This window comes from Brassica napus, chromosome A6 (assembly GCF_020379485.1).
Source record: "Brassica napus cultivar Da-Ae chromosome A6, Da-Ae, whole genome shotgun sequence".
Taxonomy (NCBI): Eukaryota; Viridiplantae; Streptophyta; class Magnoliopsida; order Brassicales; family Brassicaceae; genus Brassica; species Brassica napus.
Window position 1 is genome coordinate 27878226 of NC_063439.1, and position 248819 is coordinate 28127044.

General features: G+C 33.8%; 44 protein-coding genes, 1 long non-coding RNA gene, 1 other non-coding gene and 3 pseudogenes across 65 annotated transcripts; 27 read left to right on the forward strand and 22 right to left on the reverse strand.

The window, feature by feature from the left end:
* The first annotated feature begins 17229 nt into the window (after nt 1–17229).
* LOC106436794 (galactan beta-1,4-galactosyltransferase GALS2) lies at nt 17230–19794 on the forward strand. Its single transcript, XM_013877742.3, has 2 exons — nt 17230–18606; nt 19221–19794. The coding sequence occupies exons 1-2, from the start codon at nt 17363–17365 to the stop codon at nt 19564–19566; spliced, it is 1590 nt and encodes a 529-aa protein (XP_013733196.1). The 5' UTR covers nt 17230–17362; the 3' UTR covers nt 19567–19794.
* A 2019-nt stretch (nt 19795–21813) lies between these two features.
* On the reverse strand, nt 21814–23214 carry LOC125609866 (uncharacterized protein DDB_G0271670-like). Its single transcript, XM_048781440.1, has one exon. It carries the CDS (start codon nt 22987–22989, stop codon nt 21913–21915), a length of 1077 nt encoding a protein of 358 aa, XP_048637397.1. The 5' UTR covers nt 22990–23214; the 3' UTR covers nt 21814–21912.
* Nucleotides 23215–23388: 174 nt separating this feature from the next.
* On the reverse strand, nt 23389–25874 carry LOC106436802 (ycf3-interacting protein 1, chloroplastic). The gene is made up of 6 exons (XM_013877749.3): nt 25436–25874; nt 25163–25207; nt 24921–25034; nt 24342–24422; nt 23686–23856; nt 23389–23570 (listed from the first exon to the last, which is right to left on the reverse strand). Exons 1-6 carry the CDS (start codon nt 25745–25747, stop codon nt 23481–23483), a joined length of 813 nt encoding a protein of 270 aa, XP_013733203.1. The 5' UTR covers nt 25748–25874; the 3' UTR covers nt 23389–23480.
* A 98-nt stretch (nt 25875–25972) lies between these two features.
* LOC106436793 (DNA replication licensing factor MCM6-like) lies at nt 25973–30310 on the forward strand. Of its 2 annotated transcripts, none has more exons than XM_013877739.3 (18): nt 25973–26195; nt 26260–26412; nt 26485–26610; nt 26791–26953; nt 27037–27230; nt 27317–27512; nt 27597–27674; nt 27813–28042; nt 28124–28238; nt 28371–28445; nt 28536–28676; nt 28790–28993; nt 29068–29229; nt 29309–29364; nt 29442–29587; nt 29663–29776; nt 29862–29992; nt 30083–30310. In XM_013877739.3, the coding sequence occupies exons 1-18, from the start codon at nt 26119–26121 to the stop codon at nt 30203–30205; spliced, it is 2484 nt and encodes an 827-aa protein (XP_013733193.2). In that variant the 5' UTR covers nt 25973–26118; the 3' UTR covers nt 30206–30310. The 2 variants fall into 2 exon arrangements, with proteins under 2 accessions (XP_013733193.2, XP_013733194.2); XM_013877740.3 differs by having other exon boundaries at nt 29666–29776.
* Nucleotides 30311–34355: 4045 nt separating this feature from the next.
* On the forward strand, nt 34356–38088 carry LOC106436797 (annotated as a pseudogene).
* Nucleotides 38089–42392: 4304 nt separating this feature from the next.
* Nucleotides 42393–44316, forward strand: LOC106436799 (plasma membrane-associated cation-binding protein 1). The gene is made up of 5 exons (XM_013877747.3): nt 42393–42550; nt 42965–43104; nt 43207–43296; nt 43395–43479; nt 43630–44316. The coding sequence occupies exons 2-5, from the start codon at nt 42988–42990 to the stop codon at nt 44139–44141; spliced, it is 804 nt and encodes a 267-aa protein (XP_013733201.1). The 5' UTR covers nt 42393–42550; nt 42965–42987; the 3' UTR covers nt 44142–44316.
* A 2922-nt stretch (nt 44317–47238) lies between these two features.
* On the forward strand, nt 47239–48965 carry LOC106390921 (elongation factor Tu, chloroplastic-like). The gene has a single exon (XM_013831475.3). The coding sequence runs from the start codon at nt 47343–47345 to the stop codon at nt 48765–48767; it is 1425 nt and encodes a 474-aa protein (XP_013686929.2). The 5' UTR covers nt 47239–47342; the 3' UTR covers nt 48768–48965.
* Nucleotides 48966–49479: 514 nt separating this feature from the next.
* LOC106390906 (vacuolar protein sorting-associated protein 2 homolog 2-like) lies at nt 49480–51767 on the reverse strand. Of its 2 annotated transcripts, XM_048781442.1 has the most exons (11): nt 51519–51742; nt 51227–51259; nt 51096–51140; nt 50939–50973; nt 50808–50858; nt 50614–50718; nt 50463–50534; nt 50287–50358; nt 50096–50212; nt 49921–50003; nt 49480–49811 (listed from the first exon to the last, which is right to left on the reverse strand). In XM_048781442.1, exons 1-11 carry the CDS (start codon nt 51577–51579, stop codon nt 49751–49753), a joined length of 735 nt encoding a protein of 244 aa, XP_048637399.1. In that variant the 5' UTR covers nt 51580–51742; the 3' UTR covers nt 49480–49750. The 2 variants fall into 2 exon arrangements, with proteins under 2 accessions (XP_048637399.1, XP_013686911.2); XM_013831457.3 differs by lacking the exon at nt 51227–51259 and having other exon boundaries at nt 51519–51767.
* A 1738-nt stretch (nt 51768–53505) lies between these two features.
* LOC106379121 (CASP-like protein 1B1) lies at nt 53506–55012 on the forward strand. The gene is made up of 3 exons (XM_013819131.3): nt 53506–53769; nt 53867–53990; nt 54600–55012. Exons 1-3 carry the CDS (start codon nt 53558–53560, stop codon nt 54861–54863), a joined length of 600 nt encoding a protein of 199 aa, XP_013674585.2. The 5' UTR covers nt 53506–53557; the 3' UTR covers nt 54864–55012.
* A 446-nt stretch (nt 55013–55458) lies between these two features.
* LOC125609867 lies at nt 55459–55913 on the forward strand. Its single transcript, XM_048781443.1, has one exon. The coding sequence runs from the start codon at nt 55459–55461 to the stop codon at nt 55807–55809; it is 351 nt and encodes a 116-aa protein (XP_048637400.1). The 3' UTR covers nt 55810–55913.
* On the reverse strand, nt 55803–59588 carry LOC106380461 (subtilisin-like protease SBT2.3). Of its 2 annotated transcripts, none has more exons than XM_013820223.3 (10): nt 58987–59588; nt 58719–58875; nt 58243–58646; nt 58061–58156; nt 57914–57986; nt 57542–57824; nt 57134–57465; nt 56792–57062; nt 56416–56697; nt 55803–56338 (listed from the first exon to the last, which is right to left on the reverse strand). In XM_013820223.3, exons 1-10 carry the CDS (start codon nt 59235–59237, stop codon nt 55920–55922), a joined length of 2568 nt encoding a protein of 855 aa, XP_013675677.3. In that variant the 5' UTR covers nt 59238–59588; the 3' UTR covers nt 55803–55919. The 2 variants fall into 2 exon arrangements, with proteins under 2 accessions (XP_013675677.3, XP_048637398.1); XM_048781441.1 differs by having other exon boundaries at nt 58719–58887; nt 58987–59586.
* Nucleotides 59589–62033: 2445 nt separating this feature from the next.
* LOC106380321 (beta-galactosidase 3) lies at nt 62034–63423 on the forward strand. Its single transcript, XM_013820092.3, has 2 exons — nt 62034–62651; nt 62745–63423. The coding sequence occupies exons 1-2, from the start codon at nt 62301–62303 to the stop codon at nt 62856–62858; spliced, it is 465 nt and encodes a 154-aa protein (XP_013675546.2). The 5' UTR covers nt 62034–62300; the 3' UTR covers nt 62859–63423.
* A 3554-nt stretch (nt 63424–66977) lies between these two features.
* LOC125609868 (probable ribose-5-phosphate isomerase 4, chloroplastic) lies at nt 66978–68887 on the forward strand. 2 transcript variants are annotated; one of them, XM_048781448.1, is made up of 9 exons: nt 66978–67258; nt 67393–67520; nt 67614–67683; nt 67766–67873; nt 67962–68057; nt 68132–68188; nt 68290–68407; nt 68480–68546; nt 68628–68887. In XM_048781448.1, exons 1-9 carry the CDS (start codon nt 67130–67132, stop codon nt 68704–68706), a joined length of 852 nt encoding a protein of 283 aa, XP_048637405.1. In that variant the 5' UTR covers nt 66978–67129; the 3' UTR covers nt 68707–68887. The 2 variants fall into 2 exon arrangements, with proteins under 2 accessions (XP_048637405.1, XP_048637406.1); XM_048781449.1 differs by having other exon boundaries at nt 67019–67258; nt 67383–67520.
* A 1052-nt stretch (nt 68888–69939) lies between these two features.
* On the reverse strand, nt 69940–73089 carry LOC106377637 (putative UDP-arabinose 4-epimerase 4). 4 transcript variants are annotated; one of them, XM_048781444.1, is made up of 11 exons: nt 72862–73089; nt 72128–72309; nt 71905–72029; nt 71703–71816; nt 71517–71624; nt 71350–71441; nt 71102–71243; nt 70937–71031; nt 70710–70839; nt 70479–70623; nt 69940–70348 (listed from the first exon to the last, which is right to left on the reverse strand). In XM_048781444.1, the coding sequence occupies exons 2-11, from the start codon at nt 72186–72188 to the stop codon at nt 70122–70124; spliced, it is 1239 nt and encodes a 412-aa protein (XP_048637401.1). In that variant the 5' UTR covers nt 72189–72309; nt 72862–73089; the 3' UTR covers nt 69940–70121. The 4 variants fall into 4 exon arrangements, with proteins under 4 accessions (XP_048637401.1, XP_048637403.1, XP_048637402.1 ...); XM_048781446.1 differs by having other exon boundaries at nt 72128–72225; nt 72862–73082; XM_048781445.1 differs by having other exon boundaries at nt 72128–72325; nt 72862–73071.
* A 3406-nt stretch (nt 73090–76495) lies between these two features.
* On the reverse strand, nt 76496–77169 carry LOC125609869. Its single transcript, XR_007339961.1, has 2 exons — nt 76891–77169; nt 76496–76795 (listed from the first exon to the last, which is right to left on the reverse strand). It is a non-coding gene; the product is annotated as an uncharacterized LOC125609869 (long non-coding RNA).
* A 5893-nt stretch (nt 77170–83062) lies between these two features.
* LOC125609870 (epithiospecifier protein-like) lies at nt 83063–84680 on the forward strand. Its single transcript, XM_048781450.1, has 2 exons — nt 83063–83179; nt 83435–84680. Exons 1-2 carry the CDS (start codon nt 83147–83149, stop codon nt 84431–84433), a joined length of 1032 nt encoding a protein of 343 aa, XP_048637407.1. The 5' UTR covers nt 83063–83146; the 3' UTR covers nt 84434–84680.
* Nucleotides 84681–84855: 175 nt separating this feature from the next.
* LOC125609871 (probable calcium-binding protein CML43) lies at nt 84856–85579 on the reverse strand. The gene has a single exon (XM_048781451.1). It carries the CDS (start codon nt 85521–85523, stop codon nt 84954–84956), a length of 570 nt encoding a protein of 189 aa, XP_048637408.1. The 5' UTR covers nt 85524–85579; the 3' UTR covers nt 84856–84953.
* Nucleotides 85580–87131: 1552 nt separating this feature from the next.
* Nucleotides 87132–89265, forward strand: LOC125609875 (alpha N-terminal protein methyltransferase 1). The gene is made up of 8 exons (XM_048781455.1): nt 87132–87392; nt 87728–87872; nt 87935–87993; nt 88078–88188; nt 88267–88368; nt 88510–88564; nt 88654–88751; nt 88832–89265. Exons 1-8 carry the CDS (start codon nt 87258–87260, stop codon nt 88955–88957), a joined length of 831 nt encoding a protein of 276 aa, XP_048637412.1. The 5' UTR covers nt 87132–87257; the 3' UTR covers nt 88958–89265.
* A 2867-nt stretch (nt 89266–92132) lies between these two features.
* Nucleotides 92133–95900, forward strand: LOC106427543 (berberine bridge enzyme-like 24). The gene is made up of 2 exons (XM_013868271.3): nt 92133–92721; nt 94622–95900. Exons 1-2 carry the CDS (start codon nt 92201–92203, stop codon nt 95730–95732), a joined length of 1632 nt encoding a protein of 543 aa, XP_013723725.2. The 5' UTR covers nt 92133–92200; the 3' UTR covers nt 95733–95900.
* Nucleotides 95901–100201: 4301 nt separating this feature from the next.
* Nucleotides 100202–102983, forward strand: BNAC07G17910D. Its single transcript, XM_048781454.1, has 10 exons — nt 100202–100474; nt 100627–100962; nt 101039–101152; nt 101229–101319; nt 101499–101567; nt 101797–101874; nt 102077–102160; nt 102235–102285; nt 102380–102607; nt 102706–102983. The coding sequence occupies exons 1-10, from the start codon at nt 100389–100391 to the stop codon at nt 102844–102846; spliced, it is 1278 nt and encodes a 425-aa protein (XP_048637411.1). The 5' UTR covers nt 100202–100388; the 3' UTR covers nt 102847–102983.
* A 2824-nt stretch (nt 102984–105807) lies between these two features.
* Nucleotides 105808–105880, forward strand: TRNAV-UAC. The gene has a single exon. It is a non-coding gene; the product is annotated as a tRNA-Val (tRNA).
* Nucleotides 105881–105939: 59 nt separating this feature from the next.
* On the forward strand, nt 105940–108009 carry LOC125609874 (probable anion transporter 5). The gene is made up of 2 exons (XM_048781453.1): nt 105940–106240; nt 106410–108009. The coding sequence occupies exon 2, from the start codon at nt 106428–106430 to the stop codon at nt 107727–107729; it is 1302 nt and encodes a 433-aa protein (XP_048637410.1). The 5' UTR covers nt 105940–106240; nt 106410–106427; the 3' UTR covers nt 107730–108009.
* Nucleotides 108010–111089: 3080 nt separating this feature from the next.
* LOC125609872 (berberine bridge enzyme-like 23) lies at nt 111090–113026 on the forward strand. The gene has a single exon (XM_048781452.1). The coding sequence runs from the start codon at nt 111198–111200 to the stop codon at nt 112839–112841; it is 1644 nt and encodes a 547-aa protein (XP_048637409.1). The 5' UTR covers nt 111090–111197; the 3' UTR covers nt 112842–113026.
* A 173-nt stretch (nt 113027–113199) lies between these two features.
* LOC125610047 lies at nt 113200–113900 on the reverse strand. The gene is made up of 2 exons (XM_048781705.1): nt 113872–113900; nt 113200–113797 (listed from the first exon to the last, which is right to left on the reverse strand). The coding sequence occupies exons 1-2, from the start codon at nt 113898–113900 to the stop codon at nt 113200–113202; spliced, it is 627 nt and encodes a 208-aa protein (XP_048637662.1).
* Nucleotides 113222–122054, forward strand: LOC125609873 (annotated as a pseudogene).
* LOC125610048 lies at nt 121386–122865 on the forward strand (annotated as a pseudogene).
* Nucleotides 122866–125957: 3092 nt separating this feature from the next.
* On the reverse strand, nt 125958–127156 carry LOC106427536. The gene is given in 2 exon segments (XM_013868262.3): nt 125958–126814; nt 126817–127156. Coding segments are annotated over 2 exon segments (924 nt in total). The 5' UTR covers nt 127061–127156; the 3' UTR covers nt 125958–126134.
* A 2738-nt stretch (nt 127157–129894) lies between these two features.
* On the forward strand, nt 129895–131697 carry LOC125609877 (tubulin beta-4 chain). The gene is made up of 3 exons (XM_048781458.1): nt 129895–130383; nt 130466–130735; nt 130818–131697. The coding sequence occupies exons 1-3, from the start codon at nt 129990–129992 to the stop codon at nt 131489–131491; spliced, it is 1338 nt and encodes a 445-aa protein (XP_048637415.1). The 5' UTR covers nt 129895–129989; the 3' UTR covers nt 131492–131697.
* Nucleotides 131689–133627, reverse strand: LOC106427539 (protein POLLENLESS 3-LIKE 1). The gene is made up of 5 exons (XM_048781459.1): nt 133121–133627; nt 132827–133039; nt 132604–132752; nt 132465–132533; nt 131689–132396 (listed from the first exon to the last, which is right to left on the reverse strand). The coding sequence occupies exons 1-5, from the start codon at nt 133322–133324 to the stop codon at nt 131808–131810; spliced, it is 1224 nt and encodes a 407-aa protein (XP_048637416.1). The 5' UTR covers nt 133325–133627; the 3' UTR covers nt 131689–131807.
* A 1262-nt stretch (nt 133628–134889) lies between these two features.
* Nucleotides 134890–136961, forward strand: LOC125609876 (eukaryotic translation initiation factor 3 subunit D-like). Its single transcript, XM_048781456.1, has one exon. The coding sequence runs from the start codon at nt 135035–135037 to the stop codon at nt 136778–136780; it is 1746 nt and encodes a 581-aa protein (XP_048637413.1). The 5' UTR covers nt 134890–135034; the 3' UTR covers nt 136781–136961.
* LOC106427517 lies at nt 136793–138759 on the reverse strand. The gene is made up of 2 exons (XM_048781466.1): nt 138672–138759; nt 136793–138592 (listed from the first exon to the last, which is right to left on the reverse strand). The coding sequence occupies exons 1-2, from the start codon at nt 138714–138716 to the stop codon at nt 137813–137815; spliced, it is 825 nt and encodes a 274-aa protein (XP_048637423.1). The 5' UTR covers nt 138717–138759; the 3' UTR covers nt 136793–137812.
* Nucleotides 138760–139530: 771 nt separating this feature from the next.
* LOC106411359 (putative E3 ubiquitin-protein ligase RING1a) lies at nt 139531–142604 on the forward strand. Its single transcript, XM_048781457.1, has 10 exons — nt 139531–139960; nt 140067–140103; nt 140423–140481; nt 140618–140699; nt 140774–140894; nt 140967–141008; nt 141099–141635; nt 141707–141814; nt 141977–142174; nt 142293–142604. Exons 1-10 carry the CDS (start codon nt 139672–139674, stop codon nt 142323–142325), a joined length of 1506 nt encoding a protein of 501 aa, XP_048637414.1. The 5' UTR covers nt 139531–139671; the 3' UTR covers nt 142326–142604.
* Nucleotides 142605–143317: 713 nt separating this feature from the next.
* Nucleotides 143318–150104, reverse strand: LOC106409029 (indole glucosinolate O-methyltransferase 4-like). Of its 7 annotated transcripts, none has more exons than XM_048781464.1 (8): nt 149547–150104; nt 149046–149356; nt 148884–148948; nt 145635–148788; nt 145384–145526; nt 145146–145291; nt 144928–145035; nt 143318–143582 (listed from the first exon to the last, which is right to left on the reverse strand). In XM_048781464.1, exons 1-4 carry the CDS (start codon nt 150014–150016, stop codon nt 148489–148491), a joined length of 1146 nt encoding a protein of 381 aa, XP_048637421.1. In that variant the 5' UTR covers nt 150017–150104; the 3' UTR covers nt 143318–143582; nt 144928–145035; nt 145146–145291; nt 145384–145526; nt 145635–148488. The 7 variants fall into 7 exon arrangements, with proteins under 7 accessions (XP_048637421.1, XP_048637417.1, XP_048637418.1 ...); XM_048781460.1 differs by having other exon boundaries at nt 145146–145306; XM_048781461.1 differs by having other exon boundaries at nt 145146–145306; nt 145608–148788.
* Nucleotides 150105–155500: 5396 nt separating this feature from the next.
* LOC106409017 (zinc finger CCCH domain-containing protein 61) lies at nt 155501–157003 on the forward strand. Its single transcript, XM_013849703.3, has one exon. The coding sequence runs from the start codon at nt 155516–155518 to the stop codon at nt 156821–156823; it is 1308 nt and encodes a 435-aa protein (XP_013705157.2). The 5' UTR covers nt 155501–155515; the 3' UTR covers nt 156824–157003.
* Nucleotides 157004–160406: 3403 nt separating this feature from the next.
* Nucleotides 160407–167272, reverse strand: LOC106410729 (phospholipid-transporting ATPase 2). Its single transcript, XM_013851314.3, has 25 exons — nt 167055–167272; nt 166470–166680; nt 166155–166368; nt 165947–166063; nt 165737–165829; nt 165471–165645; nt 165169–165335; nt 164959–165063; nt 164634–164731; nt 164392–164534; nt 164171–164267; nt 163900–164009; nt 163637–163801; nt 163380–163534; nt 163067–163147; nt 162843–162963; nt 162645–162751; nt 162435–162566; nt 162147–162300; nt 161854–161971; nt 161596–161769; nt 161454–161505; nt 161231–161358; nt 160967–161117; nt 160407–160860 (listed from the first exon to the last, which is right to left on the reverse strand). Exons 2-25 carry the CDS (start codon nt 166592–166594, stop codon nt 160534–160536), a joined length of 3309 nt encoding a protein of 1102 aa, XP_013706768.1. The 5' UTR covers nt 166595–166680; nt 167055–167272; the 3' UTR covers nt 160407–160533.
* A 779-nt stretch (nt 167273–168051) lies between these two features.
* Nucleotides 168052–170151, forward strand: LOC106406994 (nuclear cap-binding protein subunit 2). 2 transcript variants are annotated; one of them, XM_013847769.3, is made up of 9 exons: nt 168052–168227; nt 168318–168353; nt 168518–168741; nt 168806–168944; nt 169018–169051; nt 169144–169257; nt 169511–169585; nt 169666–169772; nt 169867–170151. In XM_013847769.3, the coding sequence occupies exons 2-9, from the start codon at nt 168336–168338 to the stop codon at nt 169936–169938; spliced, it is 783 nt and encodes a 260-aa protein (XP_013703223.1). In that variant the 5' UTR covers nt 168052–168227; nt 168318–168335; the 3' UTR covers nt 169939–170151. The 2 variants fall into 2 exon arrangements, with proteins under 2 accessions (XP_013703223.1, XP_013703222.1); XM_013847768.3 differs by having other exon boundaries at nt 168054–168231.
* Nucleotides 170152–171611: 1460 nt separating this feature from the next.
* LOC106411119 (transcription activator GLK2) lies at nt 171612–173951 on the reverse strand. The gene is made up of 5 exons (XM_013851811.3): nt 173394–173951; nt 173140–173280; nt 172635–172970; nt 172077–172166; nt 171612–171945 (listed from the first exon to the last, which is right to left on the reverse strand). The coding sequence occupies exons 1-5, from the start codon at nt 173808–173810 to the stop codon at nt 171799–171801; spliced, it is 1131 nt and encodes a 376-aa protein (XP_013707265.1). The 5' UTR covers nt 173811–173951; the 3' UTR covers nt 171612–171798.
* A 6385-nt stretch (nt 173952–180336) lies between these two features.
* On the reverse strand, nt 180337–187648 carry LOC106410209 (homeobox-DDT domain protein RLT2). Of its 2 annotated transcripts, none has more exons than XM_048781467.1 (19): nt 186956–187648; nt 186727–186855; nt 186213–186641; nt 186028–186110; nt 185553–185942; nt 185377–185466; nt 185131–185295; nt 184823–185045; nt 184619–184719; nt 184438–184524; nt 184217–184369; nt 183975–184130; nt 183696–183905; nt 182979–183599; nt 182431–182901; nt 181814–182347; nt 181628–181732; nt 181318–181557; nt 180337–181237 (listed from the first exon to the last, which is right to left on the reverse strand). In XM_048781467.1, exons 2-19 carry the CDS (start codon nt 186851–186853, stop codon nt 180497–180499), a joined length of 4926 nt encoding a protein of 1641 aa, XP_048637424.1. In that variant the 5' UTR covers nt 186854–186855; nt 186956–187648; the 3' UTR covers nt 180337–180496. The 2 variants fall into 2 exon arrangements, with proteins under 2 accessions (XP_048637424.1, XP_048637425.1); XM_048781468.1 differs by having other exon boundaries at nt 186727–186875; nt 186956–187526.
* A 7112-nt stretch (nt 187649–194760) lies between these two features.
* Nucleotides 194761–197520, reverse strand: LOC106407163 (zinc finger protein NUTCRACKER). Its single transcript, XM_013847963.2, has 3 exons — nt 197168–197520; nt 196339–196735; nt 194761–195851 (listed from the first exon to the last, which is right to left on the reverse strand). The coding sequence occupies exons 1-3, from the start codon at nt 197301–197303 to the stop codon at nt 194990–194992; spliced, it is 1395 nt and encodes a 464-aa protein (XP_013703417.1). The 5' UTR covers nt 197304–197520; the 3' UTR covers nt 194761–194989.
* A 3707-nt stretch (nt 197521–201227) lies between these two features.
* LOC125609879 (glutathione S-transferase T2-like) lies at nt 201228–203918 on the reverse strand. The gene is made up of 4 exons (XM_048781469.1): nt 203233–203918; nt 201764–203061; nt 201594–201650; nt 201228–201514 (listed from the first exon to the last, which is right to left on the reverse strand). Exons 2-3 carry the CDS (start codon nt 202638–202640, stop codon nt 201637–201639), a joined length of 891 nt encoding a protein of 296 aa, XP_048637426.1. The 5' UTR covers nt 202641–203061; nt 203233–203918; the 3' UTR covers nt 201228–201514; nt 201594–201636.
* Nucleotides 203919–207958: 4040 nt separating this feature from the next.
* LOC106410436 (fasciclin-like arabinogalactan protein 9) lies at nt 207959–208969 on the reverse strand. The gene has a single exon (XM_048781471.1). It carries the CDS (start codon nt 208778–208780, stop codon nt 208046–208048), a length of 735 nt encoding a protein of 244 aa, XP_048637428.1. The 5' UTR covers nt 208781–208969; the 3' UTR covers nt 207959–208045.
* Nucleotides 208970–211018: 2049 nt separating this feature from the next.
* LOC106410438 lies at nt 211019–212547 on the forward strand. 3 transcript variants are annotated; one of them, XR_001282311.3, is made up of 6 exons: nt 211019–211286; nt 211677–211708; nt 211789–211860; nt 211966–212055; nt 212157–212261; nt 212345–212547. XR_001282311.3 is itself a non-coding variant. In XM_013850930.3 (5 exons), the coding sequence occupies exons 1-5, from the start codon at nt 211280–211282 to the stop codon at nt 212190–212192; spliced, it is 237 nt and encodes a 78-aa protein (XP_013706384.1). In that variant the 5' UTR covers nt 211019–211279; the 3' UTR covers nt 212193–212547. The 3 variants fall into 3 exon arrangements, 2 of the variants coding, with proteins under 2 accessions (XP_013706384.1, XP_013706383.1); XM_013850930.3 differs by having other exon boundaries at nt 212157–212547; XM_013850929.3 differs by having other exon boundaries at nt 211966–212547.
* Nucleotides 212548–216167: 3620 nt separating this feature from the next.
* On the forward strand, nt 216168–218417 carry LOC106410435 (cruciferin BnC1-like). Its single transcript, XM_013850926.2, has 4 exons — nt 216168–216599; nt 216828–217180; nt 217273–217689; nt 217869–218417. The coding sequence occupies exons 1-4, from the start codon at nt 216317–216319 to the stop codon at nt 218271–218273; spliced, it is 1458 nt and encodes a 485-aa protein (XP_013706380.2). The 5' UTR covers nt 216168–216316; the 3' UTR covers nt 218274–218417.
* Nucleotides 218314–220862, reverse strand: LOC106410434 (pentatricopeptide repeat-containing protein ELI1, chloroplastic). 2 transcript variants are annotated; one of them, XM_013850924.3, is made up of 2 exons: nt 218783–220862; nt 218314–218606 (listed from the first exon to the last, which is right to left on the reverse strand). In XM_013850924.3, exons 1-2 carry the CDS (start codon nt 220690–220692, stop codon nt 218516–218518), a joined length of 2001 nt encoding a protein of 666 aa, XP_013706378.2. In that variant the 5' UTR covers nt 220693–220862; the 3' UTR covers nt 218314–218515. The 2 variants fall into 2 exon arrangements, with proteins under 2 accessions (XP_013706378.2, XP_048637427.1); XM_048781470.1 differs by having other exon boundaries at nt 218314–220856.
* An 8400-nt stretch (nt 220863–229262) lies between these two features.
* On the forward strand, nt 229263–230532 carry LOC106410484 (G-box-binding factor 4). The gene has a single exon (XM_022692240.2). The coding sequence runs from the start codon at nt 229522–229524 to the stop codon at nt 230320–230322; it is 801 nt and encodes a 266-aa protein (XP_022547961.2). The 5' UTR covers nt 229263–229521; the 3' UTR covers nt 230323–230532.
* Nucleotides 230533–231085: 553 nt separating this feature from the next.
* Nucleotides 231086–233950, reverse strand: LOC106410482 (glutathione gamma-glutamylcysteinyltransferase 1). The gene is made up of 9 exons (XM_013850984.3): nt 233623–233950; nt 233209–233365; nt 232882–233120; nt 232641–232804; nt 232502–232553; nt 232123–232350; nt 231856–232045; nt 231508–231773; nt 231086–231354 (listed from the first exon to the last, which is right to left on the reverse strand). The coding sequence occupies exons 1-9, from the start codon at nt 233866–233868 to the stop codon at nt 231268–231270; spliced, it is 1629 nt and encodes a 542-aa protein (XP_013706438.2). The 5' UTR covers nt 233869–233950; the 3' UTR covers nt 231086–231267.
* Nucleotides 233951–237169: 3219 nt separating this feature from the next.
* LOC106409374 lies at nt 237170–238047 on the reverse strand. Its single transcript, XM_013850022.3, has one exon. It carries the CDS (start codon nt 237791–237793, stop codon nt 237413–237415), a length of 381 nt encoding a protein of 126 aa, XP_013705476.1. The 5' UTR covers nt 237794–238047; the 3' UTR covers nt 237170–237412.
* A 3689-nt stretch (nt 238048–241736) lies between these two features.
* On the forward strand, nt 241737–243434 carry LOC106410420 (nuclear polyadenylated RNA-binding protein 3). The gene is made up of 3 exons (XM_013850911.3): nt 241737–241946; nt 242048–242184; nt 242289–243434. The coding sequence occupies exons 1-3, from the start codon at nt 241869–241871 to the stop codon at nt 243232–243234; spliced, it is 1161 nt and encodes a 386-aa protein (XP_013706365.1). The 5' UTR covers nt 241737–241868; the 3' UTR covers nt 243235–243434.
* On the reverse strand, nt 243423–247972 carry LOC106410419 (cellulose synthase A catalytic subunit 4 [UDP-forming]-like). Of its 2 annotated transcripts, none has more exons than XM_013850910.3 (11): nt 247731–247972; nt 247447–247639; nt 247245–247372; nt 247077–247146; nt 246838–246997; nt 246121–246733; nt 245904–246041; nt 245560–245685; nt 245258–245470; nt 244273–245163; nt 243423–244113 (listed from the first exon to the last, which is right to left on the reverse strand). In XM_013850910.3, exons 1-11 carry the CDS (start codon nt 247764–247766, stop codon nt 243526–243528), a joined length of 3156 nt encoding a protein of 1051 aa, XP_013706364.2. In that variant the 5' UTR covers nt 247767–247972; the 3' UTR covers nt 243423–243525.
* Nucleotides 247973–248819: the final 847 nt, after the last annotated feature.

The following is a 248819-nucleotide window of genomic DNA, read 5'->3' on the forward strand; positions in this document are numbered from 1 at the left end:
CATAGAAATATTGTAGATTTGGGGTTGTGATTTAGAAATTAGGATAACAATAATTTTGTTGATAGATGAGTATTATTTCAGATTTTTTGATCAATAGTTGTATTTTTTAATATAATTTCAAAAATTCTATTTTAGGAAAGTTTTCATTTTTTCATAGAAATATTGTAGATTTGGGGTTGTGGTTTAGAAATTAGGATAACAATAATTTTTGTTGATAGATGAGTATTCTTTTAGATTTTTTTGATCAATAGTTTTATTTTCTAAATATAATTTTCAAAAATTCTATTTTAGGAAAGTTTTCATTTTTTCATAGAAATATTGTAGATTTGGGGTTGTGGTTTAGAAATTATGATAACAATAATTTTTGTTGATAGATGAGTATTATTTCAGATTTTTTTGATCAATAGTTGTATTTTTTAAATATAATTCTCAAAAATTCTATTTTAGGAAAGTTTTCATTTTTCATAGAAATATTGTAGATTTGGGGTTGTGATTTAGAAATTAGGATAAAATAATTTTTGTTGATAGATGAGTATTCTTTAAATTTTTTTGATCAATAGTTGTATTTTTAAATATAATTTTCAAAATTCTATTTTAGGAAAGTTTTCATTTTTTTCATAGAAATATTGTAGTTTGGGGTTGTGATTTAGAAATTAGGATAACATAATTTTTGTTGATAGATGAGTATTATTTCAGATTTTTTTGATCAATAGTTGTATTTTTTAAATATAATTTTCAAAAATTCTATTTTAGGAAAGTTTTCATTTTTCAAAGAAATATTGTAGATTTGGGGTTGTGATTTAGAAATTAGGATAACAATAATTTTTGTTGATAGATGAGTATTATTTCAGATTTTTTGATCAATAGTTGTATTTTTTAAATATAATTCTCAAAAATTCTATTTTAGGAAAGTTTTCATTTTTTCATAGAAATTTGTAGATTTGGGGTTGTGGTTTAGAAATTAGGATAACAATAATTTTTGTTGATAGATGAGTATTTTTTCAGATTTTTTTGATCAATAGTTGTATTTTTTAAATATAATTTTCAAAAATTCTATTTTAGGAAAGTTTTCATTTTTTTCATAGAATATTGTAGATTTGGGGTTGTGATTTAGAAATTAGGATAACAATAATTTTTGTTGATAGATGAGTATTTTTTAAGATTTTTTTGATCAATAGTTGTATTTTTAAATATATTTCTCAAAAATTGTATTTCTAAATATAATTCTCAAAAATTATATTTTAGGAAAGTTTTCATTTTTTCATAGAAATATTATAGATTTGGGGTTGTGGTTTAGAAATTAGGATAACAATAATTTTTGTTGATAGATGAGTATTTTTCAGATTTTTTTGATCAATAGTTGTATTTTTTAATATAATTTTCAAAAATTCTATTTTAGGAAAGTTTTCATTTTTTCATAGAAATATTGTAGATTTGGGGTTGTGATTTAGAAATTAGGATAACAATAATTTTTGTTGATAGATGAGTATTATTTCAGATTTTTTTGATCAATAGTTGTATTTTTTAAATATAATTTTCAAAAATTCTATTTTAGGAAAGTTTTCATTTTTTTCATAGAAATATTGTAGATTTGGGGTTGTGGTTTAGAAATTAGGATAACAATAATTTTTGTTGATAGATGAGTATTCTTTTAATTTTTTTGATCAATAGTTGTATTTTTTAAATATAATTTTCAAAAATTCTATTTTAGGAAAGTTTTCATTTTTTCATAGAAATATTGTAGATTTGGGGTTGTGATTTAGAAATTAGGATAACAATAATTTTTGTTGATAGATGAGTATTATTTCAGATTTTTTTGATCAATAGTTGTATTTTTTTAAATATAATTCTCAAAAATTCTATTTTAGGAAAGTTTTCATTTTTTCATAGAAATATTGTAGATTTGGGGTTGTGTTTAGAAATTAGGATAACAATAATTTTTGTTGATAGATGAGTATTTTTTAGATTTTTTGATCAATAGTTGTATTTTTTAAATATAATTTTCAAAAATTCTATTTTAGGAAAGTTTTCATTTTTCATAGAAATATTGTAGATTTGGGGTTGTGATTTAGAAATTAGGATAACAATAATTTTTGTTGATAGATGAGTATTATTTCAGATTTTTTTGATCAATAGTTGTATTTTTTAAATATAATTCTCAAAAATTCTATTTTAGGAAAGTTTTCATTTTTCATAGAAATATTGTAGATTTGGGTTGTGGTTTAGAAATTAGGATAACAATAATTTTTGTTGATAGATGAGTATTTTTTTAGATTTTTTTGATCAATAGTTGTATTTTTTAAATATAATTTTCAAAAATTCTATTTTAGGAAAGTTTTCATTTTTTCATAGAAATATTGTAGATTTGGGGTTGTGATTTAGAAATTAGGATAACAATAATTTTTGTTGATAGATGAGTATTATTTAGATTTTTTTGATCAATAGTTGTATTTTTAAATATAATTTTCAAAAATTCTATTTTAGGAAAGTTTTCATTTTTTCATTGAAATATTGTAGATTTGGGGTTGTGATTTAGAAATTAGGATAACAATAATTTTTGTTGATAGATGAGTATTCTTTTAAATTTTTTCGATCAATAGTTGTATTTTTTAAATATAATTTTCAAAAATTCTATTTTAGGAAAGTTTTCATTTTTTTCATAGAAATATTGTAGATTTGGGGTTGTGGTTTAGAAATTAGGATAACAATAATTTTTGTTGATAGATGAGTATTCTTTTAATTTTTTTGATCAATAGTTGTATTTTTAAATATAATTTTCAAAAATTCTATTTTAGGAAAGTTTTCATTTTTTCATAGAAATATTGTAGATTTGGGGTTGTGGTTTAGAAATTAGGATAACAATATTTTTGTTGATAGATGAGTATTCTTTTAATTTTTTTTATCAATAGTTGTATTTTTTAAATATAATTTTCAAAAATTCTATTTTAGGAAAGTTTTCATTTTTTCATAGAAATATTGTAGATTTGGGGTTGTGATTTAGAAATTAGGATAACAATAATTTTTGTTGATAGATGAGTATTATTTCAGATTTTTTTGATCAATAGTTGTATTTTTAAATATAATTCTCAAAAATTCTATTTTAGGAAAGTTTTCATTTTTCATAGAAATATTGTAGATTTGGGGTTGTGGTTTAGAAATTAGGATAACAATAATTTTTGTTGATAGATGAGTATTCTTTAAATTTTTTTGATCAATAGTTGTATTTTTTAAATATAATTTTCAAAAATTCTATTTTAGGAAAGTTTTCATTTTTTCATAGAAATATTGTAGATTTGGGGTTGTGATTTAGAAATTAGGATAACAATAATTTTGTTGATAGATGAGTATTATTTCAGATTTTTTTGATCAATAGTTGTATTTTTTAAATATAATTCTCAAAAATTTTATTTTAGGAAAGTTTTCATTTTTCATAGAAATATTGTAGATTTGGGGTTGTGGTTTAGAAATTAGGATAACAATAATTTTTGTTGATAGATGAGTATTTTTCAGATTTTTTTGATCAATAGTTGTATTTTTTAAATATAATTTTCAAAAATTCTATTTTAGGAAAGTTTTCATTTTTTCATAGAAATATTGTAGATTTGGGGTTGTGATTTAGAAATTAGGATAACAATAATTTTTGTTGATAGATGAGTATTATTTCAGATTTTTTTGATCAATAGTTGTATTTTTAAAATATAATTCTCAAAAATTATATTTTAGGAAAGTTTTCATTTTTTCATAGAAATATTGTAGATTTGGGGTTGTGGTTTAGAAATTAGGATAACAATAATTTTTGTTGATAGATGAGTATTCTTTTAGATTTTTTTGATCAATAGTTTTATTTTCTAAATATAATTTTCAAAAATTCTATTTTAGGAAAGTTTTCATTTTTCATAGAAATATTGTAGATTTGGGGTTGTGATTTAGAAATTAGGATAACAATAATTTTTGTTGATAGATGAGTATTATTTCAGATTTTTTGATCAATAGTTGTATTTTTTAAATATAATTCTCAAAAATTCTATTTTAGGAAAGTTTTCATTTTTTCATAGAAATATTGTAGATTTGGGGTTGTGATTTAGAAATTAGGATAACAATAATTTTTGTTGATAGATGAGTATTCTTTTAAATTTTTTGATCAATAGTTGTATTTTTAAATATAATTTTCAAAATTCTATTTTAGGAAAGTTTTCATTTTTTCATAGAAATATTGTAGATTTGGGGTTGTGATTTAGAAATTAGGATAACAATAATTTTTGTTGATAGATGAGTATTATTTCAGATTTTTTGATCAATAGTTGTATTTTTTAAATATAATTTTCAAAAATTCTATTTTAGGAAAGTTTTCATTTTTTCATAGAAATATTGTAGATTTGGGGTTGTGATTTAGAAATTAGGATAACAATAATTTTTGTTGATAGATGAGTATTCTTTTAAAATTTTTCGATCAATAGTTGTATTTTTTAAATATAATTTTCAAAAATTCTATTTTAGGAAAGTTTTCATTTTTTTCATTGAAATATTGTAGATTTGGGGTTGTGGTTTAGAAATTAGGATAACAATAATTTTTGTTGATAGATGAGTATTCTTTTAATTTTTTTGATCAATAGTTGTATTTTTTAAATATAATTTTCAAAAATTCTATTTTAGGAAAGTTTTCATTTTTTCATAGAAATATTGTAGATTTGGGGTTGTGATTTAGAAATTAGGATAACAATAATTTTTGTTGATAGATGAGTATTATTTCAGATTTTTTTGATCAATAGTTGTATTTTTTAAATATAATTCTCAAAAATTATATTTTAGGAAAGTTTTCATTTTTTCATAGAAATATTGTAGATTTGGGGTTGTGGTTTAGAAATTAGGATAACAATAATTTTTGTTGATAGATGAGTATTTTTTAGATTTTTTTGATCAATAGTTGTATTTTTTAAATATAATTTTCAAAAATTCTATTTTAGGAAAGTTTTCATTTTTTCATAGAAATATTGTAGATTTGGGGTTGTGATTTAGAAATTAGGATAACAATAATTTTTGTTGATAGATGAGTATTATTTCAGATTTTTTTGATCAATAGTTGTATTTTTTAAATATAATTTTCAAAAATTCTATTTTAGGAAAGTTTTCATTTTTTTCATTGAAATATTGTAGATTTGGGGTTGTGGTTTAGAAATTAGGATAACAATAATTTTTGTTGATAGATGAGTATTCTTTTAAATTTTTTTGATCAATAGTTGTATTTTTCAAAAATATATTTTCAAAAATTCTATTTTAGGAAAGTTTTCATTTTTTCATAGAAATATTGTAGATTTGGGGTTGTGATTTAGAAATTAGGATAACAATAATTTTTGTTGATATATGAGTATTATTTCAGATTTTTTGATCAATAGTTGTATTTTTTAAATATAATTCTCAAAAATTCTATTTTAGGAAAGTTTTCATTTTTCATAGAAATATTGTAGATTTGGGGTTGTGGTTTAGAAATTAGGATAAAATAATTTTTGTTGATAGATGAGTATTTTTTTAGATTTTTTTGATCAATAGTTGTATTTTTTAAATATAATTTTCAAAAATTCTATTTTAGGAAAGTTTTCATTTTTTCATAGAAATATTGTAGATTTGGGGTTGTGATTTAGAAATTAGGATAACAATAATTTTTGTTGATAGATGAGTATTATTTCAGATTTTTTTGATCAATAGTTGTATTTTTAAATATAATTTTCAAAAATTCTATTTTAGGAAAGTTTTCATTTTTTCATAGAAATATTGTAGATTTGGGGTTGTGATTTAGAAATTAGGATAACAATATTTTTGTTGATAGATGAGTATTCTTTTAAATTTTTTTGATCAATAGTTGTATTTTTTAAATATAATTTTCAAAAATTCTATTTTAGGAAAGTTTTCATTTTTTCATAGAAATATTGTAGATTTGGGGTTGTGGTTTAGAAATTAGGATAACAATAATTTTTGTTGATAGATGAGTATTCTTTTAAATTTTTTTGATCAATAGTTGTATTTTTTAAATATAATTTTCAAAAATTCTATTTTAGGAAAGTTTTCATTTTTTCATAGAAATATTGTAGATTTGGGGTTGTGGTTAAGAAATTAGGATAACAATAATTTTTGTTGATAGATGAGTATTCTTTTAATTTTTTTTGATCAATAGTTGTATTTTTTAAATATAATTTTCAAAAATTCTATTTTAGGAAAGTTTTCATTTTTTCATAGAAATATTGTAGATTTGGGGTTGTGATTTAGAAAATAGGATAACAATAATTTTTGTTGATAGATGAGTATTATTTCAGATTTTTTTGATCAATAGTTGTATTTTTAAAATATAATTCTCAAAAATTATATTTTAGGAAAGTTTTCATTTTTTCATAGAAATATTGTAGATTTGGGGTTGTGTTTAGAAATTAGGATAACAATATTTTTTGTTGATAGATGAGTATTCTTTTAAATTTTTTTGATCAATAGTTGTATTTTTTAAATATAATTTTCAAAAATTCTATTTTAGGAAAGTTTTCATTTTTTCATAGAAATATTGTAGATTTGGGGTTGTGATTTAGAAATTAGGATAACAATAATTTTTGTTGATAGATGAGTATTATTTCAGATTTTTTTGATCAATAGTTGTATTTTTTAAATATAATTCTCAAAAATTCTATTTTAGGAAAGTTTTCATTTTTTCATAGAAATATTGTAGATTTGGGGTTGTGGTTTAGAAATTAGGATAACAATAATTTTTGTTGATAGATGAGTATTCTTTTAAATTTTTTGATCAATAGTTGTATTTTTTAAATATAATTTTCAAAAATTCTATTTTAGGAAAGTTTTCATTTTTTTCATTGAAATATTGTAGATTTGGGGTTGTGGTTTAGAAATTAGGATAACAATAATTTTTGTTGATAGATGAGTATTCTTTTAAATTTTTTGATCAATAGTTGTATTTTTTAAATATAATTTTCAAAAATTCTATTTTAGGAAAGTTTTCATTTTTCATAGAAATATTGTAGATTTGGGGTTGTGATTTAGAAATTAGGATAACAATAATTTTTGTTGATAGATGAGTATTATTTCAGATTTTTTTGATCAATAGTTGTATTTTTAAATATAATTTTCAAAAATTCTATTTTAGGAAAGTTTTCATTTTTTCATAGAAATATTGTAGATTTGGGGTTGTGATTTAGAAATTAGGATAACAATAATTTTTGTTGATAGATGAGTATTCTTTTAAATTTTTTTGATCAATAGTTGTATTTTTTAAATATAATTTTCAAAAATTCTATTTTAGGAAAGTTTTCATTTTTTTCATAGAAATATTGTAGATTTGGGGTTGTGATTTAGAAATTAGGATAACAATAATTTTTGTTGATATATGAGTATTATTTCAGATTTTTTTGATCAATAGTTGTATTTTTTAAATATAAGTTTCAAAAATTCTATTTTAGGAAAGTTTTCATTTTTTCAAAGAAATATTGTAGATTTGGGGTTGTGATTTAGAAATTAGGATAACAATAATTTTTGTTGATAGATGAGTATTCTTTTAAACATTTTTGATCAATAGTTGTATTTTTTAAATATAAATTTCAAAAATTATATTTTAGGAAAGTTTTCATTTTTTCATTGAAATATTGTAGATTTGGGGTTGTGGTTTAGAAATTAGGATAACAATAATTTTTGTTGATAGATGAGTATTCTTTTAATTTTTTTGATCAATAGTTGTATTTTTAAATATAATTTTCAAAAATTCTATTTTAGGAAAGTTTTCATTTTTTCATAGAAATATTGTAGATTTGGGGTTGTGATTTAGAAATTAGGATAACAATAATTTTTGTTGATAGATGAGTATTATTTCAGATTTTTTTGATCAATAGTTGTATTTTTTAAATATAATTTCAAAAATTCTATTTTAGGAAAGTTTTCATTTTTTCATAGAAATATTGTAGATTTGGGGTTGTGATTTAGAAATTAGGATAACAATAAATTTTGTTGATAGATGAGTATTATTTCAGATTTTTTTGATCAATAGTTGTATTTTTTAAATATAATTTTCAAAAATTCTATTTTAGGAAAGTTTTCATTTTTCATTGAAATATTGTAGATTTGGGGTTGTGGTTTAGAAATTAGGATAACAATAATTTTTGTTGATAGATGAGTATTCTTTTAAATTTTTTGATCAATAGTTGTATTTTTAAATATAATTTTCAAAAATTCTATTTTAGGAAAGTTTTCGTTTTTTTCATAGAAATATTGTAGATTTGGGGTTGTGATTTAGAAATTAGGATAACAATAATTTTTGTTGATAGATGAGTATTATTTCAGATTTTTTTGATCAATAGTTGTATTTTTTAAATATAATTCTCAAAAATTCTATTTTAGGAAAGTTTTCATTTTTTCATAGAAATATTATAGATTTGGGGTTGTGGTTTAGAAATTAGGATAACAATAATTTTTGTTGATAGATGAGTATTTTTTCAGATTTTTTTGATCAATAGTTGTATTTTTTAAATATAATTTTCAAAAATTCTATTTTAGGAAAGTTTTCATTTTTTCATAGAAATATTGTAGATTTGGGGTTGTGATTTAGAAATTAGGATAACAATAATTTTTGTTGATAGATGAGTATTATTTCAGATTTTTTTGATCAATAGTTGTATTTTTAAATATAATTCTCAAAAATTATATTTTAGGAAAGTTTTCATTTTTCATAGAAATATTGTAGATTTGGGGTTGTGATTTAGAAATTTTGATAACAATAATTTTTGTTGATAGATGAGTATTATTTCAGATTTTTTGATCAATAGTTGTATTTTTTAAATATAATTCTCAAAAATTCTATTTTAGGAAAGTTTTCATTTTTTCATAGAAATATTGTAGATTTGGGGTTGTGATTTAGAAATTAGGATAAAATAATTTTTGTTGATAGATGAGTATTCTTTTAAATTTTTTTGATCAATAGTTGTATTTTTCAAATATAATTTTCAAAAATTCTATTTTAGGAAAGTTTTCATTTTTTTCATCGAAATATTGTAGATTTGGGGTTGTGATTTAGAAATTAGGATAACAATAATTTTTGTTGATAGATGAGTATTATTTCAGATTTTTTTGATCAATAGTTGTATTTTTTAAATATAATTTTCAAAAATTCTATTTTAGGAAAGTTTTCATTTTTTCATAGAAATATTGTAGATTTGGGGTTGTGATTTAGAAATTAGGATAACAATAATTTTTGTTGATAGATGAGTATTCTTTTAAATTTTTTGATCAATAGTTGTATTTTTTAAATATAATTTTCAAAAATTCTATTTTAGGAAAGTTTTCATTTTTTTCATTGAAATATTGTAGATTTGGGGTTGTGGTTTAGAAATTAGGATAACAATAATTTTTGTTGATAGATGAGTATTCTTTTAAATTTTTTTGATCAATAGTTGTATTTTTTAAATATAATTTTAAAAATTCTATTTTAGGAAAGTTTTCATTTTTTCATAGAAATATTGTAGATTTGGGGTTGTGATTTAGAAATTAGGATAACAATAATTTTTGTTGATAGATGAGTATTATTTCAGATTTTTTGATCAATAGTTGTATTTTTTAAATATAATTCTCAAAAATTCTATTTTAGGAAAGTTTTCATTTTTTCGTAGAAATATTATAGATTTGGGGTTGTGGTTTAGAAATTAGGATAACAATAATTTTTGTTGATAGATGAGTATTTTTTAGATTTTTTTGATCAATAGTTGTATTTTTAAATATATTTTCAAAAATTCTATTTTAGGAAAGTTTTCATTTTTTCATAAATATTGTAGATTTGGGGTTGTGATTTAGAAATAGGATAACAATAATTTTTGTTGATAGATGAGTATTATTTCAGATTTTTTTGGTCAATAGTTGTATTTTTTAAATATAATTTTCAAAAATTATATTTTAGGAAAGTTTTCATTTTTCATAGAAATATTGTAGATTTGGGGTTGTGGTTTAGAAATTAGGATAACAATAATTTTTGTTGATAGATGAGTATTATTTCAGATTTTTTTGATCAATAGTTGTATTTTTTAAATATAATTCTCAAAAATTATATTTTAGGAAAGTTTTCATTTTTTCATAGAAATATTGTAGATTTGGGGTTGTGGTTTAGAAATTAGGATAACAATAATTTTTGTTGATAGATGAGTATTTTTTCAGATTTTTTTGATCAATAGTTGTATTTTTAAAATATAATTCTCAAAAATTATATTTTAGGAAAGTTTTCATTTTTTCATAGAAATATTATAGATTTGGGGTTGTGGTTTAGAAATTAGGATAACAATAATTTTTGTTGATAGATGAGTATTTTTTTAGATTTTTTTGATCAATAGTTGTATTTTTTAAATATAATTTTCAAAAATTCTATTTTAGGAAAGTTTTCATTTTTTCATAGAAATATTGTAGATTTGGGGTTGTGATTTAGAAATTATGATAAGAATAATTTTTGTTGATAGATGAGTATTATTTCAGATTTTTTTGATCAATAGTTGTATTTTTAAATATAATTTTCAAAAATTCTATTTTAGGAAAGTTTTCATTTTTTCAAAGAAATATTGTAGATTTGGGGTTGTGATTTAGAAATTAGGATAACAATAATTTTTGTTGATAGATGAGTATTCTTTTAAACATTTTTGATCAATAGTTGTATTTTTTAAATATAATTTCAAAAATTCTATTTTAGGAAAGTTTTCATTTTTTTCATTGAAATATTGTAGATTTGGGGTTGTGGTTTAGAAATTAGGATAACAATAATTTTTGTTGATAGATGAGTATTCTTTTAAATTTTTTTGATCAATAGTTGTATTTTTAAATATAATTTTCAAAAATTCTATTTTAGGAAAGTTTTCATTTTTTCATTGAAATATTGTAGATTTGGGGTTGTGGTTAAGAAATTAGGATAACAATAATTTTTGTTGATAGATGAGTATTCTTTTAATTTTTTTTGATCAATAGTTGTATTTTTTAAATATAATTTTCACAAATTCTATTTTAGGAAAGTTTACATTTTTTCATAGAAATATTGTAGATTTGGGGTTGTGATTTAGAAAATAGGATAACAATAATTTTTGTTGATAGATGAGTATTATTTCAGATTTTTTTGATCAATAGTTGTATTTTTAAAATATAATTCTCAAAAATTATATTTTAGGAAAGTTTTCATTTTTTCATAGAAATATTGTAGATTTGGGGTTGTGGTTTAGAAATTAGGATAACAATAATTTTTGTTGATAGATGAGTATTCTTTTAAATTTTTTTGATCGATAGTTGTATTTTTTAAATATAATTTTCAAAAATTCTATTTTAGGAAAGTTTTCGTTTTTTTCATCGAAATATTGTAGATTTGGGGTTGTGATTTAGAAATTAGGATAACAATAAATTTTGTTGATAGATGAGTATTATTTCAGATTTTTTTGATCAATAGTTGTATTTTTTAAATATAATTTTCAAAAATTCTATTTTAGGAAAGTTTTCATTTTTTCATTGAAATATTGTAGATTTGGGGTTGTGGTTAAGAAATTAGGATAACAATAATTTTTGTTGATAGATGAGTATTCTTTTAAATTTTTTTGACCAATAGTTGTATTTTTTAAATATAATTTTCAAAAATTCTATTTTAGGAAAGTTTTCTTTTTTCATAGAAATATTGTAGATTTGGGGTTGTGATTTAGAAATTAGGATAACAATAATTTTTGTTGATATATGAGTATTATTTCAGATTTTTTTGATCAATAGTTGTATTTTTTAAATATAATTCTCAAAAATTATATTTTAGGAAAGTTTTCATTTTTTCATAGAAATATTATAGATTTGGGGTTGTGGTTTAGAAATTAGGATAACAATAATTTTTGTTGATAGATGAGTATTTTTTCAGATTTTTTTGATCAATAGTTGTATTTTTTAATTATAATTTTCAAAAATTCTATTTTAGGAAAATTTTCATTTTTTCATAGAAATATTGTAGATTTGAGGTTGTGATTTAGAAAATAGGATAACAATAATTTTTGTTGATAGATGAGTATTATTTCAGATTTTTTTGATCAATAGTTGTATTTTTAAAATATAATTCTCAAAAATTCTATTTTAGGAAAGTTTTCATTTTTCATAGAAATATTGTAGATTTGGGGTTGTGATTTAGAAATTTTGATAACAATAATTTTTGTTGATAGATGAGTATTATTTCAGATATTTTTGATCAATAGTTGTATTTTTTAAATATAATTCTCAAAAATTCTATTTTAGGAAAGTTTTCATTTTTGCATAGAAATATTGTAGATTTGGGGTTGTGATTCAGAAATTAGGATAAAAATAATTTTTGTCGATAGATGAGTATTCTTTTAAATTTTTTTGATCAGTAGTTGTATTTTTCAAATATAATTTTCAAAAATTCTATTTTAGGAAAGTTTTCATTTTTTTCATAGAAATATTGTAGATTTGGGGTTGTGATTTAGAAATTATGATAAGAATAATTTTTGTTGATAGATGAGTATTATTTCAGATTTTTTTGATCAATAGTTGTATTTTTTAAATATAATTTTCAAAAATTCTATTTTAGGAAAGTTTTCATTTTTTCAAAGAAATATTGTAGATTTGGGGTTGTGATTTAGAAATTAGGATAACAATAATTTTTGTTGATAGATGAGTATTCTTTTAAACATTTTTGATCAATAGTTGTATTTTTTAAATATAATTTTCAAAAATTCTATTTTAGGAAAGTTTTCATTTTTTTCATTGAAATATTGTAGATTTGGGGTTGTGGTTTAGAAATTAGGATAACAATAATTTTTGTTGATAGATGAGTATTCTTTTAAATTTTTTTGATCAATAGTTGTATTTTTTAAATATAATTTTAACAAATTCTATTTTAGGAAAGTTTTCATTTTTTCATAGAAATATTGTAGATTTAGGGTTGTGATTTAGAAATTAGGATAACAATAATTTTTGTTGATATATGAGTATTATTTCAGATTTTTTTGGTCAATAGTTGTATTTTTTAAATATAATTCTCAAAAATTATATTTTAGGAAAGTTTTCATTTTTTCATAGAAATATTATAGATTTGGGGTTGTGGTTTAGAAATTAGGATAACAATAATTTTTGTTGATAGATGAGTATTTTTTAGATTTTTTTGATCAATAGTTGTATTTTTTAAATATAATTTTCAAAAATTCTATTTTAGGAAAGTTTTCATTTTTTCATATAAATATTGTAGATTTGGGGTTGTGATTTAGAAAATAGGATAACAATAATTTTTGTTGATATATGAGTATTATTTCAGATTTTTTTGGTCAATAGTTGTATTTTTTAAATATAATTCTCAAAACTTATATATTAGGAAAGTTTTCAGTTTTTCATAGAAATATTGTAGATTTGGGGTTGTGGTTTAGAAATTATGATAACAATAATTTTTGTTGATATATAAGTATTATTTCAGATTTTTTTGATCAATAGTTGTATTTTTTAAATATAATTCTCAAAAATTATATTTTAGGAAAGTTTTCATTTTTTCATAGAAATATTATAGATTTGGGGTTGTGGTTTAGAAATTAGGATAACAATAATTTTTGTTGATAGATGAGTATTTTTTCAGATTTTTTTGATCAATAGTTGTATTTTTAAAATATAATTCTCAAAAATTATATTTTAGGAAAGTTTTCATTTTTTCATAGAAATATTGTAGATTTGGGGTTGTGGTTTAGAAATTAGGATAACAATAATTTTTATTGATAGATGAGTATTTTTTTAAGATTTTTTATCAATAGGTTGTATATTTTAGATAAAATTCTGAAAATATTTATTTTAGGAAAGTTTTCATTTTTTGTAGATTATTGTAGATTTGGGGTTGTGATTTAGAAATTAGGATAACAATAATTTTTGTTGATAGATGAATATTCTTTTAGATTTTTTGATCTATAGTTGTATTTTAAAAATATAATTCTCAAAAATTCTATTTTAGGAAAGTTTTCATTTTATATAGAAATATTGTAGATTTGGGTTGTGGTTTAGAAATTAGGATACCAATAATTTTTGTTGATAGATGAGTATTTTTTTAAATTTTTTTATCAATAGGTTTTATATTTTAGATAAAATTCTAAAAAAATTCTATTTTAGGAAAGTTTTCAGTTTTTTATAGAAAAATTGTAGATTTGGGGTTGTGATTTAGAAATTAGGATAACAATAATTTTTGTTGATAGATGAGTATTCTTTTAGATTTTTTGATCAATATTTTTATTTTTTAAATTTAATTCTCAAAAATTCTATTTTAGGAAAGTTATCATTTTTATAGAAATATAGTAGATTTGGGGTTGTGGTTTAGAAATTAGGATAACAATAACTTTTGTTGATAGATGAGTATTTTTTAGATTTTTTTATCAATATGTTGCATATTTTAGATAAAATTCTGAAAAATTATATTTTAGGAAAGTTTTCATTTTTTTTATAGAAAATTGTTGATTTGGGATTGTGATTTAGAAATTAGGATAACAATAATTTTTGTTGATAGATGAATATTCTTTTAGATTTTTTTTATCAATAGGTTGTATATTTTAGATAAAATTCTGAAAATTTCTATTTTAGGAAAGTTTTTATTTTATTATAGAAATATTGTAGATTTGGGGTTGTGATTTAGAAATTAGGATAACAATAATTTTTGTTGATATATGAGTATTCTTTAAGATTTTTTTATCAATATTTTTATTTTTTAAATGTAATTCTCAAAAAGTTTATTTTAGGAAAGTTATCATTTTATTTTGAGGTTGTGATTTAGAAATTAAGATAACAAGAATATTTGTTGATAGATGAGTATTCTTTCTTAAAATAGTTGTTTATTTTAGATAAAATTCTGAAAAATTCTATTTTAGGAAAGTTTTCATTTCTTATAGAACTATTGTAGAATTGGGGTTGTGATTTAGAAATTAGGATAACAATAATTTTTGTTGAAAGATGAATATTGTTTTAGATTTTTTTATCAATAGGTTATATTTTTAAAATAAAATTCTCAAGAATTCTATTTTATGAAAGTTATCATTTTTTATAGAAATATTGTAGATTTTTGGTTGTGATTTAGAAATTAGGATAACAATAAATTTTGTTGATAGTTGAGTATTATTTAGTATTTTTTACTTTATCTATTTATGCAATTCATTCAGTTCATCTTTATGCTTTGCTTAATTATGTATGAGTAGTTACCTTGTTAGATTTAGGGTTTATTAAGATTTTGATGAATTTTTGAAACATAGAAATGCTAGGGTGATTTAATTGGATTCTTCAGAGAATTGATCTAATTGCTTGTATTCTAAAGTAGCTAATTAGAATCATGAACTTAGGATAACTAACAACTGCGAAATTAGGTTCAATTCCTAAAACTAATTCTGATTAGCTAGGTTGTTAGGCGCATGCGAGAGCTGGTTTAATTACTTAGTGAACATATCGATCTGAGTGTTAATGCTTGCCTAAAGAATTATCGATCGACATTATGTAGTGTTGATCGAAACTTATTCCTTATTCACACGCGAGAGCTGTAATATAGGATTTTGACATCTGATTAGACTCGCAGTGAGAACTAGACTGTTAGCATATATATATCTCATAATTCTGATTGTCTGAAACTCTAAGTCTAGTGTATTTCTCATATCAAATTACAACCAATATTTATTGTTTTATTTAGTGCTTTTAATATTCTAGCATATCTTAATCTTAATTCATATCAATGATTCATGTTTTAGAGTTTTCACACTTATTATGAAAACACGTAAAAATTTTGATAATAAATGTATTACTTTCCGTGTTTAGCTATTTCTTATAATTTTTAACTAATAAAAATTCAGTAAACATAATTAATGTTTTTGAAGTTTACAATTTGACATTCTTACATACATTGATAATGTAAAATATTGATCTTTTGGAAACAAAATATTTTTTCTAAAACATAGATCATTTAGAAACGGAGTGAGTATTATTGTTATTTGTAATATTTAAAGACTTGTTTATTTACAAAATTGATTAAGCGAGAGAAGGATAATCAGTCAGAATTTATATAAATTCTCAAATTAATTTGTTATTAACTTTCGCTAACCATTTTACAAACGGCGATGATAAATATTTCACAAGGCTATAAGTCTAAATCAGAGAAACTAGAGGTTTCATTTTGTAAATAGCGTAAAATAAAGTAAACCGGTATGCATGAGAAAAACATAAAATAACAAATCTTTGAAGAAAAAGCTAATCCCTTTAATCCTCACATCCAACTCATTTTGGCTGCTAATAGTTTTACTTTTAATTCTTTCCATTACCACATAACTTGCTGTTTGGCACCTGTACAATTATAAAATATTTTTAAGATTTCTGAAAGTTCCTAAAAAAAAAAAAAAAAAAAAAACAATAATGACATATATACATAAGTACAAAATACATTATTTTTGAGTTCTTGTCCCAAAAAAAATTCTCAAAAATCAAATTGACCAAAATATTTTATTAAAAAAAACAAAGATCCTTTATACCCTATATATATAAATATAAATAAAAAATAATAATTATGTTTACAAATTCGAAAATTTTAAAAAATTTCTTTTTCAAATTCAAAAATGCTTTTTGAAAATATTTTTTATTTTTTAATTTTTGACATTTTAAAGACCCCTATGGATATAGTTATATATTTATTTTTAATGAAATATTTTGGTCATTTTGGTCATTTTGGTCCTTGAAAACTATATTTGTGACAAAAGAAAATTTTTAGATGTACGATAGAAAATATCTCTATATAATTAGTAATGAAAATTAACAAAGTAAATAAGGCAAACATGATAAGTAAGCGGTTTTTTTTACAAAGTATGTGATTCACAAAGTAAAATAAATAATACAGTAGTATAATTTAATAAAGAAAAAATTTCTAGGATAACCATTTTTAAGTTTTTGTCGAAGAAAATGATCAAAATAAATTTTATTAAAGGGTATTTTTACTCTTATGGTTAACTAATCTAAATTTAGAGTTTAGAGTTAAGGATTGGGTTTTTGGAGATAGAGTTTCAAATTATTAAAATTAAAAATTAGAATTAAAATTTTTTTAAAAAAAAAAGGGTTTGATGCCAAAATATAAAATAAAAGTGGACTATCTTTGTCATTTTATTTCTTGAGTGTTATTTTTGTGATAAATACTTAAAAAAGACTATCAGTCAAAATTGCCCATTTATAAACAGAGACATAAATTTATCATTCTCTTTTCACTTACTCCTTCTAATTTCTTGTCTTCTCTTTCTCTCTGTGCTCTGTCGCTTTACTTTCTCAATAAGTTCCGATTCGTCTTCTTCTTCATCAGTAGAGAGAACAACCCTCGAAAATGGCGAAAGAGAAAGACCAAAACACTAAGGATAATAAAAACCTTCTAATTTGTTTCTTATGGAACTTCTCCGCCGAGCTCAAGCTCATTTTAATGGCGTTACTCGTTCTCTGCACTTTAGCTACTCTTCTTCCTTTCATACCTTCTTCCTTCTCCATCTCCGCTTCCGAACTCAGATTCTGCATCTCACGCATCGCCGCTCCAGACGCCGTTAATTCCACTTCACTCGCCGTCGTAACCGACCCGGGATTAGAAAACGGCGTCATTAAACGGCCGTTAAAAGATAAGGCTAACGGTGATACAAAACGGCTGTTTTCTGGCAACACGGTAGTGGATAACGGCGATGTTAAACCGAAGTCGGTGTTAAATAACGGCGTTACCAAACGGTCGTTTACTGGTTACGGCTGGGCGGCTTACAACTTCGTGTTAATGAGCGCGTACAGAGGCGGCGTCAACAGTTTCGCCGTTATCGGCTTATCGTCGAAGCCACTTCACGTCTACGCGCATCCGTCTTACCGTTGCGAGTGGGTCCCACTTAACCAATCTGAGAACCGGGTGTTAACCGACGGCAGTAGAATCTTAACCGATTGGGGATACGGTCGAGTTTACACAACCGTCGTCGTGAACTGCACTTTCCCGGCGACCGTAAACTCTAAAAACTCCGGCGGGACTCTTCTCCTGCACGCCACCACCGGAGACGCAGATCGGAACGTCACCGATTCGATTCCGGTCCTCACAGAATCCCCAAACGCCGTCGATTTCGATCTCTACGACACCAACCGCCGCCGCGAAAAATACGATTACCTCTACTGCGGCTCGTCTCTCTACGGGAACCTAAGCCCGCAGCGAGTGAGGGAATGGATCGCTTACCACGCGAGATTCTTCGGAGAGAAATCTCATTTCGTTCTTCACGACGCCGGAGGGGTTCAAGAGGAAGTGCTTGAGGTTTTACGGCCATGGATTGAGCTAGGGAGAGTGACGTTGCACGATATCAGAGATCAAGAACGGTTCGATGGATACTATCACAATCAGTTCATGGTGGTGAATGATTGTTTGCACAGATACAGATTCGATGCCAAGTGGATCTTCTTCTTCGATGTCGATGAGTTTATCGGTATCCCGCCGAATAATACAATCTCGTCGGTGATGGAAACTCTAGAGGAATATTCTCAGTTCACTATTGAACAGATGCCTATGAGTAGTCAGCTATGTTTCTCCGGCGACGGTGCGGCGAGAACTTACAGGTAAACTATTATTGGGAATGTTTTTTTTTAAACCGGAATTGAAAAGTCTTGGTCTTGATTGGTTTAAGCGTTTGGAATCAATCACTAATTTGGTTAAACTGTTAAAGTAGCATCTGATTCTGTTAATGTGTTTCCTGTGAAAAGAGTTCTTTTTTGTTGCACGCTTTTTTCAGTGGTTCGAATAGTGGTCCATGTGGGTAAGAGTTGTCTTCAATGATTCTTGTAGCTTTCAGATTTCCAAAACTAACTTGAGATTTGCTAGGATTTGATTGATAAGTGTAGGCCAGCAAGTTCAATTCAAACGGGTAGTTTGATTCGAATAATTCTGGTTTTGGTTAGTTCCATTTGTGTAAATTTTTAGTGAATTCTACTGAATATAATTTAGTTCGGTTTTAAGTTTTTTATTGGATTATTTAAAAAAAAATAAAAATAGTTGGGTAAAAGGTACAAGTAATTTTGGCTAAATTTGGTTCAAAATTTAAATATATTATTGGTTTTGGTTTAGTATAAATATATGCTTTGGTTAGTATTTTCCATTCTTTGTGATTTTTCTATTTAAAAAAAAAATGGATTGTAGTTTTTGGATGATTGATATTGTAGTTGTGTGTTGTCAGGAAATGGGGATTTGAGAAACTGGCGTACAGAGATGTGAAGAAAGTCCCACGACGGGATAGGAAATACGCGGTTCAACCGCGTCACGTGTTTGCGACGGGAGTTCACATGTCGCAGAATGTACAAGGGAAGACATACCACGGAACTGGAAGTTTAATCCGCTATTTTCACTACCACGGTTCAATCTCGCAGCGTCGTGAACCTTGCCGTCATCTTTTTAACGGGACACGCATCATGTTTGATAACAATCCTTACGTTCTTGATACCACGATGCGTGATGTTGGCCTTGCAGTTAAGACGTTTGAGATCAGGACGATTGGAGATCGGCTGATTAGGACACGGCAATGAAAACAAAAAAATGGAGTAAATTAGCAGTAATGGTTTTCACTTTTGTATTGTAACGTAAATCTTTAAAGGTATTTTTAGGCGAATGGTTTTCAATGGAGTTTTTACTCTCTTTTTTGTAGTATTCTTTTCTTGTATTATAAAATGGGGTTCATAGAATCATACAGCTCAGAGTCACTTGGTATATAAGCATCTCTGTTATGGGATTAATAATATTTTTGGTTATTTGTATTTGGAAAAGTAGTCTCTTTAATTATAAGTATTTGTGAAAGTAGTTGTGGTCTTCGATGGATCTTTGTCGTGTTAATTAACCAAAAGTTTCCACTTTTTCTTCCTTAGAACTGAGTGAGAAAAAAGCATTATAAATTCCATTCGACTTTTAAAAAATTCAAAATGTCACTAATTAAGTTAAAGTTATATTCTCATTTATCAAAATACACACTTTACTTACTTTACCATTTTTATTTAATTGTTTATTACTCAAAAAATTGGAAACACGTACAACTGTTACTGTGAGGCCCACGGAGAACTTCCTTCCAAGTTTCGTGGTTGATAATTGTCGTAAAGGCTGGAAAGTCTCTCACTGCCAAATGCTCAACAATCATACAAATTATTTCCAATCAACAAATCTCCTAACAACGACAACAATTATTCATTCTGTCATTTCATCTCAATTAACATCAAAGTTAACTACATAACAACAAAGGTAGAAACAATATTGCAAATAAAATTTGTAAAAAACATAAACAAGGGAATGTGCACCGACGGTTCCGCATTAAATGTAATTGAAACGAGACATGTAAAAACAAATTGTTTTAGCACATTCACGAACCCTACCATCTTCTCTATTAAAGAGAAGTACCATTTTTATCTACCATAAAAAAGTCATACTAGTTTTATTAGGTCCATTTCATTAATACATTTATTTAATTATTTACATTAATCTATTAAATATATAAAGATAATAATAATAAATCAATTTTAACTGTAAATTTAAATTTTATTTTTAGTTATAGCAAAATGTTGAGAAAAAATCTGAAAAAATCTTTCTAAAAATTTAAAATATTTTATTTAAATTAATACAATTGATTAATTTCGTAATTAATAATATATACTATTGTACATTACTTTAAATAATATTTTTTTATAAAACAAAATAAAATAAAAGTGTATGCTATTTTTCAAATTTTATAATTATATTATATATCTTCTTTATTAAAAGAAATACCATAAAAATCATACTAGGTTTATTTCATCAATTACATCAATTTGATTATTTTAATTAATCTATTTAATATATAACATTTTTAAAAAAATCTTATAAAATATATAGATATTAATAAATAAATTTTAACTGTAAATTTAAATTTTATTTTTACTTATAACAAAATATGTTGGAAAAAATCTAACAAAATCTTAATAAAAATTTAAAATATTTTTGAATTAATGCAGCGATTGATTTCATAATTAATAATATAGTATTATTATAATCTATTTACTTATAAAATCCCACAATATACTAAAATAAATAACATATAAAATATAAATTATGCTAAGAAAATATTAGTTCTATAGTATAACTAAATAAAATTTTAAAATGTATCGTATTCGGTTTGTAAAAATTAGAAAAAACTGAAGGAGATTCTCAATTTGCTTATTTCATACTATGAATTTATTTTACCAAACTCAAAAATATATTAATATATTAATAATAAAGTAAAATGTATAAAATAAATCATTATACATTAATAATATCGAATAATAAACATAATCAATAACATTATAGATTTACACAATATATAACACTAAAATGTAAATTATATCTTTGAAAGTTTTGCGATGGTATATGTTATATATTTATAAAATGAAAATCTACCCGCACGGATGTGCGGGTGATAAATCTAGTTCCCACATTAATATCCATTCACAAATTACTAATTTATTATTTTAAATGACTTAAATTATGCCATAATGTTCCAACTCGGAAGTACACACACATTCAAGAGAGGTAGCCGAAACTAGATGATCTCTGCATCTGTTATATTCTCCGCGAATCTACTACAGTTTCCATTTATATCAATAAACTTTGTTCAAAAATGGTCTCCTCCATGAATTTTTTTTGGAGGACTGTTTCCTCCCTGATTCATTATCCAGAATATGATAATGCAACCACGCGATCTCAACGAGTTTTTATAAATTTGGCATTAAAATACTGACACAAATCGCTCAATTCTAATTTTAAAGAGGATATTGATTTCTAGGGAAATTGTTAGCAAAGGAAAAAACATTTTAACAAAGACATCCGTATATTACATCTTATATATTGAAAGTACAAACTCAAATTATCACTCAAACGGCTTGAGCTTCCAAGAAAGCATTGAGATTCTTGCTGGCTTCTAGCAACCGTGGTGAGATCGCCGGTGACGTTGGGTAAGAAACCGGCGACGTCGTGGAGAATCGAACCTGGCGAAGGGAAGACTCCATCGATCTTCTGTTTTTCGAACCAGACATCTTTAAAACCCCTTTGATCTCTTTCTCAACAGGTTCCTTGTCGAACACGAAAGCCGCTGAAACTGGATCGTCGTGATCGTTTTTACCGGAACCGCTTTTGATTAGCTCGGACGGTAAGTCGAATAAGTGACCACCTCCTTCGTCTCCGGCGGATTCCGAAGCGTATGAGTTGCAGTCGAATTTCTCCATTGAAGCTCGAGCTGAGATCACTGTGGTGGTCGTGGTGGTTTCTCTAACGGAGACGGTTCTTGAAACGGTAACGGACGATGATGCCGACGTGGTGGTGGTGGTGGTTCGGGTGAAGGAAGAAGAAGAAGAATCGTCTCTTCTTGATGATCTGACCGGTTTTGCTTTACCAAAACCGGGGAGGTATAAACACAGAGCGTTGCATTTGAACCCGTCTTCTAACGTATTGTTATTGTTAATGCTCTTGTTCGATTCGGTTTTGACGAAGAAAGAGTTTCGAAGAGAGAGTCTCTTGCTCGAAGATCCACAAGATTTGCTTCTCTTCAATGAAGCCGACGAAGACGAGTCTTGTTCCTTGCCTTTGAGCGCACGCATCAGACCAGAACGTTGTTTAGGAGAATTTGTGGTTGAGTTTGGGAGGCTACGGCTCACAAACTTAGTCCGCACTGGCTGCAAAGGAAGAGGCATTGGCGCATCTAAGTCTCTAGGAGGTGACATGGCCGGTAACAGCATCATATCGAAGCTATCGTTCCTTCTTAAGGACGGTGACATAGACAAAGACTTGACTACTGACTTGGGGTCCATCGATATCTCTCTCTCGGAATGCCTCATACTCGTTTGCTTGACCAGAATTTTCTTCTTCGGCTCGTCTCTGCCTAGAACTTGCCAATCCTCGTGAATGCTCCCGTCTCTAAAGCTTATCGTTGGCATAAGAACTGCAGCAGCCATTGTCTTTTTTTCGGTCTGAAAATGTCTAACTAGTAAGATGAGAAATGGCAATGGCTACGTCTTAAGGCTAAAGAGATAATGGGTACTTATATACACTGAGTAAGCATGGACTGCACGTTCGGTGGCTAACACTTGGTCATGATTTGCACGTCCAGCTTTTCTTCTTACCTGCGTATTAATCTCAGCCAAAGGCTATTGACTTTATTATAAAACACATAAACGAATAAAAAAGCTAAAATTTTATAGCATTTTCACATGAGACTATGCCCAAGATTGAGACAGGATCTGACAAAGATAGATATGCCCGCACGAACCAGACTTATTATAATATTACCAGAAGATTTGGAATATTACCCGAAGTTGTGCATACCACAAGCTGTTGATTAGGGAAGAAGACGATTAAATAATTGAAATTTATTTCATAATATTATGTTACAAAACATCCGTGATGGGTCATTGGTGTATGTGAAAAAACGAAAAGGTTTTGGAATCTACTGAAGGGAATTGTAAAACAAGATTAATACAACCGATATACCGATGATAACTGGAAAAGATGAGACTAAGTACAACGCTCCATAACCCTGCAGCAGAATAAGAACAAAGGCAAGATAAAAATATCAATCAGATCCCAAGGTTTTGAATAGGAAAACACTTCAAAGGTAAAACCACAACTCTGTGAAAGTTTTGAGAACAAACCATGGCTTTCTTGGCTACTCCAGTGTCATCATCATCGACATCGGCTTCTTCAATTGCAGCAGCTGAATCCCACTCTAGGTTGAGTCTCTTGGCTGCCTCTTTTGGATCTATTCCGGTGTCTGTGGATTTCGCATACAATGATTTTGTTCGCTGCTTCTTTGAAACCTCAACCTTTTCAAATCCACAAGATAAGGGTTACTATAAAAGGCTTTGAAACAAAGTTGTGCGCAGCTAACTAACTAAATGTATATCAGCGGTCACCAGAGAGTTACACAGACAAAGATACTCTTCCATCATATTTTAGGAACGATGTAGGAATCAACACCATCAAATAAAACAAAGATTTGAAAGGTTTTGTATCGCTATGACATTTCCCCTTGGGGTTATATCAGTTAATACAATAGGCTTTATGTGTTTCTTAAAAGGCTACCTCCATGCCTAGTCAATTCCTTATGTAAGAAATATCGATAAATTAAATGCACCAAGTGTGTATGCTACCATGGATGTCTCATGAACTTTACTCTATAAATATTTATAAGCTTATGTCAGTTGTTGCATAATGGATTTGGATTGCCTCATGAGAAACGGTTGTCGTTTCCTCTACCAATGGGCCCATATAGACAAAACAATTGTTGTATGATTAAAAGAAGAGGTACCTCTAAATTTGGCCAACGGACCATTTCCTCGTACAGCATCTGGAGAGTGAGACGATCTTTAGGGATCTTCCCTTCATTTACCTGTGAGAAGACAGAAAGACATTACTTAAGGATCATCATATACTTAAGCGAAAAGTAACTATTTCCCCAACCCCTTGATACTAAACAAAGCAAACTGCTTAACATGGTCATGTGAAGCGACAGCTTGATACCATAACGAGTAACAGAATCATGTTACAAGCACATATACAGCTTGAGACAATTTTGCATACTAAAAGTCTAAACCTTGGAGTTAGACAGACCAGCATAATGTCCCATTCCCATTTAACCAAGAAATGTAACAGATCAACGATAAATGCAACTCAAGAAAGGTAACCGTACTAAGCTACAGATGCATTTGTATAAATTAATTAACAAAAAAATCACACTCCAGATAGCCAAGCGAGTGATTCCCAACTCTATATACCCCTAGAAGAACTGAGCCATATATGAGTTGAGTTCCTTTCTTCTCTATGCGGAAAACTAGCATATCATCGCCTCACAATTCACTCTAAGTAGTGTGACTAAATGAAAGTTTACCAGTTCCAAGGCTTCAGCTAAGTCTTCCCTACTAGGGGCATCATCCTCTTCTATTCCGAGAAGTCTCCTTTTTTCCAATTCCCTTGGGTCCTCAATCATTATGGTCAACTTGACCTAATATGATTGACTTATTACTTTATCATCCTTTCTCCCATCAAAAAGAAAAGAAAGAACACTATACAGAACCAGAACTTGCTGGTATACAATAGGAAAACATAGAGACTGACTGGGATGGGGTTTACCTCATTGAACATCATGTCTCTGTTCCTCCTGAGTAGCTCCAACACCTAACCAAAAAAAAAAACGTTTTTATTTCAACAAATACTAATTACATGTCCTTATAACGAATCACGAAACTTGAATCAAGAAAAGTCAAGAACGTAAGGAACGTAGTCTCTAGACAAACAATGAGCTTATAGCTACAAGTTCCCACAACGTACATAAAAGAAAATCTAATTCTTCAGAACACTTATCTAAAATTTCAGTAAATTAAAAAAAAAAAGGGAATAACAAACCCGTTTGATCTCATTGACGTATTTAAGATCTTGAGGATCTACTTCTCCTTCTTCCACTTCGTCTTCATCGTCTCTATCTTCTTTCTCCTTCTCTTGTTGCTCCAATGTTAACGGAACCGGAACTCGAATCTCCACCGCGTCTCCTTTCTCCTGCTGAGCTACCAAACTTCCCAACCTCCGACTCTTCCTCTGTCCACTACTCCTACGGAATACAACCGGAGACGGCAAGCAAACACCGTGATAACTCCGTTGGCCCGAAGAAACAGAGTACTGTAACGGTAACTGAAATATCTGCGTCGCAGCCGCTACCATTTTTCCTCTTCTATATCTTTAAACACCAAAAAAAAAATAATCCTCTTACAATTCACAGATTCTGCATCTCTCTGGAGATTGAAGACGATTTCCCCTCGAACCGCATGCCACTTGGATACTACTCTATCACTTAAAAAAAGATATATTAAAAATCAAAGCCTCTAATATTATCATATGGCCCAATATGAGGCCCATTAGCAAGACCCATCGTACGCTATGGATTTGGCGGGAAAATGATAGAGAGGCCCAGTTAATTTCCCGCCACAACAGCACTCAGCAATGTTCTTTACCCCCTCGTAGTGAGAAACTGGGAAGGACGCATTCACTCTCTGTTCAAACGAAAATTAGGGTTTAAGTTTTCCGATTTGAAAATGGAGGCGTTTGGTGGATTTGTAATGGACGAGCAAGCGATTCAAGTGGAGAACGTCTTCTTAGAGTTCCTCAAGAGGTTTGTGGTTTGTTCCGTATCGCTTTGATTCGATCGTAAATTAACTTTTGGTGTTTGTCCTCAGTTTCCGATTAGATGCGAACAAGCCGGAGCTGTACTACGAGGCGGAGATTGAGGCAATCCGAGGCGGAGAATCGACAATGATGTACATCGATTTCTCACATGTTATGAGTTTCAACGACGCTCTTCAGAGAGCAATAGCTGACGAGTACCTCAGGTTTGTGCTTTTCTTTCTAATTTTAAACAAACCCTAGATTTGTTAATTTGGGGGTTTGATAATTTGGTGTAGGTTTGAGCCGTATGTGAGGAATGCTTGTAAGAGGTTTGTGATTGAAATGAATCCTTCTTTCGTTTCTGATGAGACTCCCAACAAAGATATCAATGTTTCTTTCTACAACCTCCCTTTCACCAAGAGGTAATGAATATGTCTTTCCTTCCTTCCCTCATAAAAGTCATGAGCTTTATCTTGTTTGATACATTTTTCGTGTTTGTGATGATGAATTGAATGCCTTTCTGTCTTAAAAAACTTGAGAGTAGCTGTTCGTTTCTCTCTCTAGCCATGAACTATATGCTTAATATCAACATTCCATTCCAGGTTGAGGGAGCTAACCACTTCAGAAATTGGGAAGCTTGTGTCTGTCACTGGTGTGGTTACTCGAACTAGCGAAGTCAGACCTGAGCTTCTTTATGGAACTTTCAAGTGCTTAGATTGTGGCAGCGTTATTAAGAACGTTGAGCAACAGTTTAAGTACACACAGGTACTTAAATGATTGCTTCTTTTTTAAGACGCTCTTAGCTTTGAAATTTCGTGTTTAACTTTTTTTTTTTGTCATTGACGCAGCCTACGATCTGTGTGAGCCCAACTTGTTTGAACAGAGCAAGATGGGCACTGCTTAGACAAGAGAGCAAGTTTGCGGATTGGCAAAGAGTTAGGATGCAGGAGACTTCTAAAGAGATACCTGCAGGTTCCTTGCCACGCTCTTTGGATGTCATTCTGCGTCATGAGATTGTTGAACAGGCCAGAGCCGGTGACACGTGAGTTTCCCTCTTTCGCTAGTTTATGTCCCCATCTTTTAGTTGCATTCGTTTTGAATCCTTCTTTTGGGTTTTTGTCCTCGCAGGGTTATTTTTACGGGGACGGTTGTTGTGATACCTGACATATCAGCGTTGGCAGCACCTGGCGAGAGAGCAGAATGCCGCCGTGACTCATCGCAGCAGAAAAGCTCCACTGCTGGACATGAAGGTGTCAAGGGTCTTAAGGCTCTTGGAGTTCGAGATCTTTCGTACCGGCTTGCCTTTATTGCGAACTCAGTGCAGGTTTGTCAACTAAAGTAACTGTCAAAATTAAAACTCAAGGTGAAACGTGTCGACCCAATCTCAATGAATGTTTCTTCTTTTCAGATAGCTGATGGTAGCAGGAACACTGACATGAGGAACCGCCAAAATGATTCTAATGAAGATGATCAGCAGCAGTTCACGGTAAGGCTTAGACTAAATTACATATATGAATCGAGATTGTTATTATTCCGCAGTGTCCGGTTTTGCTCTTTTTATCTGAACTCTCACATGGTAACTATATGCACAAGTACTGAAATTGTTCTTGTTAAAACATGGTAGGGAGAAGAGCTAGATGAAATTCAGCAGATGAGGAACACTCCTGATTACTTCAATAAGTTAGTTGGAAGCATGGCACCAACAGTTTTTGGTCATCAAGACATCAAGCGTGCAGTTCTACTTATGCTACTTGGTGGTGTGCATAAGACCACTCATGAAGGCATCAACCTTAGAGGAGACATCAATGTTTGTATAGTTGGGGATCCCAGCTGTGCTAAATCCCAATTCCTCAAGTACTGATTCTCGCTGAAAAGACAAAGCGCCTTCCTATTCTTCAGAATTCTCATACCTTAGTTTTGGTTTAATATTTGCAGGTACACCGCAGGCATTGTACCAAGATCTGTGTACACATCTGGGAAGTCCTCTTCTGCAGCTGGGCTGACTGCAACTGTGGCTAAAGAACCAGAAACTGGAGAATTCTGCATTGAGGTAACTTTTGATGTGCATTTTTATAGATTGCTTGCAATGAAACTTTGATTAAACTTTGAACAATGCTAGCCTCCTTTGATACTGTGATTTCTATGTTTCAATTGTAACTGATTTCATCGTGTTCTTTCATAGGCTGGTGCTTTAATGCTTGCTGACAATGGAATTTGTTGCATTGACGAGTTTGACAAGATGGATATCAAAGATCAGGTAAATGTTCATCATTTCTTGTTACAGTACTGCGGATTGAGTTTCCTTGACTGTGGCTAATTGAGATTACTATTACATTTGGGCACAAAGGTTGCTATTCATGAAGCCATGGAACAGCAAACGATAAGCATTACAAAAGCTGGGATTCAAGCAACCTTGAATGCTAGGACATCAATTCTTGCAGCAGCTAATCCTGTTGGTGGGCGATATGATAAATCTAAGCCACTTAAGGTGAGGTTATCCCCGAAGTTGATTTTCAGTGGACGCATGTTTTGATTTAGTTCTTTGTTTAAGAACTTTCATTGAAGTTTTTTGAATATTTCTAATTGTGGTCATGTGTTCAGTACAACGTTAACCTTCCACCTGCCATTCTCTCGAGGTTCGATCTTGTGTACGTTATGATTGATGACCCTGATGAGCTAACGGATTACCACATCGCCCATCATATCGTGCGTGTCCACCAGAAACACGAAGCAGCTCTTTCGCCTGAGTTTACTACTGTACAACTCAAGCGCTACATTGCATATGCCAAAACGTTAAAGCCAAAGGTTGTAAATTAACCCCAAAAAGCTCTTGTTTTGGAGATGCTAACATCTTTTTGGTATCTTCATCTGTGTTGCAGCTAAGCCCAGAAGCAAGAAAGCTACTGGTCGAGTCTTATGTTGCTCTACGCAGAGGCGACACAACTCCTGGCACAAGAGTCGCATATCGAATGACAGTGAGGCAACTGGAGGCACTGATCAGGCTCTCAGAAGCCATTGCTAGGAGTCATTTAGAAACTCTGGTGATTATATAACCTTGTCTCGTTTCTTTCATTTTTCTACAAGTCATTAATTTTGCTTTATCTGAGAACTGTTTCTCAGGTGAAACCAAGTCATGTTCTTTTAGCTGTCAGACTCTTAAAGACTTCAGTTATTAGGTAATTTTTCAAGCCTCTTCTAGCTCTTGATTTCTCCAAAAATCTTAATCGTAACGTATTTTGTTTCTCTTATCCAGTGTTGAGTCAGGGGATATCGATCTTTCCGAGTATCAAGATGCTAACGGTGACAACATGGACAACGCAGATGACGCTGAAAATCCTGCTAATGGAGATGAAGATCAACAGAATGGTTCACCAGCCGAGGCAGCTCCTGCTACTGCAGGTATTTAAACACCGTGTATGCTCATCATTTTACTTAACTTAAGAACCGTAACGAACAATCCTGGTGTATTATCAGCAGATAATGGAGCAGCAGCTCCAAAGCTGGTGATAAGTGAAGAAGAATATGATAGAATCACACAGGCCTTAGTGCTTCGCCTTAGACAACACGAAGAAACTGTTAAAAAAGACTGTAAGTTACATCACTCATCAGTCCTCGCAACCATTTCTTGCTCTCCTCAACGTTTAAAACAAATGAACTCTTTTTCTTCTTTTAGGTTCTGAATTGCCTGGAATGAGACAAAAGGAGCTGATTCGATGGTACATCGATCAGCAGAACGAGAAAAAGAAGTACACTTCGCAAGAGCAAGTCAAACTCGATATCAAGAAACTCAGAGCCATTATTGAGGTAAATCCAAAACAAATTTTGCAAATGAAGATTGTTGTAAAATTTTATGTTTCTACTTAACACCAGAACATATATACATGTGCATTACAGAGTTTGGTATGTAAAGAAGGCCACCTTATAGTGTTATCCAATGAGCAAGAAGCAGAAGGTGAAGAACCAAGAAGAAGAGATGAGAGGATCTTGGCCGTTGCTCCCAACTATGTGATCGAGTGATGTTACGAAGTTTTGTGTTTAATCTCTAGTTCTAAGTAGAATCCTGCCTAAAACCTTGCGTTGTTATATCATTCGGACCTATTTTTATTGGATTCCTTTAGCTCAGTTTCGCTAGTGTATGCAACTTTTTTTTTTCCAAAAACCAAACGGATACAAAAGCAAACTCTTAACTAAAGATGTTATTGATCTACAAGCAAAGTGGTGAGACATAACTTATGTATAAGAACGTCCAACGTGTGTCCGGAATTGAAGACTTGCATAACCGCGGGACGAAAATGTTGGTTTGACTTTTATCACTCTTTGTTTCGTGTAATAATTGAGTGCGTTTGCGGTGTACCCTTCCCTCACATCACATCCTCCTGATTATATACATCGATCATAGTGTTGTTCGTTTGTCAAATGTTGGCAGACTCCTATCAACATCAAAGGCAAATGTTGGGTTGACTTTTTTCACTCTTTGTTTCATGTAATAATTTAGTGCTGGTTTTGTTTTAATTTAGCTTATGATTTATGAAAAAAATGTTGTTATATTTATATACTTGAGTAAAAATTTATTACCAATAAAATATAATATTTATGGATGTAAATATATTTAAAATACAATTTCATTTAATATTTTTAAATATAGGATTAGATTTTGGATTCTTATATATATTTTTTAAAATGTTAATTTGACATGTAAGTGTTTATTTATATATATTAAGTACTCAAAACGTTAATTTATTGTTTAATTAAAGGTTTACTGCTATATAATTTAGTTATTCGATTTTAGAATTTGCGGTTAGGAGACTTCGTAAAGAAAGTTTGCCAAGCAGTTATGCACTAACATTCTTCAGGTGTATTATTTACATACATAGTGTAAATTCAGGGTATAAGAGACTTCATGTAGAAGTTTTTCAAATTGATTTTTTTTACTTAACTGTGAATTGTACTTTCAATTTAAACATAACCGAAATTAAACCAAAAAAAATTCATGAAATAAGAGTTTAATTATAAGTTATGGTTTAAAAGACTTTATGTGAAGTATACTCGATTGAGTAAATTTTCCATGATGTCCCCTACACCAATTATTTAAATCTAATTGAGATTTTTATCATTTATATAGAAAAAAACTACACAGTCTATCTTTTTAAATGGTCGTAACAAAAATCTAATGTTTTTCTTTTTAAAACTCTCTAACCTATATGTAATTTATTTAATTTGAAGACACAAAGCAATATATCAATTACTTATCTCATTGTCTCATGTTCACAATTTTATCTTATTTTTGCAGGTTTTTCATTCCATTATTTTTATTTTCCTGTCTTAAAAAGATAGATATAAAGATTTTAGATGTGTACAAAGGCAGACCCATGTAAGCCATTGGAGCTTAAATCTCTATATCATTTATTTTGTTTACTAAAGCTATTAGTATCCAGCAGCTCTGTTGGTAAAGTTTCACATGTGACACCCCAGACCATGGAACGAAACGTAGTGGTGACACTTTTTATTTATTTTTTTCTTTATAGTTAACATAGTTTGACCCATGTAAAATTCAATCATGGGTCCGCCACTGGCCACTGGATGTGTATTTTTGTATTTATGTCAGGTTTAAAGAATAACTTGGTAAGATTGTTTCTTACTATACCAGTCTAAAATTTTAGATTTTTGAAGTTTTTTCTCTCATTTGAAGCATTTTTTTTTATGTTTTTGAAAAAAATAGATTATAATTTATCTAATAATCGAAATTAGTCATTACTAAACAGCCGCCACAAAAGTTATTGTTTAATTCTTTATCGTACATACGCTACAAGTTGCACAAAAGTAAACTAGATATTTCCATATTATAAACAAACAAATGTTTTTAAAACTATATTAGAAAACGACATTCACATAAATTATACGGGGCATGTCGGACCAACTTTCTTTTAATGTTTGGGAGGTTGTGGATTCGTAAGACGGTATATCCCTTAATCAACTATTTGAAATGTGATTTTCTTAAAAAAAAATTTGTTTATATACATCATCACCATATTCATTTGAAAGACAAATGGTTATATAATTTAATCAAAATGATGACATATTTCTTTTTATTTATTATGACATGATTTAACCATAAAGACTTTGACTTTTGATAAAATTCTTAAACTAAGATAATTCTATAATCTGGCTACATACCATAAACGTAAATTATGTTTAGAATTATTAATACATTTTTAAAAATAATATAACTGTACCTAGAAAGTTTTATTAGATGAATTTATGATAAAAGTAAGTAATTTTGTGTAATTATTTATATTTTTATCCAAATTCATTATAAAATATATTAACAAATAAACTATGACAATTTGATAATTTTTTTATGAAAGGTTAAATATTTAAGTCATACTTGGATCCAAAGGTATATAGATGATTAATAAAATTTTAAATCTATTGAACTTATTTGGATTTAAATGCTATACAATAATTATTGTTTGAGGATTATTGATTTATTGCCATAAATAAAATGTTACAGTTTATTGATGTAATAAATTTTAAAATTATATATTCGGAACTATAGTTTATATATATATATATATAAATAAGTTTTTTTATTTTAATTTAACTTCACTTAATATAACTAACCAAAAATCAAATTAAATATCTTTAAATCAAATGGAAAATAAATAATAAATAATTATAATTATGAATAATTATTTATGAATTTATTTTTAAATTGATAAAATGAAACCTATATATAATTATAGATATAATAATTTTGAAACATCTATTTATGCGCATGGTGGAGGAAACAAACTATTTTTTAAGAAAAGTCTAAGCCATGAAATTTATAAAAAAAACAGATCATCTTCAGAATCTGTATTAGGTAACACATGTAATTAAATGTTCAAAAAATACCTATAATTTATGAAAATATATCATCATATTAGGCAATACATGAATTTTAGCTAGTAGACCACAGAAAAAAAATGAAAAGATAAGACTCTTATGACCTCAATGGGTTAACTCTTCCGTGAAATAATTTGATCTTTTGGGCAGCCTAATACTTATGTGAAATAATTTGAACTTTGTTGTCTATCAAAAATCTATTAAACATAAAAAGAATTATTGAACATCCGCCACATAACTAATTGATTTATCCTTTAGCATATAATTGAGTTTTCCCGCTTTTTTTAAACATAAAATAGATGCTTTAAAATAATTCTAAAATAGTGTAACACGTTATATCATATATTTCTTAAGATATATTAAAGTCAAATTGATTACTTGTAGAATCTGGATTATCTAAGCAGTTACTTGTTAGACCATGCACAATGTTCTATTATTTAACAGCCACTTTCTTACAATTTTACAATCCACACAATTTTACAATTTTAAAAATCACCATATTACATAGTCTTTATTCCACATAATCATGAACATTTATTTAATTTTTATGTTATACAATGATTTTTTTTGAAAAAAAATTAACATTCTACTACCTTTCTGACAAATTAAAATAAATATTTCAGTATTCAATTTCTAAAATTTAATTAGAATTTTATTTTAATAATTTTTGTTTATTTATATAAATAACAATCTATTAGTAATTGATATCATATTATAATAAAAATTATGTATTCAACTAAAATAAACCAAATATTTATTTATATAGTATAAAAATGATGATATTAAAAACATTTTTAGAAAATGTATTTCCTACAAAATAATTCACTTGAAACAAGTAGGAAAAATAAAAATCTAAGTTATTTAATTTAAACAATCAATTAAAATTTAACAGTTATATATATATATTTTTTTCATAAAATAGAATTTCCAACTTAGATTGGTTTAAATCTTTTGTGGACTCCAGTTCTATATTTTTCAACTAGTTGAACAGATTTAACTTGATTAATGAATGTTAAATTTTTTTCTTTTTCAAACGACATCACTGCAAGTTTTCAACAGTTGAATAAATTTTAACTATTATTATTATTATTATTATTATTATTATTATTAATATTATTATTAATTCACTCGTTCATCAGTCACCATCTTTTTTTTTTGGGTTTAAAAGTCACCATCTAGTTATATTAAAAAATTTGAGCAAACCAGATTATATCAAGTCCTACTTCATGATAAATTGCACATCAAAACGGCTCTTTTGTTCTATCCATCAACTCGATTAAAAATGGTAACCATCTCGAGTCTGTTCAAGATTCTAAGTTGCACGGACCACGTTGACTATGCTATAATTAATAGTGATCGCTCTATCCTCTGTTGTATGGTATATCTGGCTTTACGCCAAGTCCAAACGGCAGCCCCATCCCTTGCCTCCGGGACCTTGGGGTCTTCCAATAATCGGAAACCTACCGCTCCTCAAACCAGAGCTTCACACCTACTTCCAAGGTCTGGCTAAAGAGCACGGTCCCATTTTCAAACTCTGGCTCGGCTCCAAACTGGCGATTGTGGTTAGCTCCTCTGAGGTGGCCCGTGAGATTCTACGAACCAACGACATCATTTTCGCGAACCACGATGTTCCTGCCGTGGCTCTGATAAACACGTACGGTGGTATTGACATAGCCTGGTCACCATATGGACCAAGGTGGCGGATGCTGAGGAAACTATGTGTTAATAGGATACTGAGCAACGTCAGGTTGGATTCATCTGTTGGCCTACGTCGCGGAGAGACCAGGGGAACAGTTAGGTATTTGGCGGATCAGGCTCGAGCAGGATCGCAGGTTAATTTGGGAGAACAAATATTCGTGATGATACTAAATGTTGTAACGCAGATGTTGTGGGGCGCTACGGTTGAAGAAGAAGAGAGGGAGATTGTTGGAGCCGAGTTCTTAGAATTAGTTCAAGAGATGAATGACCTCCTGATGGTGCCCAATATATCTGACTTTTTCCCGGCATTGAACCGGTTTGATCTTCAGGGCTTAGCTAAGCGTATGCGAGGACTGGCTCAGAGGTTGGACCGGCTGTTTGACCGGGTCATTAATCAACGGCTGGGGATGGATAAGGGAAGTGAAGGGAAGGGTGAAGATTTTCTAGAGGTCTTACTAAAAATCAAGGATGAAGAAGAAGGGCAGACAAATTTGAACATGAATGATGTGAAGGCGTTGCTCATGGTACGTAAGATATTCTCTCTAATGGAGTGCTATAAGTTAATAACGCGAAGAAGATTTATTTATTTATTTTTTGCATCAAACGGCTGCCAAGAAGATTTATTAAACTTGGTTTTTTTAATTAAATATATATACATTATAAATCTTTACCAGCTTGATATATATATATATATATATGATTACTGGAGTAATGATCTTAAACATGTCAACTAAAAATAGGATTATAACAAAATTAAAGAATATAAATATTTTAGTTTTGGGTGTTAGAGCTTATTATTTTTTAGGGTCTGGGATTTAATTCTTAGACCTTACTAGTTAGTATATCGCTCTTACTCTTAGTATTGTTTGATGCAAACTTGTCCAGGAGTCAAACTTGTCAGACAGCCCGTTCAAGAGGTGGGAAACCAGAGCTCGTTCCGAGACCGGAGCATCAATGTTGGCAAGCAAATCAGCAGTTGTCTTCATCTTTTGACAATAGTCATGAATAGATAGATCGCCGATGACCATTGTACGAAGCTCGTTTTCAAGTTGGAGGGCACGAGCTTCCTTGTTATCGCGGAAGAGGCTTTCGATGGAGAGCCATAGATCGCGAGCCGTAGCGTTCTTCTTGAGAATAGTGTCGATGATGGAGTCGGATATGGTTCCATAGATCCACATCTTGACCAAGCCATCACGCTCCTTCCACTCCTTTTCTGTTTCGGGAGTCGGGGTAGAGGAGCCATCGAGGTGTTGAACTACACCAAAGCTGACACAATGGGTCTCAAAGAGCTCACGCCATTTGTCATAGTTGAGCTTGCTCATATCAAGGGTGATGGGGATGTAGGCCTTGATTTGAGAGATCCCGTAGGGCTTATCGTTGGCGGTGAAAGCAGCCATGACAGAGAGGAAGAAGAAGAAGGGAGGAGGAGATGAATGGAGAGAGAAGAGAAAGAGAGCGGAGGTTTGGATCGATCGCTTAGCTTGGAGGCTAGGTTAAAGCTTTGATACCATGTAAGTTGGTAAACTCCGTGAGTATATTCATTAGTAATGAGAGGAATATATAGGATACAATAGAAGGGTCTAGAGAGTATCTAAGTGTATCACAAAGATATTTACATATCTATCGTATCTAATCATATATTCTAACATCAACTATATATAGAACATGGTGCTCGGTGGTACAGATTCATCGTTACATGTCATAGAGTTCGCAATGGCCGAGCTAATAAACAAACCGGATATCATGAAGAGAGCTCAACAAGAACTTGACGAAGTTGTGGGAAAAGATAAAATAGTGGAGGAGTCTCACATCCCTAAACTTCCATACATTCTTGCCATTATGAAAGAAACTCTCAGGCTTCACATGGTTGCACCACTCCTTATTCCTCACCGCCCATCCCAAACCACCGTAGTGGGCGGCTTCACTATCCCTAAAGATTCAAAGGTCTTCATTAATGTGTGGGCAATCCATAGAAATCCAAATGTATGGGAGAACCCACTTGAATTTGATCCCAACCGATTTCTTGATAAATCTTATGACTTCAACGGAAATGATTTCAACTATATTCCGTTTGGAGCTGGTCGTAGAATATGCGTGGGAATGGCGATGGGGGAGAGAATTGTTCTCTATAATATCGCTACGCTTTTGCATTCTTTTGACTGGCAACTTCCTCGAGGAGAGAGAATGGAGGTCGAGGAGAAGTTTGGGATCGCGTTGAAGCTGAAGAATCCACTTCTTACGACCCCAGTGCTAAGATTGTCCGATCCAAATCTTTATCTGTAATCTAACTGTCGGATTATGACGGAAAATTGAATTTTCTGATGCATGTTCTATGATTTAATAAAGCTGAACATGTTATAGGGCGTTCGCATGCTGGCAAAGTTTGATTTAGCAGTTAGCACTCTATTTCGTGTTCCAAGTCCTACAAATCTTCTATGTTTCTGTTTTCTTTTTACATATTGGGGTTGTGTGCTTAGTAAATACCCGCGTTGTTTTACTTGATTTATAAGTCATCATTATTAAGAGTTTCTCGATATTAAGAGTTTCTGCTTTCTCTCACCAACTATATTGATATTTCATTAGAGTTTCGTACGTAGAAACTGAAGAGATTCATGTGATAATCTTTCATTTGAAAAGAAAGGATTATGTTGAGATACTTGCAAGACGAACCATAAAGAAACCAATAAGAGCATTTGATGCAGGCTTAGACTAAATCTTCCATCACTTTGAAGTGATCGTAATGGATTTTGTTATATTAACTTTCATCAAAAACCAAATAACACATTTCAGCACAAGATAAGAAATAAAATGATAATTTCGTTGAAGATGTATTGGATATATGAGTAAAGAAAAGATATAATCCTTCAATTTTACATAATCGCGGTGGCTGAATACATCATCTGCCGTATATAGAACGTCTAATTAATAAGCATCCGAAATTGATGAATTAGTTTAGAATTCGACGGGAAATGTTGGTGATGTCGAAGTAATCTTCGTTGACAATTTTGTTTCTATTTCCAATCATCTTCTCAAGTTCTCTACAGGTTTCCTCTTTGGTAATTCCACGTTGGTTCATGTAATAGTTGATTGCATTTGCAATATAACTTTAAATTTAAGAGAAATTTTATGTTTACCACTTTTATGGTATCATTTTTCATTTTTATCACCACTAAAAAGATATTTTCAAAAATACATTTTTTCATTAAATGACAAACGACTCTTATACCTTTGTTATCTATATATATTAAATCATTATTTAAATAAATAATAAATAATTTTTTTTTATGTTTTCGAATTATACTTTTTCAAACTCGGACTTTTTTATAATTTTTTTTTTGAATTTTTTTTTTCAAATTTTTTTTTTGAAAATCGAAAATTATGTTTGAAACTATTTTTTAACTTTTTTTTTAATTTTTAAGTATTTATTTATATATTTATTAGAATCATAAATTTCACATTCTAAAAACTATACCCACCCCTCAACTCTGAACTCTAAGTCTAGATTAGTTAACCCTATGAATGTAAGTGTCTTTTACTCTTCATTAAAAGTAAGTGTAAAAATGATTAGTGTAAACATGAAAAATGGTACTATGAAAAGTGGTAATATAAATGTGGTATTTGTGGCAATTTCTCTTAAATTTATTCATCTCGTCCTGGTAAAGAACACAAGTCAATTAGATGGCTAAACATAACCACTGATTCAAGATAAATACAAAGTTTTGAAAGTGGACTGCATGATGGGTAGTAAGATCAGTCCAGTCAAATTGTTATTAATCAAGGGAACTGAAATTGTTAATTTGTTAAGAACTTTGCTTTAATTCATTTAAAATGAAAAGTTTTGTAATTAGATAGAATGGATTAAAAAATACATAGATATTTTTTAAAGAACCTGGTTCATGCGGTTTGTCTGTTATTACTAGTTTAACAATAGTCTTCGGAAACTATGTTTAACGCAAATGAGATGGTAACCTCCATTCCACAAGAGCATAGTATTAGCGAATACTAAGTCATAAGCTTGGATAATATCTGCATGGTCGATGGTTAATTGACTTTCACAACACAGTTCAGTGGTTGCGGTTGGATTGAGATGGATAGCTTTAGAAAGATTTAACTTATGGAGACCCAAAACTTAAGAACGGCGATAGACTACTTTACATTCAGAAATGGAATCACTGAATTGGATAATTGAGAGTATGCTACAATATTCGTCATGTTAGAGCTTTGGAACGGTTTGCAAGGATCTGATCGTAAAGATAAAAGAGCCTTACGCGTGACTAAGTTTTGCAACAGAACTAGTGGCGATAAAAGACGTTGCAGATTTGTTTTCTAGACTTCAAGATATCTCATATCCCAAGAGCGCAAAATAGAATTTTGGACTCTTTAGCTAAGAATGCGAGATCTTTTTATAGTGAGTTTTGTTACATCAGTTGTTCTATTCCGGTTTGGTTATCCAGATCATATCAAGTTTGAAATATGTACGTACATATTCTATTCCGGTTTAGTTATCCAGATCATATCAACAATCACTAGTAGAAAAATGTTATATAGACACGAAAATTTTCATGACTAACGCTAATTTTTCGTGACTATACATTGATGTAGACACGAAAAGTCACGAAAAAATTTCGTGTGTATACGATCGTGACCAAAATTTACCGTGACTAAACGTGTATAAAACAGTCACGTTTTTGACACTGTTATTTTCGTGGTTTATATTTGTCACGCTTAGTGTTTGTGACTATTCCGTGACTATTTATTAAAAAAAAAACAAAAAAAAAATAATTAGCAAATTAAGAATTAATGAATTAAAAAACAATACAAATATGTTTTTCGTATATATGGTGTCATATACATATTTATATATCATACATATAAGTATAACATATATACACACATATACAAAAGCGTGAGCTTGACCGGAGATTTAACTTCGCCGGCACAGCTCCGCCCTAGCCTCTGGTTTGTCACGTCGCGCCTCTGCATTCGGTTAGTCGCGCCTCTGCCTGCGGTTCGTCACTCCTCCGCCTCGTCACTACATGCGGCATGTCTCTGCTATCTCATCCTTCGCCTCTGGTGTGCCTCCACTACTCCAGCTGTTCTTTACTCCAAATTGTCTCATACCAGATCTGTGAGCCGAGATGTTTGTACGATCTAGATCTGATGCCGAACATCGAATCTCCGTGTGCGAGAACAACTCCGACGATAACTGCATTTCACACCAGTCTCAGGCGCAACAACAACATCGTATCGTAGGAGTAGATTTGGTAGACAGTGAAGGAGATCTGGTGATGGCAGAAGGAAGAGATTCGGTTTGATAAAATACTATAGTGGTTGGTGAAAAGATTATGTGAGTGGAGTAGAAGAAAGGAATTAGGTGACCAGAATCGATGAAATCGATTTGTTTGTGTTAAGAGGAAGAGAATCGTTTGTAGAAGAAGATAATACTTGTTTACAGAGGAAAAGGTACATGGGAGAACGAGAGAAAAAGGAATGAAGTAATATGAGCCATTAGATCAAATTGATCAATGGTTAAGACAGTTATCCTTGTCAAAAGGTATAGACCAATGAGAAAATTTCACTAAAGTATCTTGCTTTTATCTTTCTTTCTTTTTTTTTTCTTTTTTCCCGACTTTGTTTTCTTTTTTCTTTGTAACACATGCATCCTCTACCATTATATGTATTTTGTTATTATCGTTAGGTTGTTATTTCTAGGTATTTGGTTCATAGTTTTCAGATAATTTAGATTATTAGATATAAAATTTAAAAATGTAATGTAGAAGTTAACTTCAAAATTGAGGAATTTAAAATTTTAAAGGATTCAATCCATATTTAAAATGATTTAGTTCACATTTAAAAGGAGAAAAATTAAAAATTGTTTTTAAACTACAAATTTGACTTCTGAGTATATATAAAATTATATTTTTTATTTACATTTTTAACTAACTAAAATTTTTATATTTGAGTCATTTTATTATTTAAGTTTTGATGTTTGGATAAGGTTTGTGGTAAGGTTTAAAGTAGGGTTTGAAGTAGGGTTTGTGGTTATGTTTAAAGTTATGATTTGAAAAAAGAAATTAAAATCTTTTAACTCTGTATAAGAGTTAGATCTTAGTTTAAGCTATAATATAGTAAACTACATTGCATATTCAGAGTTTAGGGTTTCAAAATTTCACTTAGGGTTTAGAGATTTAAATAGTCGTGAACAAAATGTGACAAATTCATGACTACTTAAAAAAAGTAACACCATCTGGTCACGGTTTTTAATTATGTCCGATTAGTCACGAAATTATTGTGGCAAAACGTGTCTATATCTAGTCACATTATCTTTTGTGACAAAAACATGACTATTAGTGCCACGGAAATGACACGATTAGTCACGTTTTTTCCTATTTTCATATTTTGTGACTAATCGAGACTTTTTCGTGACTAATCAAAAAATAGTCACACACATAAGTGACTAAAACGTGACTATAGGAGTAATTTCTACTAGTGAATTACAAAAAAAACTGTAATTAATCATTTATATACCATGTTTGAATTCAAAATATTTACTTTTTATATAACAAATTACAGCTGTAAAATTTTATTGTTTTTAATTCTGTAAATTTGAATTATTTGTCCTAAGTAGTCAATGAATAAACATTATCATTTGTACAATGCTAGTTGTAAAAATAGGTTTTGTCTCTTCATTTTTATTTGATTAACCTATCTTTTGTATATATAGAAGTGTACACCATGTTGTGCTGGAGCTTTCCTGCTTAGTCCTTAGAAGTTGATGGCGGGATGTCTGTGTTCAAAAAATAATTATTTTTGCTAAATAAATAATCTGCCGTCAGTCTAATTTTATTCATGGGAGATATATATTCGTATCAATATTCATTTAATTTCTTAAATAAAGATACGAAATCTAAAACAGCCAATCCGTTGACAAAATAAGCTAAGAATACAACAAAATATGTACGTTTAGTTAAGCTAAATTAACAAAACTTAAAAATTTTAAGCAAGCTAACCCGGCCCGGATCTAGGCACAGATTAATGAAATATTGGTATTGGCTCCAAAATTTTTGAAAGTTTTTCACATGCGCATAGGTTCTTAAATTATGAAAAAAAGTTTTTACTTTATTTTTTTTTAACATGTTTCAAACCCCCAAAATCTCAGATACGCTTGTAAGACTAATTTAGCTTATAAAGTATAAACTGTAATATAAGATCAGAAGAGTTTGTGTTGTACGTTACAGACTTACAGATCACCATGGGAGGTCCCACTTTTTAAAATTGCTAGCTGTAATTGCAAAATCAGTGCCAGCCGGTAAATATATTGTAAACTATGTATGTCTTCTCTTTGAGCCTTGAACCGGTTTTGTAGTAAAACCGGAAATTCAAAATGGCAATAATACAAAATTTCGGTTCATAACTCATACAAAATACTCAATTAAACCTTGGAAGATAATAGAAGAAAAGGAATATAACAAAATAAAACCATGTGTTGATTTGAATTTCAGGTAACCGATTCCGGTTAAGCCGACCAGCCAGCCAGCAGAAATGATTCTGGCGGCAACGGAAAAAAAAAAAGAGGAGACACGTCGTTTAGATGGAAAACAAAAAAGAGGTAGACACGTTTAGATGGAAAACAAAGGGGGATTATAAGATAATTCCTTCTATAATAGGAAGATCCCCCAAGATAATTCCTTCTATAATAGGAAGAGGGCTTCTTAAAGAACAGAGAAACACAAATTAAACAGTTGGAGAATCAAGAAGAAGAATAACTCGTTATCTCAAGTAAGTTTCACCATGCACAAAAATGTATACAAATTACGTTTTCATACATATAAACAAGTTCATTTTCGATTATTTAGACATGAAAAGATGCGTTTTTCTTTTCAGCACTCGTTATTACGTTTCTTTGGCATTCTCTTGAATTCTATTGAAAAGAACTTGGGAGCTAGATACGTAAACCATAGAAATGTGCTAGAACAAAGGTTAATATATGTTGGTATAACCTATATTATGTATATTTATATGCGTATAAATGTATAAATTGCAAAAGTTTAGTTATGTATTTGAATGATCAGATAGTCTCGTCTCGTCCTTATTCGGTTAGGTTAGATGTTAAGATCTTTTGTTTCCATTATGTTCATCTAAACGATAAATATAGAAAAGTTTCTACCTTCTAATAAATTTTTTTGGTTGCAGAATTATAAAATACACAAAAAGATATGGGTTACTGGAAATCGAGGGTTGTTCCAACAATGAAGAAATTATTCGAGAGAATCCCAACAAAGAAGGCTCTAGTTGTTGAGGCTAGCAAGTCCTTAACCTTCGATGATTCTAAGGTATTCACATATATAAATTATAACGACATGATATATGTGTGTGTGATTATTTATAATCTTTTCGAAAAAAATTCTTAAAATATCCATGTATTTAATTAATAGGAAGCAATCAACAAGGAGATCGAGGAGAAAAGGACAGAACTGGAACCCAAGGTCGTGGAAATCTACGAAGCAACGTCTGCTGAACTAAAGGTGCTTATTCAATAATTTTCCTTCTAATTTCTCTTATAAATTTACAGTAAACAGTAATTATTGTTAATTTTTCTTGGATTATAATGTCTATACATTAGGCTTTGGTGAAGGAGCCTAAGGAGGATGGTTTAATGAAACATTCTGCCGAGGTGCACAAATTCCTCGAGGCGCTTGTCGAAATTGGTACGTACGTCTAATTCGCTAAATATCATGATTTCCACGGTTGAACTATATAATGAATACAGATGATATTAGATACATTGTATATTGCAAAGGTTATTGTATAATATAGAAAGTGAGTTAATAATCTTTTTATATGACTTATCAACTCAGGGTTCCCTGGTTCAAAGGCTGCATGTGAAGTTTCATCTACCAGCTCCGGATCAGTAACGTTCATATTTGAGAAAGTATGTTTGTTTCTCCCGGCCGAGAAGTCACGGGAGGTGGATATTGTGGAGGAAGTCGTGAAAACTGAAGAACCGGCCAAAGAAGAGGAAGTTATAAGCGGCGATAAAGAGAGAGAAATAGTTGAAGAGAAGAAAGAAGAGGTTCAACCGGCACCGGTTCCTGCCCCAGCGGCTGCGGAGGTGAAGAAGACAGCCGTGGAAGAGGAGAAAACGGCGGCTGCGGAAGATAAGAAGCCAGTGGAGGAGGTGAAAAAAGAAGTTGTTGCTGCAGCGCCAGTGGCTGAAACTCCATCGACCAAGGCCCCAGAAACTCTGGTGGTTGAAACTCCGGCCAAGACTCCTGAAGCTCCGGCCAAGGCTGCTGAAGCTCCGGCTAAGGCTCCTGAAGCTCCAGCGAAGGCTCCAGAAACGCCGGCGGCTGAGCCAAAAAAAGCTTGAATTTTTTTCATAATACATTTCTTTAAGAAAATATTGATCGTCTTTCCTTGACTTGAATACTCTAATATTGATTGTCTGTGTGGATAATTTATTTTGTTTGTTTAAATTATTTGCTATCCATGTGAATTTTCTATACATTAATTTGCTTGCTTGAATTACATATTTTGTGATCCGATCCAATATCTTTTAACCTCTATTTTATTCATATTGAAATTCAGTTCGAAACTATAACTCTTAAATCTTAAACTCTGAACATGTGTTAAAAGGAATCGAGTTTAATTAGTCCAACAACACGACGTCACCAACTAACCAAAATAAAATATTCGATCGAGAATTTAATTAAACCATACTACAAAATTACTGGAATTTAATTCAACAAATCCAAATTTGAAATGTCAGCCATATCACTGGAATGAATTAACATAGTTATTCCTTGGTACATATACTTTAGAATCTAGGTTATGTGTTATGTATTATAACTTCCAGAATTGGCAACAAACGTGACATCTTCAGATTAATTCGTTTGGTGATGTTAAATCAGCATACGTGCAAGCAAGAAAGAAAATGGATTGAAACGATGCGCACATCTTATTATTATTATTAATATTATTATTATTATTATTATTATTATATATATATATATATATACATATATGCAATAATTTTTTTTTTTTATATAGTTAAATGACGTGGTAGAATTTCTATGGCCTTGACACAATATACAAGAAATGAGTCTGAAATAGCCATTTAACTATATTGTGTCAAGGTAAGAAATGGGTCTGAAATAACCTTGTATATTGTGTCGAGGCAAGAATATGATATCGGGCTATATGATGAAAGAGGACGAGGGGTAAGAACACCCCCATTGAAGGTTCATGGGGGGAGTTCACACAGAAATCAAGAAAAAAAAATAATTCAATTCCATGAACCCCTCTCTCCTAAAGCTCTCTTGGCTGAACCCCTCTTTCCTAAAGTTCATCACTGTAGCGCGGGCTCCACATGTCGTGGCGGTCTGCGATTGGTCTAGTTTTTTTTTTTTTTTTTTAAACAAAAAGAAAAAGAAAACATTTTTAATAATAAAAAACTAAAAAGATGAACCCCAAGAAGGGGTTCATTGATGTGGATGCTCTAATAGATGAGACAAAAGTGGAACATGTGGCAGTTGGTTATTTGGAAGAATAATTCACATCAGCATCTACTATGGTATTTGAGACTTTCTTACAAGAAATACCATCAACTATAATCGATTGAATGAACTATTAACTTACGGCAGAGGCGACAAAGGAATAAGTTCAAAAAGCATTATTTATGATGCACCCATATAAATCATAGAGCATGAATGGAATGACGAATTTGTTTTTCCAATATTCATGGTAGATAATAAAGGTGGACATTGAATTATCGGTCTCAGTTTCGTCATCTGAATAGGTCTTTGTTCTAGGTATACAAATAAATATTTGTTGTATTCAACTTCTAATCCATCTTTCCTGTTATAAAATTTAGCAAAAAAATAAAAAATAAAAATAAAGGCAGACATTATCATACTAGTGAATATTTTTTTTTATAACAGAAAAGATGGATTAGAGGTTGAATACAACAAATATCTATTTGATATCTAGAACAAAGATCTATTCAGATGACAGACCTGAGAATGATAATTCTATTTAAACATTGCCTTATGACGCTAATATTTGAAGTAATAGAAGTAATACTAGAGTTTTTTCCATCAGGTTGCCTATTTAAGCAGTGGAATGCAACCACTCCAGAGTTGATTTCAAAAATTCTGAATGTGTCGCAAACATCTGGTTTCAGACCCATTTCTTGCCTTGACACAATATACAAGGTTATTTCTTAATTGTAAGCCACAAACTAAAGTATATTTTCCATGGCATCATCTCACAGTCTATGTCAGCTTTCTTTCCAGGTAGACTACTTGCGAGAATGTGCTTCTTGCTACTAATCTTGTGCAGGAAAATAGTTTGCAGAGAAACAAACCTAAGGCAATGCTCAGAGTTTATCTAAAGATAGCTTTCAACTATGTTCATAAGGACTTCATCATGGGTGCTCTTAGAGCATCTCCAATGTAAAACTTCATTTTTTTTTTCAAAATGGAATAAAAGTGAAAATGGAGTAAAATTACTCCAATCCTACTCCATTTTCCACTCCATAATGAAGTTATGAACAAACAAAAAAGAGATTACTCCATTTATGGAGTAAATTTCATTATGGAGTGAGATATGTAGTTGAGTTGAAGTATTTCTTACTCCATATTCACTTTTACTCCATTTTAGAGGAAAAAATGAAGTAGGGACGAAAATGCTCTTATAGGCCTTCAATATCCCTAGAATCTTTATTGGTTAGGTGGAGCAGTGCATTTCGAAACCTACTTTCTTGGTGATAAAACCGGCTACACTCACAAATTCTCAAGCATTATAAGCCTGTCCTAAATGTCTGCTGTAAAATGTGTAATGACGGAATGGATTGAATTTGAATGTGACTCGCCTAGTGTCTACGTCAACTCTAACAAGTGTCTGCAAAAATGACACGATTTGTTCTCTTCAAACAGTTTTGTTTTGTTGGTCTATAAGGCTACACGTAAGCGAAGAAATGGCCACGAACGCTGAACACACATCGGCTAGTTTACCACCCTACCAATAAAATTATTTTATTAATAATAAGTTGGCTATGAAGTAAGAAATTAAGATTTCTAAGAACATGATTATTGAGGAAGCAGCCCTATTAGAATACAAGCCTTCCGAATTACTCTAGCATTTTCTTACCATGTTCTTGGGGTTCTCAGAATTGAGTTTTTACCAGAATATAACAATTCATTTTTTAACTTTTAACTAAAAAATTAAGAATTGACTCTTAAATTTCTAAGAACATGACTAAGAATTTCTTATATTATGTTAAGAACTTTCAATAATCATGTTCTAAGAACATGACTAAGAATTTCCATTAATCATACTCTAACGTCAGCCCGTAATATAAAATATTTTAATTTAATTTTTGGAAAAAAATGAAATAAAAATTGAAACTAAAGGTAAATAAAAAGATTAGGATTTGGCACACACACTGTAACGGATAGGCCTTAAATAAGAGCCCTTCATTTTTTTTTTGCCTTCATACCTTTTCTCCCCATTACAAATAACACTCCACACACAAACGTCTTCACTCTCCTCCTCCTCCTCTGCTCTTCCCATGGCGTTTTCTTCTCCCGCCGCTACTTCTTCCTCCACTAGACTCCTTTATTCCCCCTACGCTGCTTCTCCTTCCTCTTCCCCTTCTCCAACCATTTCCCTAACTCTCTCCTCCTCCTTCCTCCCTTCACTCACTTCCCTCTCCGTCGCCACCTCTTCCCCTCACCCCCTCCGCCGCGCCGCGTTCACCGTACGCGCCGCCAGAGGAAAGTTCGAGAGGAAGAAGCCTCACGTCAACATCGGCACAATCGGCCACGTCGACCATGGGAAAACCACTTTAACCGCCGCTCTTACCATGGCCTTAGCTTCCATGGGAAACAGCGTCGCCAAGAAGTACGACGAGATCGACGCGGCGCCGGAGGAGAGAGCTCGTGGAATCACCATCAACACCGCCACCGTCGAGTACGAGACAGAGAATCGTCACTACGCTCACGTCGACTGTCCTGGCCATGCAGATTACGTCAAGAACATGATCACCGGAGCTGCTCAGATGGACGGAGCTATCCTCGTCGTCTCCGGCGCCGACGGTCCTATGCCTCAGACTAAAGAGCATATTCTTTTGGCCAAGCAAGTCGGCGTTCCCGACATGGTCGTCTTCTTGAACAAAGAGGATCAGGTTGATGACGCTGAGCTTTTGGAGCTCGTTGAGCTTGAGGTTCGTGAGCTTCTCTCGTCTTATGAGTTTAACGGTGATGATATTCCGATTATCTCCGGCTCCGCTTTGTTAGCTGTCGAGACTCTCACTGCGAATCCCAACGTGAAGAGAGGTGAGAACAAATGGGTGGATAAGATTTACGAGTTGATGGATTCCGTTGATAGTTACATCCCTATTCCGACAAGACAGACGGACTTGCCGTTCTTGTTAGCTGTCGAAGATGTGTTTTCGATCACCGGTCGTGGTACGGTCGCTACGGGTCGTGTCGAAAGAGGTACGGTTAAAGTTGGAGAGACTGTTGATTTGGTCGGGTTAAGAGAGACTAGGAACTACACTGTTACGGGAGTTGAGATGTTCCAGAAGATTCTTGACGAAGCAATGGCTGGAGACAATGTAGGATTGTTGCTTAGAGGTATACAAAAGGCTGATATTCAGAGAGGTATGGTTCTAGCTAAGCCCGGATCGATTACTCCTCATACTAAGTTTGAAGCCATTGTGTATGTGTTGAAGAAGGAAGAAGGAGGAAGACATTCTCCGTTTTTCGCGGGTTATAGACCGCAGTTTTACATGAGGACGACGGATGTTACTGGTAAAGTGACTAAGATTATGAATGATAAGGATGAGGAGTCCAAGATGGTTATGCCTGGTGATAGGGTTAAGATTGTTGTGGAGCTTATCGTGCCTGTTGCTTGTGAACAAGGGATGAGATTTGCTATTAGAGAAGGTGGGAAGACTGTTGGTGCTGGAGTGATTCAGACTATTCTCGAATAAAGGAAGTAGCGGGTAAAGCATTTCGCCATAGCAAGCTTGTTCTTGTTTCTTTTGGTGTTATATTTTTGTGGGGGTTCCTAATGATTCAGAAACTCTTTGAAATTTGGTTTGCAGTTAGTTTTCTTTATCATATTTTTCACCATTTTCTGTGAGTATTCAGAATCAAAATGTCATATATGATATGTTCTTCCGTTTGAATCTGAATTGTAGCTAGTCTTCATATGCTTCGGTAATGGCCCAAAAAGTTTCTTAGAATTTTCAGAATACCATGAACATACATATATTACCAATAGCATGCTTCGAGGCTTTAACATGCCTGACAAGAAAAAAACTTTCATACTTTCTACATATATAGAATTGGAGGCTTGAAACTTGATAGCTTCAGACTATTAGAAGAGATGCTGGGGAAACGCAGAGTGGAGATTATGTAGATGAAAGACATCACCAGTAGCTTTTTTGCTGTTCGAATTACCAACATATATCTGATTGGTCCAGCTGAACATCAGTTTACTTCCTGTAAATAATATAAGATCATATTGCGTTCAAAGCACTGGCTTACATCATCATCCAACATAGAGATCCAATAAGGTATATGAGCCACCTATCCAAGTGCCACACGCCGACACATGCATGTCTATAAAAGTCAAAGATGGATTCCACAAACCAGAAATACATGATTAATGCAAGTGTAGCCGTAAATGCTTTACTCAAATACGCGAACCAGGATGTATATATATCATATTATTTTTTTCTGAACAGAGGGTTTTCTATTTAAATTGCATAACAATAATACAAGTCTTTAACAGAGATTTTGTATTCAAAAAAAGCGTTTGTAATTCAACTTCTTTCTAAAATCGTTTGGTTTAACAAAACCTTATCAAAGGATGAGTTTCAGCAGATTTATACAAGCAAAAAAAAGGAAGCTGTTTTTCTTTCCTTCATAGATCATGCAATTCCTTGGTAAACTTGACAGGACGTGACTCTCAGATTCGTCTCAGTGAAGCCAGCCTCCTCTCAAGCTCATCTACTTCACTTGATTCAGAGCTACAAGTTTAAATATATACATACACAAGATTTTTTTCTTAATTTCTTCACTAGAGTTTACAATGACCAAACATGAGCTCACTCTCAGATATCGATATTAGTATATTACCTGTTGTTGTTGGTAGTAGTTGCAGTGGTAGCCGGAGGAGCTGCAGTTTTTGTAGCGATCCGACCTTTTGGAGCTGAAGATAACTGTTCAAAACAAATGAAACAGAGACGCATATTAGTTGTTTTGACTAAACCGGAGAAATGAAAAAGAAGAAGAAGAAGAAGAAGCCCCTAACCTGAGATGCAACACCAACACCAATCTCATCAAGAACCTGGTTAGTGAGATCTTCTGTTTCTTCTTCAGCTTCATCTTTGTCAAGTGTTTCATCAATTGCCTCTGACATCATCTCTATCTGTAAACACACAACATTATAAACAAACCAAACATCTCACCAAATAACATGTGGGGGATGGATGTATCACTTACCGTCATGTCTAGCTGTGCAGACTGTTTCTGGAAATCCTTAATCACTTTGGCTTGTTTCGTTGGTGCCATTTGCTGAAAATACAAGGTAGGTATTAATTAATGAATGAAGTTGTTCTTTATAAAAAGTACAATATAGCATCATCCTATTCCTATCAATGAAAGCAAACTAACGTTACCTTGTTCATTGCAGTCATAGCTTTGGTTGCACCCTTCATACCAGAAGAAATGGAAGTGCTGGCATACAAAGCCTAACCAACGCGAACAGTAAGCTCAGGACTATTATAATCGAACTTAGCTTAGCAGATGTCGAATGTAGAGAAAGTAAACCTGTGTGTGAGTGGTGACACCCCTAATTTGAGCACGGCTTCCCTGTAAGTTTGTAATCTGTTGCCTCAATCGAACTAGTTGACGTGCTAAAATCTTTGTCGCCGCCTAACAATGTTAAATAAAAAAGGAATAAGCCATTTGCTAGAGATATAGTGGATGAGATTGGTTGGGAGGAAATGGAAGTTGGTTCTTGCCTCGTTTCCAGTTTTAGCTGTTTTCTTGATTTCTGCAACTAGTCTCTTCTCCTGATTTGTGAGATTTAATCAAAACGGTAAGATAACTTATATGAACAAAAGGGTGCCCACAGTATACATATGGTATCTACCTCCAGCTGAAGAGATGAAATCTCTCTCTCGATACCTGCAACACCATTGGAATATACCAGTCTCGGATTTCAATTGCAATTTTTTTTGGTATTATTGGCAATTAAACACAAAAATCTAACTTAAAAGAAAGATAGGAAGGAGGAAGCTATACTTTACCTCGTGTAGCCACAGCCATTTCTCTCTTGCTGGTTCGAAGGGCATCTGCAGCAGTTATAAAAAATCTCACAGCTTCTCAATAGAATCTTAACCAAGTAACAAAACCAAAGCACTGTAATGACCAAACTTACTAGTGTCCCTTTTTGAGCGTTTGCACAACAAATCTAGTTTAAGGAATAGAAAAAACCCTTTTATGTAAAATAAGAAGAACCCAGCAAAATACCCACAACACTCTAAGATTCAATTTTGACCACGAAGACCAATTAAAGCCGCCATCTTTTTGTCAGATCAAATTTGTTGGTCAACAGGAAATAATACTTTTCTTAGCCAATTTAGCAGATGCAAATGAAATTTCCAGAAGAAAAAAAATTAAATTCAGATAGAAAATGGAGTAATGTTTTTATCTTTTTTTTTTTTTTTTACCTTTGGGAGTAGTCTTCTTCCTGAAAATGTTCATGGCGATTACCTTCTTGAAAATGTTCATCAAGTGTTGGAGAAGAAAAAAAAACAATTCTTCTTCTCCTCGTGTTTATGAGAAAGGGGCAAAAAGTTGTTGTTTTTCTTCTTCTTCTCTCTCTCTCTCTGTTTCTGACTTCTGCCTGTAAATGTGTATAGATGAGCGTGCTGAGCAGCGTAGCTTAATACAATAATGAAACGGTACTTTGGAAGTAGCCGTTACAGAGTCCAGATCTTCTTAATATTCCTTCTTTTATCCGCCGTTATTTTTATTTATTGTTTTGGGAATACTTTTTGCTTTATACTAGTGTCGTTTTGACATTTTTTACAAAGATTTAAAAAATAACTGAAATAAATGTAAATTGTTATTAATTACACATCTCTGACCAATAGTATTTGAGATAAATAAAATTATTTATAAAATCAATGCAGTTTACGATAAATTTGTGTTAGGTTTCGCTGTGACTAGCTCAATATATGAAACACTCCAGTTTGAGCTGGGCCCTGTTTTTCTTTTTAGGAATTAACATGTAGCTCATCATTTTTTTCCCATTATTTTTATTGATTTTTTTTTTAAGAATTAATTCTGAAATATATTTAATTATTGGAATAATAGCTATGCTACCAGGTGGGCACACAAGAGGAACGAGAAGTCTTTCTTTTTGATCAAAAAAAAAAGAAGAACGAGAAGTCTTTCTTTTTCTCTAGTAAATTGTCATCTATTTGCTATAAGGTGCATCTTACATTAGTTTTGTTTGTTTGTTCTCCAAAAGTGAACAAATATGCGAGCTCTGTATTTACTGCCAGTCTTGTGGACGAAACTCGGTCTCACAACTGTAGATTGGGTTTTTCTCTAGATTCATTACTAAGTACATGAGAGGATACCAAGAAAGACAGTGGACAAAGTTAGCTCATTCAAATATACTCTATGCTCATGTGCTTATTGTAAGCCCCAACTCAGTCACTAAACCGAGCGGTACTCACCACCTAGGCCGATAGGCCAAACCAGTTATATTTTTAGTTTTTATCCTGTTAATGTTTTTTCAATTGAGGTTCAAACAAGATAATTTCCTAATCTAAACAGACAGTCGCGAAAGCAAAGAAAGCCACACAGGTGTTGTGTTGTGTCCGGATTTTAGCGAATTGATTTGTTTGTGATACAAAAAAAAACACTTGCAGGTGAGCAATGTTGTTGTTGGAGTAACAACCGCTAATAAGTAATCCGAGGAGATTCGGTTTCTTTCTTTGTTTGATTTTGTGCATATAACTAAGTAATAACATTGGAAAACATCTGTTTATGTCTCTGAACTTTATGGTTATTTTTCTTTTTAACCCCCAAGAATTGGTTTCTTGATCTCCATTTTAATGAGGTTGAGAACCGATGGGTTTTGGTCTGCTTTTATTGAGTTTTTGAGCTGTATTGTTCGTCTTTAATCTTGTTATTCCGGTTATTGAGTTATTGAGTTGTATTGTTCTGTCTTGGCCGGTTGAACCGGCTCTGGTTTGGATTAAATCAGTGTGTGGTGAGAAAAAAATGGTGGAAAGCTCCAACGTCACAAAATGGTTCAGTGCATAAACTTTTATTCTTGTGATATTCCAGTTTATGATGTTCAGTTTAGAAAATAGCTTGAAATGGATAAAAGCTATTGGTTCATTTTAAAATCGATACACTATGATAAATACAAACACAATATAATAATTTTGTTTATTATTTTTATATAAATCAAAGAAACATATGAAAAGTCAAGAAGTCAATACTTGTTTAAGATTTGGGTAGATGAGATTATCCGAAGAAAAAGTTAACTTGCCACAGAAGAAACAATACATAAAGAAGAAAAATCAAATCTAGAGTTCTTTTCACTGAAATCTTCACAACAACCAGAACCTAAAATAAACCCTCCAAAGTTAGATGGTCAGACAAAAGACCAAACACTAATATATAGGCAACACTCTCTACACATTATAACACAACACAAATTTAATTTACCACCTTAATCTCCAAAAAAATGGCGGTTGCAAAGCTCGTGTTAGCTGCTACGAGCGGTAAGAGCAGCAAAATACTCTTAGGGCTAAGAGTACTTGCCTTCTTGGCTACGTTATCAGCAGCAATTGTAATGGGATTGAACAAAGAGACGAAGACTTTTGTTGTGGGCAACGTTGGAAATACTCCGATCAAAGCTACCTTCACTGCTAAGTTCCAACACACTCCAGCTTTTGTGTAAGCTTTTATTACTTTAGAATTAGAATTTTGAGATTCCAAAATGTTAATTTTTTAGGCTAATCATGTTTTGATGGTTTTGTTGTTGGGAGAAAAGATATTTTGTAGTGGCTAATGCAATGGTTAGCTTCCACAACTTGCTGATGATTGCTCTTCAGCTATTTGGAGGAAAGACGGAACTCACTGGTTTTCGTCTCCTCTCCATCGCTATTCTCGACATGGTAAACACAGTGCCAGCTTTGCTATGTGGTCTAAGTAGTGTGATGGTCTAGAGCCTCATATCAGTGTTTTTTATTTTCATTTTGTGAAAAATATAGAAATTTTTTTAATATTAATTAGACATACATATACTTTTAACTAAATTTTTTCTTATATATATCATAATTAAATTTATCAAAAATCTCATACAGCATAATTTTTTAAAAATTATGTTGATAAATTTGTTTTCAAAACCAAAATATTATCATTTTTAGTAAAAAGTCCTATAATTCTATTTTTTTTGCATATATAAATCTACACTTTTTTTTGTTCAAAATACATATATACACTCATATGAATATATTAATTTTTCTCAAAAGTCCTTAGTTGTTAACTACTAGACCAACTACTTGGAGAAGGTGGACTAGTAGATGTATTAATGTTTTTTTTTTACTTTTTTAAAATCAAGATTATAAATATTTTCACATTTTTTTATAGATCATGTGGATTTCATGAAATTTTAAATAATATGGACATTTTTTTGTCAAATATTAGTTTTGAAAAATTGAATTTTCAGATTTTTTTACTGACTTGGCTTCTTCTTGGCTTATGAAAAAAAAACTTAAAAACAGCTGAATGTGACTCTGCTATCGGCGGCAGCAAACGCGGCGGGGTTCATGGCGGAGGTGGGGAAGAACGGGAACAAACACGCAAGATGGGACAAAATCTGTGACAGATTCGCCACTTACTGCGATCACGGCGCCGGAGCACTAATCGCAGCCTTCGCCGGCGTGGTACTTATGCTCATTATCTCCGCCGTTTCCATCTCTCGTCTCGTTCAGCCTAATAAATGCTCCATCTCCACCACCGCAGCATCTACCTCCGTCGTCCCTTGAAAACATCGCCTCTTCAAAATCACACACACACACACGTGTATCTTCCCCCTGTTTCTTACTTGTTTGCTTTCTTGAGTTTTGTATAAGCATCTATGCAGTTGCCTTGTCTGTTACTCTATTAGTAAACTTTTTTTCTTTTTTTTGTTAAATGTGATGGACCCGACTATAATCTGATTTGATTTAGCGACTGTACTCAACATCATCATCCATATACTACATGGTTCGCACATGTTTGTATACCTTATTGTACTTTACTACACTACTAGTAGTATAATACAGTTACAAATAACATACATTTCTGACTGTGAATTTTAATCATAAATCTCTACGATGTTGATACCTTTGTTAACTGCTTGATTCTTGTGGACTAACAAATCTGAATAGTGAAACCCATAACTCATCTCTCACGATCATGCTCAAAACATGAAAGCTTTAATTCGAAAACTGCTTTGTTTAGGTGAGAAGTAGAAACCCAACGTTAAAAACACCAACTGTTTTCTATTCTCCAAACTCTAAATCGCCACTTATAAATAAACCCCCATAAAGCCCATAAACACACACACACAAATATCACAAAAGCAAACACAAAGCAACAATGTCAAAAATCACAAAGGTTTCTTCTTTCTGTTTACTCCTCCTCGTCGTCTTCTTCCTCAATTCTCAACCTGCACTCTCACTCCGTGTCCCAAAACCGCAGTCAGAACCAGCATCACCACAAACCATGATCGATGACTCATCTCCAATGGGAATGATCGACCATGCAAAGTCCATGATTGCTGGATTCTTCAGCCACAAGTTTCCAGTAATGGGCTGGCCTTTCCCCAAGTACCCACCTTTCACAATGGTCAACCCTAACGTTCCAACAAACCCATCTGGAGCTCAAGAGGAATCAGAGAAGCTACCTTCTTCCCCAAGCAAACTTAACAAAGCTGGACGAAACGCATGAAAATTGTTGTTGGAAACATTTCTATGGTTTTACATTTTCATTAAAATAAAATAAAATTGTATCTTTAACAATTGAATGGTAAGAGAAAGAAAATATTATATATCTATCAATCAGCTCAAAACGATTTTAGCTATGACAGATACAGGAATATTAACAACGTGTCCTGCCTTTCCAAACAAACCTATTCTTCCGAAACTAGAACTTGAACTGTTCTTTGTCGGCTCGAGGGTTATGCTTAGTATTTGAGTTTCCCCCGTTCCTATAGAGAACTGAGCTGGAGATACCTTCATTGAAACACCATAAGGAGGACTCCAACCAACATTGTACGTCTCATTTCCAGCTATGTTTCTCACCCATCTTTTGAAAACTTGCTTGCCATTAAGGGTTGATACTGTGATTGATGGCAAGTTGAGATCAAAACCGCTAATTCTTGAGCTGTTGTTAGAAGAACAATCAATCCCAGTGTAGTTAAACACCACTGAATCTGAGCCATTGATTCCACAAAGAAATGACATATAGTCTTCAAAACCTACAAATAATACATTTTGATGAATTGATAAAAGAAAAAGTTTAGTTGTGTAATCCAATTTTTAAATATAAACTTACTAGTATCAAATATTAAACCAGGGTCTAAAGCTGCCGTGGCGTTCACGAAACCGCTTCCCATATCAAACGGTGTTGCATTAATTAGGCTTTGATCAGGATTGGCATAAGTACGCTGAGCCATTATGGGACCTCCTTTGTTATCATTAAGAAGAGCGGTTGTTGAAAGTGCAGATGCTATTGCCGAAGGACTAAAGTTCGGGTAGGTTTGTTTGATTAGTGCAGCCACACCAGCTACATGAGGAGCAGCCATGCTTGTACCGGACATCATTGCAAATTTCTCACCTAAAACAGAATAAACAGAACACATTTTAATCCAAATGTCAGTGACTTTACAGAAAGAACCCTCTGTCATCACTTTTGTAATAATAATGTTTACCTTCAAACTCGGTTGAATCAATGGAACCGGAGCTCCAAGCACCCCAAATAGAGTTTCCAGGAGCTACGAGGTTAGGTTTCAATATGTCAGCGTCGTTAAAAGAGTTGTCTTCTGGATCAGGTCCTCTTGCTGAGTAATACATAACCATAGGAGCTTTGTTACTGAAGTTAGCGTTTAAACCGCCTTCAATGGCTGCAACTGCTCCAAATTCAACAACGTCTTTGGTGGTTGCATCTCTCTCAATAGAAGAGTTATAGTATTTAAGTAAAATCTGCAAAAAAAAAAAAAACATATCGTTAGTTCATTTTTAAAAAAAACTTTGGTTATGATGATCTTATATACCTTTGAATCTTCTGCAGATGGAATTATGATTCCAGGCATATCCATTGGCGTTGGATTGAACTGAAAACCAAGAACATACGGGTCCATATAGAACACAACACCAACTGCTGATAGATTCTTGGCAACATCTAAAGCTTGCTTTATAGTCGAAAGCCCAAGAACGAAACGAACAGAATAGCTACACATCAAGAGATTCCCCGAGACAAGCTCTTGATTGTAATTTTCATAATCTTGACATTCACCTAGGTACATGTCTGTATCTACAGAAGTAGTATTGTTCAAGGCATGAAAAGCTGAGACCATCTTGTACATCTTTCCATCATCAGTAGGACCTATATAAAAGAAACAAATCAAACAATTTATAAATCCATATTTTTCGATCATGCCGGTTATGAAATAATGACTTACTTGAGAATCCTACGCCTGGAATAGTTACATTGTTGCCTAGGGTTATGGAGTTGGAGTAAACTCTATCATGAGAAGAAGCACCAACTGTGAAAATCCAAGGACTAAAAGATGACATGCTCTTGGGCGATGGACCGGTGTTTCCTGCAGCTTGGACTACAAATATTCCGGTTTTCACAGCGGAAAGTATGGCCATGTCTATAGGGTTGAAGAAAGTGGCAACACCAGGAGGTTTTCGGTTCGGTGTAATCGATAAACTTAGTATATCTACTCCATCTTGAGCTGCCTGAAAAATTCATACTCACTTTTCAAAAACCTTATGTTTGGAAGAAAATGTGAAACATTCAGTTATATTTAGTTTGTTCTATTGTAAACCTGATCTATAGCTGCAACAACATCTGCAGCAAAGCCTCCAAAACTCTTGTACAATGCCTTGTAAACAGAAATACTGGATATAAGAGTTTTAGTTAGTTTGTATATATTTAACCATTGATCCTGGTTTTGTTTTGTTTGTTTACTTACTGCGCACGAGGAGCGATTCCACTAGCATTTCCAAAGCTATGGTTAGAAACTATCACTGGAACTCCATGGTTACCAGCAGCAATCGAAGCTGTGTGTCTGCATATATATCAACAGTAACAAATTTTAAGCTACAAAACTCTGTTTTCTATAATATACTCAACACATTCAGTAGTCACACTTACGTTCCATGACCATCTCCATCGAATGGAGAAGCATAATCTTCAGAGGAGTTAAAGGTTCCTCTAGTTATAGCCGATTGCGCGAAATGCCTAGCTCCAACCAGCTTTTTATTGCAAGACCCTGATGGAAAATCTGGTGTGATTTCACAAACACCTGAGAAATGCTTAGGGGTTGGATATGAATGCTGAGAGTTAATGTCTTTGTCACTGAAACTAGGATGATTCGGATCGATTCCAGTATCTATAAATCCGATAACTATTCCTTCTCCAGCAGTCTCAAATCCACCTTCTTTGACCCATGCTCCTTCTGGTAAACCCATAAACTGTGGAGTATATGTTGTTGCTGTCCTAACAGAGAAGTCCAACACTATGTTTGCTACTTCTCTTCTCATTGAAAGCTTCTCAGCCTTCAAGAATCAAATGAAAATCAATGTCAGATAAGTCCTTATTATACAATGATCAAGAACTACATATATTACCTGTTGTGAGCTAACGAACACAGCAAATCCATTGATTAGATAATTGTAGCTATAGAGTTTTATATATTTCTCTCCTTTCAATGTCTTTCTCAAGAAAGAATCATGAGTTTGAGCAATAGATGGTGGTCTTTTTGGCCTCCCCCTCCCATGACGTTTCCTGGAAATGTTTCTATTTAGAAATTCAAATTAATACAAAGATGGTTTAACTAAAGCTACTACATACAGAGAATCTAAGGACAATTTAAAAAATAAATATTTTTTTCTGTACCTTGGTTGTAACTTTGGTTTGAATTTAGAAGTGTGGCCATGCTTAGGACTTTGGTGTCTATGTCTAATCTGTTTAAGGTCTTCTTCCTCAAATAGATGAACAAAAGGAGGCTGTTTAAGTGTGACAATGTAAACAGCAGTATCGTCATCACCATCATCGTCTTGTTGTTGTCCCAAAGTGTTTGACAGAAACCCAAAACAGATCATCACTAGTAATAAAAACCCAAAGTTCACCAACATAACTCTAGCCATTTTTTTGTTCCTTCTAAATCAAGAAAGTGGAAACAACAGGGCTGGCCACCACTAGGTTTTGTACAGAGAATGAATGAGTCATGAAACAACTCAAACCCCACCAAGAAACATAGATAAATAAAGAAAGCTGCAAAAGAAGAAGAAGAACCCATTATAACATTCATGGTGAAGTAGTGGAATTGACAGAAACACACAAAAAGGACCTGCCTTTTCGTGTCGGAGGTCGGTGAAAGAAGAGTGCGTATTTATATATATTATCTATGTACCATTAGAGAGATGCAGGTAGAAGTGAATAATCACACGAGAATATGAAACTTTTTTTTTTTTTGGTAAAATGTTGAAGCTAACATGAAACCTTTTTTCTTGGATTCTGGAGTAATTGTGAGCCAGTTTGAGTGGATACCACGTACTTGGTTCCCACATGTTTAAAGCAGATGACAAGACTCATAAGTGCGATCGAAATAAAAGGACTCTCCTTTTTGTTTTTGTTTTCTTTTAATTATTCAATGTTTTTTTACGGTTGATCATTCAGTTTACCGTTTGATTTCTTTCGTTTTGTCTTTGTTTTTCACTTCTAGCGGTTTATTTACACAAACCAAAAGTCTTAAATATGTTTTTGTACTTCTACCAGTTTACCGTTTGATCCCATTTTCAAAGAAAAAAATTCATTTTGTAAAACGTAAAATTTATATATTTATTGTTATTACAAAGAAAACTCTATAAATTAATATACAATGAACTAGTTAACATTTTAGATAGATAAATTAAAAATATAGTATAAATTAGTGAAACAATAATTTTGACAAAAGTCTTATATAATATATACGCTCTATCAATTTAAAAATGATTAGTTATTACATAAAGATATAAATAAAATAATGATTAGTTGTTTTCTTAAATTAAAACTATTTTAGGATCTATCTCTATTTTCTTACTACATCAAAATTTATGATGTTTTTTTTTGTTAAAAAAATATAAATGCAATTATTGTTTATTTGCTGCCAAATGTGAAGACAATGAGTGTCATCAAGTTCATATAGCAAAATATAATATCCAATCAAAATATTTTTTAAAACAATACGAAGCTTTTATAAAATAAAAAATGATATAAAAATATATACATTTATCGAATCAAAATAATATCCAATCGTAATATATTAAAAAAAACAATATGAAGTTTTTCTATTTTAGACAAATGAAAATTAAAGATTATTGTTTTAAACATTATAACTAAAGATTATTAGATACACTAGGTGTCTTTAACAACATTCTTTTTTAAATACCTTTACATAATATTCGATCAAAAGACCGTAGGATGTTTCATAATATTCGATAAATATATATTTTAAAAAAATATATACATATATCGAATCAAAATAATATCCAATCGTAACATATTTAAAAAAAAATATGAAGTTTTTCTATTTCAGACAAATGAAAATTTTGAAGATTATTGTTTTAAACATTATAACTAAAGATTATTAGATACGTACACTAGGTGTCTTTAACAACATTCTTTTAAAAATACCTTTACATAATATTCGATCAAAAGACGGTAGGATGTTTCATACAAAAAGCTGATAGTGATAACTTGGGTGTTACTTTGTTATTTCATATTTTGATGAAGTTTTCGTAAGCTAATGTGTTTTAAATAATATAGATTCTTTCTAAAGTTTATGATAATGTTTATTGTTTTGTTGATTCAAAATTTTGCTTGTTGATGTGAGTAATAGTTCTTGTTGTAGTTAGTCACCAAAAAGTTAAAAGTATCATACTTGGGGTGAATTTGTGGATTAGTCATTTTTTATGTTTGTAAGTGTATTGTAAGAACTAGGTAATAATCCGCGTCTTGGGCGAAATGTGATTATTAGTTTCGTTATTTTTTTAATAAGGAGACATTAATCTGTTTAATCTGGATATAGCTTCGGTTTTAAATTATTTTTTTGTTTTTAATCTCCTAAAATATAACTATCATTTTAAATCAATATTTATTTGGTTTATTCGGTTAAAATATTTGATGTTTTTGGTTATTTTTTTCCTGTGATAATCAAAAGTTACTATTATTTGTTTGTTTTCATGTTATGAATCTTAGATAATCGTGATGTCGAAGCAATGGTTTCATATTATAGTTTCTAAACGGATAATAGTTAAAAAAAAATTATTAAGACAAATAATTTTACTACAATTTGGTCGATAGTGAAAGAAGTATTAAGAAAAAAATATTTTAACTTTCAAAAAAATTAGATATTTTAGTTGTGGTAAATATTTAGTTATAATGTGCTCACGTTAATGTGCACTTGTATGTGTATGTAAAAGTATATGAAGATAGTTGATAAATATATAAAGATACTGTTAATTAGTATTAAATGACATTTTTAAAAAAATAATAAATGAAAAATAAAATTCTTAAAATAATTTTTTTTAAAAACAAAAATATTGTAACATTTATATAAACTACAATATATAACTTATAAATAATATTTAAATATATGTATATATATATATATGCATATAAGAGATCAAATTGGATATTCGTTTCTATAAATATTGATATTTGTGATTTGTTTTTTTTTTTATGGATATTGCATTTTTGTATTTGATTTGCTTCGTAGAGTAATGGATATCCAGATTTTTCGGTTCGAAACAAAAAGATAATGAATTGAATCAAAATTTCTGAATAATTTGTCTAGTTATATTCTTAAAAATTAAAAAAAACTATAAGCATAAAAATTTAAAGTTAAAACAATAGGGATTTGATGAGTAAATTATATGCGTATTTTAATTTAATATGGATAGTGTAAAAGTTATAAATATTATCTTTTCTTTTTACTGGAAACACAAATCTATTAATAAGCAATGGTGGAAAAGTCAGAAACAACTCCCTTCCGAAAACCATGAACGTTATTGAGAAATAGAAATACAAATTTAGAGAAATTTGCGTGGCCACATCTACATACGAATTTGCCTCTCAAAACCTTAACTAATCCAAGTTAAAAAGACTATATAACTGCGTCCATAAGTAGTTAATACATTCTTGTTACCTTTGATTACGAGGACAAAAAAATGTATGCTTCAGATTGCCGTTATCGAGGCTACATTTTACTTCTAGTTCTATTTTATTCACTTGTGTTTGATTTAGCTTCAAATATAGACATTTCTGATGATGTAGGAGGCAACCGAACCGACAGTAACTGGAAACGTTTTCTCTCTAATTCCAAACAACATGGCAAAGAATATACTAGTTGTATAAGTATAGGTGCTGAAATTCCAAAGCTGTATCTTTTTTGTGATGAATCACCTAAAGACATTATTACAAAAATCAATTTCGCTGATTATGGAAATCCTATCGGTGGTTGTAAAGATAATAGACATGGCAATTGCGGTGCACCAGCTGCCTTGAGGGTGGTCGAAAAGGTTAGCGAAAAATCAATAAATATTGACAATATGTTGGGGATTAGTGAATAATAAATATCTCAATGAATCTTATTGTTAAGTATTTTTGTGCAGAATTGTCTTGGAAAACTCAAGTGTGAGCTTAACAATTCGGACGAGATGTTTGGTCCGAGTCACTGCAAAAAAGATATTACGCTCACTATTGAATATACTTGCACAAAAGCTTAGGTTTTTAAGTTTCTCCTTAATTAAGGATTTTAAAAATAATTTTGGTTTGTTTCGTTATATTGATCAAGTTCTTGTTGATTATTAAAGGAACGTTTCAGAATTTTTTTTTTTTTGGTTATTTTGTAACAAAGGTTGATGTGTAGGACCACAAAATTTCTGATTCAAAACCATGAAACAAGACGGTTGAAAACGATAATATAGAGGTAAACGTTTGAAAATCATTAGGAAATAAACGAAAGAACAAACAAAGTCAAGATTATATATATTTATTTAACTCGATAAATTGGATCTAATATGTGACAATTATGTGCGATTTTTGAATTCCATAATACAAATGCTTTAAAACTATTTTGCAATACCCTAAATAGAATCTTCAAACTTATTTCTAGGCTATACTCTCGAGACTTACGTTAAAAAAAACTAAAGAGTTTGAAACTTTTATCTAACGTACGTATAAAAATAGATGTAAACTAGGTTAAGATCCGCTCCTTGTGCGGAATGGACATTATATATATAAATTATTTTATATATTATATGTTTATAACCTATTATAAAATAATAAATATATATTGAATAATTAAAAAGTCATTATCTACTACTTATATAATTAAATTGGTGCGAACATATAAATAAATTTTATAAATTGAAAAAATATTTTTTCTATTTGATAAGATATATAATTAAATTTAAATGATAGTAACATATATATGATATATTTTAATATTAATATTTATTAGATGATATTTTTTGCTCTCTTTTTTGTCATTTGTATCTTTTATAGCAAAAAGTCTAAATTAGTGATAATAAAATTTTCATTGTGGGATTAATGGTTTAAGCCATTTATAATATTAAAAAAAATTAAGTTATCAATATTTTTTCAAATTTTTTATTAAAAAAATGTTCAAAGTAAATTTCAAAATTAAGATATATATGTATTTTTATATGGCATATAGTTTAATTTAAAATGATACATATATTTATATATCTTTTATTTTTGATACTTATTAAATGAGACTTTCAACTTATATTATTTTTTAATTATTTGTATCATGTCATAACAAAAATTTTAAATCATAGATCCCAAAATTTGAATTTGAAACTTATAACAGTTTTAGTAATTTATACTCGTTTTTAAAAATTTAAAATATAATATATATATAAATATATAATTTTTTTAATTTTTATTATATGGTTACTATGATTGTTTAATTTATTTTAATAGCTTTAAATTAAACAAATATATATTATAATACACACTTATTTTTATCAAATCTTTATTATTCAAAATTATTAATTGTCATATATACTTTAGCCACATTAGACAATTCCGTAATTTTATATAAGGAAATAATGAAGTACATTAATAATGTATTTATTATGGTTTAATAAAAAGTTTATTATATATTTAGATGGACCAACCTATTTCTCTAAGGATTCTAAGAACCATTCTAGTGATGATACATGGATACAAAAAAATGTTGCAATGCTTCTCAAATAATATATAGGGGATATATATTTATATGAGAAGATATATTTGATCTCCAAGATACGTATAAACAAAAAGAGAAAAGTAATATTCGTGAATCTTCTTTTTTTTTTCTCAAGTAGCGGGTAACAAAAAATTTCTGATATTATCTGAAAGTATTCCAAATTTATTTTGACGCAATCTTAAAGATTTGGATTTATCAAGATATTATAGACAAAATTTAGTAAAATTTACCTACGATATTATGCAAAAGTTTGACATGAATTGCTCCACAAATAACATTTTTTGTGAGCCACATGGCCATATTCATCAAGACCCAAGACCAAGTCAGGCTCGGCGTTGGCGCGTGTGCATGTGAGGTTTGCCTAATGGCCCTCTCCCTCATTTTCCATAGTGTCTCCGCAAGATTTCAAAACTTTTAATAGAATATCATATATATACTTTTTACTCTTCGCCATGGTTTAATAAGAAATTTTTCATTTGAGTCCAAAATACATATTTTCACATTTGTCTTCACATTAATCCAAAATTTATTCACTGAAATGGGCTTGTAAAATTTGGCTCCAACAATCCTCCACATGAATAGAAATTATTCTAAACACTTGCACACTAGATAGACTATGCAAGTTTGATAGACTAGCTTAACAATAGAATATTTAATAATAATTTATGTTTGTTTACATTTCTAAATTTCTAAAAGAGATTAGAACAGTTACCAAAAAAAAAAAAAAGTAAACATAAAACTTATATGGCATTGGGAATGCATCAATTCCTCAGTCAAACAAATATTCGGTAGGCCAAATTTGTTCTGTTAGAAGTAAATAATGAGGTTTTTATGTAATATTTTTATAATTTTTATTATAAATATAATCAAAAGAAACTGTTTCTATTATCTCAGAAAGCAATCATATCATTATCAAAGTACAATCACATTTGTTATTATTGTAAAAAGGAAGATATAAGGGAAAAACGAAAGCTGGATTTGAACCCTTGAACTGAAGAACAATAGAGTTCTTAAACATGCAATAAGAAGGGCTATTGGTTGTTTGGCACCTTTCAATTTTTATAAACGCTAGCGCCAAAAATCGATGCTTTATGAGCTTACCCAAGGCCGGTTTTGTAATTGTACAGAATTGTCTTGGATAAACAAGTGTGCAGCTTCTCTCAACTATAAAGGATCGCCGCATTTATCACTGATGATGTGAAGGTTTCTCCTAGCAAGAGTTCTCTGAGAATTTAGATCTTCTAACCAAATCATTTGAAGCATTGTTCTCTCAAAAGGATAAAAAGTACTAAAGACAATAATAGAACAGCAGAATACCAAGTAATGATGTCAGAATAAGATTTTTTTGAATGTTGGAGATGGATTTCATCTCTTGACAGAGGCCATCAAGTAATCGAGTTCGGCTTACTTTAATCCAAAGGGTGGTCTAAAGTTTTGCCGACTTGGAGAAAATGAAAGAAGATTGGCTGAAGACAAAGAAAAGGTATTCACAATTTTTCGGCACAAGATTAGAGTTTCCTCTATTTACTCTGTTTTTGCGGGAAACCCATGTTTTCATAAGATCTCTGCTTAAACTCTTTGTATTCGTCTTTCCATCTATTTAATAAACGTCTTTTGGATAACTCACCATTGAATTCGTCCATACATCAAGTACGTGCAAAATTATGAGTAAACATTGAACCTCCCGTGTCTTTTAATTGTTAAAAAAAATTCTTCGTTTCTGAGTATAAATTGGGTATGTGTGACATGAGCTCGAGGGGGTTATGTGTTGTGTTTGTTAGAGACTTGGAATCTTTTGGTGCATGTCAACGGTCGGAGATTTACGACACTTGTAATATAGATTTGGTTCAGAGTTGATAAACTAACAATCCTACTCATTTATACATATAACAATATTAGTTTAGAATTCTAATTGAAGTTATTTTCGTTAACAAAATATATTTCAAGGGGGATAGCAAGATATTGCATAGTTTAAGAAATCTCAACTTTTGGAGGTTTGGATGATCCTCCTTCCACAACTTCAGAGTCAACACCCCCTTGGAGGCCTGAATCTCTGTCTCATGGATTGATAACGGTATAGTTAGTGGTTTAGGGTAGAATTTTAAAGATCAGGTGCTCAAACATTAGACTGTAGCAGAAGTGTCTATGGATCCTATATGCTGAGATTAAATGTTTGCTCTGAACAGCATCGTGTTTAAGAGAGATGCAAGTCTATTAGAGTATAAAGTCGGTTATGAGTCAATTAGATTGAACCGGTGGTTATGTGATATAAACCGGGTAGTATAAATACATGTAAATACATTGTATACGACACAAGATAATATACGCTTTACACTTTTGGATCGCTCTTAATCATCTTCTTGAGCTCAAGCTCTAATAAAGTCTCTTATTATCCGGTGTTGAGCCGGACTGTTTAGATTTAATGGATATGATTCTCCATGATAGCTAGAACTAGAAGTATTTTATTTTTCCATAGATAGACTTCTTCCTGGAAACAACTTTTTGTCCAGCCAAAGAATGTGGGTAACTGACACAAAAATAATTCTAACTTTTAAATGTTTTGGTTCGGTTCGGTTCGGTTTGGTTCTATCTGATAAATACTAAAACCGATTTTATTTTGGTTTTGGTGTTTTTCAGTCTCGCTTCTAGGATGAGCGTCACTGGGTCAATAAAAGTTAAATCAATTGGGTATGCCACACACACGAAACTGAAGGAGATAAGAGCGGCAAAACCCACCGAGTCGTCGTGACTACTCGGTTACATAAATCGTTTAAGAAAAAAATGTTAGTTGCAGCAGCATCCACTCTATTTTCACTCTCATCCGCCGTTTTCACGCGCCGTCGTAGCTTCAGAGTAAGCGCCACTCTTTCTCGGGAGCCCTCTCCTCTTCTCCGAGCTGCTCACCACACCGTAAGTGTTATTACTTAGACAAGATTCTCTGGTAATCTATAACTAGTTTTAGTGATTTTATCTATTCAAATTGTATTTGCCTTCATAAAACCAAAGAAAGATCGAAACTTGAATAGATACAAAGTTTGTTTCAGGTGGATAGTTATGTGAAGAGTGGGATGGTTGTTGGTTTAGGCTCTGGAGAAGCTTCAGACTTGGCTATTCGTTATTTGGGTCACCAACTTCGTTCTGGTTCTGTTCAAGATGTTGTTGGTGTACCAATGTGAGAGTCCTTTTGCTTTGATTCTTGGATCATGTTTCATTCCATCTGCTGCTGCTGCTGCTACAAGTTTTTTCTGTGATGACTCTTGTTCAGGTCTGCTCGAAGTGCGAGCGAAGCTGCAAAGTATGGAGTCCCATTGAAACATTTCCGGGATGATTTTCAGGTAGCCGTATTTTTTAAACCGGTTTGGCCTATCATTCAGCTTTGGGATGTAATGTTTGCAGTGTGACTCTTCATCTATGTAGATTGATTTTGCATTCCATGATGCTGATGCTGTAGAAGAGGGTACGCTTGTCTCAGTTGTAGGGAGGAGAAGAACAACACAAGAAGATGACTATATTCTGCGGCAAAAGGTGAGTGAGGTTTCGTTTAAAAGTTACAGTCTTTTTTTTTTGTCATTGCTTAGCTTTTGGCTTACAAAGAGAGAGATTCACAATGCAGTCTATTGTGAAAGCAGCTGATGAGGCAGTCTTCATGGTAAAGGAAGAACAATACAAGTCTGGACTTGAAGGATCTATCCCTGTCTTAGTTCAATCTGTAAGAAAACTTCTGTTTGAAATTTTTTTTTTTTCTTTTAATCCGGAAATGATTGTTTGAAGTTTTGATTGCAGCTTAATTGGTTAGCTATAGCTGAGGAGATAGATGACTTGTATTTAGGAGATGCAGAGGTATATGAGTCTGGCTCTTGTGCAAATGTTTTCTCAGGGTTTTGGTTCTATTGATCCTCATTTGATTGATTTGTATTTTGGTTTGTGCATATGTGGAAAAGGTGTGGAGAAGAGCTTCAGTGGGAGATGCAGGCCCTCTTGGAGGAGACTTTCCTATTGTCACCAGTGATGGTCACAACATTCTTGATGTTATCTTCACAACTCCTATTCCAAGCCTCGGTAATAGCTTTGGAACTTTACAATGTTCTCTATTGCTGTTTGATATGGGTTGATTAATGCGATATTATGCAGCTAACGTTGCTAAAAGCCTAGACAATATTGATGGGGTTGTGGACCATGGACTTGTTATCAAAACGAGGTTAGTTTTTCCAAAAGAATCAAATCCACCTCTAAGTTGGTGTATATAATCTGCCCTGAGTCCTCCCTTTTGGAATTACAGATGCACGGTGGTGATCGCCGGAGAGACAGAAGTAAGAACTGTTACCTTGCAGACTAGTGCAGTGGAAGATGGTGTATGAAACCATGGGGAGACTTTGCAGAAGTTGTTGATTCCATAGGACAGTGAGAGGTTGGAGTAAAACGGCTTATTAGGATTGCCATTCAAAACCACTGAGGGAACTGTTCTACACATTGTATACTAAGTCAATAGAGAAATAATGCAACTTTTATAACTATATTATTATTATATCAGTAGCTTCATTCTCAGAGCTCCAGTGACAAGATAAGGCTCAAATTTATAACTGACCAAAGAGTTTAAAAAAGAAAACAATCATTGATAATATGGAACCTTCTGTTATATTTAGCTTTTGGCATGAGTAAACAATCTTGATAAGATGTGTATGGTAACACCATATCAGGGTTCACTACCAAAGGCTGTTGAAGGAAGAAACAGCAGAAGCTAGTTTAGTGGCAAAGTGAGCCTCTCTCTCTCTCTCTACACGTGTAAGGTGTTGAATTATACAACTTAAATTGATATTTAACATGGTTAAAGTATATCTTGAGATAAGGTAAGAAAGGTTCCAAGAAAAATCAATGAATGGTGGAGCCTACAATACATTAAAGGAGGGGCAATGAGTTAGTGCAATGATTCATTGCCAATGAAGTTTCTATGAAATTTCCACGAAGCCGTCTCCTCTCTTGCTAGTATCAACACGTAGAAAGCTTCTTTGTTAAGTCTTCCTCCACATATCTCTTTATAAAGGCGTTGTGATCTTGTTCATCTTTCCATCAAACTAAGACGGTTGCTCCTACAAAGAGCTTATTCACTCTTTTGGATACAACTTGTTTGGTGGTTTATAGAAAATTTAGATTCCATAAGAACAACAAAAAGTTAATATGTTTCTGTATTTTCTTCTTCATGACTTCCTTCTTCTTTGTCTCACAACTGTATCCATCCTGTCTTCACGAGCTTCCTCTAGAAGATGTGCGCAGAGTCTTTTTAAGTCACACTCATAAAAAGTTCAAAGAAAAGGAGTCATACTTTCATTGATAATGAAATCAATAGAGAGAATGATACTGAGCTCTTACATTCGATTAGATGCGATAATCTTAGATCCTCTAATTGCTTGTAAGAGCTGATGACCAATGGATCATCCTCTATTGATCTCTTCATCAATGAAAGGTATGATTCCCTTTCTTTGAAATTCCTTTGAATGTGAGTGAGAAAGTCTCTACGTACATCTTCTCCGCGGAAGCTCATGAAAACAAGGTAGAACCAATTGTGGACAAAGAAGGAAGACATGAAGAAGATAGAGAAGAAGATCAACTTTTTTATCCATCTGAATGTTCCACAGTTTCACTAGTAAGTACACAACCAGTCACAATATATTTTCTCCACATAAGCTATAGAAGCCCTCAAAACAATATGTAAATTCATCAAATGAAAATGAAAAACAATAACAAATTTCAAAGGTATTTTTGGTTTCCTCTGTTTTTAATAAGAAGCATATCCATGAGGATGAATCTTTTGCCACCTCCAAGCAACTTGAAGACTACCCTGAAGATTAGTGAATCGAGCAGTCCAATTCAAATCTCTCAAAATCTTTGTTGGATCACTATAAACCTCTGCGTAATCTCCTGGCCGTCGGGGCAGTAAATCTACTTTAATCTCAACTCCTGTCGCCTTCTTACACGCCTCCACAAATTCCTTAACTGATCTTCCTGTTTAACCAAACAAAACAAAAAAAAAAACAATTCATGCTAATGATAATGTTACCATAATTACATGAAAGGAGGCACTTAGAAATAGATATTTTTTTTGTTTTGTTTTACAATGATAATGTTAAAGTACCTTTACCGGTTCCAACGTTGTAGATACCGACTTTATGAGGCTGAGCTTTCTCAAGAGCCTTTACGTGAGCATCCACGAGGTCAGTAACATCTATATAGTCTCTAATGCAAGTCCCGTCTGATGTTTTGTAGTCTGTTCCTTTCACCTTTAAAAACCATATCATGTAAAGGATTTTCCGAATAATAAATTATAAAACATTATGCATCTTGAAAACCACATGTTGTTTCTTACTTGCAGTCCGGGAATGAAACCGCGAGCGGCATCAAAACAAGCACCGGAGATACGTCCTTGCTCACGAAGCTCGGGTCTTGGAGCTTCTCCTAATCTACCTCCCGGATCTGAACCAATCACATTGAAGTATCTGCAAGTTCAGAGATTCATAAACATTTGCATAATTGTTTCACTGATCATAGAGTAACAAAAAAAAAAGGCTAAAGAAAATGCTCAATGAACCTAACCTCAAGATCATGACAGCCATGTCAGAGTTCTTAGAGAAATCCAAGATCATGTCCTCTGCCATCTTTTTAGCTTTCCCGTAAGGATTAATCGGAACCTAAATCAAATATTTTCATTAGAAAAATGAGACAAATGAATTTGTAATGAATTAATGATCTTAATTTTACCTGCGGGGTATCTTCAGTAATCGGCATTTTTTCAGGCTCTCCATAAGTAGCACAAGTACTAGAATATATCAGTTTCTTCACTTTATGTCTAGCCATAGCTTCAAGAACTCCTAATGTGTTTGATGTAATGTTATGGTAATATCTACAACAAACAATGAGATCAAAAATAAATTCAAAAAAATAAAAATAAAAAAATAAATTTTGGCAGAAATGTTTAAAATTGTATTATAGAAGAATGAAGAGTATACTTAAGAGGATAAAGAGTGCTTTCTCCAACATAAGCTACGGCAGCAAAATGCATCACAGCGTCAAAGGCATTCTCTGAGAATATTTTCTCCACCTGAAATTGTAACGATCGGTTAAGAAAAAAATAGAACCTAAACTTCTATGCTTCAAAGGTTAACAAACACCATACAGCTGCGGGATCTCCTAAATCAGAATAAATGAATTGAAGTCTTCCAGTTTGTGGGAACAGTCGCTGTAAAACCTTAACCGCACCAAGGTTCCCACGGGAAAGATTGTCCTGTTGAGAGATATCAAAGTTGAAGTGTCATCAAAAAGGACATTTAACTACTGTAAAGAGAAAAGGAATTTTAGTTACCACAATGGTTACGCGGTATTTATCTTTAAGCAACCTTAAAGCCGCATGTGAACCGATATAGCCAGCTCCACCAGTGACTAACACATGAGTCACTCCTTCCTCTCTTCGAGAGAACTGAAAGCAAAGGGAACAAAACCGCATAAAACATTAACAAAATGTAAAACGTTTTAAGGTTTATGAGTATTGAGTTAATGGGAGATACCACGCTTGGGGATGTGAAACTTGAAGCTTTATTGATCACAATAAAGGCTAAGATTATAAGTGAAGCTAGTAAGAGAAGCTTTCCCATAAGATTGCTCTTTGTTTTGGGTTCTATGTAATCCATATCTGCATTTTTTAAAAGAAAATGAGAATCCAAAACTTATCTTTCTCAGATAATATGATATGATCTCAAATAGTGTTGGGAGTAGTAATAATCTCTCTACCTCCTGGAGACAGAGGTCTTGAGTTTTTTCGTTGACTTCTGACTCCAGACAAACTCGTCATTGGAAGACTTCAAAATGTTCTGTTTCTCAAATAGAGACTTCAGACCAAACCCAATAAAATAAAACAAACACTCACAACAATCAGTAGTTAGCAACCATGGAGTTCATGTTGCTGGAGATTGCTGCAAAACAAAGGAACTATAAAAATTGATTACAAACAAAAGCATGTCAAAGCTACCAAATTCTGTAAACATTTATTATATGCAAGGAAAAAAAATATGTTGGAAGTGGAACCTGGAGCAGATGAAACAGAGAAGAAAATTTTGTGATTTATGAAATTTTCATATGAAATGAATACAATAAGAATATTTGTTGTTATGTTCATCTATATAACTTATATTCATTAAAAACAATATGAAAGTGCACAAAAAAAAATGAAATGAATACAATAAGAATATTTGTTGTTAAGTACAAAAGGTTGCACATAAAAAGGAGCAGAACAGAGGACACAACAAAGAGTTCATAAATTGTAAGAACAAGTCATCAAAATTGACTAAAACTCCGATCATTTTCTGGAGAAATGTATTGTGATCTGATTCCAATCTAGATAAACAGAGTGAAAGAAAAACCTTATGATGATCTTAATTCGTAATGTTGATTACCAGAGACGAAACAGATTATAAACATCTAATTTTCTTCAGAGAATATAAAGAGAAAAACAGAGATTTGTTCACCTGATAATTGTGAGAAGACGAGAAACAGAGAAATGCGTTTAAAGATGTTGAGAATGCAAAACGCTCGATGTTTATTAACAGAGTGTGAGAGAACCCCGTGAAGATACAAAACGTAAGAGTGAGAAAGAGAAGCAGAGAGAGTATGAGGATTGAAGGAGACAAAGAAGAAGGAAACGTGAATTGCAAAACGAGAGCACGACTACGACCTAGCCGCGACTCTCTTTCTTTATCACGTCGGTTATGTGTTTTTAAAATAATATTAACTAGATTTTGATCCGTGCAACCGCACGGGTGTTTGTTTTCACTTTTCTATACATAAATTATTGTTTTAGAACATAAGTGGTATGTTACAAAAAAAAAAAAGAACATAAGTGGTATATATTTTTAATGTTAATCATATACTTAAATATTTATATAACTATTTCAAATACAATAATTTTATAATTTACATATTATAATTAATTAATTATTTAAATCTTATGTATTTACCACTTATTATTATATATTTATCTTATTGTATTTGCATTTAGTTATTAAGCAAATAAATATATTCATGAGAAAATATATTTAAAAAATATTTTGTATTTAATTTATGCTAAATTCTGACCCGTATTTCAAAACTGGATTTCTTTTTACCAATATTTTTATGCTTATTCATTTTAGATAATTTATTATTGTATATATAAAAGTGTAAGATATATTAATTTTTAGACATGTATTATATAGTTTGTTAATTTTAAGCCGTTCTATCATCATATTATATTTTAAATAAATAGTTTATATTTATGAAAATAAAATTTATAAATTTATCAATTGAATATAATTTTATCATATTTATTTTAGTATAATAATTATATTTTAACGTGATCATGACTATAATTTATTTATTTTTATTTCTAAACGATAACTTAAAATACATTAAGTTATTGTTTAAATAGTACACAGATTTATTAGAATTTTTAAAATATAATATATAAATATATATTATATTTAAAATGAAAATATATTATGATTAAAGTAGTTACAAAGATTTTATATTATTAACTTTAAAGAAATACATGTATTATATAGTTTGATAATGTTAACCAATCTTACCAACATATTAGATTTTATTTTTGAACATAAATATTTTATAATTACGAAAATAAAATATATAAATATATAAATTTAATACAATTTTATTATATTTAGCTCAATATAATAATTTTAATTTAATATGATTGATTATGATTATATAATAACTAAAATGTTATAGATTTTTTTTATTTTTCATTTTATATAATTGAATATATTAATGTATAATAATATTTTAAACTAATTTTGAAATTAGTGAAAATATTTAAATATAATTTCGAAAATGAAGATCTTGTAAAAATCTTTTTAAACAGATTTGTTAGAATTTTAAAATAAATATATTTATATTTAAAATGAAAAGATATCAAAAGATACTATGATTAAAATATTTTAAAAATTATATTTATTATTAGCCTGAATTAAAATATAGTATGAATTTCTATGAATAGGTCCATTAGGTCCATTTTTAAAAAAATCACACATGAATCAAGGTTGTGACTTCTGTTTTAATATATAAGATATATTCGGTATTTTAGTTTATGGAAATCAATTTTGATATTATCTCCTTTTAAAATTACATTTTATACTTTTAGAAAAATTGGATATCTCCTTTTTATGGCTTTTAATATTTATCTCTTTATATAGATAGAGCATTTGCTTAGATCAAATCCATTGTACCAATACTGTGTGCTTAAGACATGGAAGGATTGAGCGGATTTTGAAATATTTTCGTTGACTTGAAAACATGACACTATTTGGATTTTTATTTCACAAATACGAAAACAAAATTTTACCCGAAAGCTCCTAAGATTTCAACTTTTAGAATCTAACTCCATCTGTTTCATATTAAGTGTCATTTTAGACTTGTGCACACGAATTAAAAAAAATAATTAATTTTACATGTTTTCTATATAAAAACACAATTACATATACACATAACCATATTTCAACCAATAGAAAAACAAATAACATAATAAAGTTAATAAATTTTGCATTGAAAACCAAAAACGACACTTATTTTATAACAAATGTTTTTCTCTAAACCGACTCTTAATATGAAACGGAGAGAATATTAATTTATTTTAAAAATAGAAACAGTTGTTAGGTACAATTAAGAAGAAAAACTATAGAAAACACTATAAGAAAGATAATCTTATGTTTTTAAACATAAGATATTCTTGTGTGTTGTATATTTTGATCAAAACGTTAACATAATTAAGTTACAAAAAGTAACATAATTCCAAATAGAATAATGAAAAATAACATGTATTTTTTAAAAGTCTGTCAGTCTTTTACCAAAAAAAAAAAATGTTTGTATCAGTTCCAGCGTAGCCAATACGATACGTTACACCTAACAAACATATTGTTACATGTTACAGGCTACGTTGCACGGAAGCTTCATTGGACGTCTGCTTCCCGCTTCGGAACCGGAATCGGAATCGGAACCTCGTGGAAGCTTGCGGAATCTCGCTTCCAAAACGTTTCTAAAATATTCTCTTTAAAAACCTGTTGGAAGCTTATGATTCCATTTTGGAATCACGCTTCCGTTTTTAAAAAAAAATACAATGTATATCAATAAAATATAAAACCATAGTTTTAATATATATAAAATAAAAAAAAAATAATAGTAATGAATATTGAGTTATAAATATACAAATATCAAAAATAATACTATAAATTATCTTTATGCATTGAGATTTTTTATTAAAGATATAGCACATATTGAAACATATTGTGTCAATTATTTATGAAGTATTAAAAATAATTAATATAATATTTTTTGTAAACATAATTTATGTGTATTTTTACAGTTTTAATATAAAATCATTTCAAAATTATTATAAATGAATAAATGTTTTATTTCAAATTTAAATCATATAATTTTTAGTCCTAATTTTTTAAATTTTTTGCATATATATATATTTAAATATGGATATACGCTTCCAACACGTACCCGCTTCCTAATATTTTAAAAAATCTCGCTTCTGCGCTTCCTTACGCTTCCGCTTCCACGTACCCGCTTCCGTTTCCATGTAACATAGGTTACAGGTCATTTCACCAATTCACCCTAAATCCAAAACCAATTAATCAATATATTGAAAACTGCGAATAAATCTAATTAAATAATAAAGGTAAAGAAAAAAGATATGTTCGGTTTTTTTTTTTTTTTTGACGAAGGATATGTTGGGTTTATAATCGTATATTGATATTGTTCTTGTTTCAATCCCAACTAGCATTTGATCCGCGCGCCCGCGCAGATGTATATTTTTCATAAAAGTTATAGTTTATATATATTAAATAATATATATAATACATTTTCTATATTACATATTTGCAGTGTTTTGAAACCCGACTGGTCGGACCGGTCAGACTGACTCGTTCCTAAAACCGATTCCGAGTATTTTTAAATGAGACCGGAAATATTAATATTTTTATTAGAGAAAATGTGTTATCTGAACAGAAAATATATTTGATTGTTCTGGTTTGAAATGGTTATACTTGCATTTAATGAAATTAAACGTACTAATAATGTTATATTATATATGTTCACTATAGAAGAAGGCCAAAATTGTAGTCTCTTTTTTTTCTTTGATTAAGCCTACGAAGGCAATATTGTACATAGATTGGAGCCCAATAGCTCAAAATCAAATTAAAAATAAGCCGAATGGACCAAAATGAAATTGCAAGTGAAATAAACTAAACCATTTAAATTTTGGACCGACATGTCAAGAATCTCGTGATTAGTGGTCCACCTCTTCGACTTTTCTCCGTCGCACTTCATCACCGGACGGAAGAAACCATCGTCGCATATCGTTATCTTGGCCATGCTTTCTAAATTTCTTCAACATCCTCTATCGATCTACACCAAAACCTTAAACATAAATCATTGTAAATATTCACTACTAAAGAGAATTTTACTCCCAACTAAACAATTAAAATGGCCCAATGACCCACAGTAATCAAGATGACGGGAAGCTTGAGTGAAGGTGATTTTACTCCCTCGTAAGAAAAACTTCGACTGATTAAATTAAACACCGCTCATAATAGATTGGCATAGAGACTTAGAATTCTGTTTCAAATCGGATTTTTTTTTATCAAACATAACAAAAGAACAATCAAACCGAACAAAAGAACAAAAGAAACTCCGAGAAAGAAACCAGACAAAAAAAAACAGAACAAAACATTAATCGGAAATGAAATCCGATGAAAGAAAAAAAGAACAAACTTTTCATCGAGGAGAGGAGAGATGCCATGAAATCCGGTTTATCATCATTCTGTGTTAACGGTTAAGCGTAAATTTGGTTATATCAGTAATTGACCAAAAGGCTATTAATGATCAATGGCATAAGATGGTAATTCTTGAGGAAAAATCAGGGTTATTTCAAAATTGTACTTTAGTTTTAATAGTTTAGATATAGTTCCACCAAATAAACGAAGAACTCGAATGTTCATTCGAAAAAAAAGAAGAATTCGAATGTTTTCTTTTAATTTCACCTAACCTAAGTTCGATTAATTAGAATTTAGAGTAACTAACATATTGTTTAATCAAAGTCAAACAAGTGTATGAACCTTTTCTTGAAAAATACTACAAACAATTTCACTAAAAGTGATTTAAATAATTAAATAGGTGTGGCTGCTTAGTTTTAGCTACTTCCCAACTATCTAGCGTGTTTAGTCATCGCGGTCAGATCAAATTATTTCATCCCATTTTTTGCATTTACTTTATCAATTTCACATACATACGCGACTACTAATTTTGATTTAAGTACTAAACGTATATTACTCCGCTTGTGGGAATGCAAAGAAAATGCTTCTCTTTTAACGCTGGTTCAAAAGAAGATGGAACAATTCTTCTATAGACATAGTCAGCGGATGAAAAGGGTTCGGACTTCGTTCATCAGATCTTGGAGTGGCTCGTTTTCCGCTGGGATTGATTTTGGCAATAAGCCAATAACTATGGGAATTCAAGTTTTTTCCCAGCTGTGGCAACAATGCATAGTTTATTGTAACATCCCGAATTGTGATATATAAAAAGATTTAAGATAATTAATTTGGCTATATATGTCATTAAAGTGAACTTACTTTTTCCGTCACACATCGTTTAAAACTCCATAATTAAATGTGATGGTGCTGGACTGGAGTAGTGAAAGAATGGGTGATCCATCAGGAAGTGATTCATGATACCGTGTCGGTGTGAGTAAGACCAAAGCACATGAAATATCATGTGGTAATTGCGGGCCAGTAAACAAATCTTCGGGACTTAAAAAATTAACACACTGTCCTTAAAGTGGGATAAAGCCCACAGACAAAATGAGGGGGCGTGGGTGGCCCATTAGCCATGAGCGGTCGGAGGATTATATTTATATGCTCGAAATCTGTGTTTCTTTCTTAGAATCTCTAGATTTACTAAATCGTGTGCATATTTTATCGGGTTTTGTTAAAAAAAATTGTCTATCGGTTTTTTTCATTTTTGTGATGTAATTCGGTCTTTACTTGAAGTTTGTTTTTGATTTTTCTATTTCTTTTTTTAACCAATGTCACAAATTATAAATTAGTATAAAATTAAACTTTTTATCAAAAATAAATTGTGAGAAAAATATGAATTTGTTTTAATAAAAGAGATGTCAAATTTAACCAGAACCACCACCACACAGAAAAAACTCATTCGACTGGATTGAGAGAGGTTTTTTTTTTGATTGAAGGTATTTAGTGTATAAATAGAATGTAAAATAAAATTTTAAAATATGTATAAAAAACTCTAAAATAAGAAAAACAGAGGAGAGTATATATCATGAGACCTACATATGGCAAGATCGGCATCTCTACTCTCTAGTAACTTTGATTCTATGGATAACTAGGGTCAGCTCAATACAATTAAAGGTCTTTGGGCGGAGTTCTTTTAGAAAATTATAATTATTAAATTTTTAAAATATTTTTTTGAAATCAACATAAATTTAAGACTAGTATTAAACTAACTAACATTTTGTTTCGTTTTTATTTAAATTTACAAAATTATTTCAGATTATCATATTGTTATTATATTATCTAAATTTAAATTATAATATAATTATACATATTAACAAAAATATCAAAAAAATTGTGGAGTGGGCCTCGGGTCAGTGACCGCCCCATATTTTAAACCAGCACCGTGGATAACGGGGGCGGGTGTACTGGAAGATATGTGGGTCACTTGACTCCACTTAATTTTAATTAGCCATAGTATTTTTGTGAAATCTTATGGCATTACCCAGTACAAATTTGTTACTAACCCCGTATAGTTTGAGGCCTACGTTATTCCAACCAAACTTTTAAGCAAGTAATTTTAATTTTGACTCCGGTTGAAAAAGTTTCTAATTCTGCCATTAATTGACAACACGCAGTGGCCGAGCCAGTGTGTTGGCAAGGGGGTCAACTGACCCTGGTGAATTTCTGATTTAAAAAAAATAACATGTATATTTCTGTAAAAAGCTGGAAAATATTGCAAAAAATTGCTAATTGACCCTTATAAAATGTTGTTAATTGACCTTATAATGTATATTAATTATGGATTGACCTTCCTAAATTTATTTCTTGCCTCCGCCAATGACAACACGCTAAAAAGTGGACTCGGTGACAACTATGAGATTCAAGCTGTGCCCAGTGCGGTGATTCACGTTGCGCTTTGTGACTGTGATGGTAGTTCACGTTGTTCTTTATAAGACAGCCGGTGACACGTGACTATTATTTTTCTTTTGTTAAAGGACTCGTGCTTATAATGACGTTTTTTTTTGTAAACTTAATCTATAATTTTCTCCGATGTTCGAAATCACCGATGTTATTACTACATTTAAAACGAGTGTGTTCGATTAAATATTCATAACTTTATATTAAACAAATTCAGAATAAGCTCTTTTAGACTTATGTTGTCCTTTTACTATATGTCAGAGAGTCTTCAGAAAATATATTTTTTCAGCTCCATAAATTTTTCTATATCATTCATGTTGTAGATCACTAGATCAGACCCGACAGCATGCATACAAGTTTGCTCACACAGTAATCTTTACCAATAAAAAAGAAAAAGATCAGACCCAACAACATGCATATCACCCGATAGAGCCCACACTGGCACACAGTAATCTGTTTAGTCGTAGGTAGTGCAAGTTTGCTCTCCTACAGATCAACGAGTCTTGTCCTATGTTTGCCGGCTATTCCATGCAAAGAACATTCTCCTCAGAAAATAAAAATCATCCAGAAGACTGGAAATCCTACCCAAATATTAGTCAACTAATTCTTTTTTTTTTTTTGAAAATTGGCTTTAAGTCAACTAATTCTTTCTATCATGAAATCAGAGTGCAACACAAATATACAGGATAAGCTGAATGTACATCACATAATAATGTAAATGGTACGTACTTAATAACTAAATTGTTGATTAATTCTTGGTATCATCTTTAAACACATTGTTTATAGGTGGTAATAACTCTTGATGTCGATAGAATTCAGAGATAACATTTAACATTTTTTACTACTTCTAATCTTTCAAAAACATAAGCTCATTTTCTCGACATTTTTCGTAGATGATAATTTTGATAAAAATAAATAAATAAAACTAAAAAGATATTTTTTAACTAATGTAGAAATGTAGTTTAACTTGAAATAGAACCAAAAACTGGATAGTATAATCACGAAGTTGATAATCAAATTTAATATATTTTAATATTCACTAACTACCTATTATAAATAAATTTTATAAGGTCTATAAATCATACAGTCTCTCCATCCCTGAAAAAAATATATCATATAACACACACATATAATTATATTTCAGCTAATTTTTCTTTAGAAAACAAATCTAATCCTGATATTCACTAATCAAAAATAAATATTATGTTAAAATCATGATTTTATCTAAACTAAAAGTTAAAATGAGAGTATATATTCTACATATATTTTTTAATTGTCATATTCAATAGTTATCTTTCAATTTTTCATTTGATTTCTGAGGCTTTTATTTCTTGTGTTCTAATACAACACTCTATTAAATTAATAAAAATGTATATATTGGCATAGATATCCTGAACTAATATACACATTTATAATACTAATTACTGTGTGTTTTTATACAACAAATGAAAAATATATCTTTGTGCAGCTGAGAGAGTATGAATTAGACATAAATAACTAAATATTCACAAACACACATGTTCCCAACTATAGTGCTAATTATTTAGTTATTTTTACAATTTTCACACAGATTAGAAGAGTTACAAAAATATATTTATATTCTTATTAATTACGTCAATTAATTTGGCTACATAGTTACATAAATAACTAAATACATTTCACCGTTTAATATATTATGAAATTTTTTAAATTTGATATATCAATCTAAATTATTTGCTATATATATATATATCACAGTTTAATATGATACTAGGATCATATTTTTTAAAGAACAAAACTATTTTCTTGAACTTTTATGTTATATATTAATATGATAATATTGGATAGAGGATAAATATTTGCTTTAATTTTCTATTTAAATATTTTATTAATATTAAAATAGTATTTTTTTTTAAGAAATAGTTTAGTCACATGTGGACCGCCTGTTCATGAGAAAAAATCTTTTGATTTAACATTAACAAGCAACATGCACACTAAACAATGTAAATCAACTAACTTTTTACCAAAAAAAATATAAAAAACGTCTATTAACCGTTTAATACATTATGAACAATTTTAAAATTTGATATATCAGTTTAAATTTTTTACTCTATATATATATATATATATCATAGTTTAATATGATAATATTTTTTAAAGGATAAAACTATTTTTCTTGAACTTTTATATATCAATTCAAAATTTATATTATATATTAATATGATAATATTTGATAGAGGATAAATATTTGCTTTAATTTTCTATTTAAATATTTTATTAATATTAAAATAGTATTTTCAAAAAGAAATACTTTTGTCACATGTGGACCGCTATTCATGAGAAAGAGCTTTTGATTTAGAACAACATTAACAAGCAACAAGCACTAAGATCATTTTCAACACACTTTTATAATTATTTATCAAACATAAGTACTATAAAAATACATGTGAATTTTTATATTATCTAGAATTTTAATGAAATTTATATTTTCTTAAACACAAAATAAAGTGGATCGAAAATTCTCTAATTGCTGTTAGAACTAAGCACAAGTGGCAGTAGGAAAAGTAATAAACACCTTAAGACATAAGTGGCTTAAATATAATGGATTGGCGTGGGAGTTAACAAGTTGTTGTAGCTTGAAACATTTTTGAACAATTTTAAAATTGGTAGTTGTAACAAATAAGATTTGTTATATTTGTTGTTAGTTGATATAATTTGTTGTAGTGTTTTAACTTAAAACATACAAAATACATACAACAATGATTATAACAGACAAATTCTCGTTTGTTCTCATTTTTCCTAGTGTTTGCAAAATATGACATGGTTTTGTCGTGATTTATAAATGCAATATTTTCTAAGATAAAATATATAATTAATTATTTTATAAGAATAACAGTATATAAAATTTAAAAAAATGAAATTCTAATATAAATTAAAAGTTTATAATTTTAAACAAAACTTACAATAATAAAGATAATATATTTTCTAAGAGATTATATAAATATCTCTGAAATTTATAAATATATCCTAATTTAATATAATAATATTCGACAGAAGAAAAATATAATGTTTTCATTTTAGTAAAATTTTAAAATAACTTTTAACCTACCTACAATCGTATGCACTGTAAACACAGTGAATGTTATTATTATTTAAAAATCGTAGTAAGCACTGCATTTGCGTAACTATGATATAATACCAAAATATAGTAGAAGTAAAACTTATGTTAATAATAATAGTTTTCAAAACTATTTAGTTCATTAATTTTTGATGTGATTTATACACATTGATTTCGACTAATACACATAGAAAAGAACAGTTATATGTACACCTTGAAAGTTTTTCAACTCTCTATATTTTCTAATCCTCTAATTAAATAGAATATTTAGGACTTTTTTTGAGAATCATATTGTGTGACTTTTGAAAAATAATAATTAGGAAAAAATAAAATCTGAAAGTATTAGAAAAAATCTTGACACATAGAATATTGGCCTATAAATAGACTAACAGTGAAAGAAGATGATAGACGCAAGCAAATAGCAAATACATAAATTCGAACATTGCAGCTATGGCTCCCACATTGCAAGGCGAGTGGATCAAGGTAATTACTTAGTTAATTAATTAATAAAGAATTCTTTTTAAAATGCTAGCTTAATTTCTATCAGTTCTTTATTTTGCACGAGAAAACATTATACTAGAATTGGATATTCATTGTTTTTTTACTCGAGTATAATGAGTATATTGTCATAACTTCGTACTACCACCCTGACTGTCAAGTAACTGAGTAATAAACCGACTCATATATATTCAGTTTTAACTGTGATTAATCATCATCATCATCATCATTAATTAACAGGTGCAGCAGAAAGGAGGAGAGGGACCTGGAGCAAGAAGCTCACACGGCATAGCCGTGGTCGGAGACAAGCTCTACTCTTTCGGTGGCGAGCGTACTCCAAACATTTCCATCGACAAACACCTTTACGTCTTTGACTTCAACACTCACACATGGTCAATCGCCCCGGCCAACGGACAAGCCCCTAACGTCCAGGCTCTGGGCACCCGCATGGTGGCCGTGGGAACTATGCTCTATCTATTCGGAGGCCGTGATGAGAAGAAACAGTTCGACGACTTTTACTCGTACGATACGGTGAAACAGGAGTGGAAGTTCATCACCAAGCTCGATGAAGAGGGAGGACCCGAGGCTCGTACTTACCACTCGATGGCTTCGGATGAAAACCACGTGTATGTTTTCGGTGGGGTGAGCAAAGGCGGGACCAACAAGACCCCCTTCAGGTTCAGGACCATTGAGGCGTATAACATTGCTGATGGGAAGTGGGCTCAGCTACCTGATCCTGGTGAGCAATTCCCTAGGTTCGAGAGAAGAGGAGGAGCTGGATTCATTGTGGTGGAAGGAAAGATTTGGGTGGTTTACGGGTTTGCAACTTCGCCTGATCCTAATGGAAAAAACGACTATGAGTCTGATCTTGTGCACTACTTTGATCCTGCTACTCAAAAGTGGACCGAAGTGGAGACTAAAGGAGAGAAACCTTCTCCGAGGAGCGTGTTTGCGCATGCGGCAGTAGGAAAATACATAATAATATTTGGAGGTGAGGTCTGGCCTGACACAAACGGACATTTGGGTCCCGGAACATTGACCAATGAGGGTTACGCGTTGAACACCGAGACTTTGGTGTGGGAGAAGTTTGGAGGAGGAGCTGAGCCGGGTGAACTCGGTTGGCCTGCCTACACGACTGCTACCGTCTATGGAAAGCAAGGCCTCCTCATGCATGGAGGGAAGCGTCCAACCAACAAACGTACCGATGAAATGTACTTCTACGCAGTCCATTCCGCCTAAGCAATGCTCTCTCACTACTCTCAAAGGTTCGTTTGTGTGGTGAGTATTATTACTATTTGTGTTGTGTCTCATAATATGTAAGATAAAATAAAGGTCTGTGAAACCTATCAAAATCAGCCAACTGTACGTGGCTTATTATCAAGTTAAACTATGTGTGTTTCTCGTTTGCAAAACTGTACTGGTTGGAATAATATGTACTACTACTACTACTTGTGTGTTTAATAAATGATATGAAGTTATCTACAAATTTGTTTGTCTCGTTTAATTTCCTGCAGTCCTCTTAACATTTATTCACCATATCTATCTCCATGTCTTTAACAGCACAAACAGTGCAATACAATCTTTTTTATATCTCTCATCTTGTTTGAGTTATTTGATTATTATTTCACACCAAAGCGATGTTTTGATGCTCTAAGACCAACAAGCAGAACATTAATTTGATTTTCTTGGAATCAAACATTACACAAGATTCATCTTGAAATTGTTTTTCTTTCAAAGAAACAAATCAAACGAGAAAGTTTCAAGAGGAAGGGACAAGAACAGTTTGCATCATGTTCTTGAATTCAAAAAAGTCAACGCGACCATCGTGATTGCTATCAACGGAGACAATCATCTTCTCCACTTGTTCGATCTCTCCTGCTTCAGGAAGCCCTAGCTTCTTCAAAACATTTTGCAACTCCACGGCGGAGATAAACCCGTCACCGTCTTGGTCAAACACTTTGAAGGCTTCTTCTAGATCTGATTCTGGAGATCCGTCGCACTCGCAGTCTCCTGCAAAGAAGGACTCGTCTAGTGTTCTGTGGAGTGCTGCGAAGTCTTCGAACCGGAGTCCGGTTTCGTCCGGTTTGATGTAAGATTCGATGGTTGGTTTGAGGTCCGAGATATCCGCGTCGAGACCAAGTCGTGAGAGGGCTTGACTCAGTTCTTCGACGGCGATGAATCCGTCGCTGTTTTTGTCGAATAGGTCGAAGATACGTTGGAGACGGAGAGCGTTTAGACTCGGACTTCGTAGCCTGAATGAAGAAGATTGTCTCGAGAATATCTTCTTCTCGTTAATGGTGATCTCCATTGTTGCTGTCTTCTTCTTCATACTCGCTCTCTATAAGTATAATCAGAGACTTGTAGGAATCACGAGGGGGATACTAATCGTTCATTTCTTTATAATACTCCCTCCCTTTTTTAATATAAGTTATTTTAGAGAAACTTTTTTTGTTCCAAATTATATGTTGTTTTCGGTTTTCTATGTAAAATTTATTAATAATTAATATTGTATGACCAATGATAATATATTTTCTATTTTTCTATTGGTTGAATTGTGGTTACGTAAATAATTAATGATGTTTTTGTTTAAAAAAATAAGAAATTAATGATTTTCTTAATCTACGTGCATAAATATAAAACGACTTATATTAAAAAACGGAAGAAGTATATATATATATATATATCTTTCTGTGATAAGCTATGAATCACGAGGCAAACTAATTAAAATATTTTGATTTGTTCTTCGTTAAAATGTTTCGAAGCTACACAAGAGAATATAAATTAGTAAATTCAAACGAACCTAATAATTTAAAAAAAAAATTGATTATAAATAGTGAATACAGTATTTAGTATTTAGTGATTTTTGTTAACGAGTCTTTAATTTGAAGGCAACGTCGAGTCAGCCAACAACTGAAAAAACAGGGTTTATGTCACAGTGGTGATTAACTCGAGAGATAAGTCCAACACTGTGAAACTACTTCGGTTCGAGTCCCGGTCACTAGAGAATTAAAATTTCGGTATAGACTTTAAAATCAAAATGACCAAAATATTTCATTAAAGAAGTAAATATACACTTATACCACTAGGGTTAACTAATCCAAATTTTAGGGTTTAGAGTTAATCGGTGGGGATTTGGGTTTGAGGTTTAAAAGTTTATAAAATAGAAAATAAATATTAAAAATAAAAATTTTAAAAATAGTTTCAAAAAGTATTTTCGAATTACAAAAAGAAAATTTAAAAAAAAATTATAAAAAGTTCAAATTTGAAAACATATAATCTAAAACTATAAAAAAATTTATTTTTATTTTTATATATATATAGGTATTAGTGTCATTTTACATATTAAATGAAACATTTTGGTCATTTTTCTCCTTATGGTCTATTTTTGTGACCAAAACTTGAAAATGGTCAATTTATGAGAATTGCCCTAACGATAATCTTATATTTTTTTTTTGTATTTTAGTTTATTACCATTAATTAATAACATATAAAAATCTATAGAACATTTTAAAAAATATTATTTTTCTTAAACAAGGTAAGGATATTATTATTTGGCAGCGTTGACTGTTTGACAATGAATAAGTTACGTGTATATATTATATATTACGTAATGTGGTTACTTTTGTCATGATGTCTCACGTTGGTGACGTTCCAATTGCCTATTGGTTCCATCTTTTAGATTTTTCCAATTTAACAGACAAAGACATGTTAGTTGACAAAGAAAATGACAAAGACAAAGACATGTTGTTAATGTCAGATTTATACAATAAAAACTTCATTACCTAAAATAAACAGTACAAAACAAAACTCAACTAACAATGGGAAAGCGAGTCGGGTTGAGTTCTGATTAGGACTCGGAGACCCGGCTTTAAATCAAAAGCCCACAATCCCAAAAAGGCCCATAAGTAAAATGACATTTTCTCTTTACGGCCCATTCGTATTCGGTCACCTCCACTGCAACCTCAAAAACAATATCTCGCCGCCTGTCGACGACGACGTCTGCTTTGCTTTGCACCGTAAGTATCAACTTAGAAGAAGCGTTTTAGCTCAATCCTTAGATCCGATGGAGGTTTGTGGCGTAGATTCTGAAGGGAAGGAGTTTAACAGCGCACAAGAGATGTGGAGAGAAGAAATTGGAGAAGAAGGAGATGAAACGAAGAAGACCCAATGGTACAGAGACGGAGTTTCTTACTGGGAAGTAAGTTATATTAGTTTTGTTTTTTGTTGTCTGTCTCTGTCTTAGGCTTAGAATGGTTAACTGCGGTTTGAACGAGCGGGCGGTTTAACTGGTTTTAACGGTTATAAAAACGTATAGATATATGGTATTGTAGAGATTTTTGTTACTATTAACTGTGTTGCGGGCGGGTCGGTTGTAAACATTCGAAGGGTTAGTTTTAATTTCACCTCTTTTTTCTTTATTTGATTCTCTGTAGTATATCTCAGATTTGATTGACTTCTATTGCAAGTAAATTTGTAACCCTAACATGATTAACATGTATTCCAAATTGTGTTTATTTCATTTATTAATTGAAGGGTGTTGAAGCTTCTGTTGATGGAGTATTGGGAGGATACGGGCATGTGAATGATGCTGATATTATAGGAAGTGAGGTCTTTCTCAAGACCCTTTTGCAAGAAAGATTAGTGAATGGAGAAACAAATCAACATCTAGTGGCTCTTGGTACTCTTCTCTTTTTTTTTTACACATGTGTTTCTTTGAAAATCACACAACTTCACTTGCAGATTGTGGATCTGGCGTTGGAAGGATCACCAAGAATCTTCTGATACGGTACTTTAACGAGGTGAATTGTTTTTCTTTGATTCTGTTCACTTGCTGCTATGCTCTCAGTTCTTCTCTGTTTTAGTTTTATTGTTTTTCATCTTAGGTTGATCTTGTCGAGCCTGTAGCTCAGTTCCTCGATGCGGCACGTGAAAATCTCGCATCTACGGGCTCAGAAACGCACAAAGCAGCTAACTTTTTCTGTGTACCTCTTCAGGTAGTACATTCTCTGTTTTATCTTAGTTTTCAATTCTCCTTCACATTTGTTTTGTTAATATTTTTGATATAACTGTAGGAGTTTACTCCAGCTGATCAGAGGTACGATGTCATATGGGTTCAGTGGTGCATTGGGCATCTCACTGACGATGATTTTGTTTCTTTCTTTAACCGAGCAAAGGTGAAGACTTTTTTTGTTTCTATATTTCGTTGCACCATGTTTTGTTTCTCTATTACAAGTCAAGTGAAACCATAGTTTTTTTTTGATGCGGTTGTGTCTTTCTGCTGCTTAATCTCATGTGATGTTTGTGGTTGATCTTAGGGATGCCTTAAACCCGGTGGGTTTTTTGTTGTGAAAGAGAATCTCGCTAAGCAAGGTTTTTTTTCCGTTCTTGACTTTGATGTTCTTATGAACGGTTCTATCTGATAAAAACTTTAAGTATATTTGTTTTTTTGTGTTGCGCAGGATTTGTTTTGGATAAAGAGGATCGTAGCATCACCAGATCGGATCCCTACTTTAAACAGCTCTTTCGTCGATGTGGGTTACATCTCTATCAAACAAAGGTTTAGTTCTTGTCTCTTCTTTAATTCGTCTTAAAAACTGTTGGTTTAGAAGCTTACAGTTTTGCCAAAACCATTTCCAGGATCAGAAGGGTCTTCCGAAAGAGTTATTTGCTGTAAAAATGTATGCTTTAACGGTTGATACACCACCCAAAGTCCACAGAACCAGATCGAAAACTAGCAGCAACAGACCACAAATTATCAAATGACAGTCTTGTTTTTTTTTTTTATGTGCGAAATTCTAGACTTTATTTAATGAAAGAAGCTACCTAAGTTATTGTAAGATCCGTGGAGCAAGGCTTGGTTGCTTCGAGGTAAGTTCACTGGCCTGCTCGAATCTCCTGTCCTCGCCTGGTTTATGTACCTTGTTCATTTTCTGCTCATTTGTCTGAATTTGAAGATATATGTACTAGAATTTACACATAAGTTAGAGCGTATTCCTCAAATGGTGATTTGTAATCTGAATCGTAGTTGTCTTATATCAATCCTTTTTGCGGCCGAGGTGCCTTATGTTGAATTGCTGCATTCATCTCCAAACGTGAACCATAAGACAAGACAACCATCTTTGTTTCTTTGCTCCTAAATATATTTTGCTTATTTGTTCAAAAAATGATTATAGGTCAAAGAACTTGCGTAGAAGATCTGTAGTGGTGTGGGGTGTTTTGCTGGTGTTGTTGCAATTGCGGATTGCTTTTGGCTAGAGCAACTTGTTAGCGTTTGAGGCTTTTTGCTGGTTCTATATCTAACGGTTTATTGTGCAAAAATCCATGTAGAGTGTCATTGTTGTTTCCAATTCTCCGCTCAGGTGTTAAGCGTTGGTTTAGGGCTTCTGCTGCTGTGTTATAATGGGATCAAAATCTCGTATGCTATTGTCTTTGTATATATTGTCTTTAGATATTGTCTATCTTATTAGATATTGTCTTTCATATACCATTGATGGTCTATCTTATCTCTTCCTTGCCTTTGTTATTTTCACGGGTTTGGGATTAAATATGCTCATGAAGATTGTTTCATGAAAACTTTTCCCGACTATAAGACCTGGTCTTATCATGTAACCGTTTTATTTTAAATTTGAAAGCCTTTAGTCAAAAAAAAAAAAATCTCGTATGCTCTCAATGCAAAAACTTTAGGCCATGTTTGTTTTTGTATTTAATTTAGCATCTAGATTTAGCATTTGAATACAACATCTAAATAATGCATTCAAATATCGTTCGTTTATAATTAGTATTTGCATTTGGATGCAATATCTATATCCAATAAGCATGGATTTTTTTTTCTTCAACAAATAAGGAAGTCCCTTTCTATCTTTTACTGTTCACAAACTTAGATACACAGAGGAACCCTGGAGACTCCGAAAGCCCTAGCTGCCGCCTCTCTCTTTCTCCCTCCTTGTCGGCCGCGAGTCACCATTGTGGGAAGCAGCTGGTCGTCGCCCTCCTCGCCACCAGCCGGGTGGTGTTGTTCGTATGTGTGTATTGATTGTAAGTTGAGTTCAGTGTATTGATTGTAAGTTGACTTTCGTGTGACACTGAAAAGAAGTGACGTCTAGCTAACTGAAGGTGTTAAAGTATGAGAATGAGAATGAGAATGAATGTTATGTTGACACCGAGAATGGTGGTATCTAGAAAGAGATGTTGTTGTTGAGTTGTATTGCATTGTAGAGTTATTGAGTTTTGAGAGGGGCGCCAGTAAGATTGAGTCATGCCGAATCTTGGCATAAGTAACTATTGAGCCCGCATGGTAGACAGTGCTAGATGAGCCAATGGTCACAAGTAGGTAATTATGTAGGTTATGTAGGAGCTGCGGTTCGTAGACTGGTTTTGGCACTCCGCATGACAGCCGCCATGGTGGGGGCGACTATATGCGTGCGTTAGGTCCTTGAGTTTAGGTTGCGTAGTGTCAAGTCAGTGTGTAGTAGTGGTTGAGTCCACTGCATTTGTTTGTTGTTATGCTGTATCACTTGATTGATTAATTGTCAGTGGCTAATCAGATCTCTTCACGTATTGAGTAATATAGAGTCTCATGTAGATAGACTGGTCTACTTCATCTCTTCACTGAGTAATTCATTTACTTATGTCTTTTCTTTCTATTTTTCATGTGCGCAGAATTGTGAGTAGAAGTGATGGATATGGTTGGATTGTATTTATCACCGAAGGTAGTGCGTCCGGATTCCTAGGACTAGTAACAAAACACGTTGGGAGGTCTAAATGAATAGACGTGTGTCGCTTTAAACCCCGGATCGGACACTGTGGAACGGGTCGTTACATGATGAGTATACGGTGCCCTTAATTCAAAATATTCTAGGCTCTTTCGTGTAACAATTTTCGGTAACAATTTTCTTTATGTGATCTATTTTTTTCTCTAATAAATTTCAATAATATTTAGAAAATATTTTAAAGTTACTATTTCATCAAATATAAACTGAAATTACCAAAAATATTTCAAAAAAAAAAACTCATACACATGTTTTTGTTACAAAGGTTTTTAAAATGATTAAGTATACATTATTAAAAAAAACATATTTTGATAAAAGAAAGTTTTAAAAACCACCTTTAAATTCTTAATGCCTTGACTATTTCTTTGCTGGTTGATATTAAATCTTACGGGAAAAAACTAATGAAGAAACATCATTTTGATCAATGATGGCTTTATGATTTTTTTAAACAGAGATGGCTTTATGATTAATAGGTGAAAACAAATGGTAGAAATATTAGAGGGTCAATGAAAATGCTGAACCAAGACGTTAGGTAGGGTTTTTGAAAAGTCCACTAAGCTCATGATTAAAAGTTGAATTTGCACTGATGGTGAGCTTCTTCAAAGTCAAAGAAGCTAACCGCGATTTAGATATGTATATGTAGGTGCGTGTTTTAGATAATTAAAGTCGTCGTTTAAATGAGGACTTAGGAATTTTTAACAGATTTGAGAACTGAAAAGAGAAACTGTTGCAACTTGCAAGATAACAAGTTGAGCGACTAAGTCTACCACGCAAGCCAAGTCAAGAAAATAAAAGGGGTCACAAGCTGGAATAAGAGAGTCAAATTGTCACGACGTTAACATGGAACTGTCACTGTCTCACGTCACGAGACAAAATAATTCTAGTCAATGTAACCATTCCATTGAATCTCGAAATAATTGAACTAAACCGGGGCTTCTACCTCTAGTGGTAAAGAGCTTACATCTGTGAGTACCGCCACCTGGGTTCGAATCCCGGTCACTGGGGAATTAACATTTCGGCATCGCCAGGGACAGAGGACCGACACGTGGCAACACGTGACTAGTCTGGATCATTTATGTGAGACCAGAATACCTCTGTATAATTCAAAAAAAAAAAAATTGAACTAAAATAATGAATCTTGTTTGATCACAATCTTTCCTATATATATACATTTCTGCATTGACAAAACAAGAACACTTCTAACATACAATCCATTTCCATCTTGTCCTCGCTGATTATGCTTTTGATTGCAGAGATGAGACTTTCAAAATCACCCCCTTCGATTTCCTATATATCGTTTTTAGCCCTGTATATTTTTTCCTACACAATAACACCAGTTTCTTCAAACTACCTACAAGAAGACTTCATCAAGTGTCTCCATAGAAACACACATGTTAATTTTCCACTCGAGAAAACGTTCTTCACTCCTGAAAAAAACGCCTCAACCTTTATCAATGTTCTTGAAGCGACGGCTCAGAATTACCGATTCTTGACCAAGGCAACACCCAAACCAACTTTCATATTTAAACCGGTTCATGAATCTCATGTCCAAGCTTCAGTCATATGTTCAAAGAAACTTGGAATTCATCTCCGTGTTAGAAGCGGCGGTCACGATTTTGAAGCCGTGTCTTATGTTTCACAGATAGAAACACCATTTGTATTGCTTGATTTGTCGAAGTTGAGACAGATCAATGTTGATATTGAAGAAAATAGTGCTTGGGTTCAAGCTGGTGCTACACTTGGTGAGGTTTACTACAGGTAATTAATCTAATCTACGGTTGTTTCAAAGACCATTATTTCTGTATGCATTTATATATAAATTTAATTTCCTAGTTAGTCAAAAAAAAATTATAGTTATATGTACAGATATTTCCCAATTTTAAGTAAAATATTTGTGGAAAATGCAAACTCGAAATAATTTGGTTTTAGAAAGGTTATGGTGATCTGAAACCACATAAACTAAGAAGGGTTTATTCTACTAACAATTTAAAATCAGTTTCTTCTGTGGTATATCTTTAAAAATATTTGGTTTTAGAAAGGTTATTGCTTTCTTTCTTTTTGTTAAGTTCAAAGGATTCAATATATAAATAATTTGGTTTTGAATAATTTCTGATGAAGTATATAGAGTCCCAGTTGAACAACACAACTTTAAAATTTAGTCTAATAGCATCAAAGTTGTCAAAACAAAAAAACATCAAAGTTATGGCTATTTCTTGCCGCACATGGAACTAATCAACTAAAAACAGAAAATTTTGATATTACGGTACATGTTAAATAACTTTAATTAATATTATATAAATAGATAATTACGTACGTAAATTGTTGGTTATGTAGTTTTTTCTGACCTAAAGATGATTATATATGTTAGAATTATTTTTCAAAACTATATCACATTATGTTTGAAATTTATGTTAAAAAAAGAAGAATGTTTGAAAGGCAACTGAAATTATCTTTGACCATTGAGTCACCAAATCAATCTTGGCCGGCTACAGATCAGTGTTTCAAATTCTTACAAACTAATCAAGAAAAAGTCAAATATTTTTGTTCTAAAAAATATATTTTTCTGTCATGTTGATTATCTAGTGTTTTAAATAATGAATTTGATAAATTTATAGAATAAACAAATATTTCACTGTATGTATTTTTACTATTGAATATTTTTCACTATTAAATATTTTGAGTGGCAATTGAAATTCATCTTGATCGCTGGGTCACCAAATCAGTCTTTGCTGGCTACTGATCAGTGAATTCAAATTTTTACAAATATAAACGAAAACGTATTTTGTGTCAACTTATATATCTAGTGTTTTAGAATATCATGAACATTATAAATTCAAGATGTATTTAGCGAAATCTAATATAAAACCTACGTTGCACGGAAGCTTCATCGGACGTCCACTTCCCGCTTCAGAACCGGAATCGGAATCGGAACCTTGTGGAAGCTTACGGAATCTCGCTTCCAAAACGCTTCTAAAATATTCTCTTTAAAAACACATTGGAAGCTTATGATTCCGTTTTGGAATCATGCTTCCATTTAAAAAAAACACAATGTCTTATATCAATAAGAATATAAAATTATAGGTTTTAGTTTATATATAATCCAAATTTTAATAGTATTGAATAAAGAGAATAGAAATATACAAATATTAAAACTAATACTATAAATTATCTTTATGCATTGAGGTTTTTATTAAAGATAAATCATATATTCAAATATATTATGTCAATTAATTATAAAGAATTACAAAAATATAATATTATTTATTTAATTTAATTTATGTGTATTTTTACAGTTTAAATATGAAGTCATTTCAAAATTATTATAAATGAATAAATGCTTTATTTTAAATTTAAATCATATAATTTTTAATTTTAGATTTTTAAAAATAATCTTACATATGTATATATATTCCAATTTTTAATTTTTAGTCTTACATATATATATATATATATATATATATATATATATATATGGATACGCTTCCAACACGTATCCGCTTCCTAATTTTTTTTAAAATCTCGCTTCTGCGTTTCCATACGCTTCCGCTTCCACGTACCCGCTTCCGTTTCCATGTAACATAGTATAAAACGCAATAAGAATAAACATTATATCACTATTGAATATTTTGGTTGATTAACTGCTTTTGTTTAACTGCAGAATTGCAGAGAAGAGCAAGATCCATGGATTCCCAGCAGGTTTGTGCTCAACCGTAGGCGTAGGTGGATACATAACAGGAGGTGGATATGGTGCCTTGATGAGGAAGTATGGTCTTGCTGCTGATAATGTTCTAGACGCAAAGATCGTTGATGCAAATGGTAAATTACTCGACAGAAGCTCGATGGGTGAGGATATGTTTTGGGCGATTAGAGGAGGCGGTGGAGGGAGTTTTGGGATAATTCTAGCATGGAAGCTCAAGCTTGTTCCTGTTCCTGAAACCCTAACCATCTTCAGCGTTACCAAAACATTAGAACAAGACCCTGACCTCAAGACTCTTTCTAAGTGGCAACATATTGCAGACAAGCTTGTTGAAGAGCTCTTCATACGAGTGGTAATCAGAGCCAGTGGAAACAATACAGCGGCAGCATCGTACAGAGGTCAGTTTCTTGGTGACCAAGGCACTTTGATTGGGATCATGAAGAAGGCATTTCCGGAGCTAGGGCTAACTGAGAAGGATTGTACCGAAATGAGATGGATTGAAACCGTTATTTTCAATGGTGAATTTCCAAGTGGTACTCCTATTGACGCATTGATTCAAGTGAAGTCACCTTTAGTGAATCCGTCCTTCAAATCAAAGGGAGATATCGTGAAGAAACCTATCCCTGCTTTAGCTCTGAAAGGAATTTTCAAGAGAATGGTTCAACAAGAGCCTGGTACATTTGTTGCTTTTACTCCTTACGGTGGAATGATGGCTAAAATCTCTGAATCTGAGATCCCTTTCCCGCATAGAAGCGGAACCCTCTTCAAGATTCTCTATAATTCAAACACTGGGACGAGACTGAGCAGACAACTTAACTGGATCAGAGAGCTGTACAGTTTCATGACGCCTTATGTCTCAAGCAATCCAAGACAATCTTACGTGAACTACAGAGACCTAGACCTGGGACAGAACACGAAAAACACGACATCTAACTTCAAAAATGCTCAGATATGGGGAGCTACGTACTTCAAAGGAAATTTCGAAAGATTGGTGAGGATTAAATCAAAGGTTGATCCAGGTAACATCTTCAGACACGAGCAGAGCATCCCAACGCTGCCCGTTCATAGCTAAACTCATGATACAACCACTACTATGTAAAATAAGAATAATGGTTTATTGATTCTAGCTTAAGAACATGCAATAAACATTATAAACTAGAAGACATTCGAGCAATGGTTCTTCTGTATTTCAGAAAATGTTCTAGCTAATAAGAAGGCGTGCATGTGTTATTTTGTTTCACCCTCAACAATACTAATTCAGTGGCCTATAAAATGAGTATTTATTGAAGACGTAAGTTTCTGAGATATTATGTACCAGTTCGTGAAATATTTCATGAGATAGTTCAATACGTGTGTCAAGAATTTGAGTTGTGAACTGGTTATAAAGAGTTTATCTATTGTGATTACGTGTCTTAACTAGAATTTGTAAAAGAAATAGAATATGTGGTTAAAGACAAATAGACGTTTTTATTATTAAGCAAAAGAGTTTTAGAGAGAAAATGTCTATACAAGAAAAATAAATTTTCTTGAAGTATATGGAAAGAATCTGGAGAAAAAGTATGTGGTTTATTATATAAGTAGGGATGTATCTTACTAGAAAAGTAAAACTCGAAGAGAAAATTGAAGGATTTATTGTGTGATTGTTGAGCGTTGACGTAGTGTCTGGTGAAGTATACCGTTGTCTTGGGCTTGTGGTATTGTTGTTGAGGATGTGTTTGACGGAGTTTATCGTTACTTGGAGCTTGTGGTGATCAAATGTGTTATGTGTTAGTGTTGATGTGCTCATTGGTATCATTGGATGTGTGTTAGGTGTTGACATAATTGGTGACGTATTTGGTGAAATATGTGGTGACATACTTGAAGAGATTTGCAGGATTAAAGTCTAGACTTAGGAGAATTTTAGTTTAGAGTTAGGTTATTTTGATAAAATCTAAACTTTGGACTTAAATTTTTTTATCTTGAAGAGTTCATGTTATAAAAGAAAATGTAATTCAAGTGGATTGTGCTTGTATTATACATTTACAAATTGGTTGTAATTTGTTATCTAGCCTTCTTTTCTCCACGATTATTCCTCTACGCCGGCGCAAAATATTCTCTCTCTTTTCTTTTTTTTTGGAATTTAGAGGGGGAAGGGGTTTCATATCTTACCTGGTAAGATTTTCGGTTTTTTTTTCCTCTTTCTGGAATTTGAAGATGTTTAGTAGTTCATTTTGCATTTAGTGTGTAATCAATCCCAATTTCTGATCCAATCAAAAATCAGAAGTAAAAATCTAAACTTTGGACTTAAAATTTTTTATCTTGAAGAGTTCATGTTATAAAAGAAAATGGTAATTCAAGTGGATTGTGCTTGTATTATACATTTACAAATTGGTTGTAATTTGCTATCTTGTTTTAGTAGATTCGAAATCTATACGAAATACCAAAGATTAGGAAACAAACTCGTTTAACAAACTTTTGTATCGTTTACTTTATGCTTTTCATTTCTTGCTTCGTCCACATCCCTTATATATTAATTGAGGAACATTTGAAAAGATGTAACCTCAATTTTGTATTAATTAAAAGAGGCCCCAATGCATAGGTGGCACTCAATTAGATAGTCAATTACATTCAATTGAAAATAAAGTAGGTCCACATTCGATTTTTATATGTTGTTAGATACATAAGTTAGTCAAACTATATGATATAATGATATGATATGATATTTTCTTTCCTTAAATAAAACCTACGGAATTACCATAAATGACTAATATATATATGACAATTAATGATTTTAATGATAAGGATTTGATAACAATTTATATATCTTCCATCATTTTTTGTTTAATTTTATATTATTAAAATAAATTAAACAATCAAATTAGCTATAAAAGTAAAATTTAGATTTTTTCGTATATGTTATATTTTAAATTTTTAAAAACGACAATAAATGACTAAAACTATTAAAATTATTATGTTAAAAATTAATGATCAATGGTTTAACATTTTTATTATAAGAAGATACACATGATTAAAACCATATGAGTAAAAAATATCATTTAATAATAAACTAAATATATATATATATATAGATTAAACACTATATACCATAAGATAACATAAATATTTTAATATTAAAAATTTCAATGAATTTTCAAGAACATTTATAAATTATAAACTTATTAAAGATTTCAGATTGAAAATTTTGTTATCGATGATTTAAATATTTTGTAATAAAACGATATGAATGATCATAGAACCGTATGATTATAAATTCTTATTTAATAAATAACTATATAAAATATACTATTCTTAGAAAAATAGGTTGATTCATCTTAACTTATATTACACTTTTTATTAAACTAACTATCGAATTGATAAATAACGTACCAAAAAATGTTTTGCACTTTCCTTAAATAAAAGCTACGAAATTACCTAATATGATTAACATATATGTGAAAATTAATTATTATGAATAATAAATATTTGATAACACTTTTGTGTATCTTAGTTATATTTTTAAATTTTATATTATTAAAAGATATTAAAAATCACATTAAATATATAATAAAAACATTTATATTTTTTCTTATATGTTATCTTTTAAATTTTTCAAAACGTCTATAAATTATTAGAAATTTGAAGATCCCACTCTGAAAATTTTGTGATCAATAGATTATTTTTTTGTCATAATAAGTTAAAAATGATCATAAAATTGTATTAATATGAACTTTTATTTAATATTATAAGAAGATACACATGATTTTAAAACCATATGAGTAAAAAATATCATTTAATAATAAAACATATATATATATATATATATATTTATAGATTAAACTATATACCATAAGATTACATAAATATTTTAATATTAAAACTTTCAATGAATTTTCAAAAACATTTATAAATTATAAACTTATTAAAGATTTCACATTGAAAATTTTGTTATCGATGATTTAAATATTCAGTTATAAAACGATATGAATGATCATAGAAATGTATGATTATAAATTCTCATTTAATAAATGACTATATAAAATATACTATTCTTAGAAAAATAGATTGGTCTATCTTAACTTACATTATATTTTTTATTAAACTAACTATCGAATTGATAAATAATCTACCAAAATTTTTTTTTGCACTTTCCTTAATTAGAAGCTACGAAATTACCTAATATGATTAACGTATATATGAAAATTAATTATTATGAATAATAAATATTTGATAACAATTTTGGTATCTTAGTTCTTTTTTTTTTAATTTTATATTATTGAAAGATATTCAAAAATCACATTAAATATATAATAAAAACATTTATATTTTTTCTTATATGTTATATTTTGAATTTTTCAAAACGTCTATATATTATTAGAAATTTGAAGATTTCCACTCTGAAAATTTTGTGATCAATAGATTATTTTTTTGTTATAATAAGTTACAAATGATCATAAAAATATAACACATATGAATTTTTATTTAATAAATATTCAAACTAAATAATATATATATATATAAATACTAATGATTTAAAGCAACAAGATTGGCTGATCAATTTAGCCGTCCAGCTGAAATCTTTCAAAAATATGTGAAAGACTAAAGTCAAAGCAAATATGGATTTAGAATAGTAGTTATATTTTACTAACCGAAATACCGAAAAAAACCGAACCGAACCAAAACCAACCCGATATCTGGATTGAACACCCCTAATCCAAATGAAACCAAACTATTGTTTCATTCTCCAAAATATAATAAAAATAATAACTTAATCCCGCGCAAGGCGCGGGTCTTATCCTAGTCTATATTTATAAGATAGATACTCGTTCTCTTATAAGAGGTGAAGAATTCCCTGAGCTTCTAACCATATTTTCCAATTTAAATCAATTAACTGGACGTCGTTATTCGATTTTGCGGGCAAGATTGTCACCACGCATGTCTTCAAGTAATTGATCACGAAAAAGTAAGTAAATGTGGCTAGTTTTTTTTTTAATCATCGTAAATGTGGCTAGTTTTATTTTATATTATGATGTATCGTTTTAAAAAGAGTTCAATTATGTATTGGGTCGAAAATACACGATCCATAACCAAACCGAAAATTCACAATTATTTATTGGGTTTAAAATTCTTCTATCCAAAAGAAGCAGAACCGAAAAGAATCGATCCGAATAGACTCGATTCATACTCGATTCAAAAAATATGAATATCCAAAATTATGAATTTTTGTGTTCTATTTTCTATGTTTATTTTGTGATTTAGTCAAAATATCGTTTTCTTAACAATTTTTGCTTCGTTTTTTTAACAATTTTTGCTATTATTTTTGTAGCATTTTCAAGTAATATGATTAAAATTTAGAATTTAAAAATATTTTATTTTAAATATTAATAATTTATTTTAAGTTGTTTTTTTTAATGTTAGATATATAAGGCAAATGTCAACTAAAATTGATGGGGTTTAGATATTTATATCCTTTTTAGATCTTAAGTATCCGAACCGGATTTGAACCCAAAATTATAATTATTTTAGAGATATTTTATTTATAAGCCTGAACTTCGGATCCCCGACCGGAAATGAATCAGTACTCGAATCCGACCCAAAACCGAACGCGCAGGCTTAATTCAGATCGTACCCAAACCACAACAACACGATAGCCGTCTTCCTCCGACGCAAAAATAACGCCTTCTCTTACATCCTTCAATCACTTTTTATATCAGGTAATCGAAAGTTTCTGAAAATCTCCGAAGAAGACAAAATGAGACAAGGGTCTTCATGCTCTGAAGAAGTCTGCTTCGACTTGTTGAATCAGTTGGAGCATCTTCTTGAATCTGACCCTCTCATGTGAGTATAGAGAATCTTCTCCATTGTAGTTTATTCCTATGACATAACAATGCTGGTGACTAAATTGGATTTGCGTTTTCCTTATTTTCTTTCTATTATGCTTCCTCTTACTTTTTTTTTTTTGTTTTTGTTTTCTCTCTCTGAGTTAAAAGTGATGAAGTTGGGTTTATTCACCCCTCACAGTTCACACTGCTGGATAAAGAATCAGGATCCGTTGCTGACGGAAGCTCAACAAGTTTCTGGAATCAAGATCATAAACTGGGAATATCAACTGATATACTTATCCAATTATGTAAAGATGCAAAACATGCCTTCCTGTCTGCATTTAAGGAGTACAAATGCCTTGAAAACGCATCTACTTGTGAGTCCCCAACCAAAAACATCTCCTCATCTGGGATCTCTTCTTGTTCCCTTGAGAGCAGAGTCATGAAACATAGCCAAGCTCTGTTGCTGTTAAGCTCAGACTTTGGAACTGCATGGAACGCCAGGTTGCTTTTAAATGATGTTCCTTTGTTTCTCTAGTGTTTTGTTTCTTTATCTAACCCTCCCTCATCTTCTTGGTAGGAAGTTGATCTTGTCCAAACAAGATCAACCCTTGGAGGCATTCACGGAAGAACTTCGTTTTTCTAGGCTCCTTCTTTCTAACTCTCCAAAGAGTGAGCCAACATGGAGTCACAGGTCGGTCATCATAACTTAGTGAAGAAAAGGAAACCTACAACTGTTGCTCATAATATTTTTTATTTTATTTTAACAGAAGATGGATAATTAAGATGCTTTCCCGGAGTTTTTCAGCATCACAAGAGATTATCACCAAAGAGTCTGAGCTAGTGGAATCAATAGGCGAGGTTTATATCAGTTTTGTGCTTTATATATATAATGAAGGTTCACCATGATATGTACATATTGGTTTCTTCACAATTTCACTATCGTAGATTAATATATAAATGGTCGATCTCTCGTTGCAATTACTACTATGGCACACAGTCACTTATTCTGCTCCTAAACATTTACTTGGCCTTTGCAGAGATCAAAGATGAACTACCGTGCATGGTATCACCGCTGCTGGTTGGTTTCCTACATGACAACAGAGCAGGTTTATCATTCTCTACAATTTCTTAAGATTTCTGGAACATATGGCCTCAACTTTTGAACATTATGTATGGTCCATTCCCTTTAATTTAACCTTTCCCTGATGTCATTAAATTGGCTACTTTTGTTACCTTAGCTTGCCAAAATAAAAAATCATATGGTTTAAGATAGGTACACCATAAGCTTTCTCTAATCTGTGATTCTGATTACATTATATATGTTGTTGGTTTTAGGTGCTACAAGAGTTGAAAAAATCTAAAAGGTGGGCAGGGCTGCATGTAGCCGATAGTTCTTGCTTTCATTACCGCAGAGTAAGAGCCGCATATCTTAAATGCCGCAAGTTATGGTAAATCTAGAGTATGCATTAATAATGTAACTAAGCGGTCACGTGACTTATCGCAAATTATGTTAGGTCTTGTAAGTATGAAGTACACAGCTAACATTGTCCATTCAAATCTGGTCAAGTTTCCCATGTAGCTCACCAACCAGTTTTTGTTTTCCATCAATCTGCAGCGGCTGATGCTCAGGGTTTTGGAGACACATAATGTGGAAGGAAGCAACGCTTATGATAAAACTGAGGCACATAAGATCTGGAAGGTAGGATTTGTCTTCCGTGATAATCTGCTGAAAATTAAAATGGCTCTTAAAAACTCTTTACAATAATGTGACAGGAAGAGCTTGATTGGAACAAAGAGTTGGTGGCACGTTACTTGGGCCGAGAGGTATGATCATCTTTCATCTTTATTGGCATGCTACTATGGGGATGGCCGAATCAGTATCAACTTATTATGTGTTACTGCACTTTTTATCTATCAGGCACTATGGCTTCACCGGCGATTCCTCTCTCTTACTTGGATAATGCATTTCGGACGCAACCAGTCATCTGAAACCGGACAGCGCATGGTCATGAATGAAGAAATTGTCACCTTCATTGATAAAGAGATCCATCTTCTAGAATCTTCTATGACCGTTCCAGATACCAAGTTTGAAGATTTTCAAGCTCAAGCATTGCATGCTGCTGTCTACATGCTATGGCTGACAAAAGTAAGTATTGGTCTCTTCTTGTCCAAAATAGATTTGAGAGCTTACTTTGTGATGATCCATTGATTTCTTTATTCTGGTATGTAATTGTTTATGAGCAGAATGTTCCAGAGATGTGGAGAATGCTTGAGGAGAAGCTTGGAACAGAGAAAATCAAGTGTATACTGAACACAGTTGCTCAAGAGAGACCCTCCTCGCTTTTGCACCAACTAGATATTTTTGCAGCTGATCTTGAGTATTGATCAATATGTTAACCGTTGTTGGAATAGCATGATTAACCCCAGTCTCTTATTTGGATTCTTAACTCACGATTTGACACAATTTTTTTTTATTATAATTTTTTACATTTTTCGGCTAAGAAACATTTTTTTAGTTAAAAGATAAATACGTCTCTTAGTCGAAGCTATGAACTCTAGCTAAGAGACCGTGGTTAATCATTGCCTAAGGTTTCAATATATAAAATTTACTAGAAATAAAAGTTTAACGTTGATGCCCACATCCCCTATATATTAATTGAGAAGCATTTAAAAAATAAGAACCTTAATTTTGTATTAATTAAAAAAAACCCCAAATCCTAGGTGGCACTCTAAATGCCTTCTAAATTCTATTTCAAAGAATTCTAGAGCATCTAATATAAAGTATAGTTTAATCTAATGGTGTCACATTATTTTATAATTATATAACACTAGAGAACATTATATTAACCTAAAATATAGGAAGTGTGTATTCTTTCCTTAAATAAAAGCTACGGAATTACCTAATATGATTTACATATATATGGCAATTAATTATTATGAATAATGGCAATTAATTATTATGAATAATGAAGATTTGATAACAATTTTTGCATCATTCTTCATTTTTGTTTAAAGTTATATTATTAAAAAAAATTAAACAATCACATTAACCATATAATAAAAAAATTAGATTTTTTCTTATATGTTATATTTTTAATTTTTTAAAATGACTTTAAATTACAAAAATGAGGAAACCTTATATGTTATATATATATATTTTTTAAATGACTTTAAAATACAAAAATGAGGACACCTTATATGTTATATTTTTCTTATATGTTAGAATTTTCTTATATGTTATATTTTGAATTTTTTTTAAAAGACTTTAAATTACAAAAATGTAAGTTTACCTTAAATAAACGACTAAAAACATTAAAATGACATGTATCAATTCGATGGTTGATTTGAAAGCTTTCAAAACCATATGCAAGATAAAATTCAAAATAATTTAACTGTGGAAACAATACTGTTAACTTTTTTCAAAAATGTGTTCGATGAAAAAAATAAGGTTTTTATGTCATAATTTGTTTAATGTTCAGTAGAGAACATTATATTAACCTAAAATATAATAAGTGTGTATTCTTTCCTTAAATAAAAGTTACCGAATTACCTAATATGATTTACATATATATGACAATTGATGATTTTGAATAATAAAGATTTGATAACAATTTTTGCATCCTTCTTCATTTTTGTTTAATTTTATATTTTTTAAAAAAATAAACAATCACATTAACCATATAATTAAAAAATTAGATGTTTTCTTATATGTTATATTTTGAATTTTTTTAAATGATTTTAAATTACAAAAATGAAGAAACCTTATATGTTATATATTTCTTTAAAACGACTTTAAAATACAAAAATGAGGACACCTTATATGTTATATTTTTCTTATATGTTATATTTTTCTTATATGTTATATTTTGAATTTTTTAAAACGAATTTAAATTACAAAAAAGTAAGTTTTTCTTAAGTATACCACTAAAAACATTGAAATGACATGTATCAGTTTGCTGGTTGATTAGAAAGTTTTCAAAACCATATGTAAGATAAAAGTCAAAATAATTCAAATATGAAAACAATACTGTTCACTTTTTCAAGAATGTGTTCGAGGGGAAAAATAAGGCTTTTATGTCATAATTTGTTTAATGTCCACTAGAGAACATTATATTAACCTAAAATATAAGATGTGTATATTCTTTCCCTAAATAAATGCTACTAAATTACCTAATATTATTTACATATATATGGCAATTAATGATTATGAATAATAAAGATTTGATAACAATTTTTGCATCCTTCTTCATTTTGTTTAATTTTATATTATTAAAAAAATAAACAATCACATTAACCATATAATAAAAAAATTAGATTTTTTCTTATATGTTATATTTTGAATTTCTTAAAATAACTTTAAATTATAAAAATGAGGAAACCTTATATGTTATATTTTTTTTAAACGAGTTTAAAATACAAAAATGAGGACACCTTATATGTTATATTTTTCTTTTATGTTAGATTTTTTCTTATATGTTATATTTTGATTTTTTTTAAACGATTTTAAATTAATGTAAGTTTTCCGTAAGTATACGACTAAAAAAATTAAAATGACATGTATCAATTCGATGGTTGATTTGAAAGTTTTCAAAACCATATAGAAGATAAAAGTCAAAATAATTCAACTGTGAAAACAATACTGTTCACTTTTTTCAAGAATGTGTTCGATGAAAAAAATAAGGTTTTAAGTCATAATTTGTTTAATGTCCAATCCGATCAACTCATGATGTATTAATTATACTTTTGTTCCATTATTTTTAATAAAAATTGATCTGATTCATTGGAAAGAAATTATATAATAACAACAATAAATATTTTATATATATAAATAAAATGATCAAATGTATAAAAGAAACTATCGATAATATATACAAATAAACTCACCCTGCGCAAGGCGCATGTCTTATCCTAGTAAACATTAAAAAGAAAAATCAAGAGTAAAACCAATTGTTATACGTGAGGTTGAAAATATTGAGAGGAAAATAACATATTCCTGCTCTGGGGATCAAAATATTGCTTGGAGAAGACGTACCATCTCTGCTTTGGACTCTTTATGGCGAAAGTTCCTGAATTTGAGACCATTTCCGCATAGAGACGGAACCATCTTTCAAGCCTTAATTATGCTATGAGCTGGACCTCAGAAAATGACAATAGTCCAACCAAACAAATAAAATGTATCAGAGATCTATTCACAGTGTCTATACAGTTACATGTGAAGTAAGCCAAAGTGAAACCTTAAGTTATTGTGTCATAAAAAAAAAAAAAATCAAAATACTGAAATGGGTTACATGAACAATCTATTACACTATATGATTAGTTAAATGCAACGAATGAAACATGCGACAAGGTGCTGTGGTGTAGTGGTTATCACGTTTGCCTTACACGCAAAAGGTCTCCAGTTCGATCCTGGGCAGCACCAATATTTTTGTTTTCCATCTTTTTTTATCAACCGTTTGTTGTTTAATAAATAAAAGAAGAAGAAATGGCCGTTTCGTTGTTACTCATTTACACATCGTCGTTGACCCAAAAAAAAAAAGCGATCTCCATCATCATTCTCTAAATTCTTTTACAAACCCTAAAAATCTCCATCTTCTTCACCGTCGAATCACTGCTCTCTCTCTCTCCACAGTCAAAATCCAAAACCCATTCTTCACTCTCTTCGATTTCTCAAAAATCGATTTTGAAATTTACTTTAACAACACCGTAAAAACCCTCCCTCCATTCGCATTGTTGAAGTTAAAATTGAAAGGGGAGAGAATGAATATCCAGAGGAAGTAAGGTATGCTTTGTGATCTACATTGTGAAGTAAGGACGCATTGTTTTTTTTTTTCCAAGATCTGAAAAATATATTTTTTTCATTTGCTTCACTTTTTTTTTTATCCTATCCTATGAATCATAATAGCCTCTGATGTTTCATTAAAGAGTTTGATTTCATTTGTGTGACATAGAGAAAAGGTGTAACTAACATGAAGCTATCCAACATCCCACAACGCTATGTCATAGTCTTCTTGACTTTCCTCAGCACCTCCGTCTGTTACATTGAGCGTGTTGGCTTCTCTATTGCATACACCGTCGCTGCTGATGCTGCCGGAATCAACCAGTCAAGCAAAGGAACCATACTCTCCACTTTCTTTATTGGCTACGCTTGCTCTCAAGTCCCTGGAGGTTGGGCTGCTCAGAAGATTGGTGGAAGGAAAGTCCTCCTTATGTCGTTTATTCTATGGTCGTCTACTTGTTTCTTGGTTCCTCTTGATCCGAACCGAGTCGGGCTCTTGGTTTTCGCCCGTTTGCTTGTGGGTGTTGCTCAAGGTTTCATCTTTCCTTCTATCCACACTGTTTTGGCTCAGTGGGTGCCTCCTCATGAGAGGTCTAGGCTGGTTTCGATAACGACTTCGGGGATGTATTTAGGTGCAGCTTTGGGAATGTGGTTGCTCCCTGCTTTGGTTGAGTTTAGAGGTCCTGAATCAGTTTTCATAGCAGAGGCGTTAGCTGGTGTTGTGTGGTCATTGCTTTGGATTAGGTACGCTACTGACCCGCCTCGGTCTGAGCATCCGAAAGCCGCTGCTGCTGGATTTGGAGGTGCTCTCTTGCCAACTAATGTCAACCACAACCATAGAGTTACTCACATCCCGTGGAAGAAGATAATGCTCAGCTTACCCGTTTGGGCCATTGTGGTTAACAATTTCACATTCCATTACGCTTTATATGTGCTGATGAACTGGCTTCCGACCTACTTCGAGCTGGGGCTCAAGGTCAGTCTTCAGGGAATGGATTCGTCGAAGATGGTGCCGTACCTCAACATGTTTGTATTCTCCATTGTTGGTGGGTTCATTGCAGACTATCTGATCACCAAGAGAATACTCTCTGTTACCAGAACACGCAAGTTCTTGAACACGGTTGGGTTCTTAGTCGCTTCAGCGGCGTTGATGGCTTTGCCTCAGTTTAGAACCTCCAACGGTGTGATCTTGTGTTCCTCTGTGGCTCTTGGGTTTCTGGCATTAGGGAGAGCCGGTTTTGCGGTGAACCATATGGATATTGCTCCCAGATATGCAGGAATTGTGATGGGAGTTTCGAATACTGCTGGGACATTAGCTGGAATCATTGGTGTTGATTTGACTGGGAAGCTTCTTGAAGCTTCTAAGTTGATCTACTCCGATTTGTCACATCCAGAGAGCTGGAGAGTTGTGTTCTTCATACCTGGTTTGCTCTGTATCTTTAGCACGGTTGTGTTTTTGTTGTTCTCTACAGGAGAAAGAATCTTTGATTGAATGGGATCAAAGATTATGAGAAACCCTTATCAAGATTAGTTAGTAGAACCCTCTTACATTTGAAGATCCATTGAAACCTTTTACTCAGGCTCTTCATTGGTAATTCTTTTTTTTTTGGGTGAGTAAACTTGAATCACACCAAGAGTTTCATTATTAGTTGATCTTGCAATATACTATGAATAAGAATAAAAATCTGTAGTTGGATAATCATTGAGGGGTTATATTTGGATATTGTAAAATTTTCGAGTTTTTATATACAATTGTAAGAATTTATGAGGAATTCGGATGATTCTTTTATTTCTATTTTTCATGGTATGTTGCAAAGCATGTGTGATCTGGTTCGGTTTGGAATATTTGGTTTCAATTTTAGACAAAGCAATATCAAAGTTAAAAGTAATTAACTTAATGTTATTAATATTTTATCAAGAAAATTGATTTTGATATTTTCGGTTTACTTGATTTAATTGCATAAGGCAGTGCAACAGATGAGGAATCTTTACTATGATCAAGTTACTTTCATCTCAGACTGCAAACGACTAATTGATGGGTTACATCGGTTCTACACTGAAGAAACCATCACCAAGAGGTGTATCACTGAGGCGTTCTCACTGATACACGATATCTATGAAATGTCGAAATCTTGTTCTTTTAAATTTCTTACGTAAGTAGAGAGTCACTTACAAATATTGATGTATTAGCTAAAGATGCTAGAATTATGAGTCAAAACTATGTAATGACTTGGCTATCTTAATAAATAAAAAGTTTGACAAAAAAAATTGCATAATGTTTGGTTTTTTTTGTTCGGTTAATTTGGCATACAATTTTCCACTTTTTTTTGGTTATCATGAAATTCAGTTTAGCTTCAGATTGGGGAATTTTTGTTCCATTTTCTCGATTCAGTGTCAGCAAAATATTGTATTTTTTTCAGTTTCATTATAGTTTTCATTTTTTTTTTTTTTTTTGAGAAAGGGTTTTCTTCTCTATTAATTAGCTTAATATTCTTTAATCGTCACTGTAACACAAATGAGTCATGCAGTGGGCAATGAAGATCAGGACTCAAAGACAACTAACAACTAGAAAACATTGACACGTTGGGCGCATGCCGTTGAATTGCAGTAAATTATACCTGACGCTAGCTTCATATTTTCTTTAACAAAGCTAATTTGATCTCATAAAAAAAAAGAGAAATTGGCACTCCTATACAAAACTAACTGCGTAATTTGCGAGAATGGAAGTTTACTTTTTTTGCTGATCTGTTTTTTATTAATGGCCTTTTTATCCCTACGCTCTCTACAAAACCTATATCGTATACGCTTTTTCAAAAAACTCTATATCCCCTACAGCACGCGACACGCGTGATTCAATATAATCGATGCCTCTTCGGTTTCTCCTCGACCATATCACCACTCATCGTTCCAAAATCACTTTGTGTTCTCCGTCATAACCATAATTTCTGTATCATCACTTATTATTTTCTGAAGGCTCTCCTGATTATATACACACTTTTCTTCGTAAGTCCATGGTTCCGACAACACCAATATCTTCTCCGGCGACGTTCCCTATCACCAACCAACAAGCCACTCAACTTCAACACAAATCAACTCTCACGCTTTCTGCACATTCCTCTCATGTATCTCATCTCTCCGCCACAGCCTCTCTCACCACCCATGGATGGAACTCATTGATTGGAGCTCGCTAGACCTGATTCTCTCACCTACTCCGCATACCAGAATTTCTGCAACACTTGAATAGCTGGAGCATGTAGAAACTGAATATTTTCAATATGGATGATTCTAGTTTTTCTGTGAGGACTCATCATGTGCGAAGATATAGAGAATATGTTAAAATCCAACAAGCGAAGTCCTAATTCAACTCCTGAAAACGTTGGAAAGGAAGATGAGAAGCTTAAAGCAGAAAAGAAAATGCTCAGATAAGAGATATGAACTTACATAGCCAGCTAGACAGCTACAAATACATTATCGAACATACTTGTATTTATCCAGCTATATATACTTTATAATGAATCAACAATTTTATTATCCGGCTACATGTTTTTTGTATGAACCAACGCTTTTATTATCCGGATATTAAACTTTATATTTCTTCCTTATTAGAGTTAGCATGCTGTAAATATTATAATGACACATGCAATGGCACAAAAAAATATCTACGCCAATTTTAGTATCCGGCTACATTTTCTATTTCCAATTACATATTTGACATAGCCGGCTAAACATACTTTCTAATATTTAAGTAATAATACAGATTCATATAAATTTGTATTTCTTCAAATTGGTAAGAAAATAGGTTTTTAGTATCCGGCTATATTTTTGATTATCAATTTTATATTCGACATAACCGGCTACACATACTTTCTAATATTGTAAGGAATAATACAGCTTCGTATAAATTTGTATTTTTACCAATCGGTATTTTTAGTATCCGGCTACATTTTTGATTATCAATTTTATATTCGCCATAACCGGCTACACATACTTTTCTAATATTTTAAGTAATAATACAGTTTTGTATAAATTTGTATTTTTACAAATCGGTAAAAAAAAATAGGGATAACACACAAAGTAACTGTCTATTTTTTTTAAAAAAAAGTTACTGTCTATTATCCATTTCATGTGCAAGTCGTCATTTAGTGATGCCGTATTCGTTAGTTGTTGTTGGCTTTTAACAGGCCTGTACGGGCTACACCAATGCCTACGTTGCTTGTATATATAGATTAAGTCATCATTATATGCATTTCATCATTACAAAATTCTTGCGCTTCACAAGTGAACAAACAAAGGAATAGGGTCATTATGGTCATTTTGCAAGGTCTGGAGTTGGGCTTTACGGTTGGGCCAGCATTTTTTCCAGTTTTGCAAATTATCAAATTATGTGGTATTTTATGTGCAAATCGCTCTAAAAAAAATTGTAGTACCATCATTTAGAATTAAAGTTGTTTTCTTTTAGATATAAGACTCATCATATGAACAAATAGTAGCACAAAACTGTGAAAACTTTTCTTTTTCTAGGAATATATAGTAGTTATAGAGGTTTGTTATCTACATGCATATAGTGAGAACCTTATTCATATATGTAATGCATATAAGAACACGTAATTCCACTGTGGGCATATGATTACTACTTAACAAATAAAATAAAATCTTTGACCAAAAAAATAAAATAAAAAATAAAATCTTTTTTTTTCAATTTTTTTTCCAAAAAAAAACAAAGAAAAATAAATCAATTATATTTTTCAGTTACCAATTTTGGAAGTCTGTTGCTGACTGCTCTTTTGTTTCTGCGCAACACAAAATTACAAAATTAAATTTTCACTGTATTTATAATTAATTATTTCTACGTCGGTGTTACTTGGAAACAAGTTTACACTTAAAAGCTTCTGCAACCTCATCACTAGTCATCAGCTCTCATCAAGATCTCTAATACTCTTTAATTGCCAGAACAAGAACAATGTTCTTTCTCTGTAACTCCAAACTCAAGAAAACAAAAGCACTAAAGATGAGAACAGTTGAAGCCTTTGCTCTGTCTCTCCTTCTTCTGTTCTTAGTCAAATGGGCCAATTCTGATTCTAAAGTTTCTCCTATTAGAGATCAGTTTCTTAGTTGCATGTCGACACATTCTGTTTCAAGCTTTATGAATTCTAAAAGCCTGATCCACGAGCCAGATTCAAGACTCTACACTGATCTCTCGCAAACTGTATCCCAAAACTACAGATTCTCAAGCTTGAATTTCTCAAGCGAGAAGCCGATTCTGATAGCCACACCAAGAACAGAATCTGAAATCCAGAGATCATTGCTGTGCAGCAGAAAACTTGGCGTGCAAGTAAGGACTAAAAGTGGTGGTCATGACTATGAAGGCCTTTCTTACCTCTCATCGCAATCACCTTTCATCGTTCTTGATCTCATAAATCTCCGATCCATCGATATCAACCTCAGGGAAGAAACAGCTTGGGTTGGAGCCGGTGCAAGCATCGGTGAGCTTTACTACAAAATTGCTAAAGCAAGCAAGATCCATGGCTTCCCTGCGGGAACATGCCCTAGTGTTGGAGTTGGAGGTCATTTTAGTGGAGGAGGGTTTGGTGCAATGATGAGGAAACATGGTTTAGCCGCAGATAACGTTGTGGACGCGCGTTTCGTAGACGCAAACGGAAGAATCTACAACGGCAGGAGAGAAATGGGAGAAGATTTATTCTGGGCGATTAGAGGAGGTGGAGCTGCTAGCTTTGGAGTTGTAACTTCTTGGAAAGTGAAGCTGGTTAGGGTTCCAGAGAAGGTTACTTGCTTCACAAGGTACCTACCGTTTACACAAAACATGACAAAAATCGTTCATAGATGGCAGTCTATTGCTGCAACGCTTGAAGATAATCTCTTCATTAGAGTCATAATCTACAATTCCGGAGGATCAGTTCAAGCTACCTTCCAAGCAAATTATCTTGGAGGAATCGATAAACTGATTCCTCTGATGAATGAGAAGTTTCCGGAACTAGGGTTAAGGTTTCAAGACTGTTCAGAAATGAGCTGGATCGACTCGATAATGTACTTCAACTGGAAGAGAGGACAGCCGCTAGAGACTCTTCTTGATAGAGAGCAAAGATACAATGATTTGTATTTCAAAGCAAAATCTGATTTTGTCAAGAACCCTATTCCTGAAACCGGTTTAGAAGGTATATGGAAGAGATTTCACGAGGTAGAATCTCCGATGATGATCATGGAGCCATTAGGTGGTAGAATGTATGAGATTGGCGAAACGGAGACTCCATTTCCACATAGGAGAGGGAATCTGTATAATATACAGTATATGGTGAAATGGAGAGTGAAGGATATTGAAGAGATGGAGAAGTATGTGAGATGGATGAGATTGCTTTATGGATATATGAGAGTTTATGTCTCTGGATCACCAAGAGGAGCTTATCTGAATTACAGAGATCTTGATTTAGGTATGAATAAAGCGATTAACTGCAGCTTTGAGGATGCAAGCTTATGGGGAATGAGGTATTTTGGAAGTAATTTCAAGAGATTGGCTATGGTTAAAGGAAAGATTGATCCAACCAATTTCTTCAGAAATGAGCAGAGTGTTCCTCCTTTGATTGTTTAAGATTTGATTCTTAGACAACAAAAAAAAACAATGTTTGTGTGTGTTTAGCCCTTATTATGGCTTTATATGTAATGTTCATGTGGTTAAATGTGCAAGTCATCCACTTATTGTCTATATCTTCATGCTATTGCTATATTGTGATAGATAACCATCGGTTTTAAATAAATCAGACTTATTTTATTTAATTTCTTCTTTGCATTATAAAAATATTTTTTGTTATTCATGTTAAAATTTCATACCATTTTCAAGAGTTTACATGTTGCTTATCAACTTATTTGCAAGAACAAACACAAACAACCCATGCAAGCAAGAAAAAACAAGACAGGAAAAGAGAGGGTGAGCAGAAACGGATGGAGAGTCAAGGCGGCCTAGTGCAGGCAAAGAAGAACTGCAACATGGAAAGCTGAATGCGGGGAGAGGCTGGGATAGATAGGAGGCGGTCCCTGATCTGCCTGTCAACAGCACAACGAATTGAGTTAGCAGTTGAGGAGACTGAAGTGAAGATCCTCTTGTTCCTTTCCTTCCATATCAAGTAGACGGCTGACTGGAACATGAGCTTTATGATACACCTAGCCTGAGGTGAAGAAGAATTCCTGGCCATACAAATCCAAGCCGCAGCAGAATGAATGTCCTGAGGTGGGTTAGGCCAGACTGTTTCTGCAAAGAAAGTCCAAATGCTTGCTGAAAATTGGCACTCAAAGAAGAGATGATGGTGGGTTTCTACGGCAGCAGAGCAGAGGACACATTGCTCCGGGACGTTAAGACCCCAACTTCTTAGCCTATCTCGTGTTGAGAGCCTACGGCTAAGCGCCAGCCAGGAGATGAAAGAATTTCGAGGAATATACTCCTTAAACCAAATGGCTTTGTGCCAAGATTGCACCGGAGAGAGGACTCTAATACACTCCCAAATGACCTTGGAAGAGAAGGAGGAACCAAAGGTCCCATTTGCTTGAATCCTACCAAAAAAAACATATAGGTATTAAATAGCATTTCAAAACTTAAATACATATCAGCTTTACAAATTTAGTACATAAACACAGTTTTAAATCGCGACACCATTTGTTATAAAAATTTTTGTATTGTACAGACCTTCAGTTGATTTTGTTCAGCCAGTCGATAAAAAAATAGAATATATTTTATGCATATGCACCACTATATATATTTTGTATTTTAGACGATTTAGAACTTACCATTTAATGCAAATGCACTACTTAAAGGAACTTTTTGAAAGTCCTGATATTACATGCGCAGAGAAGGAAACAGACAAAAAAACTCTATTGTAAATAATTACAATTATCAAAGGATCTAAATTTATTTGACATGACTAGAACATAATGGTAAGCATGATATGCAGAAAAAATAGCCAAAATAATTAAATCAAAAACTCAATAATGGAAACTATACATAAATAATAAAATAAAACCCCTCGGCAATGGAGTGTTTTATTTTATAATAAATATCAGAGAAAATCGCCTAAATTCCCGATTAGTTGAGGTATCCGACCTTCTACCGTAGTTGTCAGTCAACTGATAAGATCAGTAAGATCGATCTTGCATTGGATTTGGATGTGTAATCAGTTTTAAAATGATTGAATACCTGTGATTTCCCTTGAACAATTGTGCATTTTTTACGGAATTGTGATGATTTAATGTTTAAAATGTGCACCGTTTAAGCAAGGATAATAAAAAATAAATGTGCATTTCTCATTTGATAGTTTTTAATCAAATAAGCTGAATCAAAGTCAACGTTTTCAAGACACGTGAAAAAATGGCTTTCACGTCATTATCATGATCTCTACATATGTATAAACACTATCTTCTTATATATTAAGTATTGTCCTTCGAGTTTCTATGCTGCAGAGATGGGAAAGTCAAAAGCACTCTATACATTTTCGTTCTTAGCTGTATATTTTTTTTTCTGCACAATAACACCAACTTCTTCAACCTCTCTACAAGATGACTTCATCAACTGTCTACACGAAAACACAAATGTCGATTTTCCACTCCTCGAAACGTTCTTTTCACCTGAAAGAAACGTCTCGATCTACAAAGAAGTCCTTCAATCAACAGCTCATAATCTTCGGTACGTGACAGAGTCCATGCCTAAACCGGGATTCATATTTAAACCGGTTCACGAGTCTCACGTCCAAGCTTCCGTCATATGTTCCAATCAACTTGGACTTCATCACCGTGTTAGAAGCGGCGGCCACGACTATGAGGGTTTGTCTTTTGTTTCACTGATGGAAACACCGTTTATCTTGATCGATCTGTCGAAACTACGGCAGATCAATGTTGATATTGAAGATAATAGTGCGTGGGTTCAGTCTGGTGCTACAATTGGTGAACTCTACTACAGGTAATATTATTTAAGTATGCGTTTGCTAAAAGAATGTTTCTATAAAACAATTCACACTTTTGATACATTTAACATAATTTACTTTTTCATAAAATATATACTCAAATGTTAATGAAAAACACAGAATAAAAATTAATACTAATAAAACATAAACATTCTTTAACTTTTTTACGATTTTGCTCTGTTTTTGTTTGTAATATCTTTTTTTCATTAGACGAGATTGTCTAAATAACATCTCCAAAAACAACTGAACCTCAAATTTAAGATCTGATGATGTTTCTCTCCAGTGGTAACCTTTAAATATGATTTTTTGAGGAAAATATTTTCATTATAATCCTTAAGATTAATCAAAAATAGTAAAATGACATTTTTATAAATAATAAAAAATATATTAAAACTATTACAAATAGTATTAACATAATTTTATAATAAATGCAAATTCTAGAAACACAAATTAAATAAATAACTATAAGAGGAATAATAAACTATTCAATATAATTATTTTTGTAGTGTTCAAATATGTGATCGATTTATAAAATTTAAATAATATATTTACCTTTTTGTTAATTATATATAGGTTATGAGCTTAGATTTATAGAATTGAACATTAATTCTGTATGTGAAATTATGAAATATATTTTAAAACTAAAAGGATAAATATAAAAGTTAACATGGTTATTTAAAAGACGCATAACTTTAAAATTTGTAAAACAAAAAAACACCTCAAACATAAAATTTTGAACAGTGTTATACTTCAAATATAAATTTCTAATGTGTAAAATCTTAAAATTTAAGGTTTTGAAACTACATTTGGAATAGACAAATCTTAGAGGTTTTAAGATTATGTTTGCAGGTACTTTAATATATTAGTGCACATAGCAAATAGCCCACGAAATTAAAGAATTACGTGTGAATGTGTGATACTTGTGACTACACGTAATCATAATAGGACATACTTATACAAATTAACTCACATGTTAGTCAATGGTGGTAGATTTACTTTTGGGTGATAGACGTACTTAGGTAGGACTGTAGGAGCGTTCGGTGTCCTGTTCGAATTTGTTTACGTTAATTTAGATTTTTGGATTTTTGGTATATTATGTTTATGAGATATTTAGTTTTATTAATTGTTGAATCGAGTTCGGTTCGATTTCTTCCAAAATTAATTTCAAATTTTGTTAACCTATGTTTAAAACCGCTCAAAATCTGAATTAAAAGCTAAAGAGATTGACCAAAAGATAATCAAATAATTGATCAAAAATGTTCGAAATAACAAAAAAAATGTATACAAACTACAATTTGTGTAAAATACTTTAAAAATCTAAATTACTTGAAGATACTTAAAAGGTAACAATAGATTTAACTGATTTTTGAATATATTAAGATCCTAATTCGGTTCATGTTGTACATGAACCTAAAAGTACATAAGTCTTAGACCTTGTTCGGATTTTCTAACTGTTCAGATCGGATTCAACTTTCTTTATAAACGTCCAAACCTAGATGTATTGGTCGAATAGTAAACTTATGTCGTATTCGTATATGATTATTGATTGGTAGGTTTATTTTGTGTGATGATAGATTTTTGGTTAATATTGTTAGAGTTGTCATCTTTAGATATGTAATGATGGTAAATTTATTTGTAATTAATGGTAGATTAAATTTACGTGATATATTTTGTTTTATTGGTGATAGACTTTCAGGTGGTTTGGATAATGATAATATTTTTTGTAATAGTGAAGATAGATATAGAAGAGTAGCAGTAAAATTATACAATCTTTTTAGTTTACGCAAACAAGCTATAACTGAACTTATTGGTTGCGATGTAGTAGTTTTATAGTGGTAGACTTCTATTGATGGTAGATATTTTAATACGTTTATAAAAATCTTTGGCTGACTGTTTTTCTTCTTGACATTTTTTCTATGCAGAATTGCAGAGAAGAGCAAGCTCCATGGGTTCCCAGCAGGGTTGTGCTCAACCGTAGGCATAGGTGGGCATATAACAGGCGGTGGGGACGGTACCTTGCTGAGGAAGTATGGTCTTGCTGCAGATAACGTTCTAGACGCAAAGATCGTTAATGCAGCTGGTAAATTACTTAACAGAGCTGCGATGGGAGAGGATTTGTTTTGGGCGATTAGAGGAGGAGGTGGAGGGAGTTTTGGGGTAATTCTAGCATGGAAGGTCAAGCTTGTTCCCGTTCCTGAAACCCTAACCATGTTCACCGTTACTAAAACATTAGAACAAGACCCAGAAACCAAGATTCTTTCTAAGTGGCAAAGAATTGCCGACAAGTTCGTTGAAGACCTCTTCTTACGAGTGATGTTCAGAGTTGCGGGGGACAAGACACTGACATTAGAATATAAAGGTCAGTTTCTTGGCGAGAAAGGCACCTTGATGGAGGTTATGAAGAAGTATTTTCCGGAACTAGGGCTAACTCAAGAGGATTGTATAGAAGTGAGCTGGATTGAATCTGTTCTTGCCAATGCTGGATTCCCAATAGATTCTCCTCTGGAAGTTTTGCTTGACCCCAAGTTGTCTCCGTATGACGTATGTAAAAGTGTACTTCAAAGGAAAGTCAGATTTCGCTACAGAACCTATTCCGGCTTTTGGTCTCAAAGGAATGTTCAAGAAACTGGTTGAAGAAAACACATCATCTATGTTTATGTTTCCCTACGGTGGAATGATGGCGAAAATTCCTGAATCTGAGACCCCATTTGCGCATAGAAATGGAACCATCTACAAGATTCATTATGCCACGATCTCGACGTCAGAGGACGGCATAAGTTTAAACAAACGAACGAAATGGATCAGAGAAATGTACAGTTACATGACACCATATGTCTCAAGCAATCCGAGGCTAGCATACGTGAATTATCGTGATCTAGACTTGGGAACGAATACGAAAGACTCGAAAGCTAACTTCATAAAAGCTCAAACGTGGGGAGCCCAGTACTTCAAGAACAATTTCTACAGACTGGTGAAAATTAAAACGAAGGTTGACCCAGAGAACTTCTTCAGACACGAGCAGAGTATCCCGTCGCTACCCTTCTCCAAGAGGCTACGTTCATGGTAACGACAACAATGTCAAAAATATGAATAAATGTTCTTTTGCAACTAGCATAAGAAAAGAAATCAAACCATCTATACTATTAAAACAGAAAGGTTTTTTTTTTTTTAAGTGTTTTTCTGTTTCAACAATATTTACAAGACTCTGCTATTGGAATATTTTTAAACTATGATTTTTATTAAATTCTGTATTTTCCGATATTCCTTTTAATGCAACACCAAATTATTTATATTTTTTTTTCCATTTAACTGTAACTGACGAAAGATATTTTTGAATTCCAAAGTTGAGATCTTAACAAAGCTTGGATTTTTGTTGTTTCCTGATTAAAATTTTGGAATTTGAATATTCTCCATTTCAAGCGTTTTGTTTCCGCCATGACTCCGCCATGACTACAATCGAGCTTACAAGCTACATATCCTTTATATATTTGTAAGGTTTTTTTTTCTTCATTTTTCGTAAGGTTTGTTCTATAACTCATTGATTACGCAATTTATTTGCTTGATCTGCTGCTTCTGTTCTGAGATACAATCCCGAGATCTGTTTTTGTCGACGAGTGAGGTGGCTCGGAACTCAGAAGATCACGACTGCAGTGGTTAGGGGCAAGTGCAACCAATAAGTCCGGTTAACCAGGGTTTTCTTTTGCTTTCTGTTTTGTCCGGTTTAGGTGGTGGATATGGGCAATGGTTTTAGTACACCTTTGATTTTGGGGAGGGTGTTTCTGGCGACAGTGGATGTAGTATTTGATTTGCCTAAGAACAAGATATTGTTTGCAAACAACGATGAAAATGTCTACTACAAAGTTGGGCCTATAGACAAAAAATATGCATCTATCCTCTTGTGTTAATGTGATTAACGGATATATACATGAATATGTTTCTCAGGGAAGTTTAAGTGATAACATCATTTGTGTTAGTGTTTTTTTTCATTTCCACATTTTTAATGAATCAAATTCTGTCTGCACACAATCAATCCTCTTGCTTCTTCAATGAACTCAAACTTCCTTTTTGTGGGATTAATTTCTTTGCTACCTCTTATTACCTTGAGATAATTTCCTATAGAGGATTCAATGAAGCTTTCCTTATGTGGTCGGCTAGAAAGTTTTTTGGACTTCTTCAAAGGTGGAAATATATTGTCTATGATTTCACTGAAGACACTGATTTTTGTATAAGGAGCTTGCAGTGGTGTTTCGATGTGGCCCGATGGCAGTAATGATGTAGATTGTGGATCCATTGGTCCACTGCCTATACACGTATGTATCGTGTAGAAACATATGGCATTTTTGGTAAATTTTAATCAAAGATGTAAATGATGGGAGAATGGTCCCTATAACATCACTTTTAATCCCTGTTTTGTGAGTTTCCTATTAATGAAAGAGCTAAGAATGCATTAATTTTCGAGTAGAGGATCCATAGACTCTACCTTTGACTTCTCTTAAGGAAAACCATTGTCTCGTCGTTTTTCCAAAGGCATATCCATCTAATTATGAGGCGGGGATGGTCCATGACCTTTCTTTAACAATATTATAATATGTATTTAGAAACGTAATTGATAATTTATTGATATTGAATAACTTTTGGTATTTCTAAAAGATACGTCTTTGACCGACATTTTTTGGCAATTTGTTAAAATTACTAGTCAAAACTTGTATCCGAATATATTTTGATGTACTATTTCAGTATTGTTTTACCTATAAATACTAATACATATAAAATTTGTGGAAATATATAAAAAAATTGTCTCAGAAACAAAATTGTTCGAACAAAAATAAATAATAGATCGGTGTTTGAATAAGAGCTGATGGCGACTGATCAAATCATGCATGTGCAACCTGAATCTTTAGGTATAAGTGAGAAATTTTTGGATTTGTGTTTGGTTTTTGATTGATGAAATAGAATTATCCATAATTATATTTTGGTCTCTTTGTGTAGCTACTGATGGAACCAATAACTATTTGTATGATCAATTATGGAAGTTATGTGCTGGTCCTCTGTTTCATCTTCCAAAAGTTGGAGAAAAAATAAATTATTTTCCTCAAGGGCATATAGAGCAGGCAATATTTTATTTTATTTTTTACAAGCTTATTAAATTCTTTCGAATATGTTTTTGATTTGCAAAACGTACTCATAAATTTGATGGTATAACCAGCTAGTTACATCTATGAATGACGAACTTTGTCAACTAAAACCGATTTTTGATATTCCTTCAAAAATTTGCTGCAATGTTTTTAGTATCAAGCTCAAGGTATGTTTTTTACTTATTTATGTTTCTTATTTATAAAATGCACATAAGGTATACTGACTTAGTGTAAATGATATTGATTTCGGTATATTTTATACATGATCTTAGGTAGAGACAACAACAGATGAAATTTATGCAGAAATTTCTTTGTTGCCTGATACATCTGTGAGTGGCAAAATAATATTTTAATTAATAGTAATTTAATAACTTAATTTCAGGTGTTCTTAATATCTATTTTAATTAATATTTTAATTTTAACTTTTCAGGAAGTTGAAATCCCAACTCCTAGACATGAAAACAACATACAAAACATTAACTATTTTACTAAGGTGTTAAGTGCTTCCGACACCAATAAAAAGGGTAGTTTTGTTTTGAATAAAAGACATGCCATTGAATGTCTTCCTCTGCTGGTATTAACACTGACTTATATTGACTCAAATTGTAAAATTTTACACAAAATTTGGTACCAAATATTTGTTTGGATACATTTCAGCTAACACCAAGTCAAGAGGTAATCGCTAAAGATATTCATGGTCATGAATGGAACTTTAAACACACTTTAAGAGGTAACAAATTTGTATTGATATTAAAATTGAGAATATTAATTACTAATCTTTATTTTCTCACAAACAATCAACTAGGTACACCACAAAGACATCTTTTCACATCTGGTTGGAATGAGTTTTCAAAAGGAAAAGATTTGGTTGTTGGAGACTGTTTTGTATTTCTCCGGTATATTTTCATTTTACATCTTATTTGTTTTTTGGACTTTGGATTTTAACTATTTTATCACAGAGGAGAGAATGGAGAATCGCGAGTTGGAATCAGAAAATCAGCTCATCATCAACAACACAACATACCATCACCGCTAATTTCAAAACAGAGTATGTACCATGGTGTAGTTGCTACTGCATTGAATGCTATCAAAAGAAAATGTATGTTTGTTGTGTTTTATAAGCCAAGGTAAAGAAAAACAATTTCTTATTAAATTAAACATTATACAAATAGTTAGTTCAACAAATACACTTTTGTTTATTATTGATGTGATGATATCAGGTTGAGCCAGTTCCTTGTCAACTTCGATAAATTTATAGATGGAGTGAATAGGAAATTTAGTGTAGGCTCCAGATTTTTGATGAAATTCGAAGGAAGAGATTTTAGTGAAATAAGGTAAATCTGTAAAATTTATTTTACTTTTTTGGAAATATGATTACTTACGCAAATGATTTTACTACACTAGATACTATGGAACAATAGTAGGAGTGAAAGATTTCTCCACTCATTGGAAGGATTCAGAATGGCGAAGTCTAGAGGTCATATCAGTATTATTTCTACTTTAGTTTTATTATTTTAGAATATTTTTTATAAAGTACTAAATAATATCTACTAACTTTATTTTATAGGTACAATGGGATGAATCTGCAACAATTCCAAGACCTGATAAGGTATCTCCATGGGAGATCGAGCCTTTAACACATTCATCGAACATTCTAAAATCAGTTTTTCTAAAAAACAAACGTCAAAGTGAAATAGATGATTTTGGTAAGTAAACACTACTCAATAAGTTAAAACGTAATTGCGAATTATTTATCATTCTATTTCTTCTTATATGTTCAAATATGTGGGTTCCTACATTGATCCAAGGCCAAGAAGTTGGACAGACGAGCATACAATCTTCAATGAGCTACTCATTTCCTAGCATGTCCAAACCCAACTACAATGAGCAAATGGTTCAAGCATTGAAAGAAACGTCAACTACCACCGAGGCTACTAGCTACAGACTGTTTGGAGTTGATCTAACAGTTCCTGCAAAAACAAAGGATCCCGTACAACCAACTCACTCATATAAAAAATCTAAGATTTCTAAAATCTTTGAAGAAGTAAAGGTTGACCACATCCAAACTAAAACTCATACTAAGGTATGGAATTGATCACCATCTTCTTATTTTGCACTTATTAGTCAAGTTTAATATTATCTAATAGGTACAACAAAAACATGAGTTTTCATAAAGAAAAAATGTTGTTAATTAAGTATATCTATATATATATGTGTGTGTGTGTGTGTGTGTTTGCATCCATAGTTTATTCTGATCTTAGATTTTTAATAAAAATTGCATATACTTAATAGATTTAGATGACTATAAAGTTCATCTGCTTTTGATATGGTTATTGATCAGGTTTGTATGGAAGGTGCCGTAGAAAGAACTGTGGATTTAACCGCTTTTGATGGATACAATCAGTTGATCCATGAACTAGAAAGGCTCTTTGATATCAAAGACAAGTTGCATATGCACAATCAATGGAAAATAGTTTTTATAAACGCTGATGGAGATATGATGCTTCTTGGTGATGATCCGTGGCCGTAAGTTTTCACTTTGTTTTTTCTTAATACTTGGCAAAATTAGTGAGTATTTTTTTATTTTTTGTAGAAAATTTTGCAATACGGCGAAGGAAATATTCATATATTCAGAAAGTGATGCCAAGATAGGGAATGAAGATAACAAATTTGCTGAAGGTGGCCCAATGTTAACAACAACAATCTTACCACCAGATGTCAACAATAACTAAAGAGGGTTTTGGATTAAAAAATGTAAAACTTGCTTATTTTATAATGTATTAAAGATAAGACTTGGAAATGTGTTTGACTTATAACTTAAAAGTATATTATGGAGTGCTTTGGCATTTAATGATTTATGTTTTGTCTATGAATTGAAGTTTTAAATGAAACAAATATCTTTCATTTTTTGTTTCATTTCAACTATTTTGTTGGCATGTTTATTATTGTGGCTAGGGGAGTAAACCAACCCAAAACCAAATCATATCCAAATGGTTGTAAGCTTATATGGGTAATGGATTAAACCGATCCATTTGACACATGGATTGGGTCAATCCATAACACATTTAAGTTAATGAGTTACTCGTTTTAATGGTTAGCCCATGAACAATAATTTTATAGTTTAAATGGTTATTGAGTAAAAAATATTTTTTTTGGGGCTGGAAATAAAAATATTGATTAGAATTTAGATAATAGTTTTGCAGTTTTGGCAGGAAAAACTATTTTACAGTTTTGACGAGAAATATTTTTTTTTTACAGTTTTAGCAAGGAAACATGTTTTTGTTGTTTTGCGGTAACATGATTTTTCGGTTTTGATGGGAAACCATGATTTTTCTTTTTTTGGCAGGAAACTTTATTTTACGGTTTAGTAGGATAACACGATTTTGCGGGTTTAGCGGGAAATCATGAATTTTGCAGTTTTGGCGCAAAATATGTTTTTGCGGTTTTTGCGGGAAAAGACGATTTTGCTATTTTAACGGGAAAACACGATTTTGGAAGTTTTAACGAGAAAACATGATTTTACGTTTTTAGCGGAAATACGATTTTGCAGCTTTGGCGGCAGAAAATGATTTTGCGGATTTAACGGAAAATACGATTTTGTAATTTTGGCGAGAAAACACGATTTTATGATTTTGGCGAAAAACATGATTTTGAATTTTGGCGGAAAAACATAATTTTGCAGTTTTATTGGGAAAACTCAGTTTTCCGGTTTTTGGTAGAAAACTCAATTTTACGTTTTTTGTGGAAAATATGATTTTCCGGTTAAGGTAGGAAGACTCAATTTTACGGTAGGAAAACTCAGTTTTATGTTTGTAAAATTTATATTTTACCATTTTCGCGGGAAAAACAACTTTAAGGTTTTGGCGAAAAACAAAATTCTATGGTTTTGGCGGAAAACACGATTTTACGATTTTTGGAGAAAAAACGTTTTGTGGGTTTGGTGGAAAAACACGATTTTGCTGTTTCGGCGAGAAAACGAGATTTAACGATTTTTATTGGAAAACAAAACAATTTACATTTTTGGTGGAAAAAAAACTTGATTTTAGAGTTTATGCGAGAAAATGACCAAAATGAGTTTTATTAAAGGATAAAAATACATTATTACCCTAGGGTTAACTAATCTAGACTTAGGGTTTAGAGTTAAGGCGTAAGATTTTGGGGATAGTGTTTCAAATCTTAAATATATATATATATATATATATAAAGTTTCAAAGTAAAAAGAGACTAGTTTGGTTATTTTCTTTCTTGATGGCTATATTTGTAACAAAAAAATGACTATCTGAAAGAATTGTCCCTTGGTAAATAATGTCTAGGAGATCTTAGGATCACAAAACAGTAATATTGATCTCATGAGTTGTTTATTGACTTAAAATTGGAAAGCATAGCTAACCATATACTATACTACTAGCTTAAGACCCGCAAAATTGCACGAAATGAATGTTATATATAAAACTAATTTTTATCTATTATTATTTATTTGTATTCATTTACGTATTATGTATATAATTAAATTAGAGTACATACATAAATCAAAACAATACATCTTATTTATTTATGATACTTTTTGATAAATAAATCAAAACAATCATTTTATTTATTTTATATGGTATACAACTAAATTTCAATGACATGGACATATATATAGTATATTTTAATATAAATATTTATTATTGAGAATTCATACTCATATGATAAACACAAAATTTCTAATGTGCGATTTTTTTAATGTGAATTTCAAAATTAAAATATTAAGGTTTCAATATTTTTTCAATATAAATTTAGAAATTGTCATATTTAAGTATTTTCCTATGTTATATAGTTTAATTTTAAACTATATTAATATATAATTTAAATGTCTAGTAAATGAGAATTTATATTCATACAATTTATGATCATTTGTATCTTGTTATTACCAAAAAAGTTAAACCATTGATCACAAAATTTTAGTGTGAGACATTTAACGATTTTAGTAATTTGTAGTCATTTTAAAGATTTAAAATATAACATATAAGAAAATATTATTTTTTTTATTATATGGTTAATGTGGTTGTTTAATATCTTTTAATAATATAAAATTAAAAAAGAGCTAAGATACAAAAATTATAATCAAATATTTATTATTTATAATCATTAATTATTTTTTAACCATCATTAATACGTTAACCATATTAGACAATTCCGTAGCTTTTATTTAAGAAAAGTACATGAATATTCTTGTGTACACTATTTATCAATTTAATAGTTAGTTTAATAAAAAAATATAATATAAGTTAAGATGGACCAACATATTTCTCTAAAAATTCTGAATTTCATCCTCGTGGTGACACATGGCTACAAAACAATGTTGTAATGTTTCTCAATTAATATATAAAGGATAAATAGTTAAATATATTGCCTCACAGATTCTTTTGTGTTGATATATTTTCTGGAGCAACTCTTGAACCAGCTTCCACCATTATAAATTTTATAATACTAATAGCTTTGCTTTCTTCAAGAAACCATTGTTTACATTTAACTTTGCATTTGTGTTTATATTTTTTGATAACTGGTTTTGAAATACAGAAATACTTTATGCTTCCACTTCTGCATAATATAAACAAAAGCGCGCCAAACGCCAACATATCATTAAATATTTTTGTTTAAAATTTACGTTTAAGATCAATCAACAACAATTAAACATAAGTCGTAAACGCAAACAAACAGTAGATGTTAACCTAATCTCTAAGTACATAAACGATCATTAATCAATGATCACCACACCAATTCTCCAATGTTTGTAAGAAAAAAAGAAAAGAATTTTTATTTGCAAAAACCAGATCTTTTGGTTGCTCCGAATCCGAGATACAGACAGGATAGTGTCAAACCAATAGCTGCGATCTTTCCACTTAACAGACCTGTAAGCACAATCACGATCACAACAGTCCCATCCATGTTATCTCCTTTTGATTCTATCAATGGTTGATTCGACTTCTCCTCGTCTCTCTCAGAGTCCTCGACGCTTGACACATCAGTCAAAATCTCTTCTTCGATCACAATCGTTTTATCCTTCTTCTTCTTGTAACTCCTCAGCTTTTTCAGAATCTTCGATTTCAGTCTCGAACTTTTGCTTCTCGTTTTCTCATCCGAATTCGAGTTCTTTGTTACACCTATTGTCTCTGTTTCCTCGGAACAAGAAATCAACCTATCGCCGTGTGTTGAAGCGAGTGGCTTTTCTTTTCTAACGTCGGTGTTGCAGAGCTTGAAACGCGTGAGAATACGCGTCGCCACGTTCTCTGTAAAGAGAAGCGCGAAGGCGCAGAGAGTGACTCCCATAGTGAGGCTCTTCGGCGTGCTCAAGGCAAGCACCGCCACTATAAAAAGCTTAAACGCCATCAAAACAAAGGCGCCGGTTCCATCGCCGCAAACGCAAACGTTATTATCACTTGTGTGCTTTTGACTGCCGACGAAACTTACTTTCTCGATCTTACTCCTCGACGCGTTTCTAGACTCGCGTCTGGATTAACTGGCAAAGAAGCGTTTGGAGCGGTCTCGATCAAGCGTTGGATGCGTTTAGTTTTAGAGGAATACTTTTTTAGACGATCGCGATTCTTGAAGAAGAGATCGACCAGTGAAGTTGGGAAGCCAGTTTCAACGACCATGATCCCGCCACGTTTTGGAGATTGGTGAAACTCTGACATGAATCTCGATAGTCGACCAGATTTAGGTTTCTTACATAGTAGAGACATGGCTATGTACGGAAGAGACGTTTAAGTTGTCTTTGAGTCTTTTCTCAAAGACTTGGAGTTTGTGTTTATTTTTTGTTATGGTAAGAGACCGATGAAATTTTGTGGACGGGTCGAAGGTATTAAATACGTGTAGTGAGTGAAGAGGTTTAATGCTTAGAAAATGAAGGCTAGAGGTCGCTTTTTCTTTGAGTGTATTTCTAAAACACGAGGTAAATGATGAGTAATTAGCGAAAAGACGGAAAGAGATAAACACTGTACATATAAAGTATTAAAAGCTTTTTAAACCGAGTTAAGGAATCGATTTAAAGTATGTTAATTTTTCTATAACTTTGATTTTTCTAATATGAAAAGATGTTTTCAACTTTAGATTATTCTAAAATTTTAAAAGAGTTCGAGAGAGAAATTTTTAATGTATTATTTGGAATCTTGGATCCGCATCAATACCTCCATGACACGGCTTCATCTATTTTAGCTTAATTTGAGTGATCTTTTTTTTTTTGCCAGTCTTGGAATTATGTATTGAACCGTAAATTAGAGAATACTAAGACAACACCAAAATCAAAAAAAATTACGTTGTCTTATTGATATGAATCCACAATATATATTTTTCGTGGGTCGACATGTGCTTGTAAACCATCTACATTATTTGTAGTTTTTGTTGCCAATCATATATCCTGAATATTGCATGGAGTCGCTGAAAATGTAAACGTGTCATGACACGTTTGGGTTAAAATAATATACACGATTGTATCCACTTTAGGATGATATTTTAGGCTAGCACAAAATTTCCAAGAAAATCCACTTTAAACATTATACCAGTAAAAGACATTTTGTGCATATAATTGCTTCTTCTTTTTTTTTTGTGTGTGTGTGTGTTCATCACAAAAATTTCAAGAAATCCACTTTAAACATACTATTATATACCAGTAAAAGACATTGTGCATATAATTGCTTCTTCTTTTTTTATCCCCTTTTGTGTGTGTGTGCGCCTTTCCTTGTTTTCCAGAAAATTAATACTTTTCTTATGTTCTCGAAGCCTGGTTCAGTGTATTGTACTTGTACATAATGCTTTTTGGGGTCCAAAAGCTTTTCTTTTTATATATGTTCTTCACAAGCTTGGGACATGAGCTTATTTCGTGACAAAGAAAAATAAAAAACTTATTTCACTCCTATTAACTGGATCGTTGAGCCGAACCCCAGACATAGTGGCTACATTGTGAGATGAAAGCATACTAGTGGGTGCCACCAGCCTAACCATTCCCCGCTTTTGGCCCCAAAGCCTAATAATCATGTATTTATACCATAATCGATCAATTATTAATTAGTAGTATAGTTTGATCACATACAGTTTATCGAAAAGTCATAAATCGTAGGAATACATTGTTTCTGAAAAATAGTTTCAGAACAACTTCTCGTAACACTAATTAATGGTAGGACTCTAAATGTATTTCAAATAACACATGGTTTAGACTTTTGTATATACAATAATAATATTACTTACAGCATGTAAACTATAATTATTTTATTTGAAATAGTTATATAAACATTTAAATATATGATTAAAATTAAAAATATACACTATTAATGATTTAAAATAAATAGCATATAAAAGTGAAAATAAAGGGTCAAGATCTAGTAATATATCTTAAGCCGTAAATTTAAATCCCTAGACTTAAAAAGCTGCTTAAAATTTTAACAAAAACTTGCTCAAAAAGTAGAGAACAACTTGAATAAATTAGGTTTAAGAATTTTGAAAATATATTAGGTCCTTTATTCATTAAAATATTTGTTTTGTTATATTGAAAATGATGGGCCTTTTGTAACTACAGAAAGGGCCCAACTCTTATGTAAGCCGGCCGTTACAATTACACCACTCATGTATGTATGATCTGTCTTACACAGTCAAACTTGTTTTGATTATGCATATTATTGTACTTATCTATAAGAACAGAACCGATAATTTAGCCAATCAGTAAATAAAAAAACTGTACCTTGGATCTACTCTTTTCCAATTTCAATAATGCTCAATTTGTCGAAACAATGTAATTGGAAAAACGCTACAGTTTATAAATAGGGAAAAACTAATTTTATGCGGTTGCCTTTCAGCCCGTCTTTGTGCAGGTCATGACGTTTGTTTGAAGCTTTAATGCGGTTGCCTTTCAGCCCGATTTGTATTTTGTTCTTGGTAGTGCCGAGTTAGGTTACTCGCTCACTTTAGGATCTAGAATTAACTGTCTTAGGATTTCGCTGGGTTCGTGTCATGAAGTGTCGTCAGGCTTTGCTGGGTTCGTGCTAAGGATAGGTGTCGTCGATCCTTGCTGGGTTCGTGTGGAGAGCTTCGGCTCAAAGCGTCGTCGGGGGATCAGGGTTCGTACCTTGAAGCGTCGTCGAGAGTCTAGGGTTCGTGCTTAATGGCGTCGTCGGATTTCCTACCCGCTTATGTGGTTGATGATCAGATTATATAAGAACTGAAATTGTTTCAATTTTAGTCTTATGGTATTGTTCTTTAAGTCTTTTTCCACTTTTTTTTGGGACTTAATCAACTTGTATGGCTTTTCATTTTTATTAATGAATATTTACAGTTTAGCAAAAAAAAAAAAAACTAATTTTATAAAGTGGTTAAATAAATAGCAAAAATATCTGTAGACAAGTGGGACACACAAATAATTTGAAAACCTCCGCTGTCATACAGCAGAGAGAACGAAACCGAAATAAAGAAAAGATACAGGGTAGCATCTAAAGATAAAACAAACTACGAGGACACATCTGTAAACAAAAAACCCATTGAAAAAGACGTAAACTATATATAGCAGATTATAACCCGCACCACAATCCCTCCTCCTTTTAAAACCTATTCAAGCACACGACAAAAAGAGACGCGTCGCCCATTTTCTAAAAAAAAAGAAAAAAAAATCAAAAAGGAGAGAAAATGAGAGAGATCCTCCACATCCAAGGCGGCCAATGTGGAAACCAGATCGGAGCGAAGTTCTGGGAAGTGATCTGCGACGAGCACGGCATTGACCACACCGGCCAGTACGTCGGCGACTCTCCTCTCCAGCTGGAACGCATCGATGTGTATTTCAACGAAGCGAGCGGCGGGAAGTACGTCCCACGCGCCGTTCTCATGGATCTGGAGCCTGGGACGATGGATTCGCTCAGATCTGGACCCTACGGTCAGATCTTCCGTCCCGATAACTTCGTCTTTGGCCAGTCCGGCGCCGGGAATAACTGGGCGAAAGGTCACTACACGGAGGGAGCGGAGTTGATTGATTCCGTTCTCGATGTTGTGAGGAAGGAAGCTGAGAACAGCGATTGCCTACAAGGTGAGAACAGCGATTTTGTTTTTTTTGAATCTCGATCTCTCTGTTGCGTGATTTGATTTGAGATCTCTGTGATGCGATGTAGGTTTCCAAGTGTGTCATTCGTTGGGAGGAGGGACTGGATCTGGGATGGGAACGCTTTTGATCTCTAAGATTAGGGAGGAGTATCCAGATCGTATGATGATGACCTTCTCTGTGTTTCCTTCTCCTAAGGTCTCTGACACCGTTGTTGAGCCATACAATGCAACGCTCTCTGTGCATCAGCTAGTTGAAAACGCTGACGAGTGTATGGTTCTTGACAATGAGGCTCTCTACGACATCTGCTTCCGTACCCTCAAGCTCTCTAACCCCTCTTGTGAGTAAAAGACTCTGTATATATTAGCATTGATGTACACGTTTGGGTATTGACTTGTTTTTGGTTTGTGTGATTGCGCTAGTTGGTGATCTGAACCATCTCATCTCGGCTACAATGAGTGGTGTTACATGCTGTCTTCGTTTCCCTGGTCAACTCAACTCCGACCTTAGGAAGCTCGCTGTGAACCTGATCCCTTTCCCCAGGCTCCACTTCTTCATGGTGGGTTTCGCTCCGTTGACATCGAGAGGTTCGCAGCAATACAGTGCCTTGAGTGTCCCTGAGCTGACCCAGCAGATGTGGGATGCGAAGAACATGATGTGCGCTGCTGACCCTCGCCACGGACGTTACCTAACTGCTTCCGCTGTGTTCCGTGGAAAGCTGAGCACTAAGGAGGTCGATGAGCAGATGATGAACATCCAGAACAAGAACTCATCCTACTTTGTGGAATGGATCCCGAACAATGTCAAGTCCAGTGTCTGTGACATTGCACCAAAGGGTTTGAAGATGGCATCGACTTTCATTGGGAACTCGACTTCGATCCAGGAGATGTTCAGGCGTGTGAGTGAGCAGTTCACAGCTATGTTCAGGAGAAAGGCTTTCCTTCATTGGTACACTGGAGAAGGCATGGACGAGATGGAGTTCACGGAGGCAGAGAGTAACATGAATGATCTCGTTGCAGAGTATCAGCAGTACCAGGATGCTACAGCCGGGGAAGAGGAGTACGAGGATGAAGAAGAGGAGTACGATGAGGCTTGAGATGTTCATCAATGGCTTTGTCGGATTCATAAGCTGTGTAAGCTGCAGTTGCTTCCTTCTTCCCTTCAATCTATTATTTCTTTGGTTCAGTTTATGTGTGCTTTGTTCTTGAAACACAAGTTCATTTTGGGATGTTAAAAAACTTATGCGTGTATTGCTTTATTGTTTTTGTCAGTTCAAAAAAAATATTGCTTTTGTTCTTTCAAGCTTTTGTGTCATATCTTCGCTTTATAATTTCATATACATCTCTACACTTTTCCAAAACTAAACAATCCTTTAGTAGTACTCTATTGTTAAAGCCTAAACAGTTCTTTGACTAATGAGATGATTCTGAAGCGTTCCTTTGATATCCTTTCTCTGAATCTGCACACATCTTTCTTACTTTGCTTGTCCAAGTATTTGACTCTGCTGATTCCACACTCTTCGAGTTCTTCTTCTTCTCGTAAGTGTTCCCAAACCTTAGCCTTCTAGCAGCACCAATCGTCACTTGCCCTACTCGATGATCTACTTCCTCATCCACCCAGTTACACTCACGAGGTTGTGTAATCAGAACTGGCGACTCAACCGAATCAAAGGAGTACATGATCCCTTGTTCAGCTAGAGCTTCCGTTTCCTTTACCGAACTCCCAAAAGAACAGTTGGAAGAGAAGTTATCTGAAGAGCTACTTATCATAATCTCTCCTGGATGATCCGCTACCGCTACACTGACCCGTTCTCTTTCTGCTAACATCTCTGTAGCCCGTTCAAAGGACTTGTAAAACGGTTCATCGGTCCATTGAGTGTTCCCTAGAGTCAGCCTTACATCCTCAAGTAGAGATTTAGCTTCCTGGATTCTATCCATACGCATCAAGCAGATCGCAAGGTTACACAGCTTGTTATTATCAGGCTCCAACGTCAGAGCATTCCTATCACAGTAAAAGAACACCCATTCAACTTATTAACACATTAATGGGTTTGATAATGTTTCACCAACCTGTAATGTTGCTCTGCGGTTCCATAGTTATGAAGCTGTAAGTGAACCCAAGCTAAGTTCCCTAGAATCCTATAAAATCCAAACAATGAAAAAACTCAGAGAACAGGTGGTACTTGTTGGGGTAGATTAAACTTGTTACCGTGCTTTCTCTTGCTCGATGGTCAAGCTGATCTGTTTCCCATGGCTTCTTTTCGCGATTGTGAGTATACCACGGTGACGCGTGTCGTGTTCAAGTGTTTTGAGTTTGTGTTCGAGCAGCTCAGCTTCCTCTTGGATCCTCCCTGACTTCTGAGAAAAGCCACATATACATCAAAGTAAAGCATATAAGTAGCTTCAACTAGTCGTCAGATTCTGATAGTTACCTTGTAGAGTTCAAGTAGCAAGTTATCAATGGAACCTTGGGATTCAAAAGGGCAGAGATAACGAAAAGATCTTATAGCTTCGATTCCTTCATCAGACCGATCTAGCTGTTTCATAACAACAGCCATGTCCTTCAATGCGCTATCAACTCGATCACCAGCGTTTATCGCAGCCCAAAACAAGGAGATAGCTCGTTCCGGGTCTTTACTAATCAACTGTTCTTGAAAGATTGATGATCCACATGTCAAGAACATTACATTAACAACTCACGAAAGAAGAGATAAAATGGCTTATACCTGGGCATGTTTGGCTCTACCATAAGGGGAATCACCAGAAGGAACTTTGTGGACCATATGAAACGGCTCTTGCTTCTCGTTCGAACATGTTCTTTTCCTCTCCGACATCGGCATCTCCGTGTAAACTCTTTTCTTCATGTTCCACGTCGCTGGTGGTGTCCAGTAACCTCCACCTGGAGCACGACGATCCTCGCGACGCCACATGGAGAGATATTCCTCTTTAAATTTCTCGAGAAAATCAAGAATCTTTGCGGAACCTTTTGAATTTATTCCGAACAAGAGAAGAGAGTATATAAAGCGTTGGACTTTACGTTACCAATCAATATAAAATGGTAAACAATTAAGATAAATATATAGGTTTAGGACTAATACCTAAATACAGATAAGTTCTGAGACGGTATCAAATTTGTAATTCTCACTTTTTAATCAAAATTTGAACTGCAACGGTTAATTTAGGTTCGGGTGTGGGTCGGATTCGGATATAACATATGAGAGTCGGACTCGGATTCGGATTCGGATTCGGATTCGGGTCAGTTTTGTATCACATCATAAAACCCATAAATTAATCATATATCATTCAGATTCGGGTTATATCGGATTAGTTCGGATATACCCGAAATAAAATCTAAAATTTAAAAGCAAAACATAAGAAATATACTTATTTATATATAATTAAGTATTTAAAGTAGTTATTTAAATTTTAAATACTTATTGTTAGATACTATATCTAAATAAATATAAAACTGAATATTTGAAGTATATATTCATGTTTCATATAATTATATTGTATATTATTTTGGATATTCATATCGGTTTCTTCAGATATTTTTTTGGATTTTTTCGTTTTTTCAGTTTTTCGGGTTACCCGTTTAGATTTGGTTAATAACACTTCAAGTTCGGATATGTTTTGTACCATCTTACAAAATTCATTCGGATACTTTTTACATTTCGGATCGGATACGGTTAGAGTTTTTCGGATTATGGATATTATGGGCCTGACTGGTTTAACCGCAGCGGTTGCGGTTGCGGTTGCGGGAGTTTGCGGATGCGGGTGATTGCGGTTTCTAGCTGTTTTAAGAGATTTGTACGACTGGTTCTGCGGTTAGAAATTTGTGCGTTTGCGGGATACTTATGACTGGTTAACTACCAAATGCAGCAGCAGTTAAATAATAAATTAACAATATTTACATTTTATACAATTATAAAAATATCAAAAACAATAATACTATAATAAATATAAAATTTATATTTAGAAAGTTATAGTTTAATTTTTTAAAAAATATAGAAAATATTTTTATTTTAAAGTTTTATAATATTGATTAAAATTTAATTGATATATTTTAGCATTTTTATAATTTCAATTTAATTTTTTTATTGAATTTTTTTATTTTTGTATTTATATTGTTTTGGAAAAAAAATAATTTTTTTTTATCCTCCCGCAAACGCCCGCAACCGCAAACGCTAGCTGGAACCAGCTTTTGAATTTATGAGGTTCAGAGCGATTTGGAGCGGTTTAGAGCGGTTTAGAGCGGTTTGAGCGATTGTTGCAAAACGCCAGCAACCGCTACCAACCGCAAAAGCTGCGTTTGCGGGTGGTAACGGGAAAACCATTCATACCCTATGTCTAGGCCTAGGTTAATTAGTGATGCATTAAACAGATTATAAACCGGCAAGTAAATGCTTCAATAATTAGTGTAGACCAGAGACCATATAATTGGATTATTAAGGTTAGCTATAAACGGCGTCGTACGAATAATGGGCTTTGAGGCTAATGATCTTTTCACATCAAAATGCTCCTCATTAACCCATGACTCGTTCCAATATGTAGGGTTTTCACCACTTGCGGCCGCATACAAGATTGTGTTATTCACTTAGCTCATCTTCTTCTTCTTCTTCTTCTTCTTCTTCTCGACGATGGTGTTCGAAACATTCGAAGTCGGCACTGTACCTTTCAATTCCGATGGCTGGGGACCTCCAGATGCCTCCGACACTTCCTCCACCAGCGTCGCCGCCGCGAATCTCCTCCCTAACGTCCCCTTGGCTTCCTTCTCTCGCTCAGAGAAGCTAGGACGCGTCGCCGATTGGACTCGATCTCTCTCCAACCCCTCCGCTCGTCCCCCCACCGGATCCAAGTCCGATCCCTCCGCTATCTTCGATTTCTCCGCCTTTGCCGTAGACGAAGGCTTCGGCCTCGCTAACCCCGACGAAGACGCAGCTTTCCGATTGGTCGACGGCAAGCCCCCGCCGCGTCCCAAATTCGGACCGAAATGGAGATTCAACCAGTACCATAACCGTAACCAGCTCCCCCAGCGCCGCGACGAAGAAGTGGAAGCGAAGAAACGCGAAGCGGAGAAAGATCGAGCTCGTCGCGATCGCCATTACAATATGAACCGCAACAATATCCACCAGCAGCGACGCGAGGCCGCCGCGTTTAAGTCGTCGGTGGATATTCAGCCCGAGTGGAATATGCTCGAGCAGATTCCTTTCTCCAGCTTCTCGAAGCTCTCCTTCACGGTTCAGGAGCCGGAGGATCTCCTCCTCTGCGGCGGTCTCGAGTGTTACGATCGGACTTTCGATCGCATCACTCCTAAAGCTGAGCGGAGACTCGATCGTTTCAAGAACAGGAGCTTTAAGGTTACCACGAGTGATGATCTTGTTATCAGGCGTCTCGCTAAGGAGGATAAAGCTACTGTTTTCGCCACTGATGCGATCCTTGCTGCTCTCATGTGTGCTCCTAGGTCGGTTTACTCGTGGGATCTTGTGATCCAACGCGTTGGGAACAAGCTCTTCTTTGATAAGAGGGATGGTTCTCCGCTTGATTTGTTGTCTGTTCACGAGACTTCTCAGGAGCCGTTGCCTGAAGGGAAAGACGATATCAACTCTGCTCATTCTCTCGGCGTGGAGGCTGCTTTCATCAACCAGAACTTCGCGCAGCAGGTTTTGGTTAAGAACGGGAAGAGGGAGGCTTTTGATGAGCCTATCCCTAATGCTAATGAAGGTGAAGAGAATGCTTCTGTTGCTTATAGGTATAGGAGATGGAAGCTTGATGATAGTATGTATCTAGTCGCTAGGTGTGAGTTGCAGAGCACTGTTGAGCTGAATAACCAGAAGTCGTTCCTCACTTTGAACGCGCTTAACGAGTTTGATCCTAAGTACTCTGGTGTTGATTGGAGACAGAAGCTAGAGACTCAGAGAGGTGCGGTTTTAGCTAATGAGTTGAAGAACAATGGTAATAAGTTAGCTAAGTGGACTGCACAGGCTCTCTTGGCTAATGCGGATATGATGAAGATTGGTTTTGTTTCTAGGGTTCACCCTCGTGATCATTTTAACCATGTTATTCTATCGGTTCTGGGGTATAAGCCGAAGGATTTTGCTGGGCAGATTAATCTGAACACTAACAACATGTGGGGAATTGTGAAGTCGATTGTTGATCTGTGTATGAAGCTGAGTGAAGGCAAGTATGTTTTGGTGAAGGATCCGTCCAAGCCTCAAGTTAGGATTTACGAGGTTCCGGCTGATGCTTTTGAGAATGATTATGTGGAAGAGCCTCTCCCTGAAGATGAGCAGGTTCAGCCACCTGAGGAAAACAACACTGAAGGAGGAGGAGGAGCAGAGACTAATGTAGCTGCAGAGGATAAGAAACCCGAAGGTCAGGCCTGATTATGGTGAATGTCAAAGACTTGTTTTGAGTTTTTACCTTTTTTTTTTAATGTTCCAAAGTTATGTGCTCTTTTTGAAGAGCTGGACGGTTAATTTTGTTGGTTTATACTTTTATCTTGTAGAAGATTGTTGCACCTTTTTGAGTCTTCTTGTTTGAATAAACTATTGAGAGCTTTTGCAATTTAAGGGATAAAAACAATTCAAGTGGCTACTCCAACTTGAATTTTGAAAGTGATAGATCTCCAGCCCATATCAGGTGCTTTTATAAGGATTAGGGTAATATTTCTAAAAGTAAGGTCCCTTTCTGCAAAAATGTTTTTTATTATTCTTACGAGATATTATAATTTGTACAAGGTTCATAAGTTTAACGAGACGGGCATGAGTAAAATGTTTCAGAGTGCATTCTGAAGCAAAAAGGTGCATGCAAGAAGCTCTCGAGCTTTTAATAAAAGGATAATTATTCGTGTACTCATCAATGTGTCTATAATAAAAGGAAAATAAGAACGAACAAAAGAAAAAACTAAAGCTTTTTTTTGTTAGTTCTTAACAAGAGATCGGAAATGGGGGAGGCCAGTAAGGGAAATCTAATCTCCTTAATGGAGCTATCTCATTGTCTTCTTCGTCAGCATCTCTGGTAAAGAAGGTAGTGCAAGTTTTTGTGGTGAGATCATAAACACCGAAGCTGTAGCCCACGAAATAGATGCAGTTAGGCTTGAGTCCAGGGGACGAGCTGGCCGGGACACAGTAAGCCTGACTATGTCCAACAAAAATGCAGAGATCTCCAATGTCTTCTGTGTAGGTCATAGTCTTATCATCTTCTTCTGTGTATATTATAACCTCATTCTTCTTTTCTTCAGCGTATCCTGTTTCTTTCTCTCTAAACACCATGAACTTTTTGGTTTTGTGCGTCAACGATCTCACCACATCGTTGTAGTTTTCATCTCTATCCAAGTCCTCACCCTCGTACTCCTCACCGTACCTGCCAAAAGAAACAAAAGATTAAGTCAATGCCAAAGTCAAGAAAAAAAAGGACTAGGGTTTAATTATATATGCATACCACTTAATGTAGAAGAGCTCTCCAGTGGGTGATTCCACAATGTGGTCTGTCCTGGAACAAGAATTCAATTCCTCCAACTCGCTAACCACCGACTTAGGATAATCTTCGAACCCGATGCGCAAGAACCGAGGCATGTCACCCTCCTTGAAGTTGAGATCCAAAGAGCACAGATGGTTGCCTCCAGGTGATGGAATGTAAAACCTTTGATCTTTCTTGGAGAACATAATACTCGAGAAAGAGCTTATAGACTCAGGCATTGGTTTGATGTTTATCCATTTAAACTGACCAAAAGCAAAAGGTCTACAAAGACTTAACTGAGAACCAGGTAACTTCACACACACAGCCCAATCTTTTCTTCGGTTAGAAAAACTTGACATGGCAATGTTCTGGATCTTGGTACCACAAGGCAAAGGAGGTAGCTGTGCACTTACCTCTGTTAACTCCGGGTTAGAGGGTTTGTGTTTGAGGAGAATATGAGGGTTATCACCACTATCAGATTGATAATAATCATAGAATCCAAATGATTGGTTACGCGAAAATCCAGAAGTCATTGCTTCAAGGACCTCCTCCCTGAGTTTCAAGTCTCTAATCAATATTTCCTTTTGATTGTAGCAATTTGGGGGACTGCTTCCATACCATTTTGTCACAGGACCATCGTCTTCAACGGATGAGAAGTTGGTGAGGTAGTCAATCAGCATAAACGGGAAGGTTGGTGTTGAAGATGAGAACATTCGAACGCTATTTGTAGTGTGTCTCTGCACATTGAAATATATTCAGACACAACTAAGCGAAAATTTTATAAAAGAACACAAAACAAAGCAATAGAAAGCTTACGATGACATTTCTAAAGACAGAAGGTTTGAAATTAAGCTGGAACATTGTGTAAACCCTAAAACAAAATGTCTGTGAATCTTGTGAGTATTCAGCTTCTCCATCGTGGTTTAGCTCTAATATATTGAGACTACGCCTTGCACACCAAGTTCACATTAAACGGAGAATGTTACTTATGGAAAGTCAATATAAAAAAAAAAATCTGCCAAGGTTTGTATTCTTCAAAATTGATTGTTGACCCCTGAGGAAAATATTGCATTTGGAAGACCCAAAACTTTCCGAAATTTCAATTTGGCTCTGAAAAAGAAAACACAAGTCGACGAAGGGAAGACAAAATCAATAAACAATCGCTATCGGTTTAGCGATCATAATCTTTTTTCTTTTGTTGTTGTAAATCACAGTCATAGCACTACAAATGGGCCGATAAAAATGGCCTGCAATGGGCTCTATAAGATGAGTTACAACATACGAGATAAAGGAGGCCGGTCTATACTGTGTACAGTGTCTAATCAGATTAATCAGCCCAGCAGATTTATTGTATGAGCTTAATCATCCAACAATAGTAATTAGAAAAACTCTTCCTTACGCAGCCCCCCCCAATTAGAGGTTAAAGAGAAAATTAACCCTCCAAGTTTGATTTCGATCACCCAACACCCCTGTTATAGTCAAGAAATGAAAAAAACACCCATTTATTTAATATTCTTCTGCCAACAATATAAACTTTAAGATATACAGTGAAATGGCATGTGAAAAATGGAATTATGCAGAAAAAGAAATTGAATTCAATATAAACGATAATTAAAAAGAAGGAAATTAACAAAAAAAAAGGGGGGTTAAATCACTCTTCCAACTTTTTTATTTCTTTTATTTCTTTTTAGTTTTGCGTCGTCAGATTTCATTCTCCTTTTGCGTTCTTCTTTCTATATATCGACACACCGAACCGAACCGAAGGAAGGGAAAGAAACAGAAACGCAGGAGAGCAGAAGAAGAAGAAGAAGAAGAGATGAATAGGGTAAGAGGGATATGGAGAGAGGAAGAGAAGAGGGAGGAGGGAGGATCACATGAGCCTCCTCCGACAATGCCTGTGAAGAAGCAAGGGGATGGTGGAGGAGACCAACAACAACAACAACTCGACCGATTTGACCCGGAAGCTGAAGAGAACAACCAACCAGAGGATCTACAACACTCGACGCTTGAGAAGAAAGACGACGAACAAGAACAAGAAGAAGTGAAACGCGACGAAGCAGAGAAGGAGGAAGAAGAGGAAGAAGGTGATGAAGAACCAGAAGAAGGTAAAGGCTTTTGTACTCGTGGAAACGTAACTCACCCTTCTTCTTCTTCTTGTTGTTGTGTTTGTTTCATGTGATGGACTTTCTCTTCTCATTTCTTTTTGGTCAGATTCTAAGGAGAAAAGTCCATCAGGAGACAAATCAGAGTACGATTCTTCTTCTCTCTCTCTCTCTATAGATGTGTGCTTTTGCCGTAATGGGTTCTGATGGGTTTTGTCTCAAACCAGTAAAATGTGGAAATTTCTCTGTTTGCGTTAGTAATCTGATGATTCATCGTCTTAGCGCTTGCATGTTGTGTACTTACTGTCTTCTTGCTGCTCCAAACTATCTCACCTCTTGTGGTGGTTTATAGTATTCGTTACTCTTGATATAACCCATTCAACTTAACTTTCAAAACAAAATATGCAAGTTCCAGTTTTGACAGATTCTTCTTCATCTTTGTTTTGACTCAATCTTAAAATGCAGGTTTATGGAAATTGATCTTGGGGAAATCCGTAAAGACGTCCAGTGTCCTATTTGCTTAGGTACTTCATCAATATATGTTTAAATTTATCCTATTGAGGGAAGTTAGTTTGGCTGACTACTTACTGCCAAAGCTTAAGCTCCACCTAGTACACAGTGTATGCATATACTGATACGAGTTTCTTGTTTTCTTCCCAGGAATTATAAAGAAAACAAGGACTGTGATGGAGTGCCTGCACCGCTTCTGTCGGGAATGTATTGATAAGTCCATGAGATTAGGGTATGCTTCAGTTTCTTTTCTATCTATGATGCCACTTTTGTAGTTAACATGTTCTGAGTTTATTGCTACTACAGGAACAACGAATGTCCTGCTTGCAGGAAACACTGTGCAAGCCGTCGTTCTCTTAGAGACGACCCAAAGTTTGATGCTCTTATTGCAGCTTTGTTCACTAATATTGATACCTATGAGGAAGAGGTAAAAGATTCAACATTATTCTGAGAGATTGTTGCTGTTAAATGCTTTTTTATTTTATTTCTACTTCTTCAGGAATTCGCTTTCCACGAAGATGACAAGGCTCGTAATAAGCAGGTCGGATACATATGGCAATTTTGTTACTGTTGAGAATGTTGTTATTTACCCCTTTTTTTTTTTACCGAGGAGCTTATGGGTTTTGTGTAGATTCAAGCATCTATAGCTGAAATATCACAAAGACAATCAGAGGCTCTTGTGAAAAGAAAATCTTTTGGTAAAGAGGCAGCTGTTTTAATGAGATCACAGCGTAGTGGAAGTGGCTCCAGGAGGAGAAGGAACTCCAGAAACACGGAACAAAACGCTGATGAAGCCCATGAAGACGATGATAATAATGAAGATCATAACAACAACAACAACGGAGGAGGAGGAGGAGGCAGAGATTCGTCTTCAGATGAGCGTGGTCCAGAAGTCCGGGTGAGAAAACGTAGGAAACGGTCTGCAAACAACAACAATGGTAACTGCGGAGATAAAGATACAGAAGTGTATAGAGACAGCAGCAAAGGGATATCTCCGGGGCTTGTGTGGAATCCTGAGATGCTCGCTTGGGGAAGAAGCGCTACAAGGAGTAACCCCAGGCATGAGAATAATACAACAGGAGGTAGTAGTAAGAGTGTGAGAAATGCTCGCGTTAATAAACTTGTGGAGTATCTAAAACGCAGTAGCGTAGATGGAAAGAGTGTTGAGGTACCAAAGTAAAGAAAGAGATGTTTCTCCGTGTTTCAGATTTTGATTTTGATTACACTTACTCTCTGCAGGTGGATATTGATGTCAAGCTTGTCTCACTGGATACCAAATGTGTACCAGACTTACCACAGCCATATCTCTGTTGCAGACCCACCTTCCTTGTGAAACAACTCCGTGAAGTGAGTACTCATCTCTCTCTCTATTAACATCAGTCTTGTCACAATAAAAAAAGTAACTAGTCTTTAATTTTCAGTTCACGTATAGAAAGTTTGTAATATATATAGATGATTCCTAGTCACATACGCGCTAAAATACTTGTGTGTTATCTCAATGTTGAACAGTTTGTGGCACTTAAGATGCATTTGAAAACTGAAGATGTTGAATTGTTGGTAAAAAGAGGATTAGGAGGAGAAGATAAGGCAATAGAGACTCTTCCTGCTTCAGCAGTAGTATCCAAAGATGAGATGCAAAGTCTGGAAGACAATGAAACATTGTCGAAGCTCAAAACCGATTTCAATTCAAGCCAGGAACAACATTTGGTATAGCGTCTTTGATAATAAATAATTTTTTTTCTATATATCTGTTCATTATTCTTATTCCATGTATGATTCAACTATCTGAAAAAAATATTCCTTATTTGGTTTTGTTTCTTTTCAGACCATAGCTTACAGGCAGAAGCAAACCGAGTGAAGAAACTTGGAGTTTGAAGTACGTGCTGCAAAACAACAACGTATATATAAAGACGGATCAAGGATTATATATCCCAGTTGGTTTTTGATATCTATGGAGTTTTACATTTGTGACGGTCCTTTTTTTTTTGCTTATTGTAGACGATGTTTAATATTTACGGAGCTAGTTCTTACAAGGGAAATCTATATATCAGTTGGAACTTGGAACACAGGAAGATGGCTGTGGTTCAAGCGTTCTTGAACAGTAATTTTTCTGCTGATGCTTAATCTTTTTACTTCATATAAGCTATTTATCTCATGCAAGTAGAAGAAGAAGCCATCATTGTTCTCCTCTCCATTCTTCTAGTCACTTTAAGCTTCGGTGACTTTGGTTTTGTCGTCTCCTTGTTTGACCTGTGTTTTTAATTGGTTTGGAGTTTTATTTTGACTAAAAAGGCAAGAAAAGAGAAAAAAGAAACCAACTCCTGATTTGGATTACAACTTACTTCCGAGGTAAAAAAGGTTGTTGAAATTTGGCACTGGTCTGGCTTGAGGAACCATTGTCCTTCTCAGTTGCTTAAGAGCTCTCTCTTCCTCTACCTGACAAAGTTTCAGCTCAGAACTTTAACCTATATTGCATACATATGGCTGTAAAGTTTCAGCTATTATTATACCATTTTCAGCAAGCTTAGGCCATCATTATCGCTAGGACAATTTTAAGTCTTTAAAATAAAAAAAGCAAAGGACGCAAGATATATCAAAGGATGAAAGACAAGCTGGGACGTTGCTTATATAACGACTTTCCCCTTCAGTTCTGGTGTTTTTGTGGGTCCTCTGCCCTTAAGGACCAGCTGGAACGTTGCGATAATGTTGCCCTTAATCGTATACTAACCCGGAAAGTCGGTTCGGCATACGATTTTGTTTGGTTGGTAATGATGTCGAAAAGATTAAAAGACCATTAATGAAACTTTAAATCTCAATGGCAATTTATATAAATCATGCATGAAAATAAGGTTAGTTTCAAATGGTTTTTCTCTTTTAATAAAGAAGATGTGTCATGTGTATCATCTAAACTATTAAAACAGAAGTACATTTTGTACTTGACCCAGACTTTTCCCAAATAATTACAATTGATTGCCACTGACCTTATGCACAGTCGTTTTATAAAATGACTAAGCCATCTAATTAAATTTGAGCCGCTTTAAATAACTCAAAACAAAACCGGACGGAACTTATTCTTGCGGGTTTCCAGACCAAATATGTCTCGGTTAATCTGGGTCTGCACAATTAAAACCAATAGATTAGATAGATACAAAATTCAGTTGACTGCATTAAAAAAAAATTTAAATAATCAACCACATACTTCCGATTCATTATATATATCATGATTAAGAAAGACTGTAATTATCAAAGAATTGTTACTCATCTTAGTATCGTTTTCATGTATCTATTGGTTTTTTGGTTTTGTAGCATGATGTATGTTAAAATGTATCGATCAAGCTAAGATTTTTTTTTTTTTATAACTTTCATCTTTTTATTAATACAAATTCGAAGATACATAGTCTTTATGCAAGTAATGTGTTACAAATCTTGGAATATAATCCTAAAGGTATTATCGTATACCAATAATTTAGTACTTTCCTAATCAATAACATTCCATAAATTGTATTTTCCTAATCAATAACATTCCATAAATTTCGTAAACCCATAACTAACGCAATGACAATTAACTGCACTAAATAAAACTGATAAATTCATTTTTTTCCTAAACTCAAAAACCTTCCATAATTGTTCAGCATTTCAACGCAGTCATCATAACGAAAAAGATATCATTAAACTAACAAAATCTGCACATTTTATTATCTAACTTGCAAATCACGTTTGGCTAATCTTTAAAACGAATATTTCTGTTAGTATGCTGATTTAATATATAAGAAATGTTTAGTCACTAATTCAAAACCGTATATATTATTTTTTCAATTCTTTAGAATCACAACTAACAAAATCTTTTCTTAAATTCTCCTATTTAACATACCCTTTCGAAAGGGAACTATATATACCCCTACTCTATTGCGTCAAGAGAAAAGCATTGAACATCCTCAACCTAAACATGTCGTTAGCGACAACTTTTACTCTTCTCAAAAGTCAGACCTTTTAGTTTTATGTAGAGTTCTTTTTCTGATTAAGAGTTGTATTTGTGTTTTCTTGTATGTCTTAGAAAGACACAGAAGTTAAATGAATGACCAGTTTTTTGTGCAAGTATCAGATACCCACATGTTTGTTCTGGTGGAAGAATGCTTACTGGTTCGTATGCTTCAGAAAGATTGTTTTAATTTTTTTAAACAACATTTTTTCGTGGTTATCAAACAAACATTCGCTTAAATAAGATTCTTTTTCCTTTGTTTAGGACAAACATATTCATTCTCACAAAGTAATTTGAATCTATTTTATTTTTTTTGTTATATAAGACTATCATTAACATGTACCTAGAAATGCATCTCAGTCAAGTTGAAACCTTTTATTTATAGTTAAAGAAAGGTTCTTTCAATCTTCTAACTGATTCTAAATCGTTCTACATAGGTTTCACCATATGAATTACTTAAGATAAATAAGTAACTACTAACCGTGTTATGTTTCTATTGTTCGCAAGGTTGTTGTCTTCATTTGCAGGTGGATAGCTGGAAGTACTTGGTTCTCAGAACGATCCAGTATCATGCAAAACATTAAAAGGTCTAATATCATTATATGATTTGTATAAAAAGAAACAAAATTCGTTTTTTTTTAACTAGCAGGCAATCACACGACATATTATGAAAGGTATCAATATTTAACAACTACTTACCATGTTTTTTTTTGTCCCTTCACTTTGACTTTTGTAGAACTGATTCTCATATTTTTGTACTTCTCCCTTCCGTCTTGCTTTTTTGTATAGATCACTTCTGGCTACTCTTCCTCTCTTACTCCAGTAAGAGCAGTTTGTCGATACCTCTAAATAAGTCATTTCTGAAATCAATAAGCTATAAGAAAGTTGACCCTGACTTAGAATAGTATTCATCTAATACAACACTATCTGAACTTACCTTGCAGTGTAGATTCTGTGATTCCTCAGATCACGATACTTGGGTGTTCTAGCATTTAAACAGAGCTTCTGCAATCAAGTCATTCATCTTCGCCAGAACTTCTAAAAAGTCAATCATCGATTATCCTTGACGATTTGAATTACCTAATCAATATGTATGAAACAATTAGTACACAGATCTGAAAACGAAATCTCAAGCGCTTCAGAACAAATTATAAGACTAACGTTGAGAGATCACATGGATCCACTTACGGGACAATCTTTTTCGTTTCGTTAGGTGAGTCTTCGATTGAGATTAGGAGATTGTTTAAGGTTGATGAATTGAGATGAAGAAATACATCTCTGCCTCACCGACACAAAAAAATAAAAGAGACACCGAGGGGAAGATGAATGGTTAGGTAACATCGTGTTTCCCGGATAAAGAAGAAGAAATAGTTAGACTTCCAGATGGGTTTAGTTTAAAGGCAAGGCCCATTTATGTACTTTGTAAATTAGCTTAGCCATTTAATACTGAAGCTTATGTTAATAGGCTTATTCTAATGTATAATATTCATTTACTTATAAATCATCTTAATAATATGATCTTATAATAAGTTAATTGAGCTTCGGTGCATTAGACTATAATATATATCAAAATGGATTTAAAATAAGAGCTTCACCATTATAACAATTAATATATAATATATTCTATATATGTGTTAGTATATTTTATTTTTAATTTATATATTCCAAATTTTTACAAAGTACAAATACATTCATATAAACAAACAACTAAAGAAATGAAATATATTAATCAAAAATAGCAACGTATAAATATATAAAATATTATGTGTAGACATGTCATAAAACAGTTGTGTAATACGAAAATATTATATATCTATAGTATTTGAATATATATAAATTCAAGATTTTATTTATAAAAATGACATTCGCGCGAATGCACGAATCAAAGTTTAGTCTATCTTATTAAAATAGAAGTATTTTTAAGAATTGTTTGGGAACATTGATATCAATTTAAAAAAAAGAATATAATGTCGTAAGGAAATATAAATAGCATTATGTTAAAAAAGGGCTTATATTATTAAGAAAAATTAGAAGTATATTATATTATTAGAAACTATCTATCTAAGCCAGTTTTAAAATATACAAAAATAGTCCAATCTAATTAACTAAGAATATCTTTTATCTGAAATAATCATAAAACAAAATTTAAACTTCATATACATATTCAAATATATAAAAAATAATTTAAAATTGATTTAAAATTAATTCAAATATATACATATATTTTAAATTTGATTTTTACTAAAATATTTTTCAATAACCATTATAAAAAATGTTTTCAATATATATATGAAAAATACTACAAAAAACCTAATTTCAAACACTAACTTAAAATATGGTTTTTATATTTCACATTAAGTTTTAAAAATATAATATATGTGATTATGTATATGATGGTACGTATAAAATGCTATTAATTATAGCTTATATAGTGATATGTATAAAATACAATTATTTATATGATGATACATATAATATATATTAATAGTGACATGAAAAAAATAACAACATATATTTGAAAAGTACATCCGCGCGGGCGCGCGGGTCAAAGTCTAGTTGATAATTAAAAGAGTATCTCAGTTCCATACAGTCAGTCATTTTTTTTTTGTCAGCAAAGTCAGACTTTTTTTTGTAAGCACAGTCAGACTTTTTTTTTGTAAGCACAGTTAGTCATTTGTTCGTTGTTTTTTGCTATATATAAATATAATTATGTTCGTATGTCAATTTATTTTTTATTATTCGATTTTAACAAAAAAACTGGGTTTACATTTTTAAATTTGAAATAAATGTAAGGACTTTTAAAATATTATTGTTATATGAACATATCATTATATCAAATCTTAGTTGCAAAAAAAAAATTATATCAAATCTTCTAGGTGAACTAACAACGGGATCCGCGGTCTACTATTTTTTTCAACAACCATGAATCAAGTTTTTATGTGTTTGTTCTTTTTCACAAAAAAAGAAGAAGAAGTTTTTATGTGTTTGTTCTTTCTTTATAAAAATAACTACCACGTGAATCATTTTAAGGACCAACCTATACGCTACTTTTTTTTGTAAGCAAATTTTATGTGTTTGTCTCTGCATCGTCATATCAAATCTCGAGGGACAAATAATGAATTTGTTTGATTTAATTTGTTAAACAATGATGATTCTATATCTTATTCTAGACCCGACTTAGAAAACAAATAGATTGAGTCAGTCTAAGATCATCGAACTTTTTTATTAATTTCAGAACCACATTTTTATTCTATCACAATTGGGACATAGAAAAAAAGATCAAATAAAAAATATTTTTGGCTACATATATCATTTCAATAGTAATGACACTCTCATCTAGTTTTAATTCATTTATGCCAACCAAAAACTTTTACCCCTACCGGTGAACCAATCTATAAGAATGAAACTGACCAATTAAACTGTCCACCACTAGACCATCCATTGATATATACTAAAAAGGCTGTAGTCTCTATATATCGAAATTAAAAGAATATGATTTCTAAACAGAAAAATTAGCATAAGAAATCATGTTTAGCCACAGTTAAATTCAGATAAAACAAAAAGATATTAAAAAAGCTAGTTTGTGATAGATACCCAGATTAATTATTTTATTGATGATATAAATAATAATTTATAAACTCCTAGAACCAATTTATAATCTTCTAACTAATTTTTTTTTTAGAAATTTTCTTACACCAAAATAAAATATCATTACATGTTAACGAATGTGACATTGAGATATTTAAGTCACGGATAAGAATAACAATATCAGTGACAAACATAAGACAAAACACCTTTTTATTGTAATCCGAGTCATTACACTCGTTGAAAACTTAACAATCTTCACAAACTAAAAAGAAAGTTGAGCAAAAGCAAGCCGACACCATAATAATATATTACATGCAATAAAATCATTAGAATAAGCTCCAATTCACACAATTTATTCCTTTACATATAGATATATATGTAACCAGATATTTATCCCGTCATTTCACATTCATCAAATCAAACCAACCATTATTTTGTTTTGCAATTTCAGAATCTATTTCTGGAATTCAATAACACAATACGAATAGGCAAGACACATAATTTCACATCGAAGGAAACCTGAACCATACGCTAAATTCTCCAACTGTGAAAACGATCTCTCTTTACCACCTGAGCATTGTGTTAGCATCAACATATCCATACCAAACACAGTGTTAGAGAAAAGGTCACTACTCTTTGGTTCTGTTGGTATTATCATATCTACAACTATCACTTTCCCTTTTTCCGGTAGACTCTTCCAACAATTTTTTAGAAGCTTTATGCAATGTTCGTCCGTCCAGTCATGTAGTATCAACTATCAACAAATTAACCACATTATTTTAGAAATAATAGACTTTAACAAAACTTGAAAATATAAATTAAACTTTATATTCGTATAAATGTACTTACTTTCATAAAGACTGCGTCTCCTTTTGGAACTTCTATGAACATGTCTCCAGAGACATGCTCCACTCCTAAAATTAGTAAAATTGAACAAAAATTTTAAGAGCTAGATTCCAAAACTAACACTTCATTAGTATAACTTATCAAAAACATTATGTTGTTTTATACCGGGATAAAACGGAGCATTGGTTAAAACCTGAGGTAAGTCGAAATTAACACCCTTAATATGAGGGTATTTGGAAGTTACTAGACCTAACGTAGTGCCACATCCTCCTCCAACATCCACCAAAGTGTTAACATCTTCAAATCCTCTGTAAACTTCTAGAACCTTTTTCATAATCATGGTGGAAGGTTCTGACATGGCACGATCAAACACTTTAGCAAATTGTCCATCCGAATTAATGTATTCAAAAAGTGGCATGCCATGGGCAAAGCTGAATGCATCTCTTCCTTCTAGTATCACGTCTTTAAGATTTGTCCTGTGAAAAGAAAGAAAAAATATCTTCATCTGTTCTTTTTTTTTGGTCAACTTCATCTGTTCATTTATGATTGCTATATATAGAGCATTCGTTATAATGCGGTTTAGATAGTTGATTATTGACTGGTATAATATAGTTGACGTACGACATAACTTGATTCAGCTCATTTACACAATAATGAATTACTTACCAAGTCTTGAAAAATACGTCGCTCTGGAGCAACATAAACAGAGAAACGAGAGAACCGGAACCGTCACTATCTTTCAAGAAATACTTGCAAACTGGTTCAGCTGCATATACCCTCTCCATCTTTCCGGTTCGGCCATTTTCTTTACTTTCAATCACACGGCACTTCAAAATAGAGTGGCTGACGAGTAAACGCAGCATCCGGTCCAGCAACTCTGGCGCCTCCGGGTTGGCTGGTTTGGTTGGGAGATTACGAGAAATCTCAAACGGTGAGAGCCATGCGCCGTTGTCTGCTGCAGCGACTGTGTCAATGACGCCAAGCTCCAAGGCGGCTTTGAAAACCATTGGAAATGCCATGGTGTTGACGATACTCTCCGCTTGCAAGCTCACCGTTTTCTCGTCGACTTCTTGCTCTTCTTTGGTTAAAACCGGGTTTGCGCAAGTAGTTAAGTGCCCTTGAAGGTGATTTGACATTATTGTAGTTGGTTATAAAACTGAAGAATATAGATTGAAAGTATGAGTTTTTTTGAGAGTGCGGTTTTAACGTTGGTACTTATTGCCATTTTATAGGGGAATAAATCAGAAGACAAAAAAAGTTTCGTGTTTTGATTCGGTGACCAAATGAGTCCACCCGAGTGTGGCCAGTATTTGTTTATTGTTGTGGGGATCCTCGTGATACGATCTACCTGCTCATTTGTGAAAGTAGATGACCCACCCGACTGTGAACCAATTGGTACGCATAAAGTTGCATGTGATTTTCAAGAGGTTGATGAAGAATAACAGTATTTTTAGGGGTGGGCAAAAAAAACTGAACCGAAACCAATCAGTAAAGCAAAAACATAAAGTTTGAATTTATAAATTTATTTCAATATAAACAAAAATACACATTTAAAATCTAGAATCAAGAGAATTACAGAAGTTTTGAGATGATTGACCAAAGGTGGGAGTGTTAACTTCATCAGCTAAGCTCAGTTTTTATTAAATCATGCAATTCATTACAAATATCATAATGATCTCGTTGTGAGGAAGTGGAAGGGGCTTGTACAATTGCATTAACAGATTGGTTTATGTTTTGTCTGTGTTTTGCAATAACAGATTGATATAAAATTTTCAAATAATAATTTGTGTATGTTATGCATTAACATGTTGGTTCCAAATACTGATTTTCAAGAGAAGATAACATTACCAGTATCTTCAATTATGACACTGTCCATTAGACAAACTAGGTCCTTGTCCGCGCGTAGCGCGGATAGTATTTTGTTTTTTTTTTCATATTTTTGTACTATTATGTCAATTGTTTAGTTTTATAAAATGTTATGTTTTTATTGTAAATTTGGAATTAAAAATCTAGTTTTTCCTTACTGTAAAGTAAATTAATTTTTTTGAATCTTACCACAACACATTATACATAAAGAGAATATAGTTGGTCTTTATATTCTTATTTGGTGTAATATTGAAAATTTTGATGGTTTTTTTAAATTATATATATTAGGATTGATTTTCGTGACTATATTCTATAATTGTCTAAAAAAATTGTTTGTCCTATATAGACATCCACATAAATATGGACTTCTGATAAATTTGTTCATTGAGATATTTAGTTTCACTTTTAACTTTATTCTCTTTTTTGACATCCTCATGCTAGCTTGTGGGGCTAGCCAACTTGGTGCAAAAGGGTTTACAAAAGCTGATTGAGATGCGCGTGATCGGACACCTTTTGCTAGGCTATTCATATGGAATTTTAAAGCTCTAGGAATATAAGCAATAGAAAGTTCAGAAAATTCTTTAGATACAGCCTGTATTTCGTTGAGCTCCGAGTCCAACACAGGCCAATCTTTCTCCTTTTGAATAAGCATAACCAGTTGTTCACAGTCGATTGAAAGACCATCTCTCTGTGTCTAAACTTCAGTATCACTTGCATTGCCATAGCAAACCTTCAGCTTCCGCTTACAGTGGTGATTTGGTGCGTGTATATCGGTCCTTACTCCAAACAGCATTGGAAAGTCACCATCCATTAACACAAAGCCAAGTCAAGATATGTCTCTTTCATTTATCCAGGATGTCTAGCAGGAGCGTTTCTTTGCGAAAGAACAGTTGTGTCCGTTACCTCAACTCCCATGTCAATCTCCATAATCTTGTCTACACGTTGAGTTATCCTCCAACACTATGCTTCAATTTTATTCGCTAATGGGAAAAACATAATTCCTACGACACTATTAATGATTGTTTTTTTTGTTAGACCGATACGGCAAACTTATGTTTTATTTAACAAAACTCTTATTTTAATTTTGTATTAAAGAATCAATTATATTTTATATTATCCATAATTTTAGTAAATTTACTTATTTGTCATGTTTTTATTAGGTTTTCGCTAAATCATTGATTTATTATTTATTTTTAGCTAAGTCACTAATTTATTAATTTAAAAATACCCTTAATTAATATTATATATATATATATATATATTAAAAATGAATTTTTTATTAGTAATATTAAATTTCTATTTTATATTAAAATTTAGTTAGTTTTTCTTATTTGTTATATTTTATTAGGTTTTAGACTTTTAGATAGGTTATTGATTTATTATTAATTTCTAACTGATTCGCTAATGTGTTAATTAAAAGAATACCCTTAATGAATTTTATATATAATTACAAACGAATTTTATTTTAATCATATAAAATTTATATGTTATATTAATATTAAATACATTATTTTAAAATAATATAATAAAATTATCAAAAAAATTTAAAATAAGATAATTCTTATTTATATTTTGTAGCTATCTGAAAACAATAATTTTATTATAAAAGTTAAAAAGATACAAAAAATTATAATTAAATATTATTCAAGAAAAAAACATTTATATAAAGATATTTCTAAACTATTTCTAAGATATGAGTGTTTTAAAAAATTTAACACGGGATGTTTAGAACACGGGATTATGCTTATGAGAGAGTGGCTCGGGAATGGGCTTCGAGATGGGTCGTCATGAGAGAAAGGTAAATGGGGGAGACGGCGATTAGGTTATTCAGAGGATGAGAAAGCTGTGTGCGCTTTGGCTTGAGTCTCAACAATACGTAGATTAGGGTTAATGGGCTGGGCTGGGATAAAGTGAATTATCAGATTGATGGGATTAATGGGCTGGGCTGGGTGAAAGTGAATTATCTGAGTTTGGCTTCACTTCGGCTGATGGCGCAAAACAAAAATACGGAGTCGGAGAATGAGTTAGCGCACAGGAAGCCCGATCGTGATTTTAATTTGAAGCCTAATCTGGCAGTGACGTGGCAATTTGATTGGCCCTGATTATTTTGAGCATGTGGCTAGCTTTACAAAGCTTAAAAATAGTCCCTTTTATATAGTGGGATAGATATCAAAGCACCATGTATCACAAACCCGGATTAATTTTATTTTAAGTACATAAATAGTAACAACATTTTTATTTTAATAGTGGAGTTGTGGTCTTGTGCTCCAAATCTCATAAACTTCGCTGTTAAGATCCTTATTTTGACTTGTAGTGCTACTGGTTGTCAAAGAAAATAGTATGTCTTCCAACTTGTAAATATTCTTAATAACCTTCATTTTAGATTTTATGTGATTTAACTTTTACATATTGAAGTTGAATTCAATAGCTTCATACGAAGAGGAGAAATAAAGTAGCACAACTCCGATTGAACAAAATGGTTTTTGTGAAATACAACTGAGTCGTACAACGTCGAGCAAAGATAAGTGACACCATAGATCATATTCTTTTGGAAGATATTTATGAAAGCAATGAGTGGTTAATTGGAATAATGATGATTTTTGTGTGGCAAAATAATGATTTGACATGGAATTTCATGAGCAAAGCTCTACGTAGAAGATCCTAATTATTTTACTAGAGGAGCAACGAGTGCATGTTCATCTAAATCTTACAAAGAAAAATGTGTTTCTAGTAGCTCAACTCAGAATAAACACTACGGGCCATCTCCAAATGTTATGACGTTGGTTGATCTTGAGGATGAGATGAAAGAAGATTTAATGGCAAATGATTTGGAATGAGGATGCCAATGACATTGATGATGAAGATGAGAATGATGAAGCTCATAGTGATTCTGAGGCTGGTTTTTAGGTGTTTTGTTTTAAGTTATTTACTTTGGTTTTCTACATTTGAATATATATTTTTTGGGTTTGGGTTTTGATTTTGAATTCTTAGATTCTGAGTTTTGATTTACGACTCACGTTCTATTGAAAATTTTAACTATCTTCAAATAATACATTTAGTTATTAAGATTAAACAACCTCATATTTTTTTGTACTTTTTTTTCTTTATCAAATATGTATATAAACGTCAATACTCTATAGCTAATGTATATAACAAGACTTAGCTAACGTCTTCTTCAAGAGATCTGCAAGGCGAGCGCTTTCTTGCACCAAGGCGCAATGCACACACATCATCGCCATTGAGCACCATTCATAATTTAAAACCTAGACCGGTATAAACAAAATATGCATAGATAAAAATCAAAATTCTAATCCATAAAGCACACGACCTAATCCATAACCCAGTATAGGGAGAGGTGGAAGTGAATCTCTACCACTAAAATCGGAATTAAAAACTTATGGCCTCATCGTATTAGTTCAACCAAATGAGCTACTTTTGCGTGACCTAGTTTGGATTATCATCATTACCAAGTTGTAATAGTAAAATTGCAAATAATTGATTTAACAAAACCTTCCGAAAAACTTTCATTTTGCCAAAACAAAAAAAAATTTACTTACTTAGCAAATAAAAACTTAAACTTAATTAAGTAACAAATTACAAACTTAAAAGTAATCTCTTTCCAAATTTCTCTAATTTATATGTGATTTTTGATAGATCACTTTAAATGTGTTTAATTTTTAATCAATATCAAACCGAATCTCACGTTTTAAATGGCTATAACAAACCTTGTTTGGATTAAAACTCAACTGATCACGACGTGTATCTATATTTCACTTCAACACTGCATCAAATTTAAATTCGGATTGCAATATGATAGCGATATTAACAAAAAAAACTCGCGAAACTACAATTGAGACGTGCGTAATATGATAATGGGAAAACTGTTTTTTTAGAGCAAAAAAATGGTAACTATGTTCCTTTAGACTAATCTATATTTTGTGTCATATTTTCCTATAACACCCTTTAATATTTTTGAAAATAAATTTAATAAATAGTTTTACAAACAAAAAAAAATTGGAAAAATAGTAACTTTTGATAAAATACCTATATGAACTTAGTGATATTTTTTCCAGTTATAAAAAAAGTTAAAATTATAAATTTCATATTATGTTCTAAATAAAGTAGAAATGACATTCTACGAAGTAGAAAACGAAATCCACATTTTTCATTGAATCTACAATGTTTAGAATACGTGATCTACGTAAATAGGAGTATTCTAAAAATATTTAGAATACACATTCCATGCTTAACCTATCGTTCTAAAATCTTTAGAAATCAAAATCTACACATTAATATAAATCTAAAACACGTAGAAACCGACTTCTACAGATTTACTATAAATCTAAAACATGTAGAAATCAAAATCTAAACATTACTATAATTCTAAAAAACTGTAGAAACCGATTTCTACATATTAGTTGTATTCTACGGATAAGAAATCAGTTCCTAAAAATATGGAAACAAAATATTTGGGAATATTCACTTTTATATTTTGAAAAAAAAAATCGATTTTTTTTAAAAAAATAAAAAAACGAAAAAGGAACAAAAAAACAAAAAAAAAAACGAAAAAGGAATAAAAAATTACAATTTTAAGGGCATTACTGCCATTTTGAAAAAAATTAGTCTAATGGGACATAAAGTAGTATAGATTAGTATAAAGGGACATAGTTATCATTTTTTTGCTCTAAAAAAACAATTTTCCCTATGATAATTAAAAGTTAGTGTAGCATTACACTGGATATATTTTTACTTTTCGTGATCTATATAATATGTATACTCTAACGCATATATATAGACAACAAAGCATCTATCATTTTATCTTACATTCATCACTTCCAGTGTCTGTCTCCAAACCAAAGCAAGATAACAAAACTTTCTCTCTCGTCTTTAGCCACGTAGTCATGGACATCGAGCATCACAACTCCGGCCACATTGGTAAACCAACGGTGGTTATTCCATCGAGAAAGCTTCTTTCCTCCGCCAAATCTCCCTCATCGACTTCTAGTCCCCGTCGCGACGGTAACGATCAGAAAGACTATCATTACGACTCTGACTCCGACGATCCTTACGCCGGAGACCATTTCCGAATGTACGAATTCAAGATCAGACGGTGCACTCGTAGCCGTAGCCACGACTGGACCGACTGTCCTTTCTCTCACCCCGGCGAAAAAGCCCGTCGCCGTGACCCTCGCCGGTATCACTACACGGGTGAAGTCTGCCCTGAGTTTCGCCACGGTGGTGATTGTAGCCGTGGTGACGAGTGCGGCTTCGCGCACGGCGTTTTCGAGTGTTGGCTCCATCCTAGTCGTTACCGTACGGAGGCTTGTAAAGACGGTAAGCATTGTACGAGAAAAATATGTTTCTTTGCTCACTCTCCGCCGCAGCTTAGAGTACCTCCACCGCCAGAAAGTTTCGTCTCCGGCGGTGGCGGATCGGCTTTGTCATCACCCGCGTCGGTGTTAAGTAACAAGAGTAATGGGTGTTGTGTGTTTTGTTCCAACTCTCCGACGAGCCCTCTCTTCGGTTTAGCACATTCACCGTCGTCGTCTCCACCTCTATCTCCGGCTAATAAAGTCACTGCAGTTTCACGGCTGAGTCGCCACCGATCAGCCGTGACTTACAAGGAAGTTCTAAACGAAATGATTAATTCTTTAGATTCCTTTAGTCTCACGCAACCACTCACCGCGGCTTCTTCGGCGTCTATGGCTACCATGCCTGTTTCAACGGCGTCGATGCTTGCCTCATCAAGTCTGAGCAACCATTATCATCACCGTCTTCCGCCGTGGCTTGACGTCGGAGATAGAGATCTTCAATTTGCTCTTTCACCTTCTTCTACTCCAAGTTACCTCAATGGCCAGATTCAGCTTCAGCCCCCGCCGCCGAGCTTTTTCAGTGAAGAGTTTACACCACGTGGTGGTCGTGTAAGCGATTTCACGGCGGCTGCAACGGCAGCGGCGGAAGCTAGGGATAAGAGTAGCTTTGAGATTGGTTCTAGTGGCGATCTTGATCTTGGATGGGTGAACGATCTGTTGCATGATCAATGTGAATGGTCGGAGAAACTTTCCGACGGAAAGTAGTATACGGTGGCGGGGCACCGCCGTCGTAGAGCCATCATTATCTATTGCAAATTGTTAATTTTTACGATTTTGTTCATGAGTGTTAATTAAGAGACTGTACTATGCCCAGTGGATTTTAAAAAATATTCCTGTACCTTAAAAAAAATAATAAAGAGTCCATAACTTTTTTTTTTGGTTTAAGTCCATAACTTTTATTGTAATATTGATCTCTTGGAACTTGTAATATTTTCAATACTGAACGAATTCCTATGTAATGTTTACTTCAAAATATTCTGTTTAATAGTAAAAAAAGGTGTTGTAATTAATTTTTTTTTTTGTGAAAATGTCTTATATGCATACATTTTTAAAGTTCTTTTATATTTGTAGAGTTTTCTCACGTCGGTTCATTGAACAATACTTTTTTTAGAGCGATTCACTGAACAATACATCTTCTAATTTAATGAAAAAAAATCCTTAAAAACAAAGCGAGTAATAAAAACATTCAACGTAGCATTATATTTCCCTCCGAGTATATAGTTAGTGTGGAGGGATAACGTTATCGTTAGGTTTCGTTTGTTGATAATGGAACTGATAAACTAGTCCCCTACCATTTACTACAAATTTTTAAGTCTGCAATATTATGACAGTATAGTTTCTTAAATAAAAAGAAATAGAATAATATTTATCTCCACTCCGAGAGCACTTTGTTTCCTTGGAGAAATACTCATCTGAGCGACAGCTGTACATGCAAAGAAGTGTTCATTATTCGTATAAATACGATTGTATATAAACAAATGTGTATTGCACAGTGATCATGTGCATCGTATATACGTAAATAGATATAAACATAATAGCAAATATACAAAGGCTAATGTGTCGGGGTGTGAAGGTGTCATGTGGACCGCATGACCCACCAATACTTAGTTCCCATTCTCATCTCGATGGGACGATCAGTCCTTTAGATGTCCCCCGAGTCATATTTCATTATCATGCATTACATATATATACATCCATACGATGGAACAAGGACAGTGGGCCAAAAACACCATAAAATGGACCCAAATAAAGCTTGGAATTAAATATTGTGGTACATGGAACCTCGAACTATTTATTTCTTTCTTCAAGATTTTGGTGCATTGTATCTTGTGTGCACTTCACTTCCCATCTTTTTCTTGACTTTTCTGATGGAGTGTACTCGTTGAGATGAGAGCACCATGGTAGATGAATAATACAATGCGAAGAGACTAAACAGTTGGACGTTTTGTGAACAAGCTTCTTCGTGTTGGCAGCATTAGTTAGTTTTTAGTCCGTGGATGAGATTTTGTTTGAATTGATTATATCGTAAAGACAAACATGATATTTAGCTAAATCACCCTTCTCATTCTTATATATATATATGGGTCATAGACATGAACCGAGGCTAAATAGTCTCGAGTATTTATTGGAAAGTTAGTATATCTTGCTATGTAAAGCGTCTAGAGTTGTTAAAGAAAAGTCTAACACAACTATTGGTTGATGGATCGATCTATCTAATCTAGATCCACAACTAAATCCCGCGCCATTAATGTTCAAAGCATTATTGTTCGATAGTATTATCTTTTGTTGCATACATACAATTTAAATTTGTTGCAACCTAACTATTTACCTTAACATATATATATAGATATGTACCGTGGCATCATATGTTATTCTTTTTATGGCCCATTCTATAGAGGAAAATTGAATACTCAATACTTTCGATCGGTGAATAATATCATGTGAAATTGCATCTCATATACCCAACTTTTCTTATAATTAACTCAATACCCTAAATCCCACGCTTTGGTATTTTTGTTGATAGACACACTTGTCACATCATGTGTATTTACCTAATTTCCAACTTCTTTGTGATTTTTTAACTAATTGACTCTAATATCATCACAATTATATAACGTATACTCCCTCCGTTTCACAAAAAATGATGTTTTATGAAGTTTTTGATGTTTCAAAATAGATGATGTTTTTATATTTCAATGTACTTTTAACTTTATCAAAAACTGTGTAACCTATCATATTTTGTAGTCTGTTTTGTGATTGGTTGAATAATTTTAATTTATCTTTTAATGATATTTTTTAGATAAAAAAAAAATAAGTTTCTTAATAGTTGTGCTTCATCACAAAACTTAGTGTATTTTAAAACAAATGGAGTATTTGGCTTAATAAGATTTTTGCACGTACAATAATAGTCAAAGTTATTTGTATTAGTTATGATTTCCGGAAGGAATGGATGATGTCTAGCTACTCATCAAGTCCGTTCGGAAATTTTATTAGTTTGAATAAACGTAAAATTCTGAAAACTACTACGTACTGTTTTTCTTTTGTTCAAACTTGGCAATGTCGGTATAGTGGGATGATATTCAAACACATTTTTCCTTTTTTTTTATTTTACATTTTGGAATCACTTTAAATTGTGATTTGTGACGACTAGTTTCAAAATCTTATTATAAAAAAAATTGTATCAATATTTATATTTCTGCTGCATACAATTAATATACATATTTGATGGCCACTGGTAAATTATATATGTAGGCTATAGTCTTATCTAATAACATGGTTGACAAAAATAAATAAGTTATTTCTTGCTGACTAAAAGATTTATGGACTGAGGTACACCCTTCTCGGATCACGAATCAAATTATTTAATATGGTTCTGTCCAGAAGCAATTACTTTGGTTCAAAGATTCTTTCACTAGGGTCTTTTGAGATTGATTTTGCCCTGATTTATGAATGCTATGTTCAAAATTTTTTTTTTTGAGATTCTTTCACTAGTCTCTTTTTTGAGAGAAATTCACATAAATCTCTCAGTTTCTTTAATAGATTTTTCAACTAAATATTAGGAGTAATATAATTATTGAGAGATTCACCTATACTGATGGTCTAATAAATTATGGGTTCAATTTCTGAAAGAAGAAATTTATTTTTCAAAGAATAGTTAACTTAAAATAGTTTAAGTTTTGCCCTAGAGGATTTGCAAACTTTTTGGCATAGAACTTTTAAAATTCAAAAAACCAAAAAAAATGGCAGAGAAACAACCATAAAGATCTCAGGTAAGTAATGGTGTTCCCTAGTTTATCCCATCAGCTCTTATTTGTTTTTAATACTGAATTATTAGTCATTAATTTGAAAGGCAAAAAGGCCAGAGTTCATGCAACTCAAACTGAAAGAAAGAGAAAAACAGAGTACCAATGCCTTCAGTCAAAAAACAAAAAGAAAAGATCCATTTTCACCCTGTTCGTCACGCGCAGGTTATTGTTTGTTTTGTTGTCGCGTAACATGTGATTGGTCGCAAGTCGCAGATTCCAATTCAAGTCGTTCAAAAAACAACTACTAAAAATCAAAAACAATTGATTACGCGACTGGTTGCAGGTTGCACAACACGTAAACAAACGTAATTTTAGTTGCAAAGTTACAGGTTGGGAGGTTGCGTGACACATAAACGAACGTAATCTTAGTCACATGTCACGCGACACATAAACCAACAGGGCCTTTGTAGAACAAGAGGATGCGAGTTTATAAGACTACCTTTCAATATCTGATAATTCCAGTAAAGCGGTCTATATACAACTGTTCTAAACAAGTTTCCCATTTCTTTCGATTGTTTTTGGCTTTAAACTGCATTTCCAGTTAAGATATGTGTCGGAACATTAAAAATGTGGGGAAAAAGAGAGAAGAAAATAAAAACTCAAATCTTTTTAATTGTCTTTGCAGTTTCGGGTATAACCAGATGATGATGACAATCTTGACTGAGACTGGAAAAACTCGAAAGGAGCTCCAGGGCCAAATGAACGTCGAGTTGCGTTTGGAGATTCTGATAACAGAGGCTCGTAAACCGGGCTTCGGATGGATACTGGAGACACGTCCTTCTCGATGGTCCTCGGTTGCGTTTCAATGTTACCTAGAGTCAGTATTGGACCGCCCATACGTTCAGCTTGTTGGAGTATATTGATCTTGCTGGGTCTGTATGTGTAACGGTAGTACTTCAATGCGAATATAGGACCCATCCCTGCTCCAACTATCAGCTGCACAAGAGAATAACGACAAGGGATTATTATTATTATTCCTCGGGTAGGTGTTTGTTAATGGAGATTAAATAAATAGGAGAGATGGCTTTTGATTGATACTTACAAACATTGTAATCCAGTAAGAAGGTTGAGAACAGAGGCGGAACATGATCGTGTACATTCCCGATGATGGTATGGCGCTGAAGAGAAAGTTTAGGACATAGAATCCGACCAGATTTCCCCAAATGGAAAGGTGTTGCAACACCGTAATGGAGCTGGCATCGAACAGGAGAGACAATAATTATTAAGCATCGGTGTATGTATCATATATATGCACATTCAAAAAGCGATGTATGTGTAACCCAGACGCAAGGATAAGGAGCTGTACTTGGTTTCTTGAGCGACAACAAAAGCCTGAAGCCATATACATCCAGAGAGAGCTACCATTCCAAGCTCCTCCATTTCACTTTTCTCATAAGCATATGCGTGAATAGTTATTACAAATACAACAATCGCCTGCAAATAAAATCCCAGATTTCAGATTCTTTTTTTTTACATGGGAAAATGAACAAAAGCCTCATTTTAAGTAGATCTGAGATGACACTACTCACGTGAAAAAGGGATCGACCAAACCACCCTGCAAATGTGCTTGGATTGAGAAGCCTGGATTGAAAAAAAAAAAGAGAATATACAGATATATGCATTAACCTATGAAACAAAGCAGATTTATACACAAAATTAGTCAATGCATACCTTCCAGCTTGGCAGTAGAATAAAATTTGAGGATGTTGCATTACTGTCGTTTCACTAAGATCTTTATCAATTACACTAACTAGAACAGGAACACTGGTGTAGAACACATTATAAGCCATCAAGCTAACCGAATTGAAAAGACTGGTTCCAGAAACGCCTGAAATAAACGAGAAGCTGCGTAGATTCTGTTGTCAGTATTTCAGGAATGCTACTATCTACTGAAAACTCAAATCATATCTGAAAAGTTAATAAACTTACAAAATCTGGATGAAGCATATCAACAATGATTTGTAGAAGGAATACTGCGACAAAAATGCCGTCCGGTTATACGAGTACCTCCCATGAACAAGAATCAGTCTTTTCAGAAACCTAAATCCTGCACGCAAACGCAAAGATCAATCCATGAAGAACCAATTATAGCTCTTTGATAGGTTAAAACAGTTCATCTGTAAACAAGGACTACGTAACAAAATTCAGAAGCAGTTGGAGGGAAAAAGTGTATGTGATATGTATCTTAAAGTTAATATAATAGATCTTGCTACTGCTCTTACTTCCAATGCTATAATCTGCAGCTCTTGCTGCCTGCAGCCCTTCTCTTCCGCTAATGCCGACCCCGATATCAGCTTGCTGTATCATTCTTACATCATTCCCACCATCACCAATTGCTAGGGTTCGATAATCACAGGATTTTAAAATCTCAACTAACTGTAAAGGCAAGAAAACAAGTTCAACCAAAACATCAAATGAGATGTGAGCACTTCAAGGCCACTTTGTAACAGGATGAACATAATACCTGGGAAAAATAATAATAAGAAAGCACCTAACGCTAGGAGGGATACCTGAGCTTTTTGTGAAGGTGTGACACGACAGCATATGGCTGTCCTAGAAAGTATAGCTAATTCAACAAAATCCTTGCGATGGTGTTTCAGAGCAATTTCTAGAGCCCAGCCATCAACAACAAATGCCACGTCCTGTAAGACCCATAAATTATTCTCTGATACAGGTGATAGTAAGATGTTCCAAGGATGCAACAATTAAAGAGGGTGAACCTTAGGTTCTGAAGTTGTAGTCCGCATTGTAAGCAAAACCCTCTCCAAACTCCTAGAAACATCTTCTTCGGTTTTTCCATCAATCAGTAGAAGTTGACCTTTAGGCTCTGATATAAACATGATTATTATGGTAAAAGGGCATGATAAGTAGCAAATAGGTAAATCATAACAAAGTAAAAACAAATGATCCCAACTTACCTGGGGAGATAAAGTTACATGAAAGAGCAATCTGTATAGCTGTATTCTGCTTATCTCCAGTCAGCATCCAAAAGTTTATCCCTGCTTTTCTAAGTGTCTCAATTGTCTCTGGTACACCATCCTGACAAGAGGAGGCAATTATATATAAGATAGACCTCTCCTGCTTATAATGCTATATTATATTACATTGTGAAAGTCTATGTCCTTAACATTTATAAGTTTACCTGTAGGCGGTCTTCTATTGCAGTGACTCCGAGAATATAAAGATTTTGTTCTAACCGTTGACACACCTCTGCAATTCTCCACTGTGACACGAGAAAAGCATCATTTGAGGCAATCAAGTGCATCGACTTAATTATACGGTAGGGTTTAAACTTAGCATACTTCATTGTTGCTTAAAGTGAACAACCAAAACAGAAAAGCATCATTTGAGGCAATCAAGTGCATCGACTTAATTATACGGTAGGGTTTAAACTTAGCATACTTCATTGTTGCTTAAAGTGAACAACCAAAACAGAGAAGAGTCGTTCCAATTACCTCCCTATCGACTAGAACACTACTAGCCTCTTTAAACTTTACTGACCACTCTAGATACTCATCTTCTTCCAGTTCACGCCAAGCCAAACACAATGTTCGGAGCCCCAACTGGGCATAGTGTTCAACAGCTTCAGCAATCGTTCTGGTTTGCTGGCCTAATAACATAGTCGGAGAAAAAAAATTGACCATCAGCTCCGAGCACATTCTGTATCACACTTCTTCCTCGTCTCATTTTGATAAGAGATACGTTAACTCACCAGCACGTGCCGAGGGAAGGATTGATTCATCTGCACCTTTTGACAAAAGAATAATTTTTCCATTCTGACAGTCTTTCACTACCACTGACATTCTTTTTCGATCTGACGTGAATTCAAGAACTTCCAATACCTCATAACGAATCATCTCGCCATTAAACATGATTTCTGCATTCGATAAAGAGGAAAAACAAAAAAAAATGAAGGCTAATTTTTAGATACATATTCCATGAAGACAAAAACCGAAATGACACCACCACTATTACCTAGAAGATTGGCATTTTTGCCGACAAAGACCATATGCAACTTCGCCGCAGCAATTACAAGAGCATCCTCATCCTGAGATTGGGCCTTGTATATAATATCTCCAGCTTTGCTATCGGATGGAAATACCCATAAAAACAAACACAATAAGATTGAAATGCCTAGATAAACATAAAAATATGTACAACTGAAATATGATTTGTGAAGTTTCTTTGCTTGACTGACAAAACAGACATTAAGAAATTTAAACATTAAAACGAAGTTGAAAATTACCTTCGTACAGGTATAACTGTGTTGCAAATAGCCATAACTGTAAGAAATCGGATGACATCTGTAGAGCCACTGGTGATGGCATCTAAAAGTTGTGTATCTGATTAGAAAGATCAGAAAACGTTAGAAGCAATACTCCTTTGACGCAGACTCATTGATGCAGAGACTTAAATAGTGTATACGTTAATATTATTGACACAAATACGCAAGGAGAAGTATGAAACCTTTTAAAGCATCCCCAGTCTCATTCCCATAGAAAATGCCACCAATACAACATCTTCTAAATATCATCTTGTTGTCTGTCAGGGTCCCAGTTTTGTCGGTCAAAATGTACTCTACTTGCCCAAGGTCCTCGCTTATTGCTGTGCTGCCACACACAAAAAAAACACATAATGTAAAACCAAATCGTGAGATTAAATTGTTCACAGGTGAAATATGAGGTAGTCTGCCTCTATCCTGAACTTACTTTGCTGCATAAGATGCTGTACCAGTCTCTTGATCTACCATCTCCACATCCCATTCTATAAATTTTGCATAAAGGCCCTTAACCAGATCTAGAGATACCTGCCGCATAATTTAACCAGAAGCTTAGCAGAACAGACATGCCTATTTTTACACAAATGGATTATCTTCAAAATCAATATTGCTCCATCAAACATTATGACTAACCACCGATTTGCAACCAATACCTCTTTTACATGCCAAAACGCTTAACGCACTATATATGTCACTACAGAGCTAGAAGGATGCTACCAGTTTTGAACATATCATAGCAAGGAAGTTATAACTACCTTAATGGAGATGGGTATCATGATGGAACATAAAAGCTCAAACCGCAACGGAATTACAAGCAGCTCATACCACGGGGCTTCCACTGGATACTGCACATACCATTGCTGAAAAAACACAACAACCAAGTTCGTGTAGTCAGAACTGCCCAACTCTACAAAAGCAAGCGTCAAATATTTATTCTGGACATGATATTGTATTAGGAATAAAACCTTTCTTGCTTCTGTATCTTTCCAAACATTTCCAGCAACACCGAGAACCATAACAACGACAATTTGGAAAACGAATATTGCTCCAGTCAATTTATCAATCATTGCATCCATAGCAGTAAGTTTTGGTTCAGCTACACCCCTACACATCCCAAGCTTGGTTTGGTTGCCTATGAAAGCATGAAAAATTATCAAATATCAACTGAAACTGTGTGACAAAACATAGATACTAAGAACGCATGGTCCTGACACTTAGAAATCTATTTTAAAACCAAAACAAGCCATTTTATAGAAGAAATCATTACCTGTATAGACAGATACTCCACAAGCCCACTCCGTATTTCTCAAGTAACAGGACTGAAGAAGGGTGTTTTTTATAGTTAAAGAACAGACGTCATTGTCGATAAATGGGGGAAATAAGCGCATGTTCGCATCAAATCTTCGAATATCCTTATCTGGAATAGGACATTCAATCACACCCTGGAAATATGGAAAAACATAACAAGAAATCATTTCATAGGAAACAAAATGGAAAGCCAGGAGCGGTATGATTTGTTACAAGAAGACTCACTTTCATTTTGTGTAGTAATTCTAAATCAATTCCCACGCATGCTGAAGGTATGACTCTTGTTTTGAGATCGGTTTCACCATCTAAAGCAGCAGTCTGCATGTGTGAGTACACATTTTTAGCGCATTTCAAAGTGCTCAAGAAAGGTTACCAGCATCCACTCGACGGAGTAGAATGCAGCGTAAATCAATTACATGCATGATGGGAATTTACCTCTACATAGCAAACACCTTGTGGATCTGAGGTGCCCAGCAAAACTAGATCACAAGGAACTTCATCATTCTCACGCAACCAGACAATATTTCCAACTTGTATGTCCTGTGCTTGGATCTACAAACAAAATACTAATACAGCTAAGCCAAAATATCCTCTAAAAAAGTCACTCGTCAGAAAAAGAAAAAATAGCAAAACTGATCCATACATGCTTCTTGATCCCATGTTTGACGATCCAAACCTCTCTCTCATTTGCTTTCTTATCTGAGAGATACCTGTGGTAATCATCCCAAGCTTCTTTGGACGCGGAGACGGCAAATATGAAGATCAACGGACCCCACGTACTTGCAGGATTGACAGGGGTGATAAGTGACCATAGCTGAAGGCATGCAATCAACAAAAAGTACTGGTTCATGAACCGGCTGGAATAAAAGAAGAAGAACATGTCCATCAGAGAAGAGAAAAAAATGATATGATTAAACTTTCTAAAACAATAAAATCAAAAGGAACCAATCATCATCACCTGAATTGCTCCATCAAGTTCTTTGGAAAGAAATTCCACAAAGTGTACTTTGTGTTTGATATACGGTTATCACAACAAAGCTCCTTTGAAGCCTCATCATCGTTTATGTAAACAAAACGCTTCATTTTTATTTTATTTTTTTCACTTGGAAGCTAAAGGTTTCTTCTAGAGTTTCATCCTCAAACTCCAAGAGGCTGATTGAAGTTTTAAACTGCAACAACAAATAAGAACGAACTGTGCTTGAGAAAACTCAGCAGATAAGTCACATTTCACATTAATCCGAGGATCGTTAATTATAAAATCCACCAGTGTTCTTGTCCACTTGAAGAACTCAGTAAACACATTATAAACCTCACAAAGAAATTAATAAGGTAATCAGATCATAATCAAAAGCCAGAGATCTATCGAAACCGCAAGCCAAATCTGATTAAATTCCACAAATCGTGATCAGAAGAAAACCTCGAATCTATAACCGATTTTGTTTTTTTTTCAGATAATCTAGCTAAATGAACAGAGGAAAAGTACTTTAAATAAAAAAGAAAATCAGATTTTCAAATTCGTATGAGATTGAGCGATGCGTTATACCTAGTGGATCACAGGGAGCTCGATTTTCGCCGGAGTTCGGAGATTCCTCTCTCGCCGTGGTTTCTCTTCGGCTCTGTTAAATGTTCATTAAAGACGTAAAGGAGAAGGCAGTGATCCGCAGCGACGGTGCGTTTTGTTGACTTCCGTAGAAATAGGCCCCACCCACCGTTGATTTGTCTCTGGCGTTTACGTTAATTTAAGAGACAATGTGCGTTGTTTTTCCTCTTATAACGAAAACGGCATACATTCTGTTTCTTCCGAAAACTGTACACCGAGATTTGGATCCCTTTGCCCATCTCCGAATATACCCCTTATTCTCTAGGGAAAAATGCCAATTTCAACCACATCAATTTAGTTCGTCTCAAATACGACTTCAATTTAATTATAATTAAAAAAAAAACTACACCAACTTTTTAAAACATGTTTAAATCTACAATGACTATAACAGAAATTAATCAATTATTAACAAGATAAAACGACATCGTTTTGATATACGAGGAAAAATACCAATTTCTACTTCGACACTCTCAATCGTACCAAATAGGACCCATACAAATGGTTAGTACCAAAACCGACTTCAACTTAATTATAATTTAAGAAAAACTATATAAACTTCTTAAAACGTGCATAAATCTACATTAACTCTAACAGAAGTTAGTCAACCGTTAACAAGATAAGACGACGTCGTTTTGATATATATATTTTTTTAAGTTCGATGGCAAAACTCCAGTTCTATTATATTTAGAAATCAATAAATCTATTTGGATTTGTAAATTTTATATGCATTTTACAAATCAGTTAAAAATAAAAATCTAGTTTTTATAGTTTTACGAAATTGTGAATCAGTTTAATTAAAATTAAAGTTTAATTTTATTAGTCCAACCAAAATGATCTAAGTTTTGTAGAAAATCAATCGTTTAAAATTATCTCAAATACATAATTTAATTATTATTGAAAAGTAGGTAATTGGTTTAGATAAACGGACCGGAATTGTCAAACGAGATGACTAAACCATAATAAACCAGAATTGCTATCACACCGGAGTGTGTTGTGTTGCTTAACGCTTCCCTTCTATCAGTTCCTTTAAGAAATTAGGGTTTTGGAAGAAGAAGAAGAAGAAGAAGAAGAAGAAGAAGAGCAAGCGTCTCTGCCTTTCGATTTTCGCTCATCCAGGTAGGTAAATTCTTTAATCTCTCGTCTTATTCCTCTTTGTTTAAGCTTCGTACAACCTAATTTGTGATTTTTCTTTTCTCGTCTTCGCAGATTCACTCTCGGGAGGCGATGGCTTCTTTGTTCAAGGTACACAAGTTTTGCCTTTGTTAGCTCGATTGGTTACATAAGCTAATTTGAGTGTCTGGGTAATCCGAGATCTGATTGGTTGATGAAACCCAGATCGACCAATTGACGTTGAAAGAGAAGGCCTTTTTGATTTTCTCTCTTGCATTGTTGTTTTGGTGTCTTAGGAGCAAGCAAAGCTCTCGGCTTATCGAGATAGAAGATTCTCAGGCACACAGGAGGAGTTCGAGGAGGCGTTGAGGACCTCTTCCACCGTCTACATTGGGAACGTCTCTTTCTACACAACTGAAGAGCAGATTTACGAGCTCTTCTCCAGAGCTGGAGAGATTAAAAAGATTATCATGGGACTTGATAAGAACACCAAAACCCCCTGTGGTTTCTGTTTCGTCCTGTGAGTTTTACCCCTTCTTTTTTTTAACCACAGGGTAAGTTTCATTTGGTGATGTTGTTATCAGGTTCTACTCGAGAGAGGACACAGAGGATGCAGTCAAGTATGTAAGTGGCACCATTCTTGATGACCGCCCTATTCGTGTGGACTTTGATTGGGGCTTCCAAGAAGGAAGGCAATGGGGACGTGGTAGAAGCGGTGGCCAGGTATAACTTCACTTTCACACTCTCTACCCCTTTCTATATGTTAATAATCATTGTTTTCTTAACTTCATTACAGGTTCGAGACGAATACCGTACAGATTACGATCCTGATATCCTTTCAGTCGTCATTCTTTTTTGCTTAGATGGTCATATTTTATTTCTCGGTTTACCTATCCATGTTTTTTCTTTAACTGGTTGATACCTAGAGGTGGTTATGGAAAATTAGTTCAGAAGGAACTCGAAGCACAACGACAGCTCGTAGATTACGGTACTGGTTCACTTGGAGGTTCCTATCCTGCACCCGCGCCATCCAATTGTACGTCCTTCCAACCTTTTCTGGGCTACATGTATCACACTTTAACACTCTGAATAGTCAACATGAATGCGAGTCTAAAGTTGCTTCACTGATAATTGTGTACATCTTTTATCCTTTCGCTGATTTCCTTTGTGATAAATAGTTTGAAATGTTAGAAAATCATGGATCCTAGTGTAAGGGGAGCTGATTGATGCGAGAACTTGTATACTTGACTGCATCCTCTGTGTCCTAAATGAATATGTCAATCATGCAGATGAAAGACGTGGTGGACCTCGTGGTGGAGGGGGATATGGCCAAGGAGGATCAAATCGCCACGGAAGAGGCGGAGGTATAATGTTTTTAAATCAGGCCTTATGCATAGTAATAGTACACATTCAGAACTCATTTGATGATCCAATGTTTCTGCAGATTTTCATCGGAAACGTCAAAGGGACGATGATCGTTATGGACGCGACAACTCAAGAAGAAACTCAGATCATGAGACTAGGAGAGACTCTGATCATGACATGAGACCGGTAATAAACATAACTTTTTCTTTCCCTAAATGAATCTTTGAGTAGATTTTAGTATGTTACTCGGTGTGATGGTGGAACGTGTCTGCTATGACAGGAGAAGAACCCACGATTCCGTGAGAGCGGTGACTCAGACGATGACGGTGAAGATGATCGGAAGAGGTCTTAAAAATGAAGTTTAGAAGTTGCAAATGTTATTGAAGGATCAGTGTAATCTTTTAGTTTATGAGGCTGAACTCAACTTGGGGGTTTTCCAGATTTTCATTACAACATTTATTTAAGTCGAGTTTCAGACAATATGAGAGATGTCCTCATGAACCTTGTCTGCTTGAACAACGGAACTATCATTGCTACGTTTGTGTGCCTAAAATGCACATGTGAAGTCCTACAGTGTACTAGCTAATCATCAGTTCACAACTTCACATTGGTTAAAAATATTCCTTCGACAAATATAACGATTTAATTAGACTACAAAATGCCCATGTGAATACCTGTACCAATCAGGTTCATCTTTGGGCTCGAAATTAGCTTGATTTTTATTCTAGAAGTATCGAAGAAAATATGTTTTTAATACTATAGGTTAAGATCCGCTCATTGAGCGGAATGAAAGTTATATATCCAATTATCTTATATACATTTATTTATATTTTTTTGTCCATATGAAATAATAAATATATTAAATAAAATGAGTAAATATTATGCACATAAATCAAAATAAATAAATCAAAATAATCAATTTATTTATTTTATATGATATATAATTAAATTTTAATGATATTTACATATATATAGTATATTTTAATATGAATATGTAATTGAAACTTCTTAGTTTCTACTCATATGATTTTATTAATATTTGTATATTTGTTGTAACAAAATATTAAAACCATTAGTCACAAAAATTTTATTGGGAAATATTTTTGAGTAATTTATAATCGCTTTAAAAGATTCAATGCAAATTTCAAAATTAAAATATTCATGTCTCAATACATTTCAATGTAAAATTTGAAATTAACGTATTTACATATTTTATATAACATATAGTTTAATTTAAATGATACTAAATATATATATATATATATATATGTATATATATATATATTTATTTATTTAATCTGAATACCTATTGAATGATACTTCATATTCATATGATTTAATGATTATTTTGTATCGTTTTATAACAAAAAGGTAAAACAATTGTTTACAAAAAATTTATTGTAAGATTATTAACAATTAAAGTAATTTATTGCTCTTTTAAAAAATTCAAAATATAATATATAAGAAAAAAATCTAAAATATTTATTATATGGGTAATGTGATTTTTAAAATTTTTAATAATATAAAATAAAAAAGGATGGAAAATACGAAATTAGTATGAAATCTTCATTATTCAAAATCATTAATTGTCGTATATATGTTAATTATAATAGGTAATTTCATAGTTTTATTTAAGGAAAAAATAGATAATATTTTTTATGCATTAATAATCAATTTGATAGTCAATTTAATAAAAAGTATAATATATATTTAGATGAACCAACTTATTTTTCTAAAAATTTTAAAAATTATTCTGGTGATGACACGTTGATACACTCAAAGGTTATAATGCTTCTCAATTAATATATAAGGGATAATATATATTTAGATAAACTAACTTATTTTTTAAAAAATGTGAAAAGCATCGTGATGATGATACGTAGCTACATTTAAAAGTTTTAATGCTTCTAAATTAATATATAAGGGATGCGTAGGCCGAGTATGTGTGTTTATATGTCCACGCACTGGTTAAAATACTCCTCGAAACTGTAAGTTCGAGTTGTAAGTTCGACCAACATAATGATGTAATTAAAATAATACACTTGCTTAACTTCAATACATGAACTCATTTAGAACACATATGATTAAGTTGTTCAAAAAAAAACACATATGATTAAACAACAAGGATTTATTTATCTTCCTTGCAAAAAAACTTACAAAGATACCCCAAAAAATGAAGTCAACAATTGTAATTTCGACGAATTTTGTTCGCTCAAGGAAGAGGAGGAACATTTGAAATGCCTTGACGTTGTAACTCCGTCATGACGCCATCAACTGACGGTGGATTCAGTCCCAGAGGGAGTGGTAGCCACGGCTTTGTTATAACGTCTCCTAATGCGGCGTCTATGCTCTCATTCGACTGCATACCGGTCAAAGTCAATTGGAGATAAGCACTAATTAACGAGAGAACGATATCAAAACTAAACAAAAGTTATTCAATAACTTTTTGGATTATTTTAGAAAAAGTAAGACAAATAAATGTGGACTCACGGGATGAATGTCGATGGGAGGATTAGTGGGGCCTAGTTGTCTTGTAGGAACACCAATGCTTGAATGATTCGATGAAGCCATACCATATCCCTACGCATATTTACATATAAACTCTAATTAAAGTTTAACATTTTTTAATAAATTCATGCCTGCATGTATAACTTATAGCTCTCAATCTGATTAGAAATCCCCACAAAAAGAGTTTATAGCAAATGAATAGTAGAAATATAATACTTTAGTTAGGTAACATGTTTTTCTATCATATATATATAATTAGAAAATAATTTGTTAAACACATCAAGATTCAAATTTTGAGACTTTAAAATGCTTAAAGCTAGTATAATCAAATTTTGTAGACGTAAAAATGGTGGTAATAGTTAACTAATCAAGCTTTCTTACCAGTTAATAGTTTTGTCATTTCCTGTTAATTATTGTTTTTGAATTATTTATCACAGTTCAACCGTGCAGCCAATCAAAATCTATCATATTTACATATGAATGAGCTTATACCTGTGCAAGGGTGTACCCAAAAAAGAAAGAAGAACATATATATATTACCTGTGGATAGAGGGTTTGTAGGTGCCAATATGGCAGTTGACCTGGCCAACAGGACGGAGCTACTGCAACGGCCGGAGGAATTGGAAACGTCCGAAGAGGAGACGATGATGGATTGTTAGGCTTGTGTTTAGGCCACGTAGGATGACCCCACACGTGCAAAGGCCTGAAGTGGCCTTGATGCAACGGTGTCACATGTGGTGGATAGCCCAAGGCAGGAAGAGCCATACTTAGCTTTTCTCCTCCTTCGGGCACTGCCACTGTGGTATGTCGTCGGAGATTCCAGCTCGCAGCTTCTGCTTCACGCGCTAGTAAATGCTTTCGATGTGACCTATATTTCTACACACACGAAATTAATATTTTTTGGTTGACGTAAGTAAATCTTGTTTAAATGGATAATTTAAATAATTTTTATACAACTAATCTTAATATGGATCTTGATTGGTAGCTCTAGATTAATTGATGTAGAACTTATTAGGCTATTGATTTATTAGACTGTATAAAATACCTGAAGATGGCTAGCTACGTTGTGACGATTGAGTGATTTGACATTCATAATCTCCAAAATCCGTGACGGCACCGCCTTATCTACCCCTAATCTCTCCACCGCTTCTACAAATTTCCGGTGTAACTCCGGCGTCCAATCCACCTGTTTTTCCGATACATATAATATTTAAACTAATTAATATTAAAAACAAACTTATTTATTTAATTATGACAAACTATATGATTTATTATGAAAATATGTATACTGAAACTCACTTTTGGTTTTTTCTTAATTCCGTTATCGTTGGACAAACAATCTTTAGTTTTCTTCCCTTTACGTTTGCCTTTACGCACCGTTTTATCCGTACCTTCAGGCTTACACCAGCCACCGTCTCTCTCCGATGTCTCCGACGCCGCCGAAGTGTTTCCCTCCATTTCTTGTTCTTCATCTCTTCCGCTGCCGGAATATTCCCCGAGAACATCCGAATCAATCTCCAAATCGGGCAAAACATCATCTCCGTTGAACTCAATGAAAAGGTCGTCGTAGAAATCGATTCCTTCAAGAACATCGAGACTTCCTTCCTCCGCCGTGAAGTCCGGCAAGCCTTCCGCCGTAAAATCTGCGAAATCTGCCGCCATGTAATGATCCCTTGGGGTGGTGTTGACGACAAGTGGCGACACAGTTAACATCATCGAATCAAGAAAATGAAAAATTTTAGAGTCGAAAATTTAGAGAGAGAGAGAACAAGAGTGAGACAGTGGAGTTAGTAATATGTGTGTGTATATATATTGTCGTGTGTGTCTGGCTGTATAGATATAGATAGCTCCAAGGTTTATCAAAATCTTCATATGCCATATTGCCATATATATGTGGTTGCTGACACTGACATGAGAAAACTTGTGGTTGAGAGATAGGAGAGAGAGAGATTTTTTTCCCTTCTTATAAATTTAAAGTCTAATAATACATTTTAAAATGTTTAAAAATCAATTGTATATAAATCATGATATATGATAAAAGATTTGTAACCTTTTAAAACTTTTATAATATGATGTTATGTCCATTTTCATTAATATTTTCGTTCCAAAAAATTATGAAATATTGAAATTCTATCATTTGTGTTTGACTTTATTTCCTTCCAACAACCTGTATTTAAATTTACAGTTGTTAGCTATAGGAATTGGCCACAGCAATGGATTCAGTTACAAAAAAAATAGAATTATAATGGATAAGTATAATTAATAGTTATTATATAATAAAGATTTTAATTTTTATTAATTAAATTAGTTTAGTTAGAGAAGAAATGATGGTTTATTAAAAATAAAATAAAATAAAATAGGTTTATTTTGACTTGTCTGCTGAAAACATTACCCTTGTTCTTTTCATAGCCGCTGCGACTAGCGGTTGCGGCAAAGAATAACTCTTCGACGTAGACAAGTTGAACGATTTCAAAAGTGAATTCAATCATTGTAGCTTGCTGCAGTGACTGCCGCAACTACTGAAAAAAAGAGACGCTGCTGATGCCAATAATTCCAGCTCGGACGTAGTTATTGTGTCTTGTCGCTGCTGACGTGTCCGTTGATATTAACCGATTGCTCCCGCTAACGCTGCGGCTAAGAAACGAACAGGGATAATTTATACAAGAAATATACCCAATATTCTTAGTAGTTGGAGCATAAGAGCATTATTAGTATATAGTTTCTCAATCGAAGTCTCTAATAATTATTATATTAGTATTTAAGTATGATTATTTGTGAGCATTTAAATTTAAATGTTAAAAAGAAATTCTACCATTCAGAAATTGCCAAATGACAGAAGAGCTTCAGAAAATTGTTAGTGATTCTTGAAGAAGAAGCGTTCTTCTTTTTTTCTACAATCTCTCTCGTTCTTCTTATTTTTTTAATATTAATTATGTTCAGAAACTTTCATTTTTTCTGCCACTGCGCATGATCTAAAATAATAACAACATATTATTAATATATACTGTTGGTCCAAAATCTCGACATAACTCACGAAAGTCCATAAAAAACTAAGGACCAATGCAATTCGAAGTGTGATGCTCGAAGTCCGAAAGGAAGCACAAGATCTTGGTCTCATGATCGAGCCCGATGGATCCAAGCTTAAATTCATGCAGAGCTGAAGCGTGAAGCTGAGAGATTATGAAAGCATCAGGACGAGTCAACATAATATCCGTTAGGATTTCAGATATTCGCAGCAACAAATAAATTGTTTCGAGATTTTTGTAACTGCTATAAGAATACGGGAGAGGAAAAATCGGAGCGGACATTGGAAAATGATTATGGAAGGGAGACGAGAAACGCCTCGAGACACACATCTTTACACACATATAGATAGTGAATTAACTCGTTTAACTTACGAGGAGCGATTGGAGACACACATCTTTAAATATTATTTCAGACATTCATAAGAAAAATACACATTATCATATTTTATTTTTATTAAATCTTTTATTTATAACATATTAGGCCATCGTTTCTTTCACAAAATCATTCATTTTAAATTATATATTTTCTATTACATTTTAAAATTATTTTTAATTACATTCAAAAAATATTTAATATTTTAATATTTACGTTATATTTATTTTTAAATAGATAGCAAATTAACTCATTTAATTTATAACTAAAATGACTTGAATTCAAATTTACATATTGAAGCCACTGTAATACATGAATTGAGCTAAACTTATTCATCATAAAAAAAATTGAATTCATCATGAACTGAGTAAAATGTTAATTTTACATTTAATGCTATTAAGGCATATTAGTATTTTCTATTGTTAATGGCATCGACTCTTTAAACTTGACTATAATAAAATCTTAATTACCAATACTTACTAGTTGCCAGAAAAAAGAACAATATATTTTTCTCCATTTTCTTTTACTAATTATTATTTTATTCTTATGGCTACGTAGACTCTAATTATTTTAAAATTTTAATATGTGAAAATGTCAGGTCATTATCACTCTTCACCACACGACCAGTGGCAGAGGTAGAGTGTAAAGAGGGGGGTCATCTGACCCCTAAAAATTTTGTTACAGAAAAATTTATTTGTATTTTTGATGAGAAAGCTAGTGAAAAGTTGTAAATCATTATATTGACCCCGATAACATATACTCAAAATTAACATAAAACTCATAACTTAATTTATTGACCAGTTAAACTTTTTGGCTAGCTCCGCCACTGCAGACAGACCACAGGCTTCGTTTAAATGTTTTTTTTTCAACCATATATGAAATGTTAATACTTAATATACATATGTTTATAGATGCGGTCCCTAAAAATATGCTTAAAGATATACAAAAATAGAACATTTACAACATGATGAGAAAGAAACAAAATCTTTCACAAACAATAATGGTGCAACTAAAAAGAAAAATCGTAAGTTCAAAAAAAAAAAAAGAAGAAAAATCGTATTAGTGAATAATGAAGCAAAAATATAAACACAGAAATGCTGACAAAAAATAAACAAAGAAATGAAATAATATGAACAGAAAAAAATGATATGAAAAACAAAGAGACAAAAGATGATGGAGACCAGACGTCAAAACAAGTGGGGACGTCGAAATTGACCTTTATTGAGCCACATTTGGATAATGTTCCTTTAATCTCATTTTCTTCCGGTCTCATTCAATCTAAATGTTTGATTAATTACTATTGGGATGCCAAAGAGGTTGTTGACTTGAATCAGAAGACTGCAACTGTATATCGAAATCATAGATTAGTTGGATTGACTGAAACCGAACCAAATTGCTATTGAACTGATATTTCTTTTAAGTCCTCTAAGTTCTTAAAAAATCTTTACAAGACATGTGCGTACAATAATTTGTTATAGAAATTCGTATAACATACCACAAAAATCAGTGGTGGATATCTATATATATATAATATATTTTGTTTCTATCATTAATACAAATTACCTGGAGAACATGTGTTATGGTATTATACTGTTGTATACATCGATAATCTTTGTACTGTGTAGATTAGCTTGTTAAAGATGTAATCAATAATAAATCTAGTGGAAAAAAAAAACTGGAATATCATGTAAGATAAAAATAATTTTGAGTGATATTCGAGCTTAATGAAACATCTTATTTAGTTATTGTAAAACGATGAGTGAGAAAGTGAATCCATGGTTTTTTTTTTAACTCGCTTCCGCTTTGATTCTTTGTCTGCTATATCTGGTAACTACTCTCTCTCTCCACCATCCTCTTGACCACCTCTTCCCAATCTTTCGGTCATAGAACATCATTAAATGCTTAATCAATTTGGAAAATGTCATTTAGATGTTTTGAACTCTTTGAGAAGTCCTATTAATTTGAAACATCATTTAAGACTTTTTGAGAAGTATACCAATTAAGTTTTTAAACCAAAAAAAGTAGACCAAGTTTTTGACACGAAAACATAATAGAAAAGCAAACATGAATTTCTTTTCTTACGACACATTGATGTAATAATGATGAGAATTATAGAGTACAAAAAAATTAATGCGGTTTAATAGCCCATCAAATCAAATTACATTGATGAATAGTAGTGGCGACATGAACTGTACAATTTTGGCATTTAGTTTTATGTCTATCAATAAAGTTTGATATCATTTTCTTGAGTGACATTTCACAGAAATGTATAAGTCGTCGTACGTGTGTTTCTTGAAATTCGAAAGGTAACTGTAATGGCAACCTTACTGATATTTTTATTCTCAGAATATCTCTAATGTAAAAACTCTATTTTTTTCTTTCCAAAATAGAGTAATTCAATTATGGAGTGGTGTTTTGCTCTAAACTTTCTTTGTTTTGGTGTAAAAATTGAAAAAATACTTTTTTTTTGTTGAGAAAATACTATATTTCATTTATATAGTAAATCCATTTTTCATCAAAAAAGTAAAGCACACTTAACGATCTTAAATGTGTGCTTTACTTTTTTGATGAAAAATGGATTTACTATATAAATGAAAATAAATCTTGGAAGTGTATCTAATGCTATCGAGAGATGGTGCTGACATCCAGTCACTGTTGTTATCAAACGATCTCGAAGGAGAGTCAACAAGAATCGATTCTTTGCAACATCATTTTTTTTTACTTCAGATTCACAAATAGTGGTGAGCATTGTTTTGATACTATTATTTGCCATTCAAATACTATCTGCAATTCATGGAAAATAACATTTTCGTAGACGTACTTATCAGCGGTAACGGTTGGATATTTAAAAGCATTGGGAGATGCAACAATATATGCCAGATTTGTTCAACAAATTGGTACATTCCCTGTTAATATCAAATACGTAATAACATGTCAGATAAACTAATTGTGAAATTGTCCATTTTCCGGTTCTAGTTTCTTGAACTATTCAGGTCGATTTACAACCATTTCAAATACATTGTACCCAGACAATTCCCCACATGTACTAACAATGAATATATATATATATAAACTGTAATATGTTAAGAAACTATACTGACTACTTTTCTATAAATTTTGATTTACTTAGTTTTTTTTTTTGAGCAACTTGATTTGCTTAAGTTATGATGTTATAAGTAAGTAGTTGTCCACAGGTTATCAATAAAAATGAGTTCATTTCAACTTAAAACTACTTTTGATTTTTTACAAGACAATTTTTTCCCGCTAATACACTTCTGAAGGAAACATTTATCTCATTCTTTTTTTGGCATCTCTCTTTTTTTTCTGATAAATATTTTTTTGGCATCTCTCATTCTTGTCTTTTAAATGCTTTGTAGTCATATACCAAATCTTTTACTCATTTCGTTTAAACACAAATAATAAACGACGTGCACATATTTCTTTTTTACGCAAACAAAATAGTACCATACTTGTTCTTTTCCAAAAAAAAAATCGAACAATAGGAAAAAGAAAACTTTGGAGACTTGTCTGTCAATCTTTTGAAAGACGTCCAGACTTACATATAAGACACCGTCTTAAATAAATTTGTAGAATTTTTCCTTTTGATGAAATAATGATAGAATAAAATATTAATTGAAGTTACATAATTGAAATATTTGTTTCCGTTATATGATTGAGATGATATTTTAATATAAGAAAAAATCAAGAGACTGGTGTGATATGTGGAGAAGATGGTTTTGTCTTTCTTGTATCATGAATGGCGAGCAGTTCTTTGTCTGTAAGTTCAAAGAGAGACATATGCGCGACGTCGTTCTCAATCCCACTAGCATCTCTCTCTACAGATCCAAAGTGTCTTGTCTCTTTTCTTTTTTTTTTTTTAATCAAAAATTATCTTGTCTATCTCTTTTCTTTTTTTTTTTTTAATCAAAAATTATCTTGTCTATCTCTTTTCTTTATTCTTCTTTTCTTACAACGCAACGCCATCAACATTAATGTAACAACTTAACAAACTTGCAATCACAATAACAACGAGTTAATTTGAATATTTTGTTCACCAAAAAATTGAATACACCAACAACAGTCAACAGTGTGAACCGGCCATGGTGTCTAAATTACCCACAACAAAGTGGCTGTTTGATAAATAAATAAATAAAAGGTAGACTTTGCTGTGAACCAAAAGCCAGTGCTGTGCGAAGAGTTTCAGGGGCCTAAGACAAATTTTTAAAATAAATTTATTTACAACTATAATGAAAATAATTTTGCAATATGATATATCGCTTTCACCAAATACACAAATCTAACGCTGTAAAAGATTAAGTTTATGTTATATTAGTCTACTATGTGAAATTTTTTTTTAAAAAATAAGTCTAAACCATTAGATTATAAATTTATTTTAAATTTTGGGGCCCTAAAAAAATTCATATTAATCGGGGGCCTAAGGCGAATGCCTTTTTCAATACACTGTAGGCACGCCTCTGCCAAAAGCATATGAGCTGGTTTACAGTCGCTACATATTAACTCTGCACATGACCAGACCGGATTATATATATTCCTTCGTAAAGTTTCGGCTATCCAAAATTTTTATCGAATCAAATCACGATTTGCCGGTTCTTATAGAATTGAGTATGACCAGTCTAGACATGTAACTAAGACCATCTCCAATGACTTACTTTATTTTTTTACTCTAAAACAGAATAACTCTATAATAGAATTTGAATTTATTCCAATGGTACCCTATTTTTCACTCTATATTATAGAGTAGGAAATAGAATACCATTGAAGCATTTTTTACTTTAAACTCTATTTTACAGTGAAAAATAGAGTGGAGTTAGAAATGCTCTAATAATATAACCGTAGAAGCTTATACGATGAAGAGATCAATCACACTGATGTTACATTTTCTTGAAAAAGGGTTAATGATATAAATGTTTAAACTAAGAAACCTTGTGGAAGAATACAACAAACAAAAAGACACGTCGAGTAGTTTCCTGTCTCTTAATTAGTCACTGAAAATCAGAGGAAGATGACGATGTAAGATCAGGATCTTCAAACGGAAACCTTCTCTGAGAAGCTGCTGCATCATCCATGCTTATCATCTCCGTCGCCTGCTCTCTACCACCATCAGAATCCTCCTCGTTTATGTAATCTTCATCTTCATCATCAACATTCATTTTCGTGTCCATGTCTTCTTCTTCGTACTCATCATCACTATGTAAGCTAAACTCTCCTCTACCTACTAATTTACTCGATTCCCCAAAGTCATCAACCGGAGCCATCACATCGTCATCATACTGAAACGATCTCCCCGAGCTGCTAGCTTCTCCATCATCATCAGGCGTTTCGACAACCCAATCGTGAAGAGCGGTTTTGGCATTTACATTAACTTCCTTACCCCGACGTCCTCCTCCTCCTACTCCTACTACCTCATTGGATATACCGAGTGTTCCTTTCGTCGGCCTTGTTCTCGTGCCGCTGCTGCGTCGTCCCTTCTTCCTACCCCCACGCGGTTGAGCTCTCGGCCTCAACATTGGTTCGCCATTTGAGTTTGCTGCACTTCGAGGTGGTTTACCAGAAGCCGGTGATGGTTTCTTGCCACGTTGGGAACGAGGCCGGCCACGTCCTCGTGGTGGTCGACCTCTACCTGAACCCGGCTCCGTGTCTTCTTGAGCGTATGCAACTTGCACCGGAGTAGCCTCGATGACGTCAGTTTCTTGAACGTTCCTCAGAAAACTCGTCTCCAAACCCTTAAAAGAAGAAAGTTTTTAAAACTGTATGAATAAATCATAACATAAGAATCAATATTCAGTATTTATATGTAACTTACGACAAAATCTTCAGATTCTTTGTCCTTTTGAGGATCCTTGTTTTGATCAGGTGTGTAAGCAATGGAGCTGTCGAGTTCAAAGAGTCTCAAAGCTACACCTCCCGTGGTCTTCGGTATCCACGGCACTACTTTAACATCTCTGAGAAGAGCTTCTTCTGATAAGTCCAAGAGTTCACAAGTTGTCTCAAAGTTTGAAGACAGGAAGTCTTTCTTTAGCGCCACCTCTAACATCGCCAGAACCTGAAACCAAGACGAAGGGATCAGAACTGTCCGAAAGATCAATGCACAATTTGGGTAAAACATTGAAAACCTGATGAAGTTCTTCAGGGGAACTTGATGACAACAGCTTCAGACCCCACGTTTTTCTGAGACTCTCTGTCCAATGAGTTTGAAGTCCTTCAGGGGGAAGAGAAGCCTGTGTCCATGGTAGAAGAAGTTAGAAGACGCATTAATAAAACTTATATGATGATCAAAGGAGAAGACTAGAATAACTCACTTCAACAAGTGCTAACTGAATCTTGAGTAGTCTTATCCTGAGAGGAGACAGGTTCGACCCACGTAATATAAATCCAGCGTCTCTTCTGGATATTTCACCGAGTTGAGCCACTTGGTCAGCAAAACACATCTCACTGACATCCAAACCACCACTCATCATCATCTGACCACAACCAGGGCAGCAAACATCCACTGCAAAGTGTAGTTCCGCACAGCTTCTGCAAATGTGGAACAGCGGAGTGCTCTTCTTGGCACCGTACTTAAACGCGGATAACGCACCAGGATGAACCATATTATCCCACATCCATCTCTCAAAACTCTGGAACCGTTGCAACACTCCGCTTCTGCCACCATCCCCTAGCTCTATCTTAAAAGTTGAGGAGATCTCCGCAGTATCAGTATCCAAGTCGGTACTCGTCTCCACGTTCCTCCTCACTGCTTCTTTAAAAGAAGCTTCCATCTTTAGCAACATGAAATGAAGATGTGATTCACGTACACCACGGACGTCTAGTGACTTCACCAAACAGTCAAAACCCTGAAAAAATAACCATCTATCCATCAACAAATGTTTCCACATTTTCAAGAAAAGAGTTTTTTTTTTTTTCAAATATTTACTACCTCTTCTGAATCAATGAGTCTCCATCGACCATCCTGAAGCTCAACGAATATCCTACCACAACCAGGATCGTTCCTAGAGGCGGATGCTGAAAACCGCCAATAACGGTTGCGTCTTCGATCTAGACCGAGCGGAAGTGACCTGTATACATACAGCTCTTCAGCTTTATATCCAACGTAGGCTTTTAACTCTGCACGGAGCCTTTCTCGGTCCGCTGTGTAACTCTGCTGATGATGATACTGCAAATTCTCCATTCCAGACACGTTTTCTTGCAACTGCAAGCTTGGTCCTGCTGCTACATCGATCTGTGGAAGACTCAACGGGTCCTGTGACGCTGATGGGCTTTCTTGAGTCTTCGGTGTTGGGTATGAGAGGTAATTCGCACGGATCAAAGACTCTTCTTTCCATCGTTTGTCGAGTTGTACTTCACTCCACATTTGTTTCTTTAACGCACTCGCAACTTCCAAACGTTCCTGCACGCACGCAACACTCATTATTATGGTAAAATGCTGAAGCGAATGTAAAGTTTTGAGAGTATTTTTTAGGTTACCTCAAGGGAGATTCGGATAGTGTTTCCTTCGATTGCAATACCAATCAGAGCGACAAGTGCGTTTAAACGTTCCTCGATGCTGAGACTCGAATAGTCTCCTTCTACGAGTCCTTGCACCCATTGTTCTCCAAGTTTGCTCACGTCAAAACAGTCACCATCCTCTTGATCCGGTAAGATGTCATCTATTTTCTCATCTTTTGTAGATTCCTCCGGGAGAGAGGGAGTAAGAGGGTTTGCCTCCGGTTCTGTTTCCAGTTTCCCATTTTCCAACGAGGGTTCTACACCACCGGTTAACTTTCCTATCTCCTCCAGAGCATCAGGATCTTCCTTTTTGAGGTTCAAATCAACCTCTGGCTCATCTCCTACATCGCTGTCGGAGTCTTCTTCTCTCTCAGCTTCATCAACATCTTCCACATCCGTAACACCGCTCTTGAACATGCGTATTCTCTCCCTCGCTTCAGCGAATATAGTCTCAGCATCACCTGCGTCTTTTCTATAGGAAGGACGCACACAGTACGTGGAAGGAGCCACCCTCTCGAATAGTTTTGTATCACGAGACAACGCAGCAGCAACCGAAGCTTCAGGTGTCCTGCTCGTCGTTAGATCCCTCAATCCTGATTTCTATGATCCAAAAAAATAAGAAAGAAAAATTTAAGAATGAAACCAAAGCTGGTGGTTTAAAGTAAGTTTCAAGAAAAAGAGAAAGCAATCTTTTACCTGAATCTTCTCTGCAACCTCGAGGATAGTCAAACCTTTTTCACCCTCAATAGACAGAACATGAAAGGCAGCGAATTTAACTGTGCCTGGAGTCAAACGATGCCGTGAACGTCGCGGATTCGAAAGACCCTTTTCTTGCATCTTGGCAAAAGCATTCTCGGCTGCTGCTCCTATCCTTAAGTTGAATATCACGTTCTCAGAGTTGTTGGCCTACACTTGAAAGAAAATAAAGTAAACAGAAGCCACTAAATACATTTTAAAATAGAGATTTTCTCCCACCTCGTTTTCATCGTGGACAGACATGGTTTTAATGTCTTGTTTCTTTAGTTCCGGTCCAAACCCGGCAGAGAGAGCGAGTTGCCTCAGGATCTCAGGCCAAGTAAAAACATTCAAGTTTTTTCTCCAGCTGCGTATGTCAAAACCCCACGCATATGCCTAAACATCCAAAATTTGCAGCATACAAGATTAGGATGAATACATTAAAATCGTTAAAAAGACTTCAAAATGGGGTAAACTCTTACACCCTCTACGAGATGAGGATGACCCCCACCGGGATTAGCTGCAGCGTTCTGGTTTGCTCCGACGCCGACTGAGAGTGTTCTAGCAACACCTTCAATATCTTTGATTATAGTCTTCAAAAGAACAATGTGTATCTCTCCCATGAGTCGTGGGTCCTACATGACCAAGCAATCATGTTACTGATCTAACGCAGAGACACAAGAAAGAGAGATTTAACACTTACATGGTCATGGAATGCTTGAGTAAACTCATCCAGAGTAAATGGCCAAAGGCCAAGAACATCCGCGAAATTGATTAAGAATCTCCACACCTGTATTTTTTTTTAAACCAAATCAAAATATTGGTTACTGATATAGTTATTATATTCACATATAAAATAAAAAAAACAATACGGAAAAACTCACCATAAGAAGATTAGCAATATTCTCATCAGAACCATTCCATGGTTTCACAGCAAAAGGCTTTTTCAAATTTACAGATGTTGGTGGAAATGTCACTTGCTTATCTGAAAGAATATATAATCCACAGATGGATATAAGAAAAAAGAAAATGTTCTCATAAACGACGGGAATCTAAATTGTTAAAAGTTTAATAAATTGTTAATTCACCTCTATATGCATCAAGGTTCTGTAGAGTCTCAAAGTCGAGGGCGACCATTGAAGGCAATCCTAGGGATAACGCAGCAACCTCCATGAGTTCTAAGCGTTCGTCTTCAATAAGTTCCATTGATTCCTTAGCAATCTTACGAGCCATGGCCCTCTCGTTAGCAGCTTTAAGCCTTGCAACCTCTTTCACCCTACGCATCTCTTCTTTTTGTCGCATCTTCTCAGCCTAGTTCACATTTACAAGGTTCAAATGAGAAAATAACACTTCACCTAAAAGTTCTGAAGGTACTCAAAGGTGTGCGTCACAATACCCTGATTGTTTCTTTCTTCAAGAACTTCTCTCTTCGCTGCATCTCTTTCATCTGCTCTTTGAGGTACCTCTCTTCCTCTCTCTGCCTTTCACGTAGAAGCCGTTCTTCCTCTTTACGTCTTTCACGGTCTTGCCTCTCCACTTCTTTCCTTATTTGCTCCTCTCTCTACACAAACCAACTGCCACACTGAGAAACAAATACCAACATTTAATAAAGTATGTGCTTTATCTTTAAATGGAACAATACCTTTCGTCTCAGCATATCTTGTCTCTCAAGCTCTTTTCGGATTCTCTTCTCATGAGCCTCCACTTCCCGAGCTATTCTTGCCTCTTCACTCTGTAATGAAAAACATATAACGAGAATATGAGGGTAGAAGTACCCAGCAGTCAACATTAAAAAGTCAGTCATAGATGATTGATTACCTTGCGTTTTCTCTCCAGTTGCAGGAGAACATCACCATCATCATCCTCATCATCATCATCATTACCAAGTTCCCTCTCCGACTTCACAAAAGGATCCTCGTTTCCATGTAGGGTGGGATCCACGTAGCTCTTCTGGTACGGTGAGTCGTATTCACCCAAGACGTGCCCTGGCTTCACGTGATGAGCTGAAAGGTTTAAATTCGGTATCGGTGGCGAAACTTTATAGTCATCCCGATGTCCACCAGACACTGATGAAGCCCTCATAACCACCGAAGCATCAAGTGGAACTCCATAGTGGTGCGACGCCGGAGAAGCTCTTTCGGAATGATCAGTCCTTGAAGATGGTTGCTCCGGAAGGAACTGATACTCACGAATAGTCCTCACAGATTCCTAAAATGAAAGAAATGACCAAATTATTAGTTGAGTAGGAACAAGAAAACACATGAGCAACAAGAAAAGTAAAGAAAGAACTGACTTTAACTGGCTTTACATCGGACCGGACATATAAGTTGGTCTCAAACGCCGGCCTAGTCGCTGCCTTTCGATGGGTTGGCATCTCTGCTCCACACACACGAAAAGAACATCGTTTTAGCTTTTATTCAACAACATTTTTCTATCAATAATAAGCAGTTAAAATGGTCAGAAGAAGCATATATATACCTATAGGGGTCCCAAATGCACCAGGAGGTAAAGGATCAAACTCCATTCCAAGAATGGGTCCGTCCTCTCTCAGACGCTCTCCCAACTGAGCTTCCACGTAACCGATGGCTCTAACCTCGGTAGGAGACGGTTCATTAAACCTTCTAACCACCGTTACACCACCACCGCCACCGCCTCGAGCGGTTCTTCTGGAATCAAACGAGTTAAGCTCATTTCCCGCCACCAAATCAGCGGCATTGACGGCGGCGGCCTGTTTTGATGACTCAGCCGCGGAGGAGGGTGTGGACTCTTTACGCTGGCGTTTGGTCGGAGTTGAAGACTTCCTGTCTTTAAGACGGCGGTGACAGAACCACATCTGTAACTGCCTGTCGGAGAGGTTCAGCTGAACTGAGAGATCCGCTCTAAGAGCTTCCGAAGGATACGGCTCAGCTGCAAAACCATTACAGTGAAAATTCAAAACACTGCAATAATGAAGTAAAATTAAAAAAAAATTAAAAAAAAAAAGACAAAACACCTTTGTAAGTGTTTTCAAGAACTTGAAGCTGAGCAGCTGTTTTCATTTTACGTTTACTCTTACTCTCAGTAGCAGCAGCAGCACCTTCAGGTGTTACGTTCTTGTCTGCTTCAGACCCATCTTCCATTTCTACACAGTAACCCCCAAATCTTACAAAATCGAAACCCTAGAATTACAAAAAAAGCTCATTTTGGGGGAAAAAGAAACAAAAAAAAAAATCAAAACTTACTTGAACAGAGAAGGGATCAAAACAAAAGCTGGAGAGGTGATGAAGATATGAGATTAAATCGAAAGGATTGTTCTTTCTTCTTTGAGGAGATGATGAAGAACACGAACACCGTTGGATTGTTTTTGGTTTGACGAAAAAAGAGAAGTAAAGAAGAATAATAATCAACTCAAAAAGAAAAACAAAAAACAAAACTTTTCTCTCTCTCCTTCTATTTCTCTACGGTTTCTACTAGGAATGTGATTGGGGATTTTACAAATAAAAATCGTAAACATTAAACGTTGAGCAATATCGACAAGATCATTAATAAGTCCGAGAATCATTTTCTTTTCTTTTTGTTTTAGAGGTGAAATATATATAAAAATATATTAAAAGAAATAAAAAGGAGGAGAAGAAATCACGAAGAAGAACAGCAAGCGAACGAACAACACCCACAGTGCTTGTCTGACTTTTCATTTCCACAATTTATAATCACCCCCAATTTTTCTTTTATATTGTTTTTTTTCTTCAGTAATTTTTTAAGATAAAAAAAGGGATATGATAATGAATTTGATGGATTGAAGGAAAAAAAGAAGAAGAGGGGGTTTTATAAAAAAAATTAATTAAAAGCTTGAGTGAATTGTCAGATGCTTTTTTTTTCTTTGTTGGGTTTTCGGGGAAATCGAGGGGAGTTTGATTTCAGGAATCGCGTTTTCTCTCTCTTTCAATTGTTTCTCTCTCGTTGATTTAAATAATAAAAAAAACGTTTTCTTCTTTGGACCTTTTTGTCGCTTGTGTTTGGATCTATGACTCTCCCATTGTTTCGTAAATCTCGGTTCGTAAAGCCCGTTATAGAGACCCATACAAAACTTCAAAATCATTGGGTCCAAATTAAGCCCGTTTAATATACTGACCCATATGTTTGCTTTTATTGTTAGAGCTTTAGCCTTCACCCTTCAGAGAAAAGTCTAAAACTTTAAACTTTCTCGAGTGAATATGCAAAAGAAAGATAAAAGCTAGCAGAAACGAAAAATGTACTTCTTTTTTATTGATAAATGTTCTCATGTTTGTGGTTCTTTCTCAAGTTTTAGTGTCCCGTAAGTTTAGAGTTTGATCTAGGGTATTGTTGAATTGGTTTTGTTGTGTTTGGGTGTATCTTTGTTTGGAGTTCTACACTTAATTCAGTCTCTATTGGTCATGTTGTTCTCATGGAATGCTTGATGTCTGTTTCTTCTTCCTGGAGAGTGTCCGAAGAGGTTTGATTGGCACGGCTTTGTTTTCGTGGTGTTTGGTTGAAGCTTCTATCGAGGGGTATGTGGACGTTATGAGTGTGTTGTATGCATATCCGAAGGTGGTGGACCAAGTAATGGTCTCGCTTGTCGGGTTATGAAGGCTCAAGTTCTTGGTTCTTTGGACGTTATTGATTGGTGGGCGTAGGCAGCATCAATAAGTCGTGATATAGGTGTAAGAAGTAGAGGTTATCGTGTGGCGAGCTATGCGCAACAGCGATATTTTCTTGATCATTGGCCTTTACTTGGTTCTAAAATCTATTGAGCTTTTGTTGTATAATGCTCATGTGTAAGTGCTTATCTTGTTTCGGATTTATTTTTTATGCTTTGTTTCAGTAAGTTACCCCGGTGTTAGTTTTAGTTGCCGCCTTCATGTGAGCTTTTGGTTATGGAGCTTTCTCGTTATGCCGTCAGTTTGTATATCAAAACTTATATTTCACCCTGAATGAATTTTTATCAGATGATGGAAAAAAAACTCAAATATGACCCAAAAAAGACAGATCGTTCTACTCAAATATGTTTGTAAACATGTTATTGCGCTAATAGTCTATACTCTAATTAGAGTGTCAAACATAACTAGTAGGATAAAAAAGATGTCACTAGAAAAAGCTAAAGTTTGGTCGTTGGTCCTATACTTTGTCTTGAATGGAAAATGAAAATTTAACGGCAACGAAGAATTTGACAACGAATTTATCTGCCCTACATGTTTCTTTTTGCGGTCAAATCAGAGATGCTTTGTTTGTTTTTTCAACAATCAAGAAGTTCTCATTATTTTCCTTTTCTATATTATGTTATGCATATCTTACACCTTTCTCCGAAATTATTAATTCATAAATAAATTAAATAGTGTACTAATTTGTTAATATATAGATCTTTCGAATGTTTTTGTCATATTATATGATGTTATTAATCAAGTTTCTTATCTGTGTTTCAAAAAAAAAGTGTTTCAAAAAAAAAATCAAGTTTCTTATCTTAGATTTGCAGTAAACTCAAAGTTCTTTTTATAGAAGATTTATCATCTTTATGTAGCTAACTTTGTATATATATTTTCAAGCAAAAAAAAACTTTGTATATAGATGACTGAATCTTATTTTCCTGAGAGCAAAAGGGAGATAGGAAAAAGGTGGAAAAAGCCTAAGCTAGGAATATCAAGCTTTTTTCTTTTCTTTTTCCTACCCTTTTCCTCCACTATAAAGTATAATTTTTGCCTTTGAGTTAGGGTTAGGATTTAAATAATTGAGCTTCAAAAGTCTCCACCTTTCATTGTCCCCACCACTTCTCCACTCTATCTATGCTTTTTAATTTTTGTATATCCTTGTACATGAGAAAATTAAGACCTTTCAACTCTTTAATGGAGAATATGCATGGATCTTCACTTTATCTTCTACACCGAATATGCTTATAAACCAAGTTATCTCATTGAATTCCTTTGTTCCTTGACCCAATACATACGTGGATCCCTCTTCCACCGATGGTACGTACTTAATATATTTATGTTTCTTTTTGGGGTTAAGTGACGATATTAAGACTTTATAAATCGTAAGCCTTTACATCATCTTTCTTTTTAATTAATCAACCATAGACCATCATTCTACAAAAGAAAAACTAAAGAAGGTAAAGACTGCATACTATACCTTCAATTCAATAAACCGTGATTGTCAGAGAATAAGAGACGAGAAACGGTGAAAATAAAGATGAATCTCATAGAAGTACGTCAAATATCGTTGAGGGGGGTTTTATAATGCCGAAATTTTTAAAAGCTAACAATATTAGTTAAAGTTTAACTATATATATTAAAGTATAAATAATCTAACCTATACTAAAAGTTGGATATAGTCAAAGGAGAAGGTGTCCACATAGGATCAAAAATTCAACCAATGGAAATGTTCCTTTTTACCACGTCAGACCGGCAAAAACCTATGTACTTACGAGTTTAGAGAAATGGGCTGCGACATGTATTATAAGGATTTTCGTTTAAATGAAATGGGCCTTTATTACCCAAAATAAATAAAAGCTTCTTTGTTGTAATGCAGTTAACAGTTTGAGTTAGCCCATATGGTGAAGCTTCATCGTCGAAGTAAACGTAGGGTTTTCTTCATAGTTTCATACAGATCTGGATAACACAGCTTGATCCTTTGTCTTTTCGTAACCTGTTTATTTCCGGCAAACTCTACATCTCCCCATCTTTAATCACTTCATCATTAATGGTCCTGATTCTATCACCTACGTAAAACCTTCTTATATAAACTTTATCTCTAACGGAGCAAATCTGCATCTCGAAAAAACTGATCGATTCCTTTACCAGTTTAACCTTACAACATTTTTCTCGAACATGTCTCTTTCTGCTTCTCCATTGCTCAAACTGGCGTCCATCACCCAAGCTTTAACTGTAGTTCGCCGCCTCCTCTGCTTTTGGGATTCCCACAACATTATGGGAATCGCGCTCTCTTCCTTGATGAAAAGGTAAGGACATTTTCAATCTATCACACTTATCTTATAGAAATGTCTTTAATTGATTGTTTGATTCTTGATTGAAATATATTATCTGTTTGATTTTGCAGAATTCCGTGATCCGTCCTCTCATACACGGTATTTGAGATTTTCTTCCGTCAAACCTTAGATCACTCCTTGAAAGTGTCTTCGTCCTCTGTAATTGCTGCTCCTCACACCGGCCACCGAATCTTACTTTTAGCCGAGCATTGCTACCATCAAAGCTTTCACAACCAGGTACTACGCCAGTCTCACTTTTAAAAACTGCCAAAAAAATTAAGTAATAGTTTATATCAAATGCTTCCTTGCTAAATCTTATTAAACAGATGCTTTGGTAACCATTTGTAGGGAATTTAACATCATATAAATAGATTTCTACTGTTTACAGCTTGAGAGGTGCGGCAACAGAGCTTTTTCCATGTGTACAGACAATGGTAGAGATTCAAAAGAAATAACTTGTGACATACCCAATTCAAAATGAGAGCCATACCTCTCCAAGTAAACCGACCAGGTAACTTTGACTATATTATGATTTTTAAATTTTAACATATATTGTGTCATTTAATCGCCTTATTTGATGTCTTCTCAATGGCCTTTGTGAAGATCCAGTGAGCTGGCTTCCTGTGCAGAGCTCGGATCGTCAGTGTGCTGCAGAAAAATGGATGGTCTATCTTTCTTGCACTATTTGCAGCAGTTGGACAAATCACAGACTTTGCCCTGGTTCAACAAATGTGTGACACCAAACATGTGTTATCAGATTCTGATAAGTCAGCTATAACAATATCCACCTTTGACTAACAGATCCAACTTAGCACATGGTAACATGTTGAGCTAGCTGGTGAAGATGGTGAAGACAGTGCTACGTTTGTCGTGTTTGACACAAAGATGACGTAACTCACCAAGATAGATGCAGCCTCACTGGCTCTTGAGGAGGGTTCGCTTCCACTAACACACTCCATTTATCTGACGTTTCTGTCGCTATTGTCGTTAGCAAACAAAGTCTCAAATGACACCTCACCTTCACGGTGTCTGCAATTAGTGAAGACGTGGCTATGAAGACTCATTCAAGGGTAAGCTAAGCTTTCTTCAAATAACATCCTCAACGATTGATCTGAAATAACCCATATACTAATTAGTTTCAGTTTGAAGCATCAACACAGTCCTACAAGCGGCAAGCCAGATTGACAACGAGAAAGCTACTTATGGCATCCAACCGTGAGTGAATCTTGGAAGTGTATCAAGCCATCATTCTCACCAAGTTTTCTTCTCATGCATTACAAACTCTATCCAATAAGTATTTCCCTTTGTTTCAGTTTCTCATGTTTGGTTTATAAAAATTTCTGCAACCAAGTTCATACTGAGAAAAAAAAAGTTCATACTGTGAGCGTGTTATTTTCATTTTAATTAAGGGAAGCTAGGCAGCTATTTACTTTTTTTTTTTTTTTGAAACATTTATTTATACACCTTACATAGATTTTACATATTTACAAAAACATTTCTGGTATATCTATACTTTATACACCTTACATAGATTTTATACAACAGAAAAAAACAAAATTCTCAAAACCTCACCGAGTCGTATTCTTAAAAAAAAAGTCCGTGACTTGAGCAAGAAACATACACGCCAAAGTATTTACTATTTAGCACCACTTTTTAATGGGGACTCTATATAAGTCGATTTAAAAGCTACCTCTAAGTTTATTTAATTAAGCAATTTGCAGCGTCAAACCACTCTTTAGACCGAATAACCAATGGATTTTATTGTGGCCCATTTTAGTAGTCGGGTGTACTGAGATGGCACATGCTTCAACTCAACCAAATCCTTAAACCACCATCACCTTACAATTTTTTTTTTAAAATAGCCGCATTAATTTATCTTAACAGATGTTTTAAGATTTTATTTTGTTTGAATGTAAATGATGTTTTCAAATTTATGTCCAAACTTCAATGTTGTTTACATGTCCTCCTCAATTATATCAAGAATACACCTACACCTCCCAACTTATGTCCCCACAACATTCATAACGCCGCGCTTGCGCCGATCCTCTCCCCTAATACAATACTAAAAGGTCAATATAAGCCATGGGAAGAGTGTCCATGTAGGATACGAAAATCAACCAATCAGAGAATCCGAAGTTGCCACATCATCTCATTTATTTTTTTTATACAAAATAAAAAAACAATGCGAATGAAATGATCAAACCTAGGTTAGTATGACATAAATATAGGGCAGTTACCTTACCACTAATCCATTGAAACTTTCTTGGACACATATACAAGAATCATTAAGTATGTAATCACAAACTTTTATGTACAATTACAATAATATGAATTCAACTTTCAAGACTCCGACACTCTGTTTTGTAAAAAAAAATAAGTAAGTGACTAAGCTAATATATTCTTTGAAAGTGTGAGAATATTGACAAATATGAAAAAACATAGATTTTTGTTTTCGTGACAAAGTTTAGAATTTTGTAAAAGTAAGTTTAACATATAATTTTTCTTGACAAATATGAAAAAGCATAGATTTTTGTATAATTTTGACAAAACAACTTAAAACATAGTTCTCTAATGTCTTAATAAAATATTATTTAAGGATGCAATAATTAAATATATCAATTCAATAAATTTTGTAATTTATAGACAAAACAATTACACAACAAATTTTGAAACATTTGTTTAACCTATCGATTTCTTTTCAAGAGAATCCAACTAAACAAGATAAAAAAAACAATAAGATTAACAAATATTTAATTACCATTTTATTCAATTTTGATTAAATTCAAATTGTAATAATATATCTTTTTGAAGTTACAAAAGAATAATGTTCTTTCTTTATTACACTAGCATTATATATAGATTCTATATACACAAATAAATATAATATAACAACATAAGCTTGCTTTCCCCGATTTATATGAAAACTTTTTAAGTTATCCACCAAAACAAATTAATTAACTCAATCAAATTGTTAGAATACAACAAATTAATATATAATTTTATTTTAAAATTAATTATTTAAAAAGTGTATTTTCATTAAAAATAAAATAATAAATAAGTAAAACTGATTTGATAGTAATTTTTATGACATATATATATATATATATCAATTTTGTGAAAGAAAAATAAGCTTAATATGGAAAAAAATCAATACAAAAACTCTAAAAAATTAACTAAAAAAACTAATAAAATTTAACTTTGATATCACTTGACAGCTTCTTAGACAATATTAATAAAATATTTAAGTGATAATTAGACAAATTTATTATTAATTAGCATCAGTTATTTCAAGATGTTTAAGAAATGATGGACAAAAAAATAGGATGAACATAAATGATATATGAACTATGAATAGTACTTTGTAAAGGTGACTTAGATAGCACATATGCACATCCATTTTCAGTTTTTTTTTTATGCTTAAATTCAATTTCTTCAGAGCAGTTATTCCACAAAGATATCATATGAGATATTTTTTTGATATTCAGATTTGTTTCTTGACTGTTAAGAAGATTGATAACTGTAAAAATGTCTTTTTCGAATATGATATGTCTATAACCGAGTCTCCAACATGAGAAAAGTTTGTTTAAAAAGTAAATAATTTCATTTTTCTTATATTATATAATAAATTTATATTATTTACTGATAATAAAAATATAGTTATTCATCTATCACAAATATCTATGCAAATATGTGAATCAAGTACAACAATCAAACAACATAATGATTTTCATAAAGGAAATTTAAAAAATATATTTATGTTATGTAATCTTATTTTATATTATTTAAATAATATAATATAATATTATACATTATTTTTTTAGAATTGAGAAATACATATAATATCTTATCCGCGCGTAGCGCGGTTAAAAAAATCTAGTAAATATTAAAAAGTAAGTTGCAACTTATTATAGATATAGTCCATTGTGATGTTTTATTATAATTATATTTTATAAATAATTTTAATACCAATCGAGATATAGTCCAAAAAATTCTGAATGTCTAGTGTCCTATATCCAAAAGACCATTTCTTGGAAGCTTACGATGAATATATACATATACATTACTACAGTATTTATTTTGATCTCTTGAAAATAATATCACAAATGTGATCACATTTTCATAAACTTTGTTTTTTTTAAAAAAAAAATTTTTCATAAACTTACTATAAGAAAACAACGTCCACTACTATTAGTGTTCGAAGAAAATGGTGGAAATTACACAAGATTCCTTGTCCTTTTCGTTATTTATCCATAACCCCATAAACTTTTAGTAAAACGTTTCAAATCCATCCATTGATAGACGATGGTTGGCACAACGTTTGTACACCGACCCCAAGGAAATCTCGAGTTTGCCCTCCTCCACCACCTTCTCCTCCACCATCAACTTTTCTACGTTTCCAGGGGTAATTCTGTAGTTCATCCATTGCAGACGCAACCGTAACGTCGTTTCTAACGTTCTCAGTCTCCTGATCATGACTATTACTCACTACTCCAATGTTGTTGTTACTTCCGAACAAAGCAAAGAACTTTTCACCGTCATCATAACTAGTTGTGGTTTGGTCAGAGGATTTTAGCGGGAAACTTTTGAGAAACGCCGACGGGTTAGTGCTCGTTGCCGTCGTCGAATTGGCGCCAATTTCAGCCGCTTTTTGTAGCAACGCAGTGGCGGACATGTTCACGTTTGCGTTTGGGCTTTGTGTTTGGTCACTGCTGAACAAAGAAGGGACAGAGAGAGTAGCAGTAGTGGTCGAGCTGGCGTTTGCGGTTTGTGTAATGTGGTCATTGTGATTATTATTATTAATGCACCCGGACGCAGCCTTAGCGTTTGCGAAAACCCACTCGTAGTCTTGCGGTTGCGTTTGAGACGTTGGGGCGATGTCTTGGCCCATCCATAGGGAGAGGGAGGAAGAGGATGACGGAGGTGGCGGTAGAAAATGGTGATGGTGGTTTTGATTTGTTGGTGGTTGCGGTACAAATGGTTGAAGCGGTGGGTTGAGTGTTCCCATGAGATATTGATAGTTCAGATTCATTCCAACGGTTCCAGCCGCGGATAAACCGTTAAGATGAGATGCTGCGTTTATTTTGGCGGTTTCTTCAGCTAAGGCATCGCAAAATGCTCTATGGGTGATGAAGCTGTCTCGCCTGTTTGAGCCAAAAATCACCATAAGGTCTTAATCACGATTTGAATTTATGGAAGTGCTCAAAATTAATTAGCCCATATTAGAAAAACAAATAATTCCCATTTTAATTTGTGGAGCAGACATAATTAGAGAAATTACTGATATAAAAAAAATATAAGTTTGGCAATATGTTAAATTGTGCAAATTAAGTTTTTTTAAAAAGAAGCTAAAGATGGTGTTATTTGCTCCCTTTTTGTCACAATCATCACACAGTAAAAACATTTCCCAAGCAAGAAACTTTACTCTACTTCAAGAAGACAAACAAAACACATAGAAAATGACAAAACTTAGTTATAAACCTGAAATACTGTATCAACCTATATATATTCACAAAAGAAAAGATGTAGACACTCTAAAGCTATATATATGATTAATACAAACGACAACGCAGTATATATCTACATATTTATAAATTTAAATAAGTATGTACGTAATATATATATATGTACCTGGAGAAAATGGTGCCACAGTCGCAACGGTACTCTCTAGTACCACAAGTTTTCGAATGAGCTTTATAATCAGAATGAACAGCGTATCTCTTGGCACATTTCTCGCACGTCCACTTCTTTTCGCCGTGTTTCCTACAGAAATGTTTTTTGATACCGGTGAGATCGCCCAGAGCTCTAGCGGGGTCATGGTGGACACAAGTATTTTCCGGGCAAACATAGACACGTTTCCTCACTTCTTTGCTTGTCCTCTGCTTTAGCTTCCATGGAAGATTGTGTCCTCGACGATGAAGCTGTAAGTTCTGGTCTCTTTGGAAACCTTTACCACAGACCTCGCATAGGAACCGATTCGTAGCCATCAAGGTCTTGGGAGATAAAGCTATGACTTCAGCTTCCGGATCTATGTAGATCATTAAGATTTTTTTTGGTTTCCATTAGGTCAAATCGGAAACACAAAATATATGTTTGGATCGGATCATGTGTTTTAGTCAAATTTGTAATATTCCTTTTTGTGCTTTTCTTAGTGGGGTACTAATAAAGGGATTGTACATACATATTCTATTGGAACTCAGTACAATTTCTATGAAAATAACTCTACAGATCATAGAAAATTTAATTTAAATATACAAAGTCTCGTCTTCTAAACAGTAAATTAGCATCCAAATATCCAGTGATCAAATATATAACTCATGCAGCCAAATTTTTTTATTAGATCAGGGTCAATAACAAAACAGCCAAATGAAATTAACTAATAGGGGGGAAACCTTAAAAAGATTCTAGGGTTTTCTTTATAAGTGATGATCAAGCTTATAGATTTAATATACAGAATTACCAGGATTTCCAGGGAGATTTCTCTTCTTCTTAACAACAGGAGGATTGATGAGAGATTCATCGTGATCCAGAGTTGATGAGCTCGGAGCAAATGCTGCAGATCCGCTAGAAACAGTCTTAAGAACTTCACCTGTCATGTCTTCTTCTGGGTACTTGACTTATTGTAAGTGAGATTAAAAAGTAAGTTTTTGTATATAGCTGAGAGAGAGAGAGAGAGAGAGAGAGAGAGAGAGAGAGAGAGAGAGAGAGAGAGAGAGAGAGAGAGAGAGAGAGAGGAGAAGGTTAAGAAATCTGCAAGTTAACTATGAATGAGAAGAAAACAAAGACAAAGATATATTGGGTTCTCCACTTGTATATCTGTCTTTTGTCTTAACCTATACCACTGTATATATATCAGCTCGTATATATAAGTGTGTGGTTATATTATATGACCACCTTGATCTGTTAAACTGTGCATCCATTTTATTAAAATAAAAGGTAATTGTTATTTCCTTTTTCTTTATCTAACAATTTTAAGAGGGTATGAAGTGGATGGCGGTGGAAAAATCATAAACTGAAAGTGATAGCATCAGAGCCAAAAAAAAATTTTAAATACAAAAGATGTAAGATAAAAAATAACATGCCGCGAATATATTAAAGGCTCTATATATTGGAAAGAGTTCCTAAAATGAGTTTCTAATCAATATATATATACTATAATTATTTTCTTACCAAAAAAAAAATATACTATAATAATTTAAGATACTTAAATTATTAATCAAATTTCACTTGTGAAATGGAGTATTACTCGAGAGAACACACATATTTTAATATTTTTTCACAAGTTTTCAAATACAAATTTTCTTTTATTCTCATTTTCATATTAAGTTAAGATATCATATGTAGAATTCTCAAAAAAAAAAAACTCGAATATGTAAGTTCCTTGATTCTCTTGTGATTTATATTCGTTATTTTCGTTTAATTATTCACACATCCTAATCAAACGATAGTAATCCGATTAAAAAAAATGAATTTGGGATAAAGCGTAAATCCGTTGCTCCTGGATTCTCTTGCTAAGAACTAAGTTACCATTTACTTAGCCAAACAAAAATAAAGCTATGTTTTAGACTTATGTAGAAAATATGGAGTCGAACTAACCGCTGATATTGTTCTCTTTGGAAGATTAATTGAACCTTGGTCTAGATACCTTCAGATTAAAAAAAGAAGTTATACATCCTCATTTATATATGTAGTTTTTTGTTTGACCAATCATATATGTGTAGTTGTTATTGTAATCAACAGAATATATTTAACAGGTCTTCCTGGATATGGAAAGTTATGAACCAATTATTCTAAATAAATAAAAAATTAGATATTTGATGCTGTAGGATGCATAAAAATGTAACTAACAGGTTGTAAAAAAAATGTAACCATTAGAAACGAATATCCTTTTAAATATTTGAATTTTGCTGTGGTGGTGCGTTATATGACACATAGAAAGTTAAGATTTCTGCCTTTTCTATTTGGAATGATGATCCCATTATTTTGTGTTGCCCTTTCTTCTCCATTTTCTGTGTGTTTTGCACTATATTAATTACTTACTTTTGTTCCCACATGGTCATGGTACTTTGTGTCAATTTTCATTACTTAATATCTGATTTCATGTTTTCATTTCGAACAACTAAATAATAGATAGGTTATATTTATGTTTTCATTTTCGAAGAACTAAATAATAAGTAACTTAACCTTGTGTTGGCAAAAAAAAACTTAACCTTTTAGCTTTTGTGTGATATAATGTTTAAATTTATATCTTTTATTTTTATTTTTATTTTAAATTTAAATTTATTATTAAATTGATTATTTCGTTCTCACCTTTTATTAATTGTTGCATGAGTTTTAACTCGGAAACACACAGTTAGCTAAATCACTCTCTTTAAACATATCTCTCTTTTTGAAGGTTAGTATTAAAATTCAAATGTTAAAACTAGGGGAATAATAACACTATTCAAAGTTTTGCTTATTTTGTGATCCGTGAAATTTCATTTTTTGTAACAATGATTTGTGTACTGAAACCATAAGCTGAATAGTGTTGTCCACTTGAGAACAGCAACTTAGCAAGTACTGTAGATACAGAGCGGTAACGGGTATGGAACCGAGCACTGTGTTCCTTTCCATATGTATTGAGTAGATGAGTGCTTGGGTGATGACAAGGACTTGAAGATCTTTGGTAGAAGATTATATGTCTCACAGTCATTAGTTTTTAAAAAAACCCCTGAAAATACACACTTATAAAAGGATCTTGACTAATTTCTAAAAAAAAAGTGTATTCCAGAGATGAATTGTCTTTCTAGGTATTCAAATAAAATATTTAAAAAATAATTTATATCCAGGTGAGTAGGTGACCCATAAGATAAAGTGTAATGTACCAGATCACCTAGCTCCTCAAACTCCTCCTACCACTAAATCATCAATTTGTGGTTAAAGTAGTTATTTGTATGAATCATAATTTTTAGTTATAGGTGAAAGATGTAAAACAGATCCGACGGTGATGGTTACATCTCTTGTTTGTCGAACAAAGCCTGCAATGCACGTGCTCTTTAGATGTAATCCAACAACATACGACAAAATTAAGACATGCATTAAGAGTTCCATCCGACAGTAAATCTATTTTTCAACAGGATGTAATTCGGGATGAAATCCGACTAATTCATTCCAGTAAAATATTAGCTTTTTGACCCATTAAACCAAAAAACGGAAAAAAATGAAAATGAAAATATACTTAGAGCATCTTTATCCATAGAAACACAAATGAGGTCCTTAATGATTATTTAATGATATAAGTGTAGATAGTGGACTTAAGAAATCTAGTTAAGAAACTGTTCGATTTTATGCCTCCAATGGTAGTTTCTTAATTAAGGGTTCTTAACAAAAAATTATAATTTTTATTTTAAGATAAAATTTATTTATTACATAAAACATATTAAAAGATAACATTTTCAATATATGATTTAAAATAAAAACATAAAAACAAAGATTACTAAAATAAACGAGAATTATTTGAAAGAAGCATCGGAACTCAGTTGTTGTCGTCATCACGTCCCGATTTAAGCCATATATGTTCAACCAAATCAGCTTTGAGGCGTTGATGCATTTGTTTATCACGAATTCGAGTTCGAACACCCATCATATTGGCGATATTTGAAGGCATATCTGTAGAATACGTGAGATCGACATGTGAACTTCCACCGTCTTCTCCTTGTTGGAACTCTAAAATATTTAATTGAGCGTATCCATCTCGCTCGTCTTCTACTATCATATTATGGAGTATGATACATGCTCTCATAATATTCCCAATTTTGACTTTATCCCAAAAAAGTGCTGGATTCTTAACAATGGCAAAACGAGCTTGCAAGACTCCAAAAGCACGCTCGACATCTTTTCGGACAGCTTCTTGACGTTGAGCAAATAAAACTGCTTTCGGACCTTGTGGTATTTGAATAGATTGAATAAAAGTTGCCCATTTCGGATAAATCCCATCGGTGAGATAGTAAGCCAAATGATACTCTCTTCCATTGACGGAGTAAGTGACTTGTGGAGCTTGACCGTTTATTATAACATATTAATATGCGACTGACTCTAAATTTTTAAAGAAGCGTCAAAATACTATGTTTGATAACATCTCAAAATGCTATGTTTGATAACAACTCACATACACAATGCCATTTTCTTTAATATTTCAATACTTTATAAGCTTTAATACTTTAATACTTTATAAGCTTTAATACTTTAATACTTGATAACAACTCACATACAAAATGCTATGTAACTGATACGTAAATATGTATGTGTTGGATCCACTCTTACCGTATGTTGATATGTTGTTACCTGATGTAAGAAAAGAGCTTGGTAGCTCTCTTTGGCAATATGATTTCTGGTAGCTCTCGTTTGGCAATATCAAGTAGGAAGACCAATGTATTGGTAGCTCTCGTTTGGCAACTCACATACACAATACACTCGTTTGGCAATATGATTTTTGACTTATCTCGAGCTGAAGTTTAAAAAAACTGAGAGTAGAAATGTGATAGAGGGGAACTGAAAACATTCATTACGAAAGTCACAAAGAGTATCTCATTTTAAAGACAATGAGACTACAAAACAACAAACATATCACAAAGCTTCTTCCGTGACACAACAAAACAAGAAAACAGTAGCTACTTCCGTGACACAACAAAACAAGAAAACAGTAGCTACTTCCGTGACACAACAAACCAACAACGACAGAGCAAGCTCTGACACAAGAAAACAACAAAACAGCATCCGCTTTTCCACGTCCGTGACACATAAGACCAGAAGACCACAATGCTCCACTCTGCGATGAACAGAAGCCATAAGAAAAAAACAATACAATACAAGACAAACAATACAATAAAAGAGAGAGATGTGCTCACCCTTCGGTAAGTGTTGCCGCCTGAAACAGAGCAACAACGAGACCTACACTGAGCCGCCTGATACAGAGCAAATGAGTAACATAAGCAATAGAACCAACATAAAACAGAAACAATGAGAACTACACTAAGTAAGAAGCAGAACTTGCCAAATAAGAAGTTAAGAAGCTTACCCAACATTTCTGAAAGAAGCTTCGTCTTTAAAGCTTCTTCAAAGTCAGAGAGAGGCTCTTTTTTGGCAATGAGAGTCTCAAGCAGGCCCATCCTGGACAATCTTTCTTTCACTTCCAAATCTTTCTCCTTAATTGCCCACAAGCTCTTTATCTCTGAGACATCCTTGAGGCCTTCATTGGTTCTCTTACCAATGCCTCGTTTTGATGCCTTAACACCAGGAGGACGTGGCTCACCATCATTGGGGGTTGCGTGAGAGCTTTCGGACTGAGCCCCATCGTCACACTTGCGTTTCTGCCTGCTTCCATCAAGCTTACTACTAGCTACTTCACACCATTTCTGGTCAAACCGCAGCTCCTCCCACGCATGTTGAAGATTGAATTTCAACTTGTGATCATTGTGGAAGATCTCGTGTGCCAGCTTAACTACATCGTTCTCATTCATTCCACTTGTCTTCTGTCTTGTTGCCGCCTCATAGGATCCAGAAAACTTGGAGACGAGATCGTTTATCTTCTGCCACCTCTGCTTGCACTGGATTGACTCTCGCTTTTCACCACCTTGCACCTTTGGACTAGCTGCAAAGTAAGCAGCTATCCGCTTCCAGAAAGCACCAGCCCGTTGCTCGTTGCCAACAACAGGGTCCTTGCTGGTGTTCAACCATGCGCTAATAAGCACAACATCCTCGGTGAGACCCCATTTCTTCCTCGATCGTCCCTCAGGTGGTGTCTCTTCACCATAGACAGGGACTTGTGGTGATCCGACCTCCCCACCATGCGAGAAACCATCATAACGAAAGGCTTGAGGAGGGACACAACCTTGTTGACTTGTAAGAAGGTTAACAAAATTGCCGGTCTCAGTATATGGATTTGTTGAATCCATAGAGCCAAATTTCGAAGAAGAGAGAAAAAAGAAGAAATGTGTTAGCAGACAATAGAAAGATAAGAATGCTTTCGAGAAGATGAAAATAAAGATAGAAGGAATCAGATTTAAATAGGAGAAGAGAATGGATTTATTACATGAGTTGACATGAATCTAACATATTTATTACCTATCTCACACTCCTAATACAACACTAAACGAAGCATTAAACCCTCTATCAACTACTTTCATCACACGCGGATTGAACACTAAACCACAACCTAACTCAGACAAACATTTAAACCTCTGTCAACTACTTTCCAGACAAGAGCAATAAAGAATATCTCAGACAAGCATTTAACCCTAACTCAGTGGAAAATTACCTCTACAATGGTCTCAGGTTGGGCTTGCGAAGACAGAAACAATGTCCTAGCCACAGCACCTTCAGCCATCAAATAAAATCAATTAACAGAGATAGGTAACAAAACAACTCAATAAACAAAGCTCTTAACTTGATGTTATCTTCCAGCAAAAGTAAATCAGTAACTAGGCAATAACTTCAATCCGCTCATAATTAAGCCTCAAACAAGAGTAATAAAGTATGAAACTTTACCTGGACGAAGGCCTTAAAGATCGTTTAGACCAAACAGTTTAAAAATTTGACTCTTGTTGTCTGATCGATCCAATCCTCATCATACCTCCCCTAGACGAGCTAGAGAAGGAGGCGAGGAGATTGACGCGGTCGAACCGAGATCAGAGAAGGAGGCGATGAGATTGAGGCGGAGGATGGCTTCATCTGTTACGGATCGGACTGATAGCTTTCACGCGTTCTCCGGCGGAGATCAATAGAGAAGATAGAAGAGAGAAGCCGGAGATCAAGAGAGAAGAGGGAGATCGAGAAGAGAGAGAGAGAGAGACGGAGATCGCGAAGAGAGGAAGAAAAGAAAAACAAAATAAAACGTTTTTTTTAGAAGCTGACACGTGCCTTTACAAACCCTTCTCAAAACGGTTTCCAAATAACCAAATTAAGGATCGGTAACACCCATTTAATTTTCCTTTTGATTTAAATAAATAGCCCATTTAACATAGAACCCATTGAGAGAAACCAGGATAATGGTGCTCTTAGTTGTTGAGTTACATACTCACTTTACTTTAGCTCTAAAATGTAACATTATTTCGATTGAGAAAACTGATTTTTTTGAAACATTGATATTTTTCTTTGTTGACTAATTAAAATTTATTATTGCGACTAAGCTGTCCAAAATCAAACTTTTCAGAACATATTAATTTAACGTTAGTTAATTTCGCGTACGTATTTTGTTAATTAGTTTTTCTATATTAGAAAAACAAGAAGTTTTTTTTTGTTTTTATAAATATTGTTTGAGAATTTAAGAAGAAACTTTGGTGACTTTATTGTATAAAGAGTATAATTATTCATATATTTTCTTTAATAGTTTTGTCTCCATTCCTTTACGCCCTCTTTTTCTTTAAGAAAGTTATAACAAGTTACAAAGCGTTACACCAAAAAAAAAAGTTACAAAGCGTTTTTTTTTCTTTTGGAAAAAGTGAGATATATATATGAGATTTGAGATATTTCTTCGACAAACCATGAATTAGTATATATCGGTATCTTTGAGAATTTATCTTCCAGCAACGTAACTCATAGTTAGAGTATACTATAAATCTTGGAATATCATCAAACAGAACTTCTACATCATATTATCACTACATTTTGACAGATATACCATTTCCAGCTGTCTCTATCTTCTTCTTTCTTGTTAGCTTATACAAGCTCTAACTTAAATTATCTTTATACATGAAATCAGTTTTTATTAAAACCTCTAGGCAAGCTAAAAATTATTTTTATGACACATCAAGCCACTCAATAACTATAGCGCCTGTATGGATGGTTATTAAACCTGATCATACTAAGCAGCTATTTCATACTATAATTTGTAGTTTATATGTTAATGCACAATTTTATAATGCGCGTCGTCATGATACTATTAAAACCAACACCTAGAACATCAGCCAGTGAATTCTACAAATATCAACGGTTTTACCTCGTTAGGAGGTCGCTGATTCATCTCATTAAAGTTTTATTCCAATCGATCCCCGAACAAATAAGAATTACTAATCATTTATTTTTGCCCTAAGCTAAGACGTGAATTATCATAGTATTATTAAAAGTAATAAAGGTGAGACATAGAACTGACAAAAGGCAGGTTAAGGCTTTGGAAGTCGACTGCTTGTGGGCTGACCTAATTAACAATTCTTTTGAGTATATTTAAACTTTAATCATAATGTAATGATGTTTTTAAGACTGTCTTTTTTATTTGTTAAATTGGTGAATCTTTTTTTACTATTAATTTTTGGAGTCTTCTTCTTGAACTATGGTGACACCAGAATATTCTCCTACAATTTCGAGACTTTGTAACATATATAATATTGCTCCCTTTGCTTTGATAGATAATAGATATTCGTAGACATAAAATATTCAAAATACAAACATGTATACATATAATATATATTGGGTATACATACTGATTCATGTCGTACAACATCTTTGAAAGAAAATATTCTAATCCTTATAAAAAAAGAATAATGTTCTAATTCGAACAATGTATGGTAGTTATATTTGGCAAATTTTCAGAATTGTTATTTCAAAAAATAGATAGAGTTAGCTTCTTCTTTTTTTGTCACAGTATATATAGAGTTAGCTTAAATTGCAAAGTAAGACAGATGTGGATCTAGATGGTACATTACAGATATACCACATGCTCTTGGTTCATAAGAAAGTAGAAGAATATATACTTTTCGCAGATGCATTATTTGGTTAAAATGGAGACATATCCCTTTGTGATCTTGCCTCGTTCGTTGGGAGAGAAAATAAAATAAAAATAATAGAGTGCCAACTATATTCAAATAACATATATAGAATATATAGACACACACTACAAATTACAAACATGTCAATAGATAACACACATGCATACATCTATACATACAATATGAAATCGTATAGAGTTACGGATCATTAAATTTCATGCTAGAATGAGAACTTCTATAGGTTTTGAGTCTTTTGACCCATATTATACAATATTAGGGTTTAAATTTGGAGTTCAAAGTTAAAGGTTTCATATGTGTATTATCTATGCATGTTAATGTTATACATGTACAGCAAGTAAATAGATGCGTACACAGTATATATAAATGGAAGAGGGTGCGATCAATAAACAACATTTCAAAGAAGACAAAGGAAAGATTCATGGCCTTATACTTTGGCGACACATATCAAATAAACAAGAGACGATTAGAGTAAAAAGTATACATATGTCACATAGTGAATGATAATGGTTTATTGTTTTTACTCCCAATTTGATCAATCCAATACGTTTAGTCAATCACTATGGACAAATATTAGAAGACAGAAATATTTTGCTTTTTTTGCCTTTTCTATTACCAACGTTATACATATCCATCACTGTATACATACTACTAAAAAGCTTATTAAAATCGATAGCAATGCATGCTAAAAGTTATATATGTAGACCAATGATTACGAGTGATGATAATTAAGAATCAACTATATGTATGTGTTTTAATACATGAATCGGATAAGCTGCTCTTATTTTTGTGGACTCCATGAATTTTCGATCATATGCTATGTAAAATAATTTATATGGTCTGTGAAATATTGTTGGCACTAGAGTTCATGACACATAGACTATTTCGTACTAGAATTGATGATAAATTCGTGCTACATAAACTATTAACCGACGTTTATTTATGTTTTTAGCTAAAACATTATAACAAGAACCATAAATCTTTTGGTAAAAAAATATCCTTAAATCTCAAAGTTACATGTCCTTTTCAAATAAATAACTCCTCGTCTCCTCCAGTTAGTAATCAAGCGAATAAACACAACCAATCACAGCTAAAACAGTCTATACAACAAAAACTGTGTCTATAATCGTTCAATTACAGGTTATGTATTCGCTGTTGCCTTTTCCATGCAACTTCCTGTGAAAAATTGTAATGGACCTTAACAAAAGATTCTCTTTCATGGGCCGTAAAAGTAACAAAAAGATAAAGTCGTCTCCAAACTTTTCCACAAAGTTGATAAAGATTCAGATTATCTATTAATTAATGGTAATTGAGAAAAATATTTCTATATTTTTCCTGGAAGAAAGACATGTAGAGTTAATGAGTTATCTGTATAAATGTGGTTGTTAATTCTCAAAGACATAATAAACAATTTCATTTTACCATCATAATATTCTAATTAATGTTTTCTAGGTCTATATGATGCTGATGCCTAAATGCATAGAACTTAGAATATTTACATTGTATTTAGACCTTTTTTGGATATTTTGAACATACTTCTCATGGTTGAAGTGATGATAACTAATTTTTTCTTACTGTTCGATCATTGAGTGATCACTAAATAAGAAATTGACGTTATATATGCATTCGTGAATAATGGAATAAAAAAATATAATTTTGGCCCACTTTGGCCTATAAAATATCTGAACTTATCAAAACGCTAAAACTTTGGCCCACTTTGTTCCATAGTTTTTTCCTTTCTGGCATCCACCTTGATCTACGTTTTTTTTTTTTTTGACGTCTCCTTGATCTACATTTTATGGACTCTTTGCTTATAAATTATATTTTGGCTCGTAAAAGCATAATCTATATGCAAATCATAAGATGAAGATGGTGGTAATAATTACTTGAAGATGTCTCTAGCAAATACGCTACACGAATATTTATGTTTTATGTCTTGCCTCTGTTTTGAAACAGATTCAAATTTCCAATTAATTAAGTTTATAACAGTACATATAGGTTGTAGTAACTAATTTTACCCACAACACTAAATATATTGTATTTTTTTTACTAGGAATTTTGCCTACACATGCAGACATAATTCTTTTATAGATAGTTATTGTTAAGAAAAAAACATTTTTTCTTGTTTCTTTTCATTTTTCTAACTTAAAATATTATAGAACAAAAAATATTTTTATTAAATTAGGAAATGAACAATCTTCGTTACTATCATTTTGTTTTCTTTCAACTCTTTCCTTTTTTTTTTTTTTTTTTCTTTTCGTTCTTATTATTCTTTTATTGGTGACACTTAAAGTTCTAAACATAATAATGTTCAGGAGTCGTTTGTTATGAACTGTGAGATTCTTCTCGTTTTGTTTTACTCTGTTTTCAAATCAATTTAATTGGAACGATTTTCTTTCGATTTTAAGATCAAATTAACAGCAAAAGTTCTATAATCATATACGCACAATTTGAAATATAACCTCTTATTTCAGTTTTCAATCCATGCATCATATCCAACAAAATTTCTTTTATAACAATCCACAATAAAATAAAATATATAAAAACAAATTAAGAAAAAGAACATATAGAAACCCAAATCAAACGACGAGTTTCAAACATAAGAAAACAAGTCCAAGAGCCAACCCTAATCCAGCCTTCATCTCACCGGAGCCAGACTTATCCGATGGAGCCCCTGCTTTCTCTTGGTCATCGGAGACATCAGGAGAATTTGATTTTGGACCAGGTGCCGCTGGCGAGACCTTGTTTTCTCCAAACATCTCTTCCGGCAACAATACCATGTCCACCACGTAAACCGCAAGAGGACGTTCTTTTCTTAATGCATTACTGACACGTGTTTCAACGAAACCGGTTGATACGTTGACTTGGTTCCCTTGACTGGTGAAATTAAGTCCATAAACCGCGCCGTCTCGTCCTGAAGCTTGAGTCCTTACCGGGTTACTCACGGAGAGAAGATCATCCAATGTGTAGAACTTGGGACTAACATGGTAAAGAATGAGTTTCACTTGGTCCTCGTAGCTTAGTTTGTTTAGGGTTCCTGGTTTAAGGTTTTGGAAAGCGTTGTCTGTTGGTGCAAACACGGTCATGCCTTCTGATGAGCTGTTGACTTGGATGTTGATTTGGTCTCCGACTCGTGTTGTGTTTAAAAGATGGATAAAAGTAGCGAATTGACCGCCTTTTTCAAGGATCGCCGTGATGTTGGTCGGAGCGGCAGGACCAGGAGCTGGAGCGGCGGGCTGAGCAGTTATCTCCGTGGAGAGGAAGACAGCGGCGAGGATGAGGAGAGGAGCTAAAGTTAGATGAATGGTTGCCATTGCGTTTGAAGTTTTGAGTTTAATGGGAAGCAGAGGTCGAGAGTTATATGATTTTATATGGATGAGAAAAAATGTTTACCTATGAGTTGTGGTCTGGTTGTAATGAGATGGTATTGGCATAAGTTATCATTTGCCGACAAAAATCTGATTCTTTACACAATCGTATATATGATTATGAATTTACTATTCAATATAGTTATTTTTTCTCTTAAACAGCTATGTATGATTCGTTGTGATCAGAATATGCATATTTTTGAAAAGTAGATATTAAATTAAGATGTGAGGGTTATAAGAGATGTTTAAACTTGTGATGACTCCTAGCTTTACCATAAATAACAAACACAACTCACATCAAATTTGTATAGAGTTGTTTTCCCCGATAAATGTAATATATATATTAATATTAAAAATATTTTTCAAAATACAAAAACATTTTTATATAGTTAATTAACAACGAAATGTTTTTTCTTTTTTCTTTTACCATTAATGTATATTATAAATATTTAGATCTTTGATATCGTCTCATTTTTCATTTTTTGTTTCATTTTATAAAATTTTTGTTCAAGTGGGCTAATGGTATTGTGTTTCTTATTTCAAATTTAAAAAAAATACTTTCGCAAAAAATAATTTTAATGATAAACTGGTCTTTAATTTTAATTTTTCTTATTTTTCTTAAATAAATGACCTGTGTTAAAATTATCTAACTAATTTTAAATTTTATATTATTACTTTCATCTAATTAATTTAAAATAATAAATATACAAAGTCATATATTAAAAGTATGCCATATAGATATGAAACATGCTTTTTTTTTTGCTAAATTTGGGTATGAAACATGCTTTTGAAGCTTTCTAGTCACGATTTTCAATTGGGAAATAGTTAGTTTGCTTTTAGAAAAATATATATGTGATACATAGTATAATTGATATTTGTATAATTATACATAATATGAAAATCAAGGATATTCGTGATCTTGAAATACCATTTGAAGGTAGTAGAGAAAATTCACTTCAAAAGGTTAACATTGAGCATGAAAATATTGTTTTCAAATTTTTTTGATTCCATTTAGGAAGAATCAAAGAATGAAAAAACTTCTTTTGATCATTTTCTTTCTTATTGGTTCTTTTACTGAAAAAAATAAAATAAAAAATGGCTATCTCTGAAATTTCTCTTAGAAAAAATATTACTTCCTTTTTCCTTTAGAAAATTTTGAAAATAGTTCAATTTTAAAGGAAACATTGAAACCAATTATTGGAAATGGTTTTAGGGTAGCAACCGAGACTAACCAATACCCACGACTAACTAATGGTTGGGTGTACTTAGTTGTCTTACAGAGAAGTATGACTTGATAATTTATTATACTCGAATATATTACAATTAATTAGTATTAGACTATTATTATAATTGAATTTAATAATGAAACGCTTTTGTTATTGGCAAAAATTTAGTATTTCTAAACTAGAAAAAGATTACTGCTTTTAGTATATATGCAGAATTCAGACTTAATTTTGAGAAAATGACAATTAACTAAACCATGTGTTGTAGCTGTAGATTTCTAAACTAGATAATCTATATAGAGATTACTAGGTTCGTCTATGGTGAACTATAGATACTACCAGTGGCGGAGCCGGCCAGACTTTCTAGAGGGGTCAATTATATTATAAGCATATAACATATGGGTCAATAGCTAAAATTTGTAACCTTTTCTTAGTTATTAACTTCAAAATACATGTAAATTTTTTTTTTTCAAAAATCCACATGGGTCATTTGACACCCCTCACAACATGCTACTTCCGCCACTGGATACTACTGTGAATTAAATAATGCATCATGCATCAGGGTCGGCCTTGGAAATAAGTATCTTGAAACAAATTAAAAGTTTTTTTTTGGTCAAAAAGACAAATTAAAAGATGGGAGCGAACAATATTTCATATCATAAAAAAATTATTTGATATCATGAAAAAAAAACTAAAATCATAAAACAGAAGAAATAATAATAATATAACTGAGATAAAATAATCTACTCTATACTAAAAGGAACAAATAGAGTGTTTTAAGCCTGTCCACGTCGGATGGGAAATTCTAGCCAATCAGATTGCAGGTTTGATCCACGTCATTACGAATTGATATGGTTTGGGCTTTTGTTGTTTATTTTTTAAATCGTAGAGTAAAAAATGGGCCTAAACCCTAAGTCCCACCGTTTGTCAGAGACCACGAACAGACTGCCCACAACACGAAAAGTTCGAACATGAAACGATTGTAATTAAGATTCTCCATTAATTTCTATACCAACCCCTTCCTCTACGTTACATTTAATTTTTTCTTTTTCTACCTAAAAAAACTTTAGAGATATATACACTATAAATAATGAGGATGCTGTGATCAAATCTCTTCCATTCAATTAACCTGCAACAATGTTGACCTCTCATCTCCTCTCCTGCTGTCAGATTTGAAGTCCGGTTGTTCTCCGCAGGCAGACGGTGGTCATGCTCTTGATTAATGAAAAGTTTGTCCTCCTTATCTTACCTTTTGTTTTTTTAATCAGTGGGTTTGACGTTACGAGAACCAAACCGCTTCAAATTTTCAGATTCATCAATAGCTATTTGCTTCACCTAATCGACATTACATACGGAGCTCTTTAGGTTTTGTTGATATGAATAATTGATGGTACTGACAAATACAGAAAACAGATATTATTAATACTGATACTATTCACCTTTTAAGTAGGTATTTGTTAAGAATTTGTTTTTGATTCATCATTATTCGCTAATTAAAATGAAAATATATATCAACAACTACTTATTTGAAGATGGGATACTAATCGGACTTAGGCTTCTTCTCCATGATGAAGTTAAAAAAAAAACTAATATGATCTTTATGCATGTTTTATTTGCAGGTGTCTCCACGATTAATTGGGCCATTTGTAAGGTTTGTCTAAAAATCATTTATTGGAATTGTATGTTCTATCACAGGATATAGCTTTTTCTGATGATTAAGCTTTGTTGCAGGCTATTGATCTGTTGGAAATGCTAAAGAGAGAAGAGGAAATGCTTTCTGCAATCAAGGAAAAACAGTTGAAGGTATTGCTTTCTTTACATCGCAAATGCCTTTTTGTTAAGCATACAAACTAAAAAAAATGTTACTTAAAATCCCATGATTTGATTTGGGAGGCTAATTTTTTTCAGGGGCTCTTGATGATCGCACATAGAAAGCTGAATCTGGCGCACATATTTTTCGAATGTTCAACATGGATGACCAATGTTTTTCTTCAAGATGTAATCAAAGAAATCAATAAAGACAATTTAAAGATTTGCCTCTTGACATGTATTTCACTGATGTTTGTCTTTTCGAGCTGTTATGGTTACCCAAAATGCAGGATGGATGTTTGAGTATGGAGAATATGTTGCGATGATGTAAAAGGGAAATGCTGGTGTCAAGAGACATGAATGAGAAATAGCCTAAACATCAACATGAGAAATGTGTAGGCACATACACAATACCCACATCAGCGTCTTTGGAACATTTACCGTTGTGGCTGCTAATGTTTGTAATCTTGAACTACAGAGAAGGCTGCAAGTGAAACAGGATTCAGTGATTCATAGGTGCAAGAAGGCAGTTGAATCTTTAGAAGGTTTAAGTTTAAAATGTAAAAGAAAAACCAATGTCTCATCATCATTAGTTGTGAGGACTATTTCAAATGTCTCTGTTTTATTTGTAACAACAGTTACAAGTTTGGTAAGTTTTGTTTAATCTTCATTCTTCAAATCTTTGACCTTTTTGGGTTTTTGAGAGAAAACCAGCTACCATTAGAGCACAGTTGTTATACAACTTATGTGACCTATAATACATATTTTTTTTCTCTAATACATATTTTTTTGTCAAGGCTCTAATACATATTTTCATATTTTACTTTATATAGTTACACAACAACAACGAGTCTAATATAAAGTAAAAAACTAATGTTCTTCACGCAGAGGTCCATCTTTTTCATTTTGATCATGTTCCTTTTCTCAGTACAGATTTTTACTTTAATAAATTCGTCATTTATATATATATATGTTTTCTTATATTTTCTTCAAATATACTACTCAACTCTTTTTATTAGTGTATCCTCTACCAAACATAATCTTATTTTTAATATATGCTGAATTTGAAATTTAAGGTTTAAAATGTTTCTATACGCAAAATCCTAAATCTAACTCTTAATGTTTTATATTTCTACTATAAAATTAAAATAGTTAATAAATAATAGTTTTAGTGTAAACTAATCCGCCCGTAGGGCGGGCAAACCCCTAGTTACCTATAAAACTGTATGTTGGGGTTGTGATACACGTTGAAGAAGAAGAAAGTGTAGTAAGATTTAAGAACAACATGTTTGTAAAAAAGTTAAGATTTTTTTTTGTAACAGAAAAATTTAAGATTTTAAACAAATAAATATATGGAAAACACGTTATGAAAACATACTTTTTTGTTTATTTTAGTTTTATTTGCTTTTTAATTGATTAGACCAAATCCTTATTTTGTTATCTGGCCCATTCCATGTCAGCTTTGTAGTTAAGATTTATTTGCATCATGCATATCTATCTATACCCAAAATACTGAACGTATACATACACGCGAAAAAAAAAATACACGCGTAGACCGCAAGTATGTGGTGTATGTGTTTGTATTGTTGTATGTTGTAAAAGAAGAAAATGAATGGACGGATAAAAGCGCAAGGCTCGCTAAGTGACAGCCTGGGATTAACAAGTCGGCATGTCGTGGGAGTGGAAGACCTCCAACTACAAGGATAAACAGATAATATTTTATTCTATCAGCATAACAATTTGTTTTAGGGCTCTTTATTTTATGGGAAATTAAGCTGTATGACAAGAAAAAACATAATTGGGTACATAGCAAAATGCTTTATCTTTTCTATACATACATTCCACTACGTAATAATACTGTTTTTGTCTCCAGAGCCAATCCGTGCAACCTTGAGGAAATAAAATAAAAGATTAAGCGATTCTTAATTATTAACTGTGCGCAAAGTAACTTGTGGTATTTTTAGAATCACATAATTTTTTTTACTATACTATTTTATCATGTCTCACTCATTTTTACGGTTATTAAAAAAATGCTCTATTTTATTTAGATATATAGTTTGTAATTTTATTAAGTTCTAACTATTGTTATATGTTTTTAAATTTGTAAAAGTCATACTATGATCTATATTGTATAGTTTAATATTACATAATATTATATACCTTTTAAAATTTGTTATTAGGGTTTAGAGTTCATATTTGGGTTACGGTTTATTGACTATAGTTTAGGGTTTAATATTTAGAAGATGAAGGGTATGATTGAAGTCAGAATTATTTTTTTCCATGCAATCATAAACATTTCATAATATTACCAATATGTACTATATTATTTATTTTGTTCTATTTTATTTAGATTTAGAGTTTAGTGATTAGAGTTTAAGATTTAATATTTATAAGGTAAGAAGGTATGGTTGAAGTTAGCATTAACTTATTCCATGCAATCATAGATATTTCATAGTTTCACTAATATGTACTATGTTTTTTTTGGTTCATTCTATTTGGATTTTGGATTTATATTTGGTTTTATGGTTTTTATATGGGTTTAGAGTGTACTGAGTAAAGAGTAAGATTTAGTATTTAGGAGTTGGTGTGAAACTAGAGATCGGAGTTGGGATATGTTTAGTATTTAGGGGTTGTAGATGAAATTATAATCATATACTACTTCGGTCGGTGATATGAAATAGCACATTACGCAAATATGTATGTGATCAATAAATGTATATGTTAATGGTTCCTTCTTCTTTCATTTGGAATAATATTCATGTGCCATTTTACAAAATGCAACTGACAACTTGCTACTTGAAGAGGCATAACCGGATAAATTGTGTATAAAAAATATGACATTTAATTATGTGAAAATCAGTATCATTCACTTAATTTCACACTCAAATATGGCTATCACTTAATTTCACATTCAAAAATATGGCTAGGCTATCTCGCCAATAAACTTTTATTTTATTGTATTTGATCAACTGTTTTTTTTAAATGTAAAAAGACAATATTTGATCAACCGTGACAAACCGTGTTGAACAAGGGCGGCCAAAAAAGTAGCACACAAACGAATTATCTGTATGATATCTGTTCAATATTTGGAATATTTTTGCTTTTTATTATTTTGGACCTTTAAATACATTTTTTGTTAGCAAAAAAATAATAATATTTTGTTTATATAAAATCGCTGGAAACGTAGTTTTGGGAATGCTAAATATCAAAACCATAACAAATAATTCTTTTCAAAAATACCACTTATTTTATTAGAACTAAGCCTGGTTTATCTTTATTAAAATTTAAAGAAACCAAAACATAGCCAAGAAAAATTAGCGATCAATCTTTGGTAAATTTTATTAGTTTGGACTATTTTCTATTTATTTTTAATTTCGAGCTTAAATTTTGATTTCATTTGTATATATGAGTTTGACAAAATAGTTTTTGTGATTTAGTTATTTACTGTTTATTGTGTGGGTTGGTAGAGAAAATGATGATTTAATGAAATAATTAAATTTGCATATAAATCAAAAACAGTTTGTTGTTTAGGAAAAGAAGTAATCGAAGTGTTAGAAATAAAAAAGTTACAAATTCGTATTTATGAAAAAAGGAAAAATGGAATGAAATTCCAAAGGGACTGTGAGCAGCATGCAGCCGTACACTCGTCATGGCGGTGGAATATGATGAAAGCACGGCTCGTCGCGTCCGACACATCTCTCATGTCACGTGTGTCTCAGAGTCATCTGTTTTGTGTCGCTACATCTCTCGATTTTCTTCTTATAGTTACCATTTTTGTTAACTTTAATCATTTGCATGTCCATGATTAATCAGTCATTCGAAACTTTAACATTTCTCCAGTTCGAGTGTGACCGTTATACTACGATCTAATCAAAACATGTCTAGAATCAAATTTACAATCTTTTGCATATTTTTTTGTCTAATAATATTACTAGAAATCTTTGTTTGTTACTAACATTAGTAAAACTATCATCTTAACCAAATTGCAGGAGCAATTCGTTTCAAACGTAATTGCTATAGTGATGTCATTGTAAATTTGTCATACTGATCAAATGTAAAGTATAAGACAATTTTTATATATATCTTGACAAACAAATCAGTATATACAAGAAATATAGATTTTGTCCTATTACATATGCCTATCTCAAAGTTGATGTGTAAAGACATGCAGTTCAATAAGCCATGCAAATTGAGATGTGTCAAACTCCCTTCGTTAATATGTGTTTTCTTACAACGTGAAGCCAAATTAAATTTTCAGAAGAAGACATAAAGATAGCAACTCAAATGAAGTGTAGATTGTACATAGTCGACTCTATATACCTGGTTCTTATCTCATTCAATTTATCCTCAAAAAACTTTATAAACATCTATATAAATAAGTTCACTATAAATAGCTTCATCTAACGCAGCTTTAAAACCAGAAAAACCACAACAACTAAGTAAAGAGAAAATGGCTCGGCTCTCATCTCTTCTCTCTTTTTCCTTAGCACTTTTGATCTTTCTCCATGGCTCTACAGCTCAACAGTTTCCAAACGAGTGTCAGCTAGACCAGCTCAATGCACTGGAGCCGTCACACGTACTTAAGGCTGAGGCTGGTCGCATCGAGGTGTGGGACCACCACGCTCCTCAGCTACGTTGCTCTGGTGTCTCCTTCGTACGTTACATCATCGAGTCTAAGGGTCTCTACTTGCCCTCTTTCTTTAGCACCGCGAAGCTCTCCTTCGTGGCTAAAGGTACGTCAATCTGATTTTGATACTATTTGAGTATCGAGATTCAAACTCGTGATCTTTAAGGTTCAGTCTTTTGAGAAAAGTGTTGTAGTAAGTATATCACTATACTCGTGCTAAGGTTTTGATCAAATATATTATAATTTTTTTTTGTTTAATTTATAACCTAAATATATGGTCGATGTTTACAGAACTACGCATGTAACATTGTTTTTTTGGTTTGTTACATTATAGGACAAGGTCTTATGGGGAGAGTGGTCCCTGGATGCGCCGAGACATTCCAGGACTCATCAGTGTTCCAACCAGGCGGTGGTAGCCCCTTCGGAGAAGGCCAGGGCCAGGGACAACAAGGTCAGGGCCAAGGCCAGCAGGGTCAAGGCCAGGGACAACAGGGCCAGGGCCAACAGGGTCAAGGCCAGGGCTTCCGTGATATGCACCAGAAAGTGGAGCACATAAGGACCGGGGACACCATCGCTACACATCCCGGTGTAGCCCAATGGTTCTACAACGATGGAAACCAACCACTTGTTATCGTTTCCGTCCTCGATTTAGCCAGCCACCAGAACCAGCTCGACCGCAACCCAAGGGTATATAAATAAACAAAAACCTCAAAAGCAATCATATAACTTTTTATATAATTACAGAATAACAAAAATATGGTTTTCTGTTTTATCTGTAGCCATTTTACTTAGCCGGAAACAACCCACAAGGCCAAGTATGGATAGAAGGACGAGAGCAACAGCCACAAAAGAACATCCTTAATGGCTTCACACCAGAGGTTCTTGCTAAAGCTTTTAAGATAGATGTTAGGACAGCGCAGCAACTTCAGAACCAGGAAGACAACCGTGGAAACATTATCCGAGTCCAAGGCCCATTCAGTGTCATTAGGCCGCCTTTGAGGAGTCAGAGACCGCAGGAGGAAGTTAACGGTTTAGAAGAGACCATATGCAGCGCGAGGTGCACCGATAACCTCGATGATCCATCTAATGCTGACGTATACAAGCCACAGCTCGGTTACATCAGCACTCTCAACAGCTACGATCTCCCCATCCTTCGCTTCCTTCGTCTCTCAGCCCTCCGTGGATCTATTCGTCAAGTAAGTACAGCCAAAATATTGTCTATTTAAAAAAGTTTGGTTATGTTTATTCTGGTTAATCAGTGTGGCGATCGAGTACCATATTAATTCTGTAACCATAGTTTATGTTTTCGGTTCGCTTTAATATGTCCGTTTCTTCATTTAAACATGACTACTGAAAGTTCATGTGTTGGATGTAGAACGCGATGGTGCTTCCACAGTGGAACGCAAACGCAAACGCGGTTCTCTACGTGACAGACGGGGAAGCCCATGTGCAGGTGGTTAACGACAACGGTGACAGAGTGTTCGACGGACAAGTCTCTCAAGGACAGCTACTTTCCATACCACAAGGTTTCTCCGTGGTGAAACGCGCAACAAGCGAACAGTTCCGGTGGATCGAGTTCAAGACAAACGCAAACGCACAGATCAACACACTTGCTGGACGAACCTCGGTCTTGAGAGGTTTACCATTAGAGGTCATATCCAATGGGTACCAAATCTCACTCGAAGAAGCAAGAAGGGTTAAGTTCAACACGATCGAGACCACTTTGACCCACAGCAGTGGCCCAGCTAGCTACGGCAGGCCAAGGAAGGCTGATGCTTAAGAGCTTACCCTGTGAACCTCTACTGTAAAAGGAAGTTAAATAGTAATAAAAAAAAGAGTAATAATAATGTACGCAAATGTGACTGGTTTTGTAGAGGTTTTAGAATGTTACTCCTTTTCTGAATAAAAATAACTCTCTTCTATCTAAATTTTCTAGCTAACTTCATTTTTCACTACTCTACAAACATACATATACGAGAATGCAGACTTCTCCGAGGATATAGTGACAATATCTTTCACATATTATGCGGTACAAGATCTGCTCCATATGCCTGCCTTTCCTTTTTTGCTCCAGTCAGATAAGATCTGGTCTGTTCGTCTCTTGCAAGGACCGCTGCAACGTAATATTCATAATTACTTTAGATTTAATCCACTTCAAGATTAATAGGAGTCTCAGTATTAGAGGAGGAGCTATTCACAATCTATTTACGATGGAGACATTGAGACTAAATGCCAGATACATTAAGACAACATTGGCTCCTTTTCGTGTAGCGTAGCGTTTGGTTTTACCAGAAATCGCCACAAGAACAAGAACCATCCACGAAATGATGGAACCTATTCCGATCTCTCATGACAATTTTCCTTCCTGTGATCTTCGATATCAGTTTTGTCACCGTATGACAATCCGAACACACTCGCAGGTTCTTGAATATCCTCAAGGGACTTCCTGGTTTAGTACTAATCAGACCATACGCAATGGCTAGCCTCTCGCTGTGAACCTCTAGAGACTCCTCTTTCTCTGTCTCTTCGAGATCTTGCAACACCGCGTCTGTGTCTGGCACGTAACCACAAGACTTGATCCTTTCGCTCATCTTTCTCACCATTGTGTAAATCTCCTTGCTTTGCAGATGGTTTCTATCTCCCGCTCGGAATTCATGAACTCTATCATCGACTTCTATGGCGCTTACTCCTGGCTCTTTCACTATTGTTTTCTCCTTCATCAAGCTCCTCACTTTCGCCACGCCTTCATAATCACTCACAGATGCATACATATTCGAAAGAAGAACATAAATTCCCGAGTTTGTGATGTTCCGCCTAATGAGATACTCTGCAATTTCCTTGCCTAACACGAAATCTCCATGAAGTTTACAGCTTCCTAAAAGAGAACTCCATATAACGGAATCAGCCTCCATTTCCATGTTCTTTATGATCTCATAAGCCTGCTTTAACCGACCAGCACGACCGAGGAGACTGACCAAACATCCGTAATGTTCGATCTTGGGTTTAATACCATACTCCTGTCCCATTGACTCAAACATTCTGACACCTTCCTCTACCAAACCAGCATGAGCACAAGCCTGTAGTGTTGCTACGAAAGTTATATCCGTTGGCTGCAGCCCTGCGGTTCCCTGCATCTCATCAAACAACCTCAACGCGTCTTGGCTATACCCATGCACTGCGTATCCAGCAATCATCGCATTCCAGGCAACGACATCCTTCCTCGGAGCATCGTTAAACACTGAAACAGCCTCTTCCAAGCTCCCACATTTGCTATACATATCAATCAAAGCCGTGCATACTTTAACATTGACCCTGATGCGACTTCTCTTGATGAAAACATGGATCCAACGCCCGGATTCAAGCGCGCCGATCTGCGAACAAGCCGAAAGAGTCGCCACGACTGTTATTTCATCAGGTTTAGGCTCTCCTTTGGCCAACAGTTCCCGGAAAAGCATCAGAGCTTCGCAGGGAAAGCCATGTTGAGCGTATCCATCGATCATCACGTTCCAAGAAACAATGTCTCTCTCAGTCTCAGGCACTCTTTCGAACAAAGCCCTCGCAGCCTCAACGTTCCCTTGCTTCGCGTAGCAGGTGATCATAGCCGTGGAGGAAACGATGCTTCTCTCAGGCATTCTATCGAACACCTTCTGCGCAGAAACTACATCTCCTCCTCCTCTTGCGTAAACGTCGACGAGACCAGTCGCCACGTAAGGATCTAGCCCCAATCCGAACTTGAGCACATGTGTGTGGACCGCTTTTACAGACTGAGTCGAGCATGATTTCAAAATCGACGAGAAAGTAAACTCGTTGGGGACGGTTTCAGAAGATAGCAACTGAAAGTAAAGAAGGAAAGCTTGGTCACGGAGGCCGTTAGTGGAGGCGGTGTTGATCGCGGCGGAGAATAGGAACAAGTCGGGATCGATCGTCTGGTGAATTAGAGACAACGAGTGGTGAATCTTTCCGTGGGAAGCGTATGCACGGTGGAGCTTGAGGTTTAGAACAGGGTGGTAAGGATGGAGGAAGAGGTTGCGGCGGAGAATAGCCGCGTGGATTTGCTTGACTAAATCCACTGATTCAGATTTGTCGAGTAGAACTGCGAGTTTCTCAGGCGGCGGAAGGCGGAATCCAGCGGCGGAGGAGGAGGAAGTGGTCAACTGTTTTTGCGGAAGTGACGTGGTGAGAATTGGTGACGAGGCCATTTTCTTCGGGTTCTGCTATACCAAACATCATTGGTCGTTTAACGTGGCAGCGTCTGCTGGTTGAACGTATGATTATTACCGTACATGACGTGGCAGAAAATCTAATGGCTTATCAGGTCTGAACTAAGCGGAGCGTATTTAAAAGGCTACAAATTTAAGCGTTTTTCCCAAATCATACGTATATGGATGCAACAAACATGTTAGTGGCTTAAAGATGATTGTTTTGTTCATGTATGTGACTGAAATCAATAAATATATTTGGCTCCAATTCTAAAAACAAAATCTAACCCTATATATTCATATAAATATAGTTTAATAAATAAATTTATTAATTTAGAAAATAGAATTTTCTAAATATAATTATAATTTATAAAATAAAAATGTTCTAAATTTTAAATAATAAAAGTTGTTAATATATATCTACATATTTTTGGTAATATCCGTCTCTCGAGAATCCAAGCTAGATATGAATCCAAAACTTTGTCTTTTTCTCGTGCAACCGCTTCTTCAAAAAACGTTTGTGAAGATCAATTGAGAAGTTTTGAGCTTCTCAATCTTCGGAAATAAAAATAAAAACGAGAGAAAGAGAGTACATGAAAATCCAAAACCAAAGTTTCCTACAGAGAATCTTTTGTTTAGAAAGATTCCATATACATTAGTTAAAAAGATCTTTACAGACAGGTTCAGCTTGGAGAGATCTTTCTCCCACCGCTCATGCTTTGTATATTTAATCTCGGTCATGTGTTGGAAAATGTACAAAGTTTCCATTGTAAAAGAGGTGAACTTGTATTCCTATAACACATTACTCCGAATCTGTCTGTATTATAAACTTTAAAAATAAAGTTGGCCTTTGGTCTCTTTTATAAAAATTAGTGTATCTTCCATATACATTGAACCTCTGATAATAAATTTGCATAGAGAAGTAGACGTTACGCTTTCATCAGACGCCCGTATGGTAAGAAGGCATAGTAGCATGATTATTGGGGGTCCTTGGTCTTGGGTCCTTAATACACATATATTTGTATGTATATATTATATATGCGTATATATTTGCGGGCTAAGGACTTTACGAAAACCCAAACCGAAAGTTCCTTAATTAAGGAACTTTCGGTTTGGGTTTCCGTAAAGTCCTTAGCCCGCAAATATATACGCATATATAATATATACATACAAATATATGTGTATTAAGGACCCAAGACCAAGGATCCCCAATAATCATGCTCTCATGATTGTCTGATATGGAGAAACAAGAATTCTTCAAGAGACATCGCCTTCTCTGAATCTAAATTTTCATTCAACAATGTTTACTGGATCAAGAGATTAAACAATAACATACAATCTTTATGGGCTCCAATTTTGGATGGATTTATAAGAGGACATGGACCGTCATAGTGGATCTAATCAAACAAATTAGCATTATGGGGTTTTCATTGGTTGGCCTTCAGAGTATCACTAATTTGGGCTAAAAGACTTCATCCTCTTCAATACAGTTTGGTCGTCTCAAGGGTCAAGGCAATGCAGCTATTGAATCAGCAACCAGATGATATTGAATCTATCATCAATCAAGAACCAGAGTTGGGAAGTAAGAAAGCTCTGGTTAATTTACAAAAAAGAAATAGAAAACTACATCAAACATTTATTTGAAAAATGTAAAGTTTTCTGTTTTTTTTTCTAAGAAAATACGTAACAAAGTCCAAAAAAATAACTATATAATTAATATTTAAAAATTAAAATAGTTTCACGCGTAGTGCAGATTAATTAATACAAGTATAGTATATTAATAGTTAGTGAAAGTAACAGAAGTTTAATTTTTTTTTTTTTTTTTTTTTTGTCATCAAAAGCTTTATTTCAAACTTAAACCGGTCCTATCGTACTAGCCTCGTGAGCTAGCGGAATAGAGACCATACTGTCAACCAACATGTAGTGTAAATCACGTGATCGGGCCTCTTTTGCAAGAGCATCCGCACGGAAGTTCAAAGAACGAGGTATAAAACTCAGCGAAAAGGAAATAAAAGAAGTTCTCAGTGCCTCAATGGCATCAAGCTCTGGATCAAGTGCTGGCCACTTCTTAGAGAAGTTGATGATGTGTACCAGCTGTTGACAGTCTGATTCCAAGCGTACCTGCTGGAACCCACGGCTACTAAGCTCCTCCATAGCCCACACTAAACTCTCCGCTTCCGCATGTAGTGGGGATGGGACGTTGATTAGTTTCCTTTGCCCTCGCATTACCTCCATGTCGCCATCGAACACAATAAAACTCAGCCCCACTCCAGTATCTTCTAGGACCCAAGACGCGTCGAGCTGGCATCTCCATCGTCCCACCCTTTCTTGTTCCTCCACTTCCGCTATCCTCTCATTCCCGTCGTCTGCTGCTTCCAAGATGTCCGGCAGGATCTGCGCTAGCTTCCATGTTGTAGCTTCCGAAACCGCTAGTTGCAGGGTATCCACAGGTGATGTATCCTTGTTATTAAAACATTTATCGTTTCGTGCCTTCCATAAGTACCAGATCAACCATGGAAAGAAGGCCGTGCTCTCAGCTCTGCTAGGATCTGTTTGCAAATTCAGTAGCATATCAAAGTTAACAAAGATTGAGGAACTCGGGAAGACCCCCGGAGACGTCGGGACTGTCGATAATGCCCAACTTTGAATCGCTGGCGGGCATTCAAAGATGATATGGTTAATCGTTTCATTCTCCGCACCACAGCGTTGACAGACCGAGTCGTTACCGCAATGTCTTTCTTTTAGCTTGCTCGCTGAGGCGACATATCCAGACAGAGCTTGCCACAGAAAATGCTTGATTTTCCGCGGCGCCTTAAGTCTCCAAACCTTCTTCTTTAAACCATTGCAACTCGGTCCCAGGCTTATGTCCCCACGCAGCTTTTTCCGTTGTTCAACTGCAATGGTGTACCCAGACCTCACTGTGTATACCCCCGACTTTGTATGCTTCCAGCTGTAGCCGTCCTTGCGTCCCGTTTTGCTGATCCTAAGTGTGAGAATACGAGATACATCATCGGCAGCAATAAATTCATTTATAACGCCAACATTCCATTCAGCCTTGTCGACATCAATAAGGTGGTGGACTTTAAGATCAGTATCCATGATCACTGTCTTTGGTTTCGCCGCGCGAGCAGGTTCCGTAGGGATCCATGCGTCTTCCCAAACTTTCGTGTCTGCCCCTGTTCCTATCGTCCTCTTGATTCCACCGATGAGAATCGGTCTAGCTGCCATCAAGCTGTTCCACCCAAAAGATGGGGAATTTGCTTTACCTATTACAAGTGGATTCGAGTGTCTGTAGTATCTACCTTTAAGAACTCTTGCTAGAAGGGACTCGGGATGTGTAAGCAGACGCCATACTTGTTTAGCGAGAAGGGCCAGGTTGAAATCTCGGAAATCTCGGAAGCCCAAGCCTCCTTCCTCTACTGGTACACAGATTTTGTCCCATGCCACCCAATGCATCCCCCGATTGTTATTGCTTGTACTCCACCAGAAACGCGCCACTGCGGCGGATAGTTTGTTACAGATCTCTAAAGGTATCAAGTAACACGACATCACATAAGTCGGTACTGACTGGGCCACTGATTTGATTTGCACCTCTTTACCACCCTTTGATAATAGTTTACCTGACCAAGAGTTGATCTTTCCATTCATCCTCTCTTGAACGAAAGAAAAAACTTGTTTCTTTGATCCACAAATCTTTTCCGGCATTCCCAGGTACATTCCCATTCCTCCTTCGTTGTTAATATTGAGTGATCTTTTCAGATCGGTTTTTGTGGACGCTATGACCTTAGAACCGAACAGAACTGAAGATTTAGACTTGTTCAGTTGTTGTCCTGAGGCTTTCCCATAGACGTCAATGATGCGAACCAGTTCCCTGCATTGAGATTGCTCCGCTTTGCAGAAGAAGAGGCTGTCATCGGCGAAGAGTAAATGAGAGATGGCGGGGCTCCCTCTAGCAATCTTGATACCCGTAATAGTTTGATCTCTCTCCGCTTGTTTTATATGCGAGATCAGAACTTCCGTGCATAAAATAAATAGGAACGGAGACAGCGGATCGCCCTGTCGGAGACCCCGGGACGGCACGATCCTCCCTTTGGCCTCTCCGTTTATCAAGACTTGGTACGAGACGGAGGTAATGCATTTCATTATCCTTGCCACCCATATATGATCGAAGCCAAATTTTAGAAGTAGGGCTTCCATAAACCTCCATTCTACGCGATCGTAAGCTTTACTCATATCAGTTTTGATCGCCACGAACTTCCCTTTGCAGCTAGGATTTGTACGAAGCGCGTGAAACATTTCTTGGGCCACAAGGATATTATCAGTGATGAGCCTCTCTGCCACAAACGCAGATTGCGTCTCTGAAATGATCTTCGGCAGGATACTTTTCAGCCTAGATGATAAGATTTTTGAGATGATCTTATATCCCACATTGCAGAGACTGATCGGCCTAAATTCAGTCATCGCCTCCGGTCTTTCAGTCTTTGGTATTAGACATATATTAGTCATGTTTAGTCTCTCATCAAGCTCCCCCGTATCAAAGAAACCCCTGACCATATTGCAGACATCCTTCCCAACCGAGCTCCAAAAGCGTTGGTAAAAGAGGCTAGTCATGCCGTCTGGACCAGGCGCCTTCTCCGGGTTAATCGCAAAAGTAGCATTTTTAATCTCCTCATCTTGAGGGATACGAAGTAGATTCTGATTCATGTCCTCTGAGACTGTCGCGGTAATAAACCGGAGGGATTCTTCAATGGTGTCTGGGTTTGTCGTAGTGAACAACGTCTGGAAATAGTCAACAGCGACTGCCTCTATATCGTCCTCTTTGTAAACCCATTGATTCATCGAGTTTCTCAGGCGAGTAATTCTGTTGCGTGCTCGTCTTTGTTTGGTCTTCGCATGAAAATATCTTGTGTTCCTATCTCCTTCTCGCAGCCATATAACTCGACTTTTCTGCTTCCAATAAAGCTCCTCTTCCCTATATGCTTCACAGAGTTTCCACTTCAATTCCAGTTCTTCTTCGCTTGAGATCATCTCGTCGTTTTGCACTTGATCTAGTTTTTGCTTTAAGCTTTCAATAAGCTTTGCGCTGTTGGTGGGATTCCGTTTCTTCCACCTTGAGATGGACCTGCGAGTCCTACAGATTTTGTCATAAAGCTCCAGGTCGGGTTCCATCTTTAGTGCCTCCCATTCTCCCTTAACAGTGTCGATGAAACCTTCTTTACCAAACCAGTTACGGTCGAAACGAAAGTTTCTTTTTCCGCGAGCCCCTCTGTTTTGAAACCTCGCTAAGATGGGCCGGTGGTCAGATCCCCAGCGCAACAAATACTCCACATAAGTGTGGGAAAATACATTATGCCAATCTTCATTTCCGACGGCTCTGTCCAGCCTACATTGCACCCGTCCTGCTCTGGTTCTTCCTGCCCATGAAAAAATGTTCCCTTTAGATGGAAACTCAATCATCCCGCACCCTGCAAGCATGTTTTTAAACGGCAGGAAAGAGCTTTCTGGTCGTTTTCGCCCCCCTCTTTTCTCCAAATTGCTTGTGATCTCATTGAAATCCCCCATCAAGAGCCATGCTCCTGTCCTGTTTGCACTCATCCGCAGCAACCTTTCCCATACATACTCACGGTATTCCACCACCGGATCTCCATACAAGAACGTGATAAACACTTCCTGTCCGTCTATCTGCGCTTTTATATCAATCATACGATCATTATAGAAAATAATATCCACCGCAGAGTCCTCCATGTAAAACAAAGCCAATCCACCGCCCCTACCAACAGGGTCCACGGTGAACAATTTATCATAACCAAATTCAAACTTAAAGTCTTGCATAAAAGAAAAATTGTTTTTTGTTTCTGAAAGAAAAAGAAAGCTAGGTTTAAAACAGCGATGCAACTCCCGGAGGTGTTGCTTGGTCAGGTAGGCTCCGGCCCCCTGACAGTTCCAGGCGATTGCACTCATATCTGAGTACTGGGTGGTTTCTGGGACCCCACCGAACCTGATGCAGCAGTAGATTTTCGGCCTTTGGTAACCGAAGGATACACCTCAACACGAGGGACCACCTTTGAGCCTGGGTCTTTCGTCATGAAGAGACGCCCCTGTTTGGCCAGCTTGCCTTTTGGTGATGCTCGACCTCTATTCGCAAGCTTCCTGGATGCAGCTAAACCTTTTGTGTCTGGGCTTCGCGTACCCCTGCGCTTATTTAAGTTTGCCGGGGGGAGAGGGTTCTTTTGCATCCTCCTGCCCTGTTCCGACATCCTTCTTGGAGGTAGGTTGTTCCTACTTTGTTCTCTTTTCTCTTTTCCCTCTCCTCCTAAGACTCTTCCATCTTCGTGTTGTTTCTCCAAGTTTTTAGTACCTGCGGTTTGATATTCTGGAGCCATCGTCTCTTCCACCATCGTCTCTTCCACCCTAGTTTCATCAAGCAGGTCATCATTGTCTAACATTTCCTCATCCATTTCAAGTTGTACGCTGGCATATTGTTCCTCAAATTCTTTCAACTCCTCCTCCGTCATCTCCTGCTCATTATCTGTTGGCTTGTCCAGTTCTTCTAGATTTGGCCTGTTAAGGGATGGAGCACCCGTCTCAATAGGACTTCGCAATGATATCACTCTTTCTGGAGAGGTCACAAATTCCTTTTCTTTCTCCGTAATCACCTGATTACCAGGGAACTCAGTTTGAACTGTATCAAAAATCTTCAAGATTCCACTTGCCGCACGGACTGTATCCAGATTTGTTTCTTTATCTCCTGCGTTCGCTTCAATAGCCTTCCCCTTAAGCATGCGTCTTCTTTCATCTTCGGTTTCCCTTGCTATCTCTCTCACATTCCTTTGGTTAGGGGAGAGAGCCATTTGTTCATCTCTCCTTTTCCCTGGCTCTCGAGTCGGTCGCCATTCCATTCGCGGCTGCTGTCTAGGCGAGTGGTATCGTCTTCCTGCGCCATCCCCTCTGTCATATCTATGACTTTCAGAGATAGTCCTCTGGGAATCTGGTGAGTTCCTAGTTGATTTTGATGAGAGATCCATTCTTCTGTGCTCATAATGCTGGTCTTTATTCGTTTGGTCCAGGTTGCGACCCCTGGTGTCAGGACTGGAACCTTTAATTCTCCAGCTCGAGGATGAGACCGAGTCACCGTGGTGGCCCCTCACAGAACGATTTCCAGAATCTCTGCTGCTGTGCTTCGACTCCTCATATTTATCCCTGTTGTAAGGATGATATCTCTCCCGATCACGGGGATTTCTTCCTCCATAGCTATGATCAATTCTATTCCAAACATTCTTTGCAATGTCTTCTCTTTTGCTTAGAATCTTTGATCTTAAATCACCATGCTCTGTCCTCTGTGCTTGTCCTGGTCTGGCTCGCTCCTCTCTTCTTTGTGGGTGTTCCTGACGTCTCTTATCTGATTCCATCTCACGGGAAAATCTAGGATGGTTGTCGGTGTTCCACGCGTGGTTCTCGAAACCCCTGTGCAGATCGCGGCCTCTAAATGGTGCAGAGAAAGCTTCTCTGGCCGCCAGCTCCTCTTTCTCCTTACTTTCCAAACGAACTAAACGGTTAGCTTCTCTTTGTTCTGGGGACAGCTCAGGGCATGTACCTTCTTCATGCGATATTCTTTTGCAGGTAAAGCAATATCGGTGTAGCTCTTCATAAGACAAAGATACTTTGATGATATCACCATTCGCATATCCAGCCTTCCTCTCAAATTGCAAAGGTTCATCAGCATTAACAACAACTCGAACCCTTCCATTTTCGACATCTACCGTATCCACCTCTCCCAAAGCCCGGCCAATGCTCCTATATGATTCATCTTTTTTGTAATGTGTCGGTACTCCGGTGATATTCACCCACAAGAGTAAGGAGTTTGGATAGTCCTCCTTTATCGTTGGTATCCACCTTTCTAAGGAGAAGGTCCACTTATTAAAATGACATGGTCTACGGAGAAGTACTTTTTGGAGATCCTCCTCCTTATCGAAATCAAATTGGAATTTGTTATTCCCAAGGTTTGTTCCTCGTACCCTGCCTTCCACGTCCCAGATACTTCGTTTCGGCATATGTTTGATTAAAGCATCAACACTTCTACCATCCCGATGGAACATCCTTCCAACAAGGGATAGTTTATACTTCTCGACAAGATCAGTGTAATCGAATTCTGGAACTTTTATGATCTCTTCCTTGTCTTGGCTACGTCTGCGGTCATGTCGAGTACTCCCGACTCTGGTTCGATCCTTCCTTTCCCGATACATCGTAACAGCGGGGACCGGTAAGGATGAGACAGCGCCCTATTAGAGGGGAATAGAACTATTAACGTAATGTCGTTTACTTGATGCTCACGAAACCGGGAACCAAGGTATTACGCTACGAAAACAGAAGATAAAACACTGCAAGGGGCAGGAAAATTTAGGAACGAGAGGAGTGTGGTGTAGTCTCCCTCTCTCCTAGACCGCCGGTAAGAAACTAGGTCCTCCGCCTGAGACGGGGTTCAGATCTCGAAATCGCCTTGTCGTCGCCAAAACCCTAGCTTATTATTTTAAGTGATATAACAGAAGTTTAATTATGCACTAATTATATCTTAAAAAACAATAATTGATGGTAAGAGTTTCACGACCACATAATGAAGACACGAGACAGAAGCTTCCCCACGCGCCCACAAAGTAAAAAAGAGACTTATCGTTAAGTTGAAAACTCTGATAGCTTAATAATCCACGCGCTAGATAAAAGCACGTGTTGTGCAATCTCTCATCTCGGGGCCGAGTCAAAAGAAGAAATCTAGAGGCGAATCTCTGATCCGATTCCGGCGAGCGAGAGAGACTTGTTCTAACTTCTCCGATAATGGCGTCCTTTAAGGTGATGCATTCTCCCTCTTCTACAAACTCGGATCCATCTCGTCGCATCCCTTCTTCCTCCATAAGACCTCGGCGAGATCCCAACGCGAGGATCCTCGGCGGTTACGACGGTTACAGTCCCGCCGCGATGACGGTTGAAGGTATTCTCCACGAGACTTTCGCATCGGATCCACCGGCGACGGATTCTTCGCTCCTGATGGATGCTTCTCCGACGGCGACGGTTTCCGGAGGAACGGATACGCGGGGGAAGAGCGTCGACGAGGTGTGGAGAGGGATGAAGGAGGAAGAAGAGATGATGACGTTAGAGGATTTCTTAGCGAAGGCCACTGGTGAAGACGGAGGAGGAGAGTCGGATGACGTGGATGTGAAGATTCCTCCGGCGGAGAGTTACGGATTCGATCATCACAACCCTTTTCAGATGATTGATAAAGTGGAAGGATCGATCGTTGCGTTTGGGAACGGTGTGGATGTCTACGGAGGAGGAGCGAGAGGGAAGAGAGCGAGAGTGATGATGGAGCCTTTGGATAAAGCCGCTGCGCAGAGACAGAGGAGGATGATCAAGAACCGTGAGTCTGCTGCTAGGTCTAGAGAGAGGAAGCAAGCTTACCAAGTTGAGTTGGAGACTTTAGCTGCCAAGCTTGAGGAGGAGAATGAGAAGCTTTCTGTGGAGATTGAGGAGAAGAGGAAAGAGAGGTACCAGAAGCTGATGGAGTTTGTGATCCCTGTGGTTGAGAGACCTAAGCAGGAACCTCGGTTCTTGCGCAGGATTCGATCTTTGGAGTGGTAATGATAATAATCTAGAATAATAAAAAGGTAGAGACTTTGGAAGGTTTCTTTTGGTATGTAACTATATAAGACCTGTGTGTATGATGAGAGTGGATTCGTAATCTGCGGTAAAGAGTAGCGAATGTGATGAATATGGTTAATAACTTTACTATATTATATATGTAGATTGCATATGTTATGTAGTTTTATCACTTATGGTTTTGATGAGACATTGATCTGGGTATCAGCGCAATCTCTTTGTCTTTACAAATAGAGTTTGAATTTAAATCTGAGAACAGTTCAGATTGAATTAAGAGAGAGGAGCAGTGAGGTCTCTCTCTTTCTATTGGCATTGCTTTAGCAGAAGAACCATTGCTGTGTCTTTGAGATATATAATCATAGAGAAACAGAACTGAAAGCCATTGTGATGATGATGATAGATACTCGAAATTTTGTACTTGCACCTCTTCGTGATCCCTAGTCGAGAAGATACTAAAGGAAACGAGCTTCTTCATTTTGTTCTGAACCATGTCTGTGGAGGTAAAAAAATCAGCAGAGCGGTGACCACATGGCTGTCTACGTGGTACTTTGCCTCCGGACTATAGTCACTTGGTTTGGAGACAGGTTTGGTTAACCTCTTATTCACTACCATCACGAACCCATCTTGTTCACCAACCTCTATGAAAAGGAGAATGCCACTGTTGCGACCTTTGATTATTAAAGACCGATGTTGTTTGCAAATCACATGCGACGCCTCTTGTAATCAATACATCCTCTTCAGTAGATTGTGTAATAGAATAACATTTATTAACGTAGTGGTAGTAAAAGATAGAATGCATATGCTACAAATAGAGTTTGAATCATACATAGAATAAAATGAGACTCTAATAAATTATAGGGTATTTTAGGTTTGAGAAACTGGGATTCAAATGGTGAAGAGAGAGACTTCAGATTTGGGTTAGACGAATCAAAAGGCAGGTGCAGCGAAATCCTCCTCCTCCTTGTTCTCTTGGCATCTTTTTAGCAGCTGAAGTTGGCGTCGAAGATGCAATACCTGTAATACCAACCATGTAAACATCAAAAACAGTCATTTGCTCAAAGAGGTAAAACTCTCATGCTCAACTTAGGTTTAGTTAATTGTTTAGTAAAAATAAGTAAACCCTTTTCAACCGTGACTCCCAGAAATAGAATTGGTATTATAAATTACCTCTTCTTGAAGCATAGTTGGGAGGGAAGCCATGGAAATGAGCTGCTTCATTTCTTGCATAAGAGCTTGGTCTTTGATCCCTGACCATGTCTGTGGAGGTAAAGCCAACAGAAGTACAGTGAACACATCGTTTCCTGCTGGAAAATTTGCCTCTGGACCACATTCACAGTTAGTTTGAGTCGATGGCACCAGTAGATCAACATTTTGTTCGCTCCCGTCACGCACCACAACTCCAGTCACCACTGTGCCTTCTGCCTCGCCAGGACCTTGATGAGGGGAAACAAGTTTTAACTGTTAAAACAAAATTAACATTCAACCTAAGTATAAGACTCAACATCAGTGACATACCTTTGACACATGTGACACAAGTTTCCCGACAACAAAACTCTTTTGATGAGCATCCGGACAAGATTTCAGCTCCTTGGCAACAAGCCTTTGCAGCCGCATATGTCAGACTGTCTTCGTAACCCACAGTGGATAAGAACTTACTGATGTGTTTGAACAGTTCTGTTTCATGCACTTCTTTCAGCACCACTTGCTGCAGAGGATTTAATCAGAGATTAGACATGTATAAGTCAAGATTGTCCAACGTATGGCTTTGTCACCGGAGAGTACCTTTAAGTTTAGCCTTGATTTCTCCTCAGCGCTGAGGTTTTGTTTTGTGTCCTCCGCTATTCTGAGCTCAGCCACCCATCTGATGAATGTGTTGAAATTTGACGGAAGTGACTTGAACACAACTGATAAGATTTTTTCCACGCTATCTACTTGCTGTGAACTCACAAGACGAGGAACATCTTCCTTTAAATACTTGGCTATGCTGATCCAGCTCTCATCTTTGCAGGACTGGTATATAGATAACCAAAACAACAACCGGTCAAGTTTGGTTAACAAGTTTTTGTATTACCAATGAAATGTACCAAGGATCTGAAGTTTATTCAATACATGTGCACACAAGATGTGGTTATAAAGAGAATTAATTTTGCATCAGACATACCAGAGTATAGAGCAATCCTGGTTCTCTGTGGGGTCTAGATATGAGCATGAACCTGGGAACAACACGGAACAACATCAGACCATATCTTATAAAAACAACTTCATCATGATACTAATAGAAAAAAAAATGAGTATGTTACCCTCTACGTTTTCCTGTTGAATCATCAATGCTGTCCATGGCTTCCCAAAGAAGTTTAAGAGGAACCCAATGAGGAGGATACTTGAAACGTGCAACATCAAGAATCAAAGCCATATCTCTCTCAGCATTATAGCCACCTATAGGTGAAAAGTGACCAGACCCAGTCTGCAAAAAAAAAAGAAAGATTTGTTAGAATCCTGATCAATATTACAAGCACTCAACAGTTGTGATGCAGAAGTTACCTGCTTAAACACCCCTCTGTGATACGTTGAGATCATATGGCAATTCTCAGAGGTGGAGCATTTCATCACAAGCTTGCGAAAGTCGTCAATGGTGGTCTGATTAGTGCGGAAAGCCTCCACTTTGGCTCCAGAACAGTGAGCCAAACAGACAACTTTCCCAAATGAAATGCCCTTTTCCTTGACTACTTCCAGTGGCTCGCAGCAGTCCAGCATCGACTCATCAAACCACCTCCAAGGCCCTATTCGAAGAAAAATTCAAAAAAACAATCTAGATTTGTTTCCTTCTCTTTATGTATACTAAAAGAAATGGTACATATATATATATACCTTTCCATTTACGTCCAGGATCAATAGAAAGAGCGTTCAACACCACAGAGAGGCTAGCCAAGCCACAATAAGCAGGTTCAGACTGCGTCTGGAAATAAGAAATCAACCTGAAAAATCCTTCCATAGTGCCTTTCTGAAGCGCTTCATTGAATATTTTCTGATCACAAAAAGACAACTCAGATGAAACACAACAACATCTTTTTTAACTTTTCAGACAGTAACTAAATAGAGCAACACAAATTACATCAACAAGTCTATCCCTCTGTAATAAAACCCGACTACTTGTAGTAACAGTTAACTAGAAGTATTCAGATCTCTCACTCAAAAAGCTCAACCAATGAATATATTACAAAAATAACCTAATTTTAATTAAAAGAAAATCGATGAATCGAAAAAACTTTGATCTCGTCGTACCTTGCCTTCGGAAGAAGAAAAGTCAATGGCTGGAGGAGAAGGAAGAGATCGCCGGTAGAGACTCGCCATAGCCATTACGACAGGTTTCTTGGAGGGATGATAATTAGTATATATATGCTGAGAAAGTGACAAAGATCGCACTGGAAGATTCGGAAAAGTAGGAGCGAATAACTTTGCGTAACCTTTAACTTTCGGTGTGATGATGAGATTTGAATATGTGAACAAGGCGTTGATTCTTGTACACATATATGTATGAGTTTATTATTAATACACCACAGGCTCTCTCTCTACTCAATTATTCCACTCTCTTCTGGTCAACGCTCTCTCTCTCTCTCTCTCTTCCTCGCGACGACGAGACGCCGTTAATTAAATACATCCGGTTCGGCTTTGGTATTACATATTGCATGTTTTAAATTTAAATTAGGTAATTTTACATTACTCTACTTTTTTACATAAATCTTTAGGCAACTGTAGTTCGTAAGGGGATATTTTCCATTTCGATGGAGTTAACTTTAGTTTTATTACAAAAGTTATGGGTTAACAGACTACTACTGTTTTGTTCGGCTTAGCGGTCGAATGACCGTATATGACGGCGTTTAGTCACCGTTAGTTTCTGGTCAAACTTGGCGTGAAAGTGGGTGAGAGAGACTTCTTGAATCAGTCGGGTCAGAGGACTCCGGTTTGTTCTTTGGAGTTTGGAGGGCATCGCTCACAATCATTTCATTTCACCAACACAAGGTACACATAGTTAATATATTATTATATAACAAAACTAATTTATTTATTAACCGCTCTGCTTGCAATCGACCCAATAACCCAATGATCCGATAAGTTATCCGGTTTAGTGTCCGGGTCCATAGTTTCATCTTCTCTCCAGTCGATGTTAATGGTTTTCCAAAAAATCTACAGCACTCCCGAAGAAGGCCACCACCGCATCAGAGAAAAATGACATATATTAACTTGGACTTAGACCGGAAAGAGGAGAAAGCAAAGGACAAAGAGGGAAGGAAAAATGATAATTTGCCTTAGACGCCGCCGAAGTGGCAGGTCAGAGCTAGGGTTACAGCTCTCTTTTGGTGTCTCTCTTTCTCTCTACCCAATCCTAACTCTAAACCCATCCCCTAGAAGCTTTTTATACTTTTCTTCCTTCTCAACTTCTACTCTTGTTCTTTAAGAATATACATTGTGCTTTGCACGGTTCGTTTGTCAGTCTTTTCCATGTATGATCTTTTTCTTTTATCTTTTGTTGTCTCAAGGCTTTTTGCCTTCATTTGTTTTCAAGGATCATTTCTACTTAAATCTCTAGGACAGGAGTGTTTCTCTTTTTATAACCATTCCCTTTTCTTGATTGCTTTTCATTCTTTATTATTATTTTTTTGGTTTATAAACCCAAATCATTAGGCTTTTGCCTTCATTGGTGTTTAGTTTTTCATTTTCTCCTCTTGCAACCTCCACTCCATGATCAATCTTTCTTTGTTGAAATATAATTTGTTTCTTTTAAACTTCACACTCATATTTCTTCCCGCTTCGGAACCAGAATCAGGATCAGAATCTTGTAGAAGCTTATGAAATTCTGCTTCTAAAATGCTTCTAAAATATTCTTTTAAAAACATGTTGGAAGCTTATGATTCCGTTTTGGAATCACACTTCCATTCTTTAAAAAAATTATCTTTATGCATTGAGGTTTTTATTAAAGATAATCATATATTCAAAAATATTATGACAATTAATTATAAAGTACTAAATAATTAGTATAATAATGTATTTTAAATTTAATTTATGTGTATTTTCAAAATTTTAATATGAAATCATTTCAAAATTATTATAAATGAATAAATGCTTTATATTAAATTGAAATCATATAATTTTTAGTTCTAGATTTTTAAAAATCTAATAACATAGACTTAGAAAAAGCATGTTAGTAACATGGACATGAGATGTAACAAAGCATGTTTCTTAAATTTTTTTTTTGTTCAGCAGTATGTCTCTTAATCCAAAGTGTTTACAAAATTAATAATATAACAAGTTAATTTCTGCAATAATATAAATGAATACTTTGATGTGATTAAAAGTATGATGATATGTAAAGCAATACAATTTTGGAATAATTAAAATGAATGTTTGTGTGTTTCGTATAATAAATATCATAAAATGCATCAACCATTATTTTCATTATATGATATATAACAAACAAATATATTTTAAACAATATTGAAATTGCAGCTTCAAATTGCATAATAACTTGTATAAAGTCTTGACGAATTCACATTTATAAAAATTGATTACCATTTGAAATTAGTTATAGATCATGTCAAATATCACATATTGTCATATTACATATATAAAAGAAAATTATAAATAATACACACCCTTAAACCTAAATTAACCTTTGTTACTATTAGGAATAAAATAGAACATATAATTGTATATTTTAACGCACTTTTATATATTTTCGATTATTGTTTTGGAACTGAAAATAGACAGCCCTTTGTCAAAATCTAGTTTGCAAATTAAAATGATTGCATATGTATATGTATAAATCCAGCTGGTTGTATTGGGCCACAATGCTTTAGATATTGCCGGATTTCCAGTCTGCAGCTCTGGCTCTAGACATAAATTTCAAAAATTAACTAAGCAAGTGTAAGATGATGAAAAAAATAATTGTATATGCATATAAAGAACTCGCTTCTTTTTTAACAACAATAAAGAATTCACCCAACTTTTGAGAATTCATAATTGTACTATCCAAGAGGTTCCCTATTATTTTACTATTACAATAAAATTACACAAAACAAAAAAGAAAGTAAGAAGTGTGTATCTTAACGGAAAAAAGCTTCCAAAGAATATTACAGAAAAAAAAGAGCTTCCAAAGAATATAGATTGTCAAGAAAGATACGACAAGTTTGAGTTATAGAAAGGAAAAAGCAAAGAGCAAAGAGCAAAAAGGCTGACAGGCAGATGTTTGCATGTTAGAATATTTCAATTAAAACATGGACACAAATTAATTTAACTGAACGATAAGTGGTGTCCAAATAAAAAAAAAACTGAACGATGAGTAAGATGTTTTTTTTTGGGTTAAAGTCGATAAGTAAGTTGTTGTAAGTGGGTTTTCATTATAAACAAAGCAAAGATTGCGTCTAACAAGAAAGTCGAAGAGACACTAAAACCGCATGATTTATATAATCAAAGATAAGGTAAAAAGAGTATAAACAAGATTCGAGACTGACTGGGTTGATGATGAAGTTAAAAATGTCAGCGCCGTGATCCCAATCACAAAGAAGAGACTATGCTTGAGAGTCAAAAAGATTCTGCATCACCACGAAGAATCAAGAAATAGCTTCAGATCAATGCCTTAAAGTGCTTCTTTTTTTTGTTGGATTCAACAATTTTTGTCGACTAGTGTTTACTGTAAATCCAACAACGCACACCCCTTTTTCGACTGAACGAGCAGATTACTTGTAACAATCTTTACAACCAAACCTTTTATCGAACCTGAATTTTTTTTTGCAAATCAAAGGTCACCTCTAGATAACCAAAAGTACATTGATGAATAAAAACATTGATCTATTATTTATAATGCACACCAGAACCAGACATTTTGCAGAAATGATATTTAAATCGGCGATCAATTTTTCAACAACGTTGGCTAATCGATAACATCACCAGATTTACAATAACACACATTACATCTAATCCCAAACAACAACAACAATAGCAAAAAAAACCTAACGAGGAGGAATGATTTTCATTTGGACCAGCCAGTGTCATTCGTCCACGTGGATTAGCGCCATCACAGTTTAAGGGATCGGGCAAGCTGTGAAGGGTTGACGATACCTGGCATGAAGGCCCCGTCTGCCCTGAGGATATCAGCTACCTCCACATATCTCCTCCGTTTATAATCACTCGGCTCTGTTTCATGGCTCGCCTTATTCTTCCTCGCCTCGGATCGAGCCGGACTCCACTGCTCTCCGAAGAGTGTGCCCTTGTTGAGATACTCGTGAGCCAAATAACCCGCAAGGAGCTGATTCGGACCGGCGGCGGGAGTCGTCGGCGGCGGTGGTTGATTTGTTGCGCCGGTGGTCTCAGTCGGTTTTTCAGCGACACTCGGGAGAATTCGTTTGTCTGACGTCAGCATACGACGTGGCGGAAGACGCATCGTTTTGGTATTCATGGCCGTTTGCTATTGGATGGTTGCCACGTCAGCAGTGTGTAAAATATATAACTACCGCGGTGAAAACGGTTGTTTTGAAATAGATCAGATGGAAGGATAATAATTTAATCAGAGATGAATATTTTATTAGAGTTTATCTCTTTTTTTTTTTGAATCAACAATATAATATTTAGAAGTGGAGAGAGAAAGAGAGATTACACGCTGAGAGAGGGGGAGAGAGAAAAAGAATGAAGGGGCAAAGGGAGTCTGTAGGGTTAGGACAATATATATAGAGAGATACGACGCAAACTCTACCCCTTAATTTACGATTATACCATAACTGTAATGACTTAAACACCCTCCCTTCTTTACCATATCTTATAATTTACCATAGTAAGTAACGCAAATATTCAAAGGTTTTGGGGTAAAGAAAAAGGAATCTCCTCTTTTGGATTTGTTTTTTTTTTCTTTTGGGTCAACAGATTTGTTTTCTATTTAATTTCGATTATTGTTTTCAGTAAGGTAATAAAATCTTATATACTTAATATTGTTGACCAAAAAAAATATAATAAGTAATTCACTTAATTCTGTCCTAATGCAACAGTTATAGTATGTTCGCTAATCTATTTTATATAATAATATAAGAGAAACGAAAATTGTAATTTTGTATATTTAATAATAGAATTAATACTTATTGGCATGTATGTAGTCTAATCAAACTATCTAGGTATTTTATGTCAACTCCTTATATTATTAATATTAGATTCATAAAATTACATAGTTTTGGTTTCTATTTCGATATTGTTTGTTTAGCTAATGCATCTATATAGATAGTACAATCTCTAGAACACATGAAGAAAAGTAAGTTGATCCTTCCTTGAGATCTCTAGGAGGTCTTGTACCATTGAGTGGATTTATGTGTTACGGACTCCTTCGATGGTCATTTCAGTATTGAATCGATTTAACTCATCTATAAGCCTTTTGCAGTCACTTAGAAAAACAACTTGCTTAAAGCCTAACGTTCTTTGTTGCTGCACTTCCATCAACATTGAGCTTCTACTTCAAATGCGATATTAGTTGGTCGAATTGCAGATGGACTTTTGAAGATAAAGGATGCCTTCTTTGCTATATAAGGACTAACCTATTTCTCTAGGCTCATCTGAGCCTTTTCATAAAGCATCAACAAGGTAATAGTATGGAGAGTAATGTAATACCTGCTCGTACTCTCTCTACAAACGTGAGGACATAATATGTTGATCCTATTATTTTTTTGTAGTTTGCTTCCTGCCATTGCTGATTGTCTCTTAATGCACCATGTACCACATGTAGAATATGCTCCATTTTATGTTGAAAGATTATATTGTTTCTCATTCTTCATATTTTCCAGCCTACAAAAAAATTTTAAACTTTTCTTGGGTCTCTTTTGGTCTGAGCCAGTAGCACTTTCATATTTTAGAGGATAGTTTCCTGGTTTAAGTCTAGTGCTTTATACTCAGGAGGCACAAGAGACCATGTCTCCCTCCTTCAATACTCTAAAGGTAAACATCAGGTTATTTTGGGTTTCATGTTCCTCTCCAAAAATTTGGCAAGTGCTATCAATTTTACTCCTCTTTTCTTCAAGATTTTCTGCAGCTGCCATTCCTTGATGGACTAGTTTCCACCAAACTACTTTAAAGTACTTTAACCTTTGGTGGTAAATTAAGCTTCCATATAGTTGAGCAGAGTTGGTTCATTTCATCTGTGATTGAACTATTCCCATCATAGTGTTGAAGTGTTTGATTTGACAGTTGCTTTTGAAGATTGTATCTAGACTTCCCCGTGTATTCCCCTGTTTTTGTGAAGCACCAAATAAGGATATCTTGATTATCAGATATGGTAGGTCTTAGAGTCAGAACATAGCTCGGGTATTCTCTATTCTGCTCTAAATATATTTATTCATGCTGATATGTACTGAAAGTTTTTTTTTATCTTTTTGTATGTTTTTTGACAATGAATTCATGTCTGTATACTATTTAAATTTATTGACAGGTATTTATAATTGATAAACCCTAAAACATAGAGAATAAAAAAGTTAACCTTTGAGATCACCAATTGAAACCATCTCGTTGGTGGCTGAATCTATTGAAATAATTCTATATATGCTCTGTGTTATGAAAATTGATGTGGAATGAAACTAAAATGATCTATGGAAATTTGGTTTAAGATTAATTTTGGTAGCCTGCGTGCTAAATATACTTTGTTAACCAATAACTTATAAACAGGCATGGTTTGGTTTGGTTAACCAAAATTACATGCCTATGTTCAACAATATCAATTTATCATCAAACGTCCAACAGTGTATCTAACTTGATGTGCTCTCTATAACAAGTCATTAGGAGGAAAAAATGTAGATAACTAAATATTCATCTCGATAGGTGCCAATCAGACTCAGAAAAATTTAGCTACAATGAGCTGTATTAATCTATATATTCGTGAATTATATTAGGGTGCTTGCCCTATTTTTCTTATTAGAGTAGCTGGTTTTTACATTAGACTATCAATCGTTTGTCTATAGTAAATTAAATGGGAAATTAGATTTAATTAGTCAACGAAACCTAGTAACAACGAACTAATTAATGTTACAATTTTTTTTTACTAAAATCGGGACGTAACTTGGACAACAAAACAGAGGAACATAATTGAATAGTGAAAAATTTGTATGCCAACTATAGAAATTACTTTGGAAATCTTGAACAAACTAAAAGGTAATACTAATTCTTCCGAGGCCAAAAAATAACATAAAAGGAATGAAAAAAGAATTGAATACGTTGAGAGACAAATAGTTATGGCAAAGACAGACAATTCAAAGTTTTAATTGTGACGACGCGTCTAGCTTACTTAATGCGCATAATGTTTGGCCAAGCCCTACCATATTTTGAAGACTTATGTTTTTTTTTTTATTATTAGAAATTCCATCTTCTTCAAATTTGACAATGATATGTCATAATCCAATTGTATTGAAAATGAGACATTTAACCAGAAATATACTTAAATCTAGCAAAATGTTCTAAGCTTAGGCAAAATCTACCATTATCTAGCGGTAAATACGAAATTTTCATTAGCAAAGCTAATTTTAACTATGAGCATAAAGTAACAATTCCATGTCAGGCTCATAATACAAAACTTGCAATGAACAAAAACATCCGAATCATAAACCTAAGACTTGTAAAAAGGGATTCACTAATGTTTGGTTCTCATGTTCAGTTAGAATGCAAGCTGCATACTAAGAGCTGTTTAAAAGAAAAGGAAACATTTTAGTGGTAGGCTTTGAGGTACCAAAGTCCTTTATTGCTTATCCTCCAAACCGATTACAAAGCTAAGGACATCTCCATCCCTACTCCATTTTTTACTTTAAAATGGAATAAAAATGAATATGGAGTAAAGAATGCTCCAACCCAACTTCATATTTCACTCCATAATGAAATTTACTCTATAAATGGAGTAAACTATTTTTTGTTTGTTCATCACTCCATTATAGAGTGGGAAATGGAGTAGGGTTGGAGTAATTTTACTCTATTTTCACTTTTACTCCATTTTGGAGAAAAAAATGGAGTTTTACGTTGGAGATGCTCGAAGAACCCTAATTCTCTCCTAAATAATCCTTGAACAGAGACGCACCTAGAAATCTATCCGCCATTGTAAATTATCCGTACACGTATCACGTCAGTATATACCTCATCTGATATGGACACCGGACCGTACACGTGAAAGAAGAAAATCTTCAGTTGCGATGAATATCAGTGGACCGATAATATATTGGGTAATAAAAGCCCATCGATTATTTTTATAGTTCTTTATAGTAAAGCGAGGGCCCACAGAGCAACGGTCCAATTTCAAAGCCTAATGTGTGGGGTCAGAGTCAGAGAGACTCAGACATTGTAACGGTCATTTTCCTTTTTTCCCCCCTCGAAATAAATATTTTAATAAAAAGTTAAAATTAAAAAGAAAAGGAAAACGAAAAAGAGTAAATAAAAGATAACCAAATCAATGTCTTGGATCAAGAAATTGTGAAAGCTCCTCGAAGGAACTCTCTATCTTCTTCTACTCTCTCAAAAGAATGGGTTGCTTTCCAGGTTGCTTCGGTGGCCGGAAGAATCGCCGGCGTCAGAGGCGCAGGGAGGACCCTCGTTCCAACGTAAGATCTCTTTCTGAGCTGCTTGTTGACAAAGTTTCAGCTTTAATTTGTGTTGGGTTTTGTCTGATCTGAAGTAATCTTTTTTCTTTTTTTTTATGTAGAAAATCTCTGAGGGTTGTACAAAGGATGTTAGCGTTTCTATTGTTGAGGAAGTTCCCAAGTCTGCAAAGGATGTTAGGATTCCTGCTGCTGTTGAAGAAGTGACTAAGGTTTCTGTCATTCCGACCACTCACATCTGGTTAGTCTTGTTATGTCCCTTTTAGACAAAACTGTTAACTCTTTGTTCTTGTACCTAGCGTAAACAGATTTGAGTTATTGATTTTGTTGTTTTTTTAATTGCAGTGAAGAGAAAGCTGAGGAGAGAAACAGTCCGAGTCCGAGTCCAAGTCCAAGTCGTAAGAGAGTGACTTTTGACTCCAAGGTCAAAACGTATGAACACGTTACAGTAGATGAATCTGTTGAGCTCTTTGAAGAGGAGAAGAAGAAGGACGAAGAGGTGAAGCCTTTGAAGTCGAATCAGGCACCATGTTCATCAGAGGGGAGCGATGTTACTTCCAACTCGTCAACTTCTTTTCCTTCAAACCATAGATACCAGAATTGCAGAGAAAGTGACGATGAGGAAGAAGAGGATGCTTTAACAGATTGTGATGAAAGTGATCTAGAAGATATTGATGATGATGGTTGTCTACTTGATGAAGACTATTATGATGATGATTATGAGGATAACAACAAAGTTTACACCGAGGAGATTGCCGATAAAAAAGACAAGTCTAACACGAGTGCTAGAGACAGAACCGGATATGTCAACGCTGTACTGAACCCCATCGAGAATCTCTCCCAGTGGAAAGCTGTGAAATCCAAAGGAAGAACAATGCAGACGCAGTCTCGAAAGGAGAACAACGTGACTCTCATCTCCGATCAAGAACACAAACTAAATGCATCCTTCAGCTTACAAGAGCCTCAGGTTGTTGATGAGTTACCTTCATTCAGCTTGAAACCAAAATCAAGAGATGGAATCAAGAGATCTCAAGAAGTACCAGCTGTTGACGCTAGTCTCTCAACATGGTTATCTACATCGAAGACCACGACCAGCGGATGCAGCAGCGTCTCTATGGGTGTTCAAAGCTACGATGAAAGACCTATACTGGGCGCGTTGACTTCAGAGGAGATAAAACAGTTCTCAGCAACGAACTCTCCAAGAAAATCTCCAAGTCGAAGCCCTGAATCACCTATTATCGGAACAGTTGGTGGCTATTGGAACAGTCACTCAATGGCCACAAGCAGGTAGAGAGAAAGTATGATGTCCAAATGTCTCACGGTTCCACACATGTTTGGTTACACTGAGTGAAATATCATTTTATTTAATTAATTGGCTTTGTGTGTTTTTGTGTGTAATAAACCAAAATGGTTGTGTGTTTGTTGTTGCATATGTGGGTGTTGTGATTCATTTGATTTGTTTGTATTTTATATGATCCCTTTTTATCATAACTTCTTTGCTCAAATAAAAGAAACAAAAAAACCCAAACAGAGATGGCTCAAAAGGGCGGCCAAAACGCAAACGCAATACAAATAGTCTTTATTAACAGTCAACGCCACACTGCTTCAGTAACGGACCAGTCTGTTTCGCCAAAAACGGATCGATCCGAACCCAAACCAGCGAGAAAATAGACGCCAAGAGGATCGACCAAAGCACAACGATCGTGGGAGTTCGGTTCTGTCGACCCATCAAACCCTTGAGGAACGGGTAAAGATGAACGATGACCCAAAACGCGAAGAACAGCTTCCCGAAAAGCGGTCCCCACGAGCCGTACCCGTTGTTGATGGCGTCCGAAACTCCTGCCACGACACCGACCATGTTGAGGATGATGAGAGTGGTGGGAGGGATGAGAAGAGTCGTCCATTTGAAGAGGTAAAGATCTCCGAACTCGTCGGCTTCGTCCGAGGCTCCTTTGGACGTGACAGTGAAGTTTGTGTCGACTCCGAAGAGGACTTTGAGGAGACCTTGAAAGACGGCGAAGAGGTGAGCCGAGACTCCTCCGATCACCCAGAACTGCTCGTTACGCCACAGGTCAGTTATGCTCACTTCGCTCCACCTCAGCTCCAAGATCGCCGTCGCGATGATTGATAGGAACAGCGCAAGGAACCATATGCTCGCAAAATTGTTGATCTGATCAATAAAAGATAGAGTTAAAAAAATAATACTAGGACGATGTTTTCGTATTTCAATGTAATTTAAATTTTTTTAAAAACTGTGTAACCAATGATATTTTGTAGTCTGTGTAACAAAAAAAAAAGAGTTTAAGGGTATAAAAGTGATCAGACTAACCGTGGGAATGATGAACTTGCCGGTGAGAAGACAAACCGCTGGGATAGTACAATAAGCCAACAGAGGAATAGAAGTGAAAGGGTACACAATGGTGTTGATGTAAGCGAGACGTTCTAGAATCTTGAGCTTGCCTCCCCATGCATACCACAACGGGCAGTGACGACTAAAGAAGATTTCGACCGAACCAAGAGCCCAACGAAGCACTTGGTGCAACCGGTCAGACAAATTGATTGGAGCAGATCCTTTGAAAGCTGGTCTTTTAGGCATACAGTAAATCGACTTCCAACCTCTACAATGCATCTTGAACCCCGTAAGAATATCTTCCGTCACTGATCCGTAGATCCATCCTATCTCTTTGCCCCACTCAGTCTTCTCTTCGTATCCGCAGCTAATGACATGGATGGCTTCTTTGATGAGTGAGCTCGTGTTCGTCGCCTCAGGTAACCCTCCCTTCTCCATCAACGTCGATGCAATGAACACAGGAGACATCCCGAATCTCTTCTCGAAGTTCTTCTGAGACATTAGAGATGATTTATCGTGCTCGTCGTACCCTTCAAGCCCTTCTTCGATGTCCTCAAGATCGAATATGGCTTCGGTCGATCGTTTTCTTGAATAGCTCATCGTCGTTGCACTGTCCTTCTTCTTCTTCCTCCTCAGTCCAGATAACAAGCTCTTGATCCCTGACTTCTTCTTCTTCGAATCCGACTTCGGTTTGCCACGCCTACCTCCGCCGCAGCAGCAGGAAAGCCACGACGGCCAGCAGTCGCATGTCATCTTCTTTCGTTTTTCAGACACGGGAGGTTCGTATCCGTACAGTGCTGGTCTGTTGAATACACATCCTGTTCCGACGTAGACTGGTCCTTGAATCCCATCTAACCCTCTCATGTTTATCTGCGACAAAACATAACTGGGTTTTAGTTAATTTTTTTTTTTTTTTTAAGAATTAGAGTGTTGTTTTTGCTGATAATGGTTGATGATGACTTACATCGAAGAAGACGATGTTTCTATTGGCGTATCGATCATTGCGATCTATTCCATCGAATCTCTGAGGGAACTGAACATAGCAAAGCTTTTTCCCGAGCTGTGGATCCATCAGGAAGCACATTGATTCTCTGATGGCTTTACTATTGTTGATGTAATGATCACAATCCAAGTTCAGCATAAATGGTGCATTTGTGAGCACTGCAGAGACTCGAACCTGGCCCAATCCAAGAAACCAATATTCAGCAAAAAACAGTTACTTGTTTGTTTCCATAGGCTTACTTGTTTTCTTGCTTGCTTGCTTACCATTGCATTCATGGCTCCAGCTTTCTTGTGGTGAGCGTAACCAGGACGCTTCTCTCTAGACACATACACTAGGCGTGGCAATTCGTTACCGTCAATATCATAAGCTCCTTCCTTTCCTAGATACACCTGAAGAAGAATACCAAAGTAGTTTGTTTCAGAATCTTTTGATGGTGTTATATCGAAAGAGAAAAATCAAGTCCCGGCCACTGGGAAATTAACATTTTGGCATCACCAGAGACAGAGGACAACAAGTGACTAGTCTGGACCACTTCTGTGGGGCCAGTACACCCCTGTATAATTCAAAAAAAAAAAAAAAAAAAAGAGAGAAGAATCTGTTATGTGACCTGAATCATCCCGGGATGATCACGAGTGTTGTTCCCAGGCCATGGTGTACCATCTTGCATCATCCAACCTTCTTCGGGTTTCTTCTGAGCTTTAGCCACTAAAGAATTGATCCTCACTTTAAACTCTTCATACTCTCTCTACAAAACAATGGATCAAGAATGTAAAGAACCGTTTCGTGATACGCAAGTAAAAGATCTTTCTTTTGTTTTCACTGACCTTCATTGCTCTACGATCTTTGACGAATGTAGTTTGGACTTTATCCTTCAAGTAATCAATCTTCTCAGAGAAGTAAAACTCTGGAGCTCTTGGCTCTACGTTGTACTTCTTGCAAAACGGAACCCATCTTCTTGCAAACTCTGACGTTTCAGACAACGTATCGAACAGGAGCATGGAAGCACCGTCATCAGACACATAGCAGCTAACCTTACTCACCGGATAATCAACGGCTAAGATGGAGAGAATAGTGTTGGCTGTGATGATCGGAGGCTCCTTAAGAGGATCCACCGTACTGACAAACACATCAACCGGTGCAAGCTTGTTCTTCTCTCCATCCCTTTCGAATCTCATAGAGAGACGGTCGAGGTAGGTCTCACGGTTGATCGGGAACCATTTAGGGAACTGATCGAGAATCCAAGAGAGCGCGAACCAGATCTCGCAGATGACTGAGATCAGCCAGAGAGGGTAGGCGTCTTTGGCTGGTGTCAAGATACGGAAACGGAAGAAGAAGACTAAGATGATGAGGCGGAGAACGATCACGATCCTGTAAGGACTTATTTTGCTCGAAGAGATTGGGACTTTTCTCCAGAGAGGTTGTCTTGCATCAGCATCTCTGTAAAACAACAACGACAACAACTTAGTTACTTGCGCTTCAAGTCTTTTATTATTCTAGGTTAAAAATAAAAGATCAGATTGTGTTTTTTTTATTTTTATTACAGGAATTCTTCTTCATCAGATTGACTGTCTTGATCCTTTGTTTGTTCTCCTTTAACCAATAAACCTCTCTTCTCTTGCCTCGCTTTCCATTTATCAACTCGTTCTTTCCACTCAGCGTCTGTGGCTCCATCTCTCTCACCTTCAAACTCTCTCCCTAACACTTCAAAATTAAATCACACAAAGACAGGTATGTTTAGTACATACGTAATATATAAACCGAACACATGTACTAAACATACCACTTCCGGTGGAAGAGAAGGCACGGCCACTTGGACGCCATTGCTGCTTACTATTGTAGTCTCCATTTTCCTGCAATACCAAAACATACTCAGAATCTTTATTTTTTTCAATTAGGAAGGAGAGGCTACAAAGAAAACTGAAAATATAGATCAAAGTCATTAAGTTACCGATCCATAGGCAAAATTCTGGTAAATGGAGGAAGTATCCTTGCGATTCTTGATATTCAACTCATCGTCCGAATCAACATGACCATTGTTTTCTTCTTCTTCATCATCTCCAGCAATGGTTGGAGAGCCTTCAAGCAAAAACAAATTTGTCAGTGAAGCTAGCTTAAATCTTTTTTTATTTTATTTTTAGATCTAAATTTACCTTTGTGGTGTTTATAGGGAGTGTTGCATTGAGGGCAACATTTGTTACCGTTGCTACGCTCATACTCATAGCAGGGTTTGCAAACAGGGAATGCGCACACGTGGCACGCCACGAATGTCTGGCCATTGTCGCCGTCTTTGACCTCGTCCCTACAGATTCTACAGATCTTTGCCGAGAAGGACGAATGACGATGCTGCTGCATTCACCAAATGAAAAAGTTTGGTAAAGAACAAAACGTAGGAAAGTTAAGTTTCGATATTTGTTCTTCTTGTTTTCTCTTTTACCTCATCGCCGAAGCTGGCCATGGTGTTTGGTTCCATGGCGAGGAAAGCTAAGCTCCGAAGCAGAGCAAAATGAGAGATAGAGAAAAATGTATGGGACTATGTGTTTTGATAACTGAAGAGATCAGTGGGAACTTTGGCGGTAATATAAGGGGAAAAATGTTAAAGAGGAAACTAAAGGTTGTACCAAACTGTGAGGTGAGGTTGGGTCTGAGGTTTGTGTCATAAGATAGCTTCAAGAGACAGCAAAAAAAAAGATTTGGTGGAAGAAGGGGACAGCTATGTTTAGTCAAGAGTTTATTTTATACATTTATTTGCTTGAGAGCTTCCAACTTCTTCTGCTGTTTGTTACTCTTTTTAGTTCTTTAATAACTTAGAGTAGCTTTCAAGTTATTATGTATACCTACTTAAGTCTTTGCTGAATGTTATATACTTTGATCTTATATCTGAATTTCATCAGATCCAATCAGATATAGAAAGATGAGATTACTTTTAAAAAGAGCCCATAATCAGTTTCACAAAGGCCCAAAATGGTAATAGAAAGAAGAAAAAAAAGAAGCTGAATTCAACTGAAACAAAGATGATAATGGTGCATATATCACTCATAAGTAGGGGTGGGCACTTCGGTTATTTTATCGGTTCGGTTCGAGTTCGGTTCGGTTTGGTTGGTTCGGTTCTAGAATTTTTCCAGCTGAAGTAAACTATAGTTAGTTTGGTTTGGATCGATTTCGGTTCGGTTATGTTCGGTTCGGTTTATATTCGGTTTGGTTTGTATTCGATTCGGTTTGTATTTCGGTTCGGTTCGGTTTAATCGGATTTCTCTTAGTTTATTTATTGTACAAGAAATCATGTTTTAATACATAAATGTAAGGTTGTCATGAAATAATCGTGTTGGACATAATCAAAAATTAAATATGTAAATTCAATTCAATTTAATTAGACTTGGTTTAGGTTTTAATTGTAGGGTTTAAAAGTATACGCTATTGGAAAAAACTAACCATGGATATTATGTAGGCTCAATGACGAATATTACAAAAATTAGACAAAGTGTCATGGAAATCAAATTATATTAGGATTTTCTTCGTGCAAAAG

Coding starts and splice junctions, on each gene's coding strand:
- LOC106390921 (XM_013831475.3), top strand. CDS start 47,343: ATGGCGTTTTCTTCTCCCGCCGCTACTTCTTCCTCCACTAGACTCCTT.
- LOC106410482 (XM_013850984.3), bottom strand. CDS start 233,868: ATGTGTACAAGAATCAACGCCTTGTTCACATATTCAAATCTCATCATC. Junction 233,121..233,208: donor TCCTGGACGTAAATGGAAAG/GTATATATATAT, acceptor TTCTTCGAATAG/GGCCTTGGAGGTGGTTTGAT. Junction 232,554..232,640: donor TCAACAGGAAAACGTAGAGG/GTAACATACTCA, acceptor TGTTGTTCCCAG/GTTCATGCTCATATCTAGAC.
- LOC106380461 (XM_048781441.1), bottom strand. CDS start 59,237: ATGGCTAGAGTTATGTTGGTGAACTTTGGGTTTTTATTACTAGTGATG. Junction 58,647..58,718: donor TGTTCGTTAGCTCACAACAG/GTAATATATGTA, acceptor TGATTCTTGAAG/GCTGAGAAGCTTTCAATGAG. Junction 57,825..57,913: donor TTGTTGCAGCTATAGATCAG/GTTTACAATAGA, acceptor TGAATTTTTCAG/GCAGCTCAAGATGGAGTAGA.
- LOC106436799 (XM_013877747.3), top strand. CDS start 42,988: ATGGGTTACTGGAAATCGAGGGTTGTTCCAACAATGAAGAAATTATTC. Junction 43,297..43,394: donor CAACGTCTGCTGAACTAAAG/GTGCTTATTCAA, acceptor TCTATACATTAG/GCTTTGGTGAAGGAGCCTAA. Junction 43,480..43,629: donor CGAGGCGCTTGTCGAAATTG/GTACGTACGTCT, acceptor TTATCAACTCAG/GGTTCCCTGGTTCAAAGGCT.
- LOC125609877 (XM_048781458.1), top strand. CDS start 129,990: ATGAGAGAGATCCTCCACATCCAAGGCGGCCAATGTGGAAACCAGATC. Junction 130,384..130,465: donor GAACAGCGATTGCCTACAAG/GTGAGAACAGCG, acceptor GATGCGATGTAG/GTTTCCAAGTGTGTCATTCG. Junction 130,736..130,817: donor CAAGCTCTCTAACCCCTCTT/GTGAGTAAAAGA, acceptor TGATTGCGCTAG/TTGGTGATCTGAACCATCTC.
- LOC125609876 (XM_048781456.1), top strand. CDS start 135,035: ATGGTGTTCGAAACATTCGAAGTCGGCACTGTACCTTTCAATTCCGAT.
- LOC106410419 (XM_013850910.3), bottom strand. CDS start 247,766: ATGGAACCAAACACCATGGCCAGCTTCGGCGATGAG. Junction 247,373..247,446: donor TCCCTATAAACACCACAAAG/GTAAATTTAGAT, acceptor TTTTGCTTGAAG/GCTCTCCAACCATTGCTGGA. Junction 246,042..246,120: donor AAGATCGTAGAGCAATGAAG/GTCAGTGAAAAC, acceptor ATTGTTTTGTAG/AGAGAGTATGAAGAGTTTAA.
- LOC106411359 (XM_048781457.1), top strand. CDS start 139,672: ATGAATAGGGTAAGAGGGATATGGAGAGAGGAAGAGAAGAGGGAGGAG. Junction 140,104..140,422: donor CCATCAGGAGACAAATCAGA/GTACGATTCTTC, acceptor CTTAAAATGCAG/GTTTATGGAAATTGATCTTG. Junction 142,175..142,292: donor CAAGCCAGGAACAACATTTG/GTATAGCGTCTT, acceptor GTTTCTTTTCAG/ACCATAGCTTACAGGCAGAA.
- LOC106409017 (XM_013849703.3), top strand. CDS start 155,516: ATGTATACTCTAACGCATATATATAGACAACAAAGCATCTATCATTTT.
- LOC106409029 (XM_048781464.1), bottom strand. CDS start 150,016: ATGTCAAATCACCTTCAAGGGCACTTAACTACTTGCGCAAACCCGGTT. Junction 149,357..149,546: donor GACGTATTTTTCAAGACTTG/GTAAGTAATTCA, acceptor TTCTTTTCACAG/GACAAATCTTAAAGACGTGA. Junction 148,949..149,045: donor CAATGCTCCGTTTTATCCCG/GTATAAAACAAC, acceptor TACTAATTTTAG/GAGTGGAGCATGTCTCTGGA.
- LOC106427539 (XM_048781459.1), bottom strand. CDS start 133,324: ATGTGGCGTCGCGAGGATCGTCGTGCTCCAGGTGGAGGTTACTGGACA. Junction 133,040..133,120: donor GTAGAGCCAAACATGCCCAG/GTATAAGCCATT, acceptor TTTCAAGAACAG/TTGATTAGTAAAGACCCGGA. Junction 132,534..132,603: donor ATCGAGCAAGAGAAAGCACG/GTAACAAGTTTA, acceptor TGGATTTTATAG/GATTCTAGGGAACTTAGCTT.
- LOC106410209 (XM_048781467.1), bottom strand. CDS start 186,853: ATGGAAGATGGGTCTGAAGCAGACAAGAACGTAACACCTGAAGGTGCT. Junction 181,558..181,627: donor CCCCTGAAGAACTTCATCAG/GTTTTCAATGTT, acceptor TCTTGGTTTCAG/GTTCTGGCGATGTTAGAGGT. Junction 181,238..181,317: donor AAGAATCTGAAGATTTTGTC/GTAAGTTACATA, acceptor TCTTCTTTTAAG/GGTTTGGAGACGAGTTTTCT.
- LOC125609872 (XM_048781452.1), top strand. CDS start 111,198: ATGTTCTTTCTCTGTAACTCCAAACTCAAGAAAACAAAAGCACTAAAG.
- LOC125609868 (XM_048781448.1), top strand. CDS start 67,130: ATGTTAGTTGCAGCAGCATCCACTCTATTTTCACTCTCATCCGCCGTT. Junction 67,259..67,392: donor TCCGAGCTGCTCACCACACC/GTAAGTGTTATT, acceptor AGTTTGTTTCAG/GTGGATAGTTATGTGAAGAG. Junction 68,408..68,479: donor AACTCCTATTCCAAGCCTCG/GTAATAGCTTTG, acceptor GATATTATGCAG/CTAACGTTGCTAAAAGCCTA.
- LOC125609867 (XM_048781443.1), top strand. CDS start 55,459: ATGTCAAAAATCACAAAGGTTTCTTCTTTCTGTTTACTCCTCCTCGTC.
- LOC106410435 (XM_013850926.2), top strand. CDS start 216,317: ATGGCTCGGCTCTCATCTCTTCTCTCTTTTTCCTTAGCACTTTTGATC. Junction 216,600..216,827: donor GCTCTCCTTCGTGGCTAAAG/GTACGTCAATCT, acceptor GTTACATTATAG/GACAAGGTCTTATGGGGAGA. Junction 217,690..217,868: donor TCCGTGGATCTATTCGTCAA/GTAAGTACAGCC, acceptor TGTTGGATGTAG/AACGCGATGGTGCTTCCACA.
- LOC106427517 (XM_048781466.1), bottom strand. CDS start 138,716: ATGTTCCAGCTTAATTTCAAACCTTCTGTCTTTAGAAATGTCATC. Junction 138,593..138,671: donor CTGTCTTTAGAAATGTCATC/GTAAGCTTTCTA, acceptor TTCAATGTGCAG/AGACACACTACAAATAGCGT.
- LOC106410729 (XM_013851314.3), bottom strand. CDS start 166,594: ATGAAGCGTTTTGTTTACATAAACGATGATGAGGCTTCAAAGGAGCTT. Junction 163,802..163,899: donor CAAAAATGCCAATCTTCTAG/GTAATAGTGGTG, acceptor TATCGAATGCAG/AAATCATGTTTAATGGCGAG. Junction 162,752..162,842: donor ATGTAACTTTATCTCCCCAG/GTAAGTTGGGAT, acceptor TGTTTATATCAG/AGCCTAAAGGTCAACTTCTA.
- LOC106410420 (XM_013850911.3), top strand. CDS start 241,869: ATGGGTTGCTTTCCAGGTTGCTTCGGTGGCCGGAAGAATCGCCGGCGT. Junction 241,947..242,047: donor GGGAGGACCCTCGTTCCAAC/GTAAGATCTCTT, acceptor TTTTTTATGTAG/AAAATCTCTGAGGGTTGTAC. Junction 242,185..242,288: donor ATTCCGACCACTCACATCTG/GTTAGTCTTGTT, acceptor TTTTAATTGCAG/TGAAGAGAAAGCTGAGGAGA.
- BNAC07G17910D (XM_048781454.1), top strand. CDS start 100,389: ATGAGACAAGGGTCTTCATGCTCTGAAGAAGTCTGCTTCGACTTGTTG. Junction 101,320..101,498: donor TAGTGGAATCAATAGGCGAG/GTTTATATCAGT, acceptor TGGCCTTTGCAG/AGATCAAAGATGAACTACCG. Junction 102,286..102,379: donor CACGTTACTTGGGCCGAGAG/GTATGATCATCT, acceptor TTTATCTATCAG/GCACTATGGCTTCACCGGCG.
- LOC106379121 (XM_013819131.3), top strand. CDS start 53,558: ATGGCGGTTGCAAAGCTCGTGTTAGCTGCTACGAGCGGTAAGAGCAGC. Junction 53,770..53,866: donor CAACACACTCCAGCTTTTGT/GTAAGCTTTTAT, acceptor TTGGGAGAAAAG/ATATTTTGTAGTGGCTAATG. Junction 53,991..54,599: donor CCATCGCTATTCTCGACATG/GTAAACACAGTG, acceptor ACTTAAAAACAG/CTGAATGTGACTCTGCTATC.
- LOC106406994 (XM_013847769.3), top strand. Junction 168,742..168,805: donor TGTGGTTTCTGTTTCGTCCT/GTGAGTTTTACC, acceptor TGTTGTTATCAG/GTTCTACTCGAGAGAGGACA. Junction 169,052..169,143: donor CCGTACAGATTACGATCCTG/ATATCCTTTCAG, acceptor ACTGGTTGATAC/CTAGAGGTGGTTATGGAAAA.
- LOC106436794 (XM_013877742.3), top strand. CDS start 17,363: ATGGCGAAAGAGAAAGACCAAAACACTAAGGATAATAAAAACCTTCTA. Junction 18,607..19,220: donor GGTGCGGCGAGAACTTACAG/GTAAACTATTAT, acceptor GTGTGTTGTCAG/GAAATGGGGATTTGAGAAAC.
- LOC106410438 (XM_013850929.3), top strand. Junction 211,709..211,788: donor TTAATTGGGCCATTTGTAAG/GTTTGTCTAAAA, acceptor GCTTTGTTGCAG/GCTATTGATCTGTTGGAAAT. Junction 211,861..211,965: donor TCAAGGAAAAACAGTTGAAG/GTATTGCTTTCT, acceptor AATTTTTTTCAG/GGGCTCTTGATGATCGCACA.
- LOC106410434 (XM_013850924.3), bottom strand. CDS start 220,692: ATGGCCTCGTCACCAATTCTCACCACGTCACTTCCGCAAAAACAGTTG. Junction 218,607..218,782: donor TGTTCTTGTGGCGATTTCTG/GTAAAACCAAAC, acceptor ATTACGTTGCAG/CGGTCCTTGCAAGAGACGAA.
- LOC125609870 (XM_048781450.1), top strand. CDS start 83,147: ATGGCTCCCACATTGCAAGGCGAGTGGATCAAG. Junction 83,180..83,434: donor TGCAAGGCGAGTGGATCAAG/GTAATTACTTAG, acceptor ATTAATTAACAG/GTGCAGCAGAAAGGAGGAGA.
- LOC125610047 (XM_048781705.1), bottom strand. CDS start 113,900: ATGGTGTCGCGATTTAAAACTGTGTTTAT. Junction 113,798..113,871: donor CGATTTAAAACTGTGTTTAT/GTACTAAATTTG, acceptor TTTTTTTGGTAG/GATTCAAGCAAATGGGACCT.
- LOC106410484 (XM_022692240.2), top strand. CDS start 229,522: ATGGCGTCCTTTAAGGTGATGCATTCTCCCTCTTCTACAAACTCGGAT.
- LOC106436802 (XM_013877749.3), bottom strand. CDS start 25,747: ATGGTAGCGGCTGCGACGCAGATATTTCAGTTACCGTTACAGTACTCT. Junction 23,857..24,341: donor TCCGTTGGCCAAATTTAGAG/GTACCTCTTCTT, acceptor GGATTTGAAAAG/GTTGAGGTTTCAAAGAAGCA. Junction 23,571..23,685: donor GAGTAGCCAAGAAAGCCATG/GTTTGTTCTCAA, acceptor ATTCTGCTGCAG/GGTTATGGAGCGTTGTACTT.
- LOC106427543 (XM_013868271.3), top strand. CDS start 92,201: ATGCTTTTGATTGCAGAGATGAGACTTTCAAAATCACCCCCTTCGATT. Junction 92,722..94,621: donor CTTGGTGAGGTTTACTACAG/GTAATTAATCTA, acceptor GTTTAACTGCAG/AATTGCAGAGAAGAGCAAGA.
- LOC106390906 (XM_048781442.1), bottom strand. CDS start 51,579: ATGAACATTTTCAAGAAGGTAATCGCCATGAACATTTTCAGGAAGAAG. Junction 50,859..50,938: donor TTTCATCTCTTCAGCTGGAG/GTAGATACCATA, acceptor CTCACAAATCAG/GAGAAGAGACTAGTTGCAGA. Junction 50,213..50,286: donor CTGCACAGCTAGACATGACG/GTAAGTGATACA, acceptor GTGTGTTTACAG/ATAGAGATGATGTCAGAGGC.
- LOC125609871 (XM_048781451.1), bottom strand. CDS start 85,523: ATGAAGAAGAAGACAGCAACAATGGAGATCACCATTAACGAGAAGAAG.
- LOC125609874 (XM_048781453.1), top strand. CDS start 106,428: ATGAAGCTATCCAACATCCCACAACGCTATGTCATAGTCTTCTTGACT.
- LOC106411119 (XM_013851811.3), bottom strand. CDS start 173,810: ATGATGTTAACTGTGTCGCCACTTGTCGTCAACACCACCCCAAGGGAT. Junction 173,281..173,393: donor GAATTAAGAAAAAACCAAAA/GTGAGTTTCAGT, acceptor TCGGAAAAACAG/GTGGATTGGACGCCGGAGTT. Junction 172,971..173,139: donor ACGTAGCTAGCCATCTTCAG/GTATTTTATACA, acceptor TCGTGTGTGTAG/AAATATAGGTCACATCGAAA.
- LOC106407163 (XM_013847963.2), bottom strand. CDS start 197,303: ATGACAGGTGAAGTTCTTAAGACTGTTTCTAGCGGATCTGCAGCATTT. Junction 196,736..197,167: donor AAATCTCCCTGGAAATCCTG/GTAATTCTGTAT, acceptor TGATCTACATAG/ATCCGGAAGCTGAAGTCATA. Junction 195,852..196,338: donor TGTGGCACCATTTTCTCCAG/GTACATATATAT, acceptor TGGCTCAAACAG/GCGAGACAGCTTCATCACCC.
- LOC106380321 (XM_013820092.3), top strand. CDS start 62,301: ATGTATGCTTCAGATTGCCGTTATCGAGGCTACATTTTACTTCTAGTT. Junction 62,652..62,744: donor CCTTGAGGGTGGTCGAAAAG/GTTAGCGAAAAA, acceptor ATTTTTGTGCAG/AATTGTCTTGGAAAACTCAA.
- LOC106436793 (XM_013877739.3), top strand. CDS start 26,119: ATGGAGGCGTTTGGTGGATTTGTAATGGACGAGCAAGCGATTCAAGTG. Junction 28,239..28,370: donor CTGGAGAATTCTGCATTGAG/GTAACTTTTGAT, acceptor GTTCTTTCATAG/GCTGGTGCTTTAATGCTTGC. Junction 29,777..29,861: donor AGAAACTGTTAAAAAAGACT/GTAAGTTACATC, acceptor TTCTTCTTTTAG/GTTCTGAATTGCCTGGAATG.
- LOC125609879 (XM_048781469.1), bottom strand. CDS start 202,640: ATGGATTCAACAAATCCATATACTGAGACCGGCAATTTTGTTAACCTT.
- LOC125609875 (XM_048781455.1), top strand. CDS start 87,258: ATGGAGGTTTGTGGCGTAGATTCTGAAGGGAAGGAGTTTAACAGCGCA. Junction 87,393..87,727: donor ACGGAGTTTCTTACTGGGAA/GTAAGTTATATT, acceptor TATTAATTGAAG/GGTGTTGAAGCTTCTGTTGA. Junction 88,189..88,266: donor TTTTCTGTGTACCTCTTCAG/GTAGTACATTCT, acceptor ATATAACTGTAG/GAGTTTACTCCAGCTGATCA.
- LOC106410436 (XM_048781471.1), bottom strand. CDS start 208,780: ATGGCAACCATTCATCTAACTTTAGCTCCTCTCCTCATCCTCGCCGCT.
- LOC106409374 (XM_013850022.3), bottom strand. CDS start 237,793: ATGAATACCAAAACGATGCGTCTTCCGCCACGTCGTATGCTGACGTCA.
- LOC106377637 (XM_048781444.1), bottom strand. CDS start 72,188: ATGACGAGTTTGTCTGGAGTCAGAAGTCAACGAAAAAACTCAAGACCT. Junction 71,032..71,101: donor TTACTGAAGATACCCCGCAG/GTAAAATTAAGA, acceptor TATTTGATTTAG/GTTCCGATTAATCCTTACGG. Junction 70,624..70,709: donor GTTTCATTCCCGGACTGCAA/GTAAGAAACAAC, acceptor TGGTTTTTAAAG/GTGAAAGGAACAGACTACAA.
- LOC125609866 (XM_048781440.1), bottom strand. CDS start 22,989: ATGGCTGCTGCAGTTCTTATGCCAACGATAAGCTTTAGAGACGGGAGC.